Source organism: Carassius gibelio, chromosome B6, assembly GCF_023724105.1.
Source record: "Carassius gibelio isolate Cgi1373 ecotype wild population from Czech Republic chromosome B6, carGib1.2-hapl.c, whole genome shotgun sequence".
NCBI classification, from domain to species: Eukaryota; Metazoa; Chordata; class Actinopteri; order Cypriniformes; family Cyprinidae; genus Carassius; species Carassius gibelio.
The window spans coordinates 23,617,324-23,905,681 of record NC_068401.1 but is presented as its reverse complement, the minus strand read 5'-3'; the positions used below and the strand labels follow the sequence as shown (position 1 = coordinate 23,905,681).

Below are 288,358 nucleotides of genomic sequence, written 5' to 3'. Positions count from 1 at the left end.
TCAGATTGTGTTTAAATGTGCTGTCTGCTGTGAGCTGAGTATAAAATTAAATATGAGCATGCTAACATTCATCTTTCCATGAACAGAGCTTTGATACTGTTTTAAATGATTTTGACTGAAGCTTTGATTGTGTATAAATGAGAGTATGGCAGATTAAACAATGTTAATTATTACTTTTTTATCAGTCATCATCATCATCATCATAATATCGGTTCTGTTTAATTTGATCCTCTACAGACAAGAAGTCATTTTCATCCTGCCAGAGGCTGCTGGCTTCACTCAACAGCCCAGCATCTTTGGTGTCATTTTTATAGAGCAAATTCTTCCTCATTCCCCCCTCGGTGTGTTGGCCCGTCTCCCCTTTTGATTCTATACCAAAATCCAGAAGGTCATCCAGCTGAGATGAAGCTGATTCCTTGCTACAAATGTCATTCTTAAATTCAGGAAACAAACTAGAACTGTCATCAAAACCTGCAAATACGTCATCTAAGAAACGTGAGGCACTAAACTTTGGGCTGTCATCTGTCTCAGTGCAAACCAATGTTTTGGTTTTGGGCTGTTCTTCTTCTGCCTCTTTTATGTCATGTGAGTATTTGGCACATGATGAGACAGAGCTGTCATCTTGGAGCTGGTGGAATATGTCAGAAGCCTTCATCTCACTGTTGATCTCTTCTTTAAATGGTTCCTGAGCAGGAAGTGGCTCTGAGGAGAAGTCCAGGAGCCTGGGTTCTACTTTCATTTCATCAATTTCTGCCAAACTGGCCTTGTTGTCTAATATTACATTGTTGTTGTTATTATTGTTGCTGTTTGCATTGCCATTGGCTGTTTGGACATTTGGAATTTCACCATCTATTGCTGTCACTTTTACTTCTTCTCCCTCATTTACTTCACTTTGCACTTTCTTTTCACTTTCTTTAGTACCATTTTCATCTGTGTTTGCTTTGTCACTTTCCTCTTCATTCTTAGATCCTTCTACGACTCCATTCTCCAACTCCTCCTCAACTTTTTGACCATTCATCTCACTTCCTTCTTTTGTCTCAGTTGCTTGAGTTGTCTCATTATTTGTCTGTTCTTTGGTCTGCTGGATTTCGTTGGAGGGCTTAGTGGCTTTGCCTGTTTCACTGGCATCCTCTCCCCCCTCAGCAGTTTCAGGTTTTGGTGTTGGCTCCTCTGTCTCTTGAGTTATTTTAGCATCTGTAGATGATTTGTCTGGCATATTTATTGGTGACATAAGCCCTCCACCATTTTCTTTAGGGACGTTTTCTGCAGAGATTCCACTAGTAATTGCAGTTTGCCTCTTATTTACTTCTGGTTCATTATTTTCTTTACCTGAGAGTTCTGATTCAATTGGAGGGGGCCAGACAGGTTTGACCACCTTTATTTCTCCCTCCAAATTAAATGACTTTTTTGGGGAATCGCTGAGGGGTGGCCACACAACTGCCATCTTATTTGCTGGCTTCTTAATGTCATCATCCGTCTTTTCTTGAGTCATCCTCTCTGTGGCGTTGGGGTCATTTTCTTGTGGACTGTGAGTTACTTTGACATTAAAATTGACAGGAGAGTTGTTTTTCATGTTATTTGTCTCTGATGAGTTGTTCTGATTCTTTGTACTCCAAAGTTCTTTGTGGGGTTTTTCTCCAAACCCTTCATCATAGTTGCCTTTAGACTTGAAAAGTTGTTTGTAGTGTGGCTTGCAGTACATTCGTCCATGGAGAGAAGCATAATTTCCAAGACTGAAGTAGAGCGAGAAGCACAAATATGAAATATCAGCCATACACAAATATCAGATTTGAATCTGATATAAACTATTGGCTGTATAACGTATTCTGTCATTACAACAAGAACAGCTCACATACTCATAACACCCAAATCAAATAAACCTGCGTGGAATTATGATGCCTATCAACTTTTCAACATTTTCCATCTTATTTCACACTGTAACAAATTAAAATGTTGAAAACAGCTCGGATTAATGTAAAAAGAAGCCTCTACCTTAGCTGGCTGCTGCAGTGGGCACATCTAAAACAGCTTTTATGGAAGTTTTGCTTGTCTGCTATGAGAGACTCCATGGGATACACCCTCTTCCGACATACCCGACACAGTTCGGACTCTGGCACCCGTATTTTCTGTCAGAGAGAGAGACTAGCATCAGAAAATGCTTTTAAATCTGTTAACACACATTCAAACACTGACTCACATGGACAGACACTACACAGTTTCATTATACTTTTATAAGCAGAGCTTGGTAAGTTGGAAGATATTAAAAATGAACAAGAAGCTGTTAGTATAGTAGTTAGAATGAAAACATTTAAACACTACATGCATTTAGGGAGGTGCAACACAAATGCAAACATCACATTAGGACCTCAGCACAGTCTTTTTACATATAATGGGCAATGCTACAAATATACAAGTATTCCATCGATAATATCAAAATAATAATCATATTCACTTTGACTATCTAGTTAAGCAGCACTCTATTAAGAACACAAACTAAAAGATCAAAATAAAAGTACATACAGGAATGCCTAAGGAATCCCTAAAGTATCATTATTTGTCAAATGCAAACACACCATGACTGTTTTAGTCATCACTCTCCACTCTTGTTAACCTTTCCATGCTTGTCACATAGATTTACCGGTGACCACAGTCTGGTGCTGGTGTGAAACAGTCTGTGATCTGTGCTGCTCAGACACAGTGAAGCCCAGGTTTTTGAAGACATTTTCACTCTCAGCCCATGTCTGCTGGAAGCTCTTTAGTAACTCTTCTGCAGAGGCCTCTGGTGGAACATCCAGGACATTCCCTCTTACTACATCTGCGTAGGTTGGTGGATCACCACAGCTTGACACACTCCGAGAGTGGGAGGTTGTTTCAGTCTTTGAGCCTGTCACAGTGTTTCCAAACTCATCTACAGTGGAGAAGTGCTCAGTTGCAGATTTGGTTTGAGAGAATCCTTCAGGTGCTTCCTCTTGTTTCTCAAGATTCTTTCTCTCTTCCCTTAGGTACTGGTGGGCTTGCTCACCCATTTCAAAGACATTCTTGAGGGATTTAATATCAAAGCTTGGAATGTCTTCCAACAAAGATGACTTCTTCTCAGATTCAGCATCTTCTGTGTCACTTCCAAGTCTTTCAGTTATCACAATTGGCTCCTTCCGGATAAAAACTTTAGGCTGGGGAGACTCAAATTTGTTAACAAGCTTGGACAGGTCAACCCTGGGCAAGTCCTCTAACATTCTCTCATGGGCGTCGATGGATTTTGGGATCTCTTGCTCATTGTCTTCTGTATCTGGTCCAAGACGCTCTGGGATGTCAATAGGGTCTTTGCGTACATATGTACGACAGACCTCTGCTTTCTGAGCCTCTTCAAAGAACTCACGCTTGCCTTTTACGGTCATCATAGAGTCTCCATGGATATCTGTGATATCTGTCAGGGATGATTCCATCATGTGAGTCTCAAAGGTAATCTCTGAACAGCTTGATGAGCGAGATCCTTCAAGATCTGTTTGGACCTTTATCATGCACTCTGGCAAAGGCATGGGTGGTGGAGTCGTGCCTTGTGAGAGTTTGGCTGTGGTATCTCTTAGTTTAGCTAGTTTCTCAGAGCGACTCATTGTAGGGGAAGGTGTGGATTGGTTCAGACGTGTTGGTGTTTCAGACCAACGAGGTGGAGGTGTTGGTGTGGTGCCTGACCTGTAAGAGAGAGGGGGTGAAGGAGTCACTAATAATGGAGAGTCTGTCCTCTTGGTGGACTCAATACAGATGAACGTAGGTGACGGTGTCCGCATTCTTAGCTCAGGTGGCATTTTGAGCTCCGAAATCTTTGATTCACTCTGGCCCTCTGTCTTCTTCTCCTCTACTACTTTCTTCTGAGTCTCTATTTTTGCTGAACCAATAGTAATCTTAGATATTTTCTGTGTGGCTCCAATAACTATTTTCTTTTCCTGTGATGACTCACTTTTTGCCGTCTCTAAAATGGACAAATTTCCCTCTAAAAAATGTAGTTTAGCCATGGCAAGGTTCTGCACATAGATTATGACCTCTCTCATTTTTTGCTTGTTGTACTGAGTATGGCTTAAATCAGCCTTCTCTTCAGAACCAACTAGCCAATCAGGAATGATACTCAGCATTGTCTGTAATGAGTTTGGGTTCAGTTTTGCCGGAGCTCCTTCAAACTCTTTGATATAGCACAACAATTTTTTTATTTCTTCACATTTTTGTGCATAAGAACTTTCGGTTGTCATTGATGCACTCATTTCAGATTCTGCTGTTTTTGTAATCTCTGTTTTGTTTTGCTCCTCTTTCTGCACTGACTGTTTTATGTCCTCCTCTCTGCTTGGAGGCCGCAGTGGAGGCTTTGCCGGCTTCTTGATCTGGAATGTACTTTTTTGTTGAGTGCTCTGTTGTTGAACTGTGCTCTGAGTGACCATCCTCTCTTCATGAATCTGGACGTGTTCCTCTCTTACTGCTTGATGTGACTGAATGACAGATGTCTGCCCTTGTCCTTGACGTACCTCTGTTGATATTACTGGTTGTATTTGATGTATCTCAACCGATGGTCTTGGTGCCACAGGCGGTGGCTGCTTAACTGATGTTTGTTTTTTCTTCAACTGGACTTCCATTTTGGTGTCTTGCTTGGTTTGTCTCATTTCTTCCTTTTTCTCAATTTTCACTTCAGCACTGGTGGATTTTTGGAGGCTCTCCTGACTCATGGACACTTCACTCATGGAGACATCATTTTTTCCTGTTTCTATGACTGTTTGCTCTGTGCTGATTGTTTGAACTGTGTCAGGCGTCTCTACCTTAGGAACCTTAAATGTTTTGACCTTAAAACTAGGGGTCACTTTTGGGATCTTTGTGGTCTGAGAAGGAACCTTCTTGACTTCTTGAGCCAAACAAGTCTCTGTACTCTTGATCTCTTCTGCTTGAGTAGAGGAAGTGATCTGGCTTTGAATGTTTTTTGTAGACTGGATGCTCTCTTGTTTTATAGAGTCAGCTTTCATACCCTCAGCTTGCACTGCAACAGAAAGTGAATTAACTGCAGGGGCTGCATGGCTTTTAATTTCTAAGGCAGCAGTGGTAGATGCCTGTTTTTTATCTAATGCAGTGCTAGAGGATACTGTGGTTGTTTTCTTACCAATTTTTGGAAATGAAGGTTTGCTTATCTGAAAATTAGCAGGTGGCTTTTGCTTAGGTGGAGACTGTGGACTTTTTGGAGGGGCAAGTTTTTCTTCTGTTTCTTTGGGAATCATAGCTGGCTTCTGTTCAGTCTCTGGTTGTTTAGGTGTTTCTTTCTGTGTCTGAAAAGTCATGTGAAGCTGTTCAGCTCTCTGTGTGGCTGACTCTGCTTCAGCCTTCATTTCACTGACATTAAATGGTTTAACAGGTGGGGGTGAGGTGGGAGTAGATTCTCCCTTGTTCTTTTCAGCCTCCTCTCTTTGTTTGCGATATCTTTCTTCTGCAAGCATGAGTGGTGTTTTGAATTTACTTGCAGGTCTTGTTTTTTGAGCAGAAGGGTCAGGGGGAGGTGGGAGTTTCACTGGTGCAAATACCTTTTTAGGGCATGGTGGTTCCTCAGCTGCTGGTTGTAGCAAAGGAAGTGCTGATGAAACTTTAGTAATATGTGGAGCTGGAGCTTCAATTGTATTAACCAGTCCCTTTTGCTTGGTGATGTTCTCTGTGGTTTCAGTCCCTGTGGTTATGTTTGAAACAATTGTTTCACTCTGCTCTGCCACTGATGAAGGAGGTGGAGGTGGCTGAGTAGGCGCGGGTTGTTTTTTCTGCCATTTCAATGTTTTAGGCTGTGGTTGCTTGGGAGGCTCAAGTTTTGGCACCTTAAATAAAGTTCTACTTTTTGGCTTTTCTGGTTGGGCAACAGAGCTGAGTTCCTGCTGAGATGGGGGAGGAGGGAGGTCTTGGGGTGGAGGAGGTGGTGGAAAGAATTCTGTGTCTGACTCCAGTATGGGGGGTGGAGGTGGTGGAGGAGGAAGGTCACTATCCTGTCTCACGACTAGAGGAGGACGTGGTAAGAGGGATGGCTGGACATCACTTTCTGCCACTGGTGAGGGAGGAGGAGGCAAAGAGAGCTCTGATTCAGAGGGAGGTGGAGGAGAACTTGGAGGTGGTGGAAAGTGAATCTCTGGCTGTGGTTTAACTTTTTTTATCATTCCTTTGGGACTGAGATTGAAGTTTGGGCTAGGAACATTTTTTCCTGATTTGAAATTCTTGATGTTCTGCTTCTGGGTTACACTGGTTTGTTCTGTTGTCACAGTCGTCTGAACCCTTGTGACTGTCTTTGTCTCTTCGGTTTGCTTCATGCTAATATTAGTTTTTGATGCCTCCACTGAAGCACTCTTTTCTGAAGACACAGCTGCAATTTCAGATTTCTTCTCACTCATCTGACCTCCAAAATTATTTTTCTTTATTAGCACCGGACTAGGAGTGTTCTGTTTTTGTTTGATATGTTGCTCCTTGACATTTACCTTTTGAGAGCTTTGAGATAACTCTTGTGCATGCTGTTTGAACAGCTCTTGAACAGCTGTTGTCATCTGTTTAGTAATAGAATGATAATCCTCAGAAGAAGTCTGATTTTCTGAAGACTTGATCTCAGATGTCTTTTGTGAGCTGCTCTGCTGCAAGTTTCTCACTGGAGGTGGATTTGTTGTCTTTTCCTCAGTTTTAGGTACAGTGGGGCATTCGCAGGCTGCTTGATGAAGGAGAACTGGATTCGTAATGGGAACTTTAGCTTTCTTGTGGGGATTCATTTTTGATTTGTGGCCTAATTGCTCTTTCTTCTTCATCAGGGATTTAATGGTGCCCTGAACATCTCCCTTAATCACCTCTTCTTTCTCAATTTGCACTTGTTCCTGCTCATAAAGTGATTTGATGGAATATTTTATGTCACCCTCTGTGCTTGGCCTCCTCTGCATACGTGGGGATGAGGTTGGCTCCAGTAAGAGCTGAATTGTACCTTTCACATCACCCTGTTCACTCACTTGGTGCTGGACCACCCTCTTTTCAACTGAAGCCTCTTGAAGATTAAGGAGAGCAGTCTGAATGTCACCTTTAACAATCTCCTCCTTCTCAACCTCTTTCACTACCTGCTTTGCCTCCTCCAGGGATTTTAAGGTACCTCTAATATCCCCTGGGACCAAATCTTCAATAATTACCTCAGTCTTTGCAGACGATGATTTTTCAAGAGATTCTAATGCACCCCTGATGTCACCTGGGACAATCTGTGGCTTTTCTATATCTTTCTGTTGGTTTTGAGCCTCCTCAAGAGACCTAAGTGTTGTGCAGATATCTCCTTTGACTATCTCTTCTTTTTCTACGACAACACTTTGGTTAACAGCTTGTGTGAGAGAGTCAAGAGCAGCTCTCAAGTCTCCCTTTACAATCTCCACTTTTTGCATGTTATGCAGGGATAATACGGGTTCCATCATAAACACCTGTACTGTGTTAATTACATCACCAGGTACAATATCATCTTCAGCAACAGTTCGTCCTATTGTTTGCTTGCTCTTTCTTAAAATCTGTTTTGTTTGCTCTACATCACCTCCAATAATAATTTCTTTAACTTTTTCTTCAACAGCGTCATCAGTCCCCATCTGAAGTTGCCTGAAGTAGTCCAGTGCCCCAGACTCAATACACGTAGAATAAAAACTTACATTTCCTCTCTCTGCTTCTCCCACAGTTATCTTAGAGGACAGGTCCTTTGCATCAGCACTACCCAGCAGCCTATGCAGTGTTCCACGAATATTTCCACAAACTATATCCTCTTTCTCAAAGTTGCTCTCACTTTCTTTATTGAGGAGTGAGTATATGGTCATTTTCACATCTCCTTTCTCATCTTCTTGAATCAGAACACCACGTTTGGAAGATCCTTCTTGCTTGAGCAAGTTATTAATTGCCTCTTGGATGTCTCCTCTGATAATTTGCTCTTTCTCAACATTATCACTCATATTCTGATTAAAGAGCTGTTGGACAGTGGAGCTGATATTTCCTCTTTCCTCCTTGTCTACGGTGATTGCCCTCTCTGTTGTCTCACGTCTGTTGAGCAGGTTCATCATAATATTGTTCAGGTCTCCGTGTATTACCTCTTCTCTCTGGATCTCTGGAGTGTCCTGGTTTAGAAGTTTGTATTTAGCCATTCTGACATCTCCAATCTCATCTGCCTCGATTAGAATACCTTGCGATTCAACCATTTTCTGAGTATGCAGCTCTTCAAGGGTTGCCTTGATGCTCTTACCAACAATCTCTTTTCTCTCCACATTGCTCTCATTGAACTCTGTGAGGGGAGTGGTTTCAAACAACCATGTTGTTGTCTTCACATCAGCTTTTGGGATTTCTTCACGAGAAATTATAGTATCTGTTTCATTAACTTCCTTGATGCGATCAAGTGGTTCCTTTTCAAAGAGCCACACAGATTGCCTAACATCACCTTTTACAACTTCTTCACGTGTCACCTTCTCCATCTCGTCATACTCCGAACCTTCACCCCGGATCTTGTCAATAGTACGTGTTTCAAACATCCATGTGGAGCTTCTCACGTTACCTCTCTGAATCTCACTGACACTAACGGTTTTCACATATTTCTTTGATAGGTCATCCATTTCAAAATGCTGTTTGTTTGTTTTCACATCCCCCCCTTGGATGTCAGCTACTGTTTTAACAGCAACTTTCATATCCTCTGCAATCTCATCTAGAGGTTGAGTTTCAAACTTCCACCTGGCTGTGCTGACATCTCCCTTTTGGATGTCTTCTTCAGTAACAGCTTTGATGACATAAACCTCATCTGTGTCTCTAATTGAGTCTAGGGGCTTTGTCTCAAATAACCATCTTGCCCCAACCACATCTCCTCGCAAAATTTCTTCTTTCGTGACTGTAGTAACCTCATGATAGTGTCCTTCTTTGTCCTTGATAGCATACAGTGGTTGAGACTCAAACATCATGGTGTAGTTTTTTACGTCCCCTTTCTCAATCTCCTTGTGTATGATGCGTTGGAGTTTGCTGATCTCAGTGTCAGATGCCTCCTCCTGAATCTTATCTAATGAGTATGTCTCAAAAATGAAACGACCTTTATCAACATTACCTCCCTGAATATCAATTACTGTGCGTGACTCCTTGAGTTCTTCAGAATTTGCCCTGATGGCATCAATTGGTTGGTTTTCAAACATCCAGGTACAGTTCACCACATTTCCTTTCTGAATGTCCTCTGCTTGTTGGGATTTGAGTTTCTGCATGGTCTCATCAGATGTAGAAGTTATGATATCAGATGACTGATTCTCAAAGATGTATTTCATTCGTGAGACATCTCCAGAGTTAATGTCAATCTCAGTGATTCGCTTAAAGCCACTATGATCCTTGTCATCAGTGATGTTTTCTAGGTTTTCTGTCTCAAATAGGAAACGCACTAGACCTACATCCTTACCTTTTACATCATCTTGCTTTACTGTGCAAGTTTTCAGGATTGTCTCAGACTCATCCTTGATGGTGTCAAGAGTCTGAGTCTCAAAAAGCCAAGTACAGGTTTTTACATCTCCTTTCTGGACGTCTGTGGTGTCCTCAGTCTTTGTCTCTACTTTTTCATACAAGACATCCATTGGCTGGGTTTCGAACAACCATCTGCATGTTTTAACGTCACCTCTTTGGATCTCAATGCTCTCATTTTTCCTGTTGTCCTCTTCCTCTAAGTTGAAGTATTTAATGCCGTCAAGTGGCTGGGTTTCGAAAAGCCATTTGGCTGTTTTGACATCACCCGATTGGATTTCCTCTTTAGATATTCCTTTGATTATCTGGAACTTCGTGATGCTCTCATCAAACTGATCAATGGGACGAGTTTCAAACATCCACTTGTAGCTTCTCACATCTCCCTTTACAACTTCCTCTCTGCGCACAGTTTTAACTTCATGGTAGTGTCCTGAGCTGTCCTGTACAGCATACAATGGTGTTGACTCAAATAATACTTTATTTGATTTCACTGAGCCGCAGATGACACCCTCCACTTGTATTTTTTGTGCATCTGTGCATTTGCTCAGGTCCATGGTCTCAAATATTTCCTTGTAATTTGTGACATCACCTTTTTCAAGCTCCTCTAGATTAATAGTCTTTGTGACCTCTTTCTTCTCCTCTCTGATCTGCTCAAGAGGTTTACTTTCAAACAACCACCTCTGGTGTCTCACATCGCCTTTCTCTTCTTCTGAAGCTACCACCTTTGGTAGCTTGCCAACCTCTAGTAACTCTTTAAGATTCTCCATTGGCACTGTTTCAAACAAATGCCTAGCAGAAGTAACATCCCCACCTATGATGTCTTCTTGCTCCATTGGTCTTGCATTGGTACTATCTTTAAGTATATCCATTGGCTGTGTTTCAAAGATCATGCAGTGTCTCCTAACATCTGCTCCTAAAATCTCCTCTTTCTGAATCTTTGTGCTTTCCCATTCTTCATCTTTGATTTGATCGAGTGTCCTTGTCTCAAACAGCCAACTTCCCCTGTTTACCCCACCCTGATAATTTTCCTCCATGGAGACTCCACAGATTAATTTAACTTTGCTTGGATCTTTGCTGATCAGGTCCAGAGGCTGAGTTTCAAAGAGCCATCGTGATGTCCTGACATCTCCTTTCTCGGTTTCTTCGCGTCGCACCTTGGTAATCTCCAGCATCTCACCAGAATCACCTCGTATAACACACATGGGTTGTGTCTCAAACAACTTTGTTGTTTTCTTTACTTCACCCTTGACTTCTTCAAGCTCTGATTTCAGCTGCAGGAAGTGACTTTCATCGATGGTCTCAGTGTGTCCAAGTGTGTCCAGGTGCTGTGTTTCAAACAAATACCTAGCAGTTTTCACATCACCCCGTGCAATGTCTTTAGTATACATCACTTGTGTCTCTTGCTCATCCTCTTGGTAAATTCTGTTGAGTGAGTCAAGCGGTTGTGTCTCAAACAGCCATGTTGCAGTCTGAACGTCTCCTCTTGCTAGATCTAGTTTTCCAATGTGTTCTGATGAGTCTGTTTTTTCTGTACCTAGAGCATCGATGGGCTGTGTTTCAAACATCCATGTAGTGAACTTTACATCTTTTCCAGCAATGATTTCCTGTTGGGCTATGTTATTTTCCTCTTCTTCATCTGGTGTTCCATCTTTAATGGAATCTAAGGGCTTGTTCTCAAACATCCAGCGCATTGACTGCACCTCACCTTTCAGGATCTCATCCCACTCCAAATACTCTCTCTCTGGACTGATGCACTTGCCAGGACTGGCACTTCCACTATTTTCAAAAACATAGCGTGCTTGCTGAATGTCTCTGCTCACCTCCTCATCACTGTCTACATAGGTTTGCTCTGTGTCTGCCACTTCAGTGAAGAAGTCACGCTCCAGGTTTTTACGCACTTCTGGGTGAATGTGCTTGTAGAGGCGCTTAAGTTCATAGAGGTTCCTCTGCTTAGAGTACTGCTCTTTATTGACAACATATTTGGCTGATGTAGGTGCATCTGCTGGTTTAGAGGAAGGACAACATTCTGGGACTTGGGAAATCACTTGAAACTGTTGTGTGGCAGATACTGGTTGTGAAAACTGCTGCACAGCCTCATATTGTGAGGAAGCCACAGAGGAGGTAGAGGCCTCTTGCGTTGTTTTAGTGATAGACATGGTCTCATAGCTACCTGTGTCAGTAGTCTTTGAAGAAACATTAACTGGGGCCCAAGGAAACTGGTTGTAATCAAGATCAATCTTTGTTGGTATAGAAGGAAAAGACAAGCATAATCTTTTAAAAATACATAATCTTGTGCATGAAATCTATTCTACTTTTATTTTTATGCATAAGCAGAGAAAAGAGTAATAGAAAGAAATATGCTAGAATAGAATAGTCAGTGTAGATTTATGTTGATTTATTTACAATTAACATACATGCATTCCTTTAAATATGGGCACTTTTGGCCCTGTGGGCTTAAAATAATTTTTTTACACTCTTATGCATCGAAGAAGAGCTTGTTATTTTTTATATATGACTATTTTTTTATATGCCTCAAATTATTTATTGTGTTTAACATAATTCTGTAAATTGCATTTTAAGCATTTTTTGGTAAAAGATGTCTTTGCTAAAGCTAATTTCATGTCTTGCTTGATGTTTTCTTTTGTGATTTTAGTTGAAGTTTCCACAATTATGATTGATATGAAATATGTTAATACTTAGATTTCTCATATTAATTTTCATAACTTCTGGTTTTCTGACAAAGATAAACCAGTAACATGCTGTATGTAAAAGACACGTGAAACACATGAAAGAAATGGGGGAATTCTGTTTGAATAAAAATTAACCCCTGTCCCCAAGAACAAAAAAGTGCCTACATTTAATGAAACACCCATATGTTTTTAACCACTGCAAGTAAAAAATTACTTTCTTCATTGGTATACGTCATTTTTACCTTGATATGTTTGGGTGGAGTGGCCTCCTCAATACTTTTTTCATGCTGCTGTTTCAGGGCTTGAGCAGAAATTTTTGGCAAATTCTCTCCTCCAATAACTATCACTTTAACGGTTTCAAAAATGAAACGAGAAAGAGAAAATTACTAAAAAGTTATGACTTAACTTACAATTTGTTATTAAACTGTAGTAAACTACATTTGAACACTACCTTTCTCATCATAATGATCCCCAAAAGTTGAGGCCACACTCTGATGAACATCCTGGTCCAGGGAAACCTAACATGAAAACAGTGAGCAGCGCACCTAAATAAAACCTTAAAAAAAAAAGAATGTCTGGCAACAAAATATAGGTTTTTCTAGTAAACTGTAATGAGTTTGGAACAGCATTAGAATGAGTAAATCATAGCAGATTTTTTTTTTTTAATGAGCATTGCACTATGGGGTTTTCATCTTGTATGGGTATACCTGAGCATTTGAGGTGCTGCTTTCTTTAACACTGCTTCGTACCGTCACCTCTGATGAGCTCACCACCTGCTGTCAAAAGACAGAGAACACCTGTTGTTAAACAAACATACACAATATGAAACTCACTGCTGTTAGTATGATATAATAAACAGTGTTGTGCTGCTCAATGCCTTGTGATATGAAAATTAGTCATGTTTATAAGTCTTGCCTTAGTTTTATTGGTTGAATTGAGTTAGTGTTGTGGATCCCTTGTCTATTTAACTTCCTTACCTGTTTCTGTTGGTAGTGGTGTTGTGTAATAGTGCTTTGGGATGCAGAAGAGGAACTGAACTCTTGGCTTTCAAACTGTTTCTTGACGCTGGCCAGTCCGCCTGGCAGAGAGCATGGCTCAGAGCTATCCATGACCTTGAAAGACAAAATAAAATGGTTAAGACACATTCATAAATATACATACATTATGAGCTTACATATAAAATATACACAAAATCGATTTGAGACATATGATTCTCCTCTAGGGGGAGCTACAAGGTTGAAAATAAAGACAAACACACATTATACATTGACAAGTTGCATCAGTATTCGCTGTTTTTAAACCTTTAGTATTAAATTATGTATTATTGTACAGATCTCAGTTAGTTTACCAATAGAGCTAACTGGAATTCCAGTGACTAGAAATGATTCCCTCCACACAGACAGCAAAAATAATGCAGAATGCAGATCAGAACATTTTGATATTTAATATACAGAGGATTCTGAACCAATGGGATTTCAAAATGAGCAGCACTCCACACCACAGCACACCAGAAATAGACATATTTCTACACATAATGTATGTAAAAAAACAAAAAACATTTGCCCTATAAGTACAAAACCACAATATATTTCTACATCTTTAAAAATAAAATATAAAATTAACAAAAAGTGTAATAGTATATAAACGAAAATTCTCTGTAAAAACCAAACAACCAACTAAATATTTTCATGGTTGCAGCTGGTTACGATACAAATTGTCTAGGACACTGTGTAATAAATAACACTCCACTTTCGTCAGTGACTGCCATCTCACTTAATGTAATGCAACCCAAATTCCCACATGGGGTCAATAAAGTGTAAATCCATTTAATGTGTATTTTATGCATCAATTATGTATTACACAGCCATTAAGTACAGCATGCTTATTTGGGCTGAACGTTTTTTTTTTCTTTATTGTAAATATTAAATAGGAAAAGGAAGGCCTTATACAAGAAGTAGGAAATCTGTGCCTAATATGATATGAGTGTGTGGGCCAGCATATGTTCATGCTTATTTGTGTGCGCGTTCATGCTGGTAAATACCACAGATGGGCTTCTCTCCTCCTTGGTAGTGGCAGCTTGGTATAAGGCCAGTCTCTGCTTGAGAGGCACAGTATCAGCCTCACCGTCGGCGAGTCCCTCTCTTGAGGGTGCAACACCTGTGCTGCCCGCAGCTGAAATACACACAGAGACACACTCAGGTTGCAAGGGTGTATATGATTCGCTATTAAACCTGAACCTGTAACATAAATAAATGCATTTCTTTACCCTGACTCAGGTCTCATGACTGGTTCACGGGAAACTAATGTTAGAGTAGAGATCACATTATCTGTCATATTTTCTTCTGTCATATAAGTTTAGCCGGACAAAGTCAAACTGACAACAGGGATGGCTCCAATGACAAGATGAGAAATGATGCCATAAAGCATGCATGTTTTTCTCATCAATCATGTTTTTCAAAGTTGGATCTCCCAATCCATCACCACTTCCAGCTCTGTTAAGTGTTGTACACATATAAGGTAATTTACATATATCTAATGGGAGGTTATGAGGATGCACAATATAATTTTACCATATCTGTCAGTAACAATATAAGAGTTAATTTTTTTCTTTGTATTGGTATTATAAATAATGATACATTAAATAATGATACACTTTTTTTATATAGCAGTTCTGAGTTTATCTCACAATTCAGAATTGTAAGATGTAAATTCAAAATTGTGAGATGTAAACTTGCATTTCTAAGGACAAAAAAAGTGTGAATTGCAAGATATAAACTTGCAATTGCGAGAAAAAAGTCAAATTTACCTTTTTTATTTATCATATAGTGGCGGAACAAAAACAGAATTGTAAACTCAGAATTTAGAGTGATAAAATCGCAAATTGCTAAATTCAGGAATCTGAGAAAAATTCTGAAATATAAACTCACAACTGCATGAAAAATCCAGAATTGTGAGATTGTGAGAGAGTTGCAGTCACCTACTTTTTTTTAAACAAGCTTCCAAACAATATATACCATATTAAAATGTGTAAAAAAAAATTGGCATAAAAAAATTACAGAAATCACATATTACTGTGAAAACCATATGAATAAGTTGATTTAATAATGAAATATTAAAATATTATTGGCAGACGCATGCTAGCTGTTTGAATAGCTGCACATTTTAAATTCCTTATTGATTGCATATTTGAATCCCATCCGAACTTCCTCTCTAAAGATAAGAGCCTATGGAGGATGTACTGCAATGGTTTTCGCAGATGATTTCAAGCCAGATCTTTTTGCTGTCATACACCCACACTGCTTTTCTTGCATCAGTAAAGCATGACCGTATCACCATGTGACCAAGACATGTTCTCTGAATTGTTAATTTTAGCAGAGCAGTTATTCCGAGCATGCCAGTGTAAAACTAGCCAAGCAGAGGGACAGAGAAGATTCAGATCCAGAATAAGCAAGCTTTAGTAGCTGTTGAACAGAAACTCTACACCTGAGGGTATAAGACACTTTTCAAACACAGACATGGGGATGTGGAGAAAGAGGGATCACGCACTTGTTTGTCAAGATAGAGAAAGACATCAGCGGCGAAGAACACCTCCAAGTATCTAGAACCGCAGGGGTCTGCGGCTTTACCATGACGTGAAGTATCCACAATAGCGAGAGCAATTAAAGAAGACTTATTTTAAACCAAGGCCCGTAAGTTTCATATTTCAGGGAGAGAGAGAGAGAGAGAGTGTGAGGTGCACAGGAAGAGTGACTTCCTAAATTGCAAAGCTATGGCAATCAGTGACTCATAATAAGTTTACTCTCTATAAGTTTACCTACCAAAGTTCTGACTTTTTATGACTAACAGGAATAGGAAGTAGTTTAGATTGATTCCTTTTTGGTTATCTTGATAAATTACTTCTCTGGTATTGGTTCACTTTGTCAGAACTAGCAGTAAAACACATCTCCTAAATGTTTTATTAAATGGTGTAAGCACTATATCAGCATGCCTGTAATATTCTAGACTCTAGACTATGGAATGCAGCAGTAGCTAACGGGCTAAATTCAGAAAGCCTGGTCTTTGGGACTCTATTCTAAGACACTCATGGGGTGAACCGACATATATGACACTCGCTGCCACACAGCAACTACAACGCACATGTATCACTCATCTCAGTTCTTATAACTTTTAATTATTGAAGCCAACTGCCACTACTCAGTTAATCTGTAGTGAACTGTTATTGTTAAATGAAAAGCATAAAGGGTTTTGAATTGTTAAAATCTTAGAGTCACTTAAGAGTTCTTGTCTTGCTGAAATAGCCAACTAAACAAGTATAACATGTATCCGAAAATGTGAAAGTCTTTGGTTAGCAAAAGAACCCCTTTGTTACTTTATGTTTATATAAATAATACTCATTAATATTCATTTTGCTCAACTCCATTATGATATGCCATGTGTCCTCTTCATGCAATCTTAATGAGCGCTCTCGAACACGTGCGTGCAAGCGTTACTGGCCTCATGTGGTTTAAACCTGGAAATGTGTATTAATTTCAACTCGACTTTTGCTTTTTTCATTTTAAATAGGCGCAAAATCAATACTTTTATGACATTATTGACAAATTCGGAATTAATCAGTAGTGCAGATTATTTCTGGGAAAAATTGGTTCAGTTATAAACCATGCGTCTTCCAAATTAAACTTCCTTTCTAGTCCTCTCAGACTTCGCCATCAGAAACCACTTCTGTTGAATCGCACTCACCTACAGAGATCTGACGTTTCCTCTATGTTCCTCAACGTGACTATAGTGTCACCTGGAAAATCCAGATCCCACCTGGAGACCCCTATAGACACCCAGCGTCCGAGTGGGAAAGCGTGAGTGTATGTGTGGAGACCAGCTCCAGTCTAGGGTCCGGTTCACCTCAGAGTGATGGAGGGCAGGGACAGCTGGCTGTATTTCAGAGGCCCCTACCATTACCCTCCTCCTCTTTAAAAGATTGCCAGTCTGCTAGGCCTTTTTTTAGATAAGCTACTCAACATGGCCTTAACCTGAAGTCACAGAGAGACAGACAGACACACTTAGGGGGAGAGGCACCCTACTGTCTGAGAGATTGTAGGGTCATTCATCCTTGGCTTTGATAAAATGCACTAACAACCCATTTCACGTTTAAATTTATATAACGTTTAAAGGGATAGTTTACCAAACGTCCATACAACATATACGCTATATTCCAAGCCTTCTGAGCTTTGTGTGAAGAACAGCCCTAAAAATGTACTGATAATTTCAATAAATAATGATTTATAAATAAATTATATACACAAAATAAATGTGTCCCTATGGTATGGCTGGTAGTGTACACATCATATGGTCTACCTCTGTGGTGCCTATTATGTTTCTGGAACTTAACAGACATGGAAACTTGTTGTCTGGAAAATTCTTCAAAAATGTTTCCTTTTGTGTTCCATGGAAAAAACAACATACAAAACTGGAACAATATGAGGGTGAATAAATAAGGATAAACAAAATTTTCAACAGAACTTTCTCCATTGAAAGAGGAGGTGACATCTACTACAGTACAAAGCTCTAACTATTATAAAGCACCTGCAGAAAGGTCTTACATTTGTTTGTATTGTCTGTAAAAATGGCAGTTTTATTTATAAGTTTTAGTTATTTAGTGCATCAAGTTAAACTACATTTTAAATATTTAATTTAATTTAATTAATTATTTTTTAAAAGTACTTAAATTAACATTATTTATTATAAACAACAGCATGTTTATTATTACATTTTTTTTTGTTTAGTTTTTTTTTGTTTATGTTTTAGTAAACTATAATAAACCTGATTTGACGTCACTTTAATCTTAACAGCCATAATTGTTTAGATGAAATTAAATGATTGGAAATGTATGGATGCTGTGTGCTTTTTATGTTAGAAATATATATATATATATATATATATATATATATATATATATATATATATATATATATATATATATATATTATAAAGATAATAATACAATTATAAAATCTAGTTAGCCAACTTTGGCCCTTAAATAAGTAAAGAAAAAAGTTAAGAGAAAGAAAGGATGGAGACTGAGGAGAAAACATACAATCACACCAAATATAACATTTCCTCTGATTCTCCTGGACAGCATTAAAGCCATGTATCACATAATGTCAAGAGAATGCAGCACACTTGAGTGATGAACAATATATCAGGATATGCAGGAGGATATGAATGTGTGAATGTCTTTGTACGTGTGTGGACCGGTCGTAAACAATGTTGTCTATTTAAAAGACAAGCTGATAGCCATTTTAAAGAATGAAAGAGGGATAACCAAAGACACTGACCATACACAAATCAACTCACCTGTCAAACAAACCTATTAAATTACACAGGCCTCCCACTAGCATGCTATTGTCACTGTATATATTTAAAACATGTACACTCAGGTATTATAAAGTAAAGTTTGGGGATGATGGGGTACCTTTAAGACTATCTCCTGTATCTGAAAACTCAAAGTAACTGAAATAGGTGCACACGAACAAGACTGCAGCAGAAATCCAAACACATGTACATTCATACACATACATGCATGAGCACTAAAGCTGAAGTCTGTCATCACAGTTGTCATCATACTAGACAGCAATGTGTGAGGTTTTTAATGTCACCTTTAGACACACACACACACACACACACACACACACACACAACTCAACTGAATTTCCACAAACATGTAAATCACATAAAAATGAACAGGTTGCAAAGAGTACAATTTTAAATTTCCTGCATCAACCTTTAAATAGCCACACAGAGACAACTTTAGGGCGAATTAAAAAATTATGTTGTTCAATTTATAAGAAACTGAATTACTGTATTATAAAAGCCAAAAGATACTCACATCCACCGAAGTTTGAGTCCTGATTCGACATTTTTTCTCCTACACCACTATATTTGTTTGCTACTCTCCCACTGGACGAATATGAACCACTCACTTCCTAGAGGGAGAGAGAAAAAGAGAGAGGCAGGTGTGGTCAGAGAACACTTTCTAGTTTCATTTGCATTCTGCAGTTCCACGAGCCTCCAACAAAAGTTCGGAAGACAGTTAGGAACAGAGAAACCGTGTTACATGAAGCGTGCGTATGTGTTTGTTTTCTCTATTTATCATTAACAGTATATCAACAAGACCCGGTTTTGTGTTATATAAGCTAGAGTTCACCTGCAGCTTGAAAGCTGTCACCAAGTAATGCCCTTGAAACAGGAACATTAATGGGGAAGGAGGCTGAGAACAGAAAAAAATCAACTGCCAGCTGTGAAACATATTTACATATAAACAAAAGGAAATGTATTTTTAAAATTTGTTTAAATGTATTTTCAGTGTGTATTTTGAATAGCACTGTCATTAGACACGCAACAAAAGAAAACATATATTCTGCCATAACACAGGTCTAAACTAATAACTGAGTTTGAGTCACAGAGCATTAAAAATACAGTCGGCATTAGTGCATAAGATTCTAATTAAGTTTCAGCTTTACAGAGTTACACTGTAAAAACAAAAAAAAATCAATAGATAAACAAATAATGTCCTGGCAGAAAATTAACATTATATTACTTTGAATATACAATGTATACATTTTCTGGTGAGTTTACCTTTAAGTTAACCTGAAACACAACCAGTGGAAATAAAATCTTGAAAGAATACATAATTTGAATGTTTTGTTTTTTGTTGCAAGAATCTTAACAGTTAAAAGCTGCTAAATTTGCATAGTCCATTCATGCAAAAAGAGCTCAGCATATCTTATCATCATCATTGGCTATGCTTTTGAAAAAATAATGACAAATAACTGTTGTAAATGTGTCTTTCACATGAATAAGAGTCCTGACTGGTTAATTAAAAAAAAGGCAATTATGTCTATGAATTGCAAGATTTAAACGATTCAGAGAAGAAATGTCAGAACTGTGAGATATAAACCTGGAACTTAAAGAAAAAAAAAGTGAATTTTTAAGATAGGATGAGGTCACTTGTTGAGTTTATGTTGCTATGTCAGATACGTTTTTTAAGAGTTTTTAAACTATTTAAGGAAATAAGACAGCAATATTTTAAAGGGTTAGTTCACCATAAAATAAAAATTCTGTAATTATTTACTAACCCTCATGTTGTTCCAAACCTGTATGATTTTCTTTCTTCCAAGCAACACAGAAGGAGAAATTTAACAGAATCCCTAGATGTTTTTATTCATTCACTGAAAGTGTATGGGGACCAGGAACATATCACTATATGCTATTTTCACCCTGAAGCACTCTCTTTCTCTTAACCCCTTCATAAAACAATATGCAAATCAAATCTTCCCCTATCAGCTGCTCCAAGATCAAAACATCAGGAAGGGAAAATCAACACTATCCGACACATGCTAATGCACACACACACACACACACACACACATTGATTGTATCCTGTGGAGTCATATTTCACTATTCAGCTCATCTGGCGTAAGACGCACACGCAGAGTCTGTGCAACACTGAGCCAGGAGGTCAAAGTTCATCCTGGCCAGCGAGAACAGGTGGTTTCATTTACACACACACTGAAAGGCAGAGTTCCACTTTATCAGTTACTCTGCAAGTAAATTAAAGGCTAACTACTGTAAATGAGTTCTAATAAACAGCCGTGTATGTTTCACATGATGCCATTACTGTCAAAGTGCTGTCATACACTGCTGATGCTTTCAGATGCACTGATCTTTTGCCAGAATTTACTTTAGTTAAAAGCTGATCCTGTTAAATTTTTAAAGCTGTTAAAATTTTACCTGGATAAAGATTAAAAGAGCTGTGAGTTAATTCAGCTGAACAAACATCAGATAATGAAGAGATAAAGAGATACAATCTAGCCATTTATTTCATAAAATAGTTTGAGTCAGGAGCTTGAGGAACATCTCAATCAATCCAAAAGGATTTACTAATGAAATAGTGACAATATTGTGTTTATATGTCTGACAAAAAGTACTGTGACATTGTATCAGAAGACCATACCATGGTATTTGGATATATATATATATATATATATATATATATATATATATATATATATATATATATATATATATATATATATATATATATTTCTAAAAGGAAACAAAGGGTATTTCAAAGCACTTTAAAGAATACAATACTAGTGTTAAAAAATAAAATAAAATCTGATACCACATAACATACCACAATACCACATTGTCCAAAACGGCAAAAGCAACTAGATGTTATCTTTTTTTGGTGGCCTTTAAATAATGGTGGCCTTGAAATACTGTCTAATAAGTTTATTGAACATAAGATAATTATTGAACAGAAATTGACACAACCAAGATGTCACTAACAAGGTTGTTATCATCTCTTACAAAAATTAACCATGGTTTTTACTACATTTGAAACCAAAAAAACATGTTTACCATAGTTACGCAATGATAACTATTAATTAACCTTAGTTTTTCAACAAATTGCTAAAAATGTAACAAAATGTAATTGAATATATATATAAACTATGTATATAAAAAATCTATAATAACATTTGGTTGTAAGTTATTATGAACAGTCTATAACAGGCTTTAAGTGTATGCTGATGACAAAATTTAATTTTTGTAGTATGACAAGCTACTGTAGCTCATCACTGAACAACATGACGGTACGACATAAAAATTAAATATGCTGAACTGCTAAACCTGAAACGTCCATTTCAGAAATCTGGTCACCTTCGTGTGTTTGTGTGTAAGGGGATTTCCTGTTTTTGTAAGCACCACTTAGAGTCTCCCATTACTCTCCTGTCTCTGTGATAAGTGGACATATTTAAACATGAGTCACTGACCCGGAGTTAGAAAAACAAGCCAGCGGGGCAGCTCTCTTACACACACATACACAAATCTTCTTGCTAACATAAACAGTATTGCCACCAACAATTTGTGCACAAACAGGAGGAAAGATAGGATGAGTGAGGGTGGCAGGGTTTGTAGTTTGTAGTGTAATCTACATAACCTGAAGACACGGTATGATTACCATTCACACATAAGATGACATAAAAACACCGAACATCCTGTGACAGTGCGTGAGCATCCAGATGTCTGAGTTATTGTGCCCAGGCCTTGACCGACATTTCTGTTTTCTTTTTTTTTTTACACTAAAGGCAGTCAGAAACAGTCACAAGGAGATGCTTTAAGCTTGAATGCTACACATAGCACAGGGATAAGTATAAAAGAGTGAGATGACAGCACCTAATACTTTCTACTCTTTTAGCAGTATAGTTACTGAGTTTGTAGGGTATATTTAGCAGTCGCAAGGCAGTGATTAACTGTCAGCTAGCTTTAGCATGTAGCATGAGTTGTTGTTTCAAAACAAGTTAAGCTCTTTTGAGGTTTGTCAGTGCAGTTGATTTCTACAGAAAATCATTCTGATACTGAGCTTTGTTTATAAAAACAAACAAAAGTGCAGTAATACATTTACAATGGAAAGTAAGGGACTGCTGTTTAAGGCAAATTAATGTGTAATTGTGTTTTACCAACCAGTTCGTGTGGAAGGAATTTTCTTATTGTTGTAGTACCTACATGGTGCATGTATTATGCGATAGTTACATGTAACAGCTTTAAATGCACATGACAATAAAAAATTTTATATAATTTTGCATAGACAAGTAAGCAGTTTTATCACATTAATCTCATGTTAACATCTATAATGTTGAAATGGCTAAACCCTTGTGAAAAGAAAGTACACTTAAGCATTTACGTACATAACATACTTAAGTTTTGCTTGTCAATTGCAATTAAATGAAAATGTATTTTAGTTTGAGTTCATAATAAATGGAATAAGCTGAACTTTAGACTGCTATTATGACTTATGTTTAAAATACTGTATAATGTATTGACTAGCATTAATAGAAAAATAAAATATACTTTAATTGTCATGATCCTGCCCTCGTGTCCTTGATTTTTCCTAGTCTTGAGGCAGGATCATGACAGACCCTTGTTTTGTGTACAAGCGCATGGCCTTGTCTTTGGGCCATGTGCTTGTGTTGTCTCGTTCCCTTGCCCCGCCCCCCTTGTTAACCTAGTCGTGTCTTGATTGTCCTATCTGTAACACCTGTCGTGTCTTGATTAGTACCCCTATTTAGATCTCCTAGTGTGCTCTGTCTTGCGTCGGTTCATTGTCATTGAGATTTGTTCCCTAAGAATTGTGATTGTTCCTCAAGAAGTGTTTTGTATTTCCGTGAGTGTTTGTTTATAGTTAGTGTTAAGTGTCTTTATCTTGTCTGCCCAGTCTTGTTTTGTTATTTAGTCTTTTACCTTGCTCCGTGTTTTCCCCCTCGTGGATTTTTGTTTTCCCTTTTTGTTTGTAATAAACCCTTTGTTTGAGAATCCCTGTCTGCACCTGAGTTCCTCCCTTACCAAGATCCTGACAGAATGAACCGACCACAAAGGAACTCAGCAGACAGGAGGCAATGCTGGATGGCATCAGCCAGCCAGTGTGATTGTTTTGAGGGCTCTCGCCTTGTGGTGTTCCGGGGGACCAGGGGAGGTCGTTCCGGAGCGAGCGGGCGAGAGGAGGAGCCCCAGAGGTCCCCACCTACCCAGCTGCCCACGGTCCCAGAGGGTCGTGTCCTGGCCGTGGCAACCCTGGGGGATCAGGCAAGTCCCCCCCAGAGTCCTGAGGCACCTCCCACTACCTTCAGTCTCCCCAACAAGCGAGGGAGACGGTTTTCATGGGAGTCGGCTTCAGAGTCTTCGGCGTCCGAGTCTGCCCTGTCCGAGACCAAACTCCCCCAACCCGCCTCTGACCCAGCTGTAGCCTCTGCACCGCGCCCGAGGAGGAAGAGGAAGAAGAAGGGGCCTGCCGGTCCTGTGACCCTGTCTCCTCCCGAGCCAGCAGCGGTGAGCGTGCCCGTGCCAGCAGCGGAGAGAGCTGGCGTGCCCGTGCCAGCAGCGGAGAGAGCTGGCGTGCCCGTGCCAGCAGCGGAGAGAGCTGGCGTGCCCGTGCCAGCAGCGGAGAGAGCTGGCGTGCCCGTGCCAGCAGCGGAGAGAGCTGGCGTGCCCGTGCCAGCAGCGGAGAGAGCTGGCGTGCCCGTGCCAGCAGCGGAGAGAGCTGGCGTGCCCGTGCCAGCAGCGGAGAGAGCTGGCGTGCCCGAGCCAGCAGCGGTGGGCGTGCCCGAGCCAGCAGCGGTGAGCGTGCCCGAGCCGGCAAAGAGGAGAGCTGCAGTCGTGAGAGCGGAGGAGAGAGCCGCGGCCGACTCTGCAGCAAAGACTCTTGTACAGTCGGTCTCTTCTCATAAGGAGATGCCTATTATCCTTGCTGCTAAAGCCTTTTCTGATTATTTGTCCCGTCTTGTCCAAATCCTAGAAGTCCCCGTCAGTCCTGTTTTGTCCCCTGACCCTGTCCCCAGAAGTCCTAAGTGTCCAGCCGTTGTCTCCCCGTGTCCTGTTGATGTGGCCCCGTGTCCTGTTGATGTGGCCCCGTGTCCTGTTGATGTTGTATCCCCGTGTCCAGTAGATGTTGTATCCCCGTGTCCAGTAGATGTCGTCTCCCCGTGTCCTGTCGTCTCCCCGTGTCCTGTCGTCTCCCCGTGTCCTGTCGTCTCCCCGTGTCCTGTCGTCTCCCCGTGCCCTGTAGATGTAGTCGCCCCTCGTCCTGTTGATGTTGCCCCGCGTCCCATAAGTGTTGCCCCGCGTCCTGTGTCTGCTCCTGTCAGTTATCCCGAGAACCCTCCCCGCCCCTCACCACCCAGACCTGCCCGTACCCCCCGTCGTCAGCCTTCGTCCTGTCCTTCTAAGATCCCTACCCCTCCCACCCACCCTGGTCTGTCCCCCATGAACTTTGTACTCCCGCCTCCTCCCCTTCCCTGTTTGTTTTTTTTGTTATGTCACCCTAACCCTGCCATTGTGTTTTCATGTTTGCCTTTGTTATTATTAGTCATGTCTTGTTGGTTTGTGTCTGTGTCCCAGTCTGTCATGTCAGTCATGTCCCGTGTTTGATGTTCCCTTGAGGAGCGTCTGGAAGCCGCTCCTTAAGGGAGGGGTTCTGTCATGATCCTGCCCTCGTGTCCTTGATTTTTCCTAGTCTTGAGGCAGGATCATGACAGACCCTTGTTTTGTGTACAAGCGCATGGCCTTGTCTTTGGGCCATGTGCTTGTGTTGTCTCGTTCCCTTGCCCCGCCCCCCTTGTTAACCTAGTCGTGTCTTGATTGTCCTATCTGTAACACCTGTCGTGTCTTGATTAGTACCCCTATTTAGATCTCCTAGTGTGCTCTGTCTTGCGTCGGTTCATTGTCATTGAGATTTGTTCCCTAAGAATTGTGATTGTTCCTCAAGAAGTGTTTTGTATTTCCGTGAGTGTTTGTTTATAGTTAGTGTTAAGTGTCTTTATCTTGTCTGCCCAGTCTTGTTTTGTTATTTAGTCTTTTACCTTGCTCCGTGTTTTCCCCCTCGTGGGTTTTTGTTTTCCCTTTTTGTTTGTAATAAACCCTTTGTTTGAGAATCCCTGTCTGCACCTGAGTTCCTCCCTTACCAAGATCCTGACATTAATGTAATTTCTATTGAAACTTGTCACAACACATATTTAAATATATTTGTAATTAATAATAACTTCATGTAAATTAATAATAACTTTATATGTAATACTGAATAACACTTTAATTAGTGTCATGCACTTAACATGAACTTTATGCTAGTCAATATGAATCAAAATAAGTGTAGGTTACTTTTTTAAACTATGACAAAATTCCTGAAACAAGTCTTTCCTTCAAAGTATAACTTTCAATGCACTTTAAAAAGTAAAAGTGTAATTGTGTTAAACGGTCATGAAAAGATACTCTCTTTAAGTACACTTAAGTGATCTGTTATTTCATCAATTTATAATATTAAAAAAAAAAAAAAAAATTAATTTTTTTTTTTAAAAATTATAAAAATGTTTTTGTGTGTGTTATTGTTGGTATTTATATATATATATACTTTTAAGCTTGTTCAATACAATTAAGTGCACTTTTCAATGGTATTCTTGTGAAACAGTGTATATTTTGACCATAATCCTGGTGAAATGGCCATGGACTGCCATTGTAAGAACACTTTCACCAGGGTTTATGAAGTGCTTCTCACTATTCCTTGGATACTGTACATATTTGCTTGAAAGAAACAAACAGTGAAAGAAGATCTCAAACATTGTTCAAACAAAAAAGATTTTTGTTTATACAAAGACCACATATCCAAACTTTGTCAAACAACGATTTCCTTTGCTCTGTTGCGCAAGAAGCATTCCATGACTCGATGTGGTTTTAGACAGATGAATGGAATTCAAAGAGAATAATTAGACTGAGAAAATATCGATGAGGTATCAGTTCTTTATGAGAGACGTTTCCCTCCTTGCATTTGCTTATAGTGACATCTCCTGGACAGAATGCGCAACTACAGCTCTCGGCCTGCTGAAGGGTTAAATGTGCTTATTATGTAAACCTTGGATGAACCTAAATTAAAATCCAACTAGACTTTAAACAGGATGTGAGGATTTGTATTTCTTTTTGTGGCTAATGAATAACAGCATGGGGATTTCATGTCGAAAATGAAAGTTTCTCAGGATCTTTCTGACTGTCTCTCTGTATACCCCTAACTGAGTAATAATGAATGAGAGTGACAGAGAGAAAGAGTGTGTGTGTGTGTGTGTGTGTGTTTCTCTGTGTGTGTGTGTGTATGTGTGTGTGTGAGTGTCTTTGCAAAGGGATCATGAAATATTAATAACCCCTGTGGGGTGGAGAGGTCATGTTTCAGATAGAAACGATAGATGGATCTCTAGCAATCTCTCTCCTCTTCCTGTGTTTATCTAGCCAACAATTAGCCACTCAATCAGGAACACCAGTCACTCATTCCGCTCTTGTCCAAAAAAAAAAAAAAAAAATTCAGAATCAAGACTCAAGCATCTGGTCAGACGGCCAGGCCTCTGTTTCACAACCAAGGTGAAGACATCTACAATCTTATGAATATGAATTTGCAAATGAATATCCCAAGGACATAATCTACAATACTTTCTTTAGTGCACAGTGTAAGTGTGTAAATTTGTACATTATAGTAACAATGGTATTTCAACCCTGCTGGACAATATACTTTAGCTTAAGCTTTAAACATTATCTGCTGCTCAATAGCTTATTAGTATTGTGGCCGAGAGAGATCAACATGCTGCAACTTCAGAAAACACATGCAAATAGAGAAAAAGCTCCAGCAAATTAAGAAAACATCACCAGTTTGACAGCACATGTGCTGCTAATGTTTACAACACAAACAAATAAAGAGTTTTTATTTTTTAATTTTTTTTAATACCCTTTGTAATAATAAAATAAATGTAAACATTTGCCACCACAGCTGTACAAATACCTTGGTTAAACTATGGTTAATGTAGTAAATCCATGGGTATTTTGTGTATGGCTTAACTATAGCTATTTATTGTTTTTATTTATTTCTTATATAATAAATGAATTTATTACTTAATTTTAATAGTAAAACCATAGGCTATCTATGGTTAATTTTTGTAAGCGGAAGTTGTAAAAGTAAGTTAGCCAGCTTACATAACGTTTCATCTTACTAAATTTGACGAAGATGTTTTCTTAATTTACATGTGTTTTTTAATTTGCATCTCTTTCAGCCACTGCCATCTGACCAACAACCTTTGCAAGCAACCATGTCCCAGTCTTACACTTCTTTCTTTTTGATAATCCGTTTCACTCTGATGCATGTCTCAATACTGAAGAAAATGTATATCGCTTGTGACAATGCATTGTAATGTATTTTGGCATGAAACTGTTTACTAACTAACAGGAGAAAAGCATTCCTGGTCTGATGATGATCAATACTGAAGAACATTGTGAAATCTGTGGAATTCTGCAGAATGCACTCTTAAAAATAAAGACTTTTCATTGGCATCCATGGCTCCATGAAGAACATTTAACACTAATGGATCCTTTCTGATGCACAGAAGGTTCTTTTAAGTTAGATTATTACAGTGTTTTTCACACAAAGAATAGGTGAAAGGTTCTTTATCAACCCAAAATGGTTTTTGTATTGCATTACCTTGAAACCCTCTTTGTTTAACAGGATGGATCTACACTGGGTGAAATGTGTTTATACTCTAAACTCAGCTTGGAGTACTACACTTCTAGTGGTATCTGATATCAAGCAAGGCAAAATATATAATAAATAAACAAGCAATGGAAAGGGGAAGAGTTGAACTTTGTGAATGATGGGCATTGCAGTTCTTTTACTGCATATTCTGTGTGATTCTGCTCATTATAGATAATACACAGTGAGATCTTACAACAATACAACAAAACATAACTGGCCTATAGTTCTCAAAGAATATGATGATCATCACCACAACGTAACACAATATTCAATCTCTTCTTTTTTGACTCAAAGCTTTTGTTAGTTTATGTGTGTGTGTGTGTTGTGTGTGTTCTTGCAAGTATGAGTAGAATCAAACCATGCTAAACTAATAAGTTCATTCTCATTTCTTTAAATGTCTATATCTATATCTCTCTCACTTTTTTTCTGTTAGCTTTACTCTGCCCCCACACACACATTACCCATATGCAAATTATAGGGTTATTTATACAAAAGCCAGTGTTGCGGAAAGAACCCCAAAAATACATTTGAAATAACATAGTGAAACGTGTGTGTGTGTGTGTGTGTGTGAGAGAGAGAGAGAGCACGTCAGCACACAGTTGCTCTGCTTCCCACAAGTTTATTGCCAGTAGCTGGCTCTGTTGTGGGTGTCTGTAGCTTTGTTGTGTGTGTGTGTGTGTGTGTGTGTGTTTGTTCCTATGTAAAAGGGCAGCAAAACGAGCTTTCCAGCACAGAGCAGTTTGCCAAACTATGAAAACTATGAAACACATAATTTAAACTGATTTTCTTTCTTAATCTACTGTCTCTCTCAATCATATCTTAGCTCCTTTCATGTCCGCTCTTTCAGTTTTCATTCTTGGATCACTTATTTCTCATCTGTCTCATTAATTTTTCATTCTCAGCCATCCCATCAGTGTCACTTCACTGAACTGTGACTGTTGAACACTAAACTTTCAAAGCCGTTCTTTGAAGTACGGTAACTTACAGTAGCACGAACCTGGGATCCCCTTGAACAGTTTACCCTCATGAAAAGACCAACAGAAGTTTTTAATGCTGGTCACCATCACTGGATGCAGATGTGCTGGTGTTTACCTACTATCACTATAAAGATTATGCTGGTTGAACAGTTTTATAAGCTATGTTGTGCTAGTAAATACTGTAGCTTGGCTAAATTCCAAACCTGAGCGTGGAAGATAAAGCTGGTCTTCTGAGCAGGCTACCCTGCTAATTATCAGGTTTGAGAAATTGGATATGCTGCTCTGATAACATAGCTGACTAAAATGTAAGTATGCTTTGAAAACAAAATCCCAAGTTTATTGCAAGTTGAACCAAACCTCGTCCAGCTAAACAAGTTAGAGAAAGAACAGGATCTGGGTCGCTTTGCTTTTCCTTTCTATTCATAATCTATTATATATATTAGCACACCATCACTTCACTTTCACATTTACAGTACTGTATATCTGAAAACTAGAAAAAGTAATGCATAGGACACTTACTGTAGACATACAAAAGACTGATGAGGGAAACAAAAGTCACTGCTATGATCTCCAGATTTCTTCTGCAGACATTTGTCAGACCTGACAGGATGCCAGATTGTTGGAAATTCATGGAATTACACTATCGTTTAAAATTTTGAGAAGGGTATCACAGTTTCCACAAATATATTAAGCAGTTCAGCTGTATATCAGGATTTTAGAATGATTTCTGAAGGATCATGTGACACTGAAGGATGGAGGAATGATGCTGAATCATTTTTAAATATGTTAAAACATAATAATTCACAATATTACTGTTTTCACTTTATTTTTTATTTAAATAAATGTAGCCTTGGTGAAAAAATAGCCTTTTCTTTAAAAGTGTAAATCAATTTTGCTGGCCCCAAAAGTTTTACACTATAGCTCTCTCTAACCTGATGCATTTATGAGTTTATTGTAAAACATCCATAAGTCATCTTCCTTACCAAGTCTTTCAATTCATTGTGTTACTGCGTGTGGGCACTTAAAAAAATAAAATAAAATAATAATAATAATAATAAAGACAGAGAATTAAAATACCAAAGAACGATAATGGGAAACAAACAGACCCTCAAAAATATCAGTAATACAGATCTCCATATTATATTTGGAATACTGGAAAATCTGCTTTAAATGTCTTGGGAATAGATGACTGACTCTTTTTCAACATGCAGCAACAGCTGTGTTCATAGTTTTTTTTTCTCTCCCTCTCTCTCTCTTCTCTTTCTCCATCTGCTCTCTCTCTTTGGTCATGTTGCAGCCATCAGCAAAATATCAGAAAAATGACATCTTACTGCATACATTATCTCTCTTCATCAACAGACACTCAAGAGTCTTCTTTCCATTCTCATTCTTTCTCTCTCGCTCTAAGACTCACCACATGTTGCACTGGCGGTTTCTCAAACATTTGCTTCAGGCTGCTGAGTGGGATGTCAAACTTCTCAATGCGCCTGTTCTCCTCTAGGTCCTCTTTAGCGTCCGCAGGCCGCAGGGCGAGAGGAGACGAATGAGCACACCCTCCTTCTTTCGACACCTCGGGTCCATTTCCTGATTGAATTTCCATTGTTCAAGAAACCAGATATTCCAGCCTCCCCCACGAGAGCAGAGAGGACCACTACTGAGAGACCGGACAGAGGAAAAGAGACACGGTGAGAGAGAGAGGAAAAGAGAGCGAGAGAGGGATGTGGAGGAAGAAGTGCGTGGCACAGTTGTGGTGTCTAGGAGGCCGAACCAGACGGACAAACCGAGGACGGCCTTGAAGGAGGAGAAAAAGAAAGAAAAGAAAAAAAGGTCTCTGTTGACTAATGCTATGAATTCCCTTCCAGTAAACACAATAGTCACATGCACAATCAGAATCCCAAAGTTAAGTTTTTCAAAAGCGCTGCAGTTGAGTAAAACATAATCACACACACTCCTGCCAACAGGAAATGAACATCACTCCTGACAAATCATGGAAACTTGACACAACACCCTTTCCTTTCAACACACACACATTCCCTAAAAAGAAAATCCACCCTGAGACTGTATCCTGCACACAGCCATAAATTAAAAAAAAAAAAACTCCTACCTCGAGAAAAAAAAAAAAGCCATACAGTACAGATTAAGGTCCTATGAGGCCACCGGGAATCTAGGGGAAACACATGGTTGTTCATTCAAAATGGAAGCTTTCATGGATTCAAAATTACATTTTATATAAGAATCACAACTTTCTATCTCCAAATTACACATTTTGGTAATACTTCAAACTTTCTATTATGCAACATGGACTCATTTAGCAGCTGATAAAACTGAGATGTAGTTTTGCAGTATCTTGTTTGCATATGGTGAGAAATTAAATCACAAACATAATGATATATACTATATCTATTTGTAACTTTTATATTTTATATTTTATATTTGCAGTGCCTGATTTCCATACTTTAATCCATCCTTTCAGCATGTTTAGGAATATTGTAGGTTACATACAAGCTCTATTAACAGTATCTGTCCGCAATAACCACAATATTTTGACAAAAAAGGTAGCAAAAATAAAAGACAATTTAAACGTTTACACAAACTAAAGTAAATAAATAAAATAAATGATGTTTATGATTTCTAATTATTATTATTGAGAAACTGCCTATTAGAACGCTTAAGAATGGAGCTGAAAATCCAGCTTTGCCAATACAGGAATAAATTACATTTAAAATAAATTAAAATAGAAAACAGTTAAATTGTAATTATATTAATTATACACTGGATTGTAATACAGAGGTCAGCACTATATAATAGACATGGACAAATGGACAAAGTGTCATGGTGGCAGCAAGATATAACAAAACCTGAGTTTTTTCATGAAAGAGAAAACTTTTATCTTTTGACATTATATCATGTTGCGCCTGTTTGAGACATTGTGTTACTGTCATGCATATTTCAGTTTGTTTTCACAGACAACTGAAATAATTTCCTGTGCCAATCAACAGCATTCCATAGATGCAGCTGATAGAGTTGAACTTTAAGCAGGAAAAATAGCCTGCTACTGCAGTGTAAACTCATTTTTATTTGTCCATGACTGAATTATCTGACAGGAAATGGCCATGAACGGATGGGTGAATGGAGGAAACCGTTATATATAAACTGGGGGGAGGATTCTGTGACCAGCATCACTTAAGTAAATGAATTCCAGGCAGGACACGTTCAGACGGTTGAGTCATGGATCAAGACAGGTGAAAACATACTGTATGACCTAGATTCACACACTCTTACCTTCTGCTATATTGGATGCTTGTAGTTCACAGAGGAGACTGTAGGAATGGTTGGTGAGGCGAAAAGAAGGAGACTGGAGAGATAATGGAAGAGGGGGAATGATGGTGTCAAGTTAATGCAAACTAATGATAAGAGAATTAAGACACGACTGTAAGGGGAGAGAGGATGAGAATGTCACAGAAATGCATTATTCAACCCACAGAAACACAGCTCACTTACAGGCCTGTCCACTCATCTTACATACTACACACACACACACTCACACACACACACCAAAAGACAGAGACAGACAAATCCAGCTAAAGGTTACCCATACATGTTTTAATGGCACACAAACTGATGATATTAAAACTCTAGACATCTTACACAAGGGCCAATGTCTTTTTTATTTATTTTTTTGAGGCAAAAACCTATCATAATGTGCTTTGTCTCTAAAAGTAGTCTACGATACTCAGTGAAGAAGTCATGTACATGCGTAAACGTAAAATTATAGTTCACTCACTCACCTTAATGTCATTCCAAACTTGCATGACTTTATTTCTTATGTGGAACCTACCGTAAAAGAAGATATTTTTGAAAAATGTCTGTTTTTTGGCACATATGATGGAAGTCAAGAAATCTGTCTGGTAACCTCCAGTCCTTGCATTCCCCTTACATTCTTCAACATGTCTTCTTTTATGTTTCACGGAATAAAGAAAGTTTGAAATGACTTGAGGGTAAATAAATGATGGCAGAATAATCAAGCAATTTTGTAGTTAAAATATAAAAGAAAATATAAATAATACTACTACAAATAATAATTGAAATTTATTAAAAGTTTGATCTTTTAAAACTTAAACTTTAAAAAAGCAAAGATTGCCAACGGAACTTATATTTGATTTGGCATTAACTGATATTCATTTAATTTTATACTTAGCAAAATTAAGCATATTTAAATAAATCTATTTTAGACCATTTGTTTAATAGTCTTAGGAAAATTATTAGAAGCTACTTAGTTTTATTAGTTAATGAGCAACTATTAAAAAATAAACAACAGAGGGCCTTACACATATCCTTGAGGTATACCCTGAATTACCATTAGAAAGTATCATTCAGTTGAATGACTGTGATGATTTGTCATCCACAAGTGACAACTAACATGAGACTGAATGTGCATCAAATTTTCAAAGTAGAATTCTACATTTTTTGTTTACCATAGGAAAAACTCAACCCTCTAAAAATTTTTTAAATAAAAATAAATAAATAAATAAAAGAATGTATATGTTCTTGGTTCTTGTAATGCATATTATTTTCTTTAAATCACACTCAATTATACTGTACTCTTGTGTTGGCAACCATTTTCAATTTCATGAAAATATTTACTGGTGGTCATGGTGGTTGATTGTCATGTAACACACTGACTCAGGAATTGCTCCTATTTATAGTGTAAAAGACTTCATTGACAATGTGTTGAATCTTTTATCTCAGTTCCTCACAATCAAGGTATTCCCAGAGCAGAGATGAGATTGCTCCTCACCAGTAAAGAACAGTGTTTGTGAAATTAGGTTGTTTTTCTCTGTTTTTCTCTCTCATTCGATCTCTCCCCTCACTTGACCTACTTAGCCTCTACATCTGGCAATGTGTGTTAAATGCAAGGGTCTTGCTAAACTATGGGCTTGAACTTTAAGGAGCACATTTATCTATTTGGTACAAAGAGGAAAAATTTTACACTCTGTTGCAATTTGGTAAAATGCTTGTACTTTCCTTTTAGTTCAGATGGTGAGATGATTTTTCCTACTGTTTTTTTTTTTTTAACATCGTCATGCCTTTTATTTTCCCACATTTTACTTTATTGGAAAAAGTGAGCTGGTTACATTCAGAAGCAGTTACTCACAGTTTTTAAAGAGCCATGCACACTCAGAAACACATGTAAACACACAGTAAAGATTGGTTACACTTTAGATTAGGAACTCTATTCACTAGCATACATATTACTAGCATATTGGCTGATTATTAGTATTTATAGATACCTTATGCTGCATGACAATATTCTAGATCCATTAACCCAACCCAGTACCTAAACCTAAGCACTCTTGCTATCAATAAGCAGCAAATTAGGAGTTAACTGAGGGAAATTTCTGTGAATATATTCCCTAATCTAAAGTGTCATATTACATGACAGTCATATTGCCATTTTGTAATGTGCACCATAACATTACCGTTATATTATACAGTGATTCAGGTTCTAATATACAGACTTATTTGAATTGTTATGCACATAAAAGCTAAAATTGTACAAATGTATGTAGAATACCATCGCTTGTTTTGTAAATTATTTAAAGCTTTAGGTGTAAAACAATATAATATTAAAGATGCTACACATCATCTAACATATAATTACATACCAAGAACATGTGTTTTAAACACATAAATCCTGACAAAAATTTTAATATGGTCCACCAGTTTTCAACCTTTTAGACTATATTGAACAATAAAAAAAGAATAATGCTTAGCAGTAAACTATATTTTGTTTGCAACCCATGTTTTCTGTATATATATATATATATATATATATATATTAGAGTGGTGCAACTCAAATAGGCTACTGTAACTCATCAGACTGACTATTTGCTGGAAAAGACAAGAAACAGAATTCTATTAGTCGTTTTAGTAAACACGCCATGGTGAAATTGTAGGCGATGGTTCCTTTAAGAAGAAATAATTAAAATCTCTGTTCCTGGTCATGTGGTGTGACGCCCGATGCTGGTGAACAAGTGAAGGACAAACGTCCATCATATAACACGTGGACCCCTCGTTTAACCGCAGGAGGGCGCCATGAACTATTCAGAATGAGACTTTATTGACATGGCTCTGGTACCAGCATCACTCACCAGCCCCACCTTTTTTTTCAGTTTGAATTGGTCGAGATTGTAATCTTCGCATATGTGATAGTATAATATTTTATTTTGCGGCTTTTCCTGAATAATTTGTTTTAGACAAAAAATATGTTGACGCCTTCACCTTATCTGTTCATGCATAAACATTTAAGCTTATCTCCCGCACCAGACCTCGCCACAAAGACAGTAAGAAAAAACGGCTCCTCTCAAAAGGGAATCCCACAGGGACAAACGCAGGCCTGTCTCTCTCTTTGACTAAACAGAAAGCATGAATGAATGAGTGTGGGAGAGAGGGGATGAGAGATGTTGAAAACAAGGGGTGTTGGTTGGGGAAAGCCTGATGAAAACCCCAAAGCACTATGGGTAGAAGCTGTGTGATCAATCACTGAGGGGTGTACCATGATGTCAGGTTGCCAGGCAACAGGAAGAAAAGCACTCCAGCAGGGTCACTCCTGATTACAGAGTGTTTCTCATGCACACACACACACACACACACAGTCTTGGGTCTGTTGAAACGAGAGTCTAGCAGCAGTACTAGAAGGATGATTGCAGCTGTTCATCTTACCGACCAGACTAAATTTAGGCCAGCTCCTGTTTGAGCGGCCCTTACCTCTCTCTTACACCTCCTTCCACTTTTCTTTTCCTTTTTCCAGCAGAGATCTGTTTGTGATATCCAGAGGCATAAATGTTCAAAAGATGAAGGTTATATTGACTGATAGCTATTTGTTATATTTGTTATTCATTAATTATTGAATGGCACAACTATACCAACACAGACCGAAGACAAATGCTGCATATCTGACAAAAAACATTTCCAAAATAAACGTCTTAGGCTTTTCAGTTACTGGCTTCCCAAAATGTGCTTTATTTTGGAAAACTACAGTGAATGTCTGCAAACTCTGCTCCGCTTCAGAGGAAATCAATTCATATTGCACATCCAAAACAAAAGGTAGCGCACGATTGCAAATCATGAACATTTTCAAGTAACCCAACAACACCAAAAAAAAAAAAAAAAGTATGCATTTCTCTGTTGCGATTCTCTCTCGAAATTATCTGCGATGTGTTTCATAATGAATATAATAAGCATAACTTTTGGTACAAAAAATATGATCTTTATTCTTTTGGCTTTTAAATAATGTCACCATGTAGTAGTTACTATAGTGCATGCAGTTTACTACCACACTACGAATGAAATATGACGACCACTGATTGCTTCATAAATTTTTATGTACATTTAAACCAGGACCTGGCCTTCACATGTAGCACTGTGCAAAAAGAAATATAAACAAAATAAATTAATAAAAAATAAAAAAATAAAAAAAATACATGAGCTTGAAACTACTATTTACAATATAAACAATAAAGAGAATGAGAATAAAGCACATCGATGGTGGCCCCAGTACATACAGTCAAAACACACACATATAGATCTCGCTCACATAAATAAGCTCTCATATTCTTTTTCTCTTTCACATTCGCACCGCTCACACATGCATCCAAATGACAGTTTAAGTGGCGTGTAAAAGTGCTCCTCTACAGAGTTGAGTACAGAGGTGAGATACAGCGTGCCATTATATACATACAAAATCACCACCACTAGATCAACAGAAGAGCTCATGTCATAATCGCATTATTAAGCCGAACTCAGGGTGTTGCTTTTACTCGGCAACAGACATCGAACTTCAAAATGAGGAAAATAGTTTTTCAGTAGAGATCCACTGACAGGTTGACCTGCACCTATGCACGGAATGATTCGGAAGATATATATTTATATATATATATATGCATGTTTTTTTTTTTTTTTTTTTTAAATAAAAAGAGGTGAGACATGTGGCTGTCTGGTACAGAGACAATCAGTAGTGTTACACTGCCGTTTCCTATCACGTGCACCAGTGAGTGTACATTCAGGCTTCCAGAAGTCTGTTATCATTATAGTAGTTTCACAGAGCGGTGGACATCTCTCTCTCTCATATGTGCCTCATATGTGGTTTAGAATGTTTAGGGTTCAACGAACAGCTTTTGTTGCATAATATTCCACTGGAAATTACTGCAATTTGTACCTTAAATAAGCTAAAATAAAGGTTTGAATGAGGCACTTAAAAAACTAAGTAAACTGTGCCAGCATCTGGAGGGTTTACAGGCCAAGATGTACAGCTTATATTTTTTGATAAAACGCTTACATTTAATTGTCTGTAAAAGAAACAAAAATAATAAGCTGTGAAATTAAAAGTTGCCTAAATTGACATATTTGCACTATTTTTTTAATATTATTACTGTGGTTGTTCCCATTCCAGAACCGTGTTGTTATGCACCTTGTGCCAGGCACAGACACAGACAGCAACTTCTGATCAGACCGCTTTTTTTTTTGTCTGTTGATATAATAAACATAAGAAGAACTTTATCTACTTGAAGAAAAAAAACATTCAAAATATAGGATGTGGCCCCTTTAAGATATACATAAATAAAAAATCTATTCATGTGGTACAATACCCAAGGAAATCACATCATCTCTCTTCTTGGTCTCTTCGTGCAGATATTGTGCAAGGTTATTGGCATTTTCATGAAAACAGAGTTGAAAAATAAAAGACAAGATTAGATAAGTGATTATATCACACTATTCTTCTGATGTTAACATGTATAATCTATAATACATCATATAATGTTAAAGTTTTGTGGTTCTACTATACACGTGGCTGTAAACAGTGTTCATTTTAATGATTAATTGGATGGCCTGTTTAACTTCGTTTATAAGTGCCTTATACCTGTAGAAACACAAAAATTGTGTCAATTGAACATACATTGAACCCAGAACATTCATCAATGGGTTTGAGTAAAAATGTTGGCTCATTCTGCTATCAACAGTGGAAGATGTCAAATGGTTCAGTTAATCAATTTTTTTGTGTTTGTGTTCAGTAAGGCGGTGCAGACATGCATCTTCATCCAGAAATAATAACATTCTATGTGTGAAAGTCCTGATTAGTACAGTAGCATTCTGCTCTCAGCTTACTGAGCAGTTGATTTTGTAGCACTTAGAATCTACCGGTGTGTGTGTGTGTGTGTGTGTGTGTGTCTGTGTGTGTGGTTTGTTCGGTATATGCTAACGCTAAAGTAAATGAGGTCCTGTTCAGATATTCACTACTGGGTATGATCGACATTTCCCAGCCCCCTTCACAGACGTGCCCTTAAATGAAGTAGTTCAGACAATCAAACCCATGAGTAGAAAAGTTCAACATGAATAAAAAAATGAGCTAACAAAAATGTGCAGGTTTATAATACGCCATTCAATAAGAAAGACACCAGCGGTAGTGTTAGCACTAGCTACTGATGATTATAACATTAGTTGCTTTCAGTCTTCGGGATTGTGTAACAACACTCAAAACTAAAAGACGAACTCACACACCACTCTGTACTTGCCATTTTGTTTCACACCAACGTCTTTAGGGATTCAACAGGCATACTCAAGTGTGTGTGTGTGTGTGCGTGTGTTCGTCGTGTCGACACTGGCACTGTCCTTGAATCAACGCTTTCCGTCAACACCATAAATGCACCCTAAGGCTAGCTCGTTTAGACACACGCACATACACACACTCCGCCTCACACATACTCAGTTTGGCATTAGTTCCAAAACCGGTTGAGGTGAATTGCACCCCAGTGCACACGCTCCGCTCTGTAAACAGTGTCTCAGTTAAAAAGAACAGTCTCTGTTTCAGTCCCTCGTTCATTTTTTTCTGTCTCTTGCATCTTTTGCTTTGTACTCCTTTTCCCTCCTCTCCTTTTCGTATTTGTCTTTCTCTGACTTGGCCACACTGTTATAAGACGGCGGAGAGGCAGAGGAAGGAGTCATATCCGTTTTTTCCGATGCAGAGTTCTCTTGAAACTTTTCAATGACGAGCACCTCTTTCTCCGGGATGCACCCACTCCCATCTTGCAGCTGCTGTCGGTAGGCTTCGGAGGCCTTCTTTACCGTTTGCCTTATACGGTACCGTCGGAAGGCCCTCTGGATGACGATGGCCGACATCTCCTCCTGTTTCCTGCGGAGAGTTGTCGTGATTGGCTCGTAGGAGACTTTGGAGGGATTGGAGGCCATGAAACGATCCTCCATTTGTCCCCTCAGGGCATCCATCTCGCCCTCCTCTCCCAGTACCCTCAGGGTAAAGGCGAACAGGATATCCAGGCAGTGGATGCGGTCTCCACTGACCATGGGCAGGTCCATGGCTATGAGCTGGATCTTGTTTGGCTTGGGGATACGTAACGGAGGATCCAAAGCATCGGCAAATTCAGAAAGCTTCTCGTACTCCACAAACTGCGTGGCGTCAGGATCGAATCGCTCCCAGACTTCATAGAACATTTCAAAGTCGTCCTCGCTCAGTGGTTCAGCGCTCTCCTCTGTGGCTACGCTGAAGTTCTCCAAGATCACGGCGATGTACATGTTCACCACAATCAGGAAGCAGATGATAATGTAGCTTACAAAGAAGAAGATGCCGACCGAGGGGTTTCCGCAGTCGCCGCGGTACATACTGCCTGGGTGCTCCAATTCGCTGTCGCAATCCGGATCTTGCTTGTTCAGTATGGGTGCCAGGAGGCCGTCCCATCCAGCTGAAGTTGTAATCTGGAACAAGCAAAGCATCGAGTTCCCGAATGTCTCAAAGTTAAACATGTCATCGATCCCCGCCTCGTGCTTCACGTAGGCAAAGTTGGACATTCCGAAGATGGCATAGATAAACATGACCAGGAACAGGAGGAGGCCAATATTGAACAAGGCAGGAAGTGACATCATCAAGGCAAACAGGAGTGTACGAATGCCTTTGGCTCCTTTGATGAGACGAAGAATACGGCCGATTCTGGCAAGTCGGATGACTCGGAATAACGTTGGCGATACAAAATATTTCTCAATCATATCAGAGAGGAACATGCCTGACAAAAAAACAAAAGTTGAGTAAGTGATCTCAGGAATAAATGTATTTTCCATACTATTTGAGCTTAAAAGAATAGTTCACCCTAAAATGAAAATTACCCCATGATTTACTCAACCTCAAGCCACCCTAGGTGTATGACTTTCGTCTTTCAGACAAATACAATTGGTAGTTATATCAAAAATGTCCTTACTCTTCCAAGCTGTATAATGGTAGTGAACAGGGCTTTAAAATCTGAAGCCCTATTCGCTGCCATTGAATAATCAAAAACTGCATCCATAAATCATAAAAAGCACTCCACAAAGCTCCGGGGGGGTGGGGTGGGGGATATTAATAAAGTCCTCCTCAAGTGCACCAATGTGGTGGTTTAAGATAAATATCCTTATTTAAAATGTTATAAGCTGTAAATCTCTACAGTTGCTTCTGCTAACTGTCATACCCATGTTCACGTGAGGATGGTGTCCAGGGGATGACATAGGATGCAAACGTGGAAGTGACAAATACAGAAGTGCAGAAGAGAGAGCAAAATGAAAACACTAGTCATAAATTAGAAATACACCACAAGAAAAATTGAGTATTTCGATATAAGCCACGAGGAAACTGGCTATCCTTTGTTGTAAACAAAAAATATTCTTACCGAATATTCATGAATTTCTCATAATTGTGCAAAAGATACAGTAGTTAGCAGAAGCTAGAGTTAAGTTTATACATTTTTAAATAAGGATATTTTTCTTTTGCATCCCTTCACTTTAGAAGGACATTATTAACCCTCTGGAGCTGTGTGGATCAATTTTTATGATAGATGGATAAATTTTTTTGGGCTTTGAAGCCTATATATATATATATATATATATATATATATATATATATATATATATATATATATATATATATATATAATTCTGATTGTATTCGTCAGAAAGAAGAAAGTCATATACACCTAGGATGGCTTGAGTGTGATTAAATCATGGGGGTAATTCTCACTTTTGGGTGAACTTAACCTTAAGATGATGGCCAAAGCATGCTCAAATATAGTACAGCATTCCCAACATTACAAGAAGACATTAGCCTAAACTGTCTCCTTTGGACGATTTGGATTTTAGATCAATTAAGGTGCGTTTACACTAGTGAAATTATGTGGACAAAAATTACATTGTTTATTGTGAATAGTGAAGCAATGTTTGAAGTGCAGCTCGAAGAGAAGTCACTTTCAAACCATGCAGCTTTCTGTTGTTTAACACAGCGGATCTGTTTGACCAAATTAAATCCATTGCAAAATCTGAATGGGGAAAACTTGCAGATCGCACAGATTCCAACAGAAATTACTGGATTTTGTCAGTGACAATTCATATAACAACATTAAATGTGATCGCACCTTTTCTGTCAAGAAGAAACACGTATGAAATGTTTCTAAAATATGTTTCTTGCTTAAATCTTCAAAATGTTATTATAGTTTAATGCTAGTAATAGTCTGTAGAACCTCCAAGACTTTCTTACCAACAATTGAGAGAATCACCACTACAAAGTCAAACACATTCCAGCCAACGGTGAAGTAGTAGTGCCGCAGGGAGATCATCTTGAGCACACATTCTCCAGTGAAGAGGATGATGAAAACCAGGTTTATCCAGTACAGAATATTGTCCATATCCTTTGTCTGATCGTCGGTTTCCACCATCATGGTCACCATGTTCAAGCAGATCAGGATCATAATCACAATGTCAAAGGCTTGTTTGGTGATGAAGTCAAAGATGAGGCCTTGAAACACGTTCTAAAGTGAAGTACAGAGTAACTGGCATTATTGAAACATTTTGTATTTAATATAATGGAAGTTCTTAGCAGTTAGGAGGCATAAGCTGTGTGTCATACCGCAGGCCTGGGAATTGGTTTCTGAGGCTTCTTAGATCCCAGTTTCTTCATGGCATTGTAATATTTCTTTTGTTCTTCTGTCATGAAGATATCCTGACCTCCTAGGTAAAGAGCAAATGCAGAAAGCTGGTTACAACCACGGTTTCGTTATGTCACAACACAAATATAATGACAGTTCAGTCCAAACCAGGTCCTATTTATCTCTCAATACATTACCACTGTGTGCGCTTTACAAACAAAACCAGTTCAAAGAATTAATATTGTGTGCTCTCTAAACAAAGACACAGACTGTGTACATATCACATTGCATCTCTTCGAAAGCAAACTGAACAAACACACAGTGGTTGATTGAGACTGCACACTGTAATATGCACAATATTCCTTATCACTAAATTCACCTTCCTCAGTTTAAATACTTATCTTTTTCTTCTGCTGATTGAAGTTATCGATGATGACACCAATGAAGAGGTTAAGAGTAAAGAAGGAGCCGAAGATAATGAAGATGACAAAGTACAGGTACATGTAAAGGTTTGATTCATAGTCAGGCTGCTGCTCCAACTGCGGGTACAAAAAAATATTGTGTGTTATTACACATTTGCATTACTAATATGCACCACAACTTACTCGTCATAAGCATACTCCTGCTTAAACATAAAAAAACTGCTCACAATTGTCTATGTATTGTAAAAAAGATGTTTTAATATATATATATATATATATATATATATATATATATATATCCCAATTATTTTAAAATTATTTACCTTTCATTTAAGTTCAATTATTAAATCACAGTTATTCATTATTAATTTGTTTACTTCAAAACAAGTATACAGTAAATTGTATTTTTGTGTATCTATAAATATTTAAAATATACAACTATAATGTTCATTAAGTCATATAATTATGCATAGTATTTATATATATTAATCAGATCATTAATATATTGAATTAATAATTGTAATATGAAAGTTATAAATTCTTTTTAAAAATAGTAAATGTTGAAAAGCCCAATGAACAAATATACATAATGTGTATTTTCAGTTAAAGTAAACCACAACAAATATCAATCTAAATAACCTAAATACAATGATCCTCAGTTTAAATATTTTTTTACATTAGTTTAAATATTTTTTTACATTTATGGATCTCCTCGAATGAGGTTGACAGTCTAATAGTTTTAAATTGTGTAGTCATAAATTAAAAAAATACAATAGTACAAGCAGACAGTAATAGGTAATTATGGAAAAGAGTCAAAGGTGGTTTGAATGTAACAATGCAGTCTGAATGGTTAAAAAACCTCTGTTAACTGCACCGAAGAGAAACACTTACATCACGAGAATCCACAGCTGCATACATGATGTCCATCCATCCTTTAAATGTGGCCTTGTGAAAAAGAACAAAATCAATTTCAATAATATATCCTGTGAATATGCTAAAAAATAGAAAACCTCTTACTAAGCAAAACGTAAATCATAGTCGGGCTATGCATTCACTCACCACTTGCAGTAGTGCCAGGTATCCAGCTCCCACATTATCGAAATTAATCTTCACATTTTTCCAGCGCGCCGAGTCATTGTTCGCAATCAGGGCAAAGCAATCTGACCTGTTATTGACCACACTGATGGGAAACATCTCATCGTTGGTGATATTGACACAATGGTAGTATTTCCCCGCAAAAAGGTTCACCCCCATGATACTGAAGATCAGCCAGAAGATCAAACACACTAGTAGCACATTCATGATGGAAGGGATGGCTCCCAGCAGGGCATTTACTACAACCTAGAAGAAAAGAAATACATGTCACACACAGATACATTCATATTAATTCACTTCACACTCTTGCTATGGACACAAGAGCTGCGAAACTGCAATGAACTTCCTGAGCTTCTAAAGTGGATGGTTTACTTGCTGGTAAATACTAAATCCTTTCCATAGATTTAAGATAATGCAATTCTAGAAAATGACAAGATGATTTTCAAAAGGTTATAGGGTTTTAAGAATAGCAAACTAAGTCAGTTCTATCCTAAATTAAGACTGATTAGCTAAAAAAAAAAACAGAGCAGGCCTATTTGAATAATGGATAATGTCTCAATCTACCTATTATACTCTATATTTAATAGCTGAATATCTTTAATTATAAACCGACTGTAATTTTGTTAATGGAAAATAGGACTTAAACATACAAACATCTTGCTGGGATGTATCACACATATCTTTGAGCTACCAAAATGTGAAAAAAAAAATTAAAACAGAAAAAAAAAACCTTGTGGAGATATGATGACGTCACAACATTTGTTTACTGCAAATGAAAAGAGACACATAACAGAGAAAGAAATGTAAGGTCAAGTCACAAACACCACAAAACCCACCACAGAATCATCAGAATAGATCAGAGCTCTCAGCACAGCACAAGCAGAGAGGCATGCACACTACAGAGAAAGGTCTAAAAATACAACAGTCTACATACAATATTCATTTATTCATGTGATTAGGATGTTCTCATTAATATTCACCAACACCATGCAAAGGGACTACAGCTTCCCAACATTTAAAAAATTAAACAGTATTTTTGTGTGAGAGTGTGCTGTTTTTCTCAATAAGGACATGTTCTAGGATCAACTTCCTTGGTCCTGGGACAGCACTGGGGTGAACTGATCAGATTTTAAGGTTAGGGCTGATGTTAAAGAAATAGTTCATCCAAAAATAAAAAAAATTGTTTAAAATGGATTCACCCCCAGGACATCTAAGACGTAGATGTGATCAGAAATTTAGCATTACATAACTTGCTCATCAACGGACCTTCTGAAGTACATGGGTGCCGTCAGAATGAGTCCAAACAGATGATAAAAACATCACAATCTACAAATCCACACATCTCCAGTCCATCAATTAACATCTTGTGAAGTGAAAAGCTGCATGTTTGTAGTAAACAAATCCATCAAGTCATTTAAAGCTTAAACCTTGCTTTTGCACAATATATCAATAATCAAAAATAACGCTTTCTCCAATGAAAAAGTTCATACCCTTTTGTTCTCTGACATCAAAATCACCAGAAATATTTGTTTAGAACTGTTTTTACTTGTAAATGGTGCTCGATCTATGCATATTCTTCTCTTGAATCAGATGAGATGACTTTTTCACTAGAGACTAGACTAGTATTTTAGTTGGAAGGAATGGTTTGAAGTTAAAAATGTGTTAATGATGCATCTGTTTATTGCAAACAGATTCAATAAACAGATAAGCAGCCTTTTTGCTTCACAAAATTGACACTAAATAACACTTAATTGATGGACTGGAGTCATGTGAATTATTTGTGGACTATTGTGATGTTTTTATCAGCTTTTCGGACTCTCATTCTAATGGCACCCATTCACTGCAGGGTATCCATTGGTGAGTATGTGATTTGATGCTACATTTCTCCAAATCAGTTCCAAAGAAAAAACAAACAAATCTACATCTTGGATTGCCCCTGAGTGAGTAAATCTTGGGCAAATTTTCATTTTTACCAATTACATTTGCAACCACTGAAGCATAACTGTAATGTGAATTGTTGCATCACTAACCTTACCAGCCAGTTGTTACTCTGAAATGTTAAGGTTTGGTTAGAAACAAGGTTAGAAATCCAGGAACATGTCCTACTTGGTTAAATCACACCACGTGTGTGTTCATGTGTTTGTGTGTGCGTGTGTCTTACCCTCATTCCCTCAAAGCGCGACAATGCTCTCAAAGGTCTAAGAGCACGCAGTGTTCTCAGAGACTTAATGGCTGTTAGTTCAGAGTAACCAAGAGCATTTGCTACCAGACTCACTAATGACACCTGTAAAATAAAAACATGCAGCCAATCATGAAGGGACTGTGTTTAAACCCAGAGAATACACATTTCCACTTACACACACACTGTAAAGATGCAAAGCAGTATATGAGGTCCATACATACATCAACAATCAGGAAGTCAAGCCAACACCAGGCGTTGGTGAAGTATTTGACGAAGCCATAAGCAACCCACTTCAGAAGCATCTCCAAAATAAAGACGTATGTGAAGACTTTATCTGCGTATTCCAACACTGTCTTTATCGTCTTACGTTGCTCGATGTAAATGTCCTCAAAAGCCTGAACACACATACACATCAACAAATTTACTTGTAGTTTGTCTAATAAAACAATGACCGAGTGGGTGAATATATTGTGTTTGTGTGTGGGTGCTCACCAATGCTCCACTGCTGAGTAATATCATAAAGATGATAAAGGACTCAAACCAGTTGTGCTCTACAATAATGAAGCAGGTTTTCCTGAGAATCCACCAACTCTTCCCTTTTCCCGTCTCCACATCGACCTTACAGCACTGAAACCTAATCACACAGCCTGTGCAAAAGACGCAGAGAAAAGTAACATTGTTAGTGGACAGCAGAACAACTAAGCTCAGTGAAAAAGTCAACACTCCTAAAATGTCCTAAAAAGTCAATACTAAAAGTCTTGCTTTGGGACTATACAGTATATGACATAAAGGGGTTAAACTAGGTTTTGCTGAAGCAGTTCTTTCATGCTTCATTCTTTCATTTAGATCCATATCTTTGACCTTTAAACAGGCTGTTTTGTTACAGTACTTAATGTACCCTTTAAGACTTTTAATATTGTTTAATATTGTGCAAGTAACAGCATTTATTTTGAACAGGCATTTTTGTAACAATCCTTACTGTAACTTCGGATCAATTTAATGCATTTTGATGGATAAAATATCGAATTTCTTATTTAAAACACAGCCAACTTATTTCAAATAAGTATATTAGTTTCTGAGTATATTAGTCTTTACATACTGTAGTACATTTGAATCTTTTTCAGAACAACATCTATTAAATATGGTTTTCCAATCTGTGCTGCCCTTAAAGTTCAAAGCAGTATTCAGAACTCATTTAGCTTCTGTAACAATGTATGTGAGGGTGAAAACAGGAAAAATTAGCTGGGACTAATTAGAAATTGATCCTAATAAATGGCAATTCCATACCCACAATGGATTCAAGAAGAGTTTTCAGCCAATTGTAGTGCATTAGTGCCTTATTGACCTCAATTCACCCATTAGACCATCTTGACATGACAACAGTAATGCTCAAATCTCCTGCTATAATTGCTGTTTTCCCTAATTATCATTAACTGGCATGGAATTGGAGTGTTAACTGTGGGCAATAATTTAGAAAGGCTGTATTCCCTACAACAATAGACTACAATAACATCTAAATAGCTTTTAGGCTAATGATTAACATTAACCAATACTGGTTGTAGGTTAACATTAACCAGTATCTGGCACAGCCCACTGTTAGCTCGAGAAAAATAATTTCAAAGGTGGAGCAAGTTATCATGTTTGAAATAACATGCACTGGTGAATAAACCCAGGAATGTAGATTATCAAGCTAATTACGATACTTTTTGAATTCCTGTCTGTACTCAAATGCACACACACACTGGTTTCCATGATTTATGGGGACAATTCATAGATGTAATGTATTTCTATCTCCTTACCCTAACCCTAACCCTTACACAAAACTCTGCATTTTTACATGATTGATTTATATGCTGTTTTCCTCGTGGGGACCAAAAAATGTCCCCACAAGGTCAGAATTTACTGGTATTACTATCATAAGATTACTATCCCTTGTGGGGACATTTGGCCCCCTAGCATAGGTAATGTCAGGTAAACACACACACCTTCTGTGAAGCAGGCCTCTGGGTCCAGGGACTCTTCCGGCTCCAGCTCCACAGACTCCGCCCCTTCTCCAGGGGGTCGGATATCCACTGTGCTCCCTTCTGAGGAACTGTGAACGGCCTCAACATTCAGCTTCTACCCAGGCATCCATGCAGACACACAACCAAACGCAAAAAAGCAGACACACACATACACAGGCACAAAATTAGGCTTGACCGTCGCACACTATCTTGTCCAGATTGCTTTTTGTAGCATTTATTCTTAGTCTCATGCAGTTTCAGATCATTCAAAAGTACCTACAAGCCCGTGGATTTAGAGATTGATTTGACTCATTGAATTGATTTTCTAATTAGCAGCCAGGCGTGAAAACAAGCGTCTCTGGCTTCGCCATATAATCTCACAGTCAGCTGTGGGTACATTTGATGTGCCTTCATTCCTTCCTCATGCATGTTTTTTTGTTTCTCAAGGTGCATTATTTCTCATCCAAGCTTGTGATCTTGTCATCAGATGTCGAGTGCTTTGAGTATTTTCATGTCCAGTGCAAATGTCAACCCCTTACCTTTCCCCACCCCTTCCAGAAACAAAATGTTTCTATTGGATAATCCCAATACATTTGGATTGGCATGATTCAGATTATCACATGACCCCACCCCATTGAGTGCAATCCCTTGATTGACATGATAACACAGGCTGGAAGTCCATTCCGTTAAGCAGTGGTCAAGCTTCGGTCCGCCAGTCAGTTTGAAGAGGAGGGGAGCCGCATTAGCATTAACTAACACCAGAGCCACACGCTAAGTCTGAGACAGCATTTCATTAGCTTTGATTGGGGAAAACTGGATCTTGACATGGAAATAGCAAGCTATTTGGAAAACATATAAACTCGCCTATGAGCTTTTCTATTGGATGGCATCATTTTCTAACCCTTGAGACGCTGGTACATCAGTGGTTAAAGGCTATTGTGCAAAACAGAAGCATATAAAAGCTTCTCGCATAAATAAATTAGTTGATGCAAGACTCTAATTACATTGTCTGATGTTATTGTAGATCTAAAGTACTGGGCAAGAACTCGTTTCCTGACCACAGTGTATTTCTTAAAGCTACCGACCCTTCTGATGGTTTTGCTGCCGCTGAATTGATAAAACGGTCAGTTAGAAGCTAAAAAACACACAGAGGAGGATGCTGTCTAAAACTGAGCTGGAGCGCTGGTTGCCGTGGCACCCAGCTAATGCGGCGCGGGGGAATGATGTAAGCATGCTGTGTGCAATTTCAGAATCTTCCAGAATGTCTTTAACATTTTAATCACAGTAGGAATATAAGAGGCTGAGCAAACCTGAATGAGCTGCCCTGACCCAGACCGAATGGATTCACTGGAGAGTCTCTAAGCTTTAAATAAGCCTCTCATTAATCTGAAATAATTTTTGATGTTAGATCTAAAGCAAGTCTAATGGATGGATTAAAGTCTAAAGGTTGAAACATTTTGATTGGCTTCCTAATCCCCTGTTCTCTGCTACTCCCTAACTTCCAGCTCATATTTTCAAATCTGATTAAGAACATATCTTGTTGGCAGAGAAATGAGTTGGCATGAGGCACAGAAGTTGTAAAGTCATGAAATATCTTTCTAAATTAACAGTTGGCTCGGTTCCAGCCAGAGCAGAACCTCTTGATTGCATATGCACAAACAAGTGACACAAATGCAATTACTGCAGCAATTACACACCTCAGCAGATTGAGAAATGCCTTCTTATGGCCAACTACTATGAAGACAGATTCCCACTATTGCAGCAGTTCACAGTGCAATATACTGACTGAATATTTGCAGATTTGTAAATGCAAAAATATGAGTATAGCATTAAAAAAAAAGAAGTGATCGCAACTCAAAAGCAGTTGTTTATCATAAAACTATTTCTTTCTAATATGGGTCATTTAGAGATGGACTAATTCTTAATTGACTGCAACATTTAAAGTTTCCTGTTTTTCAAAGCTCACCTTTCCTCACACCCACACACCCACACATCCCCCCCCCCCCACACACACACATACACACACACACAACCTCTTGCTGTTTTCAGGTAATTTAGCCCTAAATGCTCACTGATAGCCTGTACAAAAAAAAAGAACATACAAGCTAATGTAACAGAAAGATGTTCAATGGGCTACTGATGTAAAATGATGATCTTGCTCATTCCATATGACTGAAGGTACTGCAAAGAACAACAGAAACACAAAGTCATGTAGAAAACAACAAACCAAAACAAAACGGCTAACAGCTGTCTCTCTTCAGTGCAAAATAGGGTTGTTTGAGAAGGAGGGAAGGGCACAGGCATTGAGAAACGAAAAACAAAAGGGCAATCCGATACAAAAAGAGAGATAAAATGAGAGAAAGACGAGAGTTTGGTCTGATTTAGATGACAAAGGCAGTCTCCATGGTTAGTGTGGGTAAGGAGGAAGGTGAGTCTCTTACAGGGCTCTCTCAGAGAAAACCTGGGGTTCGTCTGTCATAACGCTGCAATAACAGGTCACACACAGAGAGGAGATACACACTTCACATAACATGGATAATAACGTCTGCAACTTCAACACTGAACCACTTAAATCAGATATAGGAATAGTTAGAAGAGGGGAGAGAGAAAAGATTAAGCACAGTGACAGTACTGCTGGAAAAGCATGGAAATGTGCCACACACAAACACACACAGTTAAGCATACTCAGTTTCACCCTGGGCAAGGATGCTGAATTTAGCAATTTCCTCAACAGCCTCATTCATAGTCTTGGATGCATGATGCCATGCCTGCTCAGTTGGTCGTAAATAATACGCATTAGAGTGTGTGAGAGGTAGTGTGTGTGCAAGCCTATGCATGTTTACGAGAATATTGTACTGATATAATGAGTATACTCAATAAATCTACCCGCTACAGTGCCCAGAGGTTTGTCTTAACTAGCTGCAGATGAACAGGGTCAAGCTGCCCTGAAGCCCATGGAACAGTAAAAACACACACACACATACACACACATTGGGCTGTAGCTCTGAGCAGAGAATGATGCAATGGTAATATGACTCAACACAACTGTTTGTCCTCTACAGGGAAAGAGACATTGACTCCTGATGAATTACAAACAAACCTAAAACAATAAATTAAACCATTAAAAATGTTTTTTTTTTTTGCATAGCATCACAGCAACTTTCTCCGACACTGAAGCACAAAAATTCAGAACTGTCTTTCATACCTATTAACAGTAAAAATTTCTGTTTAGCCATAGAAATCCGGCTTACCTCTTTACTGCCCTCGACGTCAGACGAGTCACTACTGAAATCTTCCGTATTCAGATTTTCAAAGTCCGACTCTCCCACCGCAATCGGTACTGTAACAGTGAGGCTGGGATTGTGTATGAACGACATGTAGTCGCCTTCCTCGATTCCATACTTTACATGACCTTCCACTCCATTACCAGGGGAGACACAGCCCTCCTTCAGATAGTCTTTAGTGAGGTCGACGGCCACCGGAGCATGATTGGACAAGCAGTTCTCCTTGCCGTTGCTGTGGAGGTCGTCAAGGGGTTTCTCTTCGTCTAGAGCACGAGGTTTAGAGACGGCCAGGCAGAGACTTTGGAGGAACTGGCGTAAAGTGGACTTGACCAGTGCGATACCTTTCTGTATTCTGCCCACGGCGATCTGCAGGTTGTTCATTTCGCTGTCATCATCCGTGGCGGCCAGGTTATCGGCACTGAAAGAGCTCAACAGCAAGGCCAGGAACAGGTTCAAAACCTGCCACACAACAACACACACTTTCAGAATCGGCGAGATCAAATGGCAATTTTGCCACAGATTTGATTCAGGCTAAATGCACCAACTCATTTTCGAGGGGGTTTCAAAATCAAAACATATTTCAAATATATATTACTATTTGATCTATTTGAACATTGATGATAATAAGAAATGTCACTTGCGCATCAAATAAGCATATTAGAATGATTTCTGAAGGATCATGTGACTTCTTTCAAAAACATCAAAAAATCTTACTGTGTACATCAAAAAAAAAAAAAAAGAAGAAGAAGAAGAAGAAGAAGAAGAAGAAGAAAAAAAAATATTTCAGGGCTGATTCTTACTACTGTGCTAAAATTAAATAATGTTTTATTTATTTTTTATTTAAATGTATTCATTTATGTTATTAATGACAGTACAAAGACTGTATCACATTAATACAAATATAGACTTACCATTAGGAATAATGACTACCAAAAAAACCTAAGCTAAACCAGGCAACATGGTAATGAGAAAATAAAAGGAAAATGCACTTAAAAAAAAAAAAAATTTCTTAATGGTACTAAAATAAGCTTAATTTCCCTTATGCAAAATATAATTTCCAATTGCCTTTTTTTTTTTTTGAGGAAAATAGGAAATGTCAATGAAGGTGAATCAGTTCTATTTTGCTCCAACATGGTCTTGGGCTTAATGCTGAGGAGCACAAATCCAGCATCATGCAAAAGTAAATATTATTGCTTACCGATGTCCTTGTAGAACAGCACATTTACATGTGCACTAATGATATTTGTTAATTTATTCCATAAGTGTCTGAAATATCTAAAGTGTCTAAACTATCTAAACAAGTACATCAAATGACTGGAGTTTCAAAGTAGGAAAGTGTTTCTGGATCAACATTCTGTCAAACAAACAGTCCTTTCCCCAAACCTTAACTATTACAGTACATACCAAAAATCAGACGGACACCTTACCTTAAACTCAACGTTACCCTTACTTTAAACTCAAAATCTGATCAGTTTACATTATTTGAATGTTGTTGCAGGACCAACAAATATTTTAATCCAGTAGCACATCCCATTGACAGAATCCCATCTATCAGTGCAGAAAGTGTAAAATTGCAGAAGAATAAGAACATAAGAGGAATAAAAAGAAAGACAGGAAGAAAGTAGAAGGGAAAGCCTATCTTCCAGATGTCTGGCATGTGTGGCATGATAGATCTTACCACCAGATTCCCAATGACCATGACCATCATGAAGACGATGAGACACATTGTCTGCCCCGCCACTTCCATGCAGTCCCACATGGTTTCGATCCATTCACCGCAAAGCACTCGGAACACAATCAGGAAGGAGTGGAAGAAATCGTCCATGTGCCACCGCGGCAACACACAGTCAGCTGAGATCTTGCAGACACACTCACGGTAGCTCTTTCCAAACAGCTGCATTCCCACCACAGCGAAGATGAAGACGATGATGGCAAGGACGAGGGTTAGATTTCCCAAAGCACCAACTGAGTTACCAATGATCTTTATCAGCATGTTCAGGGTGGGCCAAGACTTTGCCAGCTTAAAGACTCTTAACTAAGAGAGAGAATGAGACAGGAAATGTTGGAAAATAGATGTTTTGATGTATGAAAATTTTTGGGTTTCTGAAAAGGCATCAGCCATGCAGTCCAAAGCTTGCACAAGCATATAGAGTACATTAAGCTCAAGTGCTGTTGTCATGAATTGTACTCAAATTGTTCTGTTCATTACAATTTATAATGAAAATAACAGCATTAAACTGGGAAAAAGCAAAACAGAAGCATTTTCACTAGTGGTCTTAAACATTTGAATCCCCATTATACAAGAGAAGAGATTTGCTCACCAATCTAAAGGACCGCAACACAGAAAGTCCCTCAACATTGGCCAGGCCCAGTTCCATGAGACTCAGGCTCACGATGATGCCGTCAAAGATATTCCAGCCTTCTTGGAAATAGTAATATGGGTCTAGAGCAATTAACTTCAGACACATTTCTGCTGTGAAGATCCCTGTGAATACCTGCACAGTGCGCAACAGGAACAAACCAGCACCCTGTTAAACCTGCATTCTCAATGTTTAAACAAAGATTTTAATGCATCATAAAAGTTTGATTGAACTTAGTAGTGTAATTACTATTAAGTAATTCAGTAGGTTTGTATTTGTTGTACTGTTTTTATGTTGATTTAAATGAACCAAATCAATCAAAAAATACTCTATTATAATAATTGGAATCTGTCATTGAGAGCTCACCAGGTTCCCAACTGACAGCACATGGTTGAACCTTTCTGTCATAGGGTAGTGCTCCATAGCCATGAAGAGTGTGTTGAGAACAATGCAGATGGTTATGGCCAGGTCTACAAACGGGTCCATCACCACCATGTTCATAATCTCCTTCACCTTCAACCAGGCTGGACAGCAGTCCCAGATCAGGAAGCTGTTGGCAAACTTGTACCAGCATGGAGGGCACTTCTGCCGCGATTCCTCAAGCTCTATGAACAGAAACCATTTGCAGTTTAGATCCATTAAATGTTAAAAACTATGGCTTTCAAATAGCTTTCACGTCAAGGTTGCACTGCAAAAAAAAAATTAAGTTGAGTGCATTCGAGGCATTCAGAAATAATTGCACTGGAATGTCAGCAGTGTCAGCCACTATGTGACTTAAAGTCAGTTTTTAAAGGTCAGTAAATGAGTGTGAGTGTGTGTGAGGGCGATCTTCATTTTCATAGCTAATCAAAGGGAAATTGTACTTTTTAAATGATTAGATTTACAATGGAATATATAATATGAACATACTGACTGCATCTAAAACAAACCCTTTTACATATATGTCACTCATTTAATACTCAAGACACAATTGATCAAATTACTGATAATTTACTTTTATCAGTAAATAAAAGAAACTATGTCAAAAAAAAGCAAAATTTATTTATAAATCGAAATGGGGCTAAAAATGAAAGAATATTACTTGATTTTCTTTATTATCTTAGAAATCATAGAGAACAGACTGAAACTATTATGGAAAAATGTCAAAATGGTTTTATTCTATGTGATTTTAACACATTTGTGTGCTTGTGTAAGGTCAGCGTGTCTCAGACCTTCCATAGTGTTTGTCAAAATGCTGGCCACACTGAGAGCTCTTTTTCTGGCTACTGTCTCATCCAGATAATCAGATGGCTGGTGTGATCCTGAACGTTTTTTGCGTGCCTCAGACTCAGTGGTCGTGCCCTAGAAAGAAAAAAATGCATCTTGAGGATTGAGCATATTACTGTTAACATAACAAGATTTAATTTTCTTATGCACTTCAATTACTCTACCTCAGGTAACAAACGTCCAATTGGTGATGTTGGCACAGACGTCCCACCCACCAGGGAGACCACTCCATTGCAATCGACTGTGCAGTGCATTTTCCCGTTGGCTGGAAGCATAATTCTGGGAGCGAGGCTGCAGTGACTGACAGTGGAACTTCGTCTCTCAACACAACGAGGTACGAAAAGCGATCCGCGGCGGCTGTCGCTATCCTCAAACGTGCTGTGCTCATCATCAGCAAAATCATTCTCTGAGCCAAAGTCTCGCGCTCTACCGCGAAAACTGAACAGACTCGCGCGACTGTTCCTCCTTGGGGAGAAGAGAGATCCACGAATACTGAGAAGAGACTGAAAAGAGATACAAACAGAGAAAATGTAAAATAAACAGATTACCTGTTTATGTGTCCGATAGCCAGCACACAGAACAAATTTGTATTTGTTATTCCAGTCCTAGTATTACTAGATTAATAATTAAATGATTTATCACTAAACTCTAAAGGTGAATAACATGCTTTACAACACTAGTACTGCACAGAAAACTTGAATAATCTATGCAAGAGACACATTTATATAATCATATATGAATCTTATTTTAATCTAATGTATGTACACACACACACACACACACACACACATAAACTAGTTAAAGTTCAAAAATCAGTCTTTCATCAAAGTTGTCCTACAACCAAAATGCATTTTTGCCTTAGGACAACTCTGATGAACTGTTTTGATCTACTTCAAATGTTGACTATCGGTACTATATATGTGTGTGTAAACAATATTAACAATGCTGTTCCTGCTGAATTTAATACAATTGGTATGGCAGGGTCGAAAGGTTTCCAAAAAGACTGCCTCTGACTAGCAAAAGTACCAAGTATGGTTCATGTGTGTGACATAAACTGAAGTCTATTAGCAATGTGTCCTACCCCAAACTCCAAAATACATCAACACATGAACACAAACATCACATGGTCTTTTAAGTTTCTCTAAGTTTGTACTAATTTGATTTGTAATAACTAAATGTAATTGTGTTTGTCATGACATCAAAAGGTGGGCCCTTCTCTCTAGTTTACGTTTGTTATGTAATGTGCTCATATTATGATATATTTCAAAACCGGATATGCGATTTGGTCTATTTTGTGCATAATGCTGTTGGAGATTAATGTTAATCCACATGTCATAACTCTTAATGCCATAACCCACACACCACATTATATTTCTAGTGGACTCAGATTTGCTAGAATTAAATTAACCCACATCTCAACCACATTCACATTTGGATTACTTCTGAGGCATCTGTGTAATGCATCTGTGCCACCTTTAGCACTGTAATCCTCCGTGCATATCTGAACATTTTAATGAGCTAATATTTTGTCTCCCTATCACACTTCTTGAGTCAATTAGCATTCCACCCACCCAACCTTCGTAACAATATAGTTGATTAGAATAGATAGGCTTATCTACTTAACTACATTTCCCATAATTCCACAAAAAAGAAGTAGTCACCTGATTAGGAGTTGAACACTTCTTCTCATACGAGAGTCGGTTGGCATCGATGGAGAATCGAAATCCAGGCCGTCTAATGCTGTCCTCTGAAGCGGACTTATGGAACTTTTCCTGATTGGCTTTTTCTTCTTCTTCCCTTTGTTTTCTTTTCTTCCTCCTGTTCCTTCGCTCTTTAGCACTCTTGGAGCTGAGTCTGGACCCCCCGGAGGAGCTTTCCTCAGACAAGCCCCCCCTCTCGCTGTACTCCCCACTCTCTGTTGCTGCTGCCGCCGCAACCTACCAACCAATCACAGCACAAGCTCCGTTGTCAGGGGCAACCAGGGGTAGACTTAGTTCAAGCTCGCATACCGAAAGCACAGACAAGAGACAGATAAACAGTGAGCACTGAAGAAAGAGGAATCATTGCTTTATACGATCAAACTAAATTACAGTTATTGATTGCACTGCTGACCTTTGGCACTTAATTTCATTCTCAATAATCGCTTTCTTTTTTACTCATAAAGTCTTTTTGGTCTAACTTTTGGAATCACACATAATAAACCCAATTACTAGTAAACAGCTTTATCTATCTATCTTTCTATCTATCTATCTATCTATCTATCTATCTATCTATCTATCTATCTATCTATCTATCTATCTATCTATCTATCTATCTATCTATCTATCTATCTATCTATCTATCTATCTATCTATCTATCTATCTATCTATCTATCTATCTGTCTGCCTGCCTGTCTGTCTGTCTGTCTGTCTGTCTGTCTGTCTGTCTGTCTGTCTGTCTGTCTGTCTGTCTGTCTATCTATCACCATTCAAAATGCATAGTCGCCATCTTGGAGTTAATCTACATCTTGCTCTTTTCGTCTTTTTCTGTGATTCTCTCGCTTTCTGTCTTCCTCTTGTTTCTCTCTTCTTCATGTTTACTAGGGAGAAAGGACACTCCCTCACTTGCTCTCATTATCTGTTGGTTTCCATGGCGACAGGGCAGTGTTATCCACAGCAAGTGTGGAGCTGAAAAACTTAAAAGATGACGAAGGCAGAGGAAGAGATGCAAGATCAGGGAAGGAGAACAACATGATGATCAAAATAAAAATAGGTTCAAATTGGCTGTGCAAGTGAACATATGTTTGTGCATAGAGCTGGGTAGATTACTTAGAAATTGTAGTTAGTTACTGGTTCCAAATTCCCAAAAATTGTAACGCAAATCATTACTCATTTTAAGCTTCTTTTGATTACTTTTAGGTTAATTTAGCCCTAACTTGTTTATAACATTGATTTCAATAGGATAATCTTGTGGTCAAATGCTGTGTAGATTTCTGACTAATGACTGATTTCCGTGTGAAATGTCTTTCTGAAGCCTTTCTGATTGTATATACGCAGTAGGCTACTTTAGAATGGAACATTTAAAGTGGTCATATGATGTGATTTCTTGGGAATCACATTTCATATGATCCTTTTTCTTTGGAGTGTTACAAGCTCTTGGTGTATAAAGAAGATCTATAAAGTTGCAAAGACTAAAGTCTCAAATCCAAAGAGATATTCTTTATCAAAGTTAAGACTTTGTCACGCCCCCCTAAAACGGCTCATTCAAACACACTGCATCACTATGTGGAAATATTTGTGTAATACCACAAAGAAAGAAGGCGTGGGTTCATTAACCGCAGTTAGTGTTACAGCAGTCATGTCAGGGAGATGCTGTGTGTATCTACAGTAGGTGAAAGCAAAATAAGTTTATTTGGCTTTCTGAAAGTAGATGCATTTAGGAATCTAAATAGAACAGAACAGGAATGCATTTTATGGACGACTGTTTCGTGAACCTAGGACAGGAGGTAATTCTGAGTTTGCTACGACAATCTGGCGCCTCTGAATCATCTACTGGAAGTATGTTTTGTTATTAGTTTAAGTATCTGCTATTCAAATGAGGAATTTCACGCATCACGTGTGTGGAAAGAGAGAGAGACAGCTGTCTTAACTGTCAGTGGCTTGTGTACTGCAAACACATTAGAGCTTCATCACTGTCTGTCATGCCACTCTGTTCCCCTTTTGGGCCTGAATTGATGGTAAAACTAAGGACATTATTAACTGTCTTTACATTTATTTTGAAAGATGAAGCTCTAGATTATGGAAAGGGCCATTACATTTCTGACGAGTGCTTGCGGTGTTCGGCCAATCACAAAGTACTGGGTCAGTTGGCCAATCAGAGCAGACTAAGCTTGTCGGAAAGAGAAACTTTGTAGAAAATGATGTTTAATGTTTTTTAAACATTAAAGCATTCCAACATATTCTGTTAAGCCAAATACACAACATAATGATCTTTAAAAAAGCATCACCTTTACAAGATGAAAAAGAGGAATTAGGGAGAATAAAAAGGGTGGAGGTGGTGGTTGGGGAACACACCAATAAACTTTTTGTCGGTCCGGTGTTCTGTCACGATTGCTACAGAAAGGAGCAAGGAATGCAGATAAGAGGGATAATCATCCCTCAATCATCAATCAAAACAACAGACTTTAATAATACAAACGGAGAGAAACACAGGGCAGGCTGGAGACACACGTAGCACATCAAGATGTTTAACACCGGACAAGTGAACATAGGGCAGACAACCCTTTAAATACAGAACTAAAATAGGTAATTAAGGAGACACATCTGAACCAAATGAGACCATCACACATAGGAGAGACTGGGTCACAGGGGCATGTGAGGAGAAAAACACATGCAGACAGTCCATGGCATGACACTTTAGTGTGTTCATTACAAATAAATTGATTATTAAAACTAAAAAGCAGTTCAATCAAAAGCAAGTGTTCAAGTGTTTTAAATTGTATTTAATTTAATTACAAGTACTTAATTTTTGGAATCTGATTACGTAATTGAGATTACATGTAATCAGTTACTACCCAGCTCTGTTTGTCTATTTTGACATGCTAGTATGAGCGTGTCTATGTGTGTTTGCTACCTGTGCCTCTTCCTGCTGTCTCTTTAGCTGCTCTAGCATGGCTTGAAACTCTTCCTCTTTCTGTTGAGCCTCTTCTATGGTAGCTTGGTTCTGCTCATCATATGCCATGGCCACCACGGCAAGGATGAGATTGACCAGATAGAAGGAGCCCAGGAAAATCACAAGAACAAAGAAGATCATATAGGGCTTTCCAGCTGCACGCAGGGTCTGCGAGAGACGGAACACACATACACAAACAAAATGTTACAAAACTGCTTTTTAGGAAAAAAGATTCAGCATTATGATTGGTCAGATCGCCTGTCAATCAAACTCCAGCGAAGGGTCAACTCCTATTTTTTTGCGTATGACATTAAACTTTTTGACCATACTCACCATGCTTTTATTTCAGCCCATGTGGATTAATTTTGTCATTATTTTGTGCCAACTGCCTTTTATCCCATTGCATTCAATTAGCTCACAACTGTTATTAAATTAAATTTGTTTTGCTATTGTGCTGGAGCTTCAAGAAACAAATGTGTGGTATAATGTTAATAAGAAATAAATGGCCTAGACATTGTAGAAGGATACAGGGTCTTTTCATGTCTACAGGAGGATATCGAGACCAGATGGATGGTAAGCTGATGTCAGGGCTGTACCTGTTGGTAGAGGTTTTCCCAGAAGTCTTGTGTCATGAGTCTGAAGAGTGAGAGGAAGGCCCAGCTGAATGTGTCAAAGCTTGTGTAGCCGTAGTCAGGATTACGACCTGCTTTTATACACGAAAAGCCCTCTGGACACTGCCTGTTATTCCAAGGAACATGAAAATATATTGTCAGTATATAAAGTGAAAAAAATTAAGCAATTTAGCTCAACAAGGGACATCATATCAGTGGTTCTCAACCAAGAGGGGGGGGGGGGGGGCACAATAGGTCTTAAAATTAAGTTATAGTTATCTAAAAAAAAAAATTAGATTAAGTCAAGCTGCAATATTTTAATTGAAGAAAAAAATAATGTTCTTTATATTACAACATATAATCTACCTATATTAAAATCTAAAAGAACATATTCACCCTGCATCACTTGAATTTCCACATAACAAAGGGTCTCTGCGGCCTGGGAGGAAATAATAATTGCCTAAAATGGGGAAAGGCACAAGATAAATGTCAAGAAACAATATAAAGATACAAAGCTAATAAATATATACACACAAAGATGTAATGTATGTTTCTAGCCCGGAATCCTACAGCTTGAAGGAAGTGCATTCGTTTAAAAAAGGCTAGCCTTTAAACCAGACTCACTGTCAGGCAACACACATCCACACACACAAACAGAAGTGTGCTTTGAGAACTAGATGACTCATTTTTCTTGGGCCAGTGGAGCATTCCTCACATCCTCAAGGACATGTGGTGTCAACGAGCATCTCAATAACACACACACACACACACACACACACACACACACACATAGAATGAGAAGCACCGATTCTTCACTTACTCTCATCACTAATGTACTCTGTCCAGTTAATGGCGGTGCTGTAGTTCAGCGTGGCAGTCAGGTTTTCAGTGAAATTGAAGTCTGGAATCTTCACACACTTCTGCCGCAGGTTTCCCATGAAGAGCTGCAGTCCGATCAGAGCAAACACACTCAGACAGAACACAGTCAGGATCATCACATCTGACAGCTTCTTCACCGACTGGATCAGGGCGCCAACGATAGTCTTCAGCCCTGAGGAACACGCAACGGTGGTCAAAAACACTCCCGATGCACACATCAACTCAAACATAATATGAGTATGGTCAATACAGCTACATAGATATGGACAGGCTGTTATGGTAACACTTTAGAATAAGGTCTAATACATTATCATTATGTATTGTATAATGATATTAAGTTGTACAACATTTAGGATAATATAAATGTGTTTACTGCTAAATTTATAGATATTTTGTTTATTTTTACATGATCACAAACATGAATAACAATGAACAATAGTGCATTTAATAAATGACCATGAATCTAAATAAATTGTAAATTGTTAGTTCATAATACCTAATGCACCTTATTATTAAAGTGTTACTCTTTCTGTCATCCTGATGATTTATTTATTTTTTATTGCAGGAAAGGTGCACCCAGAAACTCATTATTTATTCACCCTCATGCCATTCCAAACCTGTATGTTGTTATTTGTTTCTGTTAAACACAAAAAGGAAATTGACACAGCGCTATTCTACACAGTGACAGTTCATCGGGAGCACAGCTGTCAAGCTCCAAAAACAAAAAAACACCCTTAAAGCACCATAAAATATCCTATACAACTGGTGCACTACATTTCGAACCTACTGACAGCTTTGTGTGACAACAGAAAAAGAGAGTTAATTTAGTGTCATCTTGAAAAACTGAAGTGTGTATTTAAATTAATACTTAATTTCTGATCTGTTCTTTACACAAAACTATCTTTGAAAACGGCATACAGGTTTAGTTTGGAATAATGAGTATGAATGAGAGAAATAAATGGCTGAACTATTCCATATAATCTGACAAATATTAATTATAATTTAATTATAATTTTAACAAATATAGTTACTTCAATCCTTTTATTATAATACATATAGAATAACACTACAAATTTAGAAAACATTCTGCATAGATTTAATAAATTAGTAGTAAAAAGAAAGCAAAAATCAAAAGCTTTTGAGGATTAAAACATGGTTTTAAATATTAGTGTGCATGATAGTTGAATAAATGTTTGTGAAATTGCGTGTAAACAACATTCAATCATGCAGTGTAAGACTGTGAGTGTTGCCTCTGCTTGCATGTGTGTGTGTGCACTTCACACACACACACACACACACACACAGCAGGCAAACAATGGGCACGGCCGACGTTGCGCATGCACATATAACTCAAACAGCAGACAGAGGAGAAGAGAAGAGTAGAGGGTCTCAAGTTCTCTATCTCAGGCTATAGGCTTCAGCAATGTCTCATGCAAATAAACAAAAAAAAAAAAAACAACACAACTCAAAAATGCCCAGTTGTCTATTTCCCAAGGCATGATGGGAGACCTTTCCCAAGGAGTGATGGTCTTTGGGAAATAACAGAGCAGAGCCCGGCAGAAGGGATATAAGGAAAACTACAGAATGTGATTTTAAAAGCATGGAATCCCGTTTTTTTTACGCCCGAGTGGATTCCTGCTTTCTTTGACCGCTGGGAGTGACAGAATGAGAGAGAAAGGCCAGCGGAGGAGGGGATGGAGTGAGCAAGAGCTCAGATGGAGAGAGAGGCAGCCTGTGAGCTAGCCCTCACCTGGAATCACTGATATAGTTTTGAGTGCTCGTAAAACCCTGAAGGTTCTCAGTGCTGAGACATTGCCCAGATCCACAAATTCTGTTACATATCTGTAGGGAGGGGAGGGGAGGGGGGCACACACACACACACGCACACACGCACAAACACACACACACACGCATGTTAGGACAGGACAGGGTAGCAGAGGGAAACGTCACACAGAGACACACACCTGACTGACACCCGTGTTTACGCGCACACGCATGCGCACGTCTATACACACACGCGCGCACACACATCCCTTACCTGGGATGACTGAGATAGTTTTCAAAGCTCTGAGCACTCTGAAAGTGCGGAGAGCTGACACATTGCCTAGGTTTACAAACTCAGTTACATACCTGTAGAATCAAATAAAGAGTTACAAGTGCACGCACACACTCACTCAGACGCACACTACCGCAACCAACATGAATTCACCAGCTTTCCTTCATCAATGTGTCCAAAACTATCTTAGCACACTCTCATTAACAGTTCAGGAAAAACAGTGCACGGTCTCCTTTTTCTTATGTTTTAATACGGAATAAAAAGCATGAGAAGCATCTGTCTTCAGAGATACTCACGCCATCATAATGACACTAAAGTCCAGCCAGTTCCAGGGGTCTCGCAGGAAAGTGAACTTCCCCACACAGAAGCCCCTTGCCAGGATCTTAATCAGGGACTCGAAGGTGTAGATCCCTGTGAACGTGTACCTGAATGCACACAAACAAAACTTCACCAAAAACAATTACATTGTATGAAATTGAAATAATGAAGTGTTAAAGATCCTATGTAATATGTTATCTTATTTGCTGTGCTGACAAACTTCTTATTGAGAAAGAAAAAAAGTCAGGGCAAGGAATGCTGATGGGCTGAAGTTACATAAAAATATAATAATAATACTAATAATAATAATAAAAAATAATTAGAAAGAATTTCCAAATAAGGATTTTATTTATTAAATTATTTATACATTTCTAATTTTCTAATTTTAAAAGTCCCCCCAAAAAAACTTTCTACTCAGTTTTGTTAGTCAGTTACAGCTATTATGTAAATATATAAATAAGGGGGAGAGGACACAATGTACAGATTACTTTTTTGGACAAAATCATCAATATGTTTAGTTCATTGTCCCGGAAGACAAAGACAATTTTGACAAATTTGTCAAAAGATTAAACTGTAAAATTATGCACAGCTGTGTTAATGATGTGACTTACTCCACATTCTTGGCCCAGTCAGGGGGATTGCTGAGGGTCATGAAGGCGCAGTTGGTCAAGATTGTGCACATGATCACAAAACTGAACATTGTGAGCAGCAGTCAAGGAAAATACACAAAGACACAAACACACACAAATATTGCATGTACACTCACCCAGCTACACCTAATGTCTAGTTCAGCCTCAGACAGCACACCTAAGGTAATTGTCTTTATATTATCAATGCATAAGAGGAAGGAATAATTATTGGATTTACCAAACATTTGCCAGGTGTGTACAGTAGCTTCAAATATTTGCAAGATATTAAAAAAGATTTTTGAGGAACCTCGCAGCAAACAATTCAACTTACAAATTGCATTTTATAAAAAAAAATATTTGAAACTTTTTATTCATTAAGGAATACTGAAGAAAAAAACAGAATCTAAAAAATTTTAAGAAGCAAAACTTTTTTTAAACATCAATAATATGCACCAAATCAGAATATTACAATGATTTCTGAAAGATTATGTCACGAGTAATGGCTTCTGAAAATCCAGCTTTGCCATCACAGGAATAAATTCCATAATTAAAATAGTTAAACAAAAAACACCTGAAACATATTTTTTTTTATACATCTATTTTAAATTGTAATTATATTTTACAATACTACAACTCCACTACTGTGTTTTCGATCAGAGACATTTTTCATCAACATCTTAGGACCCAAACTTTTGAACGTTATACAGTATGTACACTGAACAAAATTATAAACTCAAGACTGCCCACATTCTTCATAAGCTGATCTTAAAGATCTAAGACTTTTTCTATGTACACAAAAGGCCTATTTCTCTCAAATATTGTTCACAAATCTGTCTAAATCTGTGTTAGTGAGCACTTCTCCTTTGTCGAGATAATCCATCCACCTCACAGGCGTGGCATATCAAGATGCTGATTGGACAGCATGATTATTGCACAGGTGTGCCTTAGGCTGGCCGCAATAAAAGCTCACTATAAAATGTGCAGTTTTACTGTATTGGGGGGTCTGAAAACCAGTCAATATCTGTTGTGACCACCATTTTCCTCACGAAGTGCAACACATCTCCTTTGTATAGAGTTGATCAGGTTATTGATTGTGGCCTGTGGAGTGTTGGTCCGCTCCTCTTCAATGGCTGTGTGAAGTTGCTGGATATTGGAAGGAACTGGAACATGCTGTCGTATACACAGATCCAGAGAATCCCAAACATGCTCAGTGGGTGACATGTCCGGTGAGTATGCTGGCCATGCAAGAATGGGATGTTTTCAGCTTCCAGGAATTGTGAACAAATCCTTGCAAAATGGGGCCGTGCATGATCATGCTGCAACATGAGGTGATGATCGTGGATGAATGGCACAACAATGGGCCACAGGATCTCGTCACGGTATCTCTGTGCATTCAAAATTCTATCAATTAAATGCACCTGTGTTCGTTGTCCATAACATATGCCTGCCCATACCATAACCCCACCACCATCAGGGGCCACTCAATCCACAACGTTGATATCAGCAAATCACTCACCCAGACAACGCCATATACACCGTCTGCCATCTGCACTGTACAGTGAAAACCAGGATTCATCCATGAAGGGAACACCTCTCATAAAAATGCCAGACGCCACTGAATGTGAGCATTTGCCACTCAAGTCTGTTACGCCGCGACAAACTGCGGTCAGGTTGAGACCCCGATGAGGATGACGAGCATGCAGATGAGCTTCCCTGAGACGGTTTCTGACAGTTTGTGCAGAAATTCTTTGGTTATGGAAATTGATTGCTGCATCAGCTGTCGGGTGTTTGGTCTCAGATGATCTTGGAGGTGAAGATGCTGGAAGTGGAGGTCCTGGGCTGGTGTGGTTACTCATGGTCTGCAGTTGTGAGGCCAGTTGGATGTACTCCTAAATTCTCTGAAACGCCTTTGGAGAGAAATGGCACACCTGTGCAATAATCATGCTGTCTAATCAGTATCTTGATATGCCACAAACTCACGGATTCGGATTGCGATCTATTCACAGAGGAGGAGTGAGTTCTGTGATCGTACGAACCTGAGAACGCGCTGCTCACGTGACCAGTCACATAATTGTCTGCTGTAAATAAAAGCGTTTTGTGTAAAAAGCATTTAAAATACTTATCATGCAAAATGTATTCTTATTATTCCAAGCATATTTTATCATATATCATTCTATTTATTATTTGATTATTTAAATATCCTGTTTAAAAAGGCAGTCTATAGTTATAATTATGGATTCGGATGCCAATTAAATCGACTAGCCCCTGTAAATGGTGAAAATCACTTATGTCTCCCTGAGAAACAATTACTGTCCGAATAGGGCTTATGACAGATTTGTGAACAATTTTTTAAAGAAATTTTTATGCTTTTTGTGTACATAGAAAAAGTCTTAGATCTTTGAGTTCAGCTCATGAAAAAAGGGGGCAAAAACAAAAGTGTTGCATTTATAATTTTGTTCAGTGTATGTTGGTCAGATTGTCAGATGTTGGGTCCTGTCTAAAAGTTCTATCAAAATAATATGAAGTAGACAAGAATGTATGTTGCAAATGAAAAGTCTGGAGACTAGTCTATATGTTGTTTAGATGCTTACATACATCCATTCAGCTGAAAAAAGGATATGAATGCACCAGGACCTTGATGGAGATTCTCCTCAGTGGATTGAAGGGGCTCAAAATATACAAAGCCGGTGTAGCATTAAAGCGGAATATAGCCTTCCCACGATTCAATACTATAAAGGTCTGAAGCAGAGAAAAAAAAAATTGTGGTTACAGTGCACACAATCTGCGACAATATATTTTCAATCTGTTTCACGAGGTGTTATGTAACTACAGAGAATGATACACATTATAACGCCAGACTGAAGTCCTGCTGGCCATCTAAACGCAAATAACAAGCTTCCATTTTAAAATCTTCTCACACATACTTTTTGGTTGCTGTAGTAGGTGTCCAGGTCCTCCAGCGGGACGGACACAAATTCGGATGGAAGGTCTCCGTAGATAAAGGGCAGGGATTTTCCTGCTTCCAAATCGCTGTTGGGTTTGGGCCCGTTTTCATCATCATCATCAGGCCGTCTCTCGCCTTTGGGCCGTTTTGCCGCCTCCTCTGCGATGCGGCTCTCGATAGCAGCGAGAGACTCGGGCAAGAAGGGCCGGAAGCTGTCAGGTCCGGGTGGAACGAGCAGCTGAGCAGCCATATTGACATCCTGCTCTGGTAGCTGCACCAGCTAATCTCCGCTCACTCTGGGAGCTGAAGGAAGGAAATCACACATTCAGTGCACAGTGGCTGCGATAGGAGATTGATCATTAAAGTGGAAGTCATTCATTTGTATGAATTGAGTCAATCTGTGGCAATTTAAAAGATGAAATAACCACTGTCAGTTTATTTACATGACGATCAGCGTCACAGTGGAGACTTGGGAGAAGATTTCATATTCTAATCATTACCAATAAAGAGGCTGTTAATATCCATGCACTGCCATTAGATGCAGCTTGTGTATGTATGTATGTGTGTGTTTACAGAACTGGGTGGTTGTACCAGCTCTGTATGTTACAGTAGAGCAGCAATGCCTGTGGGTCACCAGGCATAAATAGCCAGTCTGGCGTGCTGCCCTGTGCTGTGGCCAGAGCTGTGAGCACCAAACTGGGCATGTACTCAGAGCAAATCAGTTACATTCCCAGGGGCTCCATGACCCCTATGAATCCCCCATCTTCTTCAAGATTCAGAGTCTCAAAGAATAGAGATGTATATGTAAGACATGGGGGGGAAGAAGGAAGAGATATAGAGATGAAGAAAGCATGAGGGAGGGAAAAAGATGAGTGTGAATATTAAAATGCTCATACTTTGTAGATTGTGGTCAATACTTACAAAATGACAATAACAAATACTGTAATAACTTTTAAATTGTTAAAAAAAATCAATTCGGATATATTTTCAAAATAATTATCAGTTTATTGGGTAGCACAACTGTTTTCAGCGCTGATAATAAGGTTATATGGCACCAAATCTGCATATTAGAATGATTTCTGAAGGATCATGATTTGACACTGAAGACTGGTCTGCTAAAAGTCAGCTTTTCCATCAAAGGAATATATTAATAAAAAATATTTAAAATTGTATTAATATTTCACAAATTCACTGTTTTTATTTTCAAACACATTACAAAATCTTACCAACCCAAACCTCTAAACATTATTAGATGACAGTATGTGATACTGGATTCTGATTTGTCAATCACAGAATTCTAATGGTCTAATGGCATAACTGACTAATTTCCTACATTGCTTTTTTTCTCTCTCACATAATTTCAAGTCAAATCAATATTTTATGTTCATTTATTTATTTGCTGTGTAACACACTCTGTTCCACAGAACTCGCTTGAATCCAAAATTCAGTTTTCGTTTCTAGGATTTTCTAGAACTAGGATTTCTTTTTACACAAACAACAGTTGACACTGCTCCAAACCACCCACGATGCAAAACCTTAGTCCTCATCCAACTGGAAAGGCATAATAGTAGTTTCACCAAGCAAACTGAAAAATCAGTAGTCTCTTTTTTAACTTACTGTAATAAGTAGTATCTTTTAAACTCACTGGATCCTGCAGATCATGTCCGCCTTTAATGAATGAAGATGAAAACATTTTCAAAACTGAGACTGTGACCAAATAAAATCTGTTATTCACTCTTTCCTTTTCCACAAATAACTACCAATTTGAAAAGCAGCGATGAAAAAAATGTTGCAGATTTTGGAAAGACATCCTTGAAAACTGCATGAAAATTACATTATGGAATCTTATCAAAAATAAAATAAAATAAATCAATGCTTAAGAAGATATATTGATATTAAAATTAAATTCATGCATTTAGCAGACGCGACTTACAGTGCATTCAGGCTATCAATTTTTACCTGTCATGTGTTCCCAGGGAATTGAACCCCCAACCTTGTGTTGATAGCGCAACGCTCTACCAATTGAGCTACAGGAACACTGTATATGTGTAAATAACCCCAAAACATGCTGAAAATGTACTTACCCTTAGGTGTTTTTTTATCAGAACAGATTTGGAGAAATTTAGCATTACATCACTTGCTCACCAGTGGATTATCTGCAGTAAATGGGTGCCATCAGAATTAGAGTTCAAACAGCTGATAAAAAAACATTGCAATCCATAAGCAATCACCATGACTCCAGCCCATCAATTACCATCTTATAAAGTGAAAGGCTGTGTGTTTATCTAATAAAACAAAACTTCATTATTGAGGTGTTTTGGCCAAAGCTCCACAATGACATGCATAATGATTCTTAAGAATGCTTCCTCCATTGAGAATAACTCTTCATCCAGTGAAAAAGTCCATCCCATTATCTTCTCACTTCACTGATATATTTCTTTACAGCTTTTTTGGACCATTTTCGCTGCTTGGTCTATGCAAATTTCTCTCCTGATTCAGACAAAAATACTTTTTATCTGATTACGTATCAGCAATATTACGACTATTACTACTTTAGCTGGAAGCAAATGTTTTTATTCTTAATGACATATATGTTTTTTTATTACAAACTCACAGCTTTTCAAATCACTAGAAGATAAATGATGGACTGGAGAAGTGTGGATTTTTATCAGCTGTTTCAACTCTCATTCGGCACCCATTCACTGTAGAGGATCCTAGGTAGATGGATCGTAGGATGCTCAAATTTACCTAATCTTTTCTGATGAAGAAACAAACTCATCAGAATCTTGGATGGCGTGAGGGTGATAAATTTTTTTTTTTTTTTTACCAGACTTAAATTTTTGGGTGATCTACAGGTTTCTTTTAAGACTCAATTTCTTGGTGCAATGACCAAGTTTGAGTTACATTAAACTGAAAAGTGCAGTTTTTCTATGCAGAGCTCCTGCTAACAAGGTCTTATAGACAAAATCTTCCTGGGTGCCCTGGTCTGCTTTGGGCTACATTTCAGTGTGCAACTGTGACTAATATTCAGCAAGCAATTGTTTGTGTGCATGTGGGTCTGTGAGTGAGCACTGTGAGCTGTCTCTCTGTGCCACCACCCAGTCTGTTCATCCTGTTCCCTCTGAGGACATCATAGGTAAAAAAAACAACTCCCTCATCCATGCATCCACCCATCCACGTACTCATCCACTGATCCACTTATTCAACCCCCTCCAAAAATGAGCCAAGCCTCTGGGGTGCCATTACTCCCAGCCCTGCCCTAATGCACACCTTTCTCCAGGGTCAAACCAAACCTCTGAGAGGAGGTGGGGGGCACTGGCACAATTTAAATATACAGTTGGTACTCCTGGGTAAAATCAGGGTTGCTACTACTCACCATTTTAATGAGCTGTCAAAAATCAGACAAATGCTTCCTCCAGTACCATGATAACGCTTGCAGATATTTCAGATAGTTCAGATATACTGCCATTACCATGAAGAAAATGTGTATCTTTCAGACTTGATCAAAAAAATTCTAAACTAGCACACACATCAGAACAAAACATGTCACTTTCGTGGATCCTGCATGCTACTTCATGTTCCTATGATACTGAAACATCCTGACAGTATGTCACTCAGGAAGGTAGATTAAAATATTCCAGGCCAACTCTACGCATCCAAAATGTGCCAGAATTTGCCATCAAACCTTTCCCTCAACTGTCAAACAGTCATGCATACATATTCAGACACTATATGCGTTTTAAAGATGATTTCTGGCAGATGTGGAGGAAGTGACACTTTACATTCACAAAGCATCTAATCTCAAAACTTGACATTTCCTAACAAAGCTGTGGCTGTTTTCTAATCAAGAATTTATACATTTTCCTCAACCCAACGTTAGAATCGTTCTGCTCCGTCGTGGATAACAGGGATTCGCAACAGCTGCTCTCCATGGTGCTGAAACACAGGTGCGCGCGCTTCCGCCTGGGCTCAGCTCAGGTCATCCGCCACGCGCTTCCTCCAGCGCGTCACATTCGCGTGTTATTCTTAATGCCAGTTTTTCAGACACATTGGCGCTTACGTGTTTAACACGAATGATTCAGTGAATTAAATAACAGCAATTAACAATGAAAGGATATTAACATAAATACAGAAATTCATAATTCATAAATAAGTTTTCAGTAGGTACATGTTGTTCCTTAGGATTTCACTTATTGATTTATATTATTATGTAGTATAACAACAATACTATTAAAGAATGCACACTGTAAACAACAGCCCAAGACAACGTTCAAAATGGACCAATGTTAATTTTGGCGTTTTCTTATAAGTACCGTTTCAACAAGTAATATATCCGAGGACCTCTTAAGATCCAAATACATGATTCCAGTCGACGGATGATGTTTATCACGATTGTTATGTTAGGCACTGTGTGGCGACAGAAGCCCAAGGTGATTTTGAAGGTCCTACCTTTATAGATGAGGATTCATCTCGAGCGCAGGGGCGAAGCAGCTGTCGCCATGTTGATGTCTCCGGCTATTTCCAATCCGCAGGCTCGAGGTCCACCCAAACCGCAACCAACTCCGTATATGACACCATTTACACGGCCATATCTAGAGCTTTATGTCAAAAAATAAACACCGCCCGAGGCTACAACAGCTCTACATTTTCACCAGTGACTACACCGACTGGAGAACCGAGATTTATGTAATTCCACGTAACGAGAAACCCACCCAAAGGGTTAAACGGTGTCTAGGCGACAGAGAAAACGTCTCTGGGCGTGCCTTTTTTTTCAATGACCAAAAATGTCTCCAACGTAAATGAGTTTTAGAGGCATAAAGGGTAGCATTAACACCACAAATTGGCACGTTTTGGCGTCCTCGGATTGTGTTTTTCAACCCCTTCTCGTGTACCGACAGTGTGCGACGGTGGGTGGGTGTGGAAATGTGAGGGAAGGAAGGGGTCGCGATTGCTCTTTTCAATGACAATCATTATCAATATAATTAACATGCTATGTGGAAATATTGGGACGTCCTCAAAACAAGAGTTGTCGTTCTGTTAACCTTAAAACAGTCGACCCCAGTCCTTCGTTCAAACAGCATCTCCCTAATTTTGATAGATCAGCCAAATTCAGCACCACCATCATCATCTCCATAGGCAACAAGCGGAGAGAAACCCAAACATCTGTCCAGTTTTTTTATATTCACTAATCCTTTGTAAAATCCCTGATATGTCTAAAAGCGATAATGCCAGCGATCCAAATCCCGTTTAAACTCGTTATAAGTGCCTGGATGATCCGAATTACTGTGCAAACATATGTCTCAGCCTCCGTGATTTTTATATAGATACGATCAATTATTTTGTTTCACGTCAATTGATCATAATCCCATTCGGTTTGATGTTGAGCAGCCAGAGGATGACCTTTAAATGAATGCATCATCATATTCTTTATTTTCCTAAAGGACATGCCTAATCACCCAGCTGTCTTTTCACAAACAAATACTTATTTTGAGATAAATATATAGGCCTATGTATTGGCTATCAGTGTTACAACACTATTTTCACGATCTTTTCGGTCGTAATAGCATATGAGGGATTATAAACCAAAAACGTGATTTTCTTTTGCCAGGCCTTTCTAGACGTTTCTGAATTGATATTTTACTCACCATAGCAATGCCTGTCAGGCTCAAACCTGGATGACGGTAATTTCCAATAACTTCGTTTTTATCGTTAGTTCCGCCTATTGTGTTTTTCTCCCACTTAAAAACGATTGTTGTCAAACAGATGGAGAAGACACGGCGATGTTTTTATCCAGTGAAAGGTGCTCTCAGCTGTCGTTTGTCTCCCCAAATATCACGGATGATAGTCGCTTCCGGTTATCGGTTGCTTGGGTGGTGGGAGTGACGCGTGCGCGAGCCTCACGACTCGACTCCAGACCCGCACGTGAGGCCCCGGCCGACCACCGTTAAGAAAACACCGAGGTTAGACGCAGTTTCACTGTGAAGAAATGTCAACTTTTGTCAAGCTTCTTGATCTTCTTTTTTTAAATTGGTTACGTCATAGGCATTTTACAGGTAGGCTAGTATCTGTGGCATCAATGGTTAATTCACAGTTTTTGTTGAGAAAAAAATAATAATTTTAATTAGAGGAAATTAAGCTATTACTCTAACAATTATTATTTTGTTAAAAAGTTAAAAACTTTCTAGAGCAGGCCTAATAGTTTTTGCTCCAAACTAAAATGTGTTTTGAACGTACATAGCATTTTTGCATATTATCTTTCACATTATTGTTCCTCCAGAAATTACTTTATTGTTCACATTGGTTTAACTATTTACATTTCAAAAGGGTATAATAGGGCATTTAAATAGCAGGGTATGGCATGTTGTCACAAAAGATTAAGGTGGTTTGAGTGCACTGTAAAAAAAAAAAAAAAGTCTTGACTTAGTCAGGTCAGAATAATGCTCAATAGCTTTTTGTAACCTTTTGATGTGCCTATGCAAAAATGTACAGCTATACTTAAAATTTACTTAAGCATTGATAAACATTTCCTGGGAAATATTATCTGCATTAAAAGTTTGATAACTAGCTCTGGACTTTCCTGTGTTTCTTTGCTTGAAATGTCAACAGAAATGTCCAATACTTTAATTAACAGTACTTTTAAAAAGATATAAAAACTTTTCAGATGTTATTTTTTTAACATTTTATTTGAATTGTTAGTTAAAATGCTATTGTTAATATTAATATTTAGTTGATAACACATGCCTTTCAAGACCAGCACAATGAAAACCAAGATTTAATTTTATACTTAACATTTACATTAAACCTTCTATATCTAAAGTTATATCATCTGTTACTGTTTTACACTTTATTTTGTAAATTGGCCTACAACATTGTGTCCAATGTTTTCATGCAAATAAGTGATAAAGGGAAGAACTGGGAAGAATAAACTATAGAACAAATTACCCTAAATAAACCATAAAAAATTTAACACATTTGTATTGGCCACAGAAGGAAAGTCTATGTTCTATCTGTGGACAAACAGTTTCAAAAAAGATTAAATGGGATAAAAATTATTTCCTGTTTCTCTGCATATAGGACTGTATTTTACTTTCGAACATCTATTGCTGCGTTTCCCGAAAACTTCTTAACTCTATGTCATTCGTAAGTTATACCTTGACGTTAATATGTGTTTCCCAAAACTTTCTTAGTTAAATATACCTATATCTGTAAGTCATTTATTCGGAAGGTTAGTCTGGACCACTCTTAGCTACACCTTTTCACTGTTCACAGTTCATTTCTGCTAGTGGCCACCACTTTGCAAAATGCTTCTTCACATTTCAGTCAACACAATATTAATTCTGTGGCAAGAAAAAGTGCAGAACTAAAGAAATATTACAATTATAAAATTGTAAACAATTAGTATTCAATTAATTGAAGCGTTTTTTATGCAAAGAATAAAAACTGTCATTACTGATGGTTGTTAGTTTTTCCATTAAAATATACAAAGGCACATCGGCTGGCAAACTATTAGGCAGCACATAATTAGGAGTCTATTTAAAGGGAATGAATGTGATGGGCAGTTTAGTCAAACCATGGAAGCGAGACAGTGAATAGTTGTCCTAAATCAAAGACGTCTGCATCTGTAGAGCCTGTTAGTGTATGTGCTTTGCTTTCATAATAGTGTCAGAATAGTTACCATGTCAAAAGAAACTATTCTACAAAAAAATTGCCTGCCATGGTAGCAAATTCAGCAGCTTTTACATCTTGTTGGTCCAACTTTGTTGAGATAAACTTGACGGAGCTACTTAAAGCCCCGAAACTGAGCTGCTGGCAGCTCTCCATTTTTATGCTGTGGGGAGTTTTCTGGAGGTGGTTGGGGATGGATATTGGCTGAGCAAGACCTTGGTGGGGTGATGCATTCACTGATCACATTCTGCTCCATCACACCACCAATTATATTATATTATATTCACCAGGCACAAAGTGATGGAGGCACATCAAGGCTTCCATGCCATTGCGGGTGTTCCGTGAGTAATTGGCCAGGTGGACAGGACACTTATCCCCATCTCCAACCCATCAGCACTCGACCAGGCCTTCATAATATATATGGACATGATAATATAAATGACAAAAGCAAGCGAAGCCAAACACCCAGTTAATGTACCTGGTTAAGGTAGAATAGTTTTGCACACTTGCAAACTTAAACGCACACGCACACACACAAACACACACACACACACACACACACACACATATACTCAACTTCTACTTTATTAGTTACACCTGTTTAATTGCTTGGTAACACAAATTGCTAATCAGTCAATCACATGGCAGCAACTCAATACACTTAGGCGTGGTGAAGACGATTTGCTGAAGTTCAAACTGAGCATCAGAATAGGGAAGAAAGGGAATTTAAGTGACTTTGAACGTGGAATGGTTGTTAGTGCCAGACGGGCTGGTCTGAGTATATATCTACTGGGATTTTCACACACAGGGTTTACATAGAATGGTCTGAAAAAGAGAAAATATCCATAGTTGTATGGAAGAAAATGCCTTGTTGGTGTTAGAGGTGGGGTCAGAGAATGGGCAGACTGGTTAGAGATGATAGAAAGGCAACAGTAACTCAAATAATTACTTGTTACTACCAAGATATACAGACTACCATCTCTGAACGCACAACATGTCGAACCCTGAAGCAGATGGGCTACAGCAGCAAAAGACCACACCAGGTGCTGCTCCTGTCAGCTCAACGGAGGCTACAATTTGCACAGGCTCACCAAAATTTGACAATATACTTCCAGCAGGATAATGCACCATGTCACAAAGCTCAAATAATCTCAGACTGGTTTCTTGAACATGACAATGAGTTCAATTTACTTTATTTAAATGGCCTCCACAGTCACCAGATCTCAGTCCAATAGAGCAGCTTTGGGATGTGGTGGAACGGAGATTCGCATCATGTATGCACAGCCGACAAATCTGCAGCAACTGCGTGATGCTATCATGTCAGTATGGAACAAAATATCTGAGGAATTTTTCTAACACCTTGTTCAATCTATGTCATGAAGAATTATGGCAGTTCTGAAGGCAAAAGGGGGTCCAACCCGGTACTAGCAAGGTGCACCTAATAAAGTGGCCAGTGAGTGTATATATATATATATATATATATATATATATATATATATATATATATGTGTGTGTGTGTGTGTGTGTGTGTGATATACAAGGTTGCATTTAGTTTGCAGTTTGGATTATTTTATAAATGCAGTGAACCCTGATGATTTCTAATATTATCAAATTTATATTTCACTTCATCACTTCACTTTACCCACTCTGTAACGCAGTGAAGGATCTCCTGTAAATGCTGTACAATTGATTCCCGAGCCAACAATATCAACCTATTCAGCACCGGTGAGCGTGACTTCACCAAGTACAACATGTTCCTGGATCAACATCCTTGTTGATCCTGGAACAACATTCCAGTCAACCAATCACAACTGAGATATAACTTTTCAGGAAATATCTGTTTTAGGCTTACAATCAGGGTAAGTTGCTTCCACACCCTTGTTAATCAGCTATCATTTCCAACTGATTTTAGGAATAAATTATGGGTAGGGTTAGGTTTATGGGTAGTGATTGGCTTAAATCTATGTTTTTGGACAATAATGTTGATCCAGGATCATCAAAAGATCCAGGAACATGTCTTGGCAAAATCACAGCGACCATTCAGCACCACCGCCATGAACAGCACCTAATAACATCACACATAAAAATGTTTACCTTAAGCAACCTCCTAAGGTATAGTTCGGGGAACACTCCTAGGAAAGGCATACCCCTAGTTAAGGTGTACCTATAGAGTCTTCGTAGCACGCTAAGAGACACTGTTATCGGGGAAAGCAGCCCAGGACTGTACAAGTTCAGTAAATACTATCGTGTTATTGTATAGGGATTGAGGCCGTTCGTTTCTCAAATTATCCAGACATGGTCAAAATGAATAATCCTTATCCATGCTTGAAAGAGGCTGATGGCTAGCACTGCACCTGAGGCATGGGAGAGGCGCGCTGCTCCAAACAAAGCGTGTGCGCCCTCTGCTGGCGACAGGGCGGCGTTTCTAACGACACCTTCACTATCACACGGAACTATGGAAGGCCAAAAGGGTCAAATTCACGTGAATTTTAACGCGTCAACAACACGTTAAATACGTGTATTTCACGCGTAAACAACACGTGTTTAACACGTTAAATACGTGTTGTTTACGTGTTAAAAATCAGCGCGTATTTAACGTGTATTTAACGTGTATTTCACGTGTTAAATACACGTGAAGTACACGTGAAGTACGCGTTAAAAATCAGTTTGAACGGGTCAATGTCATTGGCTGCTGAGGACTTGGGTCAAACCACTTCTGTGAGCTTAGAGGGGTGTAACATTCACAGACAGGCAACCATCATTTAACATGCTATAGATCAGCTTATTCAGCCTTATTATTTAGTCTTTTTTGTATAGACTATAGAAATAATATAATTTAATTGTAGTTTTATGAAATATTTATCTTTTAATAAATATTAATTAACATTTTGTGGTGATAGTATAATGTTTATAAAAGTTACAGTATTTTGTAATGAAACAGGACTTTTTGTTTAGCTCTTGACTCGCCAAAATATACTATTTAAATACTGTTGCTTTCTGAGTGCCATATACAAAAATACCAACTCATAACTCCACGAATATAGCAAGGAGAGTCAAAAGTTATAGTCTGAATCTACTGTGACGATCCAAGGGGATGTAGTATTTTATTTTGCCCAGCAGGTGTCATGGGGTAACACTTTTTGTGTCTTTAGGTTAAGTGCTGTGATGCAGGTGTGGAAAATTGATTGTGATTAACAATGCTGCCTATAAGATGCTGGCTTTCTTACCCTTTGGAGGGAAGGAGATTGGGGCTTGGTCTCTGCTGGTCTTGCTGTTTGGTGGTCAGGCGGACTTTCTCACGCTCTCCAGTCCAAGGCTTGATGTTGTGTTTTTGTATCTTTATATTTTTTATGTTTTACCTCAATGTAGTTATGTCTGTTTTCTGATTAAAACACATATTTGTGCAAATTTGATTATGTTGTATGGACTCTCTATTCATGTTGCTACTCCTTGATCCAAGGGGTTGTAACACTACGTTCTGTGAAAATGTTTAATAGAGCTCTCCAACTGATTCATGGGTTTAGGTATTATTTACATATGAAAGATCGTAATGGATTGTTTTGATTTTGGACTCATTTCAATCTTGAGAATCTGCTGTAAATAATGGTATGCCATTTTTCACAATCAGAGCATGTTTCATGAAGTTATAAAGGTAAAACCATGAGAATATTGCAGCATGTGCGCATTTTGAGTTTTTTTTTTTTTTTTTTTTTGTTATAATTCGATGACGAATATCTTCAAATCTAAATGACAGATTATTGTATAATTGGGCTCATTTTAATCGAGAGAATTTTAAATTTTCCAATATTATTAAAATAACTAAATTACTAGTAACTACTTACTGCTCAACTCTGACTTTCAGTAAATAAAATATATATTTGCACATTCTCCTGCTGAGAAATAACTGACAAAAATGTAAGAAAAAATATAGTGTTCAAGATAAATTATTTATATCCATCTTATTTGATATTCAATATCTCCGGACATACATACGTTTAGTTAAAGTATCGGTTTCAAATGTTTTGTGATAGTATAAGACTTAAGTTAGCATCGAGCATTAACATTTGTGTGGGGGAAATAGTTACAATGGAGGTAAGCAATCAATTCAGGTTTAAGATACAAACCATTGAAATCAATATCTGTCTTTAGAAAACAATCATCTTAGGAATCAACAGCTTTTATTGTGCTTACATTTACAGCTATCGCCAAGCAGGTGGCACTTATTGAAACCTCTTTTTTTGTTCAGCAATTCTGCATTTTTTGTTCAGCGATGCACTCATCAGACAATCAGTAATTAGGTACACAGGTGATGTTATAAGACTAGGGTCAGGACAACAGAAGTATTCTACTGCTACCACCGTCAACCCCCCCCCCCCCCCACCCAACACATCAATATTACTAATCATATTTTTCAAACTGCTGAATTAAAATCAATAAAAAATAGAAATCATTTGAAAGCTTAGAGTCTGAGCATTACAATGCATATATCATGTTGATCAACTCCAAAATAGTTGTAGCCTAAAAGATTAACTAACAATCTGGTCAACATAATGTATTTGAAGCACATTTCTACAAGAAAGGTAACTAACTGAAAAAGTTTTGGTGCTTAAAGTGTTTCACTGAGGTGAAATTTAAACCTAAAACATCTCAAGATATATGAAATAAAAAGAAAATCTAAATTAAGGTTTTAAGGGCTTCAAACTGAACATATCACTGCAGTCACATGCCCCTCAGATGGACAATTCCTGTAGTTTGGCCTTCTTGATCTTTGGCCTTTGCTAATCCAGCTGGCCACACTCTCTCTAGCATCAAAATCTTCCAGACTTGGCCTCCTACACTGATTCTTATCAGATCTTCCACTGTGTCTGAACAAAATGGGACAAATCAGACAAACCTGTCTGATTTAAACAGGTGAACAGTCCCTAAACAGCTTACACTTATTGTATCAGCTATTAAAATAGTTCAGTTTTATATGTAATAGCAAAGTGATTATATTTTGTTAATATAATATATTTTATTAAGTTAAGTTAGAAAAGCATTTGGAGCATTTTATGTTTGTTAAATATAAGTTTTAGTTTTTTTTTAAGTACAGACAGTGAGCCTATGTTTGATCAATTTAGCCTTCTCAAATCATCACGACTTGCCTAAAATAAAATCTATAGATATAAAACTGTTGAAGCATATGACAGTGTTTGTTAGACCCAGATAAATGTAAGCTATCCAATCATTTGTGAGGAGATGCTTCAGGACAGGGAGACGGCAGCATGATCACTTGCAATTTTTTCCTTGGATATGCCATCATTTTTGCTCATAAAAGGTAAAAGTAATACATTATTCGTAACTGTACTCGAGGGGTTCCCCTTGAATGGCTCCTTGCACCGGTGCGACCTCAGAGTTTTTTTTAGTCGCACCATTGAGAAATTGTTTGAGGCTTTGAATAAACTAGAGCGAGTTTTGTACAAGAAGTCAACCCCAGACCCATATAATAATAATAATAGGCCTATTGATGTCACCGTTTTACTTGTAACTTCATAAAACAAGATTATGCACCAGCATTTAGAGTATATTCTCCTGATTAAAAGAGCCCAAAACTATCTGTCATTTATATCTAAAGATTTTCCTCATAAATTTATGACGCACATAAAACTGCACAGAGAGCATGTAGTTTAGCCAAAAATCTATGGTAGCTGTCATGTAGGCTTTCCATTGATAACTTCATGAAAAAAGCATAGGCTATATCATAAAAAAGACAAGTCACTATTTGCAGATTAAACACTGTCGAAACTCACCATAAAACATCATTTAGATCTAAATATATATTTCATAAAGATATAACACATAGAAAAAAAACTAAGGTAATATATCTTAGAAAAAAAAAGAAAAAAAAAAAATCAGAGGTTTCAGTCCCGTGCCACTTTACCTCTTAACTTCACCAAACATGCATAGATCCTTTGATCAGATCGAAAGATTTCGTTCATAGAGCTGTGACACATGAAAGCAGACTGGCGCACTGAGGCTGCAAAGAAAAACAGCTCGATACTTCACGTTTTGTTTTCTTTCATAGCTTCAAGAATCATGCATAGACCATTATTTTCAGAAAATTATCCCAATTAAAATGAGCCCAGAGATACTGTAATCCATGGATGAGATCCAAATATATTGCTATAACAAATAAAACCCAACAGGAATAGCACAACAAATAACTTAAGTTTCACTTTGCGCTTTTATTAATAACTTCATGAAACATTCATAGTAAATCATGCAAAATCATGTCATTTTTTCAGAAAATTCTCCAGATTAAAAGGAGCTCAAATTCATGGTAATTTGTTCACTTGATCTAAATATATTACTTACGATATTATCACACACATGGAACCATTCAATTGAGAAAAAAACATAGGTTACATTTCCATTCATAACTTAATGAAACATGCATAGCACGTGGAAAATTTTAAATTCTCTCGATTAAAATGAGCCCAATTATACAATAATCTGTCATTTAGATTTGAAGATATTCGTCATCGAATTATAACAAAAAAAAAAAAAAAAAACTCAAAATGCGCACATGCTGCAATATTCTCATGGTTTTACCTTTATAACTTCATGAAACATGCTCTGATTGTGAAAAATGGCATACCATTATTTACAGCAGATTCTCAAGATTGAAATGAGTCCAAAATCAAAACAATCCATTACGATCTTTCATATGTAAATAATACCTAAACCCATGAATCAGTTGGAGAGCTCTATTAAACATTTTCACAGAACGTAGTGTTACAACCCCTTGGATCAAGGAGTAGCAACATGAATAGAGAGTCCATACAACATAATCAAATTTGCACAAATATGTGTTTTAATCGGAAAACAGACATAACTATTGAGGTAAAACATAAAAAATATAAAGATACAAAAACACAACATCAAGCCTTGGACTGGAGAGCGTGAGAAAGTCCGCCTGACCACCAAACAGCAAGACCAGCAGAGACCAAGACCCAATCTCCTTCCCTCCAAAGGGTAAGAAAGCCAGCATCTTATAGGCAGCATTGTTAATCACAATCAATTTTCCACACCTGCATCACAGCACTTAACCTAAAGACACAAAAAGTGTTACCCCATGACACCTGCTGGGCAAAATAAAATACTACATCCCCTTGGATCGTCACAGTAGATTCAGACTATAACTTTTGACTCTCCTTGCTATATTCGTGGAGTTATGAGTTGGTATTTTTGTGTATGGCACTCAGAAAGCAACAGTATTTAAATAGTATATTTTGGCGAGTCAAGAGCTAAACAAAAAGTCCTGTTTCATTACAAAATACTGTAACTTTTATAAACATTATACTATCAACACAAAATTTTAATTAATATTTATTAAAAAATAAATATTTCATAAAACTGCAATTTAAATATATTATTTCTATAGGCTATACAAAAAAGACTAAATAATAAGGCTGAATAAGCTGATCTATAGCATGTTAAATGATGGTTGCCTGTCTGTGAATGTTACACCCCTCTAAGCTCACAGAAGTGGTTTGACCCAAGTCCTCAGCAGCCAATGACATTGACCCGTTCAAACTGATTTTTAACGCGTACTTCACGTGTACTTCACGTGTATTTAACACGTGAAATACACGTTAAATACACGTTAAATACGCGCTGATTTTTAACACGTAAACAACACGTATTTAACGCGTTAAATACGTGTTGTTTACGCGTGAAATACACGTATTTAACGTGTTGTTGACGCGTTAAAGTTCACGTGAATTTGACCCTTTTGGCCTTCCATACGGAACTGAGTTCATTAATTACTAAGAAACTTTGCGCGTTCTCTTCGATTGTTTATTACATGTTTAGTATGGATGAGTGCACTTTCTTAAAAATACACTCTCAGAACAGATCAGTGATTTACTGCGTTACAGCGGCTGTTGTGTTCCAGCGCATCGCGCCTCCGCAGGGCTCGTGGTGATGCATGACGCATCGCGCTGGTTTTGACATTCACTGAGCTTCCCTCATTAAGCGCTCTCGCCCGCGGGTTGTCATCGAGGCATAGGGCGTACTGAAAGATCATCAGCCCGCCGAGCGAACAGAATACGGGTAAAATATCAATGGACCAGCTGGCTATGACAGAAGTGTTTACCTTGCAGACCGGATGAATAACCCGATAAATAGCCTGGGCTACGTTCAGCGAAAGGGTCCTGCGTTCCTCAGACACAGTCGCCTGGACAAACGATGGATTTATTTAAGAAATAGACATTTAGATGAACGTTAAACGTTTAAAAAGCCAGCCCTGTCCTGCAGATTTGCTTTATTCAGCATCAAGATCAGGGCAGGCCCTTTCTTTAGGAGCATGCTTCACAACTCCTCGTCCAAGTTCTTGACTATTGCAATGCTCTCTTGACAGATCTTCCAGCCAGTTCTATCAATCCTTTACAATTAATCCAGAAGAGGCAGCAAGATTAATTTTTAATTAGCCAAAAAGTTGCCACCTCAAAACACAAAATCACTTTCACTGACTTTTAACAAATTAAATGTTCCCTCCTGGTGGAATGACCTGCCCAACTCAATCAGGGCAGCTGATTCCTTAGCCATCATAGAATCAGCTAAAATCACATCTCTTCTACCATTTTTCGACCATCTAAAACTAGCAGTCTTTATTTTCTCTGTTCTTTAAAAATAACTTTCACTCTATTCATTTACTGCTTGTTTTCTAATAAATACATATTAAAAACTAGCTTTTCTAAACTTTTTTTATTCTATCTGTTTTCTTTTTATTTATTATACAACTAACAAAAGCAAAAAAGCTTTCTCTATTCTTTTTCTATATTTTTTTTCTATTTCTAAACTATGAAATTCCAGATGATTTGTAGTGGAAAAACTGTAAAAGGACATATTTGTAACAATTTAGTTTTCTTGTTTTTGTTTTCAATAACGTAAGTTAGGGTGTTTGTGTAAAATGTTCTGTTATTAAGTTAATGTTTATTTCATCATTGTCACATGTGTCGTGTCATTGTCTCTGTGGTCCTATGCACTGTCAATACACAAGTATTGGCCATATTTTATGGACAGTCCACTTACGTGGAACTGAACTATCATGTGACTTTCTGTTTTGCTTTATTATGGTGGCTATCTGTATATTTTAATGTTATAATAAGATATAAGTTTTGAAATATACAGGCATTCCATAATACTGGAAATTTTGCCACAATATTTTTATAGTGAATTTCTGGCAACCACAGCTGCCATGTTTTTACAGTACTGGGATGTAAAATTGCTCTAAGTTAAAGAATCACCCTTAAATGACCTAAAACATTAAGTGCTGTAAATGCAAATTGACTTGAGATTCATCAAATTCATATTTGCACCAATGAAAATTACAGCATCATATTTTTTCTTAGGATTAAAAAGGTGAATATTTGCTAATAAATAAAATACCCTCAAATATAAATAGCCTAGTCCACAGCACAGTTACATTAGCACTTAAGTGTGGCAGTACATGCCTTCATTAGAACGGCTCTGCTGAATATCTCTACTCACCCACTGACACTAAACACACACAAGTTCATGAATATCTCTTCAGATGCCAAAATAAGCACATGACCAGAAAGGCAAACAGACAGATGAGAAAAGATTCAAGGTCTGACTTTTCTGTGTGGAGCTGGCCGCTGGTCAGAGGATGTGTGAAATAAACAGTCTACTGAGAGATGGCATTGTGACCCGCTGCGAGGGGAATGAGGTCATGTTATCAACCTGAAATGTAAACACATGGACACACAAGGCTATATTTGTGCATCTTTCTTTGTGTGTGTGTGCTCCTTTGATGTAATGAACTCTCACTCCTTTAACTGACTAAAGCATTTTTGTAGCATACAAAATATTCCTTGACAGTGTTCTTCAGGGTTGTGGAGACTAGAAACCTCTGTAGTGCTTACAGATATGCCAAAAAGTTTTCCTGTTGTATGAAAGTGATGAATTACTGCACTTCTGTGTGGCTCTACTGAGCAAGCAAAATGTGTTGAAATGAATCAACGACTTGCAGCTGACTCTTTTGCACACTCTGAGACAACAGACAACCACTATAAGCTGATTACTCCTCCATCATGTGATTGGCCACCAGTTCTTGAAGATTGCTAGAGCATTAGCACAAGTAAGCACAAGTAGATTGATTTATTCATGACCACATAGACTACCATCTTTCTCTCACATTTTCTCTCAGGATTTAAGACCTTATTTACTGACCAAAATCACTAGCAACCACATTCACTTATTAACAAATATTTACCTTTCCTATATTGCGCCTTAAAAAAATGTGAAATGTAGTTGAGTAAAATCTAAGTTATGTCAACTCATTAGCCTTAAAACAGAATGTTACATGACTGTCTTTCTTTCTCACGCGCGCGCGCGCGCGCACACACACACACACAAACACACACAGGAAACAGATTTGTTGATGTCACAGTACTGGGCATGTCCATAAGGTAGGCTACCACTGACAACACTAGAGGATTACCAAAGCTTGTCTTCGCATCTACTTGTTTCTTTGCTCGTTTCGTCCTCCTTTTGTTTTTAAACGGCTGTTGTCGGAATAACCCCTTAAAGAGGACTGAAGATAGGTAAAGTAAGGATTTGAATACGATACAGGTGCCAAACATTGCGTAATTGTGTCCAAAACTTTATTCGGTAAGAAGTAAAAGCACTTAAGTTAATCCTGCTGCGATGTAACTTACCTTTTAAGATCGTTGTGAATGTATCGTTAGTCTGAAAATTACAATTTGTGAACAAACGAAAAGTTCAATTAGCAGATGGGTTAAATGTCTGTGTATTTCTGATTGCCCTTACTGAGCAATGGTTGGCCATGGTCGGTAAATGCGCACCAGGTGCACGTGCGTTTGGAGTTTTATTAGGAGTGTGTTGAGTTTATTCTCGTGGGAAATACGCGTGGCTTGATCTGCGTTTCTCCGCTTTGCACCGATGATCAGCGGCGGGGAGGCGTGAAAGAACTCACGCCCAGATATGATAAACGTGACGCTCCAGCAAACGAGCACCACACACCCAAAGGCGTTGGCTCAGCTGTATTTTTAATTTTCGTCACTTTCAGAATAGATATTTATTTATTAAAGTAAATTTTCAGTCATTTTGTTTCATTCCAGTTTGGAGTTTATAGTGATTTGGACGAGATTTTGTTTTGGTATGTATCAGCGGACACTGTGTAAAAAAACTCCACGCTGTTATCAAAATTTAGAACATACCCTAAAAACCTTGATTTGTGTGATTGCGTTTTTAGCATCAATTGAACATGTTAATATTAATGTTAAATTAATAAAAAAAAATTAGTTAAATATTTGGATTAAATAAAAGAAAAATACTGCAGTATTAGTAACAAGGTTGAAATTTTTAAGCTGGGCAATCTAGTTTGGCGCCAAATATTGATTTGTAGAAAATGAATTGTTTCCTTTTCTTGTTTGGTTTGATGATTGTTAAATTAACACAATTTATGTCAAAATATACAATACAGTTACTTACACCACCTTAAAAAAACGTTTTAAGGCTGCATTTATTTTATGTAAAATAAAGTAAAACTTTAATTATGAAATATTAACATTTTAAAATATGATTTCTATTTTAATATATTTTTAAATGTAACTTATTCTTTTGATGGAAAGGATGAACTTTTTTTAGCAGCCAGTCTTTGATATTTTTTCAATTTGATTTAATGCATCCTTGCTGAATAAAAGTTTTCATTTCAGTAAATTGATTACCAAGAAAATCTCGATACTTTTGAGCAGTGATGTATAAATAAGGAATGATTTACTTTTGTGCTCTGTTGGAGATTGTGAGAAAGTGGTGGGACAGAGTTAAATGAATTATAATAAAATTAAGAACTAAATTATATTAAATTCTGTGATTAACTGTTGTTTGGAGGGGGGTTGGGGGCAATTGATGTGTTGAAGATTAACATAACAAAGCACATTTAACCAAGTTTGTTTAATATGATATTAAGCCAAGACATCCGAGTTATTGCTCCAATGACCATGGGATATGAGCTTTTACTGCTTAAAGCAATTGTGAAATGTGATTCAATGTCTAACAGGACCCATCGCTGAAAGTTCAGTCAATGGAACATATCTGGAAATTGCACAGCCATAGCTGAGACACAGAGAGGATTTTCACACAGGTTGGTGATGTGATTAATAACAAAGCATTCTGCCATGAGTGTGTCACAGTGAATGTCACAATTGCCTTCATTCCAATGAGCTACATCCAAGAAAAACAAATCCATGGGTGACTGTATCTGGATGGGGTTTCATATCACTCCTACTTGGATAAATTATAGGGTGTTCTTTGAATGACCCTTCAATTAATTTTTCTGCTTCATCAATAGGACACCCCAAATCTACAGTGTCATCTGTCCTTCATTTACTACCTACAGAACACACACATGGATATCCAAGAAGATCTCATAGACAGGGACATCACTCTGAATGTACTGCTCCCAGGAGGACAGGAGACCACGGCCACAGTGCACGGCAGGTGAGCAAGAGGGAAAGAATATGTGATATTGCACATTTTCACCAATTCTTGCACTGAAATGACCACCCAGTCATAATTTAAATGACTTGTGTCTGTACACTTGCAGTAAGCCAGTTATGGATGTTTTGGTTACACTGTGTGCTCAACACCATCTCGTTCCATCGGATCATGTCATTAAGCTTGTTTCCACGAATCAAAACCACATCAATTTCAAACCCAACTCCATGATTGGCTCTCTTGAGTTTGAAAGAGTTGTCCTGCAAACTAAAGGATGTGATAACAAGAAGAAACCCCATGTTCCTGTGGTAAGTCTAATTGAAAGCTTGATTATATCCATATCTTATAATTTAACTTAAATTACCGTATCATCTTAAAATTCCATTTTTAGTGTGTTGTCAAATTTCAAACAGTTAATCTATGGATGTGGAACTTTTTGTTGCATAAAACGAGTGTGTTATTAAAAGTATGAACTCCACTCTCTCTCAAAACAGGCAACAGTTCGTCTTCTGGTTAACTACAAGAAGTCTCATAAGGCAGTAGTACGAGTCAATCCTACAGTGCCGCTGGTTGAGCTGATGCCCATAGTGTGTGAGAAGTGTGAGTTCGACCCTGATGCCACCATCTTACTGAGGACATATCAATCAGAGGAACCTCTGGATCTCACCAAAACACTCAATGACTATGGAATCAGGGAGCTGTATGCCAAAGACATTAAAGGTTAGGGGAGAAAAAAAATCACTGTAGTGACATTGTGGCAATGTTGCATACTGTATCATTAATTTAAAAATGATATACAATGTGCAGTACATACTGTGTTTAGTACACAGTATAGGTCTCATTCATTAACAATTGCATGAATTATTCAATATATTTGTGATAAATTTACACTTAATTGGCACATTTTCATGTGCATGGGAATGTGATTTTTTTTTTTTTACCTCATTATGTTAATGAGTTTGGAGGATCACAGATGAGTGACTGCAAATCTAATTTGCATAAAACATACCCAAACCATCTCCATATTCTTTTTTGTTCACAATGTTTATACATAGATTTCACACACAAATGTATAACAATTCACACAGTTAGTGAATGAGACCCTATGTTTGAACGAGGCATCGTCTGACCTACAGTACATTTACATATGTAAATGGAGTCATATAAATCTTTTGAAGTTAAGTACAATTTTTTTTTTTAAGTGGTACCAAACTATCCTGCTGATCCTGTATCAACCCATAAAGGTACCAAACTCCAAACAACCACATTTTGTAACAAAAAATATCTTTATATAATTGTAATATAATATCTGATGTTTGTCCTTGAAGGTTTGATTTAAGAGACTATTTTGTGTTTGTCCAGGTGGTGAGGAAGAACAGAAATCCTCAGTTAAAGAAAAGAACCACAGAGGGAAGGGAAACAAAGGTTTCTTTGGATTATTCAAGAAGAACAAGAAAACACCTGAGCAGGTTTGTACACCCGTCAGTCTGTCTGGTTTTGCAATCTGTGCAACCTGCTGGTTGTCATATTTAGGAAATGAGGGGAAATTTCATAACCGAACTGTAAAATTGTAAAACACTTGTGACGGTCCACCCATCTGTCTCTGCATCTGTTTATCTTTTGGCTTTCCTTTGCATCTGTTTATCTTGCCTTATGTTTATGGACATTAATGCAGTTTGCATATTGAAAAAATAGTCATTTTCGGCAATGTTTGACTCCTTTAAACACAATCAGTGAATTTCTTTTTTTTTTTTCCTCTCTCTCTTTTATTCTACAGGCTATGATTGGCAGTGCTCCGAACTCTCCTGAACGGAACGGCCAGCGTGTGGACAGGGTGAATGGTGTTAATGGTCACTCAGCCTTACCCATGGTCCCTGCCGACATGCCAAAGAAGAGACGCGCTCCACGGCCTCCTATGACGGCGTCCCAGAGTGTCGCCTGTGGGCATCACACCACTGACTTTTCCGACCCACCAGAGAGTGACTCTGCTAGAAAACAGGTGGGACTGCTGTGGGCGTCTCCATTCCAGTCCAAACAAACCTGTACACCTTGGCCATCCGATATTCCTATTAGCATGTATCACTGTTGTTTTATTTTTTTTATTATAAGTATTTATTGATTATTTTGAAATAGCCTTTGTTTTTATATTTTCAGTTTTCATTTTTATTTTGGTGTTTTTCTTTCCCATGCTTTGGTAACTTTTTTATTTTATTTTTTATGTTCCTATTTAACTTTAATTTATTATAAATATTATTCTTTAATAATTTTAGTATTGCACATTCTTCATCTAATATTTATTTTTTCAGCTTTATTTCAATTAAATTGAATTAAAACTGTACTAAACCATAACAACAGTGACATGCAGGAATGTGCCGTTCTACTGATCAGAATCCAGTTTTATAGTTTAAATGGTAGTGTAATTATTCAAATAAAATAGTATTTAAGTGTATGGTTCTGAGGCATGTTTTAAATAGCATGTTAATTTTCTGCAATGTGTATATATTGTCCATAATATTCACATTTTATTTGCTTGGAAAACTGTATATACCGACTTGATTTGCAAATGTAGTATTGAACAAAAACAAAATTAATTACTGTATCCCACAGTGCAATGCGCTCAGTTTGAACCTCGGTGTCCACTTTGACGAGTGAGCTCGTAATAATAGCTGCATACATTTTCAAACAGAATTAAATTTTCTTAATAAATTAAACGATTGATAATTAGCTGAATTTAATAAGCGTTGTAATGAGATTATGCGAAAACTACAGCATATTATTTTTTAAAGTTGCATAATGCATACTGTTTCACTTCAACTGTGCAAGATGCATTAAGCTAGTATTTTATACCAAACATAACCTCTTTGTGCCTTGCTCAGGGTCACCTCAGTCGTATCTTTTCCACCGAGTCCTCCCTTAAAAGGACTAAACGGAGAGCTCCGCCCCCTCCATGTGATGGCCCCACCCCATCCGATTCAGACAACAAAGGTAAACTTTTTATTTTATTTTTATAAGTGTTCTTTTAGTTTTCTATGTTTAAGCATTTGTTAATACTTGTTTGCATGCAAGTGCTGGTTTCCTAGATGCCAACTAAGTACATGCAATTTCATCATAGAATCAAGCTTGAACAAATGTGAGAATGAATACTATCTTTCTGTTTCCCAACTGTGTTGGATTAATTATTTGCTCTTGTTTTACACTATACTACCAGGAGGGGGAGCCTAACAGGCAGCAGTCTCCTTTCCTCCTCTTCTCCTCCATGCATGCTTCTCTGTTCCTGCTTTCATCGGTGATGGGCTATTTGTCCTCTGTGTCTTTACATAGCCTTCATGTCTTTTGCACATTGCACTGAACTCTGTCTTGTTCGGTTATTTAATTGGTTTCCTTGTTTAATGTCACTGTTGCTTTAAACTGTAATGTGATATCTCTTTCTCCTTGTTAGAACAAAAATAATGTAGTATTCTAGAGGAAGTAAAACACTCGGGTCAATAACAGTCAGTGTAATTTTATGCCTTAGAGAAATGGGGTTTCATTGTAGTGTTTGTATGTCTTTTTTCAGTGTTTGTCAGGCAAATCTGTAGCACTATCACAATATTTGTGCCTTAGTTTTGAGCCACAGTTCCCACGATGGCTGTCATCAGTCTTTGATATTTTTATCTACACAATTGCAGTTCAGCTTTATGAAATGTCAATCTTTTTTTATGTTGGGGTCAGAAGAAATGTTTCTAAGAATTTGTCTAAAATTATTTAGACAAATTCTTAAACTTTAGAGAACTAAAGACTTAAACTTAAGAAATTCCAAAATAAATTCATCGGCCACATCCAAAATTTTGAATTAAGCCTGTTTAGTGTTATGATTTAGCTTTTTGTTAGAACCATTTTAATGTTAAATTTGTATTAACGTTCTGTGTGCTTGTCTTTTGTTTTCTTTTTCTTCAGGCAGAATTTCATTAATTGTTATTTAATGTTTTTTTTGCCAAATTCACTTTTGAAATAAAGTTTACTAATGTTGATTCATATTTGAATAAATTAAATGAAAGTACATACTGTACACTGTGCTGTTTGTTTTGCCAAGGTGCTATATAAGTGAGAGGTTGCAGATGAGATGATTTTACACGTAATACACGCTCATAAAAACACTACAGCATCTTTATCATAACACTTTGTTTTGCTTCAGTAGAGGATGCTCAAGGGGATGAAAAGAGTTCAAACAAATACAGAGCTCACATTGCTGGCTACTGCCCTGCAATCACTAAAGTTATGAGTGAACTTGCCGAATCTCTGCAGGAACGCCAACAGAGAACACTATCTTCTACAAAGTATGTTCATTTTGTTGAATTCATTTCTTCATTGTTCACTTCTTGTGTTCTTGAAGTAGCTGATAACTGATTTCTTCTCATTTCCCTCTGTAGTTCTTGTATATCCCAGCAGCAGCTAGCAGAAGATTCTTCTAAGGGTTTGTTTTCTGAGCATCACACCCCTGAGGCTGAGCTTAAGGCACTTTCTGGCTGTCAGCTGCTGAGAAACCCCTCTGAGAGAGAAGGTTTGACCACATTCACCGTGGTTCCCCAGAGACGTCAGCAGAGCAGGCAATGTTTTGAGGTGGCGCTTAACTTACAGACACCTGACACTGCTAAAGCCGAACAAGAGCTGTGCCCTGGAGACCCAGATGCACTAGAGAACCCCGATGCACTTGAGAACCCCATTACAGAGCTTCCAGAAGCAGTCCCAACTGAACCTTTTAAAAATGGGTGCAAGGGTTCAGATAAAAGCAACCCCTTACCAGAGGTTGTACATCCTGAGGAGCAAGAGAATCAAGCTTGGACAGATGTAGAGAGTGAGAATTTGGAACTTAAAGATGAAGAGGACCAATGTATTCATCCAGAAGACATGGAGCTGGAGAGTTCAGAATCGCCCCTAAGAGGTGTTGGTAATCTAGAACATTTAGGCAGTACAATGAATAATCTAGAACTAAAAGGCACTTGGGTTTCTCAATCAGAAGCAGCTGATAAACTTGCTGACATGTCCCCAATCGATCCAAAGTCAGGCCCTGTGAAGCAAGAGGAGATGGAAGAAGATGCTTTGGTGGAAACTGGAGAAGAAAAGGATTGGGTAGAAGAATACAAAGAGAGGAGAAGAAAGTTTCAAGGTGCTGGTGGGTATAATGATGGTTTGAAAAAGTTAGATGTTTGGGGAAGGATTCAAAGAGAATTTACAAACATGCAAGAAGAGACAACAATGCAAGAAATGGGCTTCCCATCACCTCCACCTCCTGTCTACTGGGATGACAATAATAGTGAAAATAAAGAAGATGAAGAAAACAGGCGCGAGCAGGAAATGCAGACGTACGATGAAGACCTTGACCAGTATGCGAACTTGGACTCAAAGCCCAGATGTGCGCCTTATCTGCACTACTCCAAACCGAAATCCCACTCTACCCAAACTAACAGTGATCCAGGCACCACTAGTGCTGACAATAACTGCAGCTCTAATCCAGAACCTCATAGAACCTCCATTTTATCTAAATCGCATTCAAGCTTTGACCCCTGCCCCTCTACAACCGTGTCTCTTTTCGCCTTGGCTGTTTTCCAGAAAGCGAAGCGCTCCAAACCAGGGCTGGATCCTAACTGCTCCAGGAGACAGGAGCTGCCCAGAAACACACACAGTGAGTAAACTGATCAAGACATCACTGAAATATTAATAGAAGGTCATTAATATTAATGAGAGGGTCAACATTTTTGTTTGTCAGTTACAGAGAGAATTTAGCAAATTACATTGATGCCCTTGCATTGCATTGTCAACCAACTTGTTGACAGCTTATTGGGCTAAAATATATACTACCAATCCAAACTAAAAAATATATATCGAAAGTGACTCAACAAATGAGGACAATGAAAGAGCTATAGAGAGGGAGAGAGAGAGAGAGAGATAATATGAAATGTTTCTCGAGCAGCAAATCAGCATATTAAAATGTTTGTAGAGGGATCATGTGACTCTGGAGACTGAAGTAATAATGCTGAAAATTCAGCTTTGCCAAAGATATTTTAAATAATATAGCAAGTAATGGCAGCCAGTGAGCATTTGGGACAGTAACGTAGTTTATCATTTGTTGCCTGACTGGAAACACAACAGGATGAAAAGAATGTATAGACGTATTGCAGATGTGTTGGTTACTTCATTGTCACAAGAGCAAGGTTTGTCTGGGTCAGCTGAGTTATGTATTTGTACTTTGTAAGGTAAATGATGTCTGACACTCATAATAGTATCTTGTTTGTTTAATGGGCATCTTACTTCATTCAGGCATGTTTTTGTGTGCGTTTATAGTTTTTGACGTAAACTTTGATGCGTTCTAGCAGTCATGGGGTGAGTATGAATGCATTGTACCGTATGACAATGAAAAACTTTTTGAAGTGACTCAATCTAATGACACCTCAAGTGTATGCTCAGTGTAAAACCATACAATGTACTGCATGTGGCTTCCTGAATGACTGACATGTGCTAAAAATGGACCTGGCTCTGGCTTTCAAACCTGGTTCCAGGAAATACAGAGCTGCAGATGAGTCTTGCAGAACGATAAGACTTACCATGGTGTCTTGTTTTTTTCCAGGTAATTGATGTCCAGTCTGAATATGGGAGTGTTCATAAATAAGGAAGAGACGTTCTTCATCAGAATGAATAGGACACACTATATTAAAACGACACCTGTTTCTTATAAGATTATCTGATTCCGTGTTTTAGCACTATGTATATTTTGGATGGATGATGATGATGATGAATATTTTGTAAGCTTTACTTTCATTTTCTTGTTTTGTTGACTGGTTTCACTGAGACTTTCAGAAAGGAGGATTTTTCCAACCTTTTAATTGGCTCTCACAGGAACAATATGATGCCAGGAGTAAACTTTGCCTCAATGGGATACATGCATGTATTCATATGTGTGTGTGTGTATATATATATATATATATATTAATGAAAGCTTGTATTGCAGAGTTGGTCTTTTTTTTTGCCAGAGAAATTAGTCCTGAGGAACTTGCCAGGATACTGTTTTCTGCATGTTGTCTTTTGTATTTTTGAGCTTAAATAGCATTTGTTCATAAACAAATGTCAAGCAAAGTATGTGTCGTCATTCAGATTTGAGAAAAAATATAATGGCCAAGACCGAGTGGGTTGTGCTGCGTTAAAGAAATAGTTCACCCAAAATTTTTGTCATGACTGATTTTTGAGAAATGTATTATGTCACTTGCTCACGAATGGATCCTCTGCATTGAATGGGTGCTGTCAGTGAGAGTCCAAACAGCTGATAAAAACAACTCTAGTCAAAAAAAAAAAAAAAATCCTAAATTGATTCATGTAATGATTTACTGATTATGTTGCTGTCCATCATAGCTCCATTCTAATGTGCTTTTCCTTCTTAAAATGGCAAAAAGCATGCAACCATCATGGTAAAATGTTGTGAATTGTAAGAAATCCTGAGTAATTGTTGCTCTTTGGTCCCAATAGTCTATGATATACTGTACTCATCCTTGTATATGGCTTGGGTTCCAGCAAGTCTATAAAAGGTCTATACGTGGAGAAATGTCTTTTAACAGTCCCAGTGAATGATCATTCTTTGTGATATGTTTTTTAATCAATGCTGTTATACCCAAATGCAATTTGTATGGCGCAAACTCATTTAATGTAACCGTTAAGATCACTAGGAGGCAGTATTTACCAAGAGTGATAAGTGCTTGAGAACGGTGTATTGTGCATGTGTTTTTATCACAGACACATCAAACACTTTTTTTTTTTTTTTTTTTTCTCGCTGGTCCTGATGTGACTCACGTACTTTGCGGATCCTTTCAACTGTCACTTTCTTAATGATAAACACACGGGTCAAATCACAGATGAGAACTTTTAAACCAGCGACACAGTGTTTTGTGTGTTTTTAAATACCTACCACTTTCTGCTCGTAACATCTTTTCTGTCTGTTAAGACAAGTTTTATAGACTTCATAAAACTGAGGGAAAAAGCTGTCGGTCTTGCTTTATTCTCTGGGCGGCAAACAGCATTAAAAAGGATGAAGTTTATTTATCTACCTCGCTTTTTGTTTGAAGAGGACTCTTTCAAGGCCGCAACAGCCTGCAGAGCGGTTGCATCTCCACCTTTTAGACCTTCAGCCATTTCTGATTTTCCTCTCTCATTTTCAAGGCGTGTTTTCCTGCCCTCTGAGACACCTCTCTGTGGTGTGTAGGAATGGTTTTCCAACAGGCACGACTGATTGAATAGGACCCCGCCAAGCACAATGAGGGGCTTTTCATCAAATTGGCCTATTGAAATCCACGTGTGGCCATAAACACTGCGGGTATATGTTTGCCATAGCCGATTGGGGGTTAGGTGGGCTTTATTGGGCATCTGACCCATGCATGTTTTCTATTTTATAAAGCTAGTTTGGTTTACGTGTGTGTAAGTATGCAGAGGAACTGATCGAAACGTTCTCATGTTAAAATATGCACCTTGTGTAAAGTCCACTGGTGGTGCATGAGATGGAGGAAGCGTCTAGTTATCCCTGGTGGACTGGTGCCTTTCTCACCTTCCTCATCAGTATTCTGGGAAGTTTGTGGCATGCATACTTCCTACTGGTCACTGAAGCCAGATCAGCGCTCCCCCAACCCCCGCGCAGCACAGACACGCCCGGCGAGAGCAGCGCGCCATGCACACTCATGAATACTGATCACCTAAAGCCCTAATTAACAATCAGAGCCAAACTTATTTACATAAAGTCTGTCTCAGATGAAGCTGTCAGACAGATATCAGCACTTAAAAATCCAGTGAAATCTATTAGAATATGATGGGGCGCTGAGTTCAATGGCACAGCAGCCAAAAGTAACAGTTTTGGCCTGCAGAAAAATATTATCATTATATATTACATATACACATTGTATGAAATCTGTTAGACTACGATGGGTTGTTGAGCTCAATGACACAAGTGGCCTAACAGTAACTATTCAGGACTGTGGGATTAATATTGCGGTATTAATCTTCTCTCAATAAAAAATGAATATAAAAATACTTAAAATTACTTATTCAAATAAATATATATATATACATTATGCACATAATAAGTGTGTTATGTGTATGAATTAATGAATTATTCTCTTGGGGGCAACACACATTAAATCTCGAGAATGAGCATAAAATCTTAAAACACTCACGTAAACATGATACATTATATATATTAACACACACACACACACACACACACACAAGTAATTTTTTATTGTATTTACTTGATTTTCATGCTAATGTGTATTGTACCACAATAATAAATGAAATTAATATAACAAATTATCATCTGGTGGTGCATGCATGTTATATATATGTAATACTGTATGATATGTATGAATTGCCATTATGGTGGTACACACACAAGCATGAAACTCAGGCAAATACGGTAAAAACATTATATTATTTTACCCAGCTGTGTGTACTGTATAAGGAGTAATAGTTTTCATCTGAATGTATGCCTGACCTTTCCGACTGTCCAAAAATGTCACTTAGGCTTTCAGGCACGGAGCTGAGTTTCTCTTTAACGTTGCCTCCCACAATCTCTGACATTTCCTCTGATGTCACCACATTCTAACCCCCACAATGCTGTGCGGATGGCCTCTCCTCCCTGCCCTTACTCAGAAAGACAGAGAGAAAAGACAAACAGACAGGCTCTATATATAGTCTAGAAATGGACAAAAGAACTAAGAAAATTTTGTAATCACAACCTCAACTTCTTCACTTTTAGTCCTGTTTTCTTTAACTATATGCAAAATATTGCTGGTTGTCAGTTCTCTTTTCTATCCTGAATTCTTTGCATTTTGCTCATGCTGCTTTCAGATGCTTCTGTGTATTTAAAATGAAAACATACTTTTTTAAAAATTAAAAGTAATTAAAACAATCCTAAATGTCATGGTGCTCTTTCTTTTCTTAATCTCTTTCAGTGTTTATTCTTTCTATTTTTCATTCTGTCAGATTATCTCTCTTTCATTTTCTCTGCCATTTGACACCAGGGTCATTAACATGTCACGGCTTCACTGGCTAATATGCAGAAATATTCGTAATTTATGCTAAACTTCTGCCTTTTATGCAAAATGATAATCGGAGACAGGGACATGAGTGGCTCTGTAATTAGCAAACATAAGAAATGTGGATTAGAATGAAATGATGTTGAGCTTGGTGAATGAGGTGCTTGACTTATTTCCGCACAATAAATGCATGGGGAATTTGTCTGCGATGTCATGAATTATCATGCATTTTATATGTTCAAAGTTTATTTAATATACATTGGTGCATTATACACCCTAATACAGTTATTCAAATGCATATATGCACACATTCACAGTTTAAAACAAAAATGTCCACTCCGATTATAATGAACATAATTGCATTTTTTGAGGCATGTTAACAGTAGAGAGCAAAGATAAATAAAAATTAGGGTGAGAAAAAGAACAAAGGCCTCTTTGTATACTATGCATTACAGATTTGTAAATCTCAGGTACAGAAAAAGCTCTTTGCAGTTTTTTTCATTGTTTATTCAATTACACAGCATCAAATGAGTAACCTATGTGACCCTGGACCACAAAACCAGTCATAAGTAGCACAGGTATATTTGTAGCAACAGCCAACAAAAGCCTCCATTGTATGGGTCAGAATTAATGTTTTTTCTTTTATGACAAAAATCATTGGGATATTAAGTTCATGTTCCATAAATATATTTTGTAAATTTCCTACCATAAATATATAAAAACGTAATTTTTAATTAGTAATATGAATTTCTATGAATATCATTTGGATCATTTTAAAGGCGATTTCTCAATATTTCGATTTTTTTCATCCTCAGATTCAAGATTTTCCAATAGTTGTATCTCAGCCAAATATTGTCCTATCCAACACCAAAAAATAAAAAATACCAACAACAACATATAGGAATTAATTATAATATAAAGTCCAAAAAGAAATTAGACGACCTTTCATGACTCTTCATAATATGACAACATAAAAATATTTTCTCACAGTTGTTTTCAAGGACTTCCCGCCCTTACTTTGTGTACAACATCAGCGAATGTTGTCCTTTGCCATAAACAAATTTATATTTGTATAGTTAAGTTAATTCCCAAAGGATGTTTAAACCCGCTAGCTTTGGTAGTGTTTAACATGATTCAGCCTACTAGGTGTGTGTGTGTGTGTGTGTGTGTGTGTGTGTGTGAGAGAGAGAGAGAGAGAGAGAGAGAGAAACTGGACTCTCAGTTGGAGTGCGGTAGAGCGCATGCGCAGTAGGAGATGAAGCTTCTCCGCTTTCTTTTCGGCAGCTGGCGTGAGGTTCTGGAATTCCAACATGGCAGTAGATGTGGTCAGTATTTCTATGGTGGTCAGTCTCTCCAGCCCTGACTTGGAAGCATTCCAGAACATCACCGACTCGGAGTAGCCCTCATCCCCCGTTCTCAGCAGCACAGCTGGACGCTGTTGCCGTTCTCCGGCGCAGAACAGGTAAATCTTTCACTTTATTTGTGTCCACCAGCTGTCCGTTTGTACCGGAGAGAGAGAGGGGCCATGCCACAGCACGGACAGAGCGCTTGGACACTCGGACACAGGCCCGAGCAAAACATAGCGCGCAATCTTTGTTCAACGGGACTCTAAATAGCGTGAAATTATGATAGTTTGAGCACAAGGCAAGAAGTTTTATTAATGGAGAAGAGTTTTATAATTAGGCAGCATTAATCCGTGTGTGTGTTGTGTGTCCAGGCGAGAATGACAGAGAGACGTTCTTACCCATCAGCACAATTCAATATGATCTCGGACTTCATGTAGAAATCTCACTTTAGCTATTATATCAATGTTGTTTCTTTTGCAAGAATATTCCAGAATAGCATTACCAAAGCAATCCAGAGTGACAAACAAAATATTATATAATTGACATTTCAGTCAGATTGAATACTTATCAACTAAATAGCATACTTAGCCTCTCTGTAAAATCTAATTACCAATAAAAAAATGGTCTAAAATGTAACATCCTAAATAAAAGGCTACGTTTATATCTTGTTTTAAAAAATAGCTAAATAGAAATAAATATTCAGGATTTACCTGACTATTAGAGTGCATAATATTTGCGTAAAATGTTAATAGCTATTTAAAAAAAAAAGTTTTGGGGGAAATGGGAACGTTAAATAAATAAGACTAGCCTAACCCATACTAATTAACATAGGCCTATACGTTTACTTGTAAACATTTTACTGCTGCATTATGTTCATCACTTCTTTCTTTCTCCACAGTTAGGGATTCCTGTCCGCTTAAAACACTTTATTTGCATGTGGAGCGTGTCCTTCAACTTAACCCACTGGAAAGTCTTTCTCTACGCTTTGGGGAAATCGCTGAAGTGAACCTTTCACTCATTTCTGTCTCTCTCAATCATCTAGCTGATGTCAAGCAATATGATCAGCGGTGTATATGGTAGGTCATTTCTCTGTTTTGGTTGTTAATGCAGTATTTCTATTAAGCTATATTTTTGTATTAATCATTTGAATGTTTTTTTTTACCGTCAAATCTCAATCATACGCATGCATGTAGTAGTTATTTTAATTATTGCTTGGCAGAAATTAAAAGAAAGTACAGGCCCATGAAAAGAGGGTAATGGGATCGTGATATGACCCGGGATGGATTCAAAGCGGAGACACTACGAAAACAACAGCTCTCTTAAATAAGTGTTAGAACATTCTAAATCTTACCTCTCCTCCTCACCTTTTTCAATCTGTATTTTCCTACTTAAACGTTTTCCCCCCAATCTGTTTCTCATTCGGATATTTCATTCATACAGGGCGTGATTGGTTTTCAGTGATATGATAGCATTTTCCCGGCTCGCGTCAGGGGAAGGATAGTTGAGATTGGAGGTTACAGACCGCAATCATGTAGCGCTGTAGCTCCAGTCGGGCGCGCGGGCAGAGCGGCTGCTGCACGAGCGCGTAATAAACGCTCGCGCTGTGATGGGATTCTGGCGGGAAATCAGCCGTGAGCGCACAGTGGCGCGGTTAGTTAGATGTGCATAATTTGGACTCAGATGTATTGCGAAATGACAACACTTCATTTTCAAATATTCCAGTGTTCCCCTTGTCTCTCTTTGTCTGTCTGTGTGTCTGCCTCTCAGTCAGAGGCTCAGAGCTGTCGACTTGTCTGTCTGTATGAGGGGTTGTTTATCTGTCTGATTGTTGTGACACTGAGCAAGTCACACAATAAATCACAAGTTTGATGGCCATTGGTGAATTAGAAATGGACAGTTAAACTACCATGTGCGTGTGTTTCTTACTATACTTTCAGATTGCCAACTGGGTAACATCAATCAATGAGTGACATTGTCTTTTATTGTTCTGCTTGTGTGTAGACTTCAGGTTTAGCTGTTTTTTTTAATGTCCTACAAATTTAGTGAAACGTTGAAAACAATTGTGAGGATATTTGAAGTGGTCTTTGACTCTTAGATATTTGAAATGTTTATAAATCGATCAAATCATGAATTAGGCTACTTAAATCTGATTACGTCAACAGGTTTGTGTGAGGTTATAGTGTTTCAGACTTTAAAAACCATACATGAGATATTACAATGAGATATGGCTAAATTGCCTGATTGTGTGCACTTGTCAATGGCTAACAACATTCGTGTAATATATATATATATATATATATATATATATATATATATATATATATATATATATATATATATATATATATATATATATATATATATGATTAATTAAATCAAAATGACATACAGCATATAATTATCCTGTGATGCCATCTACACAATTTCAGTCAGAATTTATCATATAGTTCAAATTAGTGCTGTCAAACGATTAATCACATCCAAAATAAAAGTTTCTGTTTACATAATATATGTCTGTATATTTATTATATTTGTATAAATACAGACATAACATATTTTTCTTAAATATATACATGCATGTGTATGTGTGTGTATATATAATATACACAGTACTCACACAAAAACCTTTGTTTTGGATGCGATTAATTACGATTAATCATTTGACAGCCCTTTTCAAATGCATGTCTTTACAATAAATTCTGGTTCTTGTATGTTCTTTTTTTATTTATCCCCTTAAATCATTTTAAATCCTTTAATTGCTTACAAATTGTTCAAGACACAGATATGGCCATGGTAGTGTATAAATATCATGGTAGTCTTTATGAAATATGCTCAGTATTTTATGAAGTGTGTGTTTGTATGTCAGAGGCCTTAATTATTGTTAAGCAGAGGCTTTTTTGAGACCTATTCATTTAAATGTAGAAGACTAGGGTCATACCTTGAATTCTGCATTTTAAAAAATGTAAATGTTTGTGTTCTGTGAGGAATTGAGCGTGATGGCCAATATGAAGTCCATTGCTGATACTTACTGCTTTTTTGTGCTTGTTGTTTTCCCTACACTTCCTGTAGGATGATGTAATTAAGGAACTGGCTTTTGTTAACTAAACGGATATTGCAAAAGACTAACAGGATGGAAAGTGATATTGAGGACATTTAATAACCTATAAACTAATATTCTACAGAACATATGTTTTGTTTTCAATAAGAAAAACAAATGAAGAAACATCTTGAATATTAGTGAAATCCTTTATAATTGATTAATTGTGATATTTATATATATATATAAGAAAAGAAAACTAATTCATCTAATTTCAGTTTTTAGATAATCATCCAGTTTAATTAAGCCTATTGTGGTCAGTAAATTTAAAATGTATTTATATAAAAATGTCATTTATGCCATAACATTATTACATTACCTTTAGTACGCATTACAAAAATAAGCTTTAGAAGTCAATATGTCATATATTTTATATCCAGATCACCGGCTTGTGTAAGCAGCTAGTTCTGTAAGTAAGCAAATGTTGTTAGTCAAAGTGTGTTCCATGAACATTCTGAGCTGACACACTTGCAAAAACATTTTAGTGTTCAGTTACTCAGACAGTTGGTAAACAACCAACTATATAATTACAAAAAAATTATATATAAAATGAACACATAGTATCTCATTAATTCTCAGCTTCCTCTCCTGTCTGTCGGCCCCTCCTTCTTTTTGACAGTCAGATTATGGTAAAAGTTTAGTGCTGACAGTGTTCGTGATGAAATTATCCCTCTATCCTTTACATCTAACACCACTTTTTTTCCTCTTTCACCTCTTCATCCCTCCAGCTCAGTTCCTTCTTTCACACATCTAAAGATATTTAGCGACAAGAGGAAAGTGTCTTTGAGTGACTAATGAAGACTTTCTCATTTCTCTCATATCTGTCCCTATTACAACTAGTGCATCCATCCAGTCTGAGTGTGTATGCGTGCATATGAGAGATGATTGAGCTGTTTAATATGCTAAAGCCCTATTAAAGGCCGATGTCAGCAGCAGACGGCATGCGGCCGCCCAGCCTGCCCCGGCCCAGTGCTCTGCATTGTGTCTGTAAATGAACACGCTACTGTGTTAATTAGCAGAGGAAAATGGCGTGTGGAATTGAATTGGTCATTGACATGCGAGGCGTTCGTCTCTCGTTTAGAGAGATATGAATGTGATTTAAGCCCTTGCTATGTCTTTTATGGAGGTTTTAAATAATCTATCTGCAGAAAAGAGAAGAGTGAGGACGTGAAAGAAAAGAGTTGCCTTGTCTGTCTTAGATTGAATTTATCATGTTTTTTTTTTGCTGTGAATGTCTCTCTTTAATGTTTGATTCAGACTGATTCACTTGAATCAAAGTTAAAGTGTCAGATTTCTATGCCACTACTGTCACCAAAGAGAATTGCAAAATGATGACTGTTTTGAAACAGGTTTCCAGAACACTTTCAACACATAGTCCTGTCCCAAATACACTCCTTTAGTTGAACCAGGGATGCTCATGCAAATAAAGTTTTTTTAAAGTGCTTCATACCTAGTGTTTATACTTTTCAGTCCAAGTGAAACAGGATAATTAACAGGAAAAATGTAGGATGAGTCTTGATTTTATCGATTGGAAACTGACTTGAAGGTGAAAAGTGGCCATTACATACCAATTTACTAAAGCAACATCTTAATATCTATTTGGTAATTGAGATAAGATTTTATATAATAATGTGATCCAATTGAACGCCAACTGACACCACTGAATACAGTTTTTCAAACAGTTTCAGAGGAAGATCAAGTTTTAAAATGACAACAAAAGAAGACAACAGAATTCATTGTAATTCTCTTTTCGGAAACTCATCTCCAAATATACATGCAAACGATCATAGAGCTGTGAATATGTTTGTACCAGCTTTGAAATTTGGCATTTAAGTGTATTCAAGTTTATTCTTGTGTTGGAGGTTGAAATATTGTTGCACCTAGTTATTCTTTGTTTTCACTTAAAGTCCTTTGGAGTCTTAAGAATTTTGACCTTTTTTGAAAATTGCACCCACTTGCATACAGGAGTCGATCAGACTGGAGCTGCATGTTACTGCTGGTTTCACCTTAAAGTTTTAATTTAATGGTCTCTAACCCTATCTGCGTCATTTTAAAGTGATTTTACAAAACAAAGGTTTCAATCTCTGAGTTAAAATGTTCATAGACCTTCCGCTGCTGAGGCTACGTTCTGTCATACTTCTCTGCACCTCCCTCTCTTTCTTTTCCCTCTTTCTCTCTATTGCAACACTCAGCAGGCCAGGGCTGAAAGTCAGGCGTTTTGAAGAGAGTGAATGGCTCATTCACATTAAAGAAGAATTAGAGGGCTTCCACCCTGCCACTCTTACAATGGTCAAACAGCCTGGCACAACAGGAGAACTGTTCACACCAGCTAACACACACACACTGAAAAGCATGCCCTTTGTGTCAAGAAAAAGAGAGTGTGGTTTTGTATCAAATGTATTTTCTGTTTTATTTTTAGATGGATAATATGGTCTATACAGTACTGTGGCTCGTGAGGCTTATGTCTTGAGGAGTAAACAGCATAAATAGAAGAATGTTATACTGTATTGGGATAACTCACTTGAAAATTAAAAATTTGTCATCATTTACTCATTCTCGAATTGTTCCAAACCCCATATTACTTTCTTTCTTCTTTGGAATATATACGAAGAAACTAAGAAGAATGTTCATGCTGCTCTTGTCCATACAATGAACGGGAATAGTGACCATGGGCTTTTAAACTTCAAAAATTAGCAAAAGAATGATAATTAGTCCAAATGGCTATACTGAAGCCAGATTACTTTGTGTATTGAAATGACAAACGTACTATTATTTATTATTCATTATTGATTGACGCAACTCTCAAATCTCATTCATTTTTTAATATATTGTATTAATATAATGTCAGATCAGTGTGATATCAGTAATGCCAAAATTTTGAAAATCATATAGGTCTGGAACAACATAAGGTTAATTTTTGAGCGAAATACACCTTTAATATAATCATTCAATTCTGTACACTAGTGCCTTTTTTCCCTAAAGACAGAATTGAGTATTTTTGTGGTTCTTTGTTTTGTGTTTGTGAAAGACTTGAAGTCAGGAACCCATAGGAATTTGTACTTCAGCAGGTACTTACAGAAGTCAGTGGTCTGGATTAGATTGTGTGTGTATGAGTGGGTACGTATTTTGTCTGCGATTCTGTTTGAAGGGCTTTATCCGTTTTACTATTTTGCTGTTGGCGACAGTAATGGCTGTTTAATTACTCAATAAAAGCATTTTATGGAAGCAGTGTGTGTGTGTGTGTGAGCCTGTGTGATGTATTGATTTTGCTGCTGGAGTAACCTGAGATTTCACTTAGGAGAAGTGAGTCTATCTGTCTGTCGATGTGCTTCTGGCTGTAAATAGTAGTCTATATGCATTTACGCACAGTTGTTTAAAGAGACGCTACAGCTCAACTAACAAATTTTCAGTCAGTGAAGTGAAGATCCCTTCCTCTAAAACCAGCTAATGAAATGTCTGCCTTTAAAGTATGGAGCATTGTTTTAAAAATTGCTCTGTGTGTGTGTGTGTGTGTGATGGTCCTTCTCCGGAGGATTTGTAGCCATGGGGTATACTGGAACAACAGAAAGTCATTCTCTAAAGCACCAGCACACACTCTTTTACACACACAAAAGTACACACACACTAGATCAGCAGCTTTGCGGCTAATGGGATTGTCCAGGTAGTTCTGTAGAGTACAACAAAAAGACAGCATTTGAGAGAACATTCCAGCAAACTGCAGCTAATATGGGACTTTACAACATATCGCTTTTGGCTTTAGACTCTGGTGCGGATGTTATGTAGGAAAACACAGCCAGTGAATATATTTAGTTTTCAGATTTAAATAGCCCTCTCCATGATGCATAGTACTTTGTATTGTAAAAGAGTTGAAGGTAGGGTTTTTTTTTTTTTTTTGAAGAACACTTCGTGAACTGTTTTGGGAATTTCTGCTCTCATTTCAAGAGGTTTGACTGATGTTGTTTCTGAGGCTTTATTTTAGACAACATGTTCATCCTCTAAGGTTGTTTTATAGTCAGTCTCGGTTCTTGCAATTGTTCTTTCTCAGTGTTAGGCATTTTAACAAACCCACTTTGACGTGTAAACCTTTAAACGTGTAAATCGAGTGGCTTGTTGAGGACAGGTGTGTCATCACTTTTACAAGCAACTGGACATCCTGTAGCTCAAACAGTATATTATGGCTAGAGCATTGTCAGTGTCATGGATTCGATTGCTAGGCAATCCAAATACATAAATGTAAATAAAAAAACATCCATACACTTACACTGAAGAAATATCTGTTAAACAAAACTTTTCCTCTTCTGTTTTTTACACACATCTTATTCACCGATCTAGTTTTCTGAATTTACAATTCTTTTATAGGCAAGTATTTAAAGGGATAGGTCACCCAGAAATGAAAATTTCATGTTTATCTGCTTACCCCCAGGGCATCCAAGATGTAGTTGACTTTGTTTCTTTAGTAGAACACAAACAAAGATTTTTTTTCAGCTGCAGTCTCCTGATGTATCTTCTTCTTCTTGCTTTATGGTGGATCGCAGACTTATAAGTGCATCACCGCCACCTATCTCTCAAGTGGAGTATTTAAACTTTATCTACAATCTCAGTTAGGAGAGCAATGGTCCACTTGAGAGATAGGTGGTAATGAGGCACTTATAAGTCTGCAATCGGCCATAAAGCAAGAAGAAGATAACTCATGCACCTGCTGCTGAAAACGAGCTCAGGAGAGTTCTAACAGTTCAGACATTGTGTGAATCAGAGGAAGAAAAAAACTTATATTAATACTGTTCAGTTTATTGTACAGACTGATTGCTTTGTGAATTTACACATCAATTAATCATCACAAGCTGCAGGATTAAATTTGATTTTATGGTTTTTATTTAGTGTTATTGTATGTTTTAGCAGTGGTTCCCATCCACTTCCATTATAAGACTGACAGACTGCACCAGTTTGTGTCAAAAATCTTTGTTTGTGTTCTGCTGAGAAAACTAAGTCACCTAAATCTCGAATACCCTGGGGGTAATTTTCATTTTTGGGTGAACTATCCCTTTGAGAATTAATGACTGCTATAATGTCTCACTACCCTCAATCTTTAAAAGAGAAAAAAGCAGTTAGGTTCTTAAAAGACATCTTTAGCTCTTTCATATGTGTTATTGATATTGCTTTTAATAATTTGTCATTTTATTGTGCTTTTCTTCTTTTATCCTACCATTTCTCAGCCACCTGTCCTGCTAATAGCCATTAGTGTGATTTATACCCAGTATTGTAAGTCGCTTTGGTTAAGTGTGTGCTAAACTATACAACTTTAATTTTTAACAGTTAAAGCTATTGTGTGTGTGATGAGTTACTTTCAACCTCCTAATTTATCTTGTCTGTTAAAGTCTTTCCAGGGAAACGGTGAGAGTTGCTCCACCTCTTGTGTGTGTGTGTGTGTGTGTGTGTGTGTGTGTGTGTGTGCGTGTGTGTTTGCAGTAAGTCCAGTCTTTTCCCATGAGAGAACGCTGAATGACCTCAAGTTGCATGTATCGATCAGGAGGATTTGCTGCTTGATAGAATTGAATTTAATTGGGCAGTTTTTTAATTGAGATGGATAGAACATGTAAATTTTGCTCCATCAGCCCAAAATCAATATCCATCTGCTGTAATATGGAATATATGTCTCTTTCTTTATTTCATTTCGACAAAACATTGGATTGTTTTCGATGTGCTTATCCACAGTACTTGCCAAGTCAGAAAAATCTAATGTTTCTTCATCTTAGAAGTATTTTATGTGTTGTATTTTATAGCTTAAGGACATTATCTCTCTGTTCTTTTTTTTCCCTTCTCCCTCTGTACAGCCATATGTCAAAGTTCGATGCAGAAGAAAAGCTCTTTGTTTCACAAACTAAAATTTTGGTGGAGGAGTTTATGTGTGAAGCTGAAATGACAGAGATACAGTATATTTAGGGGTAACATCTGTTGTCGGGGGTTCAGTTGCTAATGCCGAGAGCTACATTATTGATCAGTCGTTATTACAGTATGCTGAAATATTATGTTCCCGCGTGGTGTGTGTGAGTCAGTGAAACTGAGAAAGAGACAGAGAGAGTGTAATATGAGGTTCCTTGATTACATTAAAGAGCTTTTATTTTATTCACTTGAGAAGAAGCCTTCTGCTGTATCCCAGTATCAGACCGTAATGATATCATCAGCACTATTCTTGGTGTGTGTGTGTGTGTGTGTGTGTGTATGTGTCTGGTGGGGGGGGGGGTGATTCAAGTACACAGCTGAATTTAAACTTCACTGTCAATCTACAGACCATAAAACAGCTCAGAGATGCTATTGTATGCCTCAAAAAAGAATGTGAAAGCCATTTTCAGTTGTCTTTCATTTGAATATTTAATATCATTATTAATTTTTGTGCTTATGTTTTTTTGACAAGATGATTATGCAGAATTGGTCATTATCTGGAACTGGTAATTTTCTAATAACGTTAAATTAATCTAAATTGCTCACATTTTCTCTCAGTGGTGTTTTTGTAGCACACTTAATTTATATTACGATGGAAATAAGGTTCAATAATTAATATGATTAATATGATTTTTCTTTTAACAGAAATATCATATTATAGATATGATATGACATATGTTATTTATGTTTCAGATTTTTATGAATTTTCATGAGTTTGATTTGACATAAATTTTTTTCACTGGCAGGCGTGACCATGCAGTGGAGCCCTGAGCAGTCCCAGTGGGCGGAGCAACACTATGACATCACCTCCACCACTCGTTCACCAGGGCGTAAGATCGAAGCACTTAGGGATCCAAGGCTAACAGGTTCGACCTCAACTGCAGCGTATCAACATTCGTGGGCAAACGATGACATTTCAGCTTTGACCGCTTCTAACCTGCTCAAGAGGTATGCAGAGAGATATTCTGCCATTCTGGATCTACCCTGTGAGAGTGGACTTATGGGATATCCAGACACTGCCATTTCCGTTAGCGTTAGGGGACCTGGTGTTGTGAATAACGGCCCGCCCCTTCTTAATGGACGGAAGGTGGAGGCAGAGCCTTGGCTGGAGAGTGTCTACCCTCCGTTAGGTTGCGTCCCTGAGCTTCTTCCCAAAGCACCACTCAGTGTGATGGATGTGTCTGTCAGTGCGTGTAACTCACCAGTTATAGGCAGCGGGAATCTTCCGGAGCCTTGTTTCTCCAGCATCAGTTGTAACACTCAGACTGGAAATCAGGAGTACAGCAGCACTCCCTACAGCACTCCCTTCATGCAGCCCGTAGGCACTTATGGTGGCTCCCTTTTCCACCCTACCCCTTCCCATGCCAGTCTGGTATCAACCTACAGTGCTAACACCTCACCAAACCTAGCTACATACAGTTACCCTAACACCCGTTACCCCTCACAGGCCATTCTTCCTGCTGGCTACAGTCCTCCACCTCCTCCTTCGGCGTACCTATCTGCAGGTATAACTCCTCATAACCCTCTTCCAGCTGTAGGATACTCATACCCAGCCACCAGTGTCTCTGAAAGTGATGCCCCAAGTGCTAGCAGCCTTTCAAAATCATATTACCCATCAACTCAAAGCGAGATTGGAGTGTTTGAGGAGTTTGACTTTGGTGGCAACTCTAATTCAGACTCTAGGTCTGAAGGCAGCCCCCTATACAGACCTTCAGGAGATGAAGCGGTGGACAAGCAAAATGGGTTCAACCGAGCGGCTGATGTAACAACTTCATCCTTCAAGCCAGCTAATCATGGAGACTCTTTAAGAAACTTGGAGACTCTCACGGTAGCCATGAGTGGACGGAACAATGGTACATCTGGACAACACTTCCCATCTACCTCAACATCTGTTGTCACTTCTCATCAACATCTCTGCCTTGACACAAACACACCTTGAACGGATGTGCTCACACTCAACCAGAAGTGCTTGAGCTGATAAAGTGTGAGTGCTCCCCCTAGTGGATTGGAGGTAGAGGGACTTGCTTTAAGCCATAGTGTTAGGGTTCGATGCAAGGGCCTCAAAATGCAGGTGAAGCAGGGTAATTCTGCCAAGGAGGTCTCTACATTAGACAAGAAGGGATTGGTTTTTCCATTCTGGAAAGAGGACAATAATGTTTATGCACCTCCAAGCTGAGCTTAATGTCATTGTGAGACACTGACCTCCTCACTTTGATAGGAATGGACAGACCAGTATATCCTCCACGACGGACACATATATCTGAGAGGGATGCAAAGAGTTTGCTCCTTCATTCTGAGAGATTGGAGATCACATCAAGGGAATTTATATGTCTAATGGATGTGTTGTGGCTGCATTGGGGACAAGGAGTAACGTAACAGATGTGGTGGTTGGACACTAGCTTTGGTTGACCATATTGCCATGGTGTACATTCTGAGTGTGTGTGTTTGTGGCCTTGTAATGGTTATTTATGTGGTGAGCTTTAATAGTAAATCCTGTTCCCCTTTTTCCACAGGAGAATTGATAAATCCTGAATGTTTAAAAAAATCCATGTGTGTGAGTATGAGAGAGATAGATAAATCCTCAGGAAAGTGTCTGTCAGATAGATGGCGTATGCCTGTGTGTCTAAAAGAGAAAAAGAGGGCGTTTTCACATACCGTTCTTAGGAAAAACCCAATTCAATTGACTTGAAACCAGGCGGTCCAAAGCAAAATGTTTTTTGTCTGTTGATAAGTTTGTATGCACTTCTGCTGCATTTTAAGAGATGACACAAGATCATTCAATGAAACATTATGCAAAAGTCTTTGCAGTTCTTTAAGTTCTTAAAGCTGCTGTGTGTAGTTTTTTTTTTTTCATTTAATATGCAGAGATAACAGTCAGTTATTTATATGTTTACTTTCCAAAAAATGTAAACACTGCTGTTCCATGGAACTTTGTTTGAGTGTCCCGACTGATCAGCACTGGCTTAACAATTGGTGTGTATTTGGCGGCAAAACTTTTGTTTGTCCGACCAATTTCAAGTGAAGGGGAATGTTTGAATTAAAAATCTTTATTTTTATAATTCCAAACAAAATGACCAACTGCAGCTTTAAAGCTTGCTGTTTGATTCAAAATGTGTAGTAGATAACAGTAATTAACAGTCATAGTTCTGTTCTGTCTTTTCCACCAATTTTTGCTGTTGTCTCAAAAATGTTGTAGACTATCTTGAAAAATAAGCATACTGAGTGAAACATTACTGCAGACATAAAAACAAATGGAATTCAGACTATTCCGGCCACTTCCTGAGACAGTCTTGGCCTGCTTGGCCACCAAAAATAAAACATTGCCTTAAGGGCCAAGTGTGAAAATGCTCAGCGAGAAAGAGAGCACATGAATTTGCATGTTTGTCTTTACTAAATTTTTGTGCATTTTTTTAAATAGTGTCGAGTTTATTTTATCCCAAGCACTGGAAAAAGGTTTGGCTGACCTCACTACAAATCTTTCTGTTTACTTCCTTTCCCTTCTTTGTGAAACCTACCAAAAGGAATTAAGATATTATACTTATTTATGAAAGTCAATCACCAAAGCAGCAGAGTGGGAGCCAAATCACAAGGAAATGTTCAGCCAAAATCACTCCCCCTGTGTGAATACTTTTTTGTCTGTTTTATTTCTGTCCAGTTTCAATACAGGAGGATGAACTGGTTTCATTCCAAGAGACAAATGGAAGAAATTCCTTGAGAAGGCTTCTTAAAGATCCATCAGGTCAAAATTGAATTGTGAATTGAACCAAGTCGGCTGAACTGAACGGAACAATCCTCAATTGTGATGATGAATCACACTCTGCAATGGAGTACATCATTGTTTCGGTGTTATTACTGTGTTATCACATGCTCAGTCTGTTCATAACTTTCCTGTTGACAACAAGCTTTAAATCTAAAATGTAAGAGTTATTTAAGTTATTGTAAATTATTAATTGATTGATCAAATTTAGGTTGAATTGATTGATTCATGATTAGGACATAAACACTTTTCCTTACACAACTACACACATTTATCATTGCCTAGATGAAAGCACATGTAGTCTTTAACCATTTGTTTGCTAAAAGTGCCATTTATATTTCTTTATTTTTAAAGAGAAATGTTTTCTTCCACATCATGTTTTTATATTGTGGTCATTTGAAGGTTTTTGTTTTACGTTTTCCTGTTTTATTCTCTCTGCAGCTTTTCTGTAGGGTTGTTTTGGTATAAAGATTTTAGAAGTAAGGTACTAAGAAGCTTGATGGCCTTTTTGGTCACATAGTTTCAATAGATAGTTCTAAATTCAGTAGTCTGTAGCATTCTATGCAAAACTCTGTTCCTAAACCTAGTGAGCACACTCTCGACGTGATGGCTGTTCCAAACGTCAGAAACATTGTGCATAAAAATTTTACTTAATATTTTGAGCTATGTATTTTTTGTGGTTATGAAGTTGTGGAAGTTGTTAGCTTGCTAACATCACTAACTGTGTTAGTCTGTGTTAGTCTCTTTTCATTCTGACTGAATGTTTTTGATGAGTCATTTGAGGTTTCATAATTATTAGGATGCTGCCTATGTAGGCAGCCAGGCAGCTCACTAGGATTTGGAACAGAGATATTTGTCCATTTTTGACAACTTTCCAACAAAATATTCGACTAATTAGAAAAATGTTGTAAGAATCCTTAAATTAAACCCCTCTTATTCTGTACATTTTATTTATTCATTATTATTATTATTTTTTTTTAACTAGGGAAAGAGTATGTCTACAGAATGTGATGTAACCAAACTAAAGTAATGGGTTCTCAAATAATCCTTGCATAGAGCAGAGATGAGAATAGGTGACATGGAATGAGAGATGTTGAAAACTAAATCATAAGCATATCATAAAGTTTATTACCACTTTTACAGCCATAAACAAAAAACCTTGGCCCTCTGAAATCCTGTAGTGTTTGCAGTAATGGTGCACTAAACTCACTGTAGTTTTTCTGTATACATTAAAACTTTGGACAGCTGTGTTTCTGAGTGCGGTATTTCTGAGTGCTGGAATTAGTGTTAAAGATGCATTACAACCACACATGATGTTTCACTGTGTTAATACCACTTTTACATAGTGGTTAGTGACTCCTTTCTGCATTTGCATTTGACAGCGTATGTTCACAATATATAAAATACAGTAACATTTAGAACTAAGTTGTGAGTTATTGCAGTCAAAAAGAGAGAGCGTGTGTTGCCATATTCTCAATCGACTCTATTGTGTTTGTTTTCATGACTTTTGGAGTATTGTAAACAATTTGCTAATTAAATATGTTTATCTTAAGGCCTTGTTTACTGTGTTCAATGGATGTGAAACACTACATGTGAGTTTTACTTTTTGGACAAACCCAGAAATCAGCTCAATTTGATAAAACACATTTTAGGGTGAAACTATAGTGTTCAAGTAATATAACCATTCAAGTAAACATTTAAGCTAGAAATGCACAAATATAAGTGTGAAGCAAGTTCTTTTAGTGGTAGTATTTGGGTTATGGTTAGTCAGAACTAATCAGCTTAAAAATGAGCATGTAGTCTATAACATTTCTTCTCTGAGATAACTAAACTTTTGTGTGTGTTTGGATGTGTGTGTGCGTGCAGTTAAGGATGGATGTGTTATTTAACTCTCTATTAAAGCACCTCACAGACCTTAACATTTTTGATCACTTGAATTTTTTTATTTCTCTTTCTGTTATGTGTTCATCCAATTTTTTTTCATCACTTATGATATGCAATAATGCAGTTTATAGATGGATATAATTGTGATAAAATTGGAGACACTAGGTGTGAGTGTGAATGTGTGTCAGCCGTTTTATGGACCGGACATCCGTTGAGGGTGTTTCTCTGCATTAAACCCAGAGATTCTGGAATTTGCTCCTGGATCACATACAAGTTAGGAAAATGGATGGTTAACTAATTGTAATATTATATACACCATCAATTTCCGATTATGTGGGCTGTAAATGTTATTCATGTAAATGAGATCATTTTGTTCTTTTGTATTTTTCAGGTGTTTGTTGGTGTTAAACCAGTGTGTGTAGGAAAAATATCTTAAAGTGAGCTTTTTCTTCTCAAGGTTTTTTTGCACTTTTTTCCTGCTACATTCTCACACAGTGACGTATGTTTTAATGGCTTTGTTTTCTTTATTTCAAGTTAAATGTTATTTTCAACAATTAAAGAATGCAGGGCATAATTCCATTTAAGGGCCCTTAAATGGACAGTCTATGCAAATTAGAGGAAATTGTGCAAAGGCAAAAGAGAGAAAGAAAAACATGAATAAATTATGCAAATGACAAAAGGACTTGACCATTTGAAAGCCTAAATTTCCAGTAATAAGCGCAGTCTTTCATTTTTTATTTTACCATGATGTTATGAAATGACAGTGCTCCAGTGTTTGTGTGTGTGTGTGTGTGTGTGCGTGATGGATTTTGCATGGGGTGAATGAACACAAACAGCGCTAAATGCCAGTGTGCATGTCTGTGTGTGCGCTGAGGCTTTCTGGATGAAGCTACATTTGCGGGGTAATTATGCATAGTATTGGAATGAAGTTCAAATTATGTGTCCATTTGTGTGTGTCTGTTTGTATTTTCTTTTACTTTGAGTTATTAATTTGATATTTTTTTTCTTTCTTTTTTGTACACAATAATTTGAATGAATTTATTGGTTTATTTTGAGTTGTTTATGTGTGTGTGTATCTAATTAAACACATTTTACGAATGAATTTGTTCCCTGAAATGTGTTAAATTTGACAAAATCTTCCAAATCTAGTTTTGGGGACATCCTCATTTGTAAAAACATACAGATTTAGATACAGTAGAGATTCAGATTTAGATATAAGTAAATGCGTGAAAAATACATTAACCAAATATTTAGATTAAACATATTTATGTGCTGGTCCTCTGTGCTTTTTTTTAAATGGTGTTTGCTAAGGCAACAGAAAATGTAACTATATAAATAACATTTTAATCTTTTTCTTGAAGAACACTTAGGTGCATTGTGGAGCATAATCCTCAAACACTGTTTTGGCTTTCTCAAAACACCCTCGACCACATAGCGCTGCATTAAAATCCCAAGAACACCTTAGCAATCAACCTTAATTTTCTCTAAAAAATGTAAAATCTAGTTTATTTTTCGCAGTTTGAAAAAAGCTTGAAAAAAAAAACGAAAAAAGGCCTGTCCATCCACAATTTACATGCAGAGCTCAAAGCAAAAAAAAGAAAGACCTACGGCTTATCATTCGATCCAATCAGCTGCCCTGGCATTTGATCCTCTTTTTAATGTGCCTGAGTTGCGGGAACATTTTGTTCTAGATGAGGGCTGATAACAGTGATGATGTCTTCTAATCTCAGACAATTATCTACATGTTATTGTGGTTAAGCTAGAATGAAGATGTATTCATCGTCACGATTCTCTATTTTAATAGACACCTTAATTACCCCCAACACAAGTCATTAAAATGTAAGGTAGAGTACTCATTTGAATAATCATAGTGCTGCCTTGGCAGGCACTGAGACCCCTTGTTCACAACTGAGAGTTCAACACTGAACCGTTAAAAATATAGCATTTAGATTTTGATTTGAGCTTTATTTTTATTTCATATAGATGTCTTTCAGAGATAGATAGGCGTGCTTTATTCTGTCTTTATCTCCAGTTTTGAGCTATTTTTCTCTGTCTCTGCTTTCATGGTTGCTACTTTTGATGGCACACTTTTTTTACACCATTGATCCGATGCAATGACAGGCGTGAAATTTAGCCATGAAAGGTAAGTTTATCTTTCAGGATAAGCCTACCGGCCCTTTTAGGGCCCTTTTAGCCCACAATCACATTGTCCGTTGTAGAAATACGTCTTTCCTCTGTTAATTTGCATTAAAAGCCCATTTCAGATGTAATCCATAATTTGCTATATTAATAGACTTTGATATTTGAAAACATGTAAAAGTGCCTTTATGACCCTGCATTAAGAGGAAATGGCAAATGTATAATCTGATCATCCATCCACATCTACAGAAAGAAACACTGGCATGTTCAGGAATTTAACTTAGCCTACATATATAGAAGGTGGATGAAATTGCTATTAAAGTAAATATTAGGCAAATATTAAAAGTATCCTGTCATCATCCACTCAACCTTACCTGTTAGCTGCTGTGAATGGATCAGTTGACCTCAAGAACCAGATCAGTGAACTATTTTCCTCTTTATGGGCTGGGAAAGCAAAGCATGAGTAAACTTCTACAGAGGTAATTGGGAGACCATATCAAATATAATTTTCCCATTTACTCCAACAGCAAAACAAAAAAATCCGCTATTGCCTTTCCATGGCTCTCTAAAAGGGGGAAATACAGAAACATTGATTTCAGCAGTCAGAAGATAGAAAGATATACAGTAATTACCTAACAGCATTATTAGAAACCCACTGCAAGTGGGTTTAAAATAATTTTTAACACAAAGAATAGTGTTATAAATGTACATTAAATTTTAAATAATAAACATAAACTGTTAAATTTGCAATGTTAAAGGGGGGGTGTTTTTTACACTGTTAAAGGGTTGGATTCCCATGCTAAACATGGACAAAGTTTCAAAAATTAAGTTGTACATTTGAAGGAGTATTTCTGTTCCAAAAATACTCCTTCCGGTTTGTCACAAGTTTCGGAAAGTTTTTTTCGAGTATGGCTCTGTGTGACGTTAGATGGAGCGGAATTTCCTTATATGGGTCCTAAGGCACTTCTGCAGGAAGAGCGCGCGCTCCCGTATAGCACAGCACTGAGAGGCTGAGCACAGACATTCACTGATCAGAGCGAGAGCTTCGCAAAATGTCACAAAAGGAGTGTGTTTTTGGTTGCCAGGGCAAGACAACCCTGCACAGATTATCAAAAGAGAAACACCATTAAGGGACCAGTGGATGGAGTTTATTTTTACAGAGCATCAACGGAGTTGTGCAAGTGTCATCAACAAATATCAAACAAATATCATTTATTTCTTAAGGATAATGCAGTCCCAACGAAAAAGGGTCACGATCGTGTGTTGGAACCGCAGGCGGTGAGTAAAACTGCTTCAAATATCTCTGTGTTGTTAACTTAGCTATCGGCGTGTAAGCACATCAAGTAAACAACATGCGATGTTGTCATCAAACTGCACTTTCCACATGTACAGCTTAAAAAAAAAAAAAAAAAAAAAAGACGACAAAGTGGAACTTTTATTTTCCAAAACCGCTAAGCAAATATATACAGTTTCAGTACATTTCACACAGAGACGTTGTTGCTGATACTGCTCTTGTTAAATTTCAGCCTCTGGATCTGATTCTGGATCATAAATATACGCTGAATCTGACTGTTAGCCATGGTTTGTTTTGGTTGTCTTTTTCCTCACGACAATGTCACAGCTTCCAAACGCTCTCAACGCAAAAGCCTACTGGCACTCGTGATTCTTTAGCTCCGCCCACACGTCACACCTCCAGTCGGTCGTGTTTTTCCGGGAAAAATCGATACAGACTATCTTTCTCTTATGAATATAATAAAACTAAAGACTTTTTGGAGTTATGAAGGATGCAGTACTACTCTATAGGTACTCAAGATTAACAGGATATTGAGTGAAAACGAGCATTTCACCCCCCCTTTAATTGTTGCGAAAACACTTCCTTGCAGTTTGTCTGGTCTAAACGGATCATTTTGTGAATGACTCATTCAGACCTGTTTTGACGAATGAATCGTTCGCTAATTTTGCTGCTTGTCTCTTGAAGGCGCATGAAACAGTCTTCAAGATATCTCATTTTGTGTAGGCTTCTCCACGGAAGTACAGATGTCATACGCTTTTGGAACGACATGTTGGTGAGTGAATAATTTAAGTGAACCACTGTCACAAACTTAGCCTCTGAGGGAACCGTCACCGGAATACTAACCGGCCTGCCTGGACTACATTTCCAATAACCCCGTGCCTGAGCTTGATCACCATTACAGGTGTTTCTCATTACCCAGACTATTTAAACAGTGCCAATCCCCACACTCGTTGCAAAGTTCTGTTTTTGCTATTGCTGACATTTCCGTGTGTTTATATTCTGCCTGATTCTCTGTTACCTAGTTTGGACTGTTTATCTGTTTTCTGATCGATTGATGCCTGCCTCATTGACCCTCCTTGCCTCTTGGATGCTTTCTATTCACTGTCTGCCGCCTGCCTCGACCCTTTGCATGAACACTGTTTATGATCAACCCTGCCTTCGCTGTACTTGATGCTACTGATTGAACTCTGCCTGTTTGACTTGTTTCTTGTGTTATCAAAGCTGCACATGGATCCCAACGCCACTGTCTCCTTATTACAACTACAAAGCGAGTGGCATTTGTTTGAGAAAGAAACGGGGAAAGAATGCCACCCAAATAGCATGACGGCAATCATATGCCAATGTAAAAAAAAAAAAAACGTTGATGTTAAATCGTTGACGACAGCTTTTAGTGTGCAAATTAATTAAATAAATAAGTAGCTGCAATGATCAAACTTGAAAATGAAAACCAGCGTAAGGATTCATATTGTAACTGATCACTGTTAATTAAGTAACATGACAAGACCGAAAGAAAAAAAACTATCAACAATACTAATAAGCAAATGTATTTATTTTCAGAATATTCATTATTGTTCAGTTTTCTCTACATAATGATGTCACTACCCGGCTCAGTTGTCCACATTCAGTCTGAGCTACACATCTTTTTGTCCCAAAGAGCAGAATGGGTGTCCAACAAGGAATAAATGCCTTAGCTTTATAAGTTTAGGTCCCACTACGTCTGTTACTTCCTGAACTTTAGCCCTTTTCCTCCATGGCATTGCCTCTTATTGGCTGAGAATGAGGTAAAGAGTGAATTTTAACCCACTGAAATACAAATAGCTTTAATGTACTGGCCTCTTATTCTATAATGCTAGCCGTACGTCTATGGGTGTGATGCATCGTCTCTCTGGAGACACATTACACGGCTAATGGTCTGAGCATGCTTCATTACTGTTTAAATCCAACATAGTGAGATCATTTAAACACACACACACATACACATAGACCCTTTTTATAACCTTAACACATTTGTTCTTTTTGTTTCTCGATCACTGATTTTACCTCTCTGTATATTTTATTTTATTTATTTATTTATATTGTGGAAGCATACATTGAAATATCATAGATTTGTAAATAAATGGTTTGGATGCCTCTCTCTCTGTAAAGGCTCGTTGTCGCTACATATTTCTAAAGCCACCCTTCAGCAGACGAACCCTGCTACCTCCACCTTTTTTATCTCTCCCTCTCTCTTTTTCTTCCTCTCTGTAAATGCCATCTGAGAAGAGAACATTCTGACAGGCTGACCTTGAGTCAGCGCCCATAACTCAACAGGTACTTACAGTATGAAACAAATTGCTTTTATATGGGCCTGTAAAACAGATCCATGTATCTGTCTATTCACATATGACTCATAAAGACCAGTCAATCATATACCTATCTATTTGTGTGCATTCTGTCTCTCAGAATTTTAGTTGGAAATTTGCCCGATACATCTACAAAAGCAAACAGTAGCAATACAAAAAAAACAAGAACTTTGACTTCTGTTCTGGTATGGAGTGACACTTTTCATGAGCCAATCAATTCCTGATGTACAAAATAAAGTCCTGTTCCACATTTTTTTCTCATTGAATATTTTGGAGCTGATCGCATTCAACTAGGGCAGCAAGGTGTATGTATGCAACTTCAGTTTTTCAGCATCTTGATTCACAGTAAAGTTTCTTTGAGACACTGAAACATTGTTTCATTAGCTGCACATGTGTAAATGCACTTAGTGCTACAGTTAACTTCACAGACTTACAGTCTTACAGTGTATATATTTATTTGCAAGCAAGTTAGAAAATTTAACTAGGATACAAAAAAGTTGTATTATAATTTTACAGTTATACTATACATTTTTTTAAATACTTAATTTTTATTTTTATTTTACAGCAATAATATTCCTAGTTCTCAGATACATACTGTAAGTAATTCAGAGACCTGGAGGAAAAGACATCCATAGAACTGTACAGGTGCATCTCAATAAATTAGAATGTCTGTAATGGAAAAGTTCATTTATTTCAGTAATTCAACTCAAAATGTGAAACTTGTGTATTAAATTAATTCAGTGCACACAGACTGAAGTAGTTTAAGTCTTTGGTTCTTTTAATTGTGATGATTTTGGCTCACATTTAACAAAAACCCACCAATTCTCAAGAATCTCAAGAAATTAAAATATGATGACATGCCAATCAGCTAATCAACTCAACACACCTGCAAAGGTTTCTGAGCCTTCAAAATGGTCTCTCAGTTTGGTTAGGCTACACAATCATGGGGAAGACTGCTGATCTGACAGTTGTCCAGAAGACAATCATTGACCTGGGTTGAGCCAAAATCATCACATACTATATACTAATTCTAAAATGCCTGAGAGCAATATTAGGGCAGTACACCATGGCAAAAACCTAAAGACAATAATCTCAATAAAACACAGTATTCATACTCAATTTCTGATTTTTTCCATGCCCTCAAAACGGATCTCACACATTCCTTGCCATCAGGAACTCCGTCTGAGTTTTGGGTAATGTGTAAGTGTCCTTCTCTGAAATTACTGTGTCTACTGTGATTCCTTATAGTCTCAGACACTGATGCAGACACACTGAAGATCTGTACATCCTCGTCTGTGCAGTGCGCATGAAGGTATAATTAACCACACAGCCTCAAGTCTCCTCATTTCAATCTCAGCATATTAAACACAGCATGTCTCGGCCGCATTTGGTATTCTAAGTATATCCATACTTGAATTGCGCAGACAAAGGAAAGGCTTTGTTTCTCTTTCATAATTGCATTGTGTGGACTCTGTGCAGTGACCAGCGAACAGTCACGAGGCGAGACGGCACAGCCTCTACACGCGTGCTCTCCGTGCTCTGTAAATTAGCATACCATCTGAATTCAGTGAGCACACGCAACTCTGGGGTCAATATTCATGTCAGCGGCGTGTGTGCGTGTGAGAAAGAGGGAGGGAGACAGAAAAAGGGTTCTCTCCAAGAAAGTCAAGTGGGGTTGACGGCTGAACAGTCTCTCTGCTTCTGTGTTCGGAATGGACGATTCTGTTTCCTACGCTTTGGAAAGCCAATCTCAGACTAACCCTAGTGAATAATCACAAATCCTTCTCTGTGCGTTTCAGTCTAGGACAGAAACGCCACACACACATACACAGATGTATCTTTGAATCTTTGAGAGGCAGCTAATCCAAACCACTTTAATAACTTGTGTCGATAAGGATGTCAATTTAATGCTTTTCCAAAAGACTGTTAATATCTTCACATGCTTAATGTCCTCAGCCAGCACCAAGTTTGACATCATTACACCCCCAGCTTTTGCAATCAGCTTTTCGCTAATAATTATGCATAGCAGTTTTGTTTAATTACATTATGAGTTTAATTTGCCTCCGTTTTAGCGCTTCAGCATTACACATCTATCAAAGCTTTCTCCGAACATGTGTGTGTGTGTGTGTGTGTGGTGGGTAATTATGAAATTGCATAGCTGAAAACACACACAGGCATACACACTGATGGCCATCACAACTACCATTAATTACCTTTGCAATTAATTGCATCTTTTATTGTTATTATTGTTTAATCGGCTCTATAAAACAAAAGCCAATAAAGAAAAATCTATGATCCATTATAATCAGAGGTTGTGGGTGACCAAAGAGGGTTGAGAGAAAAAGGAGAGAAACTATGTAATTACCACCCTTCAAACCACAACAGCACCATTCTAATCAAGCCTGTACAGAGCCCCAGCACACACACACACACACACACACACACATACCTTCTCAGGTAGAGAAATCTAATTGAGGATGAGGGCTGAAAATTAAAATGAAAGCTTAACATTAGACACACATAACCTTGAGATACATTTTGAAGTAGCAAATTCTCGGAGAGAGAGAAATGTTACAACCTCGTATAAAGAATGCTAACAAAAAATGAGTGGGTTGGAATAATGAGTTTTTTTCTGTATTAAATTCCTTTTTTATGCCGCGAATCCATTTCTTCAAACCCCCAGTCAGGAAGAGCTCTTTTCGTTAATCGCTTCATTTTCCCGCTCAAATGGGTCGGCCCACTCGCAGACCTTGACTAAGTATGCAATGGCGGGATGTAAAGATGCAAATATGGGGCAAAATTATGAAAATATGAGGTTTGGATAGAAGGTTACTGCAAGAAGTAATTACGGGTGTTTGGTGAAAGGAGCTCCAGACCCTTTTCGCTTTCGCTGACAAGCCTCGCCGAGGCAAATACGAGAGTGTGGAGCTAATGACTCTTAATTTGGCGATGCTGGCCATAATTTCATAGTCCTCGCTCTTAATAAGCGTAGATGTAATGAATTGGTATTTAGAGGAGAAACTGTTTCCATATATCCATATAATGCCATTACTGAGCAAATTAACCTTGCAGGGGATTCATTAAGCTCTGTTCCAATTGGCTGATCATGCGGGTGGAACAGGAAACGTATTAAGGATGGACAACCTTTAAAACGCCGAGCTTCAAAGTTTTAGTGTCGGACAAAGTAGTTAATAACCACAGCTGTAAATGCAGGTGACATGAGCGAGCCCACCGTTATGACTAAACAACACTTCAACCCTTCCCCCAGCCCACCGCTGGAGTGGAGCTGATTGACTCGTGATGTTTGAGAACCGCTTTGAGTTCAAGTAGGAGTTGAGTCGTTTCACTGAAAGGTCATAAACGAGAAGATGATTGACATATGTCTTTATGACTCAGTCACTTTGACTGATGTTCTACAAACGGCAAGAACAGATGAGAAAAAAAAAAAAACACGTGTCTTGCCATCAATCTTACTGTGAGAGCGAATCAGATTGATTCAGTATCTTGATATAGCGTTCATTCACTTTTTTTCCTCTTTTTTTTTCTCTCTGTACTTGCTTTGTCTCAGTACAGCGGTTTCTTTGTTTAATTCTGAAAACATAGCAGACTTCTTTCCGTACTGATGTAACCAACTAGTTAAAGACAAATAATGTCAAATTCAGTCAGTAAAAGAATTGAAGTAAATTATGACAGAATTTTTATTTTGGGTTGAACTATGGTAGTTGATGCATAAAAATAGTTTAAAGATTTTAGTTTTAGATTTAAATATAAATATATGAATATAAAAGGTGTTGTGACCAGCAACCATATCTCTCACTTACCATTTTAGATGTTGTGAATGATTTTTTAAAAGTAGACATGGCATGTAGTCTTTCGTGTGATATGGTCATAAAACCTCCATTTGTAGCAATAATAAAAAAATTTGCAAGATGTTGTTTAGATGTTAACCTCCCAACCTACTTTGTGTGAGCTACCCATGAGCATTTTAACACTTCTGGAGTTCACATTAATATCCTAAAGTGCAGATCTAGCGTGGGCAGCATAATCAAAAGAATGAGAATAAGACATGATCATTTGGAAATCATTGAGTTGCCAAGAGAGACAAACTGCAATTCAGGGACAAATTATGATTTTACTCACGTTAATGAAAGAAAATTAAGGTTGGACTGTCATGTCTTTAACTGTTGAAGAAGGCTCTTAATTATGCTCCCTCTCAAAAGAAAAAAATTAAATCAAACTGTTTTCAATCCAAAGTTCGCTTTAAACAGACTTTGTAATTGGGGAGATTTATTTATATAATTATTCTTTTATCTTTGTTTTTAGCTAGACGGGGGGATGAGATTAAATCCATTATATTATAATTAAAATTTTTCATTTAACAATGAGTTGCAAATTGGAGCGCAGGTCTTATGTGTGGGTGTTTGTGCCTGTTTGTTTGAAATGATGTGAATGAAGGGAGCATAAGCAAACAACTAAATCCAGAAGAATTTAGATCCCTTCGATTTCTTCCTTGTGGCTGTGCCTCTACCTACAGCGCAACCCAAACAGATGACACCGTCATCTTAATTACTTAGAGTCTTCAATTATCAAATTCATTAGATAAGAAATGATACTTTTTGGAAATGAAAATGTTGCTGGGTATTGCTTCATGTAGAGGAGAATGGCAATGTACAATTACTGTAAATATAATGCAGTATCTAAATCATGCAGTATGTATTTAATATTTTTACACTCACCTAAAGGATTATTAGGAACACCACATAATACTGTGTTTGACCCCCTATCACCTTCAGAACTGCCTTAATTCTATGTGGCATTGATTCAACAAGGTGCTGAAAGCATTCTTTAGAGATGTTGGCCCATATTGATAGGATCCCCCACACCATTACACCACCACCAGCAGCCTGCACAGTGGTAACAAGGCATGATGGATCCATGTTCTCATTCTGTTTACGCCAAATTCTGTTATTTCAGTCAAAGTTGCTCTTCAATCAGCTTGAATCAGTTGGCCCATTCTCCTCTGACCAAGGCATGCTGGACTGCTGCATAATGGATGTTTTTCCCTTTTCACACCATTCTTTGTAAACCCTAGAAATGGTTGTGTGTGAAAATCCCAGTAACTGAGCAGATTGTGAAATACTCAGACCGGCCCGTTTGGCACCAACAACTATGCCACGCTCAAAATTGCTTAAATCAGCTTTCTTTCCCATTCTGACATTCAGTTTAGAGTTCAGGAGATTGTCTTGACCAGGACCACACCCCTAAATGCATTGAAACTGCCATGTGATTGGTTGATTAGATAATTGCATTAATGAGAAATTGAACTGGTGTTCCTAATATTCCTTTAGGTGAGTGAGTGTGTGTGTGTGTGTGTGTGTGTGTGTGTATACCTGATACATGTAGTGATTCAATAGCAGCTTTAACTCCTGCTATATAACTAGCAGGGTCTGTTTTAAGTGAACCATCAGTTAAAAATGTAGAGTAGGTATAATAGATGTAAATGTGCTGCCATCTACTGTTGGATGAAATTCTGTACAACATTGGAACTGCTTTGTAAATAGTCATCTTTAATCTTAAATTAAAATCTGCTTGATAGGATCAGATTTCTCAATTACTCATTCTGACACTGTTATTTTAGTATTATGTACTATAATAGTTTTATTAATATTTTGGATTAGCTTTTTTGTTTTTGTTTTTACATATTTTTAGTTTTCATTTTTGGTAATTCTATTATCAACTTTTGTCAATGTTATTAGTTTTTTAAATATAAACATTACTGTCTAGGTTTAGTATATTTTTGTTGTCATTTCTAAATTCATCAACTCTTTATATTTAATTTAATTTAATCATAATTATCTTTGATTGTAATTTCTGATGTTTATGCAAAGCATATGTAAATTGTCCAGAAGCTTTGAATAACAATGGTTTATCAACACTTTTTATTCACTTTTTGGCTTTTAAAAAGTAATCTTTGAGAATCATATAAATGGACTCGCAGAGATGGATTATTTGTCTAAATATCTTTGTTTGTGTTCATCTGTAGAAAGAAAGAAATATGGGATGGTATGAGAGTGAGTAAATGATGAAAGAATTATAATTTTTGCTGGGAGTTTCCCTTTAATTGTTTTCTCCCAATTGTACAAACTGTTCAGCTATCTGCAATTCTGCATTCAATGCTGTCAGAGTCAGACAGCTGATTGCCATCATCACGAGGGCAGAGGTCAGATGTCAGACCATGTTTCAGTGATACAGACATACTATCAAAACAGTGCTTAATTTGCAAAGTGTGGGACTGAGCCTGTGTTTAATTGATAATGATTTGGCAGACGAAATCCTAGAGGCTGTGTAAGGTTTCTTTAGATCTCTTTAAATATCCACTCTGTAAATATTTGAAAGTAAGAAACCGAACCCAGTAGGGTAAAGTCTGGCAAACCCAGGACTGAGTGAATTAACAAATGACCATTTAAAAGTTGTTAAGAACTTCTTTATATATCAATATAGCAGTCATGTGCTTCTCCAAAAGAAAGAAATATTGTAGCAAATAGGGGTGCTCCGATCACGATCGGCCGATCGTTAATGCGCATTTCGTCAGTAAAGCCGGTTTTCTAATCAGCGGTTAATTCCATCAGGTGCGTGATTTCACATAGAGCAGCTGTTACTACACAGAGCCGTTGTTAACTGAGAAGATGGGCCAATAAACGCTGAAAATTAACGTGATTTGCGCATCTTCTCTATTAACAACGGCTCTGTGTATTAACAGCTACTCTATGTGAAATCACGCACCTGATGGAATTAACCGCTGATTAGAAAACCGGCTTTACTGAGGAGATACGCATAACGATCGGCCGATCGTGATCGGAGCACCTCTAGTAGCAAAGTAGCAAAACGCCCCCATGGCTAAATCCTATTGTGTAGGAAGTTTCACATATATGAAAACAAAGATGTCAGCATTTTTTTCAGACAGAAAAAAGTAACATGAAGGTGTGCTACATTAATTTAAAGCATGATACTATATGAATTTAGGTGCACTCTAAAAATGATGGATTCATTAAATTTTATTCATTTTAATCAGTGTGAGAAAATATTTTTTTCACAAGTTGAAAGTTTGTGAACCCTTCAGAAAGTTAAGAAAGAGAATCAAACAAATTAGACAAAAATATACTTTGTTATCTATTTATTAAGCAATCTAGTTTTACATATAGTATCAGAAAGTGGCAAAATATGTGACTCTTTGCTTTCAGTATCTGGTTAGCAGCAATAACTACATCTAACTGTTTCCTGTAACTGCTGTCTTGCACAAAAGCTTATAGGAATTTGAGACCATTTCTGTGATTTTGGTGGGTTTCCTTCTATGAACTGCTTGGCTTTTCCACGACATTTCAATTGGATTAAGTCCAGACATTGACACGGCCATTCCAAAACATTAACTTTGTTCTTCTTTAACCATTCTTTGGTAGAACTGTGGATTTTCTCTTATTGTTTCGTTGATTTAGTCTCTGGTCTGTCTGTGCGATTTCAAGTGTTTTGAAGGAGGCATGGCTTTGGAGAATGATTATGCAGGAAGGGTGGTGATCTTGTTTTTGAAGCTAACTTGTTATCGCTAGCCTTTCCGAAATCACCTACCCTGCTTTTAACTGCTAATCCTAGAGATTCAAATACTTTTGACACTGTGTTATACAGTATATAGCCTCTCTCTATTTGACACTATACAGTCACTAATTAGTAATTACTCACCCTCATGTTGTTCCAAAACTGTAAGATCATTGTTCATATTTGGAACACAAAATAAGATATTTTGGATTAAATCTGACAGCTCTATTTTACAGATGTCCTTGCTACGTTTCTGGACCTAGGAACATTTCAGTTGTGTTGATGTCTACAGAGGGTCAGAGAGCTCTCAGATATAATCAAAAATATTTGAATTTATGTAGAAAATTAACGAAGATTTTAAAATATATGAATAAATAAATGGCAAAGTTTTTTTTTTTTTTTTTTTTTTGATGGGATTCTCTGTCAACTTTCAGGACTTCTGTGAAAATCTGATAATCTTTTGGTTCATATTTATGCAGAAATCTGAAGGACTCACAAACTGGCAAGCAGCACTGTATAGTTTTAACAAGACAATACCATGACAGTAACATATTGTTAACTTAAAATATTGTTTTTAATCTAGTAAAAAGCAACAAAAGTGCATTCCCATGTGTTTTTATATTACATATATTATTGTGATGATTTATGTATGCTTTGCTTTTTTAACATTTATATACTGTAAGTTGATGTGCAGTAGGCTGTACTTTCATGAAATGTTAATTATATTGGCAGTAAAATACATTCAGTAATTATACATTGCCATCATGTTTTTATGGTAATTCTTTACAGCTGCTGGGTTTTTTGCTATTATAAAATGAACAAAATGTTTACTACAGATGGATATAAGATTGAATTAAGTAGGTTTCACACATGTCAGAATTGTTGGTGCCTTTGGTAAATATGATCAAAGAAGGCTGTGAAAATAAATCTGCATTATAAATCATTTTGATCTTTTATTTAAAATCACAAAAAATCACAAAAATCTAAAATTTAATTGGAGAATAAGAATTTAAATATGAAATAAATGTTTTTTTTCTCAAACACACATTGGACACAATTACTGGTACCCCTAGAAATTCTTATGAATAACTTATATCTGAAATATATTCCCATTCATATTCACAGTTTTGAGCACACCAGGGTGATTATGAACATAAAATTATCCAGCCATGGCTTCCTGTTTCATAGAAATATAAATAGGAGTGAAAACAAAGGCCAAATTTCTAATTAATCACCCATCACAAAAACCAAAGAATATATTTCTGATGTGCAGCAAAAGCTAACTGAGCTTCACAAATTAGAAAGTGGCTTTAACAAAAGAGCTAGAGCAGTGAAGATGATCATTTCCACCATCAGGGCAATAATTAAGAAATTCCAATCAACTAAATTTTTTTATGAATCTGCCTTGAAGAGGACATGTCTATATCGTCCTAATGCATGGTGAGAAGGAGAGTTTGAGTGACCAAAGACTTTTCAAGGGCCACAGCTGGAGAATTGCGGAAAATTTTTGAGTTTCGTGGTCAGAAATCCTTACAAAAAATATATCAAACAGCACCTACATCACCATATGTTGTTTGGGAGGGCTTCCAGAAAAAAAATCAAGAAAAGAATATGCTTTCACCTAAAAACAATCTCCAGCATATTCAGTTATCAGACACGAATGGAACTTCAAATGGGACTGGCTTCTATGGTCAGATAACTAAAAAAATATAGCTTTTTAGCAGCAAACCCTCAATATGGGTTTGGTGAACACAGATAAAAAGTATCCCATGTGTATAGAATGAAATATACAGCTGTATTTATAATGTTGTGGGCCTATATTTCTACTGGAGGTCCTGGACATCTCGTTTAGACACATGGCATCATTTATTCTGTCAAATACCAACAGATAAAAAATAAAAAGTAACTGACTCTGTTAGATATCTTATAATGGGCCATGTTTGGATTTTCCAACCGACAATAATCTAAAAACAACACAAAAATGGGTCACTGGGCACAAAACCAAGCTTCTGCTATGGCCATTTCAGTTCCCTGACCTGCAACTTATATAAAATGAGTGGGGTGAACTGCAGAGGAGATGCACCGTCATAGAGCTGTGAATCTGAAGGGTCTGTAGAGATTCTGGATGAAGGAATTGTCTCTGATCTCTTGTCAGGTGTTCTCTAACCTCATCAAGCATTATAGGAGAAAACTCCTATACTGTTTTGGCAAATGGAGGTTTCAAAAAGTATTGAATAAAAGGGTACTGTTAATTGTGTCCAATGTGTATTAGAGAATTTTTTTTATTTCATATACATTTTTTTATAGTTTCTGATCATATTTACCAAGGGTACCGACAATTCTGACCACGTGTGTAAATGTAGCTCCAATTTAAGCCAGCTATATTAATTAATTTGCTCTGAATTACACACTGATCATATTTAAAGAATTGATGGTGCACTGATCTAAATCTCCAGCCTAGCACAGCCTATAGAAAAACAAATCAATATTACACACATTGTCTTAAAATCTCTCCCCTGTGTTCTTACCTTTCTAGTTGTTTTAATAATTGACAGATATCAAATTGGATTGCAGGGAAGTAGGATTTGACATTCTGAGAAAATACAAATTAGTTTCCCACAGTAACTCAAATACACTGACAAACACACTTGCAGATTGACACGAACACACATATACCACACGTGTGTTCTTTTGTGCCAGTAAACCTCTCCATTACAGAGGAGCAGACATTACCAAAGGGGTCTGTGTCACTTTCTAAGTTTCATTCTTGTGAATATTGCATACAGTTGAATTCTGATGAGTCGCACTGATAAATAATGAAGGAAAGAGCTGATTTACTGTAAGTGCTTCGGTTGTATCACTTTATGGATTTACATTCAGTTCAAAAGCATGCCTGATACTTTCATTTTCTCTCTCTCACATACACACTGTACCATAATAAAATGTTTGGGGTCGGAGAGATTTTGAGAGAGAGAGAGAGAAATGATAAATGATTTTTTTTTAAATCAGTAAAGACATAATAATTTGGTCAAAGGTGACAGTAAAAACACAAGATTTTTATTTTGAATAAATGCCATTCTTAATGCTATCTATTTATAACAATAAAAAATATTAAGCAGCACAAGTGTTTTTAATTTAAGAAGAAGAAGAAAGGAATAATAAGAAGAAATGTTTCTGAAGCAGTAAATCAGCATGTTAGAATGATTTCTGAAGGATCATGTGACACTGAAGACTGGAGTAATGATGCTGAAAATTCAGTACACTTACACAAATGTTGCAAGCTGGTCGGTAAATACCTTTATAGTGCATTTTCTTGTTTTCACCGCTAGATGCCAGCACTGTTTTTTCTTCTTTTATCTTTTCCTCAGCGGGGTTTCCCTCATATTTCCGTGACATCAGAGGTCACGAAGAGGCAATAATGATCTCCTAACAAACACTGAATTGCAGTAAACCAGTCAGCGTTTAAGCAGTGGAAAGTGCTGAAATGATTTATTTGTCTTGGAGTTGTAGGAAGACGCACGCGATCGTTTTCTCCAGGCGTTAAACAATGTGGACAAGGCCTTACAATAAGATTTTTAGTATAATTAGATTTTTTGAATATTTTTCCATAAATTGGGTTTAGTGGATGGATGCAAACGTTTGGTTCGTTCTAGTAGTACAAAGGACGTGTTATCTGTTTTCCCTTTTTTTTTTTTTTTTTTTTTTTTATAAATGAACAAAGGTTTGAACACTTTCCTTATTCGCAATAGCCTTACACTCCATTTAGATTTTCTGCAAGCTGATTATGTTTTATCGAAAAGCTGATTTTTATTGTGAAGGCTGTTCTTTGATTTAAAAAACAAAAACTAAAAAATATTAATGTGAAATCTTTCTCACTCTCAGTCAAAGTTCATTTAGCCTACTCTTTTTTATTGTTATTGGAGGAACGCTCTAGTTCCGGACTGAGAATTTCCAGCACCATGGACAGTCCCAAATTCACCCCAATTTCGAATAAGCACTTTGTAAAGTTCGTTTACTTTTCATAATTTGACAGGTTAAAATGTAGAATTTTACTGTTGCATTTTTTATTTTTTTTTTAGTTTTTTTTTTTATTATAGATCCAGATAACAATGTAATTGACCTGTCTAATTTAGTCCCAGCCGCTCTTAAGTTCACTGTCATGGATATCCTAAAGGTGGAAAAAGAAAACCGCACGTGTTGTGTTGTTTGACGTGGTTTGCGGATAGCGATCCGTGTGAACTGTGCCCTCCTCCCGGGCTTTTCTCGCGCAACACAGAAGCCGTTTCAGCATCTTGCACAGCGTCGCGCGCAGTGCGCGAGGGCCCCTCGCGGAGAGACAAGACGTCACTGCTGTCAGTTTGTGGCCGTTTGTCACATCGGTGGGTTTCATTTCGACTGAGATGCTGCTCAGAGCCGCAGCCTCCTCACAGAGCACCTCGTCTTCTCGTCTTTCGTTTCAAACAGCGACTACGGGTGAAGACAAAAACGGGAATGAATCACGGAAAGCGACAATCTAACGGCGGAAAGAAGGAGAAGACGTCGCCGGAATGACCCCCAACAAAGAAACGCGTTTCCTCGCGCAGCGCTCGTGAAGCTCATCCAAACAGATTCAAAGGCGCACAACCAACCGTCAATCATGCCGGTGCGACGAGGTCACGTCGCGCCACAGAACACGTTTCTCGGGATTATCATCCGCAAATTCGAGGGTCAAAGTGAGTGTCATCTTCCAGATGTTGCAGCAGCGTATGTTTATTTCATTGCCACAATATGAGCTGCATGTAGTGCGATTCAGCTATGGTTTATTGTTTAGTGTGATCCCCAAAAAGAGAATGTACCTTCACACACTGACCGCGAAACTTATTTTAGCCTTACTTTTACGTTTAAACTTAGAAATAAATAACGTTACTTTGAATTATTAGCGCTGTTCTATTACCGTGTCTCATTATTGACGTAAACATTGATTAGTTAAGTGGGAAAGCGTATTATATTTTGGATAGTGTTTGTACTCTTTCTCCATTAGTCGTCTGGGAGGAAACTGTCCATTATGTCACAGCTAACATCATGTCAGCATCTGAAAATGTCACCGTTTGTGTTGTGTTTGAGTGTTAATGTGTTTACTCACACTACCAGGGGCGTTCAGCTGAGGGGCCCAGTGTCCGCTGCCAAAATATCACTCTTCCATGACTTACTGTGTCTGCTGTTTTCTCTCAAATATAACTGTTAATAGAGAAGGAGAGTTTCTGGTCGACAAAACATTAAGAACATTTGTGTGACAAGACCACCTGCGTAAATGTTTTTTAAAAGGAACGTTACGGGTTCAGTTCATTTCAATCATTGTTGGTTACCACAATAATAATTTTGGAGAATAAAAAATCAAATCAAATAGAAGCATATTTTGTAAAAGCACTATACAGTACTGTACATCAATTCTTCTTTTAAAATATGAATTGTTAAGCTATTTATATTTTTTTTTTAGAGGAAAATGTTACTAAATGTGTTTTCAAAGTAAAATCATTTTTCAATCAACCTATTTTTTTTTTTTTTATTATTTTTATTGTGGCTGTAATTTTGCAATACTAAAGTGTACAAATTAGCCCAGTTCACTTCCATTGGAAGTGCCTCATAGTAAACTGGATTTTTGCTGTTTTAAAAAAAAGGAGAGACATGAGGTAATCAACATTATGCCTCAATTGCTTGATTGAGCTTTACTTATTCAACCCTAAATATTTCTTTAAATTGTTCTATAGTTTCACATTTTATAGATGCAATACAATTTCTTTCCATCAAGAATGCATGGACGGTTAATGATATTATTCACCTATATTTTATTACCGATATTATTCACCTACATTTTATATATATTGTCACGGGAGGAGCACAAGACAGACACAGTGGGCGTGGCGTCAGGCCTCGGAGAGGCTTTTATTAACAGAAATCATAAAACAAAGGGAATAAAAGTGGCCAAAGGGGGAAAGTGTCCAAAATAACAGGGAATCTGGTGTCCTCGTCGTGCTGCGGGATTTGTGTAGGTCGGGCAGTGTTCATCAAGGAAGGGTCCAGGCAAGGGGCGGAGTCCGGCGGCCGCACGCGCTCCCCTCCTTGGTCCGGGGCGCGAGGGGCGGCGGCTTCTCCTAGCGGCCGCGTCTCTCTCGTTGGCCGCGGCGCTGGTAGGGGATGGACGGCCCGGCATCCTGGCCCGTCGGCCGTGTATACGGGTGCGGTTCCCATCCGGATCGCGGGTCCGGCAGCTCACGTCTTGGTGGCGCGGGAGTCCCTCAACGCACCCTTCCTGGACCCACGAGGACACCAGTGTGCATGCACGGGGAAGAGACCGGTCTCCCGAGGAGAGGCGCGTTGGGCTTTTAAACAGCGGCGGGGATGAGGCTCCATTCACATCAGGTGTGCCCCATCACACGCCGCCAGCCCTGACTCGTCCAGCGCCCCTCCTCTCACACACCCACTCCAGTCGGGAGCCTGGTGAAGGGCGGCGATTTAGGACGGGGTGCCGGTGACAATCAGGGAGGAGGCAGCTGACCCGTCACATTCCCCCTCCCAAGCGACATCCCCGTCCCCAGAGCGCCACCCACACGGGAGTGCTACCATCCTCAACCAGACTCCAAACGGTCGGAGTGGGCGGGGATTCCTCTCCGGGCGGTCCTCCCTCTCGCAGCGCACCAGAACAGGGACAGAGAAACCGGGTTTTAGTGACAGCCTCAACCAACCAAAGGGTAAAATGACAATGGAAAAGTCACTTACCCCTTGTGTGGCTGGGAGGCTGTCCCCAGTTTTCCTCCGTCCCAGTCTGGGTTCTCACGAACGTTTGCAAGCGAGAGGGAGTGACGTCACCAGACGTTTCCCAACTGCGCTGTCTAGGCTCCGCCTGCCCGCATTCTCCACCAGTGTCACGGGAGGAGCACAAGACAGACACAGTGGGCGTGGCGTCAGGCCTCGGAGAGGCTTTTATTAACAGAAATCATAAAACAAAGGGAATAAAAGTGGCCAAAGGGGGAAAGTGTCCAAAATAACAGGGAATCTGGTGTCCTCGTCGTGCTGCGGGATTTGTGTAGGTCGGGCAGTGTTCATCAAGGAAGGGTCCAGGCAAGGGGCGGAGTCCGGCGGCCGCACGCGCTCCCCTCCTTGGTCCGGGGCGCGAGGGGCGGCGGCTTCTCCTAGCGGCCGCGTCTCTCTCGTTGGCCGCGGCGCTGGTAGGGGATGGACGGCCCGGCATCCTGGCCCGTCGGCCGTGTATACGGGTGCGGTTCCCATCCGGATCGCGGGTCCGGCAGCTCACGTCTTGGTGGCGCGGGAGTCCCTCAACGCACCCTTCCTGGACCCACGAGGACACCAGTGTGCATGCACGGGGAAGAGACCGGTCTCCTGAGGAGAGGCGCGTTGGGCTTTTAAACAGCGGCGGTAATGAGGCTCCACTTCCTTCAGGTGTGCCCCATCACACGCCGCCAGCCCTGACTCGTCCAGCGCCCCTCCTCTCACACACCCACTCCAGTCGGGAGCCTGGTGAAGGGCGGCGATTTAGGACGGGGTGCCGGTGACAATCAGGGAGGAGGCAGCTGACTCGTCACAATATATAATTTTTTTATTTGCTTATATGCTTATTGGTGTGAATAGTAGAAACCAAATATCTGTTAGTAATCAGATTGATGGCTCAGTTAGACTGAAAAGCCTTCATGTAAACACCTTAAATGATCTGAGTTAGATCCAAATGAAATGTCGATCGGATTGGAAGGAGTGGTGTAGATCTTTTCTAATCTGATTGAGAGGACATGTAAATCCTTGATCGGATTGAAAACCAAAACTGAAAAGTACTGCATATGTGCAATGGCACATAAATTTTGTACGCGTGAAGCATGGAAGGAGCTGTTGTTTTTGTAGAATCAAGTGTCATAAATGAGTGTCAAATTATTCAAAAATTCTCCTTCCACTCATCATCTGTGAAGTGTTGCAGAACAAAGTCCCATCAGTCCTCACTTCATACTCTCATTTACAGACGGCTTATTTGGGCGATTTTACTGCTTGATAAAAGCAGCACGGCACAAAGCTTCTTGTGCTCATTGTCTTCTAATTAGGTCCCAAAATAGATAAATTTTAAGACTGCTCTTTAAAAGCTAAGAAAAAAAGCAATGGTAGGAGAAGAGTATGTACAAACAGCTAGAAACTCTATGTTCATTCAGTGTGTGACTGTCAAAAAATCAAATTCAGTATTGAAGCTTGTGATATGTAAAACGTGCTCATCAACCCAATAACTTTATATAGAGTTCATGTAAATACTACGTTCAGATTCATAAAGCAGAATGATTTATTCCGATTACACAAAAAGCATCCATGTAAACATAGCAGTGACTCAAATTTACAACCCTACATTTGCTAATCTAAAGGTACACAAGTGCTCATTTTTTGATTATGATTTTTTATAAAAGCTTCAAAAATGATTTACTGTATCTTTTCACCTCCACTACATATATACACCTTTCTTTATAGCAAAAATTCTCTTTTCTGCCTGTTTCTACAGACAAGAGATTTGTCATAGCCAATGCACGTGTCCAGAACTGTGCCATCATCTACTGCAACGATGCCTTCTGTGAGATGACAGGGTTTTCCCGGCCGGACATCATGCAAAAGCCATGCACCTGCGACTTCCTGCATGGACAACTGACAAAGCGGCACGCTATTGCGCAGGTAGCACAGGCTCTTCTGGGCTCAGAGGAACGCAAAGTGGAGATTACCTACCACCGCAAGGACGGTGAGTATGTGAGCTTTATGTGTTAATAGTAGTTCAATGAACCTGAGAAAGTCTGTGGGTTATGTTTACTGAATGTTATGGTATTGGTTGAAAGGAAAAAAGCCCTTTGCCTAAACAAAAGGAAAATAATGTTTTACACAGAGTTGCAGAAAATATGCCATTGAACAATTATATTTAAGCTATTAAGCTGATGCACACCTTTGCTTGGTAACACTTTTTGTTAAATATTTCCAACTAGCCAATAGATTAAAGTTGGGGAGGGGCCATGAGTTGACTGACCAATGGCAGACAGGCAAAGTAAAACATGTTTGAAACCTGTTATTTTTTAAGTTCCATTTGATGATGGTAGTGGCATAGAAATTACACTCTTCAGCTTTAAATTTCACATTAATGATGTACTTTGATTTATCAGTCAAATTTCTGTCCTTTACACCAGGGGAAAACACTTTCCAATGTATATTTCTTTGTCACTGTAATGTATTTTGGGCTATATCACTTTTTTATTGAATTGTAACTTTATTTCCTTTTATACTGGTTTTCTAGGAATAAACCGATACTTCGGATATGGAATGTAAACAGAGAGAGAGAGAGAGAAAGAGTAAAAGGCAGAGAGTGTGTTTGAATTATTGCACAAGAAGTTAAAGTTAGCACTGAAATGACAGCTCTTATTGTCTTCGACAATTTTGCTTCATATCACAGAGAAACTGCAGAGAGCTGAGATCGTTTTTTTTTATTTTATTATTCTTTTTATCTTGTTCAGCTATGTAGTGAAAGACTTTTTGTCCTCAACAGAGGACATAGATTTTTTCTTTCTTGTAAAAGAATCACTATAAAACCCTTACACACATTAAACCCTGTAAATTACCGTAAAATTACCAGATTGTCTTTCCCCTGAATACAAAAACATGCTATTCAAATGAACGGTGGTGTTCTCGCTTTTTACTGTTAAGGGACCATTATAGCTGGTTGGCTTGGTTCATGGCTTTTAATGCTTTAACAAGACTTTATTGAGTGCCGAAGTTATGACAACACTTTGTAGGCCAAAACTCGGAAGTGGGTTAGCATTTTAGCACTTCCGGTTCCCTCGCCCTAAAGTCTGGGTTTTTTTAATGGGTTTTTGCTAAATCGCCTGAAATAAGATCTGTGGTTAACAAAGCCTCTAAATATTTTCACGTTTTGATCTATGACATAAAACACACCAGTTATAACCTGCTTGTGATTTTTTTAATTTTATTGTGTCTTAAAAATGGTGGTTACTAACAAGTTGCTAAAAGGGACTACATCCTTTGGCGGGGACTTTAGACGTCATTATGACAAACTGGAAATCTCTCACTAGCCCGCGTTTCAGCCTCACGTTCCCAGAGGTTTACCTTTTAGTTGATATACATAACAAAATTAGTATAAATATGGATCATGTAGGGACCATATATGGTTTAATTATAATACATTATAATAAGCATTTGTTGATGCTATTGGACAATTCTCTTACAATAATACGGGTTGTCCTACAAAGTGATGTCATAACTTCGGCACTCTATTCCTAAAGAAATTACAGAATATTTATTTTTGGGTGAACTAACCTTTTAATTTACACGAAAATGACAAATCATTCAAACACAATTGTAATTGCAAAATAATATACAAATGGTTACCACAGTGCTTGCAAAGACACTTTCTCCTCATCATATTTCATCATATTCTCCTCATCATATTTCCGTCCTTAGTTTTCATCTCTCAAGATTATTCTCTGGAGAACTACAATGGGAGACTCTATCTGTCAGGGCAAAAACATAATTTCTTCAGTGCGGAAGTCATAACCACAACTATTACATTCCATCTTAATTGAAAGTGTAAACTAGTAATTGTGAATCATACAAAAGGATATAATGCATTAGAGCCATCACAGATCATTCATGCCCTTTAAAAATTCAGTAGCAGTTTAAGAGCCTTTTAAATAGAATTCCTACCTGGAGTGAACATTCATATAATTCTGTCAGTCATGCTGCTCTGAGTATAAAATCAGCCGCAATTTATCTGACATCCCTTCTTCATTAAACTCCATGACTTCTCTTCATAGTTATGTCCCAGGGGGAACTTTGAGCTACTGTTTCTAGATTCTTTACTGTCAGATGAAATCTGTTGACTCTGTTCTGTATGTCTCTTAGACATCATATGAACTAATGGACATGTCATTGCGTTGGTTTCCACCCCAGAAACCACATATAAATTCATTTTTTTCTCTTTGAGGTGTAAATGAGGCTGCTCTCCTCTCACTGAGCACAGCACATTCTGGACCTGCTCTTTATAGTGATTTTAGTGGCTTCTACTGTGAATGCATTAAACTTTGAACGATGAGCAGGTGTGTGTGGAACAAAAGAGCTTTGTATCTTTGTCATTGTACAACATTTTTAAGCTACACTGTTTATTCTCATTTTATTTTAGAATATTATCTATGATATCTTATTCAACTCCTTAGACCCATGGTCAAGGCTCATTTACTCCATCAAAACCAAAACATAAACATGTTCTTTTTATAAACTGGATGACATTTAACATTCAAATGTATTCACTTTTAAACTAAACACAATCAGTATATAAAAAACAGACTCACAAAGTCACTTCATTTCACCTTCACTTATTCGTGGAAGAATGAAGCCTACTGAACTTGCTATATTCATCACACAGTATTAATGGAAATTCAGTTTTAAATGTCAAATTGTGAGTGTAAATGACATTTTGCTACTTTTATTGCATGAACACTTTAAACATATCAGCTAGTATAATTCTGTTTTAATAATTATCACTTATTCAGTTTAATATTTAAATGAAATAGTAATAAGAAATGGCAAATGTAAATCTGTTATTGAAATTGAATTAGCATTTTTATTTTGCGTAACATATTGCACATATGGGTGAATGTAAATTTAAATACTCAGATGCCATTGTGCATTACATTTCAAATTAAATTTAGCCAATCTACTTATGTTTATAACGCTGATCTGAAGGAAATATAATGCAACATAAAGAACGTTTTTAATCATATAGCCAAATCAAGCGTCCTATTCAACACAAAGTGTTTTTGATTAGAAGAGGGTTCTTTGCTGAAGAGGGTTGCTGCAAAGAACCACCGAATAGCCTTTAACAGTGTGTGGTTATATTAGAGCTTATTCAGTTACATTAGTCACACACCCACACACACACACACTGAATTGTGCCATACAAAGCTAGGTCCTCATGAGTATGGGTCATGCCTTATTTAGCATTTATATTGCAGTAGAATGTGATAGCCCTGCATAATTCTTCTGAGACTTCCTGTTCGAGAAGACACTGTTATCCTACACTGCTGGCTTGGCACATTGCTTGCTGCAAAGGATTTCATTCATTCAATAGGAATAAAATAAATAATACAATTCAGCTAAAGCCAATTCTTACATTTTTGCATTCAGCTTTGTATGTTTTCATGTTGCAGTGCATTACCCACAATCCTTCTCACTTCTGAGTGCTATATTTTTTACATTTGAAATGTTTTGTCAATTGTGGTTTCATCTCAAGTCCTTCATAAGCTGTTCTTGAGTATGTTATATTGAGAAGGTATCCCTAAAAATAGCAATAAGAAAATATAATACATTATTAAAAGTAAAAGTTATTAGCAGATCCGTTATGTACATTTACTGTAATTCTTAATTAACATATTGCAATAAATCTGCAAAGCATTGTATTTTTTGTTAATGTTGTATTGAAGTTATGAAGTGTGATCAAATATGAATTTTAGATGATGTTTAAGTTTTTGTTTGGGAGTGAATAACACCAGGCTCATGACAGTGTATATTGTCAGATAAGGAAATGTTTGGAAAAGAGTGACCCATGACTCTCTCTGTCTCTTATTCTTTGCGCTTTGCTTCGCTAATGAACATATGCTGTCATGTTGCCCTGCAGGCTTCTCTGTATGATTAATGAGCTGTGTTTATTAACACAGCTCCACCAATCAGTACACAGCTCCATGTACCAGTCATTTTAAAGACTGAACAAAACCTTGTCAAAGGCTGTATACAGTAGATGCTGTGAGTACAGAAATCAGGTGATGAATGGCAAATTATGACAGCCCTAAAATGTATAAGGTGGATGTATAATGTATTCTTACATTCAAAATTCACTTGCTTTAACATCTGGCTCAATTATTCTCTTCTTTCCAAAACTCTGTCTGTCTAACAAACATAATCTTCTGGATTTACTTTCTAATGAAATTGGAATTATTCACACTTGTGGCTCTGTATCTTGTTACCTAATTCTGTGAAAATGAAATCTGTCGATACAGATCCTCTTTCTATTATGAGCCGATTAAATGTTACAGTTTCACTTTGGCAGAGACAGAAGAGAGAGGAGGACACACACACACACACACACACACACACACACACACACACACAGAAAGAGATATTTATAGCTCTTGTGCATTTGGTAGGTATGATGTTTGGAGTCTCTGCTCAGGGGAACAGAGACACAGACTACACTGCTGTAATGTTAAGCCACAGCAATATAGCATAAACTATCATCCCTGGTCAATATTATTTTTAACCAAGAAAGTAAAATGCTTTGTCTGATTGTAAATGCTTTTAACACTCTGCAGAAGGAACAAGAATATCACAGATTTGTTTGAGGAAATGCTCAAAGTAATACCTACCAGACCGTAAACATATACTGTATATACACGTCCTGGCAGGCTACAAACCTTGTCTCATCACCATGAGTAGAATTAGAGAAGCACTGAGCAGATGAGTGTTAGAGCTCTGTAAAGAGATACAGATAGTCATTCTGAACCTATAAGCTCAACAGTCAAATGGAGATTGCGTTAACATGACTGGCCTCTACAAGACAACAGGCCACATTCATTCTAGTCTCAGGCACTAACAACATACTGAACATCATAGGGCAGCCTGAGTTAGGAGTTTGGGTGCATATCGCTTGTTATTTTGTATATAGAAGTAAATTGTTAGCTTAAGGAGCTTTTTCTATATGATCTAACCCTTGAATTCTGTTTTGTTGGTATAATGTAATGTATTTATTGATGGAAACTAATAATTTGATTGGAACAGGGCTCAGTGCTAGAGATTTTCACTGGCCCCACCAAAGAATAAATATATAGAGAGATAAATAAAATAGGTAATGTTTTCTTTGTTTTTACTCATGTAACTTATTCTAATACATAAGGTTGGCACCAACATTTTAGATACCAGTGAAATTTCATAATTCTAGACTTCAGTCTTCGATACTATAGCATAAAATAGTACGAGTCCAGACTCGAGACATTTTTCTGTCGTCTCGGACTTGTCTCGGACTCGTTGCATTTGCACTCGGACTTGTCTCGGACTTGGCCATTGGACTTGCCAAGTCTTTTAGTTGGTCTCGACCGAGTCCAGCAAAAAAATAAAATACAAAAATTCTCCTTCAAAACAAAACTACATTGGCATGATGTCGTGACTGAAAACGTGTGGAAAACGCTAGGCGCGCCACTCTCCTTATTTCCAAAGCACTGTGTAATCTGCGCTTGCGCTCCAGTGGCGTCTGCTGTTGCTGGGCAACCATGACCCGCTCTCCGTGAAGACGATGAAGTTTCAACAAAGAATAAATGGATTTCCAGCACTAAACATCGCTTGCAGTAGCTCTGTTAATAGATTCATTTCAAAATGGCTATCCTTGTACAACTATGATCATCTGTTTCTCCATCTTGCCTTAGCTTTCAGTATTGTTCCGGGAAAGGATGTGCATGACCAGCGGTGCAATTACTGCGACCTGAAAAGTTTAGATGTTTCTAATTGTGTTTTATTTACGTCTACACCTAGATAGCCTTAAACGTACCCTTTACAATAATGAAATACTAATTAGTAGTTGTTGTACAGTATAGGGGTTGCAAGACTATACTGATTTTCTACTAGTTGATTTTTTAAATAAAAAAATGCTTGAGTTACTTGACTACTCTTGGTTCATGCTATTGTAAATGAAAACACGTTAAATAGTTTTTGTTTTTACTTTGCACATGCTTTTTGATTATTACAAATAATAATGTAAATTTATTTTCTTAGAATAGGAGATATGCTGTCTCTTGCATCACATACATTATCAGTAGTTAAGTATGTGGTCTTGAAGTGGACCCTTTTTTTTCTCATTTGGACTTGGTCTTGACTTTGACTCGAAACTTTTGGACTTGGACTTGACTTGTACTCGAACCTCTTTGGACTCGGTCTTGACTCGGTCTCGACTAGTCCTGGACTTGGACTTGACTTGGACTCGACAAAGCTGGACTTGACTACAGCTTTAGTGTGCAATATAACATGTGTTCATGTTCATGTTATATATTTTTCACACAATTTACTTATCTGTATACCACATAAAAACAGGCTGATGACTTCCTTGTTCTATAAAGTCCCTCCTTCAGAAACACGTAAACACTTAGCGCAGAAACACTTAGCGCACGTTGCGCAGAAAGGTCACGCCTCTTACCATAACATGGAGATGCATGCGCTCAGTGTTATTGTAAACATGTCTTTAATTTTACCCTATCAATTTGAGCCAGAGAACATAGATGAAGAGGATAGAGTAGAACCTGTGCAAGCACGACTTTTGCAGGATGTTTCACAATGGTAAGCTGTTTATTTAGTACAATGATTCGCGTGGCTGCAGCTAAACCAGCATGTGGTTAAACAGTAAACAATATAATCAACAAATAATTTAAACTGATCATTACAAACACCAACAATCGATGGTGTCCGGTTGAATTACTACACTTTTTTTTTTTCAATTCGTTTTTTGGATTAGTTTCAATTACCATCTAGTTAACAAAGTTAAACAGCGTTGCCCTTTGTGTAATAAGCTACAGAAACTGTTAAACGCACCAACTTAAATAATAAAATACACTTACCATTTGTGGTCCATAAACAACGCCTTCTCCAGACAAAGAGGGAACTGCTCCATCTTTCAAGAATAATCTTTGTGCAAATCCGGCATTAAACTTATTGAGATTGAGGAAGCTGTCCTCAGCAAAATGTGCTGCACATAGTTTTACAAGTGGATTATAATTTCCGGGAACCACGTTAAACATAAATTGTAACCACTGATCTCTAAGTACAGCGTCCCTGGGAAGGCCAAACAAAGGTGATTGGACTCCGGGATGAAAATAACAGCATTTCGACGACATGACGACAAACACAATCTACTAACGCAACTGTTCCTCTCCTCAACAAGTACACACACCCTTTTTTGTGTATTCCTGTGGATGGAGGTTAGTCAAAAAACTGTACTAGTTACATCATTAAAGAAGGAAGTAGAGGGATGTAGTCCAAACTGGCCGTTCGATGTAGGCGACTTCTGTTAAATAAAATAAAATATCTCGCTTGGCATTAAACTTTGAGTTATATATATTGAGTTGTAACTATATGAGTTGTATAATTTTACAGATATTATTTATACTCTAACAACAACATTACACACTAACTAAAGTTTGAAACATGGGATCACGAAGAACGGGACCTTTATATTAAATATACAATAAATTAAATGTGACCACATGAAGCACAATTTTTAGGTTAACATTTTTTTCAATGTTGTCCCAAAACCTCCTGTTTACAAATTGACAGATTGCTACAATTAATTCTTAATTGAAATGTAATAACTTGGTCTTCCAATGAAATGTTAGACTTCTATCTGGTGACGTATGCTGGAACTTCTCAGATCATTTAGTCTGCATTTAGTCACACAAGGTCACTTTATGCTTCTGCACAGTCATGAAAAGATGAAGTGTAAATGCTTTTGAGATGCATTCCAAGGCTCATTCTCAAAATAATTTACACTAGACATTTAAGACATGCAATGAGTAAATGTACATAGGTCTTCACTTTAGTTAATGACAGAACTTTCTTGGGGTTGTGATTAGTTGTGTAGTCTTGGACATTCACTCTCACTCAGACAAACAAGTAAAACAACTCGCCTGATCATTTTGGGAAAAAGTAGGCATAAGCAGCACATAATGGGCCTTTCTGACATGTTGACCATCAGTTGTGTGAGTATGTTACAATGTTTTCTGTCTCATCTGTATTGCAGTAATAACCAACCTTTCACCTCCTCCTCAAAGACTGATCAGTTACAATGCTTTAACCAGTGTGTGTGTGTGTGAGTGTGTGTTTGCATTAGATAGCTGAGCTGGGAAATTGAGATTGCAGACAATGAATAATTCAGCCAGACAGTTTTCTCACCTTATACATTCAGGATACACTCATAAACGTAATGTACACCTTTTCACTAAACTCTAAAAAAAGTTATTTTTTGGTTCTTTAAATGTTTTTTACATGTAGCTCCATCTTGAAGAACCGTTTTAATACTGAAATGGTTCTTTGTGTCATAGTTTAGGGTTCTTTATTCCAGCCCTTTTGTTTTTCAAAACTGTACCTGTCAAAGCACCTCATTACTGAGTTTCTGGAGTTCAGTGATCCAACTAATGTTACGTAACATTAACGTTAACTGTCGACAAACTCTCAACAGGTAAATTATTTCATTCTTAAATTTACATACAAATGTAACTTTAAATTTGTATCTTGTTTTCAAACAATCATGTTTTTTTCTCTTTTTGGATCACATGTAAGTGTGAGCAGCTCTGGCTGAGGATATAGGCTACTCCTCTTCTCCACTTAAGCCCCGGTTATACTTTCCGTGTCCGCGAGTCCGCTAGTGTCCACTATGGTGCACGTGACATAAAAATTGTCAACAGCTAGTATGAGCGGAAGCTCTAAGCGGATGACCGCGTGCCTGGGCAATTGTTATCAAAAATACATTTTGGTCCAAAAATAGCAAAAACTACGACTTCTTGACTCGAGAATGAGTCAATCTTTTGTTCGTTATCTGGCTCGGCTCAGTGTTCATCTTCAGTTCTCTCTTCACAGCAGTTCAGTCAGTGTACTGTTTGAGTAAATGAATTACTCCGGGATATTGGTTTGTTTGAACTCAAAGGGAGTGTCAGCCCGATTAATACTTATGCGAACCGTTTCAAATGATTCAGTTCGATTCTGTGTACTGGTTGACGCAAATCCGGTTACATCGAATGATTCGTTCACGAACCGGATATCACTACACTTCAGTGTTTTGAAATCTCACAACAGACATGAAGAGAAGACAATGCTGAATAAAGTCGCAGTTTTTGGACCAAAATATATTTTTTTGATGCTTCAAAAAATTCTAACTGGCCCCCTGATGTCACATGGACTACTTTGATGATGTTTTTCTTACCTTTCTGGACATGGACAGTATGCCGTGCACACAGCTTCAATGGAGGGACTGAGAGCTCTCGGACTAAATCTAAAATATCTTAAACTGTGTTCCAAAGATAAACAGAGTTCTTACGGGTTTGGAATGACATGAGGGTGAGTCATTAATGACATAATTTTAAGTGAACAAACCCTTTAAATGCACAAAATTCCAGAATCATTTTAAATCATAAAGTTTATTGTTAAAGTGGTAAATACCCTGCCTCCATCACATAGGCCTATGTTTGTCACATCATCTTTTTATTTAGGCTATATACTGTATTCTATATACAGTACCAGTCAAAAGTCTGGACACACAAATGAGAAGTGTCTTTTGACTATACAGTACTATAATATTGCCTACACATAAAGAAAATTGGACAATATATCGGTATGTTTTTTTTTATTCCCTAATATCGGCATCTGCCCCCAAAAAACCCATATCGGTCGGACTCTATTTTTCACATAAACACAAACAAGCACATCGGCACATTTGTGCATAGTAATGGTGAACATCACTGAATGGATTGCTCATTCAGGAAAAATGTTACCGGTTTCATAAAGAAAAAGAGTACAGATAGAACGAATGGAGTGAAAGATTTTCTCTATTGTTTTGAAAAGGCATGATGGGTGAATGTGAATGCTTGGTGTGTGTGTGTGTGTGTGTGTGTGTGTGTGTGCTGGTGTGTAGGTGCGTATGGATTACTCTGTTTAAAGAAGTCTCCACAGGCTCTGTAGGTTTAATTATTGATAGTGGAAATTGAATCTAATGAAGTTTCCATCGTCTTGAAACAAGAACTGAGCTTAATACATTCTGTATGTTCATATACAGAAGAAAATGAACATGCACACTGCTTCAGAGCATTTCTAAGATTTATTCTACAGAAAAACAGATCATCACCCTTCTAATTAGAAAGCATATGACCTTAAGGTAGGACAAGGGAATATTGTTTTGGGAATAAATCTGAACCATGTGATTTGTCAGCCTTTATTAGAGTTTCTGCTTATAGTTGAGCTGCTTTTTCACCCAACATTTTTTGTAGTGAAACTGTAAATGCATTATTTTGGTCAAAGTTCTTACAGGAAAGCTCAACCTTTAAGGGGTGCATACTTAACATCTCAAGTAACACTGGAAATTAACACACAGACAGAGAAACTGAGGATTGTGTCTCCTTTAAGTGAAGGAAACAGCCAATGTGGCAGAGCTAAATAAAAAAAAAAAAAATTAAATAAAAACCTTTAAAAGCTCTTACCCCACACATTACATAGTTTACCTCAGGACAATTGCAACATGAGCATTACCTGAGCGGCATTTCTTTTAGTCTCATGGTGTGATGGTCGCCTGTTCGTTGCCGTTGCTGCTCAGGAACCTTGTAAGAGATTGATAGAAAATGGCATGATCAAAGCAATAAAAATGCTGATAAAATTGTACTACAATAAGAGTGCTGGTTCCACATGACAGTACTATTTCATCAAAGACAAAAAAAAACTAAAATCCTTTGAGAAAATTTTTTTCTCTGGCTGAACAAAAGTGTGGTTCTGATAACTGTGATTGTTCAGCTTGGAAAGTAAAAATGTCCAACTTTCTTACAAAACTTGTAACAATTGTGAACGTTCAAGCAAATAAGATTTACCAGTGAGTATGTTGGTCTCATTCACTAATAATTGCAGATTATTCGTATTTATTTCAATTCAATTATTTATTTTAAAAGGAGAACTTCTCATTAAAACATTCTATTTCATAACACATCCATACATGCACACAAATTTGTTGTTAACCTCGCTGTAATGCTAATTAATTTGGAGTATTCTAAATGAGCTACCATAACTGACATTAAACACACCCAAAATTAAAAAGGAGTTTCCCCACAGCCTTTCATTGCTCAGCAAAATTCAAATTAATTTTAGAACAAGAGTTACTGATGAATCATGATTTGTTCATGAAAATGTTTGTATGCAGATATCACACACAAATTTGTGCATGCACATGGTTAGTGTTACGGAGTAATCATAGCATGAAGCGTATGGATCCATCTGCAAAGCTTTATTTAAAGATGTGGTCATGAAACAGGCTAGAGTCAGACAAAGGCACACAGGTATATCGAGGGCAAGACAAGAGCAGTTAGTTAAACAGGAGTTTGTCAATCGACGTGGACATAATCCAAAGGGCGAAGCAAATGGGTAATCCACAAACAGGCAATAGTACAGGCGAGGTGCAAACCAAGTCCAACTGACAAGATATAGATATATTGAAGACAGGCAGATAATCAGGTAACAGGCAATCTCGGTCAGGGATCGGAATTGGCCCGGATCATAGACCGGAATATTTTGAGCCGATCCATTTAATAACGTACTGTGCATTATTTTAGTAATTTTAGTAATTCCCGCAGGTTTAACACTTACACCAAAAGCGTGCACCCCACCACTGATCTATATTAGTGTCTATATTTAGATCTATATTTATCCTCGCTCTCTTCTCTCCGATGACACCTTCTCTCTCACACACATCTCATTCACACCACTTAAATAGTGCTTGTACTGTGCATTATTTTAAAAATTCCCGCAGGTTTAACACTTACACCAAAAGTGTGCACACCACCACTGATCTGTATTAGTGGAGTGTACAAGCCGCGCTCAGTCTCAAACAGCATGTGAGCCATAAATACCAAAGTAAGTGTCTTACTGCTCTAAAATGTTCAAATACATACAAAATTATGTAAAAATTCCCGTCTCGGCGAGTGTACAGTTAAACAGGCAGTTTTGGTAAGTTAAATAGTTGATAGTGATGTTTCATTCATGAACAAATCATTATTTTTGAACAAATCTTTTAGGTGAATGAATCGTTGTTGTAATCCATTGACCCATATTTCTTGTTCAATTAAATTCTTCCCTCCATAACACAGTGGCGTTATTAGCACTGCATGCTCAGATCAGTGAACCAGGTAGCTCTGTGAACTGTTTCTTCCTGTCAAAGAGTGACTAAACCTCGAGCAAATAGCCTTTGAGTATGAGATGTGACGGAGCATGTGATTTGTTGAATAAAGTGAACGAATACGCACACCTTAACTGAATGAGTTTCATTTGAGTCTGAACGAGATAGAGAAATCTTCACATTCATGAACAAAATTACTTAACTTGTATATGTCATTCATGAACGAGTTGAATGAACAGCTACATCTCAATTTGTGAATGGAATAACTGAACTGGTACACATCTCATTCGTGAACGAAATGAATGAGAGTATACCTGGTCAGTCTGCCATTTAGCATGTCAGTATCGATCAGCAGAAAGCAGATGCAAAGCTCAGTTATAGGTACTTTGCACGCTTGTTTAATTTATATTTAGCACACTGTACAGAACATAACTCCACGTTTAATCCCCGATTTATGAATGTGTAACTTTTTGACCAAACAATTAAAATGTTAATTAAGAAAGAAAACCTTGTGCTTTGGTCATCTGAAAAACGTTAGACTTTATTTATTTATGAGAATATGCACACATTTTAATAAAGCCAAATCAGTTTTTGTAACAAGTGAATACATTTTATCACAATTTCAACATCCAGTTCAGCACATCAACCACAAACCTCTGAATTATAATTGATGATCAGCTGATGTTCTCAGACCACATTACTAAAACAGCCCGGTCCTAGAGATTTGCTTTATTCAACATCAAGAAGATCAGGCCCTTTCTTTGGGAACAAGCTTTACAACTCCTTTTTCGTGCTCTTGTTCTGTCCAGGCTGGACTATTGCAATGCTCTCTTGGCAGGTCTTCCAACCAGTTCTGTCAAACCAATTAATCCAGAACATGGCAGCAATATTTGTTTTTAATGAACTGAAAAGAATGCCCGTCACACCTCTCTTTATCAATTTGCACTGGCTACCAATAGCTGCTCGCATAAATTTCAAGGCATTAATGTTTGCCAACAAAACCATGAATGGCTCTGCACTCTTTTACCTAAATTCATTACTTCAGAGTTATATGGCCTCTATAAGCTTGCATTCTGCAAGTATACAGAATATTATTGTGCCATCTCAAAGAGGCACAAAATCACTTTCACAGACTTTTTCATTAACTGTTCCTTCCTAATGTAATGACCTGAGCAACTCAATCATAGCAGTCTTTAGCCAACTTCAAGAAACAACTAAACACATCTGTTCCATCTTTATTTAACCCTCTAACTCTAGCACTTTCTATTTAAAAATAGCTTTCAATTTTATTCTATCTATTTGTTTTTCTTTGTATTTGGAAACCTTATTTCTTTCAGAGTAACAACAATTTATCTTTCCAGATAATGTAGCTCTGACATTGCAACACCCAACATAATCACTTGCATTTTATGCATCTTATCCACTTTATTCCTATTTAATTTATGGTATTCATTTAGTAGTTGTTGATTACTCTTGTCCATCTTTTGTTAATAAAGACTATTTTATTACACTTGTGTCTTCCTCGTGTTGATGATACAGAAAGAGGTTCTACAAGTTAGAGATCCCCCTTTCTCAAGTGTCATGTGATCCAAATATCATAACGTCCATCACTACACTATTTCGACTCCCTAGGTTGGTGGAAGCAAAATTCACTACTCTAACTTGCTCTGTTCAATCTTTTCTTAGTTTTTTCTCTTTCTTTTTTTTTATTATATGAATTTAAAAAAAAAACTTTCTGTGTGTACTGCATTAAGCTAACTGAGACTTGTAATAGCACTTGGATATCGATGCTCTTTTGTTAATTTTGATTGCTTCCATTGTCCTTATTAGTAAGTCACTTTGGATAAAACCGTCTGCTAAATTACTAGATGTAAATGTAAATATGGCTTAACTCTTTAATAGTTTAAACTCATTAATACTGAGATCTTAATGTGCCCTGTTAACTTCTCTCAATGTATCTTGCTTTACACATTCGAGACGAGCATCAGATCACATTTCCTTTAAGACGTCATTGGGTCAACAGATTCATTCTTTATTTATGGAGGTCATGGTAATTAGTCGATTTGAGTGTGTGTATATTCACAACCATATAAACAAAACATATTACCTTTTCTTCAAAATCTTTTTTAAAACCGAGAACTAGAAATAATTGTCCTATTGATCTTTTTACTTAGCCAATAAAAAAATCTTTGCATGATGTAGAACAAATCATGCAAATATATTTTTGTCTAATTAAAAAGATCCCTTTTTGGACATTCATCTATAGAAAATTTGTTTATAGCCTACATTTTATGTTAGTTAATATATAGTATTAAATAATATTATACTGTATACAAAAAAAAATGTTTATCAAAAAAAAATATATATAAATATACAAATTTGCTGGAGGTTTTTCATCTGCCCCACTAGACTACTTAATTCATTTAAAGGGGCACCACAGCAGCATGAAATTCAAGCGTTTAAAGCACTTATTCAGTTCCATAGGGCTAATCTCTTAAGCTTCTCTTGTCCTTTCAGTCTACACACACACACACACACAAACAAGAATTTCCCCAATGGTTTCCTAAATTTGCCTCTCACCTAGGTTAATGCCGAACATAACCAACCAGGACTGTTTGGGATTAAAACTGACATGTTGTTGCACTCCGCAAACATTTTCTGCTGTAAAACGAATATTTATGCTCAGTCATGCAATAAATTCCATTCCACACAGAGCTAAGCCAATATCCAAAGAATCCAAATGGCATCATAAGCTCTGGAAGATACCATTCCAGGCTAGTTTTTATAAGAGTTACTTTATTGTAGTATACTTTTTGTAGATATTTTTAGATGCCAAAAATGACATACCTTCTATGGTAATGCATTGTAAAATGAGCTTGCAAAAACGTGACATTTTATAGTACTTTTGAAGTATTACTTTATATAAATATGTTAAAACAAGACAGACAGTTTTCTGTTTTCTGTAGAAGTTGATTTAAGTGGAGGTAGAAAGTCTGTTTGAATTAAAAACTGTCCGTCATCAAGTGTCTGACATAGTAAATTCTGAAAATGAACTACTGGAGCTTAAAATGCTTTTCTTGCACATTTTTCCACATGGCCTAGAGTGATCGTGCAGCATCTCTCTCCCTGTTTCAGGATGAATTGCATTATGTGGTAATATTGACAGTGATTTAGTGGAGGGTCATAGCCTGCTTACTCTGGGCATACAGTACCTGCCTCTCGTATTCCATTTGTCAACTGCAGAAAGAGAGGGATAGATTACATTAAATTTGTTAGTACACTTCATCAGTATAATTCAATTTAAAACTTTGCCGTACTGGCAACTAATTAGTCTATACAGTGTTCCAGTTGTGCAAAAATACACAGAATACTGTGATAGGAAATACCTGTTCACCTAGATGCTACATTACTGCACAAAACTCATACAGAACACTCTCTGTCAAAGAAAATTCATTTGTAGATTAGAGTATGATTTGGGATAGATATAATTTATTTTTAATTAGTTGACAAGGCTGAACAATTGGCAAACAACAGTACCCATAACCTACTGAATGGAGTTAGTGTGTATCCTTCACAGCCCCATTTTATTCCAGTTTAATGAAATATGACTAATAGTAAATACATTTTAATTTCATTGGCACAGCTTTGAGGGTTTTTTTTCCCCGAAGCTGTTCCGTCTGACAGAGGCTAAACACATATTATTCCAACTCTAAAACTCTGATGTACTGGATTGAATTTCTATTGAATTTCTTTTAGTTATCATAGTCTGTTTTCTCTGAATCGAAGAATAGTTAAGCCATATCACCAGTTTTATAGCAGGGTTTTTCAAAATTTGAAATATAATGATTCTATTGCGGGGCCCCGTAGAATATAAAGGCAGCAATATTTTTCATTTATAAACAATTTTACATTTTAACAGGGATTTTTTTTTCTTTTTTTTTATTATACCTGGAAACTATTTACTATTTGCCCTTTAAAGCATCATTAAAGTACTGTTATATACCTAAAGAGAAACTTAAACAACTTGAAAGTCTAACCATACAAAACATTTTAATAAAAAAAAAGATCAATCTTGTGAATTTCTGAAACAGTATAAATATTTACTTTTGTGATTCTGTTCTCTTTTTCTTATTCTGTTCTATTCTATTCTATTTTTTACACTTCTTTTGAAAAATTATGCAGACCCTTGTTTGAAAACATTGTGTCACTGGACACATTATAGACTGATTTGCTTTTCATTAATTTTAGAGCAAATGTATACAGTAGTTACTGTGATTTGCCTTTGTACAAAAGTAAATAAATAAAAAACTCGGAGATTATATATAACCATGAAACTGATGTGATCTGAACTGTGTCATTGTTGCTGCCATTATGATGATATTGTTTATCTGAGCTATTTAAGTAATGATTGCTGCTATTTCCAGGTGTGTCTGTGTGAGTGTTTGTGCATTATAGATGTTCTGCAGGTGGTGATTGCAGAAGCTCTGTGGTGTGTGTGTACGTGTGCACACAGCTGCTAATAATATCACAGATTGAAAGAGAGACACTGGGCACACAAGACAAAATATCGGATTTATTTATAGATCACATGGCCAAATAAAGCTGACAAACAAACACTACTTCTTTGTTCTGTGTGTCTTTCTATTTGATATGCTATCATTCAAAAAAGTTTATTCTAAACTATGCTGATTCTAACGTCTCACACACATAGGCTGCTTCTTTAGTCTGCAATAATCGATCAGGGAATTCTTGTCACAATATATTCTGTACTGCTCTCCAATTATTGTTGAGATAATTCTCAATAAACTGACAACAGTAGCTGTCAAAGCAGATGAACTCATCGTACTGAAAGGGTGATCACACTGACAGCGATTTGGAGAGAACTGAAGTTGCAGTTTCCATCTTCATGAGTGACAGTGGCCACTGGTGATGTGACACAGTTGAATAGAGATCAACTTTTCATGTAGTAGGGATGTGCATCTCATAAGTTACGCTGATGCAATATGCATTTTGATGCATAGCCAACGATACGATACATTTAAGGTACATACGAAGCAGCTACCGATATGATACAATACGATTCACCCCTATTACTATGCAGTGCAATCCAGTTTCAATTTCAAAATGAGTCAATGCAATACAATGCAATGGAAAAAAATATGATCGCTTTTATTTCTTTGCTTCAGACAGACAGCAAATCATAAATTAACTTAAATGTCTTCTGACTTCTAACGCCTCGAGGCCTGTTGCATAAAACAAGTTTACCAAATAAGCCAGGCTTATTTCAGTTAGTCTGACTCATTGTCAAATGCTTTGGTTCTATAAAGCAAATGTAACGTCCGTCACTGTGACAACATATGCTGGGAAACTAACCTGGTCCAGGGCAGGCTAACTGTCAGGCTAAGCTGAGTTCCTCTAACATAAAAATGGAATGATATTACTGCTGTCTCTCTCACATACTGTACTATTATAGCCATGCAGCCTTTCTCTCTGGTTTATTAAAACTAATATTTTACAGTATAGTTAGCAGAACAGATAGCAGAACATTAGAACATTACAATCAAAAATTGCTATTTAAAGCATAAAAAACACTAAAAATAAATAATAAAGAAAAAGACTACATTTTAATTGCTACAAGGAACACACATTAACTTATTTGAGCTTAGTAATTAGGACTGTTTAATTGGCTTTTATTTTGTTTACCCATTACAATAGTCCCTTTACAGTTACTGCTATCATAAACATACATATATGTAGGTTTAAATTCTACAAAAAGTACATTTAATGTCCAACAACAATTATTTTAGCATAATGCATAATTTACTCAGAATTATTTTTCTAGCATTCTGTTGCGCTCTGTTTGTTTAGCATGCATGTGCGCAGCAGCATGTGCGCAGCAGCACTTGTTCACTTGTCCACTGCTGACAGCAAATTGCAAGACTTTCTAACATTAACAGATGAAAAATATACCTGTGAGATGTCAGTTATGACATCTTAAAACGTATTGTCTTAAATGCACTTAACAGCACAAATATACTCACAGTTTGCTATGGGGTGACCATGAATAGTTGACGATTCGATGCTTCGATTCGAGGAACCTGATTCGACTACCAATCTTACAGCCGATTAATCGAGTGGTGTTGCCACTGATTATACAATTTTGTCTATATCGGGGAGCTCAAATGTCTGATATCACTACTGCTTTTCTCCCAATAAGTTAATATACAGCCTATTATGATAAAGCTCTAAATAAGAATCCGAAAAGAAAAAAGCTTCAAATAAATATTTTAAAGTGCGCAAATAAATCCAACCACCCCTATAGATTTATGTTTCACTTTCCATAATCCGTGACCGACAGAGGAGTATCTTGGCAGCAGAATGATTAGTTTAATCCCATTGATTAGAAACTTGCTATCAAATGCATCTCTACTGGTCATCTTCAGTGCATACAGCTCAAAACAGAAATGCAGAACATTAATAACTACTGTCATATTGATGTTATAATGAGAGCACTATTGTAAAAAAACAAAAACAAAAAAAAGTTATTTGTTAGGGTTTCGCTGACGTTTAGTGTTAACTATCTTTTAATCAAAACATAAAACCCTGTTTGTATCTGCGAGGCGTTCATTACCAATTTTCCCTGTAAACACAGGTTGTGCTTGTATTGTTTGTAAAAAAAATAATAATAATAAATAAGGAAAAAAAGAGGATATACAAGGAAAGTGTCAGTAACTGTCAAGTTTAATACTCTATTAAGAATTTTGAGTTTATGCAGAAGCAGTGACAGTGTTTGTAATCTTGTTTGGTAACTCCAAAAAGAAGTTTCCCTTCTTCCTTTCATTGCAAAAACACTTGAACTTGAACTTGAGAGGTGAGGTGTCCAAGTCACAACATCTAACTACTGGGGTGCCTCAGGGCTGAGTTCTTGGACCACTTCTCTTCTCTGTCTACTGTACATGGCATCATTAGGTTCTGTCATTCAGAAACATGGCTTTTCATACGACTGCTATGCTGATGACACTCAACTCTACCTCTCATTCCATCCTGATGATCCGACGGTAGCTATTCGCATCTCAGCTTGTCTAACAGACATTTCTTCCTGGATGATGGACAATCACCTTCAACTCAACCATGCCAAGACAGAACTTCTTGTGATTCCAGCAAACCCATCGTTTCATCACAATTTCACCATCAAGTTAGGCACATCAACCAAAACTCCTTCAAAAACAGCTAAAAGCCTTGGAGATTGATGATCAGCTGACTTTCTCAAACCACATTGCTAAAACTGTCCGATCAAGATCAAGCCCTTTCTTTCGGAACATGCTGCACAACTCCTTGTTCAAGCTCTTGTTCTGTCCAGTCTGGACTATTGCAATGCCCTCTTGGCAGGTCTTCCAGCCAATTCTATCAAAACTTTACAATTAATTCAGAACGCGGCAGCAAGATTAATTTTTAATGAGCCAAAAAGAATACATGTCACACCTCTGTTTATCAATTTGCACTGGCTTCCAATAGCTGCTCATATAAAATTCAAGGCATTGATGTTTGCCTACAAAACTACCACTGGCTCTGCACCCATTTACCTAAATTTGTTACTTCAGACTTATGTGCCCTCTAGAAGCTTGCGTTCTGCAAGTGAGCGTCGCTTGATTGTGCCATCCCAAAGAAGCACAAAGTCACTTTTACGGACTTTTAAATTAAATGTTCCCTCCTGGTGGAATGACCTCCCCAACTCAATCCGGACAGTCCTAAGAGTCCTTAGCCATCTTCAAGAATCGGCTTAAAACACATCTCTTCAATCTTTATTTGACCCTCTAACTTAAACACTTACTATTCTAATTCTAAAAATCTAACTACCTTTCTAATCTTTTTATATTCTATTTTCTTTTCATTAATTATGCAATTGTATGTGTGTGTGTATGTGTAAAGACCTCTAACACTAGCTTGCTCTATTCTTTTTTTATTCTATCTGTTTTCTTTATATTATATTATTTAAAATCCCAAGCTAGGTGTACTGTGTTAACCTAACTGAGACTTGTTATAGCACTTATATATCATTGCTCTTTTTGTTGTTTATGATTGCTTCCACTGTCCTCATCTGTAAGTCGCTTTGGATAAAAGTGTCTGCTAAATGAATAAATGTAATGTAATGTAAATGTAACTCCAGCGCCAGTGACACTTTACTATAAGTCAGTTGCGAATGCACTGGAAAAATGTAATGATTATGACAATGATGAGGATAATTGGGTCTTTAGAGATGGAGGCCAATGGTTTATTAGCATGTCTGAACTATTGTGCCCCAATAATGATCAACTCAAATCCACAGGTTTCTATCAAATGTGAAGACAAATCAGAACCACGTCTCTATTTTGCTTTTTCTCAAGGATCGTCTTGCCCTATTGTTACCATGGTGACCATAGTTACCATCTTTGCCTGTCAGAAATAAATCCTGAACCTGTCTAACTGAATGAGCGTCAACATCAACACCCAAAACTGCATTTGTTTATGTAGTAAAGTAGCAAATGTAACCTGCCCTTAACAACCTGCGTATTTATCAGTACACTTATGCTAATTAAGCTAATTAATATGATAATCCTAATGAATCAGAGGTCAATGGTTGGATTTGTTTTGCTATCTAAACCAAAAGATAATAAATCAATTGTTTTTGTCCACAGGATCTGACTTCCTGTGTGCCACACACATCATTCCAGTGAAGAATGAAGAGGGTGTTGTCATGATGTTCATCTTGAGCTTCGATTATGTGCTGAAAGAGGGCAGCATGGATTCATTAGACCAACTCAACCACACCTCACCAGCCAGACAAGAACAAAGTGAGGCTCTTCCTTTACTATTTTCTTTCTTTCAGTCATTTCCTCTCTTTTTTTTATTGCCATCAATACGATGCATTCCCAGCATCTGCTTTAATTGCTTACTGTATGTCTGCCAGATGATAGAGAAGAAGAGAAATTCAAACAAATAGAGAATGGTGGCTGAGAATGAATAGATGGAGAGGTGTGCAGGAAGAAATATGGAGAAGGTTTTATTTGCTCCATTTATTAGCTTTTATTTGCTCCAGTTGCTCTTGCTCACCAGCACACACTGTCAACACTAAACCCAGTCAGCCAGATAGGAAATTAAGTCGGGGAAAATAATTTATGTGACACAGTGTTACAATTATTTGGATCCCTGAGGCCAGGTGGTGAACGATGCTTCATTTATGGGATCCCGTTCAGGATAACGGCGCCCACTAAACCATCCAATACAAACAGAGTGTGTGTGTGCACACACATGCTATAATTATGACAAATGTTCAAAGAGACCCGTAAGCAATAAAACTGCTGCATTGCATTTTCTCCAAAAAATGCTACTGCATCATTTTACACACGTGAACACACCCAGCTTGATGTCCTCCTCTAACTCTGTATTAGAAAGTCACATCTGAACTATGAAATCCAATTAATATCCAATGCTAATACAGTCTCTGTGGTATCATAGCAACAGGGAATGTTTTGAAAAGGACATCTGCATGTGTTTGTACTGTATGTGTGCAAGTTAGAGGCACTGTTTAGTCTGGGCTGCTATAAACCGATGATTTGCTATGGCAGTGCAGTCAGTGTTATGCTGAGACATACAACATGATGCTTTAAAAGAAGAAACGTGCAGCTGGGATGAATATAGATTTCCTAGATCTTGCTTTCTCTGAGAGCAAGGCTGAGGGCTAAATAGATAGGAAGTGCATTGAACCAGTAAAGAAGAGACAAACTAGCTAGTAAAATTTACAAGCTTTTCCATCCTGACTCTGTCAATGATTTATTAGGCTTTATTACTCTGATAAAAAATTGAAGGACATACCCCTCCAAAAAGCTTCTTTTGTGGGGTGCATTGGGTTGTTTTGATGAAGGAGTGATAAAAATAGCCCAGTTTGGAGAGATGTTTAATTAATGCTGGCGTGGTACTGAAACCCCAGGGAAGAGACAGACAGAGAGAAAGAGAGAAATCACAATGCAGAGATAAAAAAAAAAACATGTAAAGTAATGTACAAGATCTGAAGAAAATTTATTTAAAAAAAATATGTTTTAATGGTTTTTAAAAGAGCACATGACATTTCGGTCCCTCTGCACATCCTGGAATACCCAAGTCAAAAATGTGTTAGTAACACTTTTATCGAGGTCCTTTAACCATTTCAGGCTGAATGCAACTATTTGTGTTGCACATCAAGTGTGACTTGTGTCAGATTAACAAAAATGTAATGCAAAGTAGCTGTTGCTGAAGTAGAGAGCAAGAAAAAAAAAACTATATTGCTGTTTACAAATGAGTGGACCATAGCATGCATCTCATTTAACATATGATGAAGGGATTTATATGGTGTCTTACAGGTGGGGCAGTAAAAATGGCATTTTAATTCTGAGGGACAGAAATGGGGGTAAAACAGTCATGAAAACCTTTAGATTTTTCACCATTTTAATGACCATTTTGCTTTTTTTGCAGTTAACTTATTCCTGCAATGTGACAAATATATTGTTAAAGTGTTAAAGAAAAATCAAAAGTCATAATTTTATCATGCTAGACTGCAGAAATATCATGTCAGACTGCAGAACACTACTGAGGCTGCTTGAAATGTTATGTCAACAACACAAATACAATAGAAACATGTCACGAATTTTCCTAGGCCAACATAATGTTCTTGTAGGGTATCAAGAGTTCATGAAGCTCTCCTACACTCAATGTTGAGGTATTGCCCAATAATATAATATTTGATTAAGTTGGTCTCACTGGTCCATAAATAATTTATCTGTATTTTCTCTGTGGTTGATATGGAGCTCAGGTAATGAAATCCATGCAAAGTTCTGCGGCTGGCTTGCCCTCCAGAGGAGAAAGATACAGAGAGAAAGCTCATTTGATCCTTGTCTCCTTTCGTCTTCTCACTGAATTTCATTGATGCTGATGTCCCAGTTTTCCCTCCATCAGAAACATTTCTGCTTGTTTAACATTCACAAACTTCTTGTAAAAGATTCACAGTGTGGGTAGGACATTGTGGCTGCAGAGGTGTTGCTGCAGAGACCCCATCAGTATAACCTTGTTTGATGGCTGCTGTAATTCTGCGATGTGCACCGTACATGAACTCTTTTAAGAAGTATCCTTGGTTATTCTGGTGTTAGAAATAATCATGTCTATTCTACTTTATATGTACATTCTAAAGATCAGGAAAAATCCCACACATACAACAAGCCCATAGACCCTCAGCCCAAAGAAATCCAGGATGTGTCTCCCTCATCTAATTGTGATCCAATTGACCAAAATGCATCTTGATACCCGGTGTCAACAGGGCCAAAGAGACGTTTGTTGTTGTGTTCTGCAACACAGGTTATTAACTTTTATAGATCCAGTGGCCCCTATATGAAAAGATAGATTTTATTCATAACACTTCATAATATCATCCATAAAGAACATTATCTAACATTATTACATAATACAGTGATTATAAAACAGGTAAATAGCTAGAAAGTTTGAAATTACTTAAAAGTGAGAAATGCCTTGAAAATATAAATATTTATCTTTATATCTTCAAGTTCAGAAATAAGCTTTTCAGTTTAAAGGCTACTCACTGGAATTGATTTGCAGGGGCATTTTTTATTATTATTTGTAAGTGGCATTTTTATAAATACATTCTTAAATGTATCAGTGTTGTCTTTTGTCAAAACCTAAACCATTCAATGAATCAGAATATTGATATGAACACAATTCTATCAACATCAACGAAAATAATAAAATGAAATCTGCATCACTAATAGGGGAGAGGACAGAATTTGGGATTTGAACTCTCCCGAAATCCAGTGACATTATATATTCCAGCATATATGTTCCATTGGGCTATTGGCTCCATATCATACTCTTATTGACTTAAAGGCTACATACACAGAGCTATCTAAAAGCTCTTTATGAATTAGTTTATTGCGCAATAAAAAAATCTAGATATCGCATTGGTTATTTTAGTATCATGAAAAACTTTTTTTTTTTTTTTTTTTTGCATTAAATTATATGAAATTATTACAGGACATAAATTAAATTGACTGCTCTCACAAAAATTCTCACTATAATCACTAAAGCTGTCCACACTTCAAAATGAATCTCTTACTTGCACTGTATCTGCTCTTTGTTGTTCATGAGCAAATTTGCAAGAGTGCAGAATTCATAATTCACATAAAAATTTATCAATGTTGACTAATCTGAAGGCTCTGATTGGCAGTTGCATTCATATGCTTAACAGTGCTGCAAAAATATGCATAAAAATGATTTGATGCAATATGAGCAGGTCTAAATCTAATGCTAAATTTAAACAGTCATTATTACAGTCACTGTATTAATATTACAGTTATTACAATTTAGTTATCACCCAATATCTTGCATTTGTCATACATTTTTGGTAGCAGTTTTACCCTGGTAATTTCCAGGAAAGACATGTTTGACTGTTAACTTAACCTTTTTTACAGTATAGAAGAATAAATGCATGACTCTTTCTTGTTACCTCTTGTTACCCTACTGTGTCTTTTTTTCTTTTTCTTTTTTTTTTTGTAGAAAAAGGACGTTTCTTCCGTTTTCGTCTGCCTGCACCTCTGAGCATGCTGGGAGTGAGTAAGCAATCCCTCCCTCAGGAAGACCCGGATGAGGTGACCATCCATTCGGCTGATCAGAATGAGAAACATTCTTCCTCCTCGTCATCTCTGTCTCTTTCCCTTTCTCCACGTGAGCTCCATCCACCCACCGGTGAGAGCTGTAGCCCCTCCTACGGAAATGACACCTGGGCTCTGATTGGCCAGAATTATCTGGGGTCATGCTCACCTATCTCAGGGCCACAGGATCACTCATCTCCAAGGGGCCCCTGGGACCGGGTGGAGCCGCAGGAGCCTTTGTCGGCTGCATCTAGGAGAGCATCACGGGCCAGTATGTGCACGTTTAGGAGAGTATCATCTACACAAGATTTAGAAGGACTCAGCACGCAAACGCAGAGGATGTACCGTGATCGCCATGCTAGCGAAGGTATAAAAATAAATACATTTTATAAATACACAAGCAAAAGCTTTTAAGAAGAATTATGTGAGTGCTATTGGTTGTGTCAAAAGGAATTGTCTACCCAAAAATGACCTCAGACCACCCAAGATGTAGATGAGTTTGTTTTATTCACCTGAACAGAACTGGGGAAATTTAGCATTACATAACTTGCTCACCAATGGATCCTCTGCAGTGAATTAGTGCCATCACAGTCCAAACAGCTGATAAAAAACATCACAGTAATCCACAAGTAAATAAATAAATCCAGTAAATAAATAAATCCATAATTTTAACTTTAAACCGTCCCTTCTGGTCATAATCCATAATGTTTCCTCCAGTGAAAAAGTTTATTTAAAACTAAAGTCTTCTCACATACAAATCCAAATGTTTTGGACTGTTTTTTCACTTGTAAATGGTGCATGATCTGTGCATATTTCTTTTAATAATTTTATATTATTTTTCCAGTGTTGTTTAGTCTTAGGATGTGTGGTTTAAAGGGCTATTTGTCTTCATTAGTTAGAGATAAGAGAATATGTCCATTTCAAGGTTTTTAATGTAATGGGAAGTTGTTGGGAAGCAGCAAACTTCCCATTACTATTTCTTGTGGTCAGTGCTTAATTTGTAAATGAATAATTGCCGGATCCAAAACAGCAATTAAAAGGCACTGTAACTGACTCTGACAATACAGCTTAAGTTTTCCCGGAACATTCAATGACGTCACTAAGTGGTAATGCCACAATTATAAGAGAGCATCGTTCACAAGTTTCTGCATGAACCTAACTAGGAAACAGCCTCAAACCCTGGGGCAAAAATGGGTTACCAGGATGATTTTAGGAAAATGTACATCTAAGATACATAAAAAAATAACAATCATAGTATAGGTATTAATATGCAAAAATATTTGACTTAAGTAACAGTTTTAATTAAATGCGGATACTTGCTTTATTTTACAAAATCACAAGTTATTTTGAGTGTGCAAAAATAAAAATAAAACACTATCTGTATGACCAAAAATGATGCATTTTATGTTTTGGCTGTTCAGTAGTGCCATCGCTTTGCACACACACACACACACACATATTCGTAACTTAAACATGACATCGCAGTCCATTCATTATCAAAATAAAATACAGTCAACCAAAAATAAAAAGGTTACACTGGTCAATTTAAATACTCTGTGTTATAACTGGTCCACTTTGTATGGCAAGCACATATTTGATCATGTGAAGGGGATATTTCTGTCAATATACAAATGCGCGTGAAGTACAAAGCCTCTACATTATCAATAATAGTTTAAATCAAATACATTGCAAATATGGAAACATTATGATTTGTGCCGAATGAGAGGTACGTGGTTATAGGTTTATATATTTTCATTTCATTCTTATTCTGTTCTGAATACAGTTACATTTATATATGTTTTGGAGTGAGCTATAATAATGTATAGCTATGTATATAGTATATTAATGTCTACATTATAATATTTCACTTTATTTGGTATTATTTCCCTCTCTCCAAACGTTCTGCTACTCATAAACAATAAGCAGTAAGCAACAATCAATGAGAGGAAGTTTGAACTTAATAAAGTTGACTGGTCACGGTCAAAAATATGTTGACCAATATATAACCTCCAAATACATAAACCTGCTCTCGCTCTCATATGCACGCAGGCACTGTCACAATCTAATGCCCGATCCTTAAAAACAATTACCGGAATGCAAAAATCAAAAATCTGACATTTTCCAGAACAGAATCCGGCAGGATCCGGCTCAAATTAAACACTGCTTGTGATATAATAACACTTATTGGATTTGTATTGGTCAGACGAAGTAAACTTTTTTTTTTTTATCATCATTATTTCATCCACTTCTGTTCTTCACTGGTTGATAGAGGATCAATACGGTTTGAGTATCAGACAAAACACTGGCTTGGGGTACCAGACAAGGCTGTTAACAGACAAAACTGATATTTTCTGACAGGATCTTGCTGCCAGATTCTGCCGTCTTGCTCTGGATCTGATATTTCTGGCATGGAGGCATAATCTTACAGATAGATTTTCTATTACAAACTCAGAGCTTTTCAAGTCACAAGAAGTTAATTGATGGACTAAAGTGTGGATTATTGTGATGTTTTTATCAGCTGTTTGAACTCATTCATTGCAGAAGATACATTTTTGAGCAAGTGATGTAATGCTCAATTTCTCCAATCTGCTCCAAAGAAGAAACAAATTCATCTACATATTGGATGGCCTGAAGAAAAAAAAAGTTGTGTGAACTATTTCTCCAAAGTGGGTGTAAGGTTAATTCGGTATAATGTACTGCTTTACTTATGTCATTATAATATGGTTAATAATTCATATTAATTTACAAATGCTATAATATTGAATGAGGCACTACATATGAATAGGGTGGGCTATTTCATAGTGTAAAATATTACTAAAAGGTGCTGTATGTAAGTTTTTGACTCATAAAAATGAGAAAAAAAGCATAAAAATGCCATAATATGTTTGCAGATATTTAAGAAACATGCTAAGTTAATATATTTGTTTATCTGAAAAACAGTGCTACAGTCAGTTATTCTCCTTTGAAAATGTGCGTTCCAGACCGGAATTTCCGTCTCTGTTTTGGTTTGTGAAACCCGTCCCCTGCAGTTTCACCAATTGTATTTTGGCACCCCGGGTTGCCAGCTGGCGGGGAAAGCAGCGTATTTCATTTCAGTCATGGAAGCTGGCAAACAAAAGGGGATAAATATAACTTTCTGCCCATCCTAAAAATGCCTCGACATCCATCCAAAGAACTTTATGATCAACAACAATAATAAAAGCAGAATAAAATTAGAGAAATGCATTTGAGAGATGAAGACAGCTTAAAATAGACAAAGTTTTAAAAATATCCTGATGGTGTCATCAATCTGGCAACCTGCATGTTCGTCAAGTCTGATGAAGAGGGACCGGGTGAAAAAAACCCTCTACAATATTTTATATTATGACTTCAATACCTAGTTCAACCACTTTTTGTCAATCCTGCATGCAGCACTTGTAAGTATGGGTGCAAGGTCAAAGCTTTAACATAGTAAAGTCAAGGTATCTAGCCCAAAGTATACACAAGTGAATAAAAGGTTTCTATATTTTACTGTGCTTAAATATTTAAAAGTAAAAAGTAATGGTTTTTCTTAGCCCTTGAAACTGACTGATGAAATCAATAGACAGGGCAGATTTTCTCCTTAAAATAAGTAATTTTCTCAATGCTGTGACTTTGTAAGGCACTTGGACACAGCAGAAGTTAAACTGTGACCTGTATCCTGAAATGTATTACCTGAAATTGCTAAGCATTAAATTCAACTGCATTTGTTTTTTATAGTTGTTTGGCACTTGGATATACATAGTTGTTAATGTTTGCATTCCAGTCACATTCTTCTTCAGCAATAGCTATAACATCATTAAAACATCATTGTTGTTGTGAATACAGAGAGATGTCTTTACAAGGACGAATGACTACAGGTTTTGCCAAGGTCACATTAAATTTTAATATTTATTGGCCATGTTAAATAAAAATGAATGAAATCCACAGGAACGTGATGCGAGTTGTTGGTTTAGTATGACAGGCAAAGATATATATTTGTAGTATAGATAATCGATACCCATTATGATAAGCAATAAAATACAGTATATAGCTTGTACATGAAGTAAATTGTATGGTAAGAAATTTATTATTTATACAAAGGGTCAGCTTGTTAAATATGCAAACATTTGCTAATCATATCAAAAGTAACGAGTTCAAGGAAACTTTCACAACATTTTGATTTAGTGTGTTCAGCAGCTCAAGGTTGTTTATTTACCAAGCAATTTATTATATCTAACAAACCGTCTCACAATTTACAACATTATTAAGCACAAGTTAATTTTTTATGATCTATATCTAAAATATAAAATATTACCTAATATAAATCCACCCAAAATCATTATTTATAGCTATACTTGCTCCCCACCTAAATGCTTTATTGTCTTAATAAACTGTGTGAGTAACTTCTGAATAACTTTTAGGTTCTGCAAATCTTGTGGGGATTTTTATTCACACATACTGTACCCTCTCACAGTTTAAAAACATAAAAGATCTCACCTATCAGTACTGATGCTTTTGACTGCCTTTCACTGTCTTTCTCTTCTTTCACTCTGTCCATCCGTGATCTATTGCTTTCTCAGATAATGGGCGTAGTATTAAAGGTAACAGAGCTGTTACTCAGCATGTGCTTGCCTGCCTGCCTTTGTAAAGCATGCTCAGGCTTACACTGAATGCTCCTGAAACACACCAAATTGACAATCACAAAATCCTGAAAAATAGGTGTGAAGAGGGACAGAGGAGAGATTTGCATGTGTAATTCCTTATGTGGCGTGAAAGTGCATGGGACAGAAACCACTTGCTGTATTGTTCGAGCTGATATTTAAGAACTAAGTTTGAGCTTTTGCACCTTTTCTATCTTTCTTTACTTCCTCTCTTTTTTTTCATCTAAATCTCTTTCTGAACCTACATGGTTTTTCAACCCTTTAGGTTAATAATGTATTCCACAGGAGAATTGATTGTTTAGATTCTTGCAGGGTTCTTGTCCTAAATCTTTTCAATAAACAAGAGTGTGTAGATCATTTTAGTTTAGTACCTGTGTATGACAGTAAAAGTTTTTGAGATTATTCCAGATTCTCTTGACCTTTGACATCTTAACGTTTCGAAAGTGAAATCATTCTTTGCTCCCCTTCCCCCTCTCTTTCGCTCTCTTCTCATTGGCTAGTGTCGCGTTCTTGGATGGCTGGGGGTATGGCTAGAGCTTCACTTCTTTGATTTTAACCGTTGTCATGTCTCTGTCGTCTGTGTGTCTACTGTCTGTGTATCTTGTGTTTGCAATTGACTCAAATGTTGTTGATATTGGTGGTGCTGGTTTTATTGTTGTTCTTAATGATCAGTGTTGATGTCACTATTAAAGTGACTCCTGCTAGAATGTTAATTTTTTTAATAGAGAGATAGAGTTGTATCTTGCTCATAATGTTTGTGTATTTGCTTTAGGACCATTTAATCAGATCAAGTCCAGCATTTTGGGTTCCACGTCTGACTCAAACCTCATGAAATACAGCACCATCAACAAGATCCCTCTCATCACTCTCAACTTCTCAGAGACCAACAATGACAAGCGGGCATCATCTCCGCATTCTTCAGAGAAAACCATAATTGCACCAAAGGTCAAAGATCGAACACACAATGTCACAGAGAAGGTCACACAGGTGAGAGATGGACATTACATCATGGAAATATTAATTTACTGCTCTACTGTTAATGCAGCAACAAAACGCAGTTTCCGTATTTTTCGGACTATAAGTCGCACCTGAGTATAAGTCGCATCAGTCCAAAAATACGTCTTGGTTCATTTCTCTCGGTTCCTGTCAAATTAAATTTGATAAGTCGCACCTGACTATAAGTCGCAGGACCAGCCAAACTATGAAAAAAAGTGTGACTTATAGTCCGGTAAATATGGTAATTACTACGAAATATTATATTAGTCTGTCTCTTATGGGAAAGTCCGACATGTTAAGGGTTATCTTAATAATTATATAGAGAGGAGAGCTTGAAGTGAAAGTTAGACAAGACTAACAACACACACACTAATTCAACTCAATAACATTTAGTTAGAGTATACCTGAAATTTTAAAATAAATTTGCCAGTAATGTTGTTTGTATTAATCAGTGCACATTATTCCAGTTAATAAAATGTTTGTCTTCCTAATCTTTAAACAAAAAGTAATACATTATGGCATTTGCCAAATAACTATTTACTACAAACCCGATTCCCAAAAAGTTTTGACACTGTACAAACTGTGAGTAAAAAAAGGAATGGAATTAAATTTAAATTAAATTAAGTTAAAATTTAAATTAAATGTATGCATTTAGCAGATAACATTTATCCAAAGAGACTTACAGTGCATTCAGGCTAACATTTTTTGCCTAACGTGTGCTTCCTGGGAATCAAACCCTCAACCTTGCACTGCTAACGCAATGCTCTACCACTTGAGCCACAGGAACACTATATAATAATAATAATAATAATAATAATAATAATAATAATAATAATAATTTATAAAATCTCATAAACTTATATTTGATTCACAATAGAATATATATAACATATCAAATGTTGAAAGTGAGACATTTTGAAATGTCTTGCCAAATATTGGCTCATTTTGGATTTCATGAGAGCTATACATTGCAAAAAAGTTGGGACAGGTAGCAATAAGAGGCTGGAAAAGTTAAATATACATGTAAGGAACAGCTGAAGGACAAATTTTCAACTTATTAGGTCAATTGGCAACATAATTGGGTATAAAAAGAGCCTCTCAGAGTGGCAGTGTCTCTCAGAAGTCAAGATGGGCAGAGGATCACCAATTCCCCCAATGCTGTGGTGAAAAATAGTGGAGCAATATCAGAAATAAGTTTTTAAGAGAAAAATTGCAAAGAGTTTAAGTTATCATCATCTACAGTGCATAATATCATCAAAAGATTCAGAAAATCTGGAACAATCTCTGTAATTCCCTCGAAGCACTGGCAGACACAAGTGGTTTTCTTGCAACGGGTTTATTTGAAGCTTATCCTCCATATCCACCGTGAAAACTAAACATACAGTATAACGAGAAAATAAAGACTGCATTAGCTTAATATGAACATACAATGGCATGCGCAGCATGTAAAATAACATTCACCAAAGTAAAATACAGACACAAAACAGCATACCTCGTTGGCTGCATGCTGTACAAAAGGGAATAAATGTTTCCTTAGATCGCTGACATCCACTATATCAACTTTAACACTTTTATCAGAGCATTAAATTGTCCATGCTTCTCTTGCTGTTAGCTTGACGACTCTCTCACACGCGTACGTCCCCATAAGACCTTGCGCGGAAACTTCAAAATAAAAGCACTTCACTTTTACCAAGTAAAATCACAAAATAATACTAAATGCGATTTATAATTCTAAATTATGACATTGGTTGAAAACAAATTAAATATTATAATAATGTTGTGACAATTACAATCTCTGTACGTAAGGGTCAAGGCTGGAAAACCATACTGGATGCTCATGATCTTCAGGCCTTAAGGGGCGGTCACACTAGCCTTTGAACATGCTAAATAATTTTGGACGCCGCTGTCAATATGGGCGGGAGCAAGATATAACGGTTTCCCCTCAATTATCACAACATGGATTAATCTGTGCTTTTACTGTGTCTTTTGCGACGTCATCGAAAGCGTCTTATTATATTGTACTCTGTCTCTCTCTCTATAAATATATACACACTAAACATAAAAAAATTATAGAACGTGTCCTCATTCAAATGTACCATCTGTTCCTGTTTTCATTGACACTGCGAACCATGCAACTTCCTTTTTTTATTATATTTTAAATATGTATTATATAAAATAGGATGCTGCGCTATGGCTAAAATTAGCACTTCCTTCATTCTTTAATTTCTGTACAGAGAGGTCACGCAGTGACGTATCGATCATCTACTGGTCATACGACTTCACATGATGCGAATTTGCAGGTCAGAGTTCACCAGACTTGAACTTGAGCCTGCGTTTTCGGTCTGACGCATTCGCATGCGTATGATTGGAAGTCAATGGAACGAAAAGTGCAGTGTGACCGCCCCTTTAGACAGCACTGCATCACATACAGGAACGCTACTGTAATGGAAATCACAACATGGGCTCAGGAATACTTCCAAAAAACATTGTTGGTGAACACAATCCACTGTGCCATTCGCCGTTGCCGGATAAAACTCTATTGGTCAAAAAAGAAGCCATATCTAAACATGATCCAGAAGCGAAGGTGTTTTCTTTGGGGTAAGGCTCATTTAAAATGGACTGTGGCAAAGTGGAAAACTGTTCTGTGGTCAGATGAATCAAAATTTGAAGTTCTTTTTGGAAAACTGGGACGCCATGTCATCCGGACTAAAGAGGACAAGGACAACCCAAGTTGTTATTAGCGCTCAGTTCAGAAGCTTTCATCTCTGATGGTATGGGGTTGCATGAGTGCATGTGGCATGGGCAGCTTACACATCTGGAAAGGCACCATCAATGCTGAAAGGTATATCCAAGTTCTAGAACAACATATGCTCCCACCCAGATGTCGTCTCTTTCAGGGAAGACCTTGCATTTTCCAATGACAATGCCAGACCAAATACTGCATCAATTACTACATCATGGCTGCATTGAAGAAGGATCAGGGTACTGAAATGGCCAGCCTACAGTCCAGATATTTCACCCATAGAAAACATTTAGCGCATCATAAAGAGGAAGATGCGACAAAGAAGACCTAAGAAAGTTGAGCAACTAGAAGCCTTTATTAGACAAGAAGGGGACAACATTCCTATTCCTAAACTTGAGCAACTTGTCTCCTCAGTCCCCAGACGTTTGCAGACTGTTATAAAAAGAAGAGGGGATGAATCAAGTTATTTTTCCCTTAAACTGACATTTTTTCAGTTTAAACATTTGATATGTCATCTATGTTGTATTCTGAATAAAATATTGAAATTTGAAACTTCCACATCATTGCATTCTGTTTTTATTCACAATTTTTACAGTGTCCCAACTTTTTGCAAACCAGTTTGTAAATGTCTTAGGGTTCTTTTGTAATGCAGCCTTTCTCAAATCCTTGCAAAACAAGTCATGTAAGTAATTAATTAGTGCACATGTGTGCATGCACCACTAATTACTAGACAGCCCACGTTACACCTCGCTTCATCTCTCTTCATTGGCAACTGGTCAGTGCTTGCATCAAGTTCAAGACATTGGTTCTTGAGTAGAAAACAACCACATGGTCTACATCCTCTTACCTCCAATCCCTCTTAACCAATTTACATCAGCTACAGAATTCTGAGGTCAGTGCGTGAGCATCATGTCATGGTACCATGACAGAGAGGCACAAAATCATGTCTCCAAACATTCACATCCATGGAATGATTTTACAAACCTGATATTCAAGAAACCACTAAAAACATCTTCCATGAGCAATTATCAGCATCTTGCTGACTCTTAAAAAAATCCTCTGCGTTTTCAGCATTTGATAAAACCGTCAATGTTAGATGGTTCATGCTGTTTCCTGCTTAAGAAGCATCGCTTTGTAATTTTCCTCATTTGTATGTACACTACCATTTAACAGTCTGTGGTCAGTGATATTCTTTTAAATGATACTTTATTTTTCAGCAAATACACACTAATAAGAAATTTTTTTAAGCAACAAATCAGCATTTTAGAATGATTTCAATAATATAGCCAGTTATTTTATGCTGTAATAACATTTCACAATTTTACTGTTTTTGCAGTATTTTTAATTAAATAAATAAAGCCTTGGTGAGTATAAGATATTTTTTTGTTTTTAAAAATTTTATCTACTTTTAATTAGATTAGATTAGATTAGATTCAACTTTATTGTCACTGCACATGTAGGTACAAGGCAATTACTATCTGGATCTGGTATATAACACCCGTTTTCATTATTTAGTCAATTCCTGATGGATGAAAGTTTACTCAGAAACATGTCATGCTACAGAAGTAAATTAGAGCGCCCTCTCACGGCTGGAGGCGGTAATGTTTTCTATTGGTTCATTTCTCTCGGTTCATTTCTCTCGGTTCATGTCAAATTAATTTTGATAAATTGGCTCAGTTCTATTTCTGTCAGTGGTGCTGTTTTTGTTTGTTTGCCACATTATAGACTTGTTGCCTGTAACTATCCAGATGGCCAGTTACACACACAGATGGCTTGTTTCGTCTTTTACATTCTTTGTGTTGTGCTGGTTGAAGAGTTGGACTAATTAAACTGGGTCTTGGCATCTAATCTTAAAACACAGCCTCCCACGCACCCGCAACCTTTATGCCGAATGTGATTTCACTTTTTCTGACTGACCCCTTTTTATAATATATCTCTATAAACTCTTTTTAATAATAATGAAATCCTTAAGTTATTAAACTCAGAAAAGTTAATGAGCTCAGAGAAGTCACTTATATTCATGTGCAACCATGTGTTTTTAACACTTTCAATAATATTAAAAATAACCAAGCTATTCACAATTATAGCTTAAAGATAAACAGAACTTGTGCACACACTGTAAAGTTGAATCTGAAGTAAGCCAACAAAGGTCACTAAAAGCAAGAGTTTGATTACCACACTGCTTTGATGTCGGCACAGATGAGACTGAGTCTGTGCTGTTACCATCCACTGACCGCCTGGCACCTTCTGTGAGTACAGCAAAGGTCACAAAAGTGCTCCATAGTGTCAATCACAGAAAGGTGGTCGTTCCAGACATCATTCCAGGAAGGGCACTCAGAGATTGAGCAGATCAGTTGGCAGAGGTTTTCTGTTACATCTTCGACCTCTCCTTGTCAACATGCCTCAAGTCTCCCACCATTGTGCCCGTCCCCGAGAAAACAGCTAACAGCAGTCTTAATGATTACAGACCTGTGGCTCTCCCTTCCACTGTGATGAAGTGTTTTGAGAGGTTGGTACTCAGACACATTAAATCATCACTTCTCTCCACCCTGGATCAATATCAGTTTGCATACAGAGCTAACAGGTCAACTGATAATGCCATCAACAAAGCTCTCTACACTGCGCTGAATCATTCAGAACACCCGGGAACATTTGTAAGGATGCTGTTTGTGGATGTTAGTTCTGCATTTAACACTATCATTCCCAGCAGAATGGTCACCAAACTGATAAACCTGGTTGTCAGTTATTATGTATATCTCTGGTTAAAGGATTTCCTTAACAAACCGCACACAGACTGTCAGGCTGGGGGGCCATCACTCAACCACTCTGACTCTCAGCTAAGTGCACAGTCCTCTGTTGTACTCACTATACACCCACGACTGTACACCAACGCACAGCACAAACACAATCATTACATTTGCTGAATGGCTGAACTGTGTACTCAGAATGGTTCATCAATAACAACCTCTCTATCCATTGGAGGAGAAATGGTGGAGAGGGTGACCACCTTTAAATTTCTTGGCACACACATCTCTCAGGACCTCACATGGACTGTTAGCACAACATCTCTGGTCAAGAAGGCACACCAGTGGCTGTGCTTTCTGAGGATGCTGAGGAAAACTAACCTCTGCTTGTGTCCTTTTACTGTTGTTTAGAAGGAAGCATACTTTGCCATGGCATTCTGGTGTTGCATGATGGCTGCACTATGGCTGAGAAAAAAGCTTCGCAGATTTTTTCTTCACTTGCTGTCATCTACAGCACCAGATGCATACGATGGGCCAGAAGTATAATAAAGGACTCCTCCCACCACGGCAACCACCTCTAAACTCTGTTGTCCTCTGGAAGATGCTACAGTTTCCTTAAGACATGCACCTCCAGACTCCAGAACAGTTTCTATCCATGTGCCATCTTAGAACTGAACTCCAATTAATGGAAGACATTTCACTCAATCACAAGCTTCAAAGTTTGTGGTATTCTAAGGACTATACACTCACCACTCATACAGTGGTAATATAGTGGTACACACTGTTCTCATACTTATATATTTATTCCTTAATGTATTAATATTTCATTCACTTTTGTAAATTTTTGCTACATTTGCACTATACCTATTTTGCACATTTGTTATATACTGTATAGCTTACGATAATTTTGATTCACGATTCATAGGTTTTCGATTAGATTCAAGAATGATTTTTTTCAAATTTAGAACGGTTCGATTCGATTCACAATTTAATTCAGTTCGATTCGATTCGATTATAACGATTCGATTCTGCATTCTTTAAGTGCATTTACAGGATTATTTAAATGCTTCCCCTAAATTTTTAAATGCTTAGTCAGGGGGCAAATTAAACAGCAGCTTTTATGGTTAGAGAACCATAGGTTAGAAAAAACTTTTGTATATTGATAGATGCTAGTTTAATTATGACATGGCATACATAAAAATGTATGTAAGCAAAGATTTTAAAAAAGAGCTTTAAATGTATTATGTATAAGCTAACATTTTGTCACACCAGGGGCGTAGCCATCATTTCAGAAATGACAGAAATGTCAAATACAATAATTTTATATATGTAGCCTATGTATTATCATAATAATAATTATTTTTTTTTTTACTCTATTCTTTTTTATTACTTTTAATTTGCTGTAAGAAATCAAATACACAGCTGGACAATAATCAATCATTTGTAATTGATATTTTTTTCCTAATGGCAATTTATGATTGTTTTATATACTACATTTAATTAGCAATTATTTCAATTCTCTGCATAGAATAAGGTAGAAAATATACTTCATAGTTTCAGTACTGTAATAAATTATGCCAATTATCACTGCATTATTCATAAATTTATTTATTTATTGTGGGGTGTTATTTTTTTTTTCTCAACTTTTCATCAGTTCATTCTGCTTTTATTCAGTTTAGCTGCAGATAAAGCCTGGCACATCTATGAGAGCAAGATCACTTCTCTTTCAGTGTAAAAACTTCTTTATCTCATTTACACAAAATAAAATGCTATAGTAGCTATTTAACTTTTCCTCTCCATCAGCGAATGATGATTCCGAGAGAAAACGCACCTGATGTCTGTTTGCTAAATCAACAAACAGTACTTTCATAGTGGAGCATGTGAAGGATAGATGTGAGGCACCATTAATTTGTGCTTGTAGTAATTTAATGTGTATATATTTTGAAAGCATTGAATCACTATAGAATTCGATTCAAAGCATTTTAAATCGATTACTGTCCGAGATCGGCGATTCAAGATTCAAAAATCATGTTTCAAGATCGATGCATATGCACCATCAGGGTTTGTAATCGATGCATCGAGAAAACGAGTGAATTGTTACACTCCTAATACAATTGTTTACATTTGTAGTCTACTGTACACCTTTTTACATTTGCACTGTTTACTTTTTCTGTATCATTGTTCACTTTTTGTTTAAGGGTCATATGGTGAATAAATAAGATCTGTGAAGTTTCAAAGACTAAAGTCTCAAATCCAAAGAGATCTTCTGTATAAAAATTAACTCGTTCACGCCCCCCTGGAACGGCTCATTCTAACACACCCCCACATATCTACGTCAGTATGTGGGAAGATTTGCATAACACCATCAGATGCTCACATAAAGAAAGAAGGTGTACCTTTCATTCTCGTTGTAGTATTGTTGTTGCCGCCGCCGCCATGGCGTATAGACGCTGTGTGTTTCACTGTGAAAGCAAAACTTCTTTGGCCTTCCAAAAGAGTACGATATCCGCTATGTCATGCTCCAGGCATGATCCGTGCTGGTTGCTGTGGAAATACATTAACTTTCCGAATCGGCTTTCACCGTGGACAAAGCGGCATCCAGCCAGGGGTTGTCACGTGTGGTTGATGCAAGACCAAAGTACGCTCCTTTGTAGAATCCTCCTGCCGCACCGTTCTCAAACTGCACACCTCTGCTCATTCAAGACGGCAGTGGCTCACTTTAGACCGCTGCTCTGTGTGACGTTGTTCCATTGAGAGTGAAACTACTTGGTTTTTGCCTTCCAAAAGAAAACACGACTAGAAATCATGTTTATATCACTTTTATATTGAGTTTTGTGTTTATGTCTTCGTCACTCTTGCCGGACAAGGCTTCACAATATGTTAAGAGGCATACCATTTCCATCCCATACTTGAGGCATTCGGCCAATCAAAACGTGCTGGATAGCTGGCCAATCACAGCACACCTCGCTTTTCAGAGAGATGTGTCTTGTGAAAATCAACACTTTTCTGAAGGTGGGGCATAAAGGAGAAACGATAATGTAAAGTATGTGGAAAATAATGTTTTTGGGGTTTTTTTTACCTTAAACTGCATGAACACATTTCATTACACCAAATACACAAAATAATGTTCTTTTTAGCAGCATCATATGACCCCTTTAAATGTACATTATTGTATGTATGTGTGTACTTTCAATGTGACAGCAAAAAAAAAAAAAAAAATTACAGCTGTACAATGACAATAAAAGCTATTCTATTCTATCATTGATCTAATTAAATCCCAAACATTTATTTATTCACTGCATGGATGACATCATTTCGCAAGATACAACTTGTCAAGTGACACACAGACCAGCTCACAAATACAGATAATTAGGTAATTAGGAGAACACATGCTTTACAGCCAGCTCCAATTATTCTACTAATTATGATGACCTCAGTCAAAACAGAATTTGTGACCTGCTGCATAATTTTGAGATATTGTGACCCAGTTTGAGTTTTATACACTGAATGAAAAAGTCACTCTCTAATTATACAGTATAGTTATGTTTCTACTCGAAACTGTTGTTGAGAAACAATAATGTAAATGTATGTGATAAAATTATTTAATTATTATTTTTTAGAAAACTGATTCTAAAGATTAAAAACAATTTTCAGGGGTCAGTACAATTTTTGGTTTAGGTAATAATACTGCAATTTTCTACAGGCAAAAATGATTCTAGTTTTTCAAAGGACAGAGACAGACTATAAAATACTTAAAAATTGTTACAAAAACAACCTCTTTCTTCCACTTCGCTTTTTGTCAGAACTTTTGATTGAAGGCAAAAAGAAATCTTTCAAAAATACTTTTCTTTTGAACATTATATTCATCAAAGCATCATGAAAAACTGTATTTAACTGGTTTCAGCTGTGATGATGAGAAATGTTTCTTTGTTGGCACCAATAGCCTCTTGGGCAGAACGCCGACATGTAGTGTCGAGTATAACTATACTGTCCTATAGAAATAAAGGCTTAAAAAGCCTAAAATAAATCTTAAAAAAGAAAATTTTCTTTAGTAGCAAATCTACATATTAGATTTCTAAGGGATCATATCATACTGAAGACTGAAATAATAATGCTGAAAATGTAGCCTTGCCATCGCAGGAATAAATAATGGTTTAAAATACCTTAAAGCAGTTATCAGATAAATAAAATAAATGCAACATACAGAGTATAAGAAACTGTTTGCAGAAACATTTTAAATGTTTGCATAAATGAAACATTTCCTCATTCTAACTCTTTGCAGTCCTTCTCATTGTTTTCATCAAATGACATTGACTACAGTATGTAAAGTATAACACACGACCTCTTAGGGCTCCCAGCAGATTATTTATTTAACCTGTTTGTATAGTTGTGTATGTGTGTGTATGAGAAGTTAGAGACAATCTCCATGACACACAAATGCACACTCGGGCTAGCTGAAGGTTCAGTAATTACTGTCTCTGAAAGCAAGAGAAAATTGTCTCTCATCCTTTCTTAACCAGCGGAGGAATGGAAAGGAGGGCTGTATGAGAATTGCCTCTGTGACATTGAGACCATCCTAGTGTCTCCCACAAGCATGCTGTCATACTTTGCTTTACAGATCAAAACAGCTGTTGACTCATTTGTAATAACGGCATCCAGGGTGTTTTTGTATGCTGTAACATATGGTACAGTCAGTGTATATATCATGTTGTGTATTATTTGCTCACTGAACACCCAGACTGGTTCTGTCCATTCAGACTGGTTCCCTGATATGAAGGACATAACAGTCTTTCTTTATGTAATTTAATTCTCTGGCTGGATTGTGTGCTATGGTCTGTGATTAACTCAAGGCTGCCTTGACCATGACCCATCACCATGTGACTTCGCTCAATTCTTGCATTACCATCTGAGAGCTGGATCATGAAATTTGCATCATAAGCATGATGTATTGCTCCCTCTCTTCAGTTTCCCAAAATATCTATAAAGTAGACATACAGTGTGATGCTCTATTAAATCTCATTGACTAAGTACTAAATAGACATACTCTAGCATTAACATTTCAAAGCATCCTGGCCAATTAGAACAGATTATTTCTAGAAACAAGGCTACGAACATCTTCATGATGTTTGCCTCACAGCCGTGATTGTGAACAACAGTGTGAACTATAGTGGTACAGTACAGTTTGCTAATTTACTTTAAGTCTTAAAGGTACAGTAGCAAAAACAGTGTGTTCAGTTCTAAGGGTCAGAGAGGGTTGAAAATGGTCATGTAAAAATATTCAAGATTAAGATGAAAATCAACAATGTTGTTAATCAAATATAAAAATAAAAAAAATTGTCCTTTGCTTATATCAGTTATCTCCCCCAGCCGACCCCCCCCCCCCCCCTCCAATTTTTTTTATATCAACTGAACTCATTTGACCTGAAATTTCTACTTGAAGTATCCCTGGTCAAGTATTAACTTGAATGTATGTATATAAAATTTAGGGCTATCAAGCTTTTCAGGTTTTTAATCTAATTAATGCATGTTAATAATATGTATTTTCATACATGAGTCACTATGCTGTTTCCAGTCTTTGATTTTGCAGCTTGTGATATCTGTTAATAGTTGCAAAATATAACAGTATCACTGTTGTTATAGTAACCGCGTCTCCATGCTTTAGGTTTTGTCGCTAGGCGCTGACGTGCTTCCAGAGTATAAGCTTCAGACGCCACGCATCGACAAGTTCACCATCCTACACTACAGCCCCTTCAAGGCAGTCTGGGATTGGCTGATTCTGCTGCTAGTCATATACACCGCTGTTTTCACACCCTACAGCGCTGCCTTCCTGCTCAATGACGTAGAGGAGCAGAAGAGACGGGAGTGTGGTTATTCCTGCAGCCCGCTCAACGTAGTGGATCTCATAGTGGACATCATGTTTATCGTAGACATTCTTATAAATTTTCGGACTACGTACGTTAATGCCAACGAAGAGGTAGTTAGTCATCCAGCTAAAATAGCAGTGCATTACTTCAAGGGATGGTTCTTCATAGACATGGTGGCAGCCATACCATTTGATCTGCTCATATTTGAGGGAGGATCAGAAGAGGTGAGCGGTGCATATGTATATGTGTGGTTTGATTTGTTTTAGTTCTGTAATTTACAGTGAAAGATTTTTCATCCTATTCATACTGCCACTCATGCTTTGCATTAGTAATTTGAACAAATACAAAAAACTACAGTAGTCAACATTTGAAGTGGATCAAAAAAGTTGTCTTAAGACAAGAAAGCATTGTGGTTTTAGGACAACTTTGATGAAAGGTTTTTATCCACTTCAAATGTTGACTAGTATATTTCAAACTACATGGAACATCATAGCAAACACCCTGAAAACCTGGCAACCAACACCCTCATGGGTAAAATTTTCACTCAAATACAAAAAATCTGGGGATTAATGTAAAAATGCAGATTAAAGGAATAGTTCACTTTTTCAAAAAAAAAATTCTGAAACTTTATTCACTCCCATGTCATTCTTTCTTTAGTCAAAAAGGTTTTGAGTAAAACATTACAGGATTTTTCTCCATATAGTGGACTTCAACAAGGATCAACAGGCTGAATGTCCAAATTGCAGTTTCAACGCAACTTTAAAGGGCTCTATACAATCCCAGATGAGGAATTAGGGTCTTTTCTAGCAAAACTATTGGCTATTTTCTAAAAATATCTAAATACTTTTTAACCACAAATGTTCTTCTTGCACTAGGTCTGTGATGTGCATCCACAACTTCGCTTACGTTGTCACACTGAAAACACTTTGTAAACTTGGTTGGTACACGCAACCTTTTCAATGTGACTCAATAATGCAAGAAGGCGAGCTAGTGCAAGACTAGTATTTGTGATTAAAAATTAGATAAATGTTTATATATATATATTTTTAAATGATGTTTCACTAGATAGATGTTTCTTCAGCTGGGATCGTGTAGAGCCCTTTAAAGCTGTGTTGAAACTGCAGTTTGGTCCCTGTTGAAGTCAAAGAAACACATGAACATCTTGGATGACATTGGGGGCTGAATAAATTATCAGGAAATGTTTATTCTGGAAGTGAACTAATCCTTTAATGCTTAAATATGGATATAAGTATGACTGGCTGTTTAGGCTTAAGTGCAGTAGTGTAATTTTTATATAAACGTTACGTTAACATGAATGTATGTTTGTGTTTCACCTTCTTGATCAGACCACAACTCTGATAGGCCTGCTAAAGACTGCCCGACTGCTCCGATTGGTCCGTGTGGCACGGAAGCTTGATCGTTACTCAGAGTATGGGGCGGCTGTCCTAATGCTCCTCATGTGTATCTTTGCACTGATTGCTCATTGGTTGGCTTGCATATGGTATGCGATCGGCAATGTGGAGAAGCACTATCTGGATCACACGATTGGCTGGTTGGACAATCTAGCTATATCTATCGGCAAGCAGTATAATGGCACCGACCTCTCCTCAGGCCCCTCAATCAAGGACAAGTATGTGACAGCACTGTATTTCACATTCAGCAGTCTGACCAGTGTGGGCTTTGGAAACGTGTCGCCAAATACCAACTCTGAGAAGATCTTCTCCATCTGCGTCATGCTCATTGGCTGTGGGTTATCAATACATTCAAATTAAACGTATGCCATCAAAATCACCAGTGTAGCAAACAGGAATGCTTTTTAAGACAGCTAAATATTATGTATTATTGAGCATATTAACATGATATTTTAAAGGAATTAATACTTGTAAAAATTACAAGAAAATTTGTTCCTAAGAATAAATAACTTCATATTATTAATATTTTTTAAAGGAATTAATACTTTTATTAAGAATCCTCAAAATATTAAGCAAATATTTATTTATTTTTTAAATATTTTTTACTTAAATCCTGACCATTGCCTTCTCTCTTTGTGTTTTAGCTCTGATGTATGCTAGTATCTTTGGGAATGTGTCTGCTATTATTCAGCGACTGTACTCAGGAACAGCTCGGTACCATCTGCAGATGCTTCGGGTCAAAGAATTCATCCGCTTCCACCAGATCCCTAACCCGCTGAGGCAAAGACTGGAGGAGTACTTCCAACACGCATGGACATACACCAATGGCATCGACATGAACATGGTAAGAGTCAGGTTTTTTACACCTTGACATGGATTTCTATCATCAAATAAATAAATGCATTTATCAGTCAGTGTTTGCATTATGTGCCATGTGTTAGCTATCTAGTGTTTCAAACATATGTATCTAAGTTACAGAGTATTAATGTCAAATGTGTTCATGTGTCTACGCAGTGATCTGATATGCATTGTCTCTTTCTTATACGCACTCAAACGGACTGACTTCAACACCCTGGTGAGCAGGAGGTATAGATTAATGTTTGCTTTTGACCAAAAAAGCTGAAGTTGCTTTATTTTTAATATTTTTCCGTAATGTCTGTATATTTTTATTGAAGCATGCAGTTGGTTTTTACTGTGCATGTCTAACTGCGGGCAGTGTTGGGTTAAATACGTACCATTTTATAAGGTAAGCATAGTCTAAATGTTATAACCAATTAATGCAATTAAAGTTGGGTCCATTTGAAGTCTGATGTTAAATTAAAAACTCTATTTACAAAGCTAATGGCATGTGTACTATGACTCATCCTGCACACGGACGTTTGCCCAGTTCCATTTCAGTGATTTTCCTTCACTTAAATCAGTTTCACTTTGATGGACCTTCTATATGTCGTATTGACATTTCCCATTTTATTAGGCATTAGATTTAGTTTGTTAGATAGTTATTGCACATTAATGTTTTTCTTTTCATGCCAGTCTTTGTTTCTTGGCAGACATCCCAAATGCAATTTTTAACAAGAAACATGTTGTTGTTTTTTTGATTTTTTTGGATTTTGGATGAACCAAAGAATTTGGGGTCCAATATAAGTGGCAGCTGCATTCTCCTCTGCTTGATGTGCCGTATATCATTATATGAAGCAAAAGCAAATCAAAGGCAAATGCAATGCAATGCAGCAGAAACAAAGGATCCCAGACGTATTCATTCTGAGCTTCATCTTTTATGTATTTGTAGTTGAGGGAGACAGGGCTATATTAGCATTGTATAATCTGAGCTCTAATGCAAAGCTCTTAAAACCTGCAATCATTCTGCCCTCCTTCTCTTCTCCATGGGGAACACTCTTTCTCTCTTTTTCTTTCTCTTTTCCCTCTCCAGGTACTGAAGGGCTTTCCAGAGTGCCTGCAGGCTGATATCTGTCTTCATCTGAATAACAGTTTGCTCCAGAGCTGTAAGGCTTTCCATGGAGCGACCAAAGGATGTCTACGGGCACTGGCGATGCGCTTTAAGACCACTCACGCCCCACCGGGTGACACGCTGGTGCATTGCGGGGACGTCCTCACAGCCCTCTACTTTGTGGCCAGGGGATCTATCGAGATCCTCAGAGACGACATAGTGTTGGCCATCCTGGGTAAGCAATGAACAATTAAACAAACTTTCACTGAAACCTGCGATAAGCAAAAGCCGTTGACTTTACATCTAAAAGGCTGGGCATCTAAATGGGAAGTGATGGAGGAGACAAAAGGACTGAAGGAAAATGTAGTTTATATGTATATATATCCTATAATAAGTACAGGATCAATGTCCAAATAGCAGATTACTGAAATACCGTGGAAAATGGGTTATCTTACAACATGGCACTTGCACACTCATCTAAATTTAATATAAACATCTCAGAGGCTCAGAGGTAATAAGAGACTTAATGAAAGAAGTGCTGTCCTTCATTCAAGGAGATCTCTCCTGTGATGAGCTCATCATGTTTTTTTATAGAAGGAGGGAGACTGAAATAGAGGAAAATGAGAGAATGAGGCAGAGAAGGGTTGTAATTAAATAAGAAGATGCAGGGATGAGAGTGATGGCAGTGTGGTGGTGCATGTTTCCCTTGTTCATTAGATTTGCGAATTGTCAGTGTGATGGAGAGCCCCGAGTGACAGCGCTAGTTTCATTATTTACAGGTGCATTTATTAAACTCATACACACACAAGCTCAAGAGTCTCCAGCCGCAACCATGCACGGCCAGGTGGAGCAGGGTAAGCCGAATTTAAATGGTCCATCTCTCTTCCTACGCAAGCTGGCTTTAACAGAATAAGGCCAGGGGAAGAAAAAGAGATGCACACTTACCCACTCATGCAACTCAGCAGAAACTCGCTGTACACTTCGCAAAATTGCTGAGAGAAGCTACCTCCTTCTTCGTATGTATTCTTAGGTCTCAGTTGAAGAATCACTACCTCAGCAAGAATCTATTGTCTTACTAAAATGTTGCAGATGGACACTTCATCACTGTACACTAATTCTGGCTCTGGCCAGGACTCTGATACTCTAATATCATACTCACATTGAATAATTGATATATAATGTACAGCACTAATAGCTGTAGCCACAACCCTGAGCCATATTTAGATCCGGTGGCAGGTGGCCGCTGCCCAGGCGACTGTCGTTTGTTTGTCAGGTCTGACCTTTGATATGTATCACAGCAGAAATGTGTTGTCAGGCCTTGACTTTTCTCTTGGCACACGTCCTCACGAAGCTTGCAGGGGCTTTCAGAAATGTCACATCACCAGTGTTTATCAAGATATATTTTACACAGATTGTGAGCTTGCAATCAGTGGTGGGGAAAAAGTAATTGCGACTTTATTTCTTGCAATTTTAGAGTATGTGTATATATATATATATATATATATATATATGTGTGTGTGTGTGTGTGTTACAATTCAGATTTTATTTTTTTTTATTCGATTTATTCTGATGTTTATTCTCAGAATTCTGAGTTGGCATCTTGAAATTCAGTTTACATCTTCCACTTCTGACTTTTTAGATTGGGTCTATCTGTTTCATGAAATGTATTTCATCTTTAAAATGTTTTGTTTATATTAATGCACAAAATCACATATAACATTTCCAAAACTACATTCACAGTTATCAGAAAATTGTTGATATTAATCACCGTTGTGAGATATATTGTGAGATAAAAGGTCACAATTACCTTTTAATTTTTTCTAAACTTAATGTGACAAAATAAAGAAAAAATTAAGCTGCGTTTCAAGTTACCCGGAACAATTTTAGGAACTTTTTTTCACAGGAACTTTTTCCCCCCAGACCTGTTGCTTTCTGTGTTTCCACCGCGGTCTAAAGTACCATGAAGATTAGCCAAATAGGCTGGGGACGTAGGTCTATGCTCAATAGAAAGTACACAAATTTCGGACTTGCATCCTCGGTAGTTCAGACTTTGCCAGTTGGACTCGAGAGTGTGATCTCCCCCGGAGGGAACGACACAACTCCAGTTATTCTGCAAACAGCAGTGTAATTGATAACGTCAGTCAGCTCGTCTTGGCTACTGCAATTTTTCTCACAGTAAATTTACAATAAGATAAATAAGCCTAGGTGAGAGTGTTCTCAGTAGATACATTAGCACTGAGATCCCACTGATCGTGTGGAGCTGATTGTCTCCGAAATTGGCGAAAAAAAAAAAAAAGGTGCTTTTTTGATTAATAAACTGCAGATTTTAGTGTTAAACATCTACATTCTCGCCTGAAATACTTTTAAAACTACATTTCATGACACAATAACAGTAATATTTTGAAAATTCTCTGAATAAATGGTGTTTGAAATCACAATGCTGCATAAACTCAACCAATCAGCATTATCAGTGCCTAAGTCCCACTCCCAAAAGTTCCTCATGAGTAGACACTTTCAGAGGGGCAATTTTTTATCCGGAACTTTATTTAGAGCCTGGTTCCTGTGGTGGAAACACACAGAGTACTAGCCCAAAGTCCCTAGTTCCTGGTTAAAGTTCCAGCGGTGGAAACACGGCTTTACAGACAACAAATAGATAATTTATTTTATCTTCACTTGCAGCACACATGTCTACAGGTGTCTTGTTCACAACAAATGACTATTATGAGCTGATTCATTTAATAAATTATCCAAAAGGCTCACAAAATCATTATCAATTTGAATCAACCCACTCAAATTTGCAAAAACAACTATAAGTAAGCTATTTGAAGGGTTGATTCCTCCAAAGTAGTATTTTTTTTTTTTTTTTTGACAGCACTGACACACATAAGGTTAATTACATTTACTGTAATCTAGCAATTTCAACAGGAATCCAAACAATTAAGAATTTCACACAAAGGTGAAAGATTTCCCACAGGTTTTGCAATGGCTTTAAGAAATCAGCTTGGTTTAAAAGTTATTTCTGTGTGTGCTGTGCTTCATACATCACTACTATAATTGACTTTTTTTGCCTATGAAATTTCAGTTACATACTAATATGGGAACTTACAGTATTTTCTCCCATGTAACTATTTTTCCATTTTCTTCCTTCAATGCTTTATCTTCTCTTCTGATCACTGCATACCCACCTCTCAGGTAAGAATGATATTTTTGGAGAGATGATTCATCTCTACGCCAAACCTGGGAAAGCCAATGCAGATGTTCGAGCAATGAGCTACTGCGACCTCCACATCATCTACAGAGAGGATCTTCTGGAGGTTCTGGAGATGTATCCTGAATTCTCAGACTACTTCCTGTCCAATCTGGAGCTCACGTTTAACCTGCGTGATGAGAACGCCAAGGTAAATTGCTTAGTGTTTTGAAATAAAATGTTCCCCACTAAAATTGACTATATAGTTTATTCTCCAGTACACCATGACCCTTTATGAAAATTAAGCATAACATCTTTAAAAAAATCATGGCATTAACTATTAACATATTAATACAAAACTGTATAACTTAATCATAATAATATTAAAAAGTACAGTTTACTGTAGATTTGTACTTAGTAGTACTTAATTGTTTTTTAATGAATCTTTGCAAATCACCTTTCCTAATATGTGCTAGGTAGCAAGTTTCGCGGCTGAAGTTTACAGTCTGCTCATCACCCCATGAAAGAGAGGGGTGGGGTGAGCAGAGCTCATTAGCATTTAAAGCAACATGGACTAAAACAGCTTGCTGAAAATTTTGACAGGGTAAAAATTGTGTTGTTTTACACTACCATTGAGAAATTTTAACCAAAGTATGTTATAGACTTTTCATTAAGACCCTTGAAGAATCCTATCAACTTGTGGAAAATGGGCATCCGATGACCCCTTTAAAGGAATGGGTACTGGTTACTCTTAATGCAGTTACAAAGAATAGGCACTAGATCTTTAAAAAAGGATGACATAAAAGAAGTGGTTTTCAACCAATTCGTGATTTCTAGGCCTTTACAAGTAATGTAAATTAATAAAACCCATGGGTTTTTTAATATCTTTTATGATTTTACAATTTCCTACTAATATCAAGTTCAAAAATATATGATCAGGTAGAAAATTCAAGTAATATAGTACAATAGTTTTAAAGATCATTATCTAGTAAAGAGAAACAACAGGAAAAGTGAATGATGTGAGGACACTGAAGAGCCTTGGAGATCCAATGTGCTACTATACAGTCCAAGTCTTCAAATGTGTATGTTTAAAGTATATGTCAAGTCAGTGGATAGTTAAATTCTCTCTATCAGTAGGTTTGATGTTTGCAGTCCATTTACATAGTTCTGTGTTATTTTTTTTTATTTTTTTATATGTTTCTGCATATAGTGGAATGACAATAAATCTCACTTTATTTTTTTGTGTGACAAAGATTGAAATTTATGTTGTTATAGTCTCCTCTTTCTGGTGGGCTGTTGTCCATTGATTTATTGGATGTCAAGATTTTCACAGAATGACCTCTGAATAGCTCACCCAAAAATAAAAGTATTTTTACTCATAATTTACTTCATCATGTCATTCCAAACCTGTAGAACTTTCTTTCTTATTTTGAACACAAAAGAAGGGAATGAAATACTATGGAAGTCAATGGGGAACATTAACTATTTGATTATCAGCATTCTTAAAATATCTTCATATTCAACACAATTAAGGAAATGATGGCATATGATGACAAAATGTTAATTTTGGGGTGAAATGCTTTTTTGTTCTCTGGTTTGTTCGTTCTGGCATGAGTTACTTTGATGATGCCCTTTTGTCATGTTGAAGTCATTATAAAAAAGTCAGCTTGTATGTTCCACAGAAGAAAGCCAATCACTTTTTTTTCCTTTCTAATGTTGCTACAGCAAATAAAGTTAGTGCCTTTTGCCTAATGTGATGATGTCTTGTGTGTGGCAGGGAGCCACAGCTCCTCAGAGAAACCTATACACGGCCGTGAGTGACTCAGACACAGAAGACCCTGACGTCAGGACCAAACCCTGCTTTAAGAGGAACCACTCCGCAGGTCCATCTTCCTCTTTTGATCACTCCTTTGTTTCCCTTCCTCCGTCACCTCCCCTCCTCTTTCCACCTCTCTTTTCTCTCCCGCTGAGTTTCAAGCTGTTGCCATGGTGATTGTTGGCCACAGACAGATGTTTGTTAGTGTGTGGTTGCAACGTGCCAGATTTCACCTGAATGGTCAAGAACCATTTTATCCCTCGTCCCTGTGTAACCTGCTGTTTGGATTATTCATCCCAGCCAAATCTCTTACTCTCTTGCTGGCACATTCCCTTCTATCTTTGTCTCTGTTCAAGGTGCAATCTGGAAAGTGACCGTGAGAATTGTGTGTGTAATTCTGCAAGGACTTTGTGTTCCCTCAGGTTCTCCGAGCAGACTGAGCAGGACAGACAGGGAAAGGGGAAGAGATCGAGAGGTTCACACGTTACCAAGAGAGGAGGAGGAGGTGGAGGAGGAAGAAGATGGTGAAGAAGAAACAGCGAGGCCTTTGAGTCAATCCATTCCTGTCAACCTGAACACCATCCCTGACACTTACTCTAAAGATTGTGTTGAAAACAATCTGTTTCGCAAAGGTAACATACTTAACATACATACGCATAACACACATACTTATTCTCAAGGGTGCCCTACAGTAACACTTTATTTGAAACATATCAAGATGTTCTTTATGCTTTAAATACCAATTGTAATTCATTGTTCATTTTATAATACTTTACTTAATAGTAATTATTTTTTCCCATTTTGTATTGTACATCTGAGTGAAACAGATTATTGAAAAAAGTAAAAAATATAGTGCAGGGACTTTGCTGATTGGATAGAGGCAGATCTGATTGCAAGCTTGCAGCCAATTGTAAAGGGTGGCATTGAAGCAGATGAAATGATTGGACCAGAGAGTATGCCATTTCAGCGGAAGATCAAGTTATCACATTTTAATTAAGAAATATTAGGTCTACATTTTTTTTTTTTAATTAAATTCTATTTTATATTGTAACTGTACTAAAAGCTAAGAGACAATTTAATTTTTCCTTTTTAATTCCAGATTTATTTGTAAAGTGCTTTTCATAATTATAATTCCACTGCAGCATGTTTTACCATTTTGTGTGTGTGTTATAACTTTTAATACATTATATTTAATCTTAAAATTTTTATTTTTTTATCACATAAAGTGTGATCGAGTAATTTTACGAAAATGTGTTTGTAACAATTTTATATTAAAATATCACTGTGTAGTCATTTTAGCAGGAATCCATGTAATCGTAAATTCTATGAAAGATTTCCCCAGACAGTTTTTGATCACACATTCACCATGTTGACCAACGGAAATCTACTTGGTTTGAAAGTGACTTCTGTGTGAGCTGTGGTTCATACAACTCTGCTCTACTGACAATAAACAATGGGCCTTTTTGACCACAATATTCCACTAATGTGCACCTTAAGGTGTATTTGATGGCATTATGTGTGTTTGTGTGCCATTATGTGTATGTGTATTTGATGGCGTTATTGGTAACCTTTTTTGGTTGAACCAGTATATAAAATGTATTGTATACAAAGCCTTGTAGAAAGTATTACCAAAAATTGTAATATCAGATTGTGTAGGGTAGGCTTTATAAAGTGACTTTATAAATAACGAGAGAAAAACAATGAGTCACAAATGTGACTCTGTACAGTAAAGAAGAGGTTTTGATTGTGTGAACAATGACTGCTGATATAATTACTGTACACAGCCAGGGAGCTTCTCTTCCTTTTCTTCCTTCTCTCATCTCTAAATATTACAAGAAGACACTAGAACGTATGATAAGATATATCTTGTTGAGGCAGACATTTTTTTCTCGGGCTTCTGGGTTTTGCAGATGTTATATTAAGACACACTGGTGCAGTGTTGAGAGAATTAATGACGTGTGTATATGTGTGCGTGTGTGTGTGAGAGAGAGAGAGCTATATCTCATTTGTCTTGTTATGGTGCCATAGGTTTTGTTATAGTGTGTATGCATATATAAATGTGCGTATGCAGTACAATTGACAACATTCAACCTAATTCATCTTACATATGTTTATGAATCATTGGGTTTGTATTTGCGTGTGTGTCTGATGAATTGCACTGGGACTTTGTGTTTCTCTAGATGTGTGTGTTGAAGAATGGCCTTGTGGGAATGCAGATGACTCAGCGAAATCTCAGGACAGAGAAGGAGACGACGACTGTGAAACTGACATCACATTCGGCGAAATGGAGCAAAGACTGGATCTACTGCAGGAACACCTAAACAGGTGAGAGAGCAAGTGAAAGTGAGATAAAGTAGGTCACATGAAAGAGTAAATTAAGAGAATATGAGTTAAAACATCAACTTTAACATACAGAACATTTTGTGCTGTTGATCGAATGGTGCCTGCCGCCATCTGCTGGTCAGAGACTGTGTTGCATCTCTGCGTCATTATATGTGTGTGTGTGTTTGTAGGCTGGAAGAGCAGATGACATCAGACATCCAGGCTATTTTACAGTTGCTCCAGAGGCAGAGCACTCTGGGACCTCCGGAGTACAGCACTGTGGCCGTCAGTCCAGATTACCACAAACCCATGCAGCCGGTCACTGCCAAGCGGACACAGGTAGGCTAACACACAAGCATCTGTCCACTGTGCTGTGCAAAATTCCATTTGTTTAAAAATTGTTTCCAGATTGCAGCCGATTTTGGGTGAATTTGCAATAGTACATTCAAATGGCAGAAATAGCAGTATGTTTAATCTGTTTTCATCTCTGCAGAGTTCTGATCTAGAGAACGCCTGCAAAGCCAAAGACTCCAACGCCTGCAGTTACCACGGAGATGACCTCTGACGTCAGCACGCCACTCCATTGGTGACGGAGCCAGAGAGGGAGGCGGGTCTCTACAGGCCTTCCTCTGATTCTGACTGTCCAAGGAAGTAACATTAGGTCAAAGGTTACAGTTTTCAAAGTCATGAAAGAGAATCCAATAACAAACAGAATTCCTAAGTGGGAAGTTTAATAAGAGCAGTGATTAATCATGAGGTTTGAGTTGTAATATTCAGACTTGCCTCATAGAGGAGTCACACTTCTCTGTGCTTTCATGTAACTATGCATAGACAGAACAAAATCTACAGTAAGGTCATCCTCCTCCCTTCAAAACAACTGCAGCTACAGCTAGACTCAGGGTAGAGAAAACGAGTCATATGCAAAGAACTGAAAACAACCTTCTATTTCCCTAATAGTTAGGAGTCGAAAAAGTAGAAAAGCTGGTGAACAGATGCATTACTGCAGTATCAGTCTAAAGGTTGTTCATTTTGTAAATATATAAATGAAATGGTGTTCAGCAAATAACATACTAGACCATGTTAATGAAAGTGCATGCTAGAAAAAATGCAGTGTTTGTTTATTTTTGCATGTTTCTTAAAAAAAAAACACTTGCATTGATTATCAAGTGACATGAACTTGGTTTTTTGTCCTTATATCACTTGTTTGAGATTTATATATGTATTTACTTAACTATAAATTTCCTGGTATTCAGGAAGAATCTTTTACTTGAACTGAACTCTGCAAAGCAAAGCCTCATCATCGAACTGTCATCATCTCAAAATATCACATTATTCTGCCCATATCAGATTTCCACAGGACAGTTGTCCCTTCAGAGCCAACTAAGCACTGTAAAAGTCAGTATTTCAATATTATGTCTCAGTATTGAATTTGACAAAACTTTGAGGGTCTAAGAAAGTGTCAGCATTTTTTGGCCTTCATAGTAGGTAATTCAAACCACAGATGAACATGTGACCACTCCACAAACATCTAGGGGGCTTTTAAGACTTAAAGGGTCATTTTAACCCTGCTCAGATATTATTTGCATAATCATGTGACATATTTTATGTTCTTGTCCATCTGTGGAAATGTTGCCACATAGATGCCCTCTGGTTGTCCGCTCATGTTGCAGTTTTATCTGTATTACTCAGATGCTTGAAAGCCTTATGAATATTTAATGAGGAAAGGATTGAGACAGTTTATGATTGGCTGTCTGTTGCTAAACAGCTCGCCTTTGGATTCTAGCACTTAAAGCAAGGTAGATGCCTGATTTCATTCAGTGCTGATACGGCTGCTTAACCTAGGGTTAAAACTGGCCCCGTGAAAAGCCCTTTTGTGTTATATGTTGCTTTTTGTCCTCATTTCTTTATGCATTTTACAGGTTCATTTGAGAATTGGTTCTTTCATTCTGAAGCTGTAGCAGTCTTTATCTGTAGAAATCTATCTGGAGAATGTGATCTGCAGGTGAAAGCTCTAGCTTTTGTAGCAGCAGTCATCACTAGCCATTCCTTACTGAACCCACAAACTGCACACTTTTAGTCTTGCAGTATAACATGGCACTGAGTTCACGTGTAGGAGGACTGCATGTTTAACCAAAGTTAGTTGAATTAATCACTTTATCACATTTAATGAGATGCATTGAAACACACAGTCTTCCTAGTGTCAGCTAAAACAACAAAAAAAGAAAAAAAAAAGTGGAAAAATTTATGCATGTCTTAATTTAGTAATTTACTCATAGCGGCAACAGATTTAGAGCCTCTTCGTGAATCTGATTGGTAGGCTGAAATCTGGAGGTGAAGCATCGTAACATATCATCGTATGCTCCTCACACAGATATGTCATTGGCTGTCCTGACTTGCTCGTGTGACCGCTGCGATCACGGCATGCGCTGACCTAACAGTTTCCTGTGAGATAGTCCAAGTCGTGTCTGGTGTTTCAGGAAGCTGGCAGGAGTGGGTTTGCCTTAGGGGGGATTGTGGGACAAGGCCAGGACATGTGACAGTGCGGGAAAAGAGCAAGAGAAAGATACGATACTATTGCAATCTTTTGCACAAACTCTTTGAAACATCTTGTACAGTGTCACTTTTTAAAACTAGTGCTGTTCGCAAAATTGTTTTTATGCATTTTTTTAAATGTTTGACACTGTATTTTATACAATGCAACACATAACAGCAGGTTAGAATGTTTTCTTCCTTGGATATATTGGTATGTATTATATTTATGCTGTATATTGTGAATATTTCAAGAGTTAACGCACAACTGTGTTAATTAATAAAGGACAGAATGCTTCATTTACAATGTTGCACAAATTTTATTTATGGAAAAACAGTTTCTGCAGGTTTGATGAAGCTAAATTGAAGACTTTTTTCTTTTTTGAGACCCTTCGATTGAAGGGAACACAATGTAAATCTCAGTTGCAGACAATGAGTTACTAAGAATATGAAAAAAAATGACGGTTCCTTCTGATCACACTGCAAAAGGTAATGTGCTTCTACAGTAATTTTGTCTTGTTTTCCAGTGCAAAAATCTAAAGATTCTTAAATCATGTTACATTTACTTAAGAAGCAAAATGACATTAAATAAGAATGAACTTTAATGATTCAAATGAGAACAAATGTGTCAGTGAGCTCAGAAAAAATTCTACTAGGGGAAAACAAATTTTATACCCCACAGACAGATATTTGTTCTTGATTTAGGCTTATTTAATTTAGTTTATTTGTAGAAATTGTATATTTTTGTAATGTTTTGATGTTTAGATATTGTATTAGAAACCTAAAATACTGAGGAAGATAAGCATTTTTTGCAATGCATGCAAGAGTTAATTCCAGGACATTATTAAAGATTTACTTTCTGCTATAATTTAAGACTTTGAGATCTGCAGAAACCCTGAAAAAGCACTTTTTAGCTTTTATTTCTAAATTTACAATGTCCTGATATTTGGACCTCACTTCATACCTAAAGTATAATACACTTAATTTGCTGTTATAGCTCAAATAAGGCTAAAAACTGTATTATTTCAGTGCACAATTCTGAGTGTGTTTCTCTGCGTCACACACTAAGCAGCAGAGCGACCCCTGCCAGAACCCATTTTGCAGGCCTCTCTCTGGTCTTCAGGCTGAAAGTCCAGATATATGTGTTAGCACGTAGTTTGGTTTTATAGACGGGGCATTCGTAGGTATTGCGCGTCTCCTGTCGGTCGTTTGGGATGGCTCGGACAGCTATAACAGGCATGCTGGGGGTTAGTTCCTTCAGGCGTGCTTCTGCAATTGTCCCACCTTGAATATCCCATCTTGCACCTGCAGTCACAAGCATTGACTTGAGATTCAAATGCAACCAAATTGCTCAGATAAAATGAGAAAGCATTCTGATTGGCTGACAGAAGTGCCCTGTGATTGGAATATATGATTACAGACCCTCCATGTAAAGCCCATAGATGTAGGCTCCCTCTCTGGCTGGCTGGTTAAACTCCTCTTTGAACTTCTTGGTCACATCCACAGTCAAATTCATCTTGTCCAGTGGCCATTCATTCTTACGTGCCAAACTCTGCATCACAGCTGCAAAGACAAAAAGTGTATGATGAACATATATAAATAAAAAAACTTCTTACACTACCTATCGATAGATAGATAGATAGATAGATAGATAGATAGATAGATAGATAGATAGATAGATAGATAGATAGATAGATAGATAGATAGATAGATAGATAGATAGATAATCAACAAATCCTGAAGAAAAAAAGTACCACAAGAATATTACAAAAACTATATAAAATATTTCCAACACCAAACGTTGAATGGTAGTATACATATATAAATGTTTGTATTATTCATATACAAGCTAATTACTGTACCTGTTAGAAAAGACTGAGGGTTAAATAAACCAGAGATCCAGACCACACTAGGCAGAGAGAGATCGTGAGTCCAGCTATCTAACTCTCTACAGCGGAGTAACACATCATTATACCTGATGGGATACACACAGACATTACATATACAAACTGTTATCATAAATAGTACAGCTTTTATATAGTTTCATACTGAAGGCTGTAAAACTATGATACTGAACAACATCATCTTCATGGAGTTTGCTGCAATGCATTCTGGTATCATTTCATCCACAGAAAATGTGACCTTAATCAAGATATCTCCTAATATCTTAATAATATCACCAGACCTTGCACCTTACAAAGCAGCACTCGGTTTCAGAACAGAGCTTGACCTTATAGCTAATATTCACTGCTTACCACAGACCAAGGCTGTATATAGAGGGGTAGGCCAGCTTGGCCCAGGTATCTGGAACATTATCAAAAAACAGAGCTGTCTGTATCTGCTCCATCTCTGATGAAATAGCCAGCTCTCCCTGCCAGGGAAAACAAGACTAGTTTACAGCTATACTTGTAAAGACAGGCTTTTGACTATCCACCTAAAATCTTAGATGAGAGGACACTGTGATATGAAAACAGATTAGTGTAGAAAAAACTGCATAACAGCGCACCTTTAGCCCCAGGTCCAGCTCTTTGAGCGAGCGTCTTATTTCTTTGAGGAGAATGTTCATACGCTCACACTCCTGGAAACAGACCAGAATGTAGGGCGAGCGTTCAGCTGTTTTGGACGTGATGTCAGACATGTTGTACTCTTCTGGCAGTTTTTCCAGGATGTCATCCAAGATTGTCTTCACCTAAAAACAGCAGTGGCTTAAACAGTTTATTTGGGAAATGTATGATCTGCAGATCTGCACCATTTCAAAAGCTCAGAAACGGACCTTCTCTTCAGTGGTCTGTGAGGCTCCTTCACCCATGTTGGAGTCTCTGGACTGCAGCTCCAAAAGAGTGTGGAAGAGGCTGTCTGATGTCACTGTAAGAAAATCGATCTCAGCGTTTGGATGCAGCCCATAATGCACTGGGCTTTCGTGTGGCAGCATCTCATCTACGTATGCATGATAACCCTGGTAATCCAGGTTAGAAGGCACAACAAATCCTGGACCCAGTGACAACTTCCTGTCAAACTGTAATGAGAAAAGTGTTAATCTGTGCATTTGTTTTTATAAAACCTTGATCAGTGTCACGACCATTAGATGGAGTGCCCATGAACTTCAGTAGAGGGCACTCCACTCAGGACCATTCCACCCATCAACCACCAGATGTCACTTGGACACTAGCACCTCTCATACTGAGTCACTGCGTCACAATCACCTCGCCACACCTGCACCTCATTCATCAGCCAATTTCCTTGCCACACCTGCACCTCATTTACACACACATAAAAGCAGTACGATCACCCTCACTCACTGCGACGTCTTGTTTAGCCTGTCTAGCATTTCCGAGCGGTTTCCCTTGTGTTTGTTTTTCCAGTGTCTGATCTTGGATTGTGTATTTTGACTCTGATTCTCTGCTGCCTGCCCTGATCTCTGCTTGGTTCTGTTTTCAATTCTGGTTACCCCTAACGTACCTGACACCATTTCTGATTTCTGCCTGTCTGACCATTCTTTGAATAAAGTTCTGCACATGGATCCGAATGCCTCTGACTCCTTGTTACAATCAGGAGTTAAAATTAACCAATTGTGAAAACTGAATATTTAAAATCCAATAAACAGAAAACTGGGCTCTGGCCAGATAATAAAATTCAATACTAATTTGTATTTTCATTTTGAGGTTTACTAACATTTACAAGCAACGGTGTTACTCAATTCGAAGGGTTTTTAAAGATTAACTTTGTAAACTAAGATAAACGATGTTAGACAAAAAAAAGGCAGATGAACAGAAAAATTTAAATATTAAATTTTGAAAAAATAAAGAAGAGTGGCCAATAACCAATATTGTACCAACATATAGTTCCTTCGCACTAAAAACTAAAACCAGTCATTTTAAATGCTTAAAGTGGATTGAGGCATCACAACATCACATATTATGTATTTTATGAAAGATAAATAAACAATCCAACATGCCATCTTAAAGGAATGTGCTTTTTAAAGACCTTTTAAGATCTTTGTGATGTATATCAGGATCAGCTCCTATGCCAGACACCAACCCTTTGAGCTATGGGAAAAGTAGCCTAATATAAGTGATATCTATTAACTAGCCTATGCAGAAAACCATCTTTTAACTAGTAAACGTTACTAGATATGGGTGTCATGTCATAGAATATTTTTAATACAACTGGCTTTGCATTTAACGTAAATTTAATAAAAACATTGTAAGTTACTAATCATAACACTTTCATTGTACATAAAGAAAGCAAATAATATTAGCATTTTAACTTCAGTCTAGACAGAGTTCAAGCACTCTCAACAACTCCCATTATAATCACTGAAGCTGTTTATACTGTGAAATGAATATCTTACATCGTACACACATCTGCTGTTTGTTTATGATGAGATTGTTCTCTGGAGAGCAGCATTCTGTCAGCGAGCACGCGCACTGAAGAAAACAGCTTTTCAGCGATGACTCATTTGAATGCATCTGACTGCATTCATAAACTCAACAGAATCATGTGTGATTGGTTATAATGCACCGCATGGTAAAAACTCATCTGGTTCTGCTTAAAATCCTGAGGGGGCACGGTTAAAATCCACTGGGCCACCCTCTGGTCTAGTGTCCTGTGCACGTGCCCGGTAGGCCCATGCGTTAATCTGTCCCTGCCCGAACTAACATAATTTAATCTTAAATTATGTGTTATGAGTCTACAACTTCAACTGAATAACATCAAACATCATAAACTATTACTATGCTGACTTAATTTTTACTACAGTGTTTGTGCTATGGCAGCCTTCCTGTCATTGTGCATGTGTGTTTGAGTGTGAGTGTACACCTGGTTAGGTTGCATGTACTCTTCCAGGTAAGTTCTGCAAAGTCTCCTGTCCCAATCATCAGTAATGTGACCTCCATACATGATCTCACCAAACAGGTAACGAAGGTCTTCCCATGGTACCTAAGCAACAGACGTTTGTTTACATGGCTCTGTATTACATACACACACAAACAGAAAGATGAGTTTTTGTTAATTACACACCTGTGAGTTGGCTTCTAGGTAGTTGTAGAGCACATTCACTGATATGGTGAGATCTCCTGTGTTAAAAGGGTACTTCCTGTTCCACCCCTGTGGTCCAAACTTCCTCCTTTCAGCCACACAAGCATGGAAATAACACAGCGAGAACAGGATGGTCTTAAACTCCTGTTCACGGGAACACTGGTCCAGAATGCCCTACATAAACACATCTGCATGTATCAAAAGTGTTTCTGGAATTCAATTTTCTCATTTGTCTTAATTATACACACAAGCAAAAGTTTTTTTGTGTTACATCCCATTCCTGGCATGTCTGAAGCCTTACAAAATTGTGCTTTCTTTTAAATTAAAACCTATTAGACCATATTTGATGTTTAATATACAGCTTTTTTGGACCAATAGGATTTTACTGTGGATGGGGCCTCCAAAACAACATGCACGTTTTTTTCATACCTGATCAAAGTTGTCCAGCGCAGCATGGAGGTTGGCCAGCATCCCTGTGGGTGGCTCATTAGTAATTTTGATGGAGTTTTCTAGAATTCCCTGAGGAATGATGTGTTCCTGTGGAGTGGGAGAAGGTTCTGCACTCATGAACACTCGGTAGTCTTGGTGACTGTTCACGCAGCAATGTTCGAGAAGCTTTTCTAAACTTCCCAGCCACTTTGCCACCAGGTGAATGTTCTAGAAGAAGCACAAGCATTTGCATAAGGTATATGCATAAAATAACGGAAATATACAATGTACAGATAACGGACACACCTGTAAAATGACCCAGTGGCCCTCTTTAGAGGCTTTTTCCATGGCAAGTTCAGCAACTGACTCCTGGCCCTGTCCTAGAGACACATTATGGAGCTTTCCCAGGTCTATAGTGAAACCAAGCTTCTTACCTAAACATGCACACAGAAATACACAAAGGCTTTGTTCACAATCTCTGTTCAAACTGAATTTCTAGGCATATCCCATAGTTTTTCTGAACCAGTGAGCCTGGGTTTTACTGCGTCAATATGCAGAAATCATGACACTATGAAAAACAAAACAAAAAAAGATTCTTGCATGAGATGAAAGAAAAGTCTGTATGAATTCTTACCAAGGGACTCGACATCTTTTAGGGGGTCTACTCCAGGGGACAAGATGAAGAAAACGGGGGAAGCAGGACCACACTCTTTGAATGAACGTGCAAACTCCATCTTCCTGCCCTCGGTGTACTGTACACCTAGTTTCTCTTCAACAAAGTTCCTACACAAGCAAACGGACACATCCATTATCGTTTTCTTTGTGGGGTTTATTCTTTTTATACTAAGCGTGTCCTAAATCTAACCCTATAGCTAACATTAATCCAATTTGTACAGTAGGTATTAATGAAAATATTATGTCGTGTGTGTTTATTAAAAGGTTGTTTCAAATCTCTTCAAAACACAAATAAAGATATTTTTTATATTTACTAATTTTTTTTGTCCCACTGAAAGTCCATCCAACCAACATTTTTAGGCTTCAGTACATGAAGACACTTGAAATGTAATATTTAATTAAGACGTTTCTCTTCTGCAGAGACAAGATCACATTTCATGATGAACAGTTTATTCTCAATCACGTACAAAAATAGAGCTAATAAAAAACAGTAAACGGAAGCTCAAACATGTGCTTCTTGTAGCTAGTCGTTGAATCCCTGATTACCATATTAGATGTGCTCTATACATGTTGATTAATATCAATGTGCATTGGATGACTTTTGCCATGTCATTTTGTACTTTTTAACGCATATATGTTTTGGATTTACAGACTTGCAGATGGACAAAAAGGCAAGAAATGGCTTTAAATGACATGAGGGTGAGGTGAACTGACACTTTAATTTGTCTTTCCTACAATGTTGAATGAACACACTACATTATCATAGACTTACCGGACAGCGTATGTCATCCGGTCAGGCCGGAGAGCCCTCATAAGGATGAGTTTCTGGAGCGAAGTCTTGTTTTTCCATTCCTGAGGGAGTTTCTCTTTCTCTGGACACTCTGACTCCACCACTTTCTTCCAGCGTTTGGGAGAACCCTCGATGTCCCGGTCCAGACCACGGAACTCATCGGTGAAGCCCATTGTCTGCAGGAAGATTTGAAAGATTTTTTTTTAATTATCCTTCCACAAGACAGGATTCTAAGTTAGAGTGTTCCTCTAATACAGCCCCAGGTTTTTATGCAAGTACGCTGTGTGTGTGTGTTTTCAGATTTGTGCTTACTTTAACAGCGCTCCAAGTGGAGTTGGACAGGAAGTCGAGTGGACTGACATAACTGTGATCAATGTTGAAGCGTAGCAGAAAGTCCAGTTCTCGAGGATCCAACTCTTTACTCATTAACAGCAACTAATACACACACACATAAGATACAGTACTCACCCATTCAAAATGTGTTTTTTAGGTACACAGCGTAACATGAGTGCCAGTGCTCATGTGTGAGTGGGTTACCTGAAAGGTAAGCTGTGCTGCGAAGGTGAGCTTGTCTCTCTCAAACAAGCCTCTGTTGATGTAATTAAATGTAGAGAAGGTGATACAATCTATCAGCGTGTTCACACGGGTTTTTACATCAGGTGAGGCATCTGCATTCTGCACAGCCTTATGGAACACAACGTTAAATGCCTGCAGAGAGAAGATATCAAGTGCACACACACATGTAAGATGATAGTGAAATAATTAAATTAATTTATTTAATTGGGTGCAGTACTGCAGCCTGTTTGACAAATTATTTTTGTTTATATTATTTCCATTTGGCGACAATGTAGCCAAGCTGTAAATATTTGAAGGGAGACATGAACAACTATCCTACAGAAAGCATACAGAGAGTCACAAACAAGGCCGTACCTTAAGGGAGAACTGGTACATGGGGTTGATCTTGTTAAGGTCATTGATGATGAAGTAGAGGAGGGACGCTCTGACAGCCACGGGCCGGTAGTGTTCACGAGCCTCGTTAATCTTCACCTCATTAACCTTCGCTTCCAACACCTACAGTACACAACACAAAAGCTGAATCTGACTGAGAAGAAACAAGAAATTACAACTAAAAAGAGTGTGAAAACTCTAAATCTCTGGCAGAGCCTGGCTTGTCTAATTGTTTAGGGAATATGGTTATATGGTTAAAATGACTATAATAGCTCTGTTCCAAAGCTCAGAGAATCTATCAGCACTCCTAACATGAAGACCATTCAAAATGATGTGGCATTATAAGATACTTTGTTTGGGTCTGGGATGAATCTGTGACCACAGAATACAGAAATGTCCATTAGTCACAAAGTTCTCATTATTTCATATGAATAAACATCACTATATTTTGTTTATTTGGGGTAATTTGATCGTTCTATCAGCAACCAATAAGAGTGTATCAGTTTTAAACACTGTACTGTGTTTTTGTTCAAATTAGGATACAAGTTTATTAGGATTTATTTATTTAAAGTATTTATTTAAAATACATTCTTTTTTGTTACAACATTCAAGCATTTAGTGCCACTTTTTGCTCAGTAATCATGCAAAAGTAATCGTTGTCTTCCAGTTTTGGAGATTTCCCCCAAACCAGTGCAGAACATGGTAAGACAGAAGCATACCGTATTTTCCGGACTATAAGTCACACTTTTTTTCAAAGTTTGGCTGGTCCTGCGACTTATAGTCAGGTGCGACTTATTTATCAAAATTAATTTGTCATGAACCAAGAGAAATGAACCAAGAGAAAACATTACCGTCTCCAGCCACCAGAGGGCGCTCTATGCTGCTCTGTGCTCCTATAGTCTACACTGAGCAGTATAGAGCTCCCTCTAGCGGCTGTAGACGGTAATGTTTTCTCTTGGTTCTTGGTTCTAAATAAATGCGACTTATAGTCCAGTGCGACTTATATATGTTTTTATCCTCATCATGACGTATTTTTGGACTGATGCGACTTATACTCAGGTCCGACTTATAGTCCAAAAAATAGTAGACAATGAGGAAGCTCACTAGGGTTGGAAAGAGAGCCTATGTGGGTCAGTGACAAAAATGAATGTCTAAACTGTTGGAGCAGGGGAAAAAAATCCATGGTTCTCTCCATGAGATCACTGTGTTTATTGGTTCTTGTCACATGACAAAAGCACTTCCTGCATATTGATAATGGCAATCTGACATTAACCTCCACATCATTCAGCCATATTGAATTTTCTAACAAAAAAAATAGTTGAAAACAAACCTTCATCTCAATCTCTGCGGCTGTGTGTTTAGTGCTCTCCAGTTTCTCCACCAGAACATTGTCTCCCAAGAATTTACTCTCAGCTGCGAAGAGGCGCGTCAGTAACTCATCCTCAAGCTGCTTTAGTTCGATTTTAAATGTGTTCTGCTGTTTAGTCAGCTCTGACTGCAAATACACACAAATACCCATCAGTTACACTCTAAAGGATGTTCAGATCTGACTAAAGAAGTACACACACCTTGAGATGTTCGAGGTCTGGTCTCTCCAGGTTGACCACCTCTGCGAGCAGCTGGTCCTCGAGCCCGTCCCGTGTGACAGTGAAGTTGATGAGAGTGGTCTGAGCCTGGATCTCAGGTTTATAGTGTGGGTTTGCCAGCTTAGTGTGCAGAATCAGTCTGAAGTCTGGATGGAAATAACATTCCTTGTCCCCCACTTTAATACATCTGCAGAGAGCAGAAGAAAAAGCGGCGTCATGAAGGTACGTTTGTTGTATTGACATTTTTACTATACTGATACACTTGTTTGTTGTATATTGTGTGGAAGGCAGTGTTGTGGTGCATTATTGCTGTGTTATAGTGGTTTACCTGCCCTTCTTGATGGTGTGTCGGCCCAGCAGTGGATCAATAACTGGTTCAATTGTCTCTTCCATATTCTCAATCAACACAGGCTCTCCTGAGACTACGGCCTGTTCAATCACATCCACATACCTTAAGCAATAACGACAGAATAAATGTTAATAAAAAAAATTACAACACTAAGTAATCTTTTGAAGATTGTGTGATGTAAATTCTGCCGCATGTTCATCAAGCTCACCCCTTCTGGCTGAGGTTAATGACCTTCAGGCTGTTGCCATAGCGACTCTTGAGCCACTTGATGCCCTGCAGCTGGGGGTCAATGAGCAGAGGCCAGCGCTCACAGTTAGTCAGTATAGTTGCATTCTGAGTAGATATCTTATCACCTGGCAAACCCTCATTATTCCACTGAGCAATGGTAGCACCATCTGTTAACATGGAGATGGGATCTAAGCCCTCAGTCATTGGAATGGGTGCCTGAAAATCATTATGAAACATACAAAAGCAATAACAGTGAATCATTTTGTATAATAACATTTCTATCCTAATAAAAGGACTGCATGACTGTAAAATACTTGTACTATTCCCCAAGAACAATTACAGACTGTTATAAGGATTGGGAAAGGCCTTCTACACTAGACCTGACAGTAAACCCACAACCTGAATTAAGCAGGAAGGGTATAAAATGGTAAAAAAAAGTTAACACATTATAAGAGGGAAAAAAATACTAGGGTGCAATGCAAAAGCACGATGTAGTATCTGAATCTGAATGTATATATATATATATATATATATATATATATATATATATATATACCAGCATTGCCATTTCATCAGAAGTTCACAAACCTCTGTTTGGGAATTTCTGCTGTAAAATATATTTGCTTTATTAGGGTGGGCAACGATTAATCATGATTAATTACATCCAAAGTTTTACTGTACATAATATATGTGTGTGTACTATGCATATTTATTAGTTATAAGTATATATAAATACGCACACATGTGTCACGATCATTAGCTGGAGTGCCCATGAACTTCAGTAGAGGGCACTCCACTCAGGACCATTCCACCCATCAACTACCAGATGTCACAATATCATCACTTGGACACTAGCACCACTTATACTGTTGCACCACACCCGAACTACATCTCCCATGAGTCACTGCATCACAATCACCTTGCCACACCTGCACCTCATTCATCAGCCAATTTCCTTGCCACACTTGCACCTCATTTACACACACATATAAGCACCACAATCACTCTCACTCACTGCAAAGTCTTGTTTAGCCTGTCTGACATTTCAGAGCATTTTTCCCCCTGTGTTTGTTATTCCCGTGTTTGACCTTTGAACTGTGTATTCGACTCTGATTTCTCTGCTGCCTGCCCTGATCGCCCCTTGTTTCTGGTTTCGATTCTGGTTATCCCTGACACACCTGATGCCATTCCTGATTTCTGCCCTTCTGACCATTCTCTAAATAAATACTGCATTTGGATCTGAACGCCTCTGACTCTCTTCATAACAACATGCATGTATATATGTTTATACACAGTACACACACATATATGGTGTGTGGGAAGTTGTGGCCTAATGGTTAGATAGTCGGACTTGTAATCCAAAAGTTGCGAGTTCGAGTCTCGGGTTGGCAGGGATTGTAGGTGGGGGGAGTGAATGAACAGTGCTCTCTCAACCCTCAATACCACGACTGTGGTGCCCTTGAGCAAGACACCAAACCCCCAGCTGCTCCCCAGGCACCGCAGCAAAAATGGCTGTGTATGTGTGCGCACTTTGGATGGGTTAAATGCAGAGCACAAATTCTGAGTATGGGTCACCATCCTTGGCCACATGTCAAGACTCTTTCGCTATATTAACCAAAACCTTTTATGCAATAATTTTTTTTCCAGCATTAGTTTTTATAACAGAAACAGAGCTGAATGCAAAGAATCAATTTGTTTTCAATTCCCTCCATGTTTTTTTTTAAACACCGATGTCCCTGCAATCTATCCTCTCTGAGGTTTCTGAACTTTTAAACAATACATGTATTTAGCACAATAACAGACAATATCAGTACTCAAGACAAACCGTTTCAAACGAAGACATACACACACCTTCTGGGCACGGAGGTAAGGCATCCAGAGGTTATGAAGTAACTCATGTCTGTATCTCTTTGAGAAGGAGCCAGCGTAAGAGATGAAGGCTGCCGTGAGGAGAACGTCTCCACACAGTGTGGATTCCTGCTCACGGTACTGAGCCACAGAGTGAGCCCAGCGTACGTTCTCTGACTGAAGTACACATGCATTTTTCATGAAAACACCAAAAGAAAAACAGTTTGCAAATAGAGTAGAATTTCACATTTAAAATTAGTATGAGAACATAAAAATAAAAAAAAGTGTAATCTGACCTCTAAACCCTTGACCAGGCGGTTGGCCAGTTGGATGGTGGTGTTGGTGTGGTTCACCTCATCCTGACAACGGAGTTTCTCCGAGGTTGCTTTTTCAAAGGCAGCTTTCAGTGTGTCCAAACTACCATCCAACTCCTCCACATTTCACACAAAATTGAGATTATACAGAACACATCTTTGTAAAACACAGATGAGACATTGTGGAGGAGAGAGAGACAACTAGTGAAAGAAACTTACAGCCAGCTTCTTTCTGATAATCTCTAATTTTTCTGCAGCCTCGGCCAGATCAGTGTTTGCCTGAGCCAGACACATCCTTTTCACCTCCACCTCACAGAACACCTGATTAAACCCAAGCACATTTTTAAACAATATCAGAATATCTCAATATCTCACAATATCTCTGGAATGACATACTGTAGAGTGGTTTACAATGTACTGGATTGGAAACGAATGATTCTTTCAACCAATATAAATAGGTTAATAATAATAACAATAATAATAATGGCAGCCATTAAAACACTTAATTTGAAGATGGAATAATCATAACAGATGACTACAATCAATACATACTGTTCAAAAGTATGGATGGGGTCAGAAAGATTTTTAATCAAGATTGCAGTTATTTAACCAAAATACAGTAAAAAGAATAATTTTTGAAATATTACAACAGCATTACATAAAATATATTTGTTTTCTTTTTAAATGGAATGTATTCTTTTAATGGCAAATATTACTTTAAATAAATGTAATGCATCTTTGCTAAAAAAAATCATCTTACTGATAAAAACCTATGAAGAGTAGGGTATAAAGGACAATATACAAAAATAATTACAATCAAAACTAAATAATTACATATGGTCTTTAAGGCTGCACAGAAATGTTCTTGTTTCAAGTACTATGTTATTGTATGATTTATTGATCTAAACGGATTATCAGTTGTTTACTCACATATGTCTGGAAAGAGCAGCATAGAGGAGAGAAGCAGAAAAATATACTGTAAATAATACAATCACAAAACAAACACAATGAGAATGGGAGTCACACAACAATGCAATCCCTATTAACTGTTCTCAAAAACTGAAATCACACTGCCAAACATCAGATTTTTTGCAAAAGATTTTAAGTATTAAATGAAAGATCTTGAAATTTTTCATGTAACTTAGACTGCATTCGTTCTGAATGATTATTATAGTGTAAGGGAGCAGAACCTCGTGGAAGCGTATGATGTTAATGACCCAGGCACAGAGACCGGCCGCTGCAGATGATTTCAGACGCACAAACTCTGGATTAAACTCTGGATCCCTCAGATACTCTTCTTTGACCACACGCACTGTGGCTTCAGGGATATGCTCTTTATCAAAATTAATCAGTGTCTGTAAGAAGTCATCCACCTCAACATAAACACAAAGAAAAGGAGTCAATTTACACCTCTAACCTAAGTTGCATTACAGTTTAACAGCCAAATTATTCATGCATCTAGACAATCAATATTCCATTTGAAAACTCAATACTCAAGATTCAATAAAAATTTGTTATTCTAAAATGTTGGCAGTTAAAAAAAAATCAGGCTTTTGTTTATAGAGAGAATCAGAGGTAAAAGCCAGATTTCCAGAACTAAAGTTAAATGTCAGCAGAATTAAAATAGAAACATTTGCAAATATGACTCATGAAAACCCTGAGAATGAATCTTAAATGTCAGCTCTTCACACACTCACTTTACTCATGACAACTTTAGATGCTTTCCAGCTGCGGTCTTTTGGGATGCGGCCATTAGGAGACAACAGCACCAGAACAGCTGCAGACACATTAGATACGATGGCAGGAGGATTCGGAAATGTCCGCAACTCTGTTAAGTTTAACTATAGACACACATAAATACACAATTACATTTACAATTACCCAATTCTGCACGTAGAAACAAAACACTTTGATTCTCAGTTTGAGAACGGTTCAATACAGGAGACAAAACATTTTAGTGCAAGGACATGCATACAGCGCACCCACAAATACACACCCTGTTGAGTGTGTTGAGTGCTGCATTAGCTGCCTGTAAAGCTGGTTCTGCTTTTGCCAGGTCTGCTTCATTCTCCTGCTGCTGCTTGGTCACTTCTGCTTGGATCGCTTCAACCTGATATTGCAATCAATATTGTACACCTATTACAATTATTATGAGGCATTTATGATGTATTTTAAAAGATGCATTCACGCAAATAACGATTATAAAAAATAAATAACAATTAAAGTCATGTGACATTCTAATTCATAAGCATGTGTATGGTTTTGTATATTTGGGTGGATATGTGCATGTGTGTCTCACTCTTTGCTCCTCTGCATCTGCTACACTCCTCTCTTGACTGAGTTTCTCACTCTGCTGTCCGATTTTAGCGATGAGAGCTTCAGTATCAGTGTTTCTTAGTTGCAGCTCCACTTCCTGTATGGCCAATTTAGCCTTTAGATCCTCCACCTGAAAAAGTGGTCCACATAATAACTTTATTTAAATGTTAAAAACCTGAAATATAAAATTAAAGATGTCTGTAAGGTTTAGGAGTGAGAATATGGTGTAATAGTTAAAATACAATTTTAAGGTTATTTGAAATTTTTGTAGCTCTTCAGTTTCCATAGTGGAATGAACTCACGCTGCACAGGCAGCCTTGGTTATGCCAAAAGAACAGATATATCACTTCACAGAAAGGGTAGATCACTTTTATTTTTAAGCTTCCACAGTTTGGGAGAGGATTTTTATGGAACCATGTGTGTAGTTTTCAATGTGAGGTTGACCTGTGATGCAGTGGTCAGTAGTTTCTGCAGGCCGTTTTCCAGGCGTTCCATCTTCTGGCTCAGTTCTTTTCTTTTTGTCCCTAGCAAGTTGCCATAAAGTTTCATGAACTCCAGGAAGCTCTTGGGTGTGGTGTAGTTGAAGCGTTTTTCATTCTGTTGATACTTTATGCTGACTTCATTCACACTAGTGTGAGCGAAAGAGATAAACTCACTGATGGACACTCTTACCGCCGGCTAAGGAGAAGGAAAACATGTCTGGGTTAATGAATTTACACTATCGTTGCGATTTTTAGAGTGCGTACTTTTTTTATGTTTTCGAAAGATGTATCTTCTGCCCAAAGAGGCTGAATTCATTAGATCAAAAATACAGTAAAGGTAGTATTATTATTAAATATTACAACTTAAATGACTGTTTTCCATTGTAATACATGTTGAATAGTATAATTTATTCCCGTGATGACAGCTACATTTTCAGGAGCAATAACTTAAGTCCTCAGTGTGACATGATCCTTCAAAAATCGATCTGCTCTAGAAACGTTTCTTATTATTAACAATGTTAAAGTTTAGCTGCTTAATATTTTTGTAGAAACTGTAGTTTTTCAGAATTCTTTTCTAAATAAAGTTAAAAAAATAAACAGCATTTATATGAAAGGCTAATATATTGTGAAATTATATCAATTGAATGCATCTTTACAGAATAAAGGTCATTAAAAAAAAAACATATATATATATCCTTCTCACTGTCCCTAGTCTCTGTTACCTCCAGGCCAGAGATATTTTGTATAAAAGTGCTGCTGACAGACTGCAATGCATGCTGGGGCCAAGGATGGAACCAGTCAATGGCGGTGCAGTTCACAATAGCTGGAAACTTCCGTGCACGTGTACGAAGAGTGAAGCCAACCGGAGAGAAACACAGCACCACCTACAGTGCCGGAGAGGCATGACATCAGAGAGACATTTACAGTTTTATTCATAATAGGGTGCAGTTTTCTAAATAAGGAAACCAACCTTAAGCTGTCTGCGTATTCGATCAATGAAGAAATTCCAGCAGTTTTCACGTGTGTCCAGCAGACCAAGCGCCCTCAACTCCACTCGAATAGAGGTGACAATCATATCAACCTCTTCCTCACTGAATAGATCAGGTATATCTCCTACACACACACACATACATATATACACAAAAAAATCAGAACTACAGACAGGAATGTGAGTATGGAGAAGGAAATGTGAGAGGAGTTTGCAATGTGTACCTGATGCTAGCATGTCGTTGATTAGCACCAGGAATCTTTCATCAGGAATCTGGGCATCTGTGTGCAGGAAGACAGTGCCAATATTCTTCACTCCCACCTTTATGTACAGTGCAGCGATATCACTCTACAAAGAAAAAAGAAAAGGTTTGAATTAGAAGGGAAAACTTTTTAAAATGTTTAATTTTAAGCTTAAAATAAAAAGAGATCACTGAAATGCAATGTGTGTGGGTGTATTACCCTCAGGTCACCGATGCCGTAACCCTTTCTCAGTGTGATCTGAAATACTTCCAGGACGCTGAGAAAAGCAGCCAACCGACACAGACTCTGTTTCCCGCTACCACCTACTCCAATCAGCAAGGCATTCCCCACAGGAGACTCAAGAATACGACTTATCCTACAACTACACACACCAATAAGGCTTTCAATTGCAGCACTTTCCACAAATAAGGTGCAAAGTAAATTTTAAAATGAAATTTCTCAACAAAAGAGGCTCTTAACCTTCAGAATTCATGTTTCTGAATATCAGCATCAGGAAGACAAACTAAATTTTATTTGAGATGTCTTAAGTATTATTTATGTAGTATAATGTATGTAAATTTTGAATTAAAGACCCTGAATTATGTGGTTTTATTTTCTAGCCATCTTACATGTGTTGCATGGCTTCTTCAAACAGCACCAGGTTCATGTCAGAGTAGAGCTCATTGTAGTGCTCAAGAGCATCCATCAGTGTCTTCTGAAGCTTCTCAAGGTCAGTCACCTGTGCGTAACGTGGCTCACCCATACCGTGAGCGAAATGGGAGAAGATCAATGGCTGGTTAATTAAAATAGACTCATCTATACCCTACAAAAAGAAAAAGAAAGCAAAAGATTACTTTTGATAAATGGTCTTCTAGTTCACTGGAGGCCCCAACAGGTTTTTGAGAAGTTATGCTTACTTCAAAGTATCTTTTGCCTGTGTCTAGCAGAATCTTGTTGAAAAGCTCCACATCTTTCTCCTCCATCAGTTTGTCTGAGTACACACGAGAAGACTCATGCAGCCATAGGTGAACTAGGTCTATAGGGTACCGCACTTGCTCTGGCAGAGCAAAGATAATTCCCTACACACACACAAAACATAAGAACACAGAAAACAGCCTGTCAACACTAATATGTATAAAGTGACTTCACTCCCAGCAGTGTATCTGGTCTATAGACACATACCTGGAAGATGTTTGAAATGTCTCTGAGGTTGAAAATGTAGTGGAACCGAATGGCTGTGGGAAGGAAATTCTGGCTCATTTTCTGATGAAGGCAGATGGCAGCCTGGACCAGTGTGTTGGTCATGCGACTAACACCATAACTGTAGCCACCCTGCTGGAAATGACCACTCAGAATGCTGCTGTATATAGTGCTCAGAGCCTCCACACCAGGGAAGTGTACAGCAAACACTGAGAAATGCCTCTGTCGGTGGAGAGAATAAAGAGAAAATAAGTGTGGAATGTAAAGCCAGGTGTGTATTTGAACAGGACTTTTCTTTGTTTAGTAAACACCAATTAAATTGTAAGGCAGGCTAACACTCCTTCCAGGTCGGACATGATGGTTTTTTATAGTTACCTATAGTCTAGCTTTCTGTATTGTGCTGGAATTGACTGCAGCCTTTAACACTGTGAACTCCCAAATATTCCTTTATCAGTTAACCACCAGAGTGCCTCAGGGTTCAGTGTTTGGCCCTCTCATTCTTGCAATAGGCACTGCATTACTGGGATCTACCATCAGGCACAGCATTTTATTGCCACTGCTACACTAGCCGCGTTTCCACTGTCGAGATTAAACGGGCGTGCTAGTGCGTGCCAGGGCCAATCGCGTTTCCACTGTCACTGTCGTCGGGACTTCCTCAGGGCCAACAGCCAGGGTTTTTTGGCCCGACGAAAACCTTGGGCCAAAGCGGGCCAGCTGGGGCTAAAGGAGTGATTATGAACAAAGGTGGAGTTTCTCTGAGTCTGGAGAGCTCAGCGCTGCGGATCATTTCAGAAACATAACAGCTATAACACCAGCATTAAAGACTTTTTAAAATAAGTCGAGCTCAAAACTCACTTTCAGTCAGCAGTGAGTGTTTGAAATAACTTGATCCGATGTGGATTATAATCACTAAACAAGGCAGAAATATTTATAAGTGATGCAAAAGTTAACGTTACCAAAGTAAACATGATAAATGCAACCACTTGAAGAAATCAGACGTCAGCTTCTTATTCTCTATCACAATCATTATTTAGTAACATATTTTATCTGTCATAAGTCTCGTCTCGGAAGTTTAGCTCCGCGTAGACTGTTATAAAAATATTATAATGTTTTTTTGCTCGGGAGCTTTCATAAAAATATAGATATTATATCATTCATTCTAAATGTGACTTATAGGCTACAAATAAACATAAACAGACTCGACTGAATAAGCAGGCTATTTTCATAATGCTTAAGCATTAAAAATAAATAAACAAAATAGAAATACATTTATTTCTGTTTGACTAATTTTGAGTGCTGATAAATTAATTCATTATGATCAATGTATCACGTTTTCTATAGTAAAACATTGATGCTTTTGAATTTAAATATTTAAAAAGCATGCAAACAAACAGCCACTTTTATCATGTTCGTTTTGTGATCACGCTAGTTTCAGTGACTTATTTCTTAGTTTTCTGATAACTTCTCTTTGTTGGTGAAATGATGGGGTTGCGTGACGTTGTTCCTGACAGGCGTGTTTTAGAGAAGCGCAGCGGTGCTTCAGGCTCGACAGTGGAAACGCTGCTCTATTCTGGCCTCGGTGCTACTGGCCCGAGGCTATTAGCCCCGCCTGGCCCGTTTTAAGCCCTGGCTCGCACTGGCCCGACAGTGGAAACACGGCTACCGATAGCTCATGACAGTACCATTCAGCTCAGCCAGAAAACAGGAAGTGTTTTTCGATAACCAGTTGAACTTTACAGACCACATAATAAAATCAAACCCCTCCTATTTGAGAATCTTTTTCACTAGGCTCTTTTCATGTCTACCTTTGATACTAAACTGGATATGAATTTGTTGTTATAATTACAACAAGTCAAAGGTGAAATATTGCTATGGTTACTTTTAGATAAGGGCTGGATATGTATGTGTTGCTATGGTTACCTGTAGTCGAGGATTGACTGAGAAGCTTCCTGCTGTTGGGTTCATGCAGGTGATGTACTGACAGTTATGAATCTCCTTGAGTACTAGTCTCTGACGGTCATACCTACAAAATACAAACATTTATGTTAATCAAAACATTTAAAAGTACGACTTGATTCATATACAGGCATTGATGCACATGTTTTTTTCATACCAGTGGGAGTAGTCAAGGTGCTGTCTGATAAGGGTATGAGGCTGAACAGTGCCATAAGCATCTACCTCAGGCATGTTCATGTCATCCACAAAGTAGATAAGTTTTTTAGTGCCAGGAGGTGCAAAATTCCGGCCTGCCTTCTTCTCCAAAGGCTTCTCCAGCACACCTTCAATGAAACAACCAGAATGGAAATAATGCTTGGAAGTAATGATTGTTGGTGTTTGTGAGAATATACATTGTCTCACTCACGCTGTAACATGGCTGAGGTCGTGTAGTAATTGAAAGGTACTTTTGCGACCATGAATTCCTCTTTGAGTTTGGCAATCTTATCCCAGACCAGGATAGTTTTCCCTACACCAGCATTTCCTACCAACATCACTGGCTTCCCCTTCTGCAGAAGTAACTCAATGAAGTATGTCAGGCTGATTGTCTCTGCTGAGTGGACCAACACCGTCTGTACACATGGACAAAATGTCAAAAGGACAAAATGTTTACTATGTAACAGTTAAGCGAAAGAAGCAAATCTTTACAGTTCTTTGATCCTTTCTAGGTTTACCTTAAAAATATCTTAAGTCATCAACATCAATAACATGATACAGAAAACAAAACATCTGAGGTCGCTGTGACTTTAAAGGCCTGTTCACACCAAGAAAAATAACTATGAACATAAAGTAAAAGAAAAAGTCATCTCAACTCTAAAAAGAAAAAAAGAGTCTACACCAAAATTATAATGATAATGACAAAGGAACAATATCACTGGAATAATATTGAATGATAAGACACTGACAGGCAATCAAAAGCCTTCCCACTATTAAGTTATAGTTATCACTCTTGGAGAGAATGGGCCTTAAAGGGACAGTTCACCCAAAGATTAAAGTTAATTTTTGGTTGAACTATAAGCTTTTAACAAGTCAAACTCTAATCAATTGTTTTATGAAAATAATGATACAGACAGATGCATTTTGTGTTTGTTTCAAAACTGACCTGCAGAGGGATGTCAGGATCCAGCTCAAAGGGAGGTGTGCGTTCACTCCACGGAGTGAACCGTTTGGTGTTTGGGTCGATGTAGTAATCAAACACTGAACCCTGAGAGGGAAACTTCACGGCTCTCATCTCCTTACACCACCAACGACTGAACTCTGAACGATAGTCAATTAGCTGACAAGAAAAAAATGAAACAAAAAATTTAGAAAGATAGAGAGACTCACAAAGTGAAGATCACATTAGATATGTGACTTATAGTAAACATGGTACATTAATTCTCAGAACTAACATGGTCCTGAAATAGTGCCCCTCCAAAGGCCCAGACACAAGCAAACACAAAATAGAGCTCGTAGAGCTCACGTGGAGAGTCCGGAGGGGTGTTTTCTTCGGTTAGTAAGCAGTCCAGCAGACAACACAGCGTCTAATACACCAAAAGAATACCCATACTTTAAAGTTTCAGAAATGTTTTGCTATACAAAAATGTGTGCTGGATTGTGTGCCTCTTACCTGTACCATGCTTGACTCAGGTATAGGTGTGATTGTCTTAAGGTTGCATCTGACCTGCTCCAGACAGTAGGGAACATACTTATCAAACAATATAGTGAGATTTGCTCGCTCAGATTGGGCCCGACGGGTGTCTATCCAGCTTGTCACATACCTGTAAATCATAATGTGGGGTTAAGTGACACAAAAACAAATTGCAGTATTCAGTATTATATCCGTTGGGTGAATACTGTCACTTACGAACTCCAGCCCAGATCCTGAGGATTCACGTAAAGAATTCCAGCCCTAGATACTGTAGCCGGGGTTGCAGCCTTCAGGTGGCTGATCTCGAACAGTAAACGCATGGAGGGGGTCAGTGATACCCGCTCATTACTGGCCAAGGTGAGCACCTAATATATCCAAACATCACATACACACATCAATAAGTAACATTTACACAGCATTTACATTTATTATTTACACAGGCATTATTGTTTTATATCATGATGACCAACCTTATTATCATCCATGACGGTGTTAAGTGATTCAATCCACATAGGGTCGATGTCTCCATCTAGAACAATCCACTTCGGCCCATCATGGGATATAGCAGAGAGTTCTCTCATAGTGGAAGAAAACAGACCTACAACACCCAAATAACTGCAATCACACAAACACCATCTTGCACATTTTTATACACACATAAAATGGCTCACACTTAAATAAAGTATTATTGTCATTGCATTAGACAACAAAATATCTTATAATTGACCTACTGCTCTTAAATTAAGCTACTGTAATTATACACTACTGTTCAAAATTGTTTAGTTAAAAAAGACAGTAATATTGTGACAACCTTTCTATTTTAATATGCTTTAAAATTCAAATTTATTTCTGTGATACCAAAGTTGAAATGTCAGCATCATTACTCCAGTTTTCAGTGTCTAATATGCTGATTTTATGTTGCTCATAAAAAATTTCATATCAGTAGTTCTGCTTAATATTTTTGTGAAAACTGTTATACATTTTTCATGATTCTACGATGAATAGAAATTTTAAAAGAACAGCGTGTAATTGAAATAATAAATATTTCGTAACATTTTAAACTACTTTTTTTAACTTTTGAACAATTTAATGACTTTATGATAAATAAAAGTATTCATCTTAATGACCCCAAACCTTTCAATGGTAGTTCAATCACCCTTTCACCAAACTTAGCATTTATACAAAATTTTGATTCGAATAAAAGTCATATGTTGTGCCTTTATGAATCAAAAGTCCCAACCATGTATTTGAATTCAGAATTTGATGAGACATATGTTTTCTCATAGCAATAGACAAACATAACACACTCAAAAGTAGAGTGAAACTACTGCACATAAACACAAACGCACCACAGCTGACAGCTGTCTCCAGCGATGAACCTCAAGAGAAACCACACTTCCATAAACACACAACCCCACACATACCGTCTTTCCACTCCCGTGTAGCTGGGTGCAGGAAGCCAAACAGCTCATCAGTGGTGACAGCTTTAGGGTTGATATCAGTCCAGATGGGCTTCAGTTTCATGTTAGAGTAGGTCTTATGCAGCGTCTTTAGAATCTGACCCACAAACAACCAGATAAATCATAAATAATTTGTTTACTGAAACATGATCACTAAACACATTTGGGCTGGCTAGCCCAGTCTCTTTGAATATAATGCATTATGTAAGAAAAAGAAACAAAAAGCAGCAAATACATAGAAGAAGTTATTAACTCTGACTGACCTGACTTTTTCCTGTTCCAGGTCCGCCCACAACAAAAACAGAGTGTCTCACTGCCAACAGCTCCTCCAGCTGGGTCACCTGAGAGAGGAGGAAGGGATAAGAAACAGAAGAGGACAAGTTGTGCAAGTAATGGGGTTCTATATCCAAAAACATGAAATGTCAAAACAATTGAACATTTCTCATATGCAACACACACCTTGAGTATGAAGTTCTCCTCTGGCTGTAGGTGAAGTTCAGCGACCGACCGGCGCACATTCTGTTCAAGCTCTTGGTCTCTTTTGCGTGGGATGTCCAGAAGAGGAAAGAGGTCACTTATCAGACCCAAGAATATTGGCACGTCACTTGTTACAACCTTCGGCAGATTAAAGTCTCGTAGAGCACGCATTAACACCTAAAAACACACACATGCACCACATTAAATTACAGAATAAACTGAATATGTTTTAAATAATACAAAAGGTGACCAGCAAGATACATCACATCTAATCTAACAGTCCAATGAGCACCTGCTCTTCAGGCCGGCTCCTGTCCTCCCTCTTCAGTGAGCCAGCAACAACCAAGACTGACTTTATGGCCCTCAAGCCCCAGTCATAATGATCCTACAAGAAACAATCATCTTGTTTGAAAGATCACCCAATACAGTGGTCTAAAATAACTCAAGAGCATTAGGTGTGTTTATGTATGAATGTGTGTGAGTGTGGATACCTGTTTGGAAAGCAGCTCTTTGCAGAGTGTATAGAGGCTGATGAACTTGCGTGCGAGCAAACGTGCATCTAAAAAACCTTCGGTCACCAACATGATCTCACAGATCAACTCGTAATCAGGAATCACCATTGCACATGGCCTGACACACAGAGACAGAGCTAATGTTCAGAAAGATCTATTTTTCAATATTATTGTCTATTTTCACTCCGTTCAGAACAAAACCAGAGCCTGAACCTGAAAAGCGCTTTAAGGTTCTCTGGTAGTTCAGTTCTCCCTGCATATCCAGGGTTCAGAGTGATGAAGATCCCAACTGTAGGCCTCAACTCAATCTCCTCCCCCAGGAAGTGAAACCTGATAAATGGAATTGAATGAAATAGAATGGAAAAGTGTGAGATGCGTGAGATTTGATATAACAGGATGAGACAAAATGATGGGATAAAAGTTGGATTGGAATGTAAAAAATAGAACGTTATAGAAAAAGACAAGTTTCAACTAGATGGTTTGGACTGCTGTGAGATGGAATTTGTACAAAAATGTATGGAAAACAAAGAGAAGAGAATGGGGTGAAATGGAGCTGAGGTTTGGTAAGATATTTGCTCAAACACAACACTAGGGAACTGAAAACTGTGAGAAATGGACTTGACCTTTGTTTCTTATTGCGGACTGCATCCTGAATGGTTTTCACCTGCACAGCGACCACAGACAGAACCTCCACTGAAATCCTGTTAAACTCATCAAAACAACCCCACACTCCTGTTTGGGCCAAGCCTTTATAGATATTACCTATGGACTGAAACAGGGAGGAAGAAAGAGAAAGAAACAATGCATTAACTAAAGAGAGTTACGCGAATAGTGTTCCTCAGACCGATGTATTGTGTTCTGCAAACCTTGTAGTCCATTTGCTCTGAGCAGTTGAACACATAGACCATGATGCCGAGTGATCGGCCTAGGTCTTTAGTGGTTTCTGTCTTGCCAGTTCCAGCCGGACCAGAGGTGGCGCCACTCATGGTGAGGTGCAGAGACTGAGTCAGAGTGATGTAACATCTGCCGGGTACATAGTCAATTAATGACAGTAGCTGACAAATCTGATCAGTAACTATTTGTGACACTGACCGATCAGTGAGTGGTGTTATGACCAGTCTGTTGGTATTCCCTAGATACTCGTATGAGAACTGAAACTGTGCGTCACAGATGTTGATGTAACAGTGCTTCTGTTTCTCATCCCATCGATGCCGTAACTGCGAAAGCCACGCAAATGCCTGTCCACTGGTGACCTAGGACACACGTCATTATGATTTTATCAAATTTCTTCGTTCCAAACCCTTTTTTAAGGCCACAGAACACGGAGTTACTGGTTTTATTACCTTCTGAGATATGAGTTTAGCAACCACATCACGAGCGTGGACATCGATAGTGCAGATGGTCATGATCTTCTGTCTGTCTCCAGGAGTGAGGTCACCCAGGAGCATGTTTATCAGAGAATTCAGCTGACTGATCTAAAGTCAGTCACAAACAAGTCATTTTCTCAGATATCAACATAGAATACATTTCATTAGTTAGTGCTTTGTATTGTAATTTACCTGTTTTCGGTTGTAGTCTTTCAAAGCAGTCTCAAAACCCTCCTCCACCCTCTCAAAGGCAATGCCCACATCTGTCGCCCACCAAATTTGACTTCCAGTCAGTGCTACCTGAGAACCAAACATATGTTTGAAATGAATCTTAAACTGCCCTGATATAACATGATTGTTTTTTGTTTATCCAACCTTTAATCAGTGATCTAAAATCAATTTTCTTTATATGACTGTTTTCACATTTCAACCAAACCAGACACACCTGTGCTGGGTGGTCAAAGAGCCACTGGTCTCGGGGCTTGTCTTCATATGCTGCCACAGCTTCAGAGATCTCCTGGCGAACAGTGGAACACATGGCCTTCTCCAGAGCATTCAGCCAACACTCAGCCTGTTACATGACAGACAGCAGACAGACAGAAGGTTTCTAAAAATGCAGCATCTAAAGATGAAATGTTTTGTGTTTGTCATTGTGTCTCACCTGTCCCTCACACACACAGGGCTGTGAGAAGGGCACATACTCTCCCTCTCTACTGTACATTCCTAAGGCAACAGGTGTTTTGGGATCCAATCCTCCATTATCTTCCTCTTCTTTAAAGCTGAGATCAGCCAGATTGTCAAAGAGCTTCAGCAAGTGTCGAGTCACCTGTGCATTATACACACAAATTAATTAATACACACATTCTTTAAAAGGTAAACACAGAGAGGACTTTTATTATGTACCAATACAGTGTATTAATATAACAGAAACCTCTCTGGGCTGAGTTCCCTTAGAAACTATTTCCAGCAAATCACTAGCTGAGACGAAGTAAAAGCGTGGAAATGTCAAACGCTTTGTCTCCAAATACTCAGCCAGAGCCTTCTCGCACACTGACAATCTGCGATACACATATACAGACACATGCATAATTCTTATTATATTAAAAGTATAAAAAATTCATTCACACTGACAGTGGTTTGCAATGGCAAAGCGTCCAAAAGTTAATGTTCAATAAGAGCTTAACATACACATACCTTTGCTGAAGAGTCTCAAGTTGCTCCATGAAGCCTGGCTGGTTAGTGACTTTTATCACATTATCAATCTCCACGACAGTGCTCATTAAACTCTGAAAGAACATTCTGTGTCATAACATTTATTACTTATATAAAGCATATTACTTATATAATGCATGTTCTGTCACAATACCTGGAAGTCCTGGTGGATGCCCTGAAACCGCTCTGCATCGTGGGCCAGCTGGTTCCGGATGTCCTCAGAGTTTGTAAAAATGCTCTGGAGGTGAGCCCAGGTGCGCTGAACCGCCAACCATGTGCCAATCACCAGATCAGCAACCACCAGCTTCCGCTGCCAGCCGCTCACCTCCACCATGAAATACTCCACATACTTACTCATGAGAATATTCTGCAACTGAACCTGAGCAACACACACGAGTGAATTTAACAGAACCTACCGGAACTGAGCCAAACTGAGCTGACTGGAACTGCACTACATTGATATGACTTTAACTAATCAGAACCAAACTGAACTAAACTGATCAGAACTGAACTGAACTGAACTGATCAGAACAGATCAGATTATAATCAAACCAAACTGAACTGATCTGAATGGAACTTAAACTTAAACTAGACTGATCTAAACTAATAATAACCAAACACAACTGATTCAAACTGGACTGAACTAAAATGAATTGAGATAAACTGATCAGAAGTGAACTGAATCAAACTAATTAGAATTAGAATTACACTGATTTAAACTGATCATAACCTAACTAAATTGATATAATCTAAACAGAACTAAACTAGTCTGAATAAAATGAACATATATTTAAGCTGAACTGATTGGAACTGATTTTCCCCTAAACCCAGCTACTGTACCTGGTTGTCCTCCAGGGTTTCAATGAGGTTTTCATCAGCCTTGAGCAGAGGTGTTCCAGTACTTGTGTGTGTCTCATATGTCAGAGACATCATGGACCATGTCTGCTTGATCTCACCAAGAATCTGCACACACAACATTTTATCGTGACCAGAAATGCCTCAGAGAGTCTCTCAGAAATGCTCTCAATCTCCTTCCTGTACCTTCTCAATTCCCATCTCTTTGACTGCTTTGTCCACAATGTTCTTCACTTCCTCCTCCACACGGTGGAGCTGCAGCTCTAAGAGATCACCAAGTGTGGCGTTCTCATCCATCACAAAACTCACCTACAATCACAAAAAGAGGGATTCCTCTATTACTCACATTATGTTTTTCTGTATCACTCAGCTGATATATATTTATTCAACCGTTCTGTTCTTTCTAAAGAGCAAGCAAGGTTAGGCTATGGTTGTGTTGTTCTGGTTTGGGTTTACCCCTGTTGTGCGCATGAGCTGTTGCCAGTGTCTTTCTCTGACAGCAGAGTTCTGAAGCTCGTTAACAGCTCTCAGTGATGTCAACGAATTCTTAACGATGGATTCCAGACCGCTGTAGACATCCCACGCTCGCACATCTTTGTCCAGAGTCTTCATCTCCTACACATACACACAAATATACAGGCACTCTGATTCTATGATAATTCGTGTCAAAGCAACGATAAACATACATTTACAAGGCACCATTTAATTTTTGTCTGACTTTTGTCATAAACCACATCCAATGACTGCATTCCATTCTCATTTTGCGCATATGGTGACCGTTGAAGTAGTATAAATACCGTTAGTATTTAAACTATACCTTAGCAAACCTTCTGAGCTCCATATCCATCTGTTCCACATTGATCTCCTTCCATGGAGTCTTAGTCCAGTCTGAGATGCTGGACTACATCACCCATCATTCCCGAAAGAAGATGCCAACCAGAATATTGGGACAAAATTTTAGATAGACCAAGACTAAGTTTAAAGAAAAAACTTTTTATGTATGTGTGCAACTTGGTTATTAGGAGAACTTTGTACTGTCAATCTTTTGTGTTGAAGATTACCTTAACAAACATAACCATATCCCATACTGCTTTAACCAGGATGATGTCTGACCGACACTGTCGAAGTTGTTTGTAGTCAGGGAAACTGACTTCGAACAGATTGGCTGTTTGTTGAAGCTTAGACATCTCATTCTCCAAATGAGCTACTACAAGATTCATCTACATGCAAAAACAGATAAAGGACATTTATACATGCACATCTAAACAAAGAATGTAAGAATAAAACCTATTTAAAACATACATGCTCACTCAGGCATAAAAGAAAGAACCTTGTCAATGAGTTTGTACGGCTCCTGCAGGCTGATGAAGAATATGGACTCGGTGCGGAACTGTTCCCTGAAATCATGCTGTTTAATCTAGGAAACAAACTAAAGATGCTCAGAAACATCACAACAATAGGATTTTTTTTCCACTGGAAAATTGAAATAAATTGGTCTTAAATATTTAAATTAAGCTTCAATACTGGATTTCTTATTGATGCAAGCTTAAAAAGTTCATCATGCTGATGCTTTATCATTTTGTGTAGTTTTCTATTCACAGTTTTTACTGATTTCAACCTCTCACCTCAAACTGAACACACTTCCTGCGGATGACAGCCACTTCATTGGCCTGGAGAGGAGCAACCTCATGTTTTACTGTAAATGCCACCTTCTTGAGATTCTTCCATTTCTCTGGCAAGGACTGTGAAACCACACGGGTATGTGAGGCAGTATAGTGTAGACAGAAAATTATACAGCTGAATCAGATGCATGTAAGTGAAGTTACCTCCAACAGTATGTAAACCTGCTCAGGTAGCTGTTGGTTGTAGGTTTTGAGCAGGTTCGAGGTGGCTTTGAGGGGTTTGAAATGCTGCTCTGTGCTCAGCTGACGGTCTCTGATGGCCATCAGGTGACTCATGATGTCCACCAGTTTGCCATAATCCCCATCGGTTACAGTCTTTGCCAAACCAATCTCGGTATTCTCAATAAATGATCCCAGCTCTTTAACACTGAGACAGAAAGATGTGACTAGTCATAGTCAAGCTACATTAACATAATTGTTGTACAATGCTTTGCACTAGTATGATTTATTGGATAGGAAATCAATAATACAAATATTTCAGTCATTTGTAAGGCAATGTCTGAATAAATATTACCTTGCAATAACATGGTTCAGTAAGTGTTCTTTAAACATCCAGCTCCATTTCTTAATGATGTTCATCAGAGACATTTTGAAAGGTTTTATGTCCACCTGAAACCAGCCACAGAATACTCTCTTCTCCTCTAACACGAATACCTTCTCGTAAAGATCCTCAAACTCACTGATCTAATTAGAAATCAGTGAGAGAGAAAAAGAAATTAATAAATCATAGTTAATCCAATGGCCTTTGCATACCAGTGTAATTTGTTACGCTAAGAAAATTAGGTGTTTGCCCATTTTCCTATCATTTTTTTTTTTTAAAGGTAATTGAGAGATTAAATATATAAAGTCAAATTGTCATAAAGGTGTATTAATAAGAAATATTTACTAAATCGTAAAGTCACAATATTTTTTTTTTTATGAGATAAAAACAGGCTTCTATAATTGTCATGTATTTAAATCCCAACAAAATATATATTTTAATCCTAACTCGATGACTCGCAGATACCTGTTCTCTGAAATTCTGCAGTTTGGGCGGATTCTTGGGAAGCTCATAATCTGCATAAAGTTCCGCCTCCTCAGCAGAGAGGGCGTGTCCATAGAGCAGAAACTGCCTCATGAACTCCACCCTGTCTCCGGTCCAGAGATAACGATAGGAATCAAAGGAGTGTTGGAATTCTTTGACTTTAGCAATGGCCACACGTGCACGGTATCGCACCAGCTGAGCCAACTCCACCAGCTCAGGTATCTCATCCATATCCGACTAAATAACAGACATGGTCAGACATAAGTCATGTCATAAAGAATAGTTTTAGATCTTTACAGAAATCACCAGATGATTTATCAGGCTTCACTGAGAAAACCAGTAATTATCTGATGAACTTCAACAGTACATTGCTATACCTGGTCTAATTAACAATTAAACTAAAATGATCCTACCTTGTAAGTGTCAGACTGTTTGTTCTTAGCCACTCTTTTGATGAAAGAAGCCATTTGAAAAATATCTGACACCATCTGGTCAATGATATCATAGAAGTTTCCCTTCTTGGAGAAACTGAGCGAGGGGTGAAAGATCATGTCAGAGGTGAGGGTCAGCTGAACTTCAAAGAGGGGAGAAATGTGGAGCGCTGGGTCTGTGTTCTCAACTAAGTACTGCAAGGAACATCGAACAGCACTGCAGAACCCAGTAAGGATGCTTCTGTCCACATGTTCTGTGTAGCACTGCCAAGCCTCTGAGTCCAAATCAGCACCAAGCAGCTCAGCATTCTCCTGAAGAGCAAAGCAGAAATATGCTATAAATACAATTCCGCTAGAATAGATAACCTACAATTTTAATAATTAATAAATGTTTGAATTAATGTGAATTTCAGGTGTTCAGTTCCAGTGGGATTTAAATATAGATTTCACCATTTTGTTCATGTCATAGCTAAATATAGACAACAGTAATCCATATGAATCCAGTCCATCCAGGAATACATCATTAAAGTTATTTTAATTAAAAGTCCTTTCCACACCAAATACTGGCCTATAATCCATAACAATGCTTACGCCAGTAAAAAAAAGTCTGTCATCAGTTGTCCTTTCACATCAAAATCCACTGACATATTTGTTTTCATGTATAAACCGTGCTTGATCTGTGTGTATTTCTGATTCAGATGATTTATCCACTGAAGGAAGCAATATTATGGATAGCGGACCCATATTTTAGCCAGAAGCTACCGTTTGAAGTTAAAAACACCTTAATGATATATTTGTTTATTTCAACCACATAGAATTTCCACTTCACGAGACATTAAATGATGGACTGGAGTCATGGGGATTACTTGTGGATTACTGTGATGTTTTCATCAATAGTTTGGACTCTCATTCTGACGGCACCCATTCACTTCCCTCCTTCAGAGTTTTAAAGTTTGTCCCTCTCAATGTGTTGAATCAAGCAGTGAAACCAACACCTGCACAAGCTCATGTATCTTCTCTCCTGTGCGAGCGATGAGGGCATATTGTCGCTTGAAGTTCTCCTCTACATCGGTGAGGTTGAGTAGATTGCCACTCCGATTAGTCCTACGAGTAATGCAGGCAGAGTGACAGAAAACTCCCATCAGCCCCTGCAGTTTCTCCAAGTTAGCCTTGCTCTTCTGGACACGCTCCGACACACCACGTACCAGATCACATGTGCTACAAGCACACAAAGAGTATACTGCATGTTGGCACCTTCCCACAGTAGACCAATAAGACTACAAATTTAGACTTTTTGGATTTGCTAAAAACAATATGAGTACATATCTGTTACCTCTTAATGTAGTCAGCAAGGTTTTCATCACTCCACTGCAGTTCCTTTAACGCTGGCCTTAAGGTACACCTCGCTTGCTCCAGCTCAGATTCCACCAAACGCAGCTCAACAGCCAGAATTGTGCTGTGTAGTTTATTATACCACTGAGTGATCTGGAACAGAGTACTTGTGTACTACACACGCACATACAGAGGGAGAGAGGAACAAAAGAAGGTTGAAAGGAGGGAATAAACAAATCTAATTTCTTATAATGGTGCAACTTGTTACTCAAACATAAAGGCACAGATGACCACATGCATTCTCACCATGTGAAGCATTTCCCGTTTAGAGTACAGACTCATAGCAGCCTTGGGAATGCTGTGGTTCTTCAGAATTGCAAGATACTTCACTTCCCTCAAAACAGATGTCAACTAAAACATCAACATCATATGAGTGTTTCAAAGTGTTTGCCGCACACAAGTGAGCTAAATCTTAAACAAACATATTAAGCAATTTAACTAAGTAACTGACTGACTAGCTAACTAAATAAAGTTTTGATTTCGATTTCTTTATGAAGTTTCTGAATCGTCCAAATTTTGGTAAAATGGACTTTCACTGAATGGACAAAAACCTCTCAGGTTGCAAAAATAAAAACAAATAAAAAATTAAAACTACATTCGCGTTTTAAAAATGATTGAAGATGAATGATTGAAGATGACTGAAATTTTGATTTAAAAAAAGTAAAACATATACATGGATGACATGCTTTTAATATTTAATTAATCTTACTCAATGCCGACTTTAATGGTGAAAAGTCTAAATGAATCACCCCCAAGACTCTATGACAATCAGGCCACTAGTTAGCTCACTTAGCCAAATTTAAGAATAATAAAAATAAAAGGGAAATCTACATATAGTTAAATATGAGTTTGTGCATTTGTCTTACAGCAGGGTTAAAGTTCAAGCTGTACAGGCTGCTCTCCTCATCCAGAATCAGCAGTGGTTCATTCAGATGTGTGTGGCACACCTCATCCAATCCAACACTCCAATTAGCATAGACTTCCTCATCCATCTGATCCAGAACCTCTAATACACACTCACACACCTGCAACACCTGCTGTGCCTCAGGACTGTCTAACGGCCTAACACATACAGAATACACCAGACATTGTCAAAAATGGCACAAGAAGCAACCTTTTGTGTATTTGTGTGAGTCCTATGATTATGTTGAGGTAAGCTTGTTTACATATGTGTAAGCTGGCTTAGTTTACTGCGGTTCGACAGGATCCGTTCTCTGAGTTCTTGGGACCATTTCAGGTTACCAGCAACGGCTGGCATGTTTTTACCAAGGATGGGATAACCGTTCCTCATCTGCACCAAAACACAAAACAAACAACAGCACAGAAGTCTGTAAGTATGCTTTTATCCAAAGAGCCTTGCTAAAGGGCATATTATTATGAAAACAAGATATTAATTTTGAGTAACTTATATTTAAGATGCAACATTACTAGTTACTTTTACCAGTAGAACAAACTCCAAGCCCCATAGTTCAAAACAAAAAAACAAGTGCTCCTGTAGCTCAATTGGTAGAGCATTGCATTATCAGGCGTTGGGGGTTCGATTCCCCCGGAACATGATAGGTAAAAATTGATAGTCTGAATGCACTGTAAGTCGCTTTGGATAAAAGCGTCTAAATGCATACATTTAATTAATTTAATTAAATTTAATTTAACAAAAGATTCATAAAGCTTTCGAAGCTTCATGAAGCAGGGTTTCAAATTCTAGTTTCCAATAATGATAATAAAAAATACAATAAAAATCACAATTTGTCAAATTTTTGCCCACCGAACCCCAGCAACTCATAAATCCTAATTTGAAAAACACTGCTTCATTCTCTAATTATTAGTCACACAAACCTTCTCCCTCTGGGTTTCCAGGATGCGCTGACAGAGATTGACCTCCTCCTGGAACATGACCAGCAGCTGAGAGTAGTTTGGAGCAAAATGCTGGTGAACCTTCGGCCTCTCCAGCAGAGTGCCAAACATCTGCAGGAGCTACAAACACAGGCTTTCAATGTTAAAGACTTAGAGACAGGGTTTTCTCACACACTGAACTAAATCATGACAATAATAAATCTTGTGTTTTGCTGTCTGTTCATTCAATACTAAGCACGTTTGTTTGTGTGTGTGTGTGTGTGTGTGTTTGTGTACATGATACCTTAAAAGCAGACTCTAGGCCTGGGGAGTGTTGGAAGGCCAAGTTTATTACTGTCCCCAGTCTCTGGTCAAAGTCTCTGTTCTGTTCCATGAATTGATTATAGTCGTACACAAACTCCTGTATATATATGGTGAAATATATGATTTTCTTTCCTTTTTCCAAAAACTAAATCGTCTTATTTATTATGTGTAAATTATATTTAAAATATATTTAAAATAGAAAACAGGTATTTAACATGATAATAATATTTCACAATATTACAGTTTTTACTGTGTTTTGGTGAGCACATGGTACTTTCAAAAACAAAACAAAAACCTTGGTTTAAATCTTTGTAGTGTATTTTTGTGTAGATATGGTAAAACCTTGTTGTTGTAGTCGAGTGGGTCATATTTGCTCTCTCTAAGAGTTCTCCAGCTGTCCAGGAACTCATCATTCATGCTGTACACCATATCACTGAGAATCTTCCCCCGAGAGCTGCCCAGCTCAATCCGTTCCAGCTTTAAAAAGTCCAGAGCTGAGGCAAACAACTCCTGAAACAGGGACGCACACACAGATTGGGCAGATTATTAGCAAAATGATTAATAACTAGTTAACTTTATTTTTTCAATGGTTTGAAGGAAAATAAATACAGATTTTCACACCATATCTAATATAACCAAAGACCTACAAGGTATGCAATAAAAATAAAAAAAGAAATGGGAAATGACTGAAGCCAAGTCTGTGTGCGCACACCTCAATCATGCACAGTCTCTCCATGATGCAATCAATGCGGTGAAACACAAGCTCAGAGGGAAAGTCCCAGGGTTTGACTGTAAGTCCTGGTTGGTTGTAGGGCCCAGTGGGTGTCAGATTGTCCCGGTGCTGCTGGAAACTGCGCTTGAATGCCCAAAACACCTGGATGGCCTTCTGAACCCGGTCCATACCCTCCTCTAACTCCATTTTGAAGAGTTCCTCAGGAATCAGATACACAGAGGCCTGTAGAACCACATGCACATATTATACAAACATTATACAATCAATCAACATAATTTAGATCATTTAAACAAATGAGCAAGCACACCTTGTCAATGAGTAGGTTGCAGAACTCTGTGAGTAGTGTGACGATGCGCGGTGGGCGGCAGTAGAAGTGAGAATGTGTCCAGATGAGAGCGAGTGTGTGAAAGAGAGCTGGGATCAGAGGCTCCAGATCAGTGAAGCTCTGCTCCTCGAATGCAGCTATGGGCCGCCGCAAGGTCCTCAAGTGCAGGTCTATGTCCTCTGCCTCCATCACCGCTAGAAAATCATCGAGTCGACAGTTCATTTATTGTATGTGACATCTGAACCTACAAGCTTTCACTTAACAGCATAGATTTTAACTACTAGGCCACACTAAAATAATAAGTATAATGCAGTTTACATCAAAATCATGTTAGAACAAGAGTGTGTGTCCACATTTCAGATGTGATTACCGTGGTTTACTTTTTGAATAATGTCGTAAAATGAAGCATAATAACTGCTTTTGATCCTCTGCAAAATTTCCAGCACCTTATCAACTTTTGGGTTTTGCAGCTGCAAAAATAAACCAGAGTTGGATTTAGTTTAAATTCATTCAATTTAAACATTAAAGTACATATAAAAATTAGGTTGTGATAAATACATGTATATATATATCCAGATACCAGATAAAAAAAAAAAAAAAAACTGATAAACCCTGACTTCAGTATATTTAATATGTATGTGTGTGTGTGTGTGCTTGTGCGTGTGCGTGTGTGTGAAAATATATAAATAAATAATAAACACCTGCTCCTGGATTCCTAATAAGTTTTCTTTCTGTTTAGTCCAGAAAATAAGCTCCACTGTGGGACCTGGGTGGTCCCCCTGGTGCAGGAGCTTAGACGAGTCCCGCTGCAGCACAGAGCCCATCAGTCGACACCACTGAATCACCATGGTCTCAATAGAGTACAATAGCCCCCTATCGATCAAACAGCTGTCTGAGCTACAAACACACACACACACAAATGTTACATGATATCACAAGCTTGGTAAATGTTTGATCAAATGATGAATGATTGACAGTGTTCATGTTCATACCTGAGTTGGTGCTCATCTTTTCTCTCCACACACAGTGGCAGGGGCAGTAACGTTCGACCTTGAGCTCGCCCTCTCAGTGTGACTGCTTCACTGAGCAGATGCTCAAGGTGTCTACAAATGTCCTGACCGACCACCCGGGGCCAGGCAGACTGATTCAGGGGACTTCCCAGCACTGTGACCAACACCTATGAACATATGCTTTTTTTTATTTTGTGGAATAGGGATAGGGTGGCATACCTTCAATGTTGTTTTTATCAAGCAAAACTATTAAAAATCAATTTTGTTAACTGAAATTAGGCAGAAATAAATAATAGCCTTAAAATCTTCAGTGTTACAAAATATAATTAGAAAATGTAACCTTAGAATGTTGCTTGGCAACTAACTGCAATACAATAAGTTTAAGATGAAGTTCTAAAATGACTAAAATTAAGAAACAATTTAGTTAAATAGAAATGTAAAAAAGAACATAAAATTACAAAAAAAGTAATAAAATTATAACTGAAACTTGAATTAATATATAAATTAAAGCTTATTGGAAAAAGCTATAAATACCATAATAGAATATACATAATACTAAAATTACAATGCCTCCAAGTAATATTGCCCAAAGACCAGTAATGTTATGTAAGTACTAATCAAACATTTAACAGACAGTTCTAAAGCTACCAAGTTAAGCTTTAGCCAACCCTAAACTAACGCTAAAATGCTACTTTATCTCATTTTTCCATAAACGTATGTTTATTGCTTTGCAATAAATCAGACATTATAAATGAAATTGAATGATAATATAATAAAATATGTCATGCGTTAAAGTTCAAATATGATTTTATAATATCTTACAAAGTATAAGCTAACCTTTTTAGTTGTGTTTACCTGAGAGATGAACACGGGAGCGTGGTCCATGGGTTGTGCCGCAACCTCTCCGAGCCAGAGCTGGGTCCTAAAGGTGGTTTTGGAGATGACGCCCTTCTTTTTTTTAAAGACACACAGAAGCTTGGTCCACCAGGGAGAGGAGCTCTTTTGGGAGGAAAAGATGGGCGTAGTGCTTTCAGAAGCGAAAGCACTCGAAACAAGTGATGACTTATTTCGAAAACCAAAAGCCAATCAGTGCACTGAAACCGAGAGACAATTGCAGAAGAAATGCTACACGGCATCCTAATGCCACACTGAGAACAAAGCGAGGGAGCCTGAATTTTCTGTTAGTCAGAACACTGAAGATGAGTGTGTATGAGTATAATTGATATACTCACCTGTTCATCTCCTGCATGAAGAGTTCCTCCTGGTCCCACGAACAAAACGAGATACTCTCGCCAGCCCTGATCTAAGAAATCAAGCAAAGTCCTCTGGTTCTCCTCCAATCCAATAAAACGGTTCCATTTGTCAGTTTTGAGTCGTAGAATGGTGAAGGCCTGTTCCCTGATGAAGTCCACACGCTCATCAGAGATGGCACTCATCTTCACCTGCTCCATTGGAACTCGCACACCGGCCTCAGCCATGCTGAGAAACAGAAAGGAGGAGGAAAACAGCTCAAGCCATACAGTCCAGTGGAGAATTGTACATTTACCAAAACCTGGTATCAAACCTCTCACCTTCTACCAGGTTTCTGAGCCTAGTGTTTTTTCATCAGTATCTTTATCTTTCCATTATTAAATGATGCGATGGCTTTGTGTGGTCCCATCCGCTGGGTCGCTCTTTGCCTTCTTTGACTTCTCCAGTGAGGGAGAGAAACTGAACTCCTCCTGTAGAGTCAGGTCCCTATGGCAACGGGGTCGATGGCTTTTGTGTATCTGCACCCACGTTATGTGAGAGAAGCACACACCTGGTGCTAATGAAACCTGAGTGTGCAATGGAAAAGCCAGCAAGAGTGTCAGGCACATAGACACTGTAGAACCTGATACTCACACATTTTAAAATGATCTGATGCACAATCTTTCGTGTAATACACATATATTTTAAAATCAATTTAAAGATCTGAAGCACACTTAGAAGAGAAATTGAAATAATGGCCACTTAAAACTACCGCAGACTGTGACCCTCAAACTCACATCTTTAAGAGAAGGACACTGTCCTCTATTGATGCCAAAGTTTATGGCCATAGTTGTTTTTAAATGAACAATGAAACGTTCAGTCAATAGGTGGCAGTAAACCATATAATCCAACATCTTCATAACATCATAAAAGATATTCAGTCTTAACCATGTGAAGCCTGACACATGAAAGATTTCATTTAATAGAATCATTTATCTAAACAAATGTGGAAAAAATCTTTAAAAATCGTCTCTATATGCATTTTGCAAAACATGATATAGAAGCTCACAATCGAGGAGGAATAAAACACGTCAGTTTTATTCAGAGGCCCACGATAAACAAAAATAGCTAGATGAATGCAGTTGCCAAATTTTTATATAGCCAGAAAGTATATTTTGATAGCTTGTAATGTAAATTAACACTCTCCTTATAACTATAGCCTATAGCAGATTACTGCCATAAAATATAAATATCTATTTTCACCAAGTATTTTCCTAATGATAGTGTAACAGTAAGATAATATTTCGATACTTAGTTTTATAATCAAAGCTCTGTAGTTTTTATTTGTGGGGCAAAACATATAATACAATTCAATACAGTAAAAATTAACAGTGATGATGTATATGACAGTCACATTTTACCATGATTTTTTATTGATATATATATATATATATATCAATGGATAGTCAAATTGCTGTCCAAAAAGTATTCATCATGAAATATTACTAACAATGTAAGTTACTTAACATTCACAAAAATTAGTAAAAATTTCATAGCAAAAAAGGCATGTCTACCACAACCTGAAAGACTATTTTAGAATTTTCATTTGCAAAAAGTATAAACTTTCAATTGGTCTACAAAAGGCATACAGAAGATTGTGTACAACAGGTTTTTCCATTTAGAGGTCCACAAAAGGCTTTATAGGGTTAATGAATGGGGGATATGTGGAATTTTACTAATTCCATTCTATTTTACCAGTTCTCACTACTCCTTAAGTATAAAGTATGTATAGAGTGCACAGGATGTAAACTTGCTTACATTTTCCAAAATGTGCACAATACAACAGAAAACACTGCGCACAACTACACTACATCCTGATGTAATAGCAAAATTGTATTATCAAATGTATGTTAATCCTTTAATTTTATTCAAATGAAAAGATACTATATTTTACACAAAATATATAATTTTATTTCCATAAAGATAACTGGTTTGCTGACTGAAACATGCAACAGAATGATGACAACAAAGCAAACCATATTGTCCCATAATGCCTGCTGTATCCAGCATATAGTAAGCTAGTAGAATTCCATTCCAAACAGCCTAGCTGTATTACAGAATACCACACAGTATATACTGTATACAGCCTACTGTGTTATGACAAATGCTTCAATCAGCTGTATGCTTCATCAATGTTTAATTCAGTGAACGGTGTCAAGGTATCTCAGAAATATAAACAATTATTTTGCATTTCATCTTCGATTTCATAAAAATGTGTCCAGCCATGTAGAAATGCAGGACTTTTTTAAACTTTAAATGTTAAGATTAGGCTGAACACATTGAATTGTGGGCAACAATGAATATACCCAGCACAGTGTGCATTGAAGTTCTGCAAAGTAAGGCATCCAGGCATTCTGTCATCCACATACTGTGCACAGTATACACACTATAATCAATGGGAATAGTTGTATGGCAGTATGCTATTTGAAATAGCCAATATTTTGAGGTATTTGGGCATAGGTTTAATTTTCTCATTCAGTTCATACATACATACATACCAACACCAGAATTTTAAAGCATTTAGAAACAAATTTTTAGTTATGAAGTCATAGGAAGGTTTCCGACTTTAATTGTGTTGCAATTGAAAAAGAAAAAAAAAGTTGTACAAAAGTAACATCAAATTGTACACATTTAAAAGGTAATCAAAATGAGGAGTCTTTGATACAACAGAATCAGTATTAGACTACATAAATTGTGGCTATAAACAGCTTGGGGCTGAAGAAAAAAAAAGGAAGATACATTATGAATGTTACAGGGATAATCTGGAGAGCAATAAGAGCAACGATACAAGAAAAACTGTTTATTACACGATTGTTTTACTCTGCCACCTGATGTCTTGTTGAGTTGCATGTGGGTAGCAGAACAATGAAATCAGAAGATCCTCGGACAAGATCCAGAGGACATGTGACCGACACAAAAGCACAAAGACCACTAACATGACACCAAATAAAAATTGAAGCAAGAGTGAAGACACATTTGGACAAAGGCCAGCCGAGAGGAAGGAGGATAAAATTGGACAGATCATGAGTAAGTCTCCCTCACAGCAGACTGTGTCCTTCTCCTGCTCTCATTCTCACAGAACACTCTCACGCACACACATCCTGGCTTTCCATGTACCATAACCTCCATTACACAATCACACGCTCTAATGATCGTCCCCCTGAACACATATATGAGCTAAAGTAAAAACACATGCAACTCCAGCATATTATACTACAGATTATGATACAAAATAAGGCATTTCCGTGTATGTACTTGTGTATGAGCGCGAGTTCATATGAGCATGTAGATGCATACACGTGTGCGTGCATGCATGTCTCTCTCAGTAGAAACTGGAAACACATTTAATGTCATTTTTTTGCCTTGTTTGTACAAAAGACTGCTATTGAACATAAATGGATAAGTCACTTAAAATATATATATTTATAATATATATATAATTTTTTTTTTATCATATATATATATATAAAAATTGATAGTGAAAAGCAGACGAGCTTGAAAGTGGGCATGATTTTGGTCACTCCATGACCTCGCTGGCAGACACGGTGACCAACTGGAGCGGGAGGTCAGAGTTTGAAAGAAGGTCCTGGGTGCCAGCCTGCTGTAGATTGGTGAGGATGAGAGTGGCACCGCCCCCGGTGATGATGGTGTCCGAGGAGGCAGCAGCATCAGTTTGACTTGCCCCAGTGTTGGAGTTCAGCCCTTTTTTGTTCTGGTGAGTTTTAATGTGTTTGGCCAAATGGTCGCTGCGCATGAAACGTTTTGAGCACTCTGGGCACACAAACTTCTTCTCTCCTGAAAAATAAGTGTAAAACAACAAATCAATATACAACTACTGGAACTAGAGAAGCAAACTAATTTGACAGTGTTAGATAGTCATGTATAATCGGTCCAAATGAAATATGATGTACTTCTTCCAGTGTGCCCGTACCCGTGTGTGTTCTGCGGTGACGCTGGAGTTCATCGCTGCGGGTGAATCTCTTGCCACAGTAACTCCACGAGCAAATGAAGGGTCTTTCTCCTGAATGCCAGCGCAGGTGAGCTCGGAGGTGAGATGTCTTACCATATACTTTACCGCACCCTGGGATATGACAAATGTGTTGTTTCTTCTTTCCCATACTTGAACCTCTGAAATGATACAAGTGTGTCACAAAAAAAAAAAAGGTATTATTCAGCTGTTAGAACAGGATTTGTCCCTCTGCATCGACATATGCATTACCTTCCTCCAGCCTCTTTGCAGTTGGGGCAAGTGCAGGCTACTCTACGTAGTCTCTTTCCCTCCAGGCCTGTCCCCTCCTTATCCTCCTCAACCAACCGCACACGCAGATGTGACAAATCACTGGTGTTCAGGGTGGAATTTGGCCAGTCATCTGACTCCGGCTCCTCTTTAATTTGAATATCTGAACAAACAGAAACGGGAGAATCATCAAAACCTATTTAAAGACCATCAAGAAAGTTCCCAAAATAAAACAGCTACATACACTTTCAACCAATGAATTCCCATGACTTTAAGTCATTAACTATATAAAGAAGTTTCATAAAAACAGTTGCACTCACAAAAAGTTGTTTTTTTCTTTTAAGAGAAGAATAAATATTTATAACATTCAAGTATTACATTTCTATTTCTATGAAGTATCTTTGTAAATATAAAGAATTTTTCTGCATACCTGAGTGGCTTTCTGCGTTCTGGTCTTGCTGGTACTGGCCAACAGAATTGACAGTGACTGTCTGAAGGTTCGGGATCTGTCCCACTGCGCCCGTGGTGCCAGTTTGCCCGAGAGAAAGGGTCTGCACAGGGGCAAGGGTAATTTGAGGGGATGAGACCCCACTAGCAGCCGGCAGCTGTAGATTCTGCAGGTTCTGAACCCCTTGAACTTGGAAGGTCTGCCACTGGATCTGGCCGGTGGGAGAGACGGTTTGGGCTTGGATCAGAAACGTACCAGCATTCAACAGCTGCACGCTTTGTAGTGTCTGTGCCGCTCCATCCGCCGTCTGCGCTGTTAAGAGCTGCACCATCGGTTCACCACCAGCCGTGTGGTTCTGCTGGATGTAAGATGGATCCTGCTGCCCGGCTGATACAGCAGTGGCTTGAGTGAGAATGCCAGTCCCGTCTATCGTCTCAGGGAGCGACGTCGTCGTAGAAGAAGTGGTGGTTGGCACAAAGGCATTAGCGTTATCGTCGTTGGCATTAAGTGACTCTGTGCATTTGCTGTCTCCCTGGTTTTCGCTTGTTGAGGTGGTGGGACCAGTCATGATGAGCTGGCCATCCGCAGTAATGCTTGTAGCTATGGTCTGAGCACCAGCCAACCCCAAAGACTCAAGATCCACGTTACTCAAGCTATTTATCGGCACTAGCGTGATGTTGCCCGGCAGCCCTACATTAGCAACAACCTGGCCCTGTGCGCCAAACCCCGAGCCAGCCAGTGAGATGGTGGGAATCTGCTGCATGTGCCCACTTTGACTCAGTAGGCCCTGGAGGTCATTAGCATTGGTTGCTGTAGCAATGCCCTGCGTCCCATCCGGAAGGATAGTAATGTCAGTACCCAGCGTGCTTCCATCTGCAGTGGGTGCAGCATAGCTTAGTGATGCCCCATCTGTCCCCTGCAGCTGAGGGATGACCTGATACTGCACCCCATTGGCACCAGTGCCATCTACCCCCGCAGTTACAAAAACGGGCTGGGTCTGCCCTGTCATAGTCTGTAGTGGCACCACATACTGCCCGTTGCTGCCCAGAAGTCCTCCGCTGGGTACCTGCACTACTGCTGGCTCGTCTTTCACTGAGCCCACAGACGTGAGAACCTCCCAGCGATCAGAGGAGCCAGTCAACTGGATGGCCGTGAGGTCTGTGGTCTGCTGTAAGGTGGAGATATTACTAATTATTATATTTGTTTGTTATATATTATATATTATAGCATGTTAAACAGGACTTAAACTCACAAGATGAAACAGTAGTAGCAATAGATCTTTTCTTCCATATTGTATAATACATCTGAGTGTAATATATTATCGGAATAGAAAAAAATTAAAAGGACAGGGACTTATCCATCGTTTTTTAGTTGGGTGTTGCACAACAACAACAACAACAACAACAACAACAAAAAGAGAAGCAGATGAAGGAGAGCTTGCAGGGGTGGGTTTTGGGGAAGTCCTAAATGGGACACCACAAAGAAGTATGTTGCTTTCACCAGAGTATTCAGTTATGATAACTTGATTAGTACAGTACAAGGTCAAAGCATTAAACTTTTACAAAACAATAAACTTGAAATTTATAAAATTAAAAATATGCACGTTTTAAATTGTTAAACAATGGGATCTAGAACACGAATTTTAAAAACTGAATTTTAATTTCATGTCTACTTTAATCTTAAGAGATGTGTTATTCAGGACTTTAGTTTAGTTGTCTTTTTAATAGCGAACATTAACTTCTTTCAACGGCGGTGCATCCGCCAGACCAATATCATTTCAAAAGCCAAGAGCAAAATGACAAAATGTTACTGAGAGCTTCTGTTTAACAGGTCTGTGCACGCGACCGCTCCAGGGGGAATGTTGGAGCTGTGGAGGATATGTGACAGCCTCGGTAGGGGTGGAGGCTTTCCCCAGCGGAGGGGTCCTCCCCTATCGTGGGGGTGACCCGGGATCACCGCAGGTAAAGCGGGCAAGGCGACGGTGGCGAGTCTGTCCGACCCACAATGGGCGGGTTTAAAAGGGTAAGAAAGTGGGTGGCCGTACAAAGCGAAGGCTCACAGGAAGTGTTCGACTTTTCCCCTATTTTTAAAACGTGTGAACTTCACCAAAACACCACAACACCCCGCAAGACAGCGCTGGGGAAGCGACAAACCAACAGGGGGATTCCATACCTGGTCATGAGCGCCGCTGGCCGGCTGCAGAAAGTCGCTCTGACTGCTGTCCACGTCCAAGGCAGCCATTTCCTGCTGTTTGGCTGACTGTTCTGGGGCTACGGAGACACAGCGAGAGAAAAAACTCAAAACAAATTCACGCTCAACGAACTCCCACCTCGAAAAGGCGGAGATTAGCCGCCAAACCGCCTGGAATTCAAACGAATCAGGCGGTTCTTTCTGCTTTCGCGTTGCCTGAGCAACAGTCTTTTCGAATGTTTACTTTGTTAAAGTGAAGCTAGCTGGCTAACGGTTAGCGTCGCTGCTGAGAAAGATTAAATACTGAGCTAGCTCGCTTTGCTAATGGTTCTCCAAACTCACCGGCGGTGATGTGCTTCGATCGGGCTAAGTGTTACGTACCAGTCATAGCGTGAAAAGGTAAAAAATCGGAGGTTTATCTGTTCATTTAAACTCCCAACATGATTGTTTTAATCAAAGGCGGGCTGTGATCGGAGATTCGGGTCGATTTTTTTCTTATTTTTGATTGACGGTGCGGGAAACACAAAGGGTGGGGCTTCGGAGATTACCAGTGAAATTTGCGTTACGTAAACGGAAGACCCGCCTTTCTTCTACGACGTGATTGGCCGCGTGATTCGATCCCCTGGACGCGGAGTGGTCAAAGCCAGACGCCTGTCAATCTCGTGGCAAGAGCGTTTCCTGTTTGTTGTTCGTTTCGCAGCAGCTGCGGAGAGTCTTTGGAAGTCTAGCTGGAATTGTTGACGTATGGCAGGAAGTTAGTTGCAACTCCGATGGCCTTCACACTACTAGACGTATTGTGAAACATTCAGTACAGTGTCAGAACATTGATGTACAGTCAAATTAAAACGTTTCACGAAATATTTTATTTTTCACACAATGTGAAAGATTAGACTAAGATGTTTGCTACGTATATACTTTAACTAGTTTCGTTTTGATCCACAGTGCAGCCCTGATAAGTATCGCGTGCCCGAGTTTATGTGTCGGTTTAACCACCTGAGTAAACAGCGCTTTGAGGAAACAGCTGTGACTCCGGATGTCCTTAGGGGCCAACTGTATCATCATAGAAATCTACCGCCTCATACAGTTCATCTTTCACTTGTCCTGTACTCATTAACATCACAATTACATTTTATATGGCTGTTTTGAACAATTTGATAATATCGCCAAGTCTGAACAATTCGTCCTCAAAATGTTCTTTCTCAGAAAAGTTTTACTTTGTAAAAAGTCGTTTAACCTCTTCAACCGGGTGTCCAGCCAGAATAACCTAAATCAAGTTTCTACATTTAAGTTAATATACAATAAATAAATGAACTTTAAAACCCTCTATGGCTCATAACTATATAATTATATATTACATAGTTATGAGCCATAGAGGGTTATATATATAAGTAATAATGTATCTAGTCAGAAACAAATTCACAAAGAACTGCATAAAGTTACAATTATTGTTATGAATAAAATAATATACATAACATTAATACTAGCCAATTAAAAAAAAGTTTGGGGAATTTATGTTAAAAAACAAACCGCTACCACGAGTCTCTGTATTCTAGTCGCATCCAGATCTCAAATCTACCTACCTAACTCACCACAGTAAGGATTAAACACCATCAATGTCAGTATATTTAAAAGCAATTACAAAGTTAATGAAGTAGAAAACAATAAAACACACTTTCAATCTTTGGTTCTACTTTCCAGCCACGCTGCTTTAAGTCTTGGATGGTTTGGCATTCTCCATCTCTGGTGTTGGGCTCCTCCGTCTGGCAACCCATTTCACGACTTGTCTTGGGCTGACAGTACAGACATAGATTAATTTTAACATTTATAATATCAAAAGCATAAAACAAAACAAATAAACTTAACAGTATGATATAGAGCAAGTAGCCACTTATGGGCACGGTTTTCCCTTAAAGCAATGTAATAAGCCAATCATGGGTCATCAAATAAGTTCATATCAGCATGCTCTTACATTGTCTCAAACTAGTTACATGACCAAGCTAATATTCACAACAGCATTCAACCATACTAATACTATTTTTGGAGTATGCATATGGGCCCTATATGGAAATGTTTTGTAATATGCATGGGTGAACTACAATAGTCACCCAAAAAAAGCAGTACACAATAGATCATATTGCAAATACTGTATACTGTAATGCAATGCTCATCTTGTCCTTCCATTTCTCATTCACACTTAAAAATAACGTTTATGCAAATTAAACAGGTTCTTTCATGATTTAACTGGAGGGCACAATGAATTTTTCACATGGACAGCTTTTTTCCCTTAAAATTATCATTGAAAAACTGCATTTCTTATTTACTTGCATTATCTTTGTATAATATTAAAATTAGTTTGATGATCTGAATCTTTAAAGTGTGAAACATACAAAAAATTAAATAAAAAAATAAAACCAGGAAGGGGGCAGAAACCTTTTCACAGCACTGATTATATATATCAAATATATCAAAACAATATAGGTCATTTTTTTTGTTAAAAACTTAGCATATGGTGATAAAAGTTCATTATTTTCGATAATGTAATGATAAAAATTAAACTTCATATATTTTAGATTCATTGCACACCAACTGAAATATTTCAGGTCTTTTATTGTTTTAATACTGATGATTTTGGCATACAGCTCATGAAAACCCAAAATTCCTATCTCAAAAAATTTGCACATTTCATCCGACCAATAAAAGAAAAGTGTTTTTAATACGAAATAAAGTCAACCTTCAAATAATTATGTTCAGTAATGCACTAAATACTTGGTCGGGAATCCTTTTGCAGAAATGACTGCTTCAATGCGGCGTGGCATGGAGGCAATCAGCCTGTGGCACTGCTGAGGTGTTATGGAGGCCCAGGATGCTTCAATAGCGGCCTTAAGCTCATCCAGAGTGTTGCGTCTCTCAACTTTCTCTTCACAATATCCCACAGATTCTCTATGGGGTACAGGTCAGGAGAGTTGGCAGGCCAATTGAGCACAGTAATACCATGGTCAGTAAACCATTTACCAGTGGTTTTGGCACTGTGAGCAGGAGCCAGGTCGTGCTGAAAAACGAAAACTTCATCTCCATAAAGCTTTTCAGCAGATGGAAGCATGAAGTGCTCCAAAAATCTCCTGATAGCTAGCTGCATTGACCCTGCCCTTGATAAAACACAGTGGACCAACACCAGCAGCTGACATGGCACCCCAGACCATCACTGACTGTGGGTACTTGACACTGGACTTCAGGCATTTTGGCATTTCCTTCTCCCCAGTCTTCCTCCAGACTCTGGCACCTTGATTTCCGAATGGCATGCAAAGTTTGCTTTCATCTGAAAAAAGTACTTTGGACCACTGAGCAACAGTCCAGTGCTGCTTCTCTGTAGCCCATTTCCTGCACACGCCTGTGCACAGTGGCTCTGGATGTTTCTACTCCAGACTCAGTCCACTGCTTCCGCAGGTCCCCCAAGGTCTGGAATCGGTCCTTCTCCACAATCTTCCTCAGGGTCCAGTCACCTCTTCTCGTTGTGCAGCGTTTTTTGCCACACTTTTTCCTTCCCACAGACTTCCCACTGAGGTGCCTTGATACAGCATTCTGGGAACAGCCTATTTGTTCAGAAATTGCTTGAGGGTGTCAATGATGGCCTTCTGGACAGCAGTCAGGTCGGCAGTCTTACCCATGATTGCGGTTTTGAGTAATGAACCAGGCTGGGAGATTTTAAAAGCCTCAGGAATTGCTAGGAATTTTGGGTGTTCATGAGCTGTATGCCTAAATCATCAGTATTAAAACAATAAAAGACCTGAAATATTTCAGTTGGTGTGCAATGAATCTAAAATATGAAGTATAATTTTTATCATTACATTATGGAAAATAATGAACTTTTATCACAATATGCTAATTTTTTTAGAAGGACCTGTACATATCAAACACAAAAAGCAACAGTGACAAATGGTAAAAACATTGTTACTCACACTTGTGTGTTGCGACATTACTGTCGGTTCCAATATAGACGGCACTGCATCATTTTTAATTTTCAGTCTCTCTGAAAAGCCTGCATCAAACTGTGACTTGTTTGAAAATGAATCCGCAGTAAAATGAAGCGAACAAATAAACAGTGTCTTATTGACGTGATCTGGAACGGCATCCAAAATAAAATTCATCCACTCTTTCCTAATGTTAGGATCACAAGGAAGGCAATGCAAAGACTGTGTTTTCCCACAGCTTGGCACTGCACAACGTCTTGCTATCCTCGGAGGCATCTCTATCCTTTTGTTGCTCAAGTAATCCTTTTTCCAATTAAAGCTTTACCTAAAGAAAAAGAAAAAATAATGAAAGAAGCCAATTCACACTGACGTTAAAGTTAACTGGCAAAATAGCTTTCAGCCAAAAAGTTATTTTGTCTTGAGGTACATGAAATAGATCTTCAGTTAAAATGGTCTCCAAACCCCTTACAAATATGTTTTGTAAGCTCTTGATACAATTAAAATAAAATAAATAAAGAGAGACAGTTCATTCTTTATCTGCAATTTAATGCACAAATATTTTAGGTCATATTTCAATATCAAAAAGTGGTGTGGAAAATACTTTGATAGCTTTGCTCCCCTGCTGTGTTCATAAAATTGTTAAGGGCCAAACTGACCCCCATTCATTTCCATGCAATTCACCAAAAGTTAATGCTATTAAATACAATAAAGAATCATGTAAAGACAGAAATCGTTATTATAGCTTTTAAATTACAAACATTTTCATTTAGTGTAAATAGTATTTATTAAAAAAACACTTGTGAGGTTATACGCTTTTAAGTGCTGCAACAGTTTCAGTAAACGAAAAACCCAAAATATTTTCTTACTTTTAAATTCAAATTGATGAAGAGAATGGTCTTTTAGATGGTTCTGAAGTCTGCCTTAAATTTAGTAAATTCTCATGTAATTTTAAATTATAGACTTTGACGAGCTACAATAAACAAAAGTGTTTTTTGTGTGTGTGTGTGTGTGTGTGTGTTTTACCCTACTGTTTTTTTAATGTTGGTTTTTGGCCAATTGCATGAAAACCATTGTGGGAAATGATGTGTACAGCCTTTCTAAAATGCAAATGTTCATGGACCTAAATTGACCGAAGTGTCTTGAAAAAAGGTAGATTGACCAGTATTTCAAGCAAACCGACACCGAATATGTCAAAAACAAACCACCAAACAAGTAAACTTAACAAGAGAAAACTTTTAGCGCCAAAGAGTTTTAGCTTTAGTATAAGATTCACAGATATTTCTTATACGTGACATTTAACCGCAATCCCACCACCTGCAGCAAAGTCTAGCTCTGACAGGGTCACAGGGAAGCCGTGCTTTTAAACGAAATAAGCCTCGCTCCGTGCCCCATATAATACAAATAAGGCATGCTATCAATGTCTTTGATTTTGTGTAAAACGATTTAGTGCTTTAGTGTTTGTTCTTATACAATAATAGTACCAGCTGTCTAATGTTTCGTACAGCGTTGAGAATTACTACGTTACACCCGCAGCACCGCACTGACTGTTGAACTAAAGCTCCACTGTACAATGTTTTGGCGCTCGTCCGCCTACGTCATTAACCTGCGTCCAAATAGTATATTTGGAATAGCATTCTCAAAAACGAAAAGACATTAGTTGGCTCGTTTATTGATTCATTAAATTGCCAAGACAACTGATTTGAATTCTTTGTCAAAGCAATGTATTTGTGCATTCTGATGCATGCATATTTGCTTTGATTCAGCATTTGATTGCAAAATAAGGCATAAAAGCCAAGCAGGGGCACTTGTGGTATAACTTACCAAGCCCATCGTCACCGTTTCCTCTTTTAAACGCAGGTTATGTTTCTTGAGAAAGCCCATTTTCATCTGTTCATAATTCGGGAAGCTCTCCTTCGTTAAATGCTCGTTGCACACAAACAAGCCGGTGTTATCGGTGACTTGATGGTCAGCCCAACTCTTCTATAGCCAGCGTTTAGCTATTTCAGCGTTGCGAGGGAAGCAATGCAAATGCTGCTTGTTTTGGAACCATATAAAAGCACATTTTCGACCAATGCTCCTAAATGGTCGATTAAAATCCGTCTGTCAATCAAAATATAAAACCACGCCCTCTCTCGAGTATTAGGGGAGGTACTTAATTGACGCAATGAAGTACAAATCATAAAAATGAAATCAAACAGCAAATAAATGCTAAAAATTGAATTCTACAAAATATTTGTTTCTCCTGAATGCTTTCAGTTAGATTGTGCAATTTATTTGTTTAGTTTTGGATAAAAATGACCTTAAATCAACGGTTAACTACACATCTATAATTGTTGTTTCACTGCAGTGAAAGTATTGAAGCCTGTTCTTAATATTAAAAAAAAAACTGTCACAGTTCAGACTTTAACACAATTCAGACTTTCTTGTGATTAATTCTTTTGTGTTGCTACTACTGAATTAAAAATAAAGTTATGGCAACATTTTATGTCACAATACTGACTTTTTTTCCGTGATCGCCAAGTTTATATATTTCAATATAAAAAATATTAACTTTAAATATTTACTTACAAAAACCCTGAATTAGGAGATAGAAATATGCAATTACCTTTAAAAAAAAATTTTATCCTGTTGCGTAAACAGCTTCCATAATAAATATCATCCATACTGTTTGATTACACGATAGCTAAAACATCTAGAAATGTGTTAGACAACTGGAAAAGAATATTCAACAGAAAACACTTTGGTCTGAGGAAGTGTTTTATTAGAATAAACTGCTGAGTGACATGCAGACCAGTCATTACATTTATTTCAGCCATCAGCCAAAATAATAAAATAAAAAAATCACTTAATACACCACTTAGGTGCGATTGTGTTTTAAATGTTCCAAAGCCATTAATGTAGAGACTGAGCATGTGACATAGACAGTACTGTCCATCCAACTGGCTTCACTTCTTTTTGGGCTGATTAGGTGTGTTGAATTTGAAGAAGATGATGTCACCATCTTCCACAATGTAGTTCCGCCCCTGTTGTCTGTATTTTCCTGCAGCCTGCAAGTATTTGACAGCATTATCATTTCAATATTCAACCTTTAACAAGCCACGCTATTTTATGTCATCAAGCACAACATTAAGATCTTACTTTAGCTGCGTTTTCACTGCCTTCCTCCTTAAAGTCTACAAACTTCATGACTTCAGCCATGATGAAGCCTTTCTCAAAGTCTGTGTGGATCTTTCCAGCTGCTTGAGGGGCCTTGGTCCCTTTCTATAAGGTGTTCAAACACATGCATAATATTTTAGAGGTGCAACAGAATATATCGGTATTAAATGCAATTCTGAAAATGTGCTTTGCTCACCCTGATGGTCCATGCACGGACTTCGTCAGGTCCTGCTGTGAAGAAGTACTCCAGCTGCAGGGCTGCATACCCACACTTGATGATCTTAGTCAGAATACTAAAAAAGCATGAAAAAATTCACAATGTGAAAATTTCTACCTACTTTATTATTTTTATGCAAGTTGCTTTGGATAAAAGTGTCTGTTCAATGATTAAATGTAAATGTAATGTAAATGTATCCGAGATGTACCTGAGTTTATTCATTCTCCATCAGAACAGATTAAGGAGAAAGGTAGCATTACATCACTTGCTTACCAATGGAGCCACTGCAGTGAATGGGTGCCGTCAAAGTCCAAACAGCTGATAAAAGCATCTGATAACAGCAATCCACACAAGCTTTCACTGATTCATTTACGTTAATTGAAGGAGTGGAGTCAAGTTGATTACTTGCTTCTATCAGCTGTTTGAACTCTCATTCTGATGGCACCCATTCACTGCAGAGAATACACTGGCAAAAAAAAACTGATGTAGTTTCCCCTTTCTCCAAATTTGTTTCCAATGTAGAAACAAACTCAACTACATCTTGGCTGGCAAATTTTCATTTTTTGGATGAACTAATCTTTTAAATACAGCAAAGAGGAAAGACGAGAGCAAACCCTGACCTCTGTGTTTTGTTCTCCTCACAATATTTCTGTTTCTCTTCATCAGTCATTTCCTGATACTTGCTCTCAAATCCCCCACTGAAGGGGATGACCAGCGCACCTGCATCATGAGTGTCAACCCACTCCTTGATCTTCACCAACCTACAAAACAAAAAAAAGACTTACATCAGCAGTCCTAAACTCAGATTTCCTGAAGGCAGAAAACCACACAAAACAAACACATGCACCCATCAATTTTGACTATACACACAGTTATTTAGAGTGAAGCTTTTCTCCATTACACCTACCATACTGCTTTACATGTTTACTGAAGTGATGATACCTGAGAATTGATTTCTTTACAATCCCAAACTCTGTCACCATTTACTCACTATAATGTTTTATTACCCTTCATGCATTTCTTTCTTTTGCTGAGCAGGAAAGATGATATTTTGAAGAATACTCTATTTTTGTTCATACACTGGAAGTCAATAGGAATCATAAATGTACATTTAGAAAAAAAATGTAGTCCTTAAAAATATATTCTGTGTTCCACAAAAGAATAAAAGTCATACAAGTTTGGATGACATGAGGGTGAGTAATTAATGGGTGAATTATCGCTTCAAGTATAAGCACTTGGACTCACTAACAGCAGATGAATAGCTAATATGTCATCTCACCATTTATTCTTTTTCTTGATGTAATCTTTCTCTGAGAGGTTTACCAAGTAGATCATCGGCTTGGACGTCAGGAACAGATACTTATTCAAGACCTCAATCTGGAGAATAATAATAAATAAAAAAACTGTGTATAATCAAAACCTCAATCTGATGAAAGAAACAGACTAAAAATGCTAAGAAAAAAGATTTCAACCTCTTTGTCGTTCCATTCATGATAAAAACGAACATGTTTCTTTTCATCAACAACCCAGGACTTTATTTTACACATGATGTCCTGCAAGCAGAGAAAACAAAAAATGTAAGTGCTTTCTGTAAATTTACAAAGTAGGAAGAATGTTTTAATTATGCAGTGGTCAGATGCATTCTGGGATATAGTTCACTTACATATTCAGGTTTGAGTTTTTTGTCTCCTCCCCTGACAGCGGTTTTCTCAAGCTTATCAATGATTGGCCCAATCATCTCTTCATCCTTCATCCTCAGCTCTTCATGGATGATCTCAATATCCCTCACTGGGTCAACACAGCCCTCAACATGGATAATATCTTCATCCTCAAAAGCTCCTACACACAAACGGTTGCATATACATATTATCAGGGTTATTTTATATGAAATACAAACATATTAGGGCTGCACGTTTATTACAAAAATCACAGTTGTCGATTATTCCTTTGAAATTTTAATTGTGATTATTAATTACAATTAAATGAATGATGTTTACACCTTTGCTGGAAGCAACTGCATGTCATTTTTATATGAAAATAAATAAGCTGAGACACTAACTGAAAAACTTTTATTGCTTTTCTATAGTATCAAGCCTCAAATGTCAGCTATGCATTGGATTGGTTTCTTTTTTAAATAAAAAGGTACAAAAATAAATGGTATAATGAAGTTATACTAAAACTAAAACAATGAAAACCCTTAAGATAACATGCAGACAGAAGAAAAGCATCTTAAGCATGCATAATAACATAAATGGACTTTGAACAATTAATTGCTGCTTTGAATGATTATGTAATTGTGGCATCCATAATTGTAAAAAAAAATATATATTTTTTATTAATTGTTCATCCCTAAAACATATGGAACAAAACATCAGATTTCTCAGGCATGATTTAAATCCAAGATTTAAAGAAGATGCATGTCACGATGTCATTTTATATTTGCTGTAGAAGTTTTCATGGCTTTTTGAAAATTTCATGAGGATTTTTTTATCATCTCATTCCTCTTTCCAACTACATGCTAATTAGCAGATACATTTTACATATAGCAGATCTGAAAAAGTTCATAAAATCTAAAAATAAAATAAACATTTGCAGAAATGGTTTGAAATAGCTATCTCCTTACGTGTCATGTGAAAGATGGAATCACAGGCACTGATGTGGGAGAGGAAGGCGTTACCCAGACCCTGGCCTGCGTGAGCACCTTTCACCAACCCAGCAATATCCACCACGTTCAGAAACGCTGGAACCTTGCTGGAGTGAAATAGATAAGAGAAATTAAGATAATGTAACTGATGACTAGAATTCAAAGCTGCTGATAACTGTATTGTGAAGTACCTGGCTGGTTTATGGTACTGGCAGAGGAAGTCGTAGCGCTCATCTGGAATGGGCACACGGCTCTCATTTGGGTCAATGGTGCAAAAGGGAAAATTCTCAGCCGCTGCCTGACTCTTTGTCAGAACATTGAAGAACGTTGACTTTCTGAAAGCACAAACAAATGAATTGAGATAATTGATGAGAACATGGATCACTGACATTTTGTAATACATAATAAATAATACTTGCTATATATACAGAGACTCAAGCTACATTGCAAACTAGATACTTGGTTTGTACCTTACTTCACCTCTGTATAAAAAAAAGTATGTTCCATATAGTATGAATAAAATTCTGACATATTACTGCCATAATGTTGTCACTGTCACATGGCCTACCAGAATTGGTTGCATTTTTACCAACTTACGATTTGTGAATACTATGAATGTTATGCATACTCTTTGGTGAAAGTGCATACTATATAGCATGGAAGGTGGTAAAATTCGGACATAACATGACTTCACAGCCATTCAAAAACACGATGATGAGTCATCATCCTTATAATAATTTCACACAATACAGCAGGATCGGTTTCTATTAAGCACAAATTAAATGCAACTAGGTCAAGCATTCACACAGTTTTTAGGCAAATCATTCTGACACTATTTCTCTGCCGACTTCAAACCAATTGACACAGCGCACATGCATACAGCCAGAATGCCAGCTGGGACTGACACATACCCTACATTTGGTAACCCGACGATCCCAATTTTCAAGGAAGTCCCGAAACGTCCAATCAGGGGGGGTTGTTTTGGTCCATCTCCTCCCTTCTTCGGAGGCATCTGAGAAAAAACAATAATACCTACTTTCACTTCAATGCATTTCATACTTATTCAAGCAAAATAACCAGTCATGCAACTACCACACCTTTTTAGGAGCCATGGTTAAATGCTGTCAGTACTCTCTTGCAATATTACCAATGGAATATATTTAGCATAATTAAGATTCGGTAGAAGCCAGGCACATGTAACTTCTTCGCCTGGCTAACTGCAGTAACTAGCTGCCACTTCACGACAGTGAAACCAATGGCATTAGGTTCCCAAAATAGCCCCCGCATTGAGTGTAAACTGACCAGCCTTATTCACTGCAAGAGGCTAAATATATGCCCCTCCCTGACAAGTAAGAGAAGGCAAAGGCATACGTGTATCATATCACTGTTTATAAATCTCTGCACAACTGCCAAATGACAGCCGGGGTATTAGAGGTAGAGCTGCTTCATTACTCGCTAGGCCCACATGTGCATCCAAAGCATCAATACCTCCAGTCCCAATTCATTAGTGTTTAGCTGGTTAGCATGCCGGTCATATGAAGGGGCCAATATGCAATAAAACAGTCCATTTCAATACAAATAGCACTTTTAAGCGATGTATACATAAATAAGAAAAAACATATGCTTATATCACCTTGATATCACACTATTTCTGTCAGCAGATGGGGAATTTCGTTGTGCTCAAATGAACACGTTGCTCCACACTTCGGCCGATGAAACGGAAAGAATGGGTATACCGGAAGAGCCCTGAATCCTCACACTGTGATTGGTCGAAACGAGTTACGACGTAATGACGTTAGGGTAAACGCATAAGGAGAGTGAGAAACCAAAGAAGTGAACATCAATTTATTTTTCTATCTTTAGAGAAATTTGGTTTTGGAGACTTTTTCAGCAAAGCAATTAAAACCTTATATGCTAATGGCAATAGCTCTATAAAACTGATAAAATGGAACTTCCCCTAAATTTAATCTGGAAAGGGGCATTCGTCAGGGATGCCCAATTTCCCCTTATTTATTTCTACTTTGTACACAGATTCTCACAATTTATGTATGTAATAGTGCTATACAAGGAATCTCTATTGCGGGTAGGGATATCATCATTAGTCAGCTTGCTGACAATACCACAATCTTTTAAAAAAATGCAAGTCAGATACCTGTCATCATTCGAGTAATTAACCAGTTTTCAGAGGCCTCTGGTTTATGCCTAAATATTAATAAATGTGAGCTGCTGCCTTTAAAAGACTGTCATATACAAACTATTTGCAACATTCCGATCAAGAAAGAAGTAACGTGGGTATTATTATCTCTAAAGATCAGAAAATTAGATCTCAGTTAAATTTTTCTCCAATCATTAAAAAAACTCAGGAAAAAACTGAACCAGTGGTTGCAAAGGGACTTATCTTTAAAAGGCAGAGTGTTGCTTACCAAGGCTGAAGGGATATCACGTCTTACATACGCAGCTCTCTCTTTACATTTGGACAGTAAAATCTGTAAAGACATTGATAAAATGCTTTTTGACTTCATCTGGAAAAATCGTATCCACTATATCAAAAAAAGTGTTGTTATGAATTAATATGAATCTGGTGGGCTAAATTTTTTGGACTTCAATACTCTAAATAATACATTTAAGATTAATTGGGCTAAGCATTTTCTTAAAAACCCAGTTTCGATTTGGAATTTTATTCCCCATTATATATTCTCTCGTTTTGGTAGTCTGGACTTTATTTTGAATTGTAACTACAATGTAGAAAAATTTCCTGTAAAACTGGCCACTTTTCATAAGCAGGTCCTTTTAGCTTGGTCTCTTATTTACAAGCATAATTTCTCACCCCACAGGTATTTAATTTAGAATAACAGAGATATTTTATATAAGAACAAGTCTTTTTATTTTGAGAGTTGGGTACGTAATCAGATTCTGCTGGTGGACCAGTTATTTAATGCAGAAGGGCGACTTTTCTCCTATAGAGAATTTCTATCAACATATAACATTCCTGTTACGCCGAAAGAATTCGCAATCGTATTTGATGCCATTCCATCAGGCACAATCATGCTTTTAATACTAGCAGACTTTCACCTACTTCTGTCTCCCTCCCTGATGTGGCTGACTCACCAGTTGGAAGAATCTGTTTTTCCCATCTTCCACATAATAATAAGAACATTCGTGCATTATTTCAGAAAGAGATTGTTTCTATTACAAATGTTAATTTTTATTGGAATCGTTTTGTAAATGACATTGACTGGAAAAAGGTTTTGATGATTCCTCACAGATATTTATTAGTAAACAAGGTGAAAGAAGTATCTTTCAGAATAATTCATAGATATTACCCTGCTAATCATTACATGATTAAATTTAAAAGGGACATCAATGCAAACTGTTCTTTTTGTGAAGACCATCCCGAAACACCTATTTTGGTATTGCCCACACACCAGAACATTTTGGCAAAAGCTCAGCAGATTCATCATTGACCATATTTATAAAGACTTTGCCTTATTGTGGAAGGATGTTATTTTTTGTTTTTATAAAAGTCAAAGTAAAGAAAAAACGTACTTCATTATAAATTTATTAATACTTTTGGCAAAATTTCACATTCATAAATGTAAATTCAGCTCTAAAAAAACTTGTCTTGTACTTTTTATCCATGAAGTCGAACATTATATTAATCTGATTTTTGGCTCAAACAACAAAAAGGCTGTTAAAACTATCAGCACATGGTCCTCCTTCACTTTGTAATGACCTGTATGCTTCCCCTGGCTACTTTATTTTATTTTATTTTTTTATTTATCTCTATGTTTTTTGTATGTTATGTATATTATGGCTAATCACCTGTGAATTGTACCCTTTTTGCAATAATAAAAAAAGAAAAGAAAAAAAGAAAGAAACCAAAGAAGATTATTAGCATCACCCGCTTTATAACCAGATTAGAAGTAAAGGCTGTGATCAAGAAAGTTTGTATGAGTAAATGGCAGAAATACTGGAACTCATGTAAAAAAAGGAAGACATTTTCATAGAATAGAAAGAAACATAAAACAAGGTAAAATGAATTATCATATGAATAGAAAGGACTTCATTACATTTACAAGATTGAGGATAATGCAACACTTCATATAATCGGCAAACATAATTATGGTTTATGTAATGCATGTCAGGAAAGGAAAAAAAACTGTTGAGCATGTTTTGATTATTATATATATATATATATATATATATATATATATATATATATATATATATATATATATATATATATCTATCAATAGGAAAGAACTGATCTTATAAGAGATATGCAAGCTTTGGGTATTATGGAATTTAGCTTAGCTAATATTTTAAAGACAGTAGTAGAATTTGACAAAACAAAAAAAGCTTTAATGAAGTTCCCGAGAAAATCTTCATCATACTTCAGTACAGTAGGTGGCGGTATGCACCTCTCCACCAATAAATCCACAGAAGAAGAATATAATCAAGATTTCAAGATTTTTTTTAGTTTACACACTCCAGAAGATTCTTGGAAACAACTGTTGAATTCTAATTAGTCTAGCTGTTACAATAGTTGTATCTCACTAACTGTAAGGTTGTGAGTCAGAAAGTAAAGTAACACATGATTGTTCAGACACATTTACAATATGTGACTGCAATAGGTAAACTGTCAGACCACGTGACATATGTAAACAGAAAATACTAATGTTTTTCTAAGAGCTAAATCCACTTCTATGAGGCAGTCTTGCATTTACTTTTAACCAAGGTTCCTTCTTCTGCAACCCCAGGACCAGTTCCACGTGGTTCCACAGCTCTGTGTCAAAGCAGCTCCAGTTGCAGAGCTTTCCAGAGGTTTTCTGACATGACCAACACAATCACTCTGATGTCTGTCATGTCCACCACAAAGGGGATTCTGTCACAAGTGCAGCAGAGGATCCTCTCACGTGCTTACTGGTGTGCCATATTAAAATGTTTTAGCAGAGAGCCCAAAAGAATGCACACCTCTGTTTATCAATTTGCACTGGCTACCAATAGTTTCAAGGCATTGATGTTTGTTACAAAACCACCACTGGCTCTGTACCAATATACCTAAATTTATTACTTCAGACTTATGTGCCCCCTAGAAGCTTGCGTTCTGCAAGTGAACGTCACATGATTGTGCCATTCCAAAGAAGCACAAAGTCACTTTTACAGACTTTTAAATTAAATGTTAAATTAAACATTCCCTCCTGGTGGAATGATCTGTCCAACTCAATCAGAGCAGCTGAGTCCTTAGCCATCTTTAAGAATCGGCTTAAAACACATCTCTTCCATCTTTATTTAACTCTCTAACTTTAGCACTCTATATTCTAATTCTGTTCTTTAAATAATAAAAAGTAAAAAATATCTAAATAGCTTTCTAATCTTTTTGTATTCAATCTGTTTTCTTTTCATTTATTATACAATTGACAAAAGCACCAAAAAAAGACCTCTAACACTAGCTTGCTCTATTCTTTTTCTATTCTACTGGTTTTCTTTTTATTCATTATATTATTTAGCAATCTATGTATACTGCGTTAAGCTAAACTTGTTATAGCACTTGTATATCATTGCTCTTTGGTTGATTTTTGTTTGATTCCATTGTCCTCATTTGTAAGTCGCTTTGGATAAAAGCTAAATGACTAAATGTAATGTAAATGTAATGTGTGTGATGATTCGTTGCCTGTCCACATGTAGGTACTGTAAAAAGATCCATAAAGTAAAATTACGGTGAGATTTTGGCCAAATACATCCCCCTGCTTCAGAACAAACTTCCACAACATTATTAACACGCATGCTAGTAGCTGCATGAGAGACAAAAAACATACTATATTGAAGAAATATATGTTAGAACAATTTTCTGGTTGCCAGGACATTGCTTTTACAGCTGCTAAGGTCTTCTGAGTGTTTTTTTAGTGTTAGTGTATTCAGGGTAGTTGCTAGTCAAAAGATCCATCCACAAGAGATGTGATTTATGTGTATTGATTTGTGTGTAGATGTGTATTACTGATATTTCTCTGTAGAACCATTGATTTCTAATCCTCTTAATATTCTTATATATGTTTTCCATGGTTACACATGCATATTAAGCCAGCCAGGTCTTACAAAGCCAGATCTCTCCCTTTCAAATAGAGTACATACAAATTATACCTAAAAACCAGAATAAAATAGTATATAATAGAATAAAATAGAATGAATAGAATAAGTAAACCGAATAGAAACAGAAATAAGACAAGACTGAAGAGAATCTGAACAGACTAGTCTAATCTAGAATATAATAGACAGAAGAAAACATAGACTACAGAATAATAGAACAGAAGAAATACGACAGAAGAAAGGAACAGAACAGAAAAGTGAACCAGACCAGACAGAAACGAACCTGAATAGAAAAGATAATAAAAGTGAATAGAATAGAAAATAAGTGAACAGAACATAATGTTAACTAAACAGAATTGAACAAAAAAAGAATATAATAAAACCTTAAGTAAACCAGAAGAATAGAAAAGCACCTGAATAAAATAGAATAGAAATGACAGAAGAACGGAATGGAACAGAATAGAAGCAGGAGTAAACTAAATAGACAAAAGTGAACAAAAAAGAATAGAATAAAAATGAAGTAAACCAGAAAAGGCATAAGAAGAGAAAAGCCAGAAATGAACCAGAAATAAGACAAGAAAAGAAAACCTAAATTAACAAGAACTAAATAGAATAGACAGCATATACAATTATAAAATATGTAATAATAGATAATGATATGAAAACAAAATAGAATAGAATAATCAGAAGTGAACCAGCTGAGACAAGAGGTGAGAAGAGAACCTATACAGAATAGAAAGAAAGAAAATAAAAGAAGTGAACAGAACCAAATATAATATAAATGTAGGTGAACCAAAAGGTAGAGAAGAGAAGAGAAGAGAAGAGAAGAGAAGAGAAGAGAAGAGAAGAGAAGAGAAGAGAAGAGAAGAGAAGAGAAGAGAAGAGAAGAGAAGAGAAGAGAAGAGAAGAGAAGATTTTGATTAAGTCAATAAGCAAATGGTATAAGTTCTTACACACATTGACCCACACACACTTAAAGCTCACGTCCTGCAGCTGCGTCACCTGAGGTCTGGCATGTTATTTCTTATGATAATGCAGATTTGATTTGATTTAATGCAGTTAAATCAGCAACATTTGTCATCTGTACTACAAACGTTTCAGTCATACCTTGCGAAAATAACAAGATATGTGACTCTTGTCGATGAATATATTGCTGTAAAAGAAAAACACATGACACATGCATGCTTAAAAAAAAAAAAATGCACTGAAATTACAAAGAATATGCTTACAAAATACATTTGAAAAATTGCCTACCGAAAGTATAAGAAGAGCTTAAAAAGTACTGCATACCGAAATGCATTATTTTCTTAATGAAAGGCAAAATCCAGCTTCACTTGCATATTTATTTAGAAAACAACATATTTGGCACACCAGAATAGCAAAATACTGTTATAAAGTAAATACACAAATGAAACAACATAATATGTTGTATGAAACTGAAATTTGCATTTACATGCACAAAGAAAACATCTAAAGTACCACATTAAGAATTGGGACACACAAAACATTGTCATTGACGTGTGCAAACAGAACATAAATCAGAGGCCTCCAGTATTACTATTAATGTTGGTGGCAAATATTGTTTCTTTTTGGCTGTGCAATCATTTCTCTCCTCACTAATACAATTCAAGATGCCTCAGATGTTATGCTACATCACATATATCACTTTAATTTTGCTTTTTAAATGTATTATTAAAAGGCCTTTGTAATTAATCTCTTTATGTAAACAAACAAAAGGCAGCATAAACCAAGCCATTGCTTGGCTTCTTGATTCTTTCAAAGTATAAATGAAGAAAACTAATTCAAGGTATGATACACTTACTGAATATACTTTTAGTCAAGTGCTTAAGGCAAATATAACAGCACACATCTGAGAAATATCCATAAGCGACATAATACTGAGCAATCATCAACAAAACAAGCAAGTGCATACATACATATATCATAAAATGTAACACTTCTTATTTTTGGCTTTTTGGATAACATCAACACAGATACAATCTCATAATACACAGAAACCCACATGTGTAGGATTTTATGGCAAATCATCTTTCATTTAACTTTCTACATTTTCCCATAAACTCAGTCCTTGTTATTTTCACATCAGGTACTGCATATGTGAACAAATCAATCTGCAACACAGAGTATGTACAAACTCTGCTTCCTGGAGAGATTGTAGCATTCTGTATATCATTCTGGCCATTATCAGCACATACACACATACAGGTACTAAAGCAAACACATACTCCTTTAATGTTCAACGTGTCTTTTTCAGTCTGATATTGTTCTAGCTACCTGACATTTTACATTTGAGGGCTTGAATGACAATGCTGTATAACTACCGTGTTGTATGAAGACAGGAAGGTAGGGGGCGCTAAAACCCACCAAAATGCTTTAATGAAACTGTTGCACTCCTTCTCAAAATAGAATTACATGAAGGACTGTCTAACAAACACTGATGCCCTATGTGGCTCTATAAATGGCTGCACCATTATCTAAAGGAATGGCGGCCCTGATTAAGCAGTAATATATTCTGTATGAGACAAGGACAATTGTCTGTATGTGTCAATGACCGCCAATAAGCCAAAACATTCACACTTTCCTGAAGGCCAATGAACTGCTGCAATAACACATCATACTCAGAAAACACTTAAAAATAAAGTCAAATTTAGCTGTAGTATCACTGTAGAGCTCATCACTCGACATAGTCATAATAGCCATCATGTATTAATCTCTAAAGCAGACAAAAACAAAATATTATAAAAGCTATGTTGTCTGTACTATGTTGTTATTTTTATAGTTCTTTTATACATTTTTTAATGAATGACTCTGGCAGAAAAGATCAGGAACAGACAAAACTAGGGAAAATAAGAGAATTGGGTAGGGGAAGGATTGTTAGGGCCTGAGACAGCAGTTTCTTTCACCTAGGTATGGGAGGCAGGGGAGGTGCACCTCGCTCTTTCTTTCCTGAACCTGAAGCAGACAGAAATATACAAACACAGAGACACATGAACAAATGGGTAAGACCATGATTAGGCTGAAAGCACTGAATGTTATTTGAAGTATTCATTGGCATGTGAAAGCAACAGCTGCTAGTTCAGTTTTGCCTATGTGCATAGCAACAAAAACGGATAAGATAAGAGAAAACAGCTGTGATTGGTTACCTCGGCTTTCGTTCCTGGCCATTTTGCTAGGATAGGTCTTCTGACAGGGAATGTAGGGCTCTGGTGGTGGAAGATCCGATACAGGTCGAAACGTGAATCGTGATTCCCACTCATCTTGGAGAAACAATTCAAATGCACACATCAGTAATCTGTAGCACAAGCTGCATACAAATCTAAGCTGCTATTTACAGATCAATAGGAGTTCATCAAATGGTCAATACATGTTAGAAGTGAAAGTGAAAGTCGTAACATTTGCCAAGTATGGTAACCCATACTCGGAATTGGTGCTCTGCATTTAACCCATCCAAGTACACACACACAGCAGTGAGAAGTGAACACACTGTGAACACACTGCCGGAGCAGTGGGCAGCTATAGATCCAGCGTCCGGGGAGCAACTGGGGGTTCACTGCCTTACTCAAGGGCCCTTCAGCCATCGGTATTGAGGGTGGAAGAGAGCACTGTTCATTCACTCCCTCCCACCTACAACACAGAGACTCGAACCGGTGACCTTCAGGTAACTAGTCTGGCTCTCTAACCATTAGGCCACAGCTGCCCCCTGTGGCCTAAATTCTTCTGTTGATTATGTGAAATGCCATCTATAACCCCCCAAACCAAAACTATTTGACTTGCCCTCAGTTGGGTTCACCAGCAAAAACAAACAAACATACAAACAAACAAAAAATGTTTACAGTAATGAACTTACAATAGAAGTATATGGGGAATGCATTCTTCAAGTTTTGAAGCAGTAATGTGAACTATTAATGTAAAAGCCCTTTCATTTATTTTTCCATTCAAGTATTTCAATACACACTCTTTTACCGATGAGACTACTGTTCTAAACCGATCAGGTTCTTGGTTAGTTCAGCCCTAAAATATACTTTTATGCATACTTTAGGGTATGTGTACAGTGCGCATGACTTCAATTTCATCATCATACATGCAATACTGCACATGTACAGAGGCTTATGAGATAATCACAGCTCTGGTATCTTGTGACATACATTTCATAATAAACATAGCCAGATTTACTAACTGTAACTCTGTATTACTCAATTTATCCACAAGATAGCAATATTTGTCTATGATGTTGCATTGCCAAAAGTATGTGCCCTCTTATAATTAAACTATTTATCAATTTCAGCCACACCTTGCTGCACTGCTAAAAGGTACATAAAAGTCCATCATACAGCCATGCAGTCTCCCAAGTATGACACTGGCTTATGATGCCGCCAGTAAAATGGTCTGAGTCTACTGAGTGTGGAAGAATCAGACTAGCCTGCACAAATCCAGATCTCAACAGCATTGGGACGAAATGAAACATGACCTGCAAACCAGACTCCAATGCCCAATATCCAACACTATCCCTGATGCTGTAATGTCTGAATGGGAACAAATTCTCACAACCACCATTTTCCAACATCTATTGGCCACCCATCCCTGAAGAGCAGAAACTGTTATAGCAGCAAAGGAACAACCAGTTCCTTATAAATGACAACTGTTTTGAGATTAAATGTTCATAAAGCAAATGGGCAGAGCTGGATAGATTACTTAGAAATTGTAGTCTCTTACTTAATCCAAAATACATGCCAAAAATTGTGGTTAGTAACATAATCCATTAACTACTACGGTGGCTGAGAGAGCTCAACACGCTTCAATTTAAGAAAACGCATGCAAATGTAAAAAACACCAGAAAAAAAAAAAAAAAACATCATCAGTTTGACAACACAAGTGTTGCAAATCCTCACCACACATGCATATAACGAAACGCGCTGCAAATCCTCACAACACATGCAAATTCAGAAACGCTGAAAATCATCACAACAAATGCATTAACGAAATGCGCTGCATATCCTCACAACACATGCAAATTAACAAACGCGCTGCAAATAGCACTGACCACAATTGAAATATTTCAAGGAGACTCCAAAAAGTGTCGGACCTGGCTGGGATTTGCTTATCGTGCAGTGGAGTTGTTGGTGAATTGAAAGGGGAGTTTTTTTTTATAGACCTAACTCTATTACCACATTGATTTTAATAGAACAATCTTGTACTATATACAAATACAAAGAGTAAGAATATATTCCACGTTTTGTAATTAACAACATGAAGTACATTAATCATTGCGTTACGTCAAGGTTTCCCAAACTGGAGTTCATAAATTAACTTCTGGAAGTTTGAGAGTTTGATGAAAAGCTAATTACCTCATTAAAATGTCAAATTAAAATTATTAATTTTAAAATAACATCAAAATAAATCACCTACTAAAGCCATGAACGCGCAAATGTGATACGTTTTCTTTATATACATTTATTTAAAATCTCATGGTATTTTCTTGGTACATAATTTGCTTGAAAGATGTTCAGATGACAAAAAATGTTTGGGAATGCCTTTATTACTTGTAAATAAGAAATAATGTGAATTTGTGCATTTTTAAATTGTGCATTCTTTGTGTGAATGTCCACAAAACTGGAAGACTTTCTGAATGTATACAGGTGCTGGTCACATAATTAGAATTTCATCAAAAAGTTGATTAATTCCATTCAAAAAGTGAAACTTGTATATTATATTCATTCATTACACACAGACTAATATATTTCAAATGTTTTTATTCTTTTAATTTTGATAATTATAGCTGACAACTAAGGAAAATCTCAAATTCAGTATCTCACAAAATTAGAATATAAATTAAGACCAATACAAAGACAGGATTTTTAGAAACCTTGGCCGACTAAAAAGTATAAAAATGAAAAGTATGAGCACGTACAACAGCACTCAATACTTAGTTGGGGCTCATTTTGCCTGAATTACCGCAGCAATGCAGCGTGGCATGGTGTCGATCAGTCTGTTGCACTGCTCAGGTGTTATGAGAGCCCAGGTTGCTCTGATAGTGGCCTTCAGCTCTTCTGCATTCTTGAGTCTGGCATATCGCATCTTCCTGTTCCCAATACCCCATAGATTTTCTATGGGGTTAAGGTCAGGCGGGTTTGCTGGCCAATTAAGAACAGGGATACCATGGTCCTTAAACCAGGTAATGGTAGCTTTGGCACTGTTTGGTGGGGCCAAGTCCTGTTGGAAAATTAAATCTGCATCTCCATAAAGTTGGTCAGCAGCAGGAAGCATGAAGTGCTCTGAAACTTCCTGGTATATGGATGTGTTGACCTTGGACCTCAGAAAACACAGTGGACCAACACCAGCAGATGACATAGCACCCCAAACCATCACTGACTGTGGAAACTTTACACTGGACCTCAAGCAACGTGGATTGTGTGCCTCTCCTCTCTTCATCTAGACTCTGGGTCCCTGATATCCAAAGGAAATGTAAAATTTACTTTCATCAGAGCACATAACTTTAGACTACTCAGCAGCAGTCCAGTCCTTTTTGAAGTGAGACGCTTCTGATACTGTCTGTTGTTCAGGAGTGGATTGACACAAGGAATGCGACAGCTGAAACCCATGTCTTGCATACGTCTGTGCGTAGTGGTCCTTGAAGCACTGACTCCAGCTGCAGTCCACTCTTTGTGAATCTCCCCCACATTTTTGAATGGGTTTTGTTTCACAATCCTCTCCAGGGTGCGGTTATCCCTATTGCTTGTACACTTTTTTTCTATCACATCTTTTCCTTCCCTTCGCCTCTCTATTAATGTGCTTGGACATAGAGCTCTGTTAACATCCAGGCTCTTTTGCAATTACCTTTTGTGTCTTGCCCTCCTTGTGCAAGGGTGTCAATGGTCTTTAGGTCAACTGACAATTCAACTAGACTGAGAGACCATTTAAAGGCTTTGCAGGTGTTTTGAGTCAATTAGCTGATTAGAGTGTGGTACCAGGTGTCTTCAATATTGAACCTTTTCACAAATATTCAAATTTTCTGAGATACTGAATTTGGAATTTTCCTTAGTTGTCAGTTATAAACATCAAAATTAAAAGAAATAAACATTTGAAATATATCAGCCTGTGTGTAATGAATAAATATAATATACAAGTTTTACTTTTTGAATGGAATTAGTGAAATAAATAAACTTTTTGATGATATTCTTATTATATGACCAGCACCTGTATAAGCGGTAGGCTATTTTAGAAAGATAAAAAAAGGAATTAGCGAGAATCAATAATGTATGAATAATTTATTGCCATTGTATGAATAATATATAATCATGTAATCAATTAAAAAGTAACTGTAATCTGATTACGAGTATTTTAAAATGTAATCTAATCAAATTACATGTACTTAATTTTTGGAATCTGATTACGTAATCCAGATAACATGTAAGCAGTTCTGTAAATGGGTATAGTGTACCTTTACCTTCTGGTGAAATGCACCAATCCAAAACAACGAAATACATTTATTCTTCATAAATTCTACAAGACTCTTGAAAAAGCATGTAGGAAAGTCACAATACCTATATGATGTCCCTGATTGTGGTATCCATTGCCCATAGTTGGGGGAGGAGGGGGCAGAGGTCCAGAAGAGGGTCTGTCTGGTGGGAGAGGTGGTCTATTGCCACCACGATGAGGCTCCACACCTGGTCTGTTCGGTGGAGGAGGGGCTGGTGATGACCTCACACTTCCTCCTCCAGGACGGCCAGAAGGAGGTGGAGGTGGAAGAGGACCTGTGGACAAATAGACAAAGGCATAATATAATATTCAAACAGGTGAATTTCAGATTATCCTGCAAGAACCCGCAACTCCCCCTCTACCTGTTCTTCCACCTGCATTCCGACCCAATGCGGGCGGTCTCTCAGAGGGAGGTGGAGGAAGTGGTCCAGATCGCCCAGGTGGAGGGGCAGGAGGATGCGAGCCAAGTGACAGGTTCCGTTCAGGAAGGCGTGGCGTATGCTCCTCAGGAGTAGATGGGCTTGGGCGTCCGGGCGGCAGAGGAGGTGCTGCACTAACAGGTGGCCGCAGAGAGGCAGGAGCAGGAGCTGGAGGAGGGGTTGGTTTACTGCTCACTGATGGTGGAGGTGGAGGGGGCGGGCTGTCCCTTGTGAGTGGCAAAGAAGTACGGATAGCGGGGGGAACAGGTGGAGGACGGTCATCGCCTCGACCAGGTGCAGGGGGAGGAGGAGGCCGCCCAGCGTGACCAGCTGAGGGCGAAGGAATGGAAGGAGGACGACCAAATACAGCTGGCATCGGTGGAGGTGCAGGCTGTCGTCCAGGGGGGTTTGGAGGTGGAGGGGTTGGTGCAGAACCAAGACGAGGAGTCCCTGGAAGTGAGGGTGGTCCCCTGCTCTGTGCCCCACTCTGAAAGGGCCGTGGGGCACTTGGAAGAGGTGGAGGAGGTCCTCCAGGTGTTTCAGGACGTGGTGGGGTCATTCGTGGGCGAGGGGGGTCAACGGATTCACTGCGCTGCAGAGGTGGACGAGGGGCGGAGCCAGATCCTCCTCCAAAGGGCCGTGGACCAGAGCTACGAGCACCAGGTGGCAGAACTGGAGGTCTGACACTACTAGAGTCTGAAAGAGAGCAAATAATCTCATATAAAGTGATAATCCAACAAATGCAAGGACTTTATTTAAATCATTTCTCAGTTTTCAAAACAAAATATTACATTTTATGATTGAAGGTACATCATTGGGACTGGCCAAAAAATGTTATACTCATAAATCCTTGTTGAATGAATGAGTTGGAATCTGTCAGTAAACAGTAGTAGTGTGTAGCAAGCTTTAGTAGTATGTTTGACATACATGTATGCGTCCTTACCATCTCGAGTGGAGCGCAGCTTTGGCATGCCACCCTGGAAGAGCCCACCCAGACCAGCTGGTGATCCACCTCCACCTCCAAACCCTCCCCCTCCTCCTCCTCCACCTCCTCCTCCAGGCCCGCCTCCTCCTCCACCTCCAGCACCACCTTTGGGTTCTGTCAAAGCAAACATGTATTTAATATTTTGGACTGGATAGCAAACCCGCAACCAATAATGTTGCTACTCATTTTACATGCAAAAATCATTAACACAGAAGAGTTTTGAAAGTATAGTAGCATAAAAGAAAACCTATTTAAATATATGTGCCCTATATAATTAAAATCTGTCTGTTTTGGTGCATAGACAAACATTATTGCTAGTATAACTCCATAAGATGCTGGTTCTTACTGTCAAGTATGGGGGCGCTACGGTCATTAGTAACCGCCTTCTTTAGCCTTGCTCCTTTGCTGATGTCTGACAGCAGAGCATTCCTGCCCTGCTGCTCTGATTTGTTCAAGACAGGCTTCTCTGTGTTTGCCTGTGAGAAACAGAAGCACAGATATTTTCCGTAGAAATCATTCAAGCACTGGTGCCCCAATTTGCAGTCTAGAAGAGTTGACAACAGTTGGCAAAAGTCGAAGCCAGTCTGAAGATTTTGGGCAGGCAAGTTAATAGATTTGACAGAATATCACATAGTGTATGATGGGCCCAGTCTCAAGGTTTTTTAGCTTCAGACTGTTATTTCATCCAGTCCATCATGCTTGAGATTTTGAGCCAATTTTAGAACACATGTTGTTTTCATTTGTCATGCCTCTCATAGCAATATGGTGCTTGTTTCTGTGTGAGGTTACTGTGTGCGACAATGGTAGTGTGTGATCATTTAATGTAAAATGGACAGTTTTTCTCTATCTCAGTTGTGTAGTGTATTTAGTGTATGTGTGTGAGTGCGTATACCTGAGATAAGGTGGGGGGTGGGGGAGGGGGAGGCGGAGGAGGTACCGGCATTTTTTCTCCTAGTTGTCACCTCCTCTCACTGAGACCTGACAAACAGAAAATGTCATATATTTTATATTTTCAAAAAGAAATAGTGTTGCTTGTTGCCACAATGTTGAGTGGTTTCCAGAGTGCTGTTATGTAGTTTCTAGGGAGTTCTGAACGGTTACTTGCAAAAAATGCAAAAATAGTTCTCGAATTCTTGATATAATCTTCTATAAAATTTCTTAGAAAAACATAATATTTTAACAGAACATATTTACTGCTTATTAATATTTGTAAACATTTATGAACCGATTCATTATTAATAATTTCTGATGTTACTTTCAAAATACTTTTAAAAAAATATAGATTTTATATATATATATATATATTAGACATTATATATATAATGTTTGCAACTTGAAACAAGCCTCAGGGGTATTCACTGCTCAAGCACACCACACATGTAGCCTATAATGTGACTCTGACGTTGCGTCACATGAGCGTTTGACTGCGTGGCAGGAGTTTCATAACATTGCTGCTCATATCCATTAATCCATTATTAAGATTCATACACATACATGTATTGTAAGTGTAAGGAAAATGTTTATTAACAGCATATAGCAATTTTACAGTTATTCAATTTAAACATTCAAATTTAATGTTTTAAAAATGACAAAGGTTTTTTAAAACCATATGAAACCAGCGTGAATACAAAGTGTACATTTCTAAGACATTTATTCTCATTTAATTGTCATTGAGCCCATTATCTTTGACCTTGTAATCATAGTAGTGGTGCTCGAACACCACTAACAGGAAACCCAAATGTAGCATGAATAGCACCATCTGAAACAACATCACACTTTTCAGGTTTTATAAAACAGGCCTGAAGCATTCACTCAATCACAGGTGTTAATCTAACCACACCACATGGCCATACTAAAGTGGTCTCGCACAGCCGCAACATTTTGAATTGGTTTTACAGTAAGTAGCCAGTCTTGAAATATCCTATTGTGCTATACCAAGATACCTTTATTATGCATGCCATGACATGTGGGAAAGGCCGTAAAAAAGAAGGTCATTTCTGAGATATAGAAAGCTTACTGTAATAGACTAGTTTTTATAATATTCCCTTACACACTCATAATACAGCAATGCCAACAATTACAAGCTTTATTTTTCTCTGAGTTCAAGTGTTATAAAGGCCTCTCTCTCACTGCTGACATCCGGAAGAGAACATAAACAGGAAGAGCTACAGCAATATACCTCTCACTTCTCATTCTCTCTTTGATAAACACACATCCACATGCGTTAATATCATTCAGACAAAGGTGACAAATAAACAACAAAAGGTTTAAAATCAGAAGTGGGAACACAGATGAGACTCAAAGAGAACAAGTCAATACACGGAAACACAGTTCACAAGCACTTTAAATTGTCTGCTCTTTTATCATCAAGATCTCTCAAGGGCGTCTTACAGACAGCCACATCACACTACTTCATTTCTGCCTCTTTCTTTCACTTCCTCTCTTCTCTAATTCTCTCTCCCTCTCTATCAGGTATGTTTATTCAGAGTTATGCCGACAAAACCAAAAATTTGCAAAACACTGCATTGAAATCCCAGAAGTGCATTGGTAATAATAACTTCAAAAAACATTTTTAGAAATGTTCACAATTTTTTGGGGCAAATCATCACTGCATTTTAAATGCTTCATTTTGCATAGCTGTGGTGTGAAGAGAAAAAGGGCCATGTAAAACAACCAAACTGGAGCCTCTGCCAGTTGGTTCAGTTGGCAGTAAAAGTTTATTTAAAGGGGTCATATGATGTGATTTAAATTTGTCCTTTCTCTTTGGAGTGTTAAAAGCTCTTGGTGCATAAAGAAGGTCTGTAAAGTTACAAAGACTAAAGTTTCAAATCCAAAGAGATATTCTTTATAAAAGTTAAGAGTCAACCACGCCTTCCTAAAATGGCTTGTTCTAACACGCCCCCCACATATCTACATCACTGTGTGGGAAGATTTGCATAACACCGCCCAACTGTTTATGCAAAGAAAGAAGGCATAACTTTTATTCTCACCGTTGACGCAGGTGCCATGTCGTGGAGACCCTGTGTGTTTCATTGTGTAAGCGAAATTTTTTTGTTTGACTTTCCAAAAAGACAACTAGAAACCAGTGGTTAAGCCGAATTTACAAGATTGTTCTGGAACAGTTCAACATAAAATTTTTAGATGTGTGCAGCACATTTCGCAGAGGACAAGGACTGTTTCCTGTGAGAGCAGCTTACAATGCCAGTGTCTGTTTCTAAAAAGTGGGGCAATTATCAAGGACGGTCTGATTCACAGTGTGTAAGTACGTTTTCATATATGTAAAGGATTTGCCACTGATGATTCAAACGTGAGTTTTTGAGAGTAACTGTTAGAGCTTGTTGTTTCTCGTTTCTCCGATTACAAAAGCAGAGATGGCTTTATGTTTATGCATCACAAAACACAATGCAACTCGTAAAAAGACAGTATAAGTCATTATAATCAGTAATTATGTCCGCACTGGATGCAACAAATGCCTCGTTTGTAGTGAGTTTTATTGGTTTCGTCTCGTCGATCCTGGGACACACGGCATCAGATGTTAGGGCATGTTAAGGGGCTTAACATTTCCATCCCAAGATTGAGGCATTTGGCCAATCACAAATCATTGGATAGCTGGCCAATCACCTTACACCTCGATTTTCAGATCAATGAGCTTTAAAAATATATAAACATTTCAGAAAGGCAGGACATAAAGGAGAAACAATAATGTACAGTGTATGGAAAATAATGTTGTTGTTTTTTTACCGTGGCCTAGAAGTGCAAAACAAATCACAATTCTGAAAAAAAAAATTACAAATTACAAATGCAAATGCAAATCTAAAAAACTAAATAACAATAAAAAAACAACAATTCGGAAAACATTATAAAAGTCCGAAAACACAACGTCAAGTCAGAAAACAAAACAACAAATCATACAAACCATAGTAAGCGCAATTCATACAATACATTCAAACTGAGCTACTTTATTACCAACTTCGAACTTTCTACCATGACTCTGCTGTTCTTCGGCTGGTTCTTCTTGTATACCTTGATTGACAGATGTCTCGTCCAGTCAGCGTGAGTAATCCCAAACCAATGGTGCGGGTGCGTTTTTGTTGTGTTTTGTGACTTGTTATAATGTTTCCTGAATTGTTGTTGTGTTTTCAGAATTGTGATTTGTTTTGCACTTCTCGGCCACCGTAGTTTATTTAAGCTTAAATTAATACTGTGTGTGGCACTTAAAAATATTGTTCTGTTTTGAGCATCACCAACCAGGGTTGCACTTCCTAAAACCAAAATTCTGTCATAACAACATAGTTGATTGATTTGCTGTTTCTCAAAACCATAGGTTCAATGAATATCCACAAAAGGCAAACAGACTGAGAACAAAAATAGTGAAATAGACCTCAGATGCCATGTTTGATACAACAGCATCTGAGAGAAGTTATGTTGCAGAGAAAGCTGTTGACTCAATGAACCGCATCTAAGAGTGTACCTCAATTCCACACATAAATCTGTGATAATAGAAATGATTGGCTTCTTCTTGTATGTTTAGATGATCTGTAACATTCTGACATGTATTGCAATATCAGATTATTAATTAGCAGAAGCTATAACTCCAACAACCGTGGGTTATGGTATTAACGACGTCTTATTTTGTCGAACAAACATTGAACCAACGACAGAGGTGTTCAAATCAAAATGCACTGCTTCAAGTCAGATATAGACCAGTCTGTGCTACACACCTATACATTTTTGCAGTTCTGTTTGGTGATGATGCTAGCAATGTAAAAATGACCTAACAAGAGGTGATGATTAGCGCAAAAAAGTGGATAAGAAATGCGAAAAAGGGGTGTGAGAGTTGAAGAAGACACAAGAGAAGTAGTGCACAGTAAAAGTTCCTGGATATGGACTATATATTTACATTCCAGTGTTTTGAGAGAGAACTGCGGAGATGGACTATGGAGAATGTGATGCTGGATATACACTCTACAGCTGCCCTCGCTGTCCGGACAGTGCTTTACATCCAGCAGTCTGAAATGTCATCATGTCTAAAACAGGGACTTTTGGCTGGACATTGTGTTCTTTTTGGAATTACTAAATGCCAAGTGTGTTTAAGTGTGCCAGTGTCTTATACAAGCACATAATGCATTTCACCTCTGTAGAAGTCACGACAGTCAACCCTGCATCCTGATTTGTATACTGTGTGTTCTAAATAGTAAGTGAAACTTGCAACTTTCACATCTGATGTATGTGTGTGATTTATACTGTAGAACAAATGAAAATGCTTCTCTAAAAACCCATGGTAAAATCCCAAAGGAACCCATACCAAATTAGCCTTCAGGTAGTTTCAATTATTTACATGCTGTCTGAACAACTAGTGCAACAGTCAGCTTCCAGAAGTAAAAATCGGAAAAAAATATTAATTTATTCCACAGTTGAACAATAACCTTTAAAGACAGGACTACTGTGAGCTATGTGGCTGAAAATCAATGGTATTTGGTTTTGTAAGCTGTCAGTACTTTTATATTTAACTTATATAATAATAATTGTGTATCAAAGATTTTTCAAGAAATCTCCACCAGTCACTTTGACTTTCAGTAATATTTTCAAGTAAAATTTTGCTTCAAATCAAAGTTTGTAATGTTGTGATTTATCTCATAGCTGCTTAGTTTGAGTCATGGCTTATAATGCTTTACTGAAGACATTTTAAGAATATCTATGGGAAAATTAATGGAAAAAATAAAAATGGAAAAAAATGGATGGGTACCACTGCACTCTGAGATGTAACCAAATACCCAGAATTTATGGAATTCAAAAGTAAGGCCAATGTCAACAATGAAATTGTAAATATATCCAGCTTTCACTAAATAATGTTAACACAAAAAAATAAAAAATGAGTGGAGCCCTTCAGCCACAACCTGCTACATCATACATGCAAAATCATACAGGAAGGGGCCACCCACAAAGAACCATACGTTCATTTATTTAAAAGTGTCATGTCCAGTCGTAAAGCGCTTTGCAGTGCTTGCTTATAATACCACATCACAAGCAAAAAAGTGCATTACAAGTGCTCAGCTTGCATAATGTGAGCATCTGTCTTTCCATCACTTTGTAGGCAGTCTTTATTGTCCACTTCCTTTCTGAAACTCAGCATTATGTTGACACCTCTGGCTACATGCAATCTTGTATCTAATGGATGATCTCAAATACCGTCACATGATTTCTGACTCTCTTCGAAACGCAGGTCAAATAGAACACTAAACCAGACAAGAGAGAAGTAGAAGCTATGACAGTATACTTCTGTCACCGAGAGGAAGTTAATGCAGAGAGAGAACTCTAAATTATGCAGCCTAAAACGACTTGTTCCTTATAAAGTTCTCACTAAAAACTGCATGCCTATATTCACAGTCTCAACAGCTCACTGTGATTTAATTAAACAGTTGCTTAATAGTGTTACATTTCACACTTGGTAAAAACCACATGAAAAATCAAGAGGACCTGGCGTTGACATAAGCAGTCTCATAAAAGTATTTAATGCAAAAAAGAAGATTCGCATTTTCCATACAATCCCAAGCCAACTAAGCCATGTGCTTTTAAGGTAACCCATTTAAAAAGGAATGAACAGAACAAAACAATGTGTTTGAAATAGCTTGTGACACTGACAGCTCAAAATAATGTGGTCTTCAATCCACAATACTAAAAGTTTAAAAACTGAGACATAAAAGGAAGTGGAAAGCATATGACTTGCATTGTTTATCACTGTAAAACCCCACGGCCTGTGAATTAGAACCACATGCTTCTACTAGTCAGACTCATTTGCACGAATCGGTTCTTTTGAACAGTTCATTAAAAAAAAGCTATCAATTATTTTATGTAATACCTTAACTGCGCCAAAGGGTGGTCTCTAGAAAGCCACATTTATTGCTCGTCATGAATGTTTTATTGCTCATTTCGATTATGTTTTTTAAATAAGAATGTCAGCCACGATTCATCTCACAAAAGTAATTTACCTAAATACAATTTGCATTGACACTACACAATCCTAAAATTAATTTACATATACTCGGTTCACATATCATCTCCTTTAGATAATACATTGGTTTAATGAGGGGTTGTATTTGACTGACTCGACAAACGATCCGATTCAGTTCTCGGGTGTATGAAAAGATGAAAAGATCCGACTCAAAGAATGATTCATTCATTAATCAGAAATCGCTTGCTACTACAGCTGTTTAAATAACTGTGACATGACAACGGCAATGAGTAGTTTGATTTAGTTGAGGGGTGGTCACTTAAAATTAGGTGCAATTCTAAACTACTGGAAAAAAAAAACTTTAACTTATTTACCCTGCCACATATTCACGCTCAAACTGCAACTAAGGAAGTGGGGGAGCCTCTGCTTCCCCTGAAAGTTGGCACCGTTTGCGCTTTTGTAGTGGATGAAAAAGTAGTTTTAAACATAACACTTTATCCAAAAAACGATTAACTCACATAATAGTTACAAGTTTGCGGCAATAAATAAATAACGGGAAATCTGGTCACAAATTGGATCCTTGAGTCGGGTATTTTAGAAAGCTACAGGCTGCGTAAACACTTACCGGTGATTTGTGTCTTTTTCTCTGCGTCTTGCGCTTACGAACCAAATGCAGCAGCGATCATCATCATGAAGCATCTAACGTTACACAAACACAGAGGAACACAAGTTTTGAGCCACTCCTTCATGGCAGAAAACACACACACACATAACTTCTCCCCACTGTTTCCGCCCAGCGCGTGCTGTCTACAACCCATATCACATTCACAGGAATAACATTCAAATCGTATCAGACGGCCTACTGAAACAATGCAGGCAAGAATTCACTACGTCTCAGCAGTATCACATCTCTTTAAATGAGGGAAGTACAGCTCAATGCCTTGAATAAGACGTGATATCTTCTAATTAATTTCTTTACCCAGTTTTTCTTCCTCCACTAACAGACTCTTCGTTCCCTTTATCCGGGACATTCGTCTGTGATGCAACGTTTCCAGATGTGTGCGACTGCCTCGAGCTGAGCTCAACATCTGTCAATCTCTGCACACAATGTATGGCAGAAAAGCATAGCGCTGTGTGGATGTATGGAATATGTAACAGATATTCAAAGGGATTCACTTATAGTTCACAGATTTCTTATCATAGTGAGTAAAGTCTGCAAAAATGACTGGAATAAAAAAGATTTGCTGAACCACTAAAGCCAAACAAATTTTTAGCCATTAAAGCAATTATGAGAGAGAGCGCCCAAACACTGTGATATTACCAGTATTTATTATGCACTACAAGACAAATGTTACATTTTTAGTAAGGCCTAAATTCTTCATCAAAAAGCATGTATACACTAAAAAATAAACTTAAATTAACCATTAAATATGTATATTTATAATATATTTGACCAAATACACAGTGGCTTATGTCAGAGAAATGTAACAACGGCAACATCGTCAACTTATGTTGATAGTTCATGTGCAGTTAATCAAATAAACTTTATTCATCATTTTGTCTTTAAATATCTAACAATTCAAGTAGCTACATTGGTTACCATGGAAAACACAGACCAAGAAAAATTAAAACAAATCAAACAAACTAAATCAAATATAATGCACCCCTAAGTAAAATAAATGCCACAATAAATGCCTTTCTCATATTTCTCTGCTTCTATACTTAATTCTGTCAAGTTCTGCATATGAACAGACAGGTTGAGGTTAGGTGTAGGCAACTTTATTAACAGAAATACTTTAAATGAAAAGAAAGAAACAGTGTGTGTGTGTTTTTTTGTTTGTTTTCCAGTTGTTGAATAAGCTGGTCTGATCAGGCATCTTTGCCTCTTCTACAGCTCAGCAGAGAGTCAAGGCACTCCAGTCCCTGGCTTCATTCAGGCCTTTGGGCTCTCACAGCATGCTGAGCTCAATCAGGCGTCCAGCAAACACTCCTAGTGTGCCAATAATACACACCGCCATAAACACACATAGAAGAATGTGATCCAGGACCATAGCGACAAATTTCCATTCCTCTGCGGCCTAGATGAACAAACAGAAGGAAAGACTCAAGTAGTCAGATGAAGGTAGAATAGGACAAAACTTCTAAACCTTTTCAAAGAGACGGTGTTTTAGAAATAACAAGAAATGATGCAGGTGAATACTCTTACATTGTTGGACTCCTCGTCGCTTTTCATGGTGTCTGCGATGTATTTAACACCCTCGATGGCACTACGTACATCAGGATTTTTGGTTATGGGAGAGTGGTAGGGGACAGAGGCAGGCATGGGTTTCCCTGAAATGTCAGAGATGTCAAAATCTGCAGGTAAGAGACGCTTTTCCTGTCGTTCCTGGGATGGCCGCTTCATGGTGGAGAAAAACATCAGGTTTGGAATGGTGTCAATGAAGATCTGTGGGACAGTGGAGAAAGTCAAAGTCATACATCATACAAAAAATAGCCAAAATATGTGTAAAGTTTAGAAACAAGTAAAACCTAAAAAAAAAAAAAAAAAGGCTTAATAAATAAAGTATGTGTTCCACTAGCAGTCCAAACACTACTGCTAAAATAATGATTCACACGGATGGAAAATCTTTTTTAAAAAGTACCTTTGTTAATTGAGTTGTAAAATTTTTCAAGGTAAAAAAAAAAATACATGTCAAAATTGCTGTGGAGTAAGGAAACTTAGGGGAACTTAAGTTAACTATACTTTATGCAACAAGTACACTCAAATAAATGTACTATTAGTATCCTTGTAAGTGTACATTCAATTTTTTTGGGTGTAAAATGGCCTGTTTGAGTTTATAAAGTTACATTTTTATGTGTACTTTAGGTGTAACAGTAGTAAACTGAGAACACAACTAACTAACGTGTTTCTTTTGTATACCAAATATACTGTCTGTGAACTACACTATAAATGAAAGTCTTATGTTGCATAAATGACGGCATCCTCACTTTACAGCATTTTTACACAAGTGCCTAAAACTTTGCATAGTACTGTAGCTTTTTTTAGGTTTCTTGAAGAGTCCTCATCCTGCTGGCACTAAGACTCAAACCTGCAACCTTCGGTTTACAAGTCTGACTCTCTAACCATTAGGCTACAGCTGCATCTTAGACAATTTTGCTAAGACTAAAAGTATACCCTCTTATTTATAGTTTAAAAGAAGCATGCTAACACAAACATACTTGAACACAGAACAAAAAAGGAGAAGCTACTCTTTTCCATATGTACCTTGCGGACCCATGCAGGCATTGTGTGTGTGCTGGGGGAGCGGTGGTGTGTGTTGATGACAATCACAGTGATGATGATGGAAGCAATGACAAAGATCATAGTGAAGAGCATGTATTTGCCGATAAGAGGAACAGCACTGGAGGTGGAGGGGATCAACTCAACAATCACCAGCAAGAACACAGTCAGAGAGAGCAGGACAGAGATGCTGAGGGTCATCTTCTCACCTAGACAAAATCAAGTCAAGTTTAAAATGTCCATCAAGCTCCAAGTAAATACATAAATAATCAGACGCGATCAAGTACTTTTCATTTGTAACATATAATACAAAAATAGGCATTACCCCATGATTTTTAATATATTTAAATATAGTACCAGAGCGTGTCCAACTAAAATAATTAGTTACCATGATATAAAACAAAATACACTATAATGACCATGATAAGATTTGGTTCATACCGTGGTGCATACCTCTACATACAATAAAAAACAGGGTTACCGGAGTCTGTGGGCAGGTAGAAAACAAGCCCAGTGAGGAAGGAGAACAGCATGCAGGGGATGATGACGTTCACGATGAAATAAAGTGGGAGGCGGAGCAGGAGGAAGTGATAAGTGATATCAAGGTAGGGCGTATCTGGACAGCAAGCGTAATACACCCAGTGTTTCCAATTCCTGTAATCCTTCATCACCCACTCTCCACTCTCCATGAAATTACTTAGGTCCGGTCTGTCACTGTCCTACACAAGCACAAAAACAAATTATCAATAAACTAGTTCTTACAAACATACACTAAGAAATATTCATGCATCCTGATGGTCATGTGTGGTGATATAATCACTGGGTTGATAATGACAAGGTTGCCATCATAGGTCCATGTTCCAAGTTTCATGCTGCAGTTTTGCAGGTCGAAGGGAAAGTGAAGGACCACGATCTCACAGTAGCTCTTAAAGATTGCTGGAGGAGTCCATGTTATCATACCTGTGTGCTCCAACAAGACCTTTGTCTCATGGACGATGGCAAAGTCTCCATCAGCACTGCACAAACACAATATCAGAGCAGGTATATGTATTTTTAAGTACAGTAATATTACATGATGGATTCACACTATTGTATAGGTGCAAAGAGTGAAATTTCTGGACAAAGTGACTCATACTTGTTATAAAGCACTAAATCCGGTTTCCAGATGTCAGTGGAGGGAATTCTGATCTTCCTGATGCCACCATAGTCATCAGGATTCCACTGCAGATTCACATCCTTCCATTGCTGAACATAAGAGATATGTGTATTAACAACTCCTGTCTCCAAGTAGGTACTGTCATGTAAAATTTGAATTTTGAAACATTTATGCATTATGGCAGCATTTTTGAACTGCCTTTAATTCATTAAAATACAGCAAAATGTAATTAGAATCATCATAAAAAAATAACAAGGCAGATCCACTTAAACATGAATTTTACATAAAAATTTCATTTTTTAATACAATGATTTCATACTTTTCCCAACCCGATCTCACGGCAATTCGTACATTTTTCACAAGGTGGCTTATTCGTACGAATTTGTACGACCACACTCGTACAAATTCATACGATTGTTGCCAAATCGTACGTATTTTACGATTTGCACAATTCGTATGAATTTGTACAAATGACCTACACCTAACCCCGCCCCATAAACCTAACCGTCACTGGGGTCGTATAAAATCGTACGATTGAGGTCGTACAAATTCGTACGAATAAGCCACCTCGTAAAATACGTACGAATTGGTCGTGAGATAGCGTTGACTTTTCCTTATAAGTTGAAGTTGAAATGTGACCTTTCTAGATAAGTTTCACGTGGCACATTAAAATAGTTTGTTAAAGTGCCAAATCTATGTGTTGTAAACATCGCCTAAATCTCAGTTTTTGCCATTTTCCCACAGCAAACACCTTGATATCTACTTAGCAGCAAACAGGAAATGAAACAGCAGCTGAAACCTGCACCTGCTTTAGCCGCACATTACTGTTGACAATCTGATTAACTTCATCCTGTAAATAAGAAAGAAAGGAAAGATAATGGAATGCAAGAGAAAACTAGCGTTTATTTGTGAAATGTGAACCTTTTTTAACATATGGATAAAACATGAAACTGATATCAAGAAATAGAAATTAAAAGAGATATAATTTACCACGCTGATGAGCTGAATGAGTTGTAGTCCCACAGTAACTACCACCGGATCCTTAAAATGGCTAACAGGACGAACTACCTTGTTGTATCCAGTAAACAGAGTCTTTACCAATCTTGTCTCATCTTCTGAGCACAGTGCTGGTCCTGCAACACACACAGGCACACACACTATTAAGTTACTCTGTGAGAAAAATGTATCACTCCAGTCCTCACCTCCCAGTCTTCCATTTTGGCGTTCCATCTGTGTGTGTGTGTGTGTGTGTGTTTCATATGCAGTTGCTTGACTCCATCAACGTTAATACTCTGTGCCATTTAGGATGTATGTGTGTGTTTGTGTGCAAGACATGCAATCAATGTCTGAGAAGTGTCACTATTTTTTATAATCAGAACTAACAGAAGTAATGCTGACATTCTGCATGTAAAAAAAATAAAAATAAAAACTCAGGAAAGTAGGTTTCAGTGATGGGCCAAAATTTTGTTTATTTACATTTCTGAACTATTTTTTGAGAATAATGAAGTTAAAAGAATCCATATTTCTATAAGTTCACGACTTAATGTGACAATTTCTATAGAATGTTGGCTTGATTTAAACTTCAGGAACATTGTTTCATGTTTGATACTAGTCTTTGGATGTACTCACACAGGTAAATGAGTGTGCTGTTGAGTCCACATTTACAAATATATACATACATACATATACATATATATATATATATATATATATATATATATATATATATATATATATATATATATATATATATATATATATATAAAGAAGAGCTATTTCCGGCTTAAGTTTAGGCCACGACCCTTATAGGATCCAAAGTTTACAGTATCACTTCACCCTGCTGAATTGAGCATTGATTTCATTCTCATTCAAGAGGTAGGGCAAAAAAAGAAACAGAAAATATAAAAAGAGAGGCGAGATGAGGATATTTCTTCGCACGAAACTGCTGACACACTGAGGTCACATCTGCCACAAACCACTTTTGGTTTATTAACGTCTACTACTACCACTAACGTAAATATCCCCTTACAGTAATACAGATGCATTAAATGTTGTTGAACATGAGAAAAAGAACGCAATATTGATGTGCGCGTAAGCAGTAAAGACTGGTAGGAAAATGTGACGGGTAGTTTAAATGTCAGGACACCGGCAGACCGCGCACACGCACCTGTCAATCAAACACGACGCATAGCATGCATACTATACACGGAGCAAATAAATATTTTTAAAAGTGATTAAAAAACTAAAAGGTTCACATAACAACAACGTATCACTATAGGAATTAACTTGTATCGGGTTCCAACATAAGTAGATTAGCTGTTTTCTGTAGATACTTGTCACTTACCTTATTTATAGTTAAGTAGCCTACTCTGCTCGTCTCTATAACAACTTAGATTTATAATATCGGTTGAACTTAAACCTTTATCAGTATATTTGAAGTCATGGTAAACAAAGAGTTTGAGGTCTATAGGGCAGCTTTCCCTTGTACATTTTCTAATACAAAACAAAGTGGTTACTCACCAAATAGGAACGCCGAAATTGGTAAAATCAGTATGAAGTTATTCATCCTCTTGTTATGAATAAGAAAGACCGTGTGGTCGACTGAAGAAGCACCTCGTCCTGACTGTAGCTGAACTCTCTCTCTGTTAGTGTGTGTGTGAGTTGCAGTAATGTTAAAGTCGCCGTGGCAGGAGCTGGCAGCTGTTGAAGTCAGTGCGAGATAAACACTGTTGATGCACGTGCGTGCTGGCTTTAAACTTGAAGAGCTATGCACAGAATTATCAAACATTTTAAATGTAACGCTTTTAGCTGATGTAAACCCGTAAGTTGTCACCGTGGTCTTTAAGAAAAAAATAAAAAAGACTTAAACAGGTGCTCTTAATAGAACTTAATTTTCCCTTTTAAAAAGTTGCAGGATGATAAAAAAAAAGCATTGTAATATCGCTCTATTGCAGTTGCATTGACAAACGACTTTCGTAGAAGCAGCATTTACTCATATTTATGTATTTTTATTCCGTGGCGGAACAAAAATAATTGATAGATGTAAAGATTACACTTTATTTTAACGTGTCCTTGTTACAATGTAATTAAGTAATAGTAATTAACTACATAGACTTCCTATATGGCTATGATTAGGGTTTGGTTTAGGGTTAATTAAATGTAATTATGCATAATTTATTGTTATTGTAAAAGTATAAGTGACGTGTGTTACAAGAACACCTTTAAATAGCATGATATCGAAGTAAACACAGATTTGTTAGAGGTCACTTCTGAAAACAATTCTCACCATTCTGAAATCGGATTTCTCCGTTATTTATTTTATCCTCATGACGGCGCAGAGTCATAATCTGAAATATAAACTGAGACTTGAGGTAAAACATCACCTTTTGATTCTTTTTAACTCCTTGGAGAAAGCAAGATTCCATACATCTTAAATTAGAATGATCCTTTATATTTAGAAACCTAATTATCACACACTGATTCAAACACTGAAATTGACAACTAAAAATAAAAAAGCATATTATAGTTTAGAGGCTATGTAATATAAATTACTGGAAAAATAAGTAATGTGTAAGATCTGAACCATTTCGTAATAGACCGCACTGTTCTTGGTAAATTACTGGTATCCCATAGAAGTTTTTGACTTGTTTGACAAAAAACACAGAAATCACCTAAAAAGTGATCTCCTTTTAAAACATTAAATATCTTAAAATCTGCAGTGAACAACCCTTTTTACTGGCACAGATCCAAAAAAATGCTAATTAAACATTTTAAATAGTGAAATACATGTATTTATTCTGTATTTGGATACATTTTTACAATACATGTTTTACCTTAATCAGCCTTCAACAAAACTTGAAAAAAATGTACAATTTTAATGACACCAACACAGAACTCTTTTGGTAGCCAGTGTAAAACGCGTTTCGTCACTGCGGTGGAAAGAGGCAGACGGAGCAGTATTTACATGGCAAACAGAATGAGGAAAGCCACCATCAAACAGAAGAGACCCATAGCCTCAGACAGGGCAAATCCCAAGATAGCATATGAGAACAACTGCTGCTTCAGAGATGGGTTCCTGTGAGAGAGAAAGAGGTCAGGGGTCACTCATTACCAGATCTCTGTAAGGAACATTGCTTTGTCATGGAAAAAAGACATCAGCTAACAATAGTCTGATGCAACAGTCAAATTGAGCTATATAAAATCGATATCTTTCATAATACTATACTTGAATTTCTGCAATATTCACAAACTCAGTTCTTAAACTTAACTTTGAAATATGTCTGAATATTTTAGAACTGTAACATAACATCAAATCTGAGGACATCTATACATGGCACTACGCTATTGAAGAGATCAGGAATTAATTCTTGGAAGCACTGCCGTATCTAGAAGCAGCCATTCTGATGAATGTACAACAAATGGCAACAAGATGGTGATAGTTTTCAGAGATCATATCGTCTACCTGGCATATCCAATAATGAGGCTGCCGAACACTGTTCCGATTCCAGCTCCTGATCCAGCCACTCCCACAGTGGCGGCACCAGCGCCGATGAACTTGGCGGCTGTGTCGATGTCACGGCTTACAGCGCTTGTCTGAAAACCCCGCACTGCAACCTGGGAAATGGCTGTCTGTGGCAGAAAAGCTGGGCTGGCCTTTAGAAGAAAGAAAAAAAGACATGATCAAAAATGTATTAACTGCATCTACCATCGCTTAACAAAAATAAGTCACTTTGTAGATCATAACAAGCTCTTAATGAAAGTAAGTGCATGTATTAGGAATGACTCTCAAGGTGATTTATGAACCGCTCCTTGCATAGGAAAAGGGCTTTACAGGGGAAATATCTGCTAAAAGAACATCAAACATCCATTTACAATTGAAAGTGCATGCCACAAATCTTAAACATGGCATATGCATAATATACATTAAGCACTCACCTCTGCAGAGCTGACATCTGGCCTGGAGAGCACAGAGGCAGAGAGTGGTCTGTACAGCGCCCTTGAGCCACAGCGGACCTGAGATGGAGATCAGAAATAAGGTTCAGAAATCAGACCTACAATAAGGTTAATCAGAATTGCTGTACTTCAGACTGACACACAAGGCCCAACTGTTGCTGCAACACTTGAATTGGGTGGGAGGTACCTTGGGTCCAGAAAAGATATTTAACATTTGCAACAATTGGAAATTATATACTGGACATTTAACAATCACACTCCTAATGTCAACTTAAATCATTGCATTTATAATTAAATTAATAAGTCTGTGGCGGCTAGTCCACTACAAAAGGAAAGCAAAAAAACAGAACATAACACCCGCAGTCTTGATCCAACCATCACTGCTGTATTTTACCCTCTAGCTCAAGAGTAATACATTTCAAAGAGTTCTGATGTTGATTGCCATTCCAGCTAACTACAAAACATTATGTTCTGCTGTCAGATTTCTATAATGACCTTGACTTCCCTGCAATCGCCGATCAGATGATAGCATTAGCAACGAGCTGCCCATTGACTTCTTAACCACAATGACACACACAAACAAATTCTACAGAAGTGTTTTTTGCAATGTGTGATGCAAACAACTCGTATAAACACTCTGCGTCAACATGGAAAAAAAAAGTCAAGTACACCAGGCCTCTTGCATGGTAAGGAAGCATATTTTTCCGAGATCATCCATTCTATCCTAACTTCAAACTTCGCCACAAATACTCACCAGTGCGGGTGTGGAAACGAACTTCGCACAGGCGTACATGTTTGATTGAGCTCGCTGACTGTGGTGAGGAATAAACCCGCGTCTGTCTCTGTGGAAAAAGCCGACAGTTTAAGGTCAATGCAATATCAGCTCTTTCAAAACGCTGCCAGGTACTAAATAGCTCATTTTGCAAGGGCTATATCATCTGTAGAATATGAAATGGATCGAATGGATTGATAAACATATCTGAAGCGTAACGATGGCATAGGATTTTGACAATATAGTTTCTCCGGTTCCCATTAAGCTCTCCTTCACTTACCCGGCTGCAGAGGTCGAACCGCTGAGGAACTACTGCGCATGCCCGACCCTCTATTTCATGAAGCTCCCGGATGCTTGTATGACGCGATTGAAGGTCATTCAGTGCCAGTGGTGCTTTATTTAAAAATGCGCTGAACGCAAAGAAAACATTACAGTCACATTTACTTCTTTTACATATTCAACAGACAGTAAGATTATTTATTAGAAAAATATTTTCTAGTCAATTGTTTAATAAAATAAGGCCAAATAGACCACTGAAAAACATATACAACATTTGTAAATTAAAGTTATTAAAGTTTAAAGAATTAAAGAAAATTAAAGATTATAATTTAGTACTTTAATTCTGGTCATTGTCTTCATACTTATTAATAAGCTACCTGGTATATGCAATTCTAAATGCATATAAAACATTACTGGGGCCATGAAAAAATGTCTAGTCTTGTACAAATTATTGTATATATTATTACATAATATATGTTTTGGGGGTTATGTTACACTTGCTGGTTTGACATATTGCAAATATCTCAAAGAACACGGCTAAGATAATTTTTTAGGTTCTGAGAAATAACATGTTATTATCCTATCAAATAACACGATTGTTGTAACTTCAGTCATTGCTGGAACAACTGAAAATCCAGTGTTAAAAATTAACATTTTCAAGATGGAAACCAAATGTAACATATTTGAGTTACTTCAATTGCTATGGGCAACAAATAAAAAAAAAGGTTATGTAATAAACTGAATATTACATCAGTGATCAGTAAAGCATAAGTATTTATCTATTGATTATTTATCATGCAAGAAATATTGGCTGAGGCATGTAAACCTTCAATTAGCCTTACTATATTGTGCTTCTTAATTCTTAAAGAATCACTTTGTTTTTTTACCAGAAACCTTTTAATGATAATGTTGATAGAAACATACATTAGAAACAGCATTTTATTGGATTTACCATGCACACAATCCAGTCTGTAAATGCAACAGACATGTGCACAACAACTTGCAAGTACAGACAAACAAGAGCAAGTGGATAATTCCAGTTCCAAACCACATTAATTTTGTGTTGCTTATAGAGATAGGAATCAATTCACAAGGAACATGGAAATTACATAACTAATGCAAAATGCAGAGAAACATCTGATTACAAAGCTATCATTATTTTTTAAATCCATGAATAAATTCCAGTGTCACTTCTGGCACCAATAGGCTTGTTGTATAGCATAAACATCAATGCAGAAAATGTCCTATGTATGAAAACCAATTATTATGACAAATTTTTCAATTTTGTAAACTGTGCAGAAAGTCCCAGACATATTCCTAACCAGAAAGGCACAAGACAGTTGAATTATTATACACAAAAAAACACACACACACACACAAAAAAACACAAGCAATTAAAACAAATTAAAAACAAAAAGAATAAATATTTAACAATCCAACTAGTGCATTTGGAAAAAAGAAAAAGCACCACTCCCCTACAAGGACTATGCTTTTGTCAAGAGTGTATTTTTGTTCAACTTGCAGTTTCAAATAATTCTGTAAACACAAAGACAGCTAAACTCTGCAAAATGTATCCTTCTACATGTTTTATCCTTATTTACTATGCAACTGAATGCTAACACTGTAAAATTATACTTTTTGACTTTCGCTATTGCAGTTTGTTGGTGAAATCCCCCTCATAAACAAACCATGCACAGGTATTGTACTGGGTGAGATCACCACTATGGGGCGCACCACACCATTAGTATTACAACTGTAATGTGATATGATAATTAGCCACCTATATGTAAACACTGTGGTGCATATATAAATAAATTAGCAATAAAAACTCTTAACAGCCTCTAGAATTCCTAAGATGTACTTAATGAACATGCTTCAGAGTGAACTCAAAACCAAACAGCACAAAAACCGAAAGCTGCAGTGAACGGCATTGATCAAGAACATGTTTAAACTGCATTCAGACACAGTTTAGTTTGATTCCTCCTCTTTCTGCTGTTGCCCCTGAGCTCCAGTCTCTTCCTGTTGGACTTCCTCTGAGGGGGACGGGCTCCGCTGAGACTGTGCTTCTTCTTCCTCTGATTCACGAGCAGCAGGTGGATCTTCAGCGGTAGGGTCCTGAGGCTCCACAGTAGTAGTTTGTTCTATGTCCTCTGTAAAAATGAAATAATGAAGCATATAAAAGTTTACTGCTAAAAGGCATGGCAATGTTGTGCATGTGTGAAATTGAAAATGAAACATTGTGTATGTATTAGGCCTGTTATTGCATTTAAAATTAAGAATATAATCTGTGGTATTCATCATTCAGTTTAATACATTTAAAAGAAGCACTGCATGGATTATCAAGACTGTAAAAAGGTCAATTAATAATTATAGGGAAAACATTTAAGACAATGAGCCATGCACCTAAGGGTTTGGAAACAAGATCAGTTCAGATTTTTTTAAGGAGAGATATTCAACATTTTAGACATTCAGTATCTAACCAAGCATCTGACTATCTTGCAAAGACAAATAGTAATTTTGCTGATATTCTGCAACATTAACATTAGTTCCAATCCACATTTTTCAAAAAGCATCTTTTTGGTTGCAATTTCTAATTCTATAAAGAGCAAAAATAAGCTGAATGTCAAAAATGAGGGATATTAAGATACCATTTAAGATACCAACAAACCATTTCAAATCACATATTAGAATTTTTTCCCCCTATATTCAAATAAGATTTACAGCCATTAATAAACACACACCCTTCCTGCTTTGTAATGATGATGATTGTGGATCATGATTGTGTTACCCACAGTAACTGAAAGGAGGAGAGAATACTTTAGCACCAAAGCATCATGCAGTGCATACATTACTGTTCAAAAGTTTGGGTCAGTACAATTTTTGGAATTTTATTCAGCAAGAGCACATTAAATTGATCAAAAGTGACAGTAAAGACATTGCTAATGCTTCAAAAATTATTTTAAATAAAATACATTTAGTTCACAAAAATATTAAGCATTAACTGATAATGAAAATAAATGTTTTTCATTTCTGAATCAACAAACGGAACTAATAAATATTGCTACAAGTGTGATTGCATCATATAATAATTGCTGATAATAATGTTCATTGTCTGGTTGACTACGTCTTGTATACATTTTTCTGAAAAATCCTGTCATATGCACACAAACTGACAGTCACCACTTACAAGCTACTACTAAATATTGTAGAAACCTAATTTTCTGTAAAGTTGCTTTGTAATGATTTGTATCGTAAAAAGCGCTATACAAATAAACTTGAATTGAACTGAATTAAACTTGAATTTAAATGTTTCTCATGCACCTAAAACCGATTACTAAAATTGAAGACTGAAGTAAAAAATATTTTAAAGTTTATTAAAATAGAAAACAGTTATTTTAAATTGTAAATTGCATTTTGGATCAAATAAATGCAGCCTTGGTGAGCATAAAACCCTTTAAAAAACAAACATATAAAATCATACTGACCCCAAACATCTGAATAGTAGTGTATGTTTAAGTAAAGTGTGTCTGTGTGTGGGTTCTGGGACCTGAGGGACATTTCTTGAAACTATGAACTTTACTCCAAGGGGTGCCAGAGTGAGAAACACGAGTGGAGTGAGCCGAGACAATACGCTCTAAAAAAACACACAAATAAAATAAAATACAATGTTCATTCATACAAATAATAAATATGAATGATTTCTTCAAAACTGCATGTCTTGACTTTCAAAGTTGTTTGCTCTCCTCTTGGAGGCTTTCCAGCTGCAGTTTTAAGACTGATTAACACATGGCATGACAAGATAACAAAATTATTTTATGATGTCCTGATAATGAGGTCGCTGGGGGTCATCAGCATGAAATACCTTCAGGGGCGTCACTGTCCTCTGGTGTCTCTGTGGCGGCAGAAGACTGTGTTTCAGGAGATTCAGAGCGAAGTCTGCGCTCAAAACTGAATTCTGGGAGTCTGGGTGCCTGCGGGCGGGTCTTTCTCGCCGGGTTCATGAAGTAGCAATAAGCACATCGGAACGCTGTAACATAAAACATTACACATGAGTACAAGTATTTTCGGACTATAAGTCGCACCTGAGTATAAGTCGTATCAGTCCAAACATATACGTCATGATGAGAAAAAAAACATATATAAGTTGGACTGGACTATCAGTCGCATTTATTTAGAACCAAGAGAAAACATTACCGTCTACAGCCACGAGAGGGCGCTCTATGTCTTCAGTGTAGACTACAGGAGCACTGAGCAGCATAGAGCGCCCTCTCACTGCTGTAGATGGTAATGTTTTCTCTTGGTTCTAAATAAATGCGATTTATAGTCCAGTCCAACTTATAACTCTCGGTTTCTGTCAAATTAATTTAGATAAATAAGTCGCACCTGACTATAAGTCACAGGACCAGCCAAACTATGAAAAAAAGTGCGACTTATAGTTCGGAAAATGCGGTATTCAAATAAAATCCTCAGGGAAGGAAGTATCTTCACAGTTCCCTAATGTGTTCAGACAGGTTCTTACCTACATACTCAAATTCCTCTTTCAAAGCCATTCCATTGTGGGAAAAACACTGCTGGCATATCAATGCATATCTGAAAGTATAAGAATAAATGGGAGCAAGAAACAAATTATCACATGTACAGACATGATTCTAGCCAGTGCAGTGTTCGATGTGTTTCTCTTTACTTGTACATCAAGCTGTTTGTATGTTATACCAGTGTTATACCTGTTCTGAGGTCCATCTCCCACCAAATACTCAATGACTCTATCCACAGCGCTGCGCTCCCGTGGAAGGATGGGTCGAGCAAGAGGTGGACCAGGAGGACGCATACCTAAATGATCAAAACATGATCTTCAACATGGCACAAACCAAGAAAATAACACGCTAGGAGACTTAATAATGAAAATAACATTAACTATGGCAAAGCAGAAAGAAGCCTATAAACTTCAGCTTGTGTTTAAGCCCCAGAAAATGTTGATTTAGTGAGGAATGCATTAATCCTTGAGTAAGAAGCAAGTAGTGAATAAACTGTGCGAATGCCTTGATTCACATTATCTAGGGATAGTTCACCTAAAAATTTAAGTTCTAATTCACCCTCATGTCATTCCCAACCTGTATGACTGTCTTTCTTCTGTGGAACATACAAAAGACATTTCGAGAAATGTCTCAGTGTTGTTTCATCCATACAATGTAAGTAAGTGGTCACCAACATTATTCACAATATCTTTCATTGTTCTGCAGAAGAATGATCATTGTACAGGTCTGGAATGACATGAGAGTGAGCACAAGATGACAGAATTATTTTAAGCAAACTATCGTTTAGAAAGGAAACCTTCATAATGCGCATAAAATTTGACATTTTAACATACTTTTATGTGAAATTGTATTAAAACAGTGTACCTAAAACTAGGGATGCACAATACTGAAGGTTAGTAGTTGATACAAAAAAAAAAATATGCATGCCTTTATTTATATATTTTAAAATTTCAATGTATATATTTAATCAAAGTTTATCTTTAAAAGCACTAATAATAACATTGTTAAATGTACTCTATAGCATACCTAGAAATACTGTAAATATAACTTCTTACTGTATAGTTCTAATTTTGGGATGCACAAATTTACAAATAGTATTTAAAATTAACGTTTTAATTTAAATTTAAATTTAAATTTAAGACAAAATAGCATTGTATTTTATTATTTGTCAAAATAAGACACAAATGTTCAATAAACAGGTGCATATATTAAATAATAAAAAGTATGATATCACCCTAAAATATAAAATTCAAGTGATTTACAGTCACATTATATTGTCAGAATTTCATAGAGTTACAGCTATGTGCTTTTCATTTACTTATCCATGCAAGGATTTATATGTAAGTATGAGTGTACTGAACCTGATCCAGGTCCAGGGGAATAAGGAATCATGCTTCTTCTCATCATTTGTTGTGGTGTTTCTGCCTGGCTCGCTCCTGTTGGGCTAGTTACAGACCCGGCTAGCCCTTTCTCTGGAGGTCCTCCTGGGGCACCACGAAGGGGTGTGCCTCCTGGGGACATGGGACGGGGTACTGGACCAGGAGTAGCCATTGCAACATGCCGCTGCCGAAGGTCTGGATATAATGAGAATATGGCTTGCATGAAGCATAAAGAAAACACACATAAACACATAATCAAAAGTAAAAACATATACAAACCTTGTCCTGGTCTAGGAGTCATATGTGGTCTGACTGGAGTGGATTCTGCTTCCTGTAAAGAAAAAACATGTATTCATCTAGCTCACTAGCTCCAAAAAGAAATCTCTACATCCGTGTAAAGTTTTAATAACACATATGACTGTACTTACTGCTTTCTTTTTAGATTCTGGATCAAATCTCTCCAATATGAGTTTAGCATTTTTGTAGGTCTCTGTTTCCATCACCTCCTCAAGCTGACAAAAACAGAATTAATTCGTTTCATGGTACATACAAACAATTTTATTCATCTGACATACTAGTAGCCACAAACAAGCCTAATTCTTTAGACATCGGTACTAATGTCTCTGAAATCACACTTACTATTTTCCGTTTCTGTGCTTTTAAATCATCTAATTTTTCATCTGAAACAAAAGAAACCATAAATCATTCAATCTATAAAGACATTCACTCAAAAGACCAGTGAGCCATCAATCAAATCCCTGTCAAGGTCTTACATTAACATTAAGATGACGAAAAACTTGAAGAATGAAGAAAAACATATCATATGCTTACTGTTTCTCTCTGTACGTTTGGAGAAAAGGAAGATAAGCAGTTTTCGTACTAGCAACACTCTACGAAGAGAGAGAATATAAAAGCAAGAAAACACATGAACAAACTAATAATGCAACACAATAACCTATAAGCCAAGCAGCCTTTAAAAAGGGAGTATTACACAATGCAATACATATATATGTGATATAATATGTAATACAGGTGTAATAACATCAACTGTAATACAATAAGCAAGCAAATAAAACACAATGTTATTATCCATGAATAAAATACAGGACTCACAGTGCAGGAAAGGCCAGCAGAGGCAAGGCAGTGATGAGCCGAGCGCTCCACTGCTCAGGGAAGTACAGGTAATACACACACAGACATGTGATCAGGTACAGAGCAGATGAGTAGAAGAGAAACCGGCCAACCCACAACTTTTGCAAACGCTGGTTCTTTGCACGAAACTCCTCAAGGTCCTTTATGTCCTGTGGATCCATGTCGCAATATTGTAAGATCATTACCAATGTTATTAGGTTATAAGCTGTAAAAATGCTTTGTAAGGTAACGTAAAAATGACCTACATTTGATAACATTTTATTTAACCCTGTAAAGTCTACTGTATCAAATTTGGTTCATAAACTTCTAAAATCTCTCAAACTGAAAAATTTGTACACAATCTACTAAATGCCTTCTGTCTGATTGATTCATGATTTTTTTAGAGACTAAATGGCTTTTTAATTCAATCCTAAAAATGTCTACCTTGAAGTGCACATTTCTTTTTGCTGTGAAATCTTTAATTAGTAAAATAAATGTTAAAATAACTTTGTTATTAATCATTAATCAGAAATCATTTTAAATTGTGCTGTTTTAATGCTGAAACAGGCTTATGGTGAACATATATTACCTCAACCATCATTTTATTGCATTGCATTGATCAAAAAGCATTCTAAAGGCATAAAAGTATTTATCATCTTTTTTAGAGTAATAACGAATAACCTATATGCTTTGGAATAAAGTATTATGGATTTACATTATAAGCTAAATGTATTTTTCCTTTTTGACCATATAAATAACAACATCTGCACCAAATTGCTTATTTTTGCTCAATGTAGAATGTTTTTTGAATGTGAGCTACATATTCTCAATATATCATACTATATGGCCATAAAACCCAGATTTATCCAAAATAATACAACACATAAAACACATATGCAAATAAACACATATGTTGACTCTTTTTTATTCAAAAATCTAAATTATTAATTAACATGACTGAATCTAACTACATTAGATTACACTAACAAAAGTCATTATTAAGGTCAAGTCATATAGCAATAACTTATTGATGTTTATTTATATGGTGGCATGAATAACAGATTTGTCACCATGTGTCATATTACAGCATTTCATTAAAACCTACCCCCGACATAAATCTGAGCAACTTTGGCCCTGCTTATTCAGAGCATGAATACTAAATGCCGGATATAAGCTCTGTTAGTTACATTTGAATGTACATTAGAAATTTAACTTAAAGCCCACTGGAACTGCATAGTGTTTTCCTACAGCTCACTCTAAACCAATGCAGTGACCACTACTGGACAGTTAAGGTCAACCGCAGCAGCCCAGATGGTCCTGTCAATACACTCCGCAGATAGACTGAGGCTTTAGGAGGCGAGCCAGGAATGAGTAAAGCAAGGAAATGCAGCCAGTACAAGGGTTCAGATGATGACATACAGCTCTTTGATTGGTTGATAAGGTCACAGTGGCTGAAAGCAGTCTGTGGGTTTGAAAGGGCAAGACAACAGTTGAGAACATACCTTATCCAGTGCCTCTAGAACTTCCACAGTGGAAGGTTTAGTCTGTTGGAACATAATAATTTCATTATTGTTTATAGAATGGGTTTGGAAAGACGAGCAACAACTGGATTCGGGTTAAAAATTGCAAAAGAAGCAAAATACTCGCCTTCCACCGTGAAATTAAGGCTCCCATTGTCAGTAACGCGAAACCAACACCTTAAAACAGAAATCAAACCATTTTAATTACCCTCGTACATATTGCTCGTACATAATATTGAAAAAACACGCTTCCAACCAAAGGAATATAAAGTATATTCGACTGAGAGATAAGACAACAGTGCAACTAAATGTTCCAGAGGATATTACTGCAACAGGACATGCAGACAACACCTGCCCTGCCTTCTCGCCAGACGCAAAACTGTCATTGATCAAATTCGATTAATATAAAGCCGTGTGATTTAAACATATTTCATTAGGTTTATATTAGGTGGAACATGTTATAAGATTAAAATGTGCATGAATTCACTCGTTAACTTGCCTTTCTACAGAGATGGGTCGGAGGCTGAGCTTGTGACGGTGACGTACGCAGAAGTTTTCGGAAGTTAATTTGAACCTTCAAATTAAAAGCCCCGTAGCGAACAATTAAAAGCCTTGAAAACAACAAAATGCACTGACTGCATGGATTTAATAATAATAATAATTATATATATATATATATATATATATATATATATATATATATATATATATATATATAACTTTATTGTAATTATAAAGAGGTATAACCCCATGTGTATGGCCCTCATCTGTACGATAATTATCAGATATTAAACTACGGAAAAAAAACAAGTGAGAGAAGAAAAACAATAAAATAAACAAACGGTGGTGTCCTACATGGAGACATAAAATATATAAATTTATATTTAATATTTAATATTTAATATTTTATAATATTTTAGCTGTGAAAAGTTTTTTTTTTTTTTTCTTTTTTTTTTTATCAATACATCATGTTGTTTGGGAGGGGCCAGGGTTCATGGGGGCCCCTGGGCTTGAGGTTATGTTTGGGCCCTATACCTACACTTCAAATGCCCTCAAATAGAACACCATTATATAGTAACACAAAATACACAAACATATGCTTTGAGGTTCATAAATAGTAGCTACAATGCAACGTCTGGGCTTTAGTCAAAGTTTAAATGTAATATTAAATATTCATTATAATATAATAAACAGGATGTGTTCTCTCAGTTGAGAGATCAAACCCCTGAAATAACTGAGCAAATAAAAAATAAAAAAGGCAGAGATGTTGGCTTATTAGTAAATGATTTTAAAAATGAAATAAGCTACTTTAAGTTTAAACTTTAAACGCCAGGAGGTGGCAGCAAGTAACTGAGTTGAATCTGATTCATTCAACTTTGCAAAGGACTGTAAAGTTACTTATATTGAATCATTTGCTGGTCCGTGTAACGCTAAGGATAAAACACTGTTGTTAGGACACGCAGCGGTTCTGCTGTTTGTACTTTTTTTTTTTGACAGAGAAAACTGAATTTTGTGTCTGAACTTACTCTGTAAATTGTTGTTTATTGTATATTTGCGATCGTACAGATATTCGAGAAAAAAATAGGACTATATTTTGTGTGATATAGAATCATCCTTTGTAAAGAAATGAGGTGTGAACATGTGAGAATGTATCATTATCTTTATAAATGTGCGTTCTTTGGGGATATGGAGCTGTTTAAAGTAGCATGTGATAAAGCAGTCGGTGCAGACGCGATCCAATACGTGCTTCCTTCTTCTATGTGAAATTATCATAAATACCAGTTTATGCTGTTTGATTGTGGCTTCCAAGGATCGTACTTTAAGCTGTAGCCCGACTGGCCCGTTTAGATCTTGCATGCGCACTGCGCAGTGGAAATGCGGCTAATAATGCCTGAATTCTGTCTGGAATATAACGAACAAATCAAAGAAAGGTAAACGGGGAAAGGCGGGGCCCATGGGCTGCAGTCCACTCAAGACCAGTGCTAAGCCCGGCCATGATCCCAAAACAGACAAAACCTCAAAAAAATAAAAAAAAAATAAAAAAAAATTTAAGCCTCATTTTAGTCTAGTCGTAATATGAAGCTTTCCCTGAAATACGAAGATACATTTCTGAATGATTTTAAATCGTAGCCTGGTTTGGGAGCCCAAAACATCATATTAACATTACCAGAGCTGTTGAATAAAATATGCTTTAAACGATGCTCATTCAGGGTCCTGCATTTATTGAATTGACGGAGCACAATGCAGATAGGCTACAATTTGTCCCTAATATGCATATACACAGTTCTGTTGAATGAAAAATATTGCCAGGACCAGGAATGGTGTAGCTGGCCAGTTATTTTTTTCCTCTAGTAGAAATAAATAAATAAATCAACCTTTCCTTTTCACCTAGGCTATATTTATATAAACAGACGTTTAAGATATATTTTGATGGTTCCCTTAACTTATATTGTTCACATAATATTAAATAGACCTATCGAAAGAATCTCCAAACCTAGATGTTGGCTGTCCATAAATGTAGCCTACATGTAGCCTATACGCTCATTTATAAAGCCATGCTTATTTTATTAGTTGTGGGGATTCGGGAACTGCAATTACACGTAAAATTTAAGATTTTTAATCTATGTTACAACTCTCAGGACGTATTAAGATTAATGCTGCATAAAAATATTCTACGGATTTTTGTATTTTTGATACACCGTGTCTCTTTCGCACACGCACACGCGCTCACACATCAAAATGAGTTTTGATATTAGGAAAATGTACTATTGTGTATTGCTATAAATTCTTCGTATTCTAACACCCATGCACAAACAGGCTAGCCTACATTAAATCTCTCATCAATTCCTACCTGTCCTACCATACACACACATATTTACCTTAGTAGGCCTATTGTCATTTTTTATTATTTTGTAATATGCTATAAATGAAAGGCAATGATTAAAATTAAAATTTAGTTACAATTTATTGCAAAAGCTTTTGTTTCCTTTTACACAAATGCTGTACACAGACCAATGAACACAGTGTTGAAAAAAGAGGGAATTTCTGATATTTAAATGTGACAAAGGATTAGACATTTTTTAATCATTAAATGATAAGATGCCTGATTTAGCTACAATAACAACAACATAGCTACAAAGAGCAGTCA

General features: G+C 37.5%; 12 protein-coding genes, 1 long non-coding RNA gene and 1 pseudogene across 38 annotated transcripts; 4 read left to right on the top strand and 10 right to left on the bottom strand.

Moving 5' to 3' along the window:
• Positions 1-1,584: 1,584 nt before the first annotated feature.
• Positions 1,585-31,282, bottom strand: LOC127959742 (xin actin-binding repeat-containing protein 2). 2 transcript variants are annotated; one of them, XM_052559100.1, is made up of 10 exons: positions 30,679-31,282; positions 19,057-19,153; positions 14,218-14,348; positions 13,154-13,288; positions 12,884-12,952; positions 12,628-12,694; positions 12,419-12,522; positions 2,639-11,723; positions 1,993-2,126; positions 1,585-1,733 (listed from the first exon to the last, which is right to left on the bottom strand). In XM_052559100.1, exons 1-9 carry the CDS (start codon positions 30,862-30,864, stop codon positions 2,032-2,034), a joined length of 9,969 nt encoding a protein of 3,322 aa, XP_052415060.1. In that variant the 5' UTR covers positions 30,865-31,282; the 3' UTR covers positions 1,585-1,733; positions 1,993-2,031. The 2 variants fall into 2 exon arrangements, with proteins under 2 accessions (XP_052415060.1, XP_052415061.1); XM_052559101.1 differs by lacking the exons at positions 19,057-19,153; positions 30,679-31,282 and adding an exon at positions 16,914-17,350.
• A 4,985-nt stretch (positions 31,283-36,267) lies between these two features.
• Positions 36,268-72,782, bottom strand: LOC127959967 (sodium channel protein type 2 subunit alpha-like). Of its 3 annotated transcripts, none has more exons than XM_052559474.1 (27): positions 72,566-72,782; positions 66,901-67,223; positions 66,598-66,715; positions 63,959-64,049; positions 63,326-63,454; positions 62,724-62,815; positions 60,915-61,145; positions 60,491-60,554; positions 60,080-60,221; positions 59,445-59,651; positions 56,494-56,769; positions 54,997-55,335; positions 54,778-54,907; positions 53,933-54,171; positions 53,528-53,701; positions 52,885-53,241; positions 51,174-51,665; positions 47,905-48,037; positions 46,412-46,566; positions 46,141-46,314; positions 45,899-46,021; positions 43,702-43,983; positions 43,534-43,587; positions 42,618-42,759; positions 42,202-42,302; positions 41,833-42,103; positions 36,268-40,336 (listed from the first exon to the last, which is right to left on the bottom strand). In XM_052559474.1, exons 2-27 carry the CDS (start codon positions 67,168-67,170, stop codon positions 39,141-39,143), a joined length of 5,982 nt encoding a protein of 1,993 aa, XP_052415434.1. In that variant the 5' UTR covers positions 67,171-67,223; positions 72,566-72,782; the 3' UTR covers positions 36,268-39,140. The 3 variants fall into 3 exon arrangements, with proteins under 3 accessions (XP_052415434.1, XP_052415433.1, XP_052415432.1); XM_052559473.1 differs by lacking the exons at positions 62,724-62,815; positions 72,566-72,782 and adding exons at positions 63,012-63,103; positions 71,370-71,845; XM_052559472.1 differs by lacking the exon at positions 72,566-72,782 and adding an exon at positions 71,370-71,845.
• Positions 72,783-85,041: 12,259 nt separating this feature from the next.
• On the top strand, positions 85,042-94,307 carry LOC127959929 (protein cordon-bleu). Of its 14 annotated transcripts, XM_052559400.1 has the most exons (13): positions 85,054-85,195; positions 86,674-86,757; positions 86,965-87,113; positions 87,220-87,418; positions 87,605-87,830; positions 88,313-88,354; positions 88,473-88,579; positions 88,888-89,109; positions 89,987-90,095; positions 91,285-91,426; positions 91,520-92,772; positions 93,432-93,470; positions 93,715-94,307. In XM_052559400.1, exons 3-12 carry the CDS (start codon positions 87,022-87,024, stop codon positions 93,458-93,460), a joined length of 2,421 nt encoding a protein of 806 aa, XP_052415360.1. In that variant the 5' UTR covers positions 85,054-85,195; positions 86,674-86,757; positions 86,965-87,021; the 3' UTR covers positions 93,461-93,470; positions 93,715-94,307. The 14 variants fall into 14 exon arrangements, with proteins under 14 accessions (XP_052415368.1, XP_052415364.1, XP_052415360.1 ...); XM_052559408.1 differs by having other exon boundaries at positions 85,042-85,060; positions 87,013-87,113; positions 93,432-94,307; XM_052559404.1 differs by having other exon boundaries at positions 85,042-85,060; positions 93,432-94,307.
• A 4,091-nt stretch (positions 94,308-98,398) lies between these two features.
• Positions 98,399-112,904, top strand: LOC127959072 (fidgetin-like). Of its 2 annotated transcripts, XM_052558062.1 has the most exons (3): positions 98,473-98,621; positions 99,404-99,581; positions 108,289-112,902. In XM_052558062.1, the coding sequence occupies exons 2-3, from the start codon at positions 99,551-99,553 to the stop codon at positions 109,479-109,481; spliced, it is 1,224 nt and encodes a 407-aa protein (XP_052414022.1). In that variant the 5' UTR covers positions 98,473-98,621; positions 99,404-99,550; the 3' UTR covers positions 109,482-112,902. The 2 variants fall into 2 exon arrangements, with proteins under 2 accessions (XP_052414021.1, XP_052414022.1); XM_052558061.1 differs by lacking the exon at positions 99,404-99,581 and having other exon boundaries at positions 98,399-98,621; positions 108,289-112,904.
• Positions 112,905-130,848: 17,944 nt separating this feature from the next.
• Positions 130,849-190,728, top strand: LOC127959775 (potassium voltage-gated channel subfamily H member 7-like; annotated as a pseudogene).
• Position 190,729: 1 nt separating this feature from the next.
• Positions 190,730-203,910, bottom strand: LOC127959774 (dynein axonemal heavy chain 11). Its single transcript, XM_052559155.1, has 24 exons — positions 203,816-203,910; positions 203,556-203,601; positions 202,845-202,946; positions 202,608-202,742; positions 202,315-202,488; positions 200,444-200,679; positions 200,215-200,337; positions 199,869-200,073; positions 199,631-199,795; positions 198,283-198,423; positions 197,890-198,060; positions 197,665-197,787; positions 197,335-197,528; positions 196,522-196,670; positions 196,194-196,321; positions 195,888-196,115; positions 195,441-195,632; positions 195,240-195,359; positions 193,195-193,437; positions 192,928-193,110; positions 192,677-192,792; positions 192,284-192,396; positions 191,844-191,984; positions 190,730-191,726 (listed from the first exon to the last, which is right to left on the bottom strand). Exons 3-24 carry the CDS (start codon positions 202,917-202,919, stop codon positions 191,479-191,481), a joined length of 3,603 nt encoding a protein of 1,200 aa, XP_052415115.1. The 5' UTR covers positions 202,920-202,946; positions 203,556-203,601; positions 203,816-203,910; the 3' UTR covers positions 190,730-191,478.
• LOC127959773 (dynein axonemal heavy chain 11) lies at positions 203,143-218,287 on the bottom strand. Its single transcript, XM_052559154.1, has 40 exons — positions 218,179-218,287; positions 217,818-217,976; positions 217,548-217,670; positions 217,347-217,469; positions 216,661-216,885; positions 216,489-216,580; positions 216,226-216,352; positions 215,956-216,120; positions 215,740-215,865; positions 215,487-215,594; positions 215,271-215,402; positions 215,020-215,180; positions 214,794-214,950; positions 214,551-214,696; positions 214,141-214,257; positions 213,907-214,045; positions 213,708-213,800; positions 213,398-213,592; positions 213,202-213,279; positions 212,903-213,035; positions 211,949-212,076; positions 211,695-211,843; positions 211,458-211,608; positions 211,240-211,371; positions 210,951-211,124; positions 210,216-210,420; positions 209,967-210,132; positions 209,774-209,876; positions 207,836-208,075; positions 207,571-207,732; positions 207,283-207,476; positions 206,873-207,035; positions 206,636-206,759; positions 206,394-206,536; positions 206,146-206,307; positions 205,386-205,619; positions 204,925-205,071; positions 204,622-204,735; positions 204,323-204,466; positions 203,143-203,998 (listed from the first exon to the last, which is right to left on the bottom strand). Exons 1-40 carry the CDS (start codon positions 218,206-218,208, stop codon positions 203,678-203,680), a joined length of 5,985 nt encoding a protein of 1,994 aa, XP_052415114.1. The 5' UTR covers positions 218,209-218,287; the 3' UTR covers positions 203,143-203,677.
• A 4,588-nt stretch (positions 218,288-222,875) lies between these two features.
• On the top strand, positions 222,876-223,957 carry LOC127959776 (uncharacterized). The gene is made up of 3 exons (XR_008154289.1): positions 222,876-223,042; positions 223,128-223,220; positions 223,748-223,957. It is a non-coding gene; the product is annotated as an uncharacterized LOC127959776 (long non-coding RNA).
• Positions 223,958-230,192: 6,235 nt separating this feature from the next.
• LOC127959769 (transcription factor Sp3-like) lies at positions 230,193-240,347 on the bottom strand. Of its 6 annotated transcripts, none has more exons than XM_052559145.1 (8): positions 240,070-240,347; positions 238,237-238,573; positions 235,953-236,070; positions 234,263-234,360; positions 232,073-233,258; positions 231,625-231,805; positions 231,337-231,533; positions 230,193-231,200 (listed from the first exon to the last, which is right to left on the bottom strand). In XM_052559145.1, exons 2-8 carry the CDS (start codon positions 238,522-238,524, stop codon positions 230,923-230,925), a joined length of 2,346 nt encoding a protein of 781 aa, XP_052415105.1. In that variant the 5' UTR covers positions 238,525-238,573; positions 240,070-240,347; the 3' UTR covers positions 230,193-230,922. The 6 variants fall into 6 exon arrangements, with proteins under 6 accessions (XP_052415105.1, XP_052415106.1, XP_052415110.1 ...); XM_052559146.1 differs by having other exon boundaries at positions 232,073-233,255; positions 240,070-240,346; XM_052559150.1 differs by lacking the exons at positions 235,953-236,070; positions 238,237-238,573; positions 240,070-240,347 and adding an exon at positions 234,623-234,932 and having other exon boundaries at positions 232,073-233,255.
• A 640-nt stretch (positions 240,348-240,987) lies between these two features.
• Positions 240,988-246,058, bottom strand: LOC127960260 (obg-like ATPase 1). 2 transcript variants are annotated; one of them, XM_052559899.1, is made up of 11 exons: positions 245,899-246,058; positions 245,177-245,277; positions 244,457-244,600; positions 244,245-244,372; positions 243,285-243,460; positions 243,094-243,174; positions 242,901-242,998; positions 242,242-242,382; positions 241,601-241,697; positions 241,387-241,509; positions 240,988-241,295 (listed from the first exon to the last, which is right to left on the bottom strand). In XM_052559899.1, the coding sequence occupies exons 2-11, from the start codon at positions 245,275-245,277 to the stop codon at positions 241,194-241,196; spliced, it is 1,191 nt and encodes a 396-aa protein (XP_052415859.1). In that variant the 5' UTR covers positions 245,899-246,058; the 3' UTR covers positions 240,988-241,193. The 2 variants fall into 2 exon arrangements, with proteins under 2 accessions (XP_052415859.1, XP_052415858.1); XM_052559898.1 differs by having other exon boundaries at positions 245,363-245,941.
• Positions 246,059-251,675: 5,617 nt separating this feature from the next.
• LOC127959401 (WAS/WASL-interacting protein family member 1-like) lies at positions 251,676-267,240 on the bottom strand. Of its 2 annotated transcripts, XM_052558566.1 has the most exons (10): positions 267,185-267,240; positions 266,831-266,904; positions 260,146-260,231; positions 259,600-259,729; positions 259,212-259,367; positions 258,212-258,964; positions 257,915-258,124; positions 253,517-253,630; positions 253,277-253,325; positions 251,676-253,086 (listed from the first exon to the last, which is right to left on the bottom strand). In XM_052558566.1, the coding sequence occupies exons 3-10, from the start codon at positions 260,194-260,196 to the stop codon at positions 253,080-253,082; spliced, it is 1,470 nt and encodes a 489-aa protein (XP_052414526.1). In that variant the 5' UTR covers positions 260,197-260,231; positions 266,831-266,904; positions 267,185-267,240; the 3' UTR covers positions 251,676-253,079. The 2 variants fall into 2 exon arrangements, with proteins under 2 accessions (XP_052414526.1, XP_052414527.1); XM_052558567.1 differs by lacking the exon at positions 267,185-267,240 and having other exon boundaries at positions 251,676-253,325; positions 266,831-266,998.
• Positions 267,241-267,512: 272 nt separating this feature from the next.
• On the bottom strand, positions 267,513-273,332 carry LOC127959400 (acetylcholine receptor subunit alpha). Its single transcript, XM_052558565.1, has 9 exons — positions 273,162-273,332; positions 271,632-271,774; positions 271,447-271,491; positions 270,621-270,730; positions 270,306-270,501; positions 269,967-270,204; positions 269,471-269,694; positions 268,412-268,651; positions 267,513-268,283 (listed from the first exon to the last, which is right to left on the bottom strand). Exons 1-9 carry the CDS (start codon positions 273,205-273,207, stop codon positions 268,155-268,157), a joined length of 1,371 nt encoding a protein of 456 aa, XP_052414525.1. The 5' UTR covers positions 273,208-273,332; the 3' UTR covers positions 267,513-268,154.
• Positions 273,333-274,409: 1,077 nt separating this feature from the next.
• Positions 274,410-276,723, bottom strand: LOC127959403 (ATP synthase F(0) complex subunit C3, mitochondrial). Its single transcript, XM_052558568.1, has 5 exons — positions 276,647-276,723; positions 276,349-276,436; positions 275,577-275,654; positions 275,104-275,294; positions 274,410-274,716 (listed from the first exon to the last, which is right to left on the bottom strand). The coding sequence occupies exons 2-5, from the start codon at positions 276,385-276,387 to the stop codon at positions 274,602-274,604; spliced, it is 423 nt and encodes a 140-aa protein (XP_052414528.1). The 5' UTR covers positions 276,388-276,436; positions 276,647-276,723; the 3' UTR covers positions 274,410-274,601.
• An 843-nt stretch (positions 276,724-277,566) lies between these two features.
• On the bottom strand, positions 277,567-285,781 carry LOC127960148 (endoplasmic reticulum junction formation protein lunapark-B). Of its 2 annotated transcripts, XM_052559733.1 has the most exons (14): positions 285,710-285,781; positions 285,338-285,387; positions 285,193-285,234; positions 283,673-283,860; positions 283,391-283,449; positions 283,199-283,239; positions 282,988-283,071; positions 282,839-282,890; positions 282,542-282,754; positions 281,370-281,475; positions 281,165-281,235; positions 280,508-280,672; positions 280,193-280,279; positions 277,567-278,795 (listed from the first exon to the last, which is right to left on the bottom strand). In XM_052559733.1, exons 2-14 carry the CDS (start codon positions 285,362-285,364, stop codon positions 278,614-278,616), a joined length of 1,317 nt encoding a protein of 438 aa, XP_052415693.1. In that variant the 5' UTR covers positions 285,365-285,387; positions 285,710-285,781; the 3' UTR covers positions 277,567-278,613. The 2 variants fall into 2 exon arrangements, with proteins under 2 accessions (XP_052415693.1, XP_052415694.1); XM_052559734.1 differs by lacking the exon at positions 280,193-280,279.
• Positions 285,782-288,358: the final 2,577 nt, after the last annotated feature.

Excerpts from the sequence above, each read along its gene's own strand:
- LOC127959769 (XM_052559145.1), bottom strand. The coding sequence starts at position 238,524 with ATGCCTCCGAGGATAGCAAGACGTTGTGCAGTGCCAAGCTGTGGGAAA. Across the intron at positions 234,361-235,952 it reads AGTAGAACCAAAGATTGAAA|CCCCAGAACAGTCAGCCAAA; the intron begins GTGTGTTTTATT and ends GTGTCTCCGTAG. Across the intron at positions 231,534-231,624 it reads TGCAAAGAGGCTGGAGGAAG|AGGTTCAAGTATGGGAAAGA; the intron begins GTAATGCATATG and ends GTATCATTTCAG.
- LOC127959072 (XM_052558061.1), top strand. The coding sequence starts at position 98,480 with ATGTGGTCAGTATTTCTATGGTGGTCAGTCTCTCCAGCCCTGACTTGG. Across the intron at positions 98,622-108,288 it reads CGTTCTCCGGCGCAGAACAG|GCGTGACCATGCAGTGGAGC; the intron begins GTAAATCTTTCA and ends TTTCACTGGCAG.
- LOC127959400 (XM_052558565.1), bottom strand. The coding sequence starts at position 273,207 with ATGAATAACTTCATACTGATTTTACCAATTTCGGCGTTCCTATTTG. Across the intron at positions 271,492-271,631 it reads TCATTCAGCTCATCAGCGTG|GATGAAGTTAATCAGATTGT; the intron begins GTAAATTATATC and ends TCTTATTTACAG. Across the intron at positions 268,284-268,411 it reads GCGACGAGGAGTCCAACAAT|GCCGCAGAGGAATGGAAATT; the intron begins GTAAGAGTATTC and ends TTGTTCATCTAG.
- LOC127960148 (XM_052559733.1), bottom strand. The coding sequence starts at position 285,364 with ATGGGAGCCTTAATTTCACGGTGGAAG. Across the intron at positions 283,072-283,198 it reads AAGCACAGAAACGGAAAATA|CTTGAGGAGGTGATGGAAAC; the intron begins GTAAGTGTGATT and ends TGTTTTTGTCAG. Across the intron at positions 280,673-281,164 it reads AGAGGAATTTGAGTATGTAG|CGTTCCGATGTGCTTATTGC; the intron begins GTAAGAACCTGT and ends TTTATGTTACAG.
- LOC127959773 (XM_052559154.1), bottom strand. The coding sequence starts at position 218,208 with ATGGATATGGAGCTCAGAAGGTTTGCTAAG. Across the intron at positions 212,077-212,902 it reads TACACGGGAGTGGAAAGACG|GTCTGTTTTCTTCCACTATG; the intron begins GTATGTGTGGGG and ends TGGGTGTTGTAG. Across the intron at positions 204,467-204,621 it reads CACTCAACACACTCAACAGG|TTAAACTTAACAGAGTTGCG; the intron begins GTGTGTATTTGT and ends GTGTGTCTATAG.
- LOC127959403 (XM_052558568.1), bottom strand. The coding sequence starts at position 276,387 with ATGTACGCCTGTGCGAAGTTCGTTTCCACACCCGCACTG. Across the intron at positions 275,655-276,348 it reads TCGTTTCCACACCCGCACTG|GTCCGCTGTGGCTCAAGGGC; the intron begins GTGAGTATTTGT and ends TCTCCATCTCAG. Across the intron at positions 274,717-275,103 it reads CTCATTATTGGATATGCCAG|GAACCCATCTCTGAAGCAGC; the intron begins GTAGACGATATG and ends TCTCTCTCACAG.
- LOC127959742 (XM_052559100.1), bottom strand. The coding sequence starts at position 30,864 with ATGGAAATTCAATCAGGAAATGGACCCGAGGTGTCGAAAGAAGGAGGG. Across the intron at positions 19,154-30,678 it reads AACCGCCAGTGCAACATGTG|GAAGTGAGTGGTTCATATTC; the intron begins GTGAGTCTTAGA and ends CTCTCCCTCTAG. Across the intron at positions 12,523-12,627 it reads GGATCATTATGATGAGAAAG|TGATAGTTATTGGAGGAGAG; the intron begins GTAGTGTTCAAA and ends AAACCGTTAAAG.
- LOC127959929 (XM_052559408.1), top strand. The coding sequence starts at position 87,022 with ATGGATATCCAAGAAGATCTCATAGACAGGGACATCACTCTGAATGTA. Across the intron at positions 88,355-88,472 it reads TCCTGTATCAACCCATAAAG|GTGGTGAGGAAGAACAGAAA; the intron begins GTACCAAACTCC and ends GTGTTTGTCCAG. Across the intron at positions 91,427-91,519 it reads AGAACACTATCTTCTACAAA|TTCTTGTATATCCCAGCAGC; the intron begins GTATGTTCATTT and ends TTCCCTCTGTAG.
- LOC127960260 (XM_052559898.1), bottom strand. Across the intron at positions 243,461-244,244 it reads TTCCATCTTTCACATGACAC|GAGCTTTTGAGGATGAAGAT; the intron begins GTAAGGAGATAG and ends GTTTGTGTGTAG. Across the intron at positions 243,175-243,284 it reads AAAAACTCAAACCTGAATAT|GACATCATGTGTAAAATAAA; the intron begins GTAAGTGAACTA and ends CTCTGCTTGCAG.
- LOC127959774 (XM_052559155.1), bottom strand. The coding sequence starts at position 202,919 with ATGTGTCTGGCTCAGGCAAACACTGATCTGGCCGAGGCTGCAGAAAAA. Across the intron at positions 200,680-202,314 it reads CTTACCTCCGTGCCCAGAAG|GCACCCATTCCAATGACTGA; the intron begins GTGTGTGTATGT and ends AATGATTTTCAG. Across the intron at positions 192,793-192,927 it reads AGCTGGACCTGGGGCTAAAG|GGAGAGCTGGCTATTTCATC; the intron begins GTGCGCTGTTAT and ends TTTCCCTGGCAG.
- LOC127959967 (XM_052559474.1), bottom strand. The coding sequence starts at position 67,170 with ATGGCTGCTCAGCTGCTCGTTCCACCCGGACCTGACAGCTTCCGGCCC. Across the intron at positions 48,038-51,173 it reads ACGTCGAGGGCAGTAAAGAG|AAGCTGAATGTTGAGGCCGT; the intron begins GTAAGCCGGATT and ends ATGCCTGGGTAG. Across the intron at positions 46,022-46,140 it reads TTGACTTCCTGATTGTTGAT|GTGTCATTAGTGAGTCTGGT; the intron begins GTATGTATGGAC and ends TTTATTTTACAG.
- LOC127959401 (XM_052558566.1), bottom strand. The coding sequence starts at position 260,196 with ATGCCGGTACCTCCTCCGCCTCCCCCTCCCCCACCCCCCACCTTATCT. Across the intron at positions 259,730-260,145 it reads CACCCCCCACCTTATCTCAG|GCAAACACAGAGAAGCCTGT; the intron begins GTATACGCACTC and ends TGTTTCTCACAG. Across the intron at positions 258,965-259,211 it reads GCTGCGCTCCACTCGAGATG|ACTCTAGTAGTGTCAGACCT; the intron begins GTAAGGACGCAT and ends GCTCTCTTTCAG.